This window comes from Cetorhinus maximus, chromosome 17 (genome assembly GCF_964194155.1).
Source record: "Cetorhinus maximus chromosome 17, sCetMax3.hap1.1, whole genome shotgun sequence".
Taxonomy (NCBI): domain Eukaryota; kingdom Metazoa; phylum Chordata; class Chondrichthyes; order Lamniformes; family Cetorhinidae; genus Cetorhinus; species Cetorhinus maximus.
Window position 1 is genome coordinate 62897295 of NC_135895.1, and position 288358 is coordinate 63185652.

The window sequence follows — 288358 nt, forward strand, 5'->3', positions numbered from 1 at the left end:
AAGGACTTAGCTTCATACCCTTACGCCCTCATCTCAATGAATTTCGGGCTCGGCATGATGCTGAACTCTTCTTCCGCCGTCTTCGTCTCCGTGCTCACTTCTTTGGGCAGGAGTCCTCTCCCCGTTCAACGGATCCTTTTACCCACCTCCAATATTCTCCCTCCACCTGGACCCCTCCCTCTGGATTCTTACCTTCTCTTGATCTTTTCATTGAGAACTGTCGGCGTGACATTAGCCGTCTCAATATCTCTGCTCCTCTCACCCATTCTAATCTGTCTCTCTCTGAACTTACTGCACTCCGTTCTCTCAGGTCCAACCCCAACATTGTCATCAAACCCACTGACAAGGGTGGTACTGTTGTTGTCTGGCGCATTGACCTCTACCTCGCGGAGGCTGAGCTTCAACTCGCAGACACTTCCTCCTATCTCTCCCTGGACCATGACCCCACAACAGAACATCAAGCCATTGTTTCCAGGACTGTCACTGACCTCATCTCCTCTGGAGATCTTCCTCCCACAGCTTCCAACTTGATAGTCGCCCAACCGCGGACGGCCCGCTTCTACCTCCTACCCAAAATCCACAAACAGAACTGTCCTGGCAGACCGATCGTGTCAGCCTGTTCCTGCCCCACGGAACTCATTTCTTGCTACCTTGACTCCCTTCTCTCTCCCCTTGTTCAGTCCCTCCCACCTACATCCGTGATTCCTCTGACACCTTACGTCACATCAACAATTTCCAGTTCCCTGGCCCCAACCGCTTCCTCTTCACCATGGATGTCCAATCCCTCTACACCTCCATCCTCCACCAGGATGGTCTGAGGGCCCTTAGCTTCTTCCTTGAACAGAGGCCCCAACAATCCCCATCCACCACTACTCTCCTCCGTCTGGCTGAACTTGTTCTCACACTGAACAATTTCTCCTTTAACTCCTCTCACTTCCTCCAAATAAAAGGTGTAGCTATGGGTACCCGCATGGGCCCCAGCTATGCCTGTCTCTTTATGGGGTATGTGGAACATTCCTTGTTCCAGTCCTACTCCGGCCCCCTCCCACAACTCTTTCTCTGGTACATCAATGATTACTTCGGTGCTGCTTCATGCTCTCGTCGGGACCTGGAAAAATTTATTAATTTTGCTTCCAATCTCCACCCCGCCATCATTTCCACATGGTCCATCTCTGACACTTCTCTTCCCTTCCTTGACCTCTCTGTCTCAATTTCTGATGATAGACTGTCCACCAATATCCATTACAAGCCTACCGACTCCCACAGCTACCTCGACTACAGCTCCTCACACCCCACTTCCTGTAAGGACTCCATCCCATTCTCTCAGTTCCTTCGCCTCCGTCGCATCTGTTCTGATGACGCTACCTTCAAAAACAGCTCCTCTGACATGTCCTCCTTCTTACTTAACTGAGGTTTTCCACCCACGGTCGTTGACAGGGCCTTCAACCGTGTCTGGCCCATCTCCTGCGCATCCGCCCTCACGTCTTCTCCTCCCTCCCAGAAACATGATAGGGTCCCCCTTGTCCTCACTTATCACCCCACCAGCCTCCGCATTCAAAGGATCATCTTCCGCCATTTCCGCCAACTCCAGCTTGATGCCCCCACCAAACACATCTTCCCTTCACCCCCCCTGGCGGCATTCCGTAGGGATCGTTCCCTCCGGGACACCCTGGTCCACTCCTCCATCACCCCCTACTCCTCAACCCCCACCTATGGCACCTCCCCATGCCCACGCAGAAGATGCAACACCTGCCCCTTCACTTCCTCTCTCCTCACCGTCCAAGGGCCCAAACACTCCTTTCAAGTGAAGCAGCATTTCACTTGCATTTCCCCTAACTTAGTCTACTGCATTCGTTGCTCCCAATGCAGTCTCCTCTACATTGGAGAGACCAAACGCAAACTGGGCGACCGCTTTGCAGAACACCTGCGGTCTGTCCGCAAGAAAGACCCAAACCTCCCTGTCACTTGCCATTTTAACACTCCACCCTGTTCTCTTGCCCACATGTCTGTCCTTGGCTTGCTGCATTGTTCCAGTGAAGCCCAACGCAAACTGGAGGAACAGCACCTCATCTTCGACTAGGCACTTTACAGCCTTCCGGGCTGAATATTGAATTCAACAACTTTAGATCTTAAACTCCCCCTCCCCCCATCCCCACCCCGTTTCTCCCCCCTCCCCCCTTTTTTTTCAATAATTTATATAGATTCTTCTTTTCCCACCTATTTCCATTATTTTTAAATCTAAAACTAAAACTTTGTTAGTCTTTCCACCCCACCCCCACTAGAGCTGTACCTTGAGTATCCTGCCTTCCATTCTTAATTAGCACTTTTCTTAGATATCACCACCTTCAACACCTCTTTGATCCTTTTGTCTGTGACATCTTTTGATTATCTGCTCCTATCACTGCTTGCTTATCCCCACAATCACCCCACCCTCAACTTCTCTCTCCCCCTGCCCCCCCACCTTAGACCAGTTTATATTTCACCTTTCTCCTAACTATACTCAGTTCTGCCGAAGGGTCATGAGGACTCGAAACGTTAACTGATTTCTTCTCCACCGATGCTGCCAGACCTGCTGAGTTTTTCCAGGTAATTCTGTTTTTATGTTGAGTAAGGCTTCTGCGACAGAAAAGGACTCCGTGTCAGCAAGCTGCAAAATCTCAGGAGATTCAATCACAATGGCACTGTGCATGGAAAAGGTTTTGTTCATGAATGGCCAAACATCCTGGAAGGGTATATGGAGAGGGCCAGTGATTGTTGATCTCTTGGGGCAATGGAAAGGGTGAGTGGGATGAGAAAAATGTTGGGAGAGATTTTCCCCTTATGGTGCTCACCTTGGATAGCAAAAGTACTGAAGCCAACAATACTATTTCTGAAATATTTTATGTATATTCATATATAGGAAAACAATTAGCTAGTAGCTAAAAAGCTGCAAGTTATCTAGAACATGATCATATATGTATTTCTCTTATGTGAATTTTTGTGTTTCTCAGGGCAAAGGATTTTAGTGTTATGTACTTTATTTTTGGAGTATCCAGTCTCAGCATCAAGTACACAAAAATCAAGTGTGTCAAGGTTAGGTGCTCTGATGTAACCTTGCATTACTGCACTAGTCTGACACTTACCCATCAACCAATCTACATGGTCAATTTTGAGGCAGTGTTTTTCTACAGGCCGGTGTCCACAGCAACTGGGCTGAGACTGTCCAAGTTAGTTCACATGAGATCTTTCCATACCAGCAGAAGACTTACATCTATTCATTTAAGGAGCAAGATCCAGAAGCACAATATGCTTGCAAACAAAATGCAACTGAAAAACTACAACTGCAATAGTATAAAATGCTGTTGATAAACATTTGAAATAATAATAGTGCTTTCCTATGAAGCTTCACAATTATGAATGTATGAAGACTTGCTGAGAATAAGCAACTGAAAGTGTAATTACATAGGAAAAGCCATTAAAGGGGCAATGTCAACTTTTCAGTTTTCAAACAGGCTCAATGACTGCAACAGGCTACTTTTTATGCTATTTCTGCAGGTACTATATGGCCTGCTAGAAAACTTTGCTAAGCTTTGAAGCATCAACTGTTTGCAGATTTTTGTGGTACTATTTTAATTTTGTAACGTGAGAAATAGACTAAGATGAGATCTCTACCTGGAACATTAACCTATTTTCATTTCAGACTTCTATTTTTTAATTCTGATAAAGAGTCATACGGACTCAAAACGTTAACTGTATTCCTCTCCGCAGATGCTGTCAGACCTGCTGAGTTTTTCCAGCTATTTTTATTTTTGTTCCATTTTTGGAATCTCTCCATTATATTGTTCAATGCTTCTGTAATGTACATAAATTAATGTATTTTGTTTTCATTGCACAGATGATCTCTCTGTGACACAAAGGCATATTGCCTGCATGCAACTTGCTTTCATTGGTTAGGTGCAATAGTTTTAACAAAAGTTCCTACGAGGCTGCCATTTATTGCACAAAGCGTATGGGTGGACAGAAGAGGCCATGTTGTGCAGCATTATAGAATATCAATTTCAGTTTTAGTATGGCGAATATCTTGCAAACATGAGACACCGCATCTGGTGGCCTGGCCAAAAGCCCGACAGAACTCACTTCAGCAGTAGCAGATGGACTAGATTGATGGATGGCCTGGAGACCATCTGGTCATGAGATATCCTCCAATGTCACTCTCTAATGCCTATGATTTTAGGCCAGCATTAATCTCACTTTTGTGAGAATTGTGTTGTTTTAATTAGGTATCTTTCACAAACACATAATGCTACATTATATCAAACTATAGTAACTTCCTCCCAAAAAAAGCATTTCTTGTGTAGTGTGATTTCACAACTCAGCGTTAACAATTTCCCTTTTTATATGTAAATGCCATATTCCATAGAACCATAATTATACAAAATACTTAGCCAGCAAATAAATGAGATCAATTAAAAATACATTAAACGACACACATACAAAAGTGTCATTTTAACTTCATACTTTGGACACAGAGTCATAGCCACCCAGATGCTTGATAATGCAGCTCAATTTCTTGTGCTTCATTTCAGGTCACAACGCTTTCTGTGCAGCAATAAATCCATTCCAGCCTCTCATTGACAGGCATCACATGCTGGCAGACCTACAAATAACAGGATAAGAAAACATCAAAATTAATATTTTATACTATGGGAGGGGTGTTGTTAATCAGTGTTGTTAATTTCTGCCCCAATCCTTCCTCCCATTTAATCTTTCCATAATCTGTGGCGAGTTGGCTGGTCTCAGTCAGAATATAATTTGGAACACTGCAATTGTCAGCATGTCTGATTTAAGGAGGGGAAAGTCAACCAGGATTTTTACTACTGATTAGTATGCAGTCATCTTGGCTGGAAGCATGTGTATGTGGATTTTGAGTGAGGACAGTGTTTGTGCTGGCCATGGTAAATTTATATATAGCACCGTTCATAACCTCAGGACATTCCAAATGCCACTCGTGGATAAATAGCCCACCAAAGCTCATTCTAGGCTTACACCAGCAAAGGATGATCAAGAAACTGATAAAGGGAAAAGAGAATATGAATGCAAGCTAGCAGGAAACATAAAGGTGGTCTGTAAAAACTTCTTTAGGTATATGAAAAGGAAAAGATTATCTAGGATAAATGTGGGCCTATTACAGGTGGAGACAGGAGAATTCATAGTAGGGAACAGGGAAATGGCAGAAGAACTAAACAATTACTTTGTGTCTGTCTTCATGGAAGGCAATATAGAAAACTCCCAGAAATACTAGGCAACCAAGGAACTAAGGCACTAAAAGAAATTAATATTGATAAAAGAGGTAGTACTTGAAAAGTTAACTGGACTGAAGGTTGATAAATCCCCTGGACCAGATGAGCTTCATCCCAGAGTGTTGAAGGAGGTGGCTATAAAGACAGTGGATACATTGGTGGTTATCTTTCAAAATTCTATAGGCCAGAATATTACGCTTGTTGGGCGGGCATGTGCTTGACCCAAATGAGCATAAAATGATGCGCGATGATGTTGGGTGAGCATCCTGACATCATCACACACTCGCACGATATTTCGGTCAGCGGGCGCACACAGGAATCAGCAGCGCCCCCGCCGACAATTAAAAGGCAGAGAGCTGCCTCAGGGAGCTTTTCCAGCACACACCTGCATGCATGCGCTAAGTTGCACGCTCACCCTCCTCCCAACCCCCCACACAAGCATTTCACGCTGGGCGGACTTTAATTGGCCCGCCAGTGTGAAACTGCAGTCCGGCCCCGATTGCGGGTGGCGGTTGGCTTCCCGATCGCTCCCGCCAGCCCCCGCCCGATGAGGGCAAAATCTTAGCCATAGATTCTGGGAAGGTTGCTGCAGACTGGAAAGTAGCAAATGTAACCCTACTATTTAAGAAGGGAGGGAGAGGGAGAATGTAGGACTATAGGCTTGTTAGTTTGGTGTCAGTAGTAGGGAAAATGTTAGAATCTATTACAAAGGATGTAATGACTGGACACTTAGGAAGTAATGGTAAAATTAGGCAGTCAACAGGGATCTATGAAAGTAAAATCCTGTTTGACAAACTTGTTACAGTTTTTTTTGAGGACGTTACTTGTAGCATAAATAAAGGAGAACCAGTGGATGTGGTGTATTTGGATTTTCAGAAGGCTTTTGAGAAGGTCCCACACAGGAGGTTCATAAACAAAATTAGAGCACATGGATTGGGGGTAATGTACTAGAGTGGATTGCGAATTGATTAACAGACAGAAAGCAGAGAGTAGGAATAAACAGGTCAGTCTCAGGATGGCAGGCTGTGACTAATGGCGTGCCACAAGGATCAGTGCTAGGGCCACATAAATGTATATAAATGATTTGATTTGGTTGTGGGGATCAATTGTAATATTTCCAAATTTGTTGATCACACAAAACTAGGTGGGAATGTAAGTCGTGAGGAGGATGCAAAGAAGCTTCAAGCAGACTTGGATAAGCTAAGTGAATGGGCAAGAAAATGGCAGATGGAATATAATGTGAATAAGTGTGAAGTTATTCACTTTGGTAGAAAAAAATAGAAAGAATATTTCTTAAATGGTGAGAGATTGGGAAGGGTGTCCTTGTTCATGAGTCACTAAAAGCTAGCATGCAGGTGCAACAATCATTAAGGAAGGCAAATCTTATGTTGGCCTTCATCGCAAGGGGATTTGAGTACAGAAGTAAAGATGTCTTGCTGCAATTATATAGAATGTTGGTGAGACCACACCTTCAGTACTGTGTACAGTTTTGCTCTCCTTATCTAAGGATGTACTTTCCATAGACGGAGTGCAACGGAGGTTCACCAGACTAATCGCTGGGATGGTGGGATTGTCTTACCAGGAGAGATTGAGGAGACAGGGCCTGTATTCTCTAGAGTTTTGAAGAATGAGAGGTGATCTCATTGAAACTTACAAAATTCTTACAGGGCATGACAGGGCAGATGTGGATAGGATGTTTCCCCTGGCTGGTGATTCTAGAACCAGGGGACAGAGTTTCAGAATATGGGATAGGCTATTTAAAACTGAGATGTGGAAGAATCTTTTCACCCAGACGGTGGTGAATGTTTGGAATTCTCTACCTCAGAGGGCTGTAGAAGCTCAATCATTGAGCATGTTCAAGACAGAAATCAATAGACTTCTGGAGACTAATGACATCAAGGGATATGGGAATAGCGCGGGAACGTGCTGTTGAGGTAGATGATCAGCCATGATCTAACTGAATGGCGGAGCAGGCTCAACAAGCTGAATGGCTCACTCCTGTTCCTATGGGGAGAATTTTCTCCCTGTTGAGAGGGCCAGTCAGGGGCGGGCATGGGGCTAATTGTTGCCCGCGATCGGCTGCATGCAGCTATTTTATGTGGGTGGGCCAATTAAGGCCCGCCCAGCGTGACGTGCGCCTGGTAGTGCTCAGCACTACCTGTGTGGGTGAAGGGACGAGGGAGAGTTGGGGCCTGCGCTCTTTCACGCATGCGCGCATAAGAGCACAGAACTCTCCCTGAGGCAGCTCCGTGCCTCAGGGAGATTAAGTTCAGTGTTAAAGATGGAAAAAATAAAATTATTCAGACGTGTCCCCTCATGTGACAGTGTCACATGAGCTGAGACATGTTTATGAATTTTCATAAAATGTTTTATTTAATTAATAAACCCTTCATGAAACCTCATCCTGCCCACCTGGGCTCTTTGCCTGCCCGCCAACCTTAAGGTTGGATGGGCAGCCTTGACAATTGCTTTAATTAATTTATTAATGGCCTTAACAGGCCTCTGACAGTTCGGTGGGCGCGCAGCCGACTCCGTTGCAGGCCCCCCCGAACGGAAGATCAGAATGATGCGCGGTGATGTCGGAACGCACACCCGACATCACCGTGTGTCATTTTACGCATCGGCGTGCGGGGCCTACTCCTGCATGCTGAACAGAAGATTTTGCCCTATGTTCCACTAAGGATAGCAATTTAGGCAAAAAATCAGAGGGCAACTGGTGTTTACGAAATAAAGTTACACTGTATCTGTCTTGAGATATTTGGCCAAAGCTTTGTGAAAGTGATGTGAATTATCCAGGAACATAAGAATTAATCTGCATAAAGCAGAGGTCATCCATGCGTTTTCTGTTTATCAAATGTAAAAGTTTACATTTCTTTATACTGTAACAATGATTTTGGGTCAACCTTACTTTAGTAAGAGGCTAGTAGTGCAGGGCAACATCGTGGCCAAACAATACTAAAAATAGTTTTCTTTTTAACACTAAAGATGACCGCTATCGGTGGCACTACTGGGACTGAAGAGCTGCCAGCTTGCTGAATGCTTGGCAGCTGTCAGAGACGAGATCTCTGCTGTTAAAGGAACAGCAGCCCCAATGGCAGGCAGTTAATTGCTGATAGAATTTCCTACATTACAGCAGTGACTACATTTCAAAAAGTACTTCATTGGCTCTAAAGTGCTATTGAGAACCCGTGGTCGTGAAATGTGCTATATAAACGCAAGTTTTGTTTTGATGGACACAGAATCAGGTCAGGGCTCCTGGAAATGACCAACAAGAGCTTGCCGGGCCCTGGTCAGGACCACCTCCGCTCCAACAAAATTCAGCCTATATGTGTGTTTGGGGAGGAGTAAGTTATTCAGTTTGCTGAGGTTTATTTAATTGCTGATGCCAGATGTCATGATAGCAACAGGCAGATTCATGTCATGGTATGTTACAAAGGAGTTGCAGATTCTGTGTATATAACGTTACCATTAACTTTTTCTTATTCATTCATGGGGCGTGTCAAGGCCAGCATTTATTGTCCATCTCAGTTACCCTTGTGAAGTTGGTGGTGAGTCAGCTTCTTAAATATAACTGAGCAACATTCGAGGCATTTCAGAGGACAAATAAAAGTCAACCACATTTCTGGTTATGGTGTCACATATAGGCTAGACCACATAAGGATGGCAGATTTCCTTCTCTAAAGGACATGGTGAATCTGTTGGGTTTTTACAAAACCTGGTAGTTTCACGGTCACAATTACAGATGCTAGCTTTCCCTTCCAAATTTTTCTAACAAGTTGAATTTAAATTCCCTAGATTTGAATTCATATCTTATGATCATCAGTGCAGGTCTCTGGATTATTAGTCTTGTAACATAATCACTATGCTACAGTACCTCTATAAATGCACAATTCAACTTACTGTAGTTGACCTTGGTGCTACTTCCACTGCAAAAATACTTAGCCCTCGACTGCTGACACAGTTCTTACTCTGTTCATTGTTGACATGGACAATCACTCTTGTTTCAGACTGTAAAGAATAAGGTAAGGTTACCAAAAATTGTACAATAATAACACTACAACAGGTTGCTGTCAGCTGTTTCTTCCTAATACGTGGAGTAATTCTAATTGGCAGAAAACTTGCATTTGTAATGGTGGGACATTCAGCTCCAGATCTCATTACAACCTTGATTCAAACATGGATACAAGAGCAGAATTCCAAGGGCAGGATTTTACACCCCGCAGGCGGGCAGGCGCACGCTCAACCCAATCGGGCATAAAATAGTGTGAGATATTTCGATCGGCAGGTGCGTGTGAGAGTCGGCAGCAGTGCTCGTGCTGACAATTAAGAGGCCTATTAAGGCTCTTAATCAATTAATTTAAACATATTTTTCGCTGTGCATCCAACCTTATGGTTGGCATGGGGCGAATCAGCCAGGCAGCCTTTTGATTTTTTAGCAAACCTCATCCACGGGCGGGATGAGGTTTCCATAATTAAATAAAAAATAAATATAAATTTTTGAGCAGAATTTTTATTCTGTTCATGTAATTGTGAGTGAGTCCCATGTCGGGTCATTTTTTCAGATTTTAAAAATATTTATTTTTGATTTTAAAATTGTTCCGTTCCCTGAGGCAGCTTCCTGCCTTCAGGGAGCTTTCAGTGCCCGCTACCCCACTCTTGCACAGACTTTTGCACTCGCACTCCTCCTGCCCCCACCCTCAGCAGCAATGAGCTTCTCAGCGCGCCTTTCGCGTTGGCTGGCCGTTAACCAAAATCGCGGTCGGGCGCCGATCGTGGGTGGTGGACCGTTTCCTGGCCGCTCCCGGGCCCGTCGCCAGACGACCTGAATATCCTGCCCCATATGTGGGATGAAGTGTCAGTATTCCACTGTGTTTGGAATAACGACCACAAGTCAATGGGGATCAGGGAGCAAATTTTTCAGTGGTTGAAGTCTTAATTGGCACTAACCAATCATCTCAGCCCCAGAACATTGCTTAGTTCCCTATGGCATCATCCTAGAACCAGCTATACTCAGCAGTTTCATCAGTGGCCTTCCCTTCATCGTAAGGTCAGAAAAGATGCTGTTTGCTAATGATTGCACAGTATTCAGCTCCGTTTTCAACAACATGCAGGCTGATAAATAGCAAGGAACATTTTCAGCACACAAGTGTCAGGCAATGACCATCTTCAACAACGCAGAGCATAACCACCTCCTGTTGCCATTCAATAACACAACCATAGTTGAATCGTCCACCATTGACATCGTGAAGGTCACTGTGGACCAGCCAAATTAATGCTGTGGCTACTAGAGCAGGTCAGAGGTTGATTAAGCCTCACCAACTATAACTCACAAGGAGTATGACAGAATATACTCCATTCGCCTGGATGGGTGCAGTTACAACAGCTCTTGAGAAGCTAGGCACACTCCAGAACAAAGTAGTCTGCTTCATCTGCATGCCATTCAGCAGATTAAACATTCATTCTGCTTCACCACAGGCATGCTTGCAGTGTGTACATGTACAGGATGTACTGCAGCAAGTGAAGGTTTCTTTGGCAGCATCTCCTAAACTTGTAATCTCCACCAGCTGGAAAGGTAAGGACAGCAGGTGCATGGGAACACTGTCATCTCCAAATCACATACCATCCAGAATTGGTCAAAATCCTGAAACTCCAGAACAAACAGAACTGTAGGAATAACTCCACCACATGGACTGCTGTGGTTCAAGAAGATGCCCAACCTTCACCTTCTCGACATCACTAATGTGTAATAAGTGATGCCCTTGCCAGTGATGGATATATCCTGAGAATGAAAACAATGCTGCACCCAATAATGCAGCAGTCCTTCAGTAATGCACTGGAATAACAGCATTAAGTATGTCTGCAAATCTTGGTGTGAGGCTTGAATCCATAGACTACTGACTCAGAGCTGAAAGCATGATCAAATAAGTTAATCTGCTTCCTAAGGAGATTGCTTTCAGGAAGTGGGCCTATCATGCAAGGAACAAGTGAAGAAACTGCTCCACTGTTCGCCACTAATTGAAATCAGGATAGCATCACTCTGCTTCAGTATGTTAGAACACCCATGAGTATGATCCTTGGGAAAGACAAGATTGTGTTCACTGAAAAAATGTGAACAACACTGATTCAAGGCTCATATTATTTCAATCTATGTTAAATACTAACACAATAAGTGGATGCTACAAACTATAAAGAAACAAACTAACTTAATCAAATAAAACAAATGGTAACAATGCATACTTTATTTTCAATGACTGAAGTGATTCGTGTTTCAGTCTTGTAGATGTGAATCACCAGGTTGTTATAATTCTTCATGGTTTTTGCTTCTCCTTTACTTATGACAGATTTGCATATAGCTGAGTTGAGAAGGCTTCCACCGACTTTCAGACTGATTGGTGTCAGCTTAAGTTGGCTTTCCTCTGCATGGATATTAATTACAAAAGGACATGCCTATATATACAAAAATAATGCATATTTTAATGAGGAACTAGATTTCTATGCGTAGAAAAACAGTTTGCATTTGTATAATGCCTTTAATGTAAGAAAATGTTCTGAAAGCTCTTCAAACAAAAACTGAAACCAAGCTAAAGAACAAGAGCTAAGAGTGGAAGTCTGTGGCTGTAGATCTGTCACTACTAGTGCCAGTAAATTTAAGTGTTGAATTAAGAATAGAACACAAACATATCATAATCCTAAATACATACATGTAAGTTTTCCACTTGTGCATTGAAACAATGTGTTAAATAAACCCAATTACAATGCTGAATTAAAATAACATTTAAAAGAGTGAGTTTACACCTGAACTTCATAGAGTAAAATTTAGAATGTTTGTACCTGGAAGCATATGGATCTTGAAATCCTGCATATTTACACATTTCTCTTCCTATAAGTGGTTAATGGCTTAGTGATATCAATCAAAATGAACATAAAAAACAACATACCTCATGCATTTCTAGTGTTTTGCTGTAACCCATTGATTCAAGCGTCACCCAGAGGTCTCTTGGATCACCATCCCGATCATTGGCTTCCATTAGGTTCAAGTCCATGAAGCCCTGGCGTGTCAGCTCATTTTTCTTTGTGTCAAAATTTTCTGTGTAGAATATGGAAGTGTGAAATAAAGGTATATTTAATGATGCCCTATAAGGGGTTGTAAAGCGTGACCTTCTCCAGACTGCTGTTGTATACCTTCCAGTGGTTAGCTCAAAGAGGCACTGGTAAAGGTGTTGCGAGCAGATGACCTACCCAATCTCTTGACCACAATCAATGTATAACCCAAGGTCACATGCGACAGTTTGAAGAGAGGCAGCAGTAAGGACAGAAGAATTCATATTCATTCAGAGATGTTGTTTTAAAATTATATTAAATATCCTCTTGGCTTACTCTGACCACATGGAAGTTGATCTATTATTTCAAAATTTCTTCATAACTAGTTTCATATCCTTGCATCATCTTGGTGAATCTATGCTATATGTTCTCTGTGACTTTAATAGCCTTTCTATAACAGGACTCCTAAAACTGCAGAAAGTACTCTGGCTATGGCCTAACCATGTTTTGTAATAATTTTCTATTACTCTTATACACTTTTATTCTAGTCAGCTTACACTGGTGGTAGGAAAAAATAATGGAATCCCTACTAAAGGAGCAAATGAAAGGAAATCAAGAAATTAAAAATATAATAATAAATAGTCAGCATAGATTTCAAAAGGGAAAGTCTTGCTCGCCTAACCTCATTGAATTTTTTGAAGATGTAAAAAAGAATAAACAAAAGTAAAACAGTATAATTTTTAGATTGTCAATGGGCTTTCAATAAGGTATATCATAAAAGACTTATGAATAAGTCAAAGAATGAAGAGTCAGGGGATAAGCACCAGAACAGATGGCTAGCTGCCTTCAAAACAGAAAAGAGAGAGTAAGAGTAAAGGGTAGCTATTCAGAGTGGAAGAAAGTAATGGTGTTCCACAAGGGTCAGTGCTGGGACCAGTGTTGTTCATAATTTATATTAACGATTTAGACTTTGGAATCAAAAACGCAATTTCTAAATTTGGAGATGCCACCAAATTATTATGGTGGGGGGTGGTGGTGGCGGGAGTAATCAATACTGAAGGGGGCTGCAATAAATCACAAGAAGATATTAACAAACTTACAGAATAGACATATAATTGGCAAATGAATTTCAACATTGATAAATGTGAGGTATTACATTTTGACAAGAAAAATAAGCAGGTTGCATATTACTTAGAAAATAAGAATCTAAAAGGTAAATGAGCAAATGGATCTGAAAAGGTAAAAAAAGACTTGTATTTATATAGCATCTTTCACGGTCAGCGGACATCTCAAAGTGTTTTACAGCTAATGCAGTACTTTTGTGATGTGTAGTTACTGTTGTAACGCAGGAAACACGACAGCAAGATCCACAAATAGCAATGTGATAATGGGTAGATAATATGTTTTGTGATGTTGATTGAGGGATAAATATTGGTCAAGACAGTGGGATAACTCCCCTGCTCATTTTTGAAATAGTGTCATGGGATCTTTTATGTCCACCTGAGAGGGCAGATATGGCCTAAGTTTAACATTTTATCTGAGAGACAGCATCTCTGTCGGTGCAGAACTCCCTCAGTACGGCATTGGACTTCAACCTTGATTATTTTGTGTGCTCAGGTCATTGAGTGGGTCTTGAACACAGAGCCTTTTGACTCGGAGGTGAGAGTGCTACCAAAGGGATCTTGAATACAAACATACAAATTGTTAAAAGTAGTGATCCATTTAACAAGGCCATAAAAAGCAAATCCAGCACCAAGGTTTACTTCTACTGGGATAGAGTTGAAAAGTAAAGTTATGCTAAACTTCCATTCTACCTTGGTTAGACTATACCTGGAGTATTGCATACAATTCTGGTCGCCAAACTATAAAAAAGCTAAAAAGGTACGAGTGATGGTGCAAAAAAGGAATTTACAAGGATGATACCAGGAATGTGGGGTGTATGCAGCGCCAACAACACTCAAGAAGCTTGACACCATCCAAGATTGGCACCCTTTCCACAAAAATTCACTCCCTCCACCGCCAACGAACAGTGGCAGCAGTATGTATCATCTACAAGATGTACTGCAAAAACTCACCAAGGTTCCTTAGGCAGCTTCCAAACCCACGACCTCTACCATCTAGAAGGATAAGGGCAGCAGATACATGAGAACACCACCACCTGGAAGTTCGCCTCCAAGCCACTCACCATCCTGACTTGGAAATATATTGCCATTCCTTCACTGTCGCTGGGTCAAAGTCCTGGAACTCCTTCCCTAACAAAACTGTGGGTGTGCCTACACCACATGGACTGCAGTGGTACAAGAACTGCAGCTCACCACCACCTTCTCAAGGGCAATTAGGGGTGGGCAATAAATGCTAGCCTAGCCAGTGATGCCCACATCCTGTAAAATGAATTTTTAAAAATTCTGGTTGCCATACTATGAAAAAGCTAAAGATGCACTAGAGATGATGCAAAAAAGGGATTTACAAGGATGATACCAGGAATGCAGCCTGTATGCCTATCAGGAGAGGATGAACTGACTGGGCTTGTTTCCACTGGACTTTAGAAGAGTGAGGGATAACTTGGTTGAATTATATAAGATCCTGAACGGTATTGACAAGATGGATGTGGGAAGGATGTTTCCTCTTGTGGGTGAGTCCAGAAATAGGGGACAATGTTTTCAAATCAGGGCTTGCCCTTTTAGGACAGAGATGAGGAGAATTTTTTTCTCTCAGAGGGTTGTGCAACTTTGGAACTCTGCCGCAGGAGGTGATGGAGTCGGTGTCATCGAATATTTTTAAGGCAGAGGCAGGGGTTATATAGACCCAAAATGTTAACTCTGTTTCTCTCTCCACAGATGCTGCTAGACCTGCTGAGTTTTTCCAGCATTTTCTGTTTTTGTTTCAGATTTCCAGCAGTATTTTTCTGCAGTATTTTGCTTTTATCAGGAGGAGCAGGAGTTCTCTTCCACGCCTCATAGGCAAACCTTACACCTCCCTCTCACCACATGCTCCAACCCCCTCCACCCCCATGATTGTGTCTGGAGGCTCACTTCTCCTCACTAACCTTAGTGCCAGGGATCATTTCTGCACTCCAGTCTCATTGTCATTCTGCCAGGTGATAGATGTTGACATCTCTCCTGGAAAACAATGTTGAAGAGCTACAATAGCTTGAGCTTCATGCTGAACCATCATAGGCTGTTCGCGTGCATCTCAACCCCCTCATATCATTGCGTCCAGAGTTAGACTTACTAACCTTCAACCTTGTGTCTGGGGCACAGCAGGGAGGCTGGCTAAGGTCTGGGAGAGGGATTACACTGTCGGGTAGATCTTCCTGTAGCCAAAAGTAGCCATTACCTGATTACTGCATTCGTCGCCATGGGAATATGTTTTACTTCTACTTAGCATGTTTCCAAAGTAGCAGTGCTTAAATCTGGTGCTTGAATGGAAGATTTCCAGCTCTAATCTTAACAATGAATCTTGCTTTGTCAACATGTAATCAACTTTCATTCATTCTGACATCAGCTGAAGTCCTGAGTTGGGACATGCATTCAGTGTGGCCTGCGGGTATGGCCTTCTGCTGCAACCGCCTGTACAGATGTTCAATGCTGTTCGTAAAGCAAAAGCTGCGCGTTGAGCTCAAGGCCTTGGGCACCCACCAAGGGCCCGGGCCCCTGAGTTTTGTGCACTCCACTCTCCTGGGCCTTTCTCACTACCATGGTGAGTAGTTGAAGTAAATAGTATAAATGCATTTAAGGCGAGGCTAGATAAGCATATGAGGGCTAAGAGGATACAGGTTTATGCTGAGAGATAGATGAGGAAAGATGGGAGGAGGCTTGAGTGGAGCCGAATGGCCTGTTTCTGTGTTGTATAACCTATGTAATCCTTTGCCCCTATTTATAATACCCAAAATTCTGTTGGCTTTTTTTATGGATTGAACTTTTAGGGAATTATGTACTTGAATTGTTCACACTCTTAGGAAACAGAGATAGTTTAAGAAAGTTAGATGGATATTTGTGGGAGTTAGGAATGAGTTTTAGCTTTAATGTTTAAGTTTGATTTGTATTTCTGTATGTGTGCATTAATAAAAGGTCAAGTTGAGTTTTAGTTTCACTTTAAAAGGTGCCTGCATCTCTAATGAGAGTTTACGACTGTAAGAGAAGTTAAGCAAACACAGAGTAGAAAAACTGGGTTGTTGCCTAGCAACGGGGGTCCAGAGAGGCAGGTCCCTCCCACAGACACACACAGAAGAAACTAGAAATGGCAGTTTTTGAGTTCAATTAGTTTTGAAGGCAGCTGCCAAGCAGAAGCAACCTAGAACGGGCAGATAGCCAGTCTCAAGTTAAAGTTGGTTGAAAGTAGCTGCCAGGGAGAGACTGAAGCAAAAGGGACAGATAGCCAGTCCCAAGCTAAAGAAGAAAGGCCCCAAATCCAGGGGAGTGGAACAGGAAAAAGACCTTCTAGTCGAAGGAAGTACAGGAACCTGGAAAAGGTCTTGTTAAGTGAAGTTAAGAGTGAGGGGCAGAAAAAGGTTCCAAGCTTAAAGTTCCAAGCTGTAGATAGCAGAGTCAAAACCATATAAAGGCTTGTGAGAAGTCAGAAGGTCCAAAGAGACAGCTGAAGGTCTATAACTCTTTGCTATGGCCATGTGGTGTACTGTTGACAGCTGAGTTGGTGAGAGAGTACGCGTGGAAGAAAGCTTGAATGCATGTGGTGACCCAGGGAGAGGAACTTTGGAAGGAGAGTTCAAAACCCTAGAGGTGAACCCTTGCAAAGGCGTCTGGGAGAAAGCATCTGCTTGGGAGAAGATTCCAAGGTGAGTTCTTGGAAAGTGGAGATCGGAAACCCTTGTGTGAAAGATGGAGTTCAGTGAGACTGGTTGGCTCACGGTGTGACAAGCATCTGGGGGGGAATAGAGGAGTGATCCATAGCATTTGTCTGGGGTGGCATCGGTCATTCAGTTTCAGAGTGTGGTGTGTCTGACCACAGGTTGCCAATTGGTTTACATGGACTGTGTACTTATTGTGAACATTAGAGTGTAAGATAGCTTTGTAACTTGTGTTATCCTTACAAATCTGTATATATCTGTAAAGGTATAGTTGTGGGTGAAGGGGTATTGTAATATCGTTCATCTTTTCTTGTTTAATAAATGTTTTATGCTTTTGTTAAAAGTTCATTATCTGACCCTGGTGACTGTTCAGTTGTCCCTATCCACGTATCTAAACAAACAAATAAAAGTTAGGATCTATCAAGCTGGGTTCCACCCTGGGATCAGGCTTGTCCAGTGGTAACCTCAGCTCGGGATCATAACAACACCCTTCAGCGACTTTCCATTGAGTGCATACTCTTAATTCTTGCTTTTCTTCCAAAAGTGTACTACCTCAACTATCCATGTATTCCACATATTTTCTCATTCCAATATCTTGCCTTTGTCTTCCTGAAGTCTTCTGCAGTCCTTCCTGCTGTTTACCAAACCTCCTCCTTTTTGTCATCACCAAATTTGGAGACTGTGTTCCCTATATCTAAGGCTGGCACTTGGGTATAGTTCCAGTCATTCTCCAATCTTAACAGCAACAATTTACTGTAACCCTGTTTTCTGATCTTCAGCTAACTTTTCTTATACGCCATGCATCTGATTCTTTTGACTCACCTTATCGAATACCTTCTTAAAAGCTATATAACGAAATCTCTTGCATTGCAAAAACAGATTACCTTTGTCTATCTGTCAGGAAAGGGGAAGTCCCCTCCACACAATCACTAGACCTTTATGGAAAACTTTCTTTAAGATCAGCAGCAAATGCTGTTGCTTCGCCCCTGACTGCAAAATCCAGGCCAACATTTTTGAAATGGTGCATAAGTTTCTAGCAATACAAACAATTATATTGCTCACTGCTGTAACAACCAGCATCAGAACACAAAATGCAGGAAGTCACTGGGAGAGGAGCTAAAGCTAGGACAGTAAAGTGTCTCCCTTTTCACAGTAGCAATACATCCTTGCACCTGTTGTTTCGAAGGTTTGCCTCATATGATTGGATCAGCACATTATCAATGGATTATGGAAAAGATTTCTAAATAAACCCAGGATATAGGTACGTATTTCCAACAATATATTCGACCTTCCTATCTCTGTGGCCCTGGTGTAACTGAACCAGTTACATCACAGGAGTTAGGTCAGTGCTCTATGCACCTTATATGGCCTTATCGTTTCTGATGATCTGCCAACCTATTTGTTAATGTTTCTGCTCACATTTGGGTCAGGTCACTTCTTATCATGCTGAATTTAACTTTTTCCAATCCCGTACACCTTTATTTGACTCTTGTAAATTTTTATATTTACGTTGAACCTAGCTATGAATAAGGCATTATTTCCTAAGTGTTCTCTTACTCTCATCAGAAATTTGTCCAATTTAATTTCCCAGAACGAAAATCAAGCAATGCTTCATTCCTTGATTTGACAGCTGTGGCTCAGTGGTAGCACTCATGCCTGAGTCAGAGGATGTGGATTCTAGTCCCTGTACAAAAGCTTGAGTGCAAATCCTAATCTGACACTCCATGAAGTACTGAGGGAGTGCTGCACCATCAGAGATGTCATCTTTTAGATGAGACTTTAAACTGAAATCTTGCCTGCCTTCTCAGGTAGACTTAAAAGATCCCCAGGCAATATTTTGAAGAAGAGGAAAGGAGTTACTGCATGTCCTGTCAATAATTATCCCTCAATCACTAATACAGATCATCTGGACATTATCACAGTGCTGCTTATGGGACTTTTCTGTGTGCATATTGGCTACTGTGTTTCAATCATTACAACGATGGTTACTTAAAAAAAAAATCTTAATTGCGTTGTTCCAAGATCGTGAAAGGCACTTTATAAAAGTAATTCTTTCTTTCTTGCTGGACCAGAAACATAGGCCAGGATTAGTAGCGTGCTGGGAGATGGGGGTCAGTGAAAACTTGGGTGTTGGCGGGGATAACATGTCCATCGTCTTCCTGCTGCTGCTGGCATTTTACCAGCGGCAACAGGAAGGTAGTGAACAGTCTTCCCCAATTAAGGAACACTTTAGGGCCTCTTTCCACTGCTGTTATTTTACCACCAGCAGCTAGGCACTTTGCTACAGGAGGTATACCCTGGCAGCCTCCTTGTAGGCTCGGGGATAGGGGTCCTCCTAATCAGGCACCTTGTGGCTCATGGAGCTTCCCCCCGGTGGCAAGTCCCCCTTCGGTTTCCCCTTCCTGCCTTCATGAACACCACCCAGCCCCTTCCCAGGAACCTGCCTGAATGGCCCCGGAAAACCAGATCTCTCTTACCTGGGTTCTGGGGCCACCTCCATCATTGCTGGCCTTGGCTGGTTGCAGCTGGGATTGAAGGGCTGCCGGCTTTCTGATTGGCTAACAGCTCTTGGGGCTTGTCTTTATCCCTTAAATGGATGGAAGCTCGATTGCAGGCAGTTAATTGCCAGCTGCCAAGTAAAATTAGTTCAGGTTCCCACACCAACCATAGGACCATAAAAAAGTTACAGCACAGAAAGAGGCCATAGAGCCCATCGTGCCTGCGCCAGCCAAAAAAGAAAAGATACAAAAATCTAGCTGTCCATTCTAATCCTATCTTCCAGCACCAGGTCTGTAGCCTTGTAGGTTACAGCACTTTAGGTGCATCCAGGTACCTTTTAAATGAGTTTAGAGTTTCTGCCTCCACCACTCAAACAGGCAACAAATTCCAAACAACCACCACCCTCTGGGTGAGGAAGTTTTTCCTCATGTCTCCTCTAATACTCATATCAATCACCTTAAATCTGTGCCCCCTGGTAATTGACCTCTCTGCTAGGATAAACAGAGCATCCCTGTCTACTCTATCTAGGCCCCTCAATTTTGTATACCTCAATCAGGTCACCCCTCAGCCTCCTCAATTCCAAGGAAAACAACCCCAGCCTGTCCAATTTTTCCTCATAGCTGCAATTTTCAAGCCCTGGCAAAGTTCTTATAAATTTCCTCTGTACTCTGTTCAGAGCAACTATGTCCTTCCTGTTATGTGATGGCCAGAACTGTACACAAAAATCCAGCTATGGCCTAACCAGTGTTTTATACAGTTCCGTCATTACATCCATGCTTTTGTATTCTACACCTTGTCCAAAAAGGAAAGCATTCTATATGCTTTCTTTACCATCTTATCCACCAGTCTTGCCGCCTTCAGGGACCTGTGGACATGCATACCAAGGTCTCGCACTTCCTCAGCCCCTCTCAATATCCTCCCATTTATTGCCTATTCCCTAGTTTTGTTTACCGTCCCCAAATACACTACCTCACACTTTTCTGAATTGAATTCCATCTGCCACTTTTCCGCCCACTCAACCAAACCATTGATATCACTCTGGAGACAACAGCTACACTTTTCACTATCAACTACATGGCCAATTTTTGTGTCATCTGCAAATTTCCCACTCATGCTACCTACGTTTAAGTCCAAATCATTAATATATACAACAAATAGCAAGCCACCCAACACTGAGCCCCATGGAACGCCACTGGAAACCATTTTCCATTCGCAAAAACAACCATCAACCTTTACCCTTTGTTTCCTGTTGCTGAGCCAATTTTGGATCCAACTCACCACATTTCTCTGTATCCCATAAGTTTTCACTTTTCTGACCAGTGTGCCATGTGGGACCTTGTCAAATGCCTTAACTTCAGTGGTGGGGAAACTTCTAGAAACAATTATTTGGGATAGAATTAATAGTCACATGGAAAAATTTGGATTGATTCAGTAGAGTCAGCAGGGATTTGTTAAAGGAAAATCATGTCTAACAAATCCGCTAGAGTTTTTTGAAGAGGTAACAGAGATGGTTGGTGAGGGCAAGGTCATTGATGTGGTGTATATGGACTTCCAAAAGGCGTTCGGTACAGTGCCACATGACAGACTTGTGAGGAAAGTTACAGGTCATAGGATAAAAAGGGACAGTAGCAACATGGATACAAAATTGGCTGAGGGACAGGAAACAGAGAGTAATGGTTCATGGGTATTTTTCGGGCTGGAAGAAGGTTTGTAGTGGAGATCCTCAGGGGTCGGTATTGGGACCCTTGCTCTTCCTGATATACATAAATGATCTAGATCTTGGTGTGCATGGGGACAATTTCAAAGGTTGCAGACGCCACAAAACGTGGGAGAATTGTAAACTGTGTGTAGAACTTCAAAGGACATTGACACATTGGTGCAGTGGGCAGATAGGTGGCAGATGAAGTTCAATGTGGAGAAGTGTGAGGTGATATACTTTGGTACAAAGAACATGGAGAGAAAGTATAAAGTAAAGGGTACTATTCTAAAGGGCGTTCAGGAGCAGAGAGACCTGGGTGTATATGTACATAAGTCGTTAAAGGTGGCAGTACAGGTAGAGAGAGCTGTTTCTAAAGCAAACAGTATTCTAGGCTTTGTTAATAGGGGCAGAGAGTACAAGAGCAGGGAAGTTATGATGAACTTATATAACACACTAGTTAGACCTTAGCTGGAGTATTGTGTACAGTTCTGGGCACCACACTATAGGACGGATGTGAACGCATTGGAGAGAGTGCAGGAGAGGCTTACGAAAATGATTCCGGAGATGAGACACATCAGTTATGAGGAAAGATTGGAGAAGTTGGGACTGTTTTCCTTGGAGAGAAAGCTGAGAGGTGACTTGGTAGAAGTTTTCAAAATAATGAGGGGCCTGGACAGAGTGGATAGAGAGAAACTGTTTCCGCTCATGAACGGATTGAGAACTAGAGGGCACAGTTTTAAAAGAAGCAAATGCGAGATGAGAAAAAACTTTTTCACACAGCGAGTAGTTAGGGTTTGGAATGCACTGCCTGGAAGTGTGGTGGAGGCAGGTTCAATTGAGGTATTCAAGGGGGCATTGGGGGATTATCTAAATAGAAACAATGTGCAGGGTTATGGGGAAAAGGCAGGAGATTGGTACTAAGTTAAAACGTTCAGAGAGCCAGTGCAGACACGATGGGCCGAATGCCCTCCTTCTACACCATAACAACTCTGTGATTCTGTGGTTTACTAAAATCCATGTAGACAACATCCACTGCACTACCCTCATCAAGCCTCCTTGCTACTTCCTCAAAAAAATCAATTAAATTAGTAAGACACAATCTTCCCCTAACAAAACCATGCTGACTATCCCTGATTAATCTTTTCTAAGTGACAATTTATCCTGTCTCTCAGAATTGATTCTAATAATTTTCCCACCGCCGAAGTCAGACTGACCAGCCTATAATTATTTGGTCTATCCCTTGCACCCTGTTAAAATAATGGTACAATGTTCACAGACCTCCAATCCTCTGGTACCTCACCTGTATCTACTGAGGATTGCAAAATGATCCTCAGAGCATCTGCTATTTCCTCCCTGGCTTCCTTTAACAGCCTGGTATACAATCCATCCAGCCCTGGTGATTTATCAACCTTCAAGGAGGTCAGTCCCTCCAGTATTTCCTCTCTCACTATGCTCATTGTATCTAATATTTCACACTTCTCCTCTTTAACTAGAATATCTGCATCATCCCTCTCTTCAGTGAAGACAGAGACAAAGTACTGATTGAGAACACTGCCCACATCTTCAGCATCACTGCAGAAGTTACCATTTACATCTCTGATAGACCTTACCCTTTCCCTAGTTAAACTCTTGCTCTTAATGTAATGATAAAACATTTTTAGGTTTTCCTTGATTGTACCTGCCAATATTTTTTCATATACTCTCTTTGTTTTCCTAATTACTTCTTTTGCTTCACTCCTGTACTTTCTATACACATCTGGGCTTTCTACAATATTAAGCTTTTTATGACTGTCATAAGCTTTCTTTTTCTGCTTTACCTTACCCTGTTTACTTCTGGATAACCAGGGGGCTCTAGACTTGGCAGTAATGCCCTTTTTCTTTGTGGGCAGATGTCTACACTGTACCCTTAAAATCTCGCTTTTGAATGCTTCCCATTGGTATGTCACTGATTTTCCTTCAAGTTAGATATATCCAGTCCACTTTCACCAGATAACCTCAGTTTCGTAAAATTCGTCTTTCCCCAATTTAGAACTTTTATTCCTGTTCTACTTTATCCTTTTCCATAATTATATCAAATCTAACTGTATTATGGTCACCATCTCCAAAATGGTCATCCACTGCTACTTCAACCACTTGTCCAGCTTCATTTCCTAAGGCTAAATCTAGAATTGCACTCCCTTTCATTGGGCTTGTTACGTGCCAATTAAAAAAGTTGTCTTGAATGCAGTTCAAGGATTTTTTGCCCTCTGTGCCTATTACACTGTTCATATCCCAGTGATATTAGGTTGGTTGAAGTCCCCAACTATTATTGCCCTATTGTTTTTGCACTTAGAAATTTGCCTGCATATTTGCTCCTCTATCTCTCTCTCCACTCCTAGTAGTGTGGCTGCCCCCTTTGTATTCCTAAACTCAACCCACATGACCTCATTTGATGATTCATTTAGTGTATCATCCCTCCTCACAGCTGTAATTGATTCTTTAACCAATAATGCTACAACCCCACCTTTTTTTAGTCCCCTCTCTACCCTGCCTGAAAATCCTATATCCAGGGATGTTGAGCTGCCATTTTTGCCCCTCTTTAAGCCAAGTTTCCGTTATACCAATGATATCATGCTGCCTTGTGTCTATCTGTGCCCTCAGCTCATTGGCTCTGTTTGCTATACTCCTTGCATTTAAATAAATACCTTTTAAGATTGCCAAATTACTGTGCTGTTAACCTTTTAACCTTTGCTTCTTCTGTCTTTCAGAGTCACCCACTAATTTTCTGTCTCTCGCTCTCTGCTCTGAATTTGTCCTATCTGAATATGGGCTCAGATTCCCATCCAGTTTAAGCCTTCCCCAACAACACTAGCAAATCTCCCTGCAAGGACATTTATCCTGGTTCTATTCAGATGTAGACCATCCGGCCTGTACAGATCCCACCTTCCCCAGAACCTGAACTGAGGCAGAGCTGCCCTAAGCTGTCCAGCCACCCTGTAAAATCCCATAATGATCTAGGAAGCAAGTTAAAAAGCATTTTCCATTTTGATCACATGCATTACCTTTATTCTAGAACATCATGCGACAGCTAAAATGACCAATACTAAATATTTCTCTGAGCTGTCTGCCAATCTATTTCTATTTCATCTCCAATATTTGGTGGCCTATAATGCAGGGCAATTTTGTACCATAAGTTTGGCTGTTATTTAATATTTTTAGTAGTTTACATCAATCAAATTTACAGCTGTGCATCCATTACCCAATATAATACCATTTCCTTAATAAGCGTTATATATCTATTTAACCAGTATCTACTGACATGTCACAACAGAACAAAATAATAAGAATCAGGCAATAAATTGTTCGACTACAATGAATTTGTTGGGAACTTGGATTCTAGCTTGGAGCCAAACAGCTCAGTATTACTTGCATGATAAAATTCATTTCAAAAGTATCTCTTTCTGGATCTTCTTTTTGTCTAAGCACATTGTGTTTCACATCATTATTGTATTGTATTTTTTTTTCTGCATCACTTGATATTCATTTTCATTTCCAATTGAGAAGTCTAGCTCTCTAAAATTGAATTTTGCATCTTGTAGTTATTGGTTTTGATCCATGTTATGTGTCCATAACTAAACTACAATTATCCTTTCAAATTAACATAGGAATGCATTTAAAGCTGGCAACATTACTTCTGGGCATCATAATACAGTTGTGTTCAAAACCTTCACAAATCTTTCCTTTACATATTTAACTCAAAATGTTCTTGATCAAAATGGAGCCAACAGTTTTCACGCTTAACGCACAGCAAATGCAAATATTATTCATACTAAATTATTTATTGCACTGCTAGATGCAGTAATTGAAAAAATCTACAGTAATCCTTGAAACACTTTGAAATTGCCTCTTTGACTGATTGTTTACTCCATTGCTTCTGAAAATCCTTTCTGATGTCAATCGGGGTAAAGTGCAGCAACCTTAAAATCCACAGCTCATATAACCTCATGATGCAGTGTGTGAATTACAGAATAACTCTTTGTTTCTTTCACAATATTTATTACTTTTTTAAGTAATTTTCTGACAGATATAAGTAAACAAATACTCCAGATTGAAATTTTCAGAAATGATCAAGCAAAATGAATTTTTCTGCTTCGGATTCACAGCTATGCTTACAGTGGCATATTTTAATTAGAAATCCAGGGAAATCTGGAGTAAGTTGCTAACAGTGAAATTGACACACAAAACTGGGAAATATATAGCATGTATCATTATAGTTGCTGTTGCAAGAAATTCAGGGCCGTTATCATATTTCTTTAAAGCTTTAATGCTTCTAACTGTCCGGTTTTAATTTGAATACTTTCTGCATTCAAATACATACCAATGAATCGTGACTCCAATTTTTTGGAACATGATCTTTGCTTTTTTGTAATTTTATCATTTTTTTTTGGATATCCTTTAACCCCATCTCTCACACTCAATTTATTACTACGTCACTTTTTAAAATTCTTTTTTGGGATGTCAGTGTCGCTGGCAAGTTCAGCATTTGTTGCCCATCCCTAATTGCTCTTTAGAAGGGCCTTGTCGGTTTATGTGATTTTTTTTCTTCATATGCTTATGATCCATGAAAGGCCAAGAAGCAGTGCATGATGGTTAATTTGGTCGATGTATGAATCTTGCTAAATGTAAAAGTTCTGCTGGAATATGTAAAAGCAATAGGAATATAAAGGATAAAGGAACTGCTGACCTTTGTCTGATCAAGTTTGAAAAGAGATATGCTTGGCGTGAAGGACCAGGCATAAACAGCAGCATGGCAAAACCATGCAGAAGCAGAGATAAATAAGCAAAATTAGTTAAAAATGCGACCTTTGAGGTTCTTGAGGAAGGCTGTAAAAACCAGTAGATGTCTCCATCCTAAGAGCTCATGGATAAACAGTAAGACAATTACAAGAAAGGCCACATTAAATGATTAGGTGATCAAGGTATTTTAATCAATTAACCTAATATTATATTCTGTATAATTATGATCAATGTAGGACACTAGTACATTATAAGAGCCTTGACTGACAGATAGAAATACACATGACCCTTGGCTGGTACAAAGCTATAGTGCCTTAAAGAGAAGTAGTTACTTTCTTTCAAAATGTATAATGCATTTATGTACCCTTGCTTCTTTAGCTTTAACACACATTGTCCTTATGCACTGATATATTTTGTATAGATTTTAGGTACAAAGTGATTTTGTAATCTCTGAATCAGGTCAAGACTGTGTGCCACATTATAACTTTTAATTAGCTTCATTCCAAGCACTAACAGTCACTATGAGAACATACTCGAGCAACATACTGATAAACACCTGTCTTAATGGAAATTCTACAGGATACCTATACACAAATTAGGCATTTGGGATGATGGGCCCAGAAGTTAATCATTAGTACAATGACACAACATGCAATCTTATCTCAAATAAGCAAATACCAAAAATACCTTCAGGCACCTCATTATCTCAGAAGAAAACCAGCAAATTTAGTGAAATAATAGAAAAAACTATAATGAGAGGGACATCCCATAGGTAACTGACACCCTAGAGAACCAGTCAGGAGATAACAGGAAATTATATCAGGAGATGACCATCTTGGAGGATAGTGAGCTAGTGTTCGAACTGACTGTATATCACTGCCTCTGTTAAGTATCACTTTTTGTACTTGTTGTGATTAACTTAAATTCTGTGAAGCTTATGACAATGTACTTGTACCCAGCGTAGTCTGTAGCTATTCTGAACTAAGGGTCCCCTTTAAGATCAGCTCTCCAAACTCAGTCTGACAATTGTAATTGACCTGAAATCTTACAGCCTCATTGTCATTTTTTTTTGCTTTCTCCTCTGAGAATACTTTTGCACTATTTCAGATAAGCTTTCTGCCTAGTCCATCAGCCTTACTAATGCCATGTACCCTCTCTAGTCTTTAGCCTGCACTTTCCCTAATCCTGTCCTCTCCTCAACTCCCAGCATGTAAATTTAAATCAGTCCCCATTTCTCTGTTATCATCTCCTCAAGGATATTTGAGAAATTTCTGTTCAGATGGAAGTTGTTCTGCTGAGGTAGTTTACTCTTGCTATAATTGCTCTAACTCCTGAACCTTCCCTTTTTGCAAAGGCCCTGCAGCCACATATTGGCCTTCTCAATTTTCCTTAAATTGTCCAGGCCATGATACAGAAAGTAGTCCAGAAACCATCAGCTTAGAGATCTTTTTCAATTTAATGTGTAGCTCCTTAAACTCCTTCTGCAAGACCTCGCATTCATGTTAATGGTTTTAATAAGGGCCACGTCCTTTGGCTGCTCTTCCTCCAGGTGTATGCAAGTTGTATGTGGGATCTTTTTATGGCGAGAGTTATAAATAAGATTGAAGCGATCCAAAGATGTGCTGCACGATTCAGCACAAATCAGTATGGGAAATGCACCCTGTGTCACATCCTTGATCAAAGATTTGGAATGGAAATCACTACAGCAAAGGAAGGAGAAAAATAGACTCTTCCTCCCGCCCTAGAAGATTTTTCACCCATTCTGTGATGTCCTTCACCCTACCACCATGGAAACAATATCACAGAAAATTTATAACAAAAAAGGAGGCCATTTGACTCATTGTGTCTGTGCATTATATAATTCTGGAGTTCTGGTAATAACTACAAAATAAACAAGTGAAGAGGGAACTCAGTATTGCATAAACCTCAGCCACCATGTGTTAATTCAACATTATTATAATTACACAACTCTTCCTTGAGGCTTTCCCCTTGCCTAGTTGATGCTCTGTAACTACATAATTGAAAAATGAAGTATTTGTATTAAGAGCTTCCATCTCACTGAGGGGGCTTCAGGCCAATTCACATCCAACAACCTGCTCTGAAAACCCTGCTCATATTTTAACAGCTGTGACAAATTCCACTGCAGCAGCTTAGACAATCTACAACATTCTAAAACAATTAACAACATTCTAAATAAAACAATGCACAACATTCTAAACACAAAAGTCAATTTGCCCTATTTCCCAATGTTAATAGACCCTTTAAAAAGTTCCAGCATCCGGAATCTGTATCTTTGCCAATAGCTAATTGGTTCTTCCTTGGGCTGTACCCCGTGTGTGTACCAAATTCCATAGATATCCTTTCATTAGTTTTTGAGATCTATTATTTACAGACAAACATTACATCTGTCCACCTTCAGTGGCGGAGATAATAGAAAAGATAGTCTATATCCCGAACAGCAGAATTTCTCATTACTATCTCTCCTATTGTTTGTAATTTACCTGCTGATCCATGAACAGTCCCTTGATCTATGGTGCTGCAGGACCTCTCTGTCAGAGTTTCTGTTACTGTAACTGGACTGTAATTGGACTCGGGTTCCTGGCATACTGACAAATCGGTCTCACTCTGTTCCTCTGTGGCTGACCAACCACTTTACACTCTGTACACCATTCTCGTTTTCTGAACTGACTCATACTTCTGTTTTACTGAACATTCTGGAGAAGTTGATCTAGAAGCTCCTCATCCTTTCTGATGCTGCACACTGTGGCCAATTGTTCCAGGAGCACTGTACTCTCTGCAGAGACAGCTAACCTGCAAGAGTGAAGAGAGCAAGCCTAAGGGACAATGAGAGTCAGGGAGAGTATCTATCAGAGATCAGTTTCTAAGAAAGTATCATAGAGGCTGGAGTTATAGGAGGAGGAAGGCCATAAAAGCAATAGTGACAGGAAACTCAATAGTTTCTGTGGTCACAGATGTGATTCCAGGATGACAATTTGCCTCCATAGTGCCAGGGTCAGGATATCGATGAGCAACTGCAAGACATTCTGACGGGAGATGGTGAACAACCGGAGGTCGCAGTCCATATCGGCACCAATGGCATAGGTAGGAAGAGGGATGAAGTCCTACTGACAGATTTTTCTAGGAAATAAATTAACAAGCAGGACCTCAAAGGTAGGAATCTCAGATCACTCTCAGTACCCCGCACTAGTGAGTACAGAAATAGGAGGTGTGTCTGGCGAGACAGTGCTGGAGGGAGGGCGTTAAATTACTTGGACATTAGTAAGCAAGTTTGGAAGGCAGAAAAAACAAAGACTAGAAATAGACAAAAAGGGAGTTTGTCAGATCTTAATGCAAGGAGTCTTAATGGTATAAACTTCAATGCAAGGAGTCTGCTGAATAAGCTGAGGGCACAAATGAGAACAGTATCATAGTGTTAATGTTACTAGACTAGAAATTCAGAGGCCCAGACCAATACTCCAGAACCACGAGTTCAAATTCCACCATGGTATCTGGCAAAATTTAAATTTGATGAATAAATCTGGAATAAAAAGCTAATATCAGTAAATGGTGGTCGTGAAACTACTGGATTGTTGTAAAAGCCCATCTGATTCACCAGTGTCCTTCAGGGAAGGAAATCTGCAATCCTTTCCCAGACTTACCCCACATGTGACTCCATATGCACAACAATGTGGTTGACTTGTAACTAGGCCCTTGAAATGGCCTAGCAAGCCACTCAGTTGTTGGGGGACCTGTGCCAAAATTGGGAGATCTGTCCCACAGATTAGTCAAGCAACAGCCTGGCATAGTAATACTTACCAAATCATCACCTTACAGGAAATCATCTCTCTCCTCCATCCCCACCCCCTTTCTTTTCCAAATAATTTATATAGATTTTTCTTTTCCCACCTATTTCCATTATTTTTAAATGTATTTCCATCCATTGTTTTATCTCTACCTTTTAGCCTATTTCGATTTGTTCACCCCACCCCACCCCCTCTAGGGCTATCTGTACCTTGCTCGTCCTGCTTTCTACCCTTAATTACACATTCCTTAGATAATATCATCACCTTCAACACCTCTTTGTCCTTTTGTCTATGACATCTTTTGGCTATCTCCACTGGCCCTCTATCCAGCACTACCTGTCCCACCCCCCACCCCCCCACCCCCCCACCAAACCAGCTTATATTTCACCTCTCTTCTATTTTTACTCAGTTCTGTTGAAGAGTCATACAGACTCGAAACGTTAACTGTGTTCCTCTCCGCAGATGCTGCCAGACCTGCTGAGTTCTTCCAGGTATTTTTATTTTTGTTTTGCATATTCTAGGACTGGACGAACAAATGTTTGGTAAGCTATAACCCTGATATTTTTGGCATAATAAAGATTCCTCCTCAGAAATCCAAGAACCCTGTTTGTTTTGGATGTTATCTGCTGAATGTGGAATCCCCAATGAAGATTTTTTTTAAGATGAACCAGCAAGTATGGTTGTGTATCCCCTGTTGCAGGATTTGATTACAAAACTTAAAGTTGTCTATTGGTGGGTCCTTTTTGTTGGTGATGTACATGTTGGGTCAGGAATTGAGAGGATTGGCAGCAACCAGGAGGGTCAGCAAGTAGGAAGGTCGATGCAAGAGGGTCAGCGAAGCTGGAGGGTGGACAGCAAAGAGGAGGGTCAGTGCAATTAATTATTTCCTTCACTTAACTCTTTTATACTTGAAGAGGAGTACCTCCTGAAGATCCCAAGTTTCTTTAGACTTTTGTTATAAATCAGATCATATTGATTTGGTCCCAAAGATCATTTTAGTCATTTTATTTTGAATTAGGCATCTTGAGAAATTTATTTCTAATATTTATCTGTATGCAGTAAGAAGTGGGTACTATTCAGGCTTGAGCTGAGAAGTGGCAAGTAACATGCGTACCACGTAAGTGCCAGGCAATGATCACCTTCAACAAGAGAGAATCTAACTATCTCTCCTGACATTCCACAGCTTTACCATCACTGAATCCCCCACCATCAGCACCCTGGGGAGATCTCCATTGACCAGAAGCTTAATTGGACCAGCCACATAAGTACTGTGGCTACAAGAGCAGGTTAGAGGTTCGGAATTCACCTATGGTACATTCATGGTGTTATTAGGAAGGGAGTTGCAGGATTTTGACCCAGCAAAGCAAGGAAAGGTGATAAAGTTCCAAGTCAGGATGGTTTTTATTTAAATCATTCAAGGGATGTGGGCTTCGCTGGCTAGGCCAGCGTTTAATGCCCATTCCTAATTGCCCTTGAGAAGATGGTGGTGAGCTGCCTTCTTGAACTGCTGCTGTCTATACGGTGTAGGTACACCCACAGTGCTATTAGGGAGGGAGTTCCAGGATTTTGACCCAGCGACAGTGAAGGAACGGCAATATATTTCCAAGTCTGGATGGCTTGGAGGGGAACTTCCAGCTGGTGATGTTCCCATCTATCTGCTGCCCTTGTCCTTCTCGATGGTAGTGGTCGTGGGTTTAGAAGTTGCTCTCTAGGGAGTATTGGTGAGTTTCTGCAGTGCATCTTGTACATGATACACACTACTGCTACTGTGCGTCGGTGGTGGAAGGAGTGAATGTTTGCGAAAGGGGTGCCAATCAAGCGGGCTGATTTGTCCTGGATGGTGTATAAATTTCATCAGATTCTTACTTCTCGTTAGCTCTGAAGAAGTCATACGGACTCGAAATGTTAACTCTGTTTCTCTCTCCACAGATGCTGTTAGACCTGCTGAGTTTTTCCAGCATTTTCTGTTTTTGTTTCAGATTTCCAGCATCCGCAGTATTTTGCTTCTACCAACAGATTTTTGATTGACAAAGGAGTCACGGGCTATTAAGGACAGGCAGGAAAGTGGAGTTAAGGCCACAGCCAAATCAGCCACGATCTTATTGAAGAGTGGAGCAGGCTCGATGGGAAAAATGGTCTACTCCTGCTACTATTTCTTATCACTGGTGCCTTGTAGATGGTGGACAGGCTTTGGGGAGTCAGGAGGTGAGTTACTATATACAGAATTCTAAGCCTCTGACCTGTTCTTATAGCCATAGTATTTATTGCTGCTTGGGAGCACCGTCAATGACACCTTCCAATACTTTGCTAATGATTGAGAGCAGACTGATGAGGTAATAATTGGTTAGTTTGACTTTGTCCTGTTTTTTTTTTACGGACAGCAAGTCCCTGTTTTAAGTTACACTGTTTTAATTCATTTAATTTAATGTTGGTCAGTTAATAGGAAGGGTATTCATGTTTACGTCAGGAGTTTCGTTTGAACGTTTCTTCATGCCAGGTAGGGTCACATGACCCAATCAGTGTCATTTTGGAGTAGCCCCTCCTACTTCCAACCCTCCCAATTGCTGCAGACCCTCCCTGTTGCCAAGCCTCACGCGTTGACCTCCCATTTGCTGACCCTCCCTCTCATTGACCCTCCTGTTTGCTGCCCACCCTCCCGCTCGCTGACCCTCACTTGCGCCGACCTTCCCACTCACCAAACCTCCCCTTTGCAGCAATTCACCAAGCCTCTTTCAACGGCACCTTGTAAATCCGTGACCTCTATCACCTAGAAGGGTAAGGGCAGCTGACACATTGGAACACCACCACCTGCAAGTTCCCCTCCAAACCACATACCATCCTGACTTGGAAACATATCACCTTTCCTTGCTGTTGCTGGTTCAAAATCCTGCAACTCCCTTTCTAATAGCACTGTGAATGTACCTATAGGCAAATTCCCAACCTCTGACCTGCTCATATAGCCACAGTACTTATGTGGCTGGTCCGATTAAGCTCCTGGTCAATGGTGGGGGAGTCAGTGATGGTAAAGCTGTGAAATGTCAGGAGGGGATAGTTAGATTCTCTCTTGTTGAAGATGGTCATTGCCTGGCACTTGCATGGTACGTATGTTACTGGCCACTTATCAGCTCAAGCTTGAATAGTGCCCATGTCTTGCTGCATAGAGACACGGACTGCTTCATTATCAGAGTAGTTAAGAATGGAACTGAAGATTTTATTACTAGAAAGAGAAGACAACATTTGGACATTAATTTTAATGATACTGCATTTGGATGAGATTTACTTAATTGCTTCTATAGTTTTATTTAAATTGGTTTGAAAATGAGAAATGGCCTACCAAGCATTTTTTCTAAGGCAGTTCTCTCCTTTAAGTGAAAGGGAAAGGAAACACTGCTTAGCATTCAGTATGAATGATCAGAATTGATGAAAGGATACATCAGTCCTTCTCTTAAAGCAGCTGACTGACAATGTATAATTCAAGCATTTTCTCTTGTCATCATTGCTGTTTTAGTTGGCTGTAATGAGTATGAATTGCTAATAAAAGTGTTTCTATTTTCATAGGTAAATATAAGAAATAAATTTCTCAAGATGCCTAATTCAAAGTGACTAAAATTATCTTTGGGACCAAATCAATATGATCTGATTTATAACAAAAATCTAAAGAAACTTGGGATCTTCAGGAGGTGCACTTCTTCAAGTATGTAAGAGTTAAGTGAAGGAAAGAAGTAATTACAAGGGTAAGCCAAGGGAGCACAGTTTAAACAAATACAAGGTAAATCCAGGACTGATGTCAAGAAATTGTTCTTCACATAAAGAATGAACATATGGGATAGACTCCAAGGGCAGGATATTGAGGTCGGCGAGCGGGGGGGCGGCGGAACTCCCGACGTCACTCCGTGTCATTTAAGTTTTCAGGTCGGCAGGGGCGCAGCCGAGTCAGCTATGTGCCCACCGACCTGTCAACGGCCTATTGAGGCCATTTAAAAAGCAATTGACCTCGTTAAAGGACCCGCCCGTCCAACCTTAAGGCTGGCGGGCAGGCGGGAGCCCTGGCGGGCTTCAGAAAAAGCACGAAACCTGATCCACGGGCGGGATGAGGTTCCATGTAGGTTTTTAAAAATTTAACAAAAGTTTAATTAAAAGTGACGGACATGTCCTAATGACAGTGTCACATGAGGGGACATGTCAGGGAAATTTTATTTTTCTACGTTTAACATTTTTAGCCTCAGGGAGATGAGTACGCTCTTTCATGCGCATGCGCGAAGAGTGCACTCTCGGCTTAGGGAATCCCCTACCCCGCTCGCACAGGGAGCGCTCCCTGGTGGAAATCACATTGGGTGGGCCTTAATTGGCCCGCCCACCTAAAATGGCAGCGCACCCACTCCTGAACCTCCCCCCTGACAGGGGGAAAATCCTGCCCCAAGGAAAAGTAGTAGAAGCAAAAAACCTGGAATCTTTTAAACAATAATTGGATGCTGAAATGGGAATGATTGAAGATAGGTTGATCAACCTTCCTCATCTTTAATTACCTTGTGAATAGTGAGGCTTATTTTAGATTCCCAATGCCCATGCTTTACCTGTTTACTTCTTTAAGTAATTTACAATTATTACTGGTGCTTTGGACCACTTGAAAATCCGTGGGGTGAGAAATTAATTCGCATTGTGCACGAAGGTGAATAATTTCTCCCCTATGCTGTTCTCTCCTCCAGCTTTACATTGGACAATGTATATGCAGCAATACATTATGGGTAAGACAAGTGATTTGTTACATCTCAGATACTTGCATTTTCACTGCCTTCAAGATTTTTAATGCAAAGTACTCAGCCATCAAATCACATTACTCACAGTAGGTGTAGAAATCTGCCATGATTTGTCTAGGGATGTCATACCACATTAAATCACTTACCCTAAACATGGACTATAGCAATTGCTACTGCCCGAAATCCCTTCTACCTGATAGCAGATTTGTCACTCTCCTTGGAGATGTCTTGGGAGTCACTAAGAAAGGACATTTACCTTAATGCAGTATGTTGGAATTAATGAAATAATATTTATCAAACTGCCCAGGAAACTCATCATTCAAGGGGACATTCTCACACCATTACAGTTTCACACCCACTATATTATAATTGTAGCGATGCAGAGTGAAGTTAAAAAAAAGTTCTCAGGCAAGCCAATGGACATCAGTTAAAAGTTTTCCAATGATAAAGAATCAACTGTCTCACGGATTCGCAGATCTCTAACTTACCTGGCTAGATAACAATGTGAATCCAGCAGGAGCTTACAGCCTCATGTCACTTTAAGCAGGCATTAGTCTCTAACTTATATCTTTAATATGACTGTGTCCATTTTTATGCAATCATAAGTTGATCTAAATTTAAGTTATATTTGTTAGTTACAGTCATATTTAAAGAAAGTTTTAAAAATTCATAGGAATTGGAAATGCCAAAAAAAAAATCCAACAGTTGCTAGAATGTGTCCAACACTGCCACAGAGATCTTTCCTCACATACCAAGCTGCAGAATTTACCACTTTATGTACTAAGGATAACCTTTGAGAAAGCACTTCTAAAAATAGCTGTTGTCTCATGCAGTTTTGCTTCAGCTGCTTGCAGCTCTCAAGAACATCCCTCATCCTTTCGATGAACTAAGTTCCCTGTCTCTGTTTAAATACTGTAATGTTTAAATACCATAAATAATTACAAAATAGTTACAATAAATATATAATTAAACACATTCTTCAAAATTTTCAGATATTATTTTGTAGGTAAAATAGATAAAAAAATAATCCAGCTACAAAAGTAAATGTCAGCATTTAATATAGTAAAGGTGCAACATCCTGTACTGAATTTAAATGCTATATAAGGGAGATGTCTACATGTTTACTGATGTCCCTAAGTTGCTCAAAATATGCAGCTCACTTCAGTGCACATGCACAACCACTCATTTGGCCTATTTCTCTCCTCCGGTCTGCCCAGGCCATCTTTAAAGTTGAACAGTGCCCTGAACTTCTCTCAATGTTGTGCTGAAACTAGCCATTTCTAGGTAAACAAGACTTCCTGATCCTTCCTCTTCCTAACCACTGGACTGCAAATTGGTGCTTTGATGGTTTTGACTGACTAATGTAATACCCATAATTTCCAACGAAGAACAGTTTTAATGCACGTCAAAAATGTGTTCACATTTAGATTATCTGGAGTTGTCAGGAACACAAAAGAATCTTTAGGAGAAAGGAAAGAGAATTTTGACCCCACAAGCACATCTCTTTGAGAGTTATCCTGTCCACTCTCTCATCATATCTCTATCCATTCTTTTTTCAAAAACAAATCTATTTATCTCTTAAACCTGCTGCTTCAACAACCTTTTCCTGAGAACTTATTTCAAAATTCTACTGCCCTCAAAGTGAAAATGTTCTTCATAACTTTTCCTGTCACTCCTAACATCTGACTTTTTTGAACTTCTGTACTTCTGTGCTCAGGTATTCACACCCATCAACACTGAATGACTTGCTCAGGTTAATCGTCAACATAATCTCAGACATTTGTTTTAAGAAAACGTGGGAATTACTAACGCCTAAATAAAATTATTCACCTCACCTTGGCACACAACCCAGGCCTCACTGTCACATTTCTCTCCACTGGTCCTCAACTCAAAGAAATTATACTCTTCAAAACTCAGTAGGCCATTGCCATCTAAATCGATGACTTCAAAGATGTCTGAGAGAGCAGCCCTATTAAAATGAAAAGACAGTCAGAATGGACAGGTTGTATCATCGGAATACAGAAAAGATATAAGCTACCTGCTTATGTCTTTTAATTAAAAAATGGAAAATGCTGGACAAAAATATACTATCAGATGACATAGTTAAAAAATGCTCTTTTTCTCCTTGCCCATGGTTAGTTAGTCAGAACAGCATTATCCACTGATTTGAATGCATATACACATAAAAACTACACTTCTTTCTCACCTTCTAAAAACTATCAGGCTATTAGTTACCTCTTTGTGAAAACAGATAGTACATTTGAACTCTTTCCCTCATCCTGCTATTCTTCCCTCAACTCTGCATGCTTGGGCACCTTTTGACATGTCCTTCTGAGTACTATAAATGGATTTTCTCCAGCATGAGTGTGGTATTCTGATGAGGTGTTACACCAAAACTATTAACCTACTTTCACTTCATATGCTGAATGGCCTGCTGCACATTTGCATTATTTTCCGATTTCTAGCATTGGCAAGTTTTCCACCACAATATCAGCTCCAATTTAAAATAGCTGTTTTAAGTTTCTGCTTTAAAAAAAAATCACCTGAACTCCTTGGTGAGTGCTAGGTTACCATCTTCTCTGTGGACCAGCCTGGCCTCTCGTGTCACTGATTTCCTCCTCTTCCTTAGTCTGCAGCCACTGGTGAAAGGGAGGAGGTGATAAACTCCAGAACAAAGCTCTCCCTTCCACCCAAACTTCTGTTGTATGAAAATTAACAGACATTAGAACATTTTATTTACTCTTCTGGACGTCACTGTGATCCAATGTTGAATAATTTGCTTTACTTTGCTGAATTTTTTTAAACACAACAATTTTGTACCAGGTAGCACAAAGTGTTCTTACATCCATGGGATCTGAATTCAAATCCAGCCTTGTTTGATGGGATCAATGCATTTTCTCTAAGCCTAACGTAAAGCTCCAAACTGATCTGAATTTTATCTTAATTGAGTTCTGAATCCAAATCAGCAGAAGTACAAATTCAGCACACATGGGCAATTTCATTGGGAAATCTGGCTGCTATGTGACATTTAGAAATGGCCTCCAAGGTTGGGCTAAGGCTACTCTTTGGTGCTGTATAAAAAAAGCTACCAAGTGCTTAATCTGGGTTTTCAAGGAAATGCAAGCCTCACCTACCTTCATGCTGTTCACTAAAAGTTTGTATATGTCCGAGCCCTTCCTCTCTGAAATCATTTTCCCTCCTGCCACAAATCCTTCTAACAGCATCATTTTGGAGCTTGCACAAAGACTGGATGAAGCCATTATCTTACATCCCTACAAGTTCTGAACTTGGAGGTACAAGTTGGACACTCAAAATCTGGCTGTCCAAAAACCAGAATTGTCTGAAAACCAGGCATTTTAAAAAATATTCCATTTGATACTCAGTTAAGTGAAATTCAGACTTATTGCCCAAATACTGGAACAATTCAGCCAGGTGCTAGTTCTCGATGGCATGCCTGTACTCTGAGTCGGCATGAATGACTCTCGACCCCACCTGGCCCGGCCTGAACTACCTGATCCAGCCTGAACCGCCCGACCTCTGCCTACTCACTGTCGGTGCAGTTGTTGTACCCAGATCACTCGGTGTTTATTGTGATTTTCTGTGTTTTTCGCCATTGCAATCATGTTAAAAAGGCCAATAGGTAAAAAGGTCATGGGTAGCACTGCAAAAAGGAAGCAAAGTTTGGTGTATGTAGCTTAGAAAATGTAATTACTGCAGAAATTAGATAGAGGTGCATTCAGTGCGAAAACTAAATAAGGTGTATGGGGGGGTAATGTTCCTTCATCATTTACAATGTAAAGAAACAGAAAAGTGTATTACATTATTATTTATTCTTTTTCATACTTTATTTTATGTATCTCTTAATGAATTTAGCCTATGATAGGTTACCTGATTTTATTGTTGAAAATCCAGGAAAACCTGAAATCCGGCATGGTCTGGGTTTCAAGGGTGCCGGATTTTTGGATGTATGGGATGAGTAAGAGTAAAAAGGTGAGAAGCAAGTGCTGGTAGCAGAGTAGGAGCAGGAACCTACTGATTGAATGGCTACATAGCTGCCAATGACACATCTGCTTTGGGAAATACACCTGGTGGAGGACAATGGTCACCTGTGCAATGTTGCTCTTGCTGCTCAAAAGCAAAGGAAATGCTGACCAGGTTTGTCAATGTATTAGTCACTTGTTTGATATCCGTGTGGAAAGTACAACGTCTGATGCTGTGATTGATCCTTATGCTACCCTGCTAGAAGTCAGAGGCAGAAAAATTGAGGTGATTGGTGATCTTCACCATTCCAATGGTATAGTTGACTACAGGCGTCCTTGCAGCAGATGGCACAACTCTGTAACTGGCTTCCTGTTGACATGGAGTTAATCCCTTCATTCTTTGAAACATTGAAGTGATAAGTGACAAATATGGTTGGTGGCCGAACAGTAGCAGGAAATCAGGTGTTGGAAGTAGCTGATGTCTCTGGCATGCTTTTTGATATCCTGTACTACTTCACTTAAATGTAAAGTATTTAACACGATTTCAGAACCAAGCCACGCCCCTCCACCTTACTTGCTTAATGCCACGACATTCAGTAGCTTGCAGTTAAGGTGACCCGCTATTCCCAAGTTCAACTAAAATTTGTATTGGAAGAGCTTCTTTTATATGTGACCTCTTTATCTTCATCTGTTTCGTTCCAATAAAGTCTTTAAAATGCATAAAGTACAGTCAGAGAACATGTCACAATTTTAGGTAGACTTTAGTATTACTTAATGTTATAATAAAATAAAAATTGTATCAGAAAACAAATGCTGAAGAAAGATTATCTAATGTACTGTTCCCTCATATGGGAAAAAGGTTAAAAACCCCTGCTTCCTTTAAGCCTAGTAGAGATGAACTCAAAACAAAAAGTAGTCACAACAATACAATAGCAAAATGGAGATATCATGCTTGCAGCTTATTTAAAGAAGCACAGGAAAAATAAATAACTGGATCAGGCTTACAAAACCATGAGTGTAATGTAAGTGGAAAATTCCATTTACTTTGGTGAGTGTGTGATCTTAAATATAGTTATAATATATTTTGTGGCAGTGTATTTTTGATCAAGAATGATCATATAAATTTGATATTATGGCAAATTGAAAGGTTCTTGAAATATCAGGTAAACATATTATGCCAGAAACTAATTGTATTACTTTTTTAGTGCAACATTACAAATACCATCCCATACAATAATAGACAATTAAAAAATAGTTTTGGAAATCCACAGCTGATTGATCAGCATTGGAATGAGAATAGTAGATTACATTATTTGGAAGGATATTTAATCAGTGCACTCACCCGAATGATGACTGATGTGCTGTGCAATCCCAGTACTTTCTGTTTTTATTTCATGTACCAGTACAAAGCTATTTTGTCTCTATATATTTTGTAAATTTACAGATCTTTGAATCAGGATGTTTGAAATTTTCTAATCATTGATAGATATTAGGTGCTCATTGTTATATTGTTCCTCCAAAATCTCTTTTGTCCCTTCTAAAGCCAAATTTAATTAACAACTTTTCTAGTTTTGTCAATTGTGTTGGTTTTGGACAAGCGTGCACAGAAATATTTCTAAAGCATAAACCAGTTTTTGACTTAACAAAAGCAGCACACCTAAGCCCACTCTTCTCACTAGTACATCAAGATACTTGGGTCCAGTGTTGGCCATTACCCCAAAACAGAAGTTTAACAGTTAAAAACAACTTGCATATATTATAGTAAATAGCTAATGGTCACAGGTTCGATTAAAGTGTCAAGTCCTTCTCATGTCTCAGCTGGTTAATCCAATAAGTGCTCATCAGGAAGGTTCCTGGTTCAACTTGAGTTTTGTGCCAAAATGACAGAAGTCGTGCTAAAATTGTTCTCAATTCCCTGGGTTACAAGGGTAAATCAGCCAGGATGTTACTTCTGATTGATATTCAGCAAGCGCCACTGAAGATGTGTCTAAGATCTCAAAGGAGGACCAGACAGGCTTGGCTTTTGCAACATCCATCTTATCCATTATCAGATGGCTCACCAATATCCATAGCAAGTACCAGAGGATGTGTGGGAAACTACGACTCAACATGGAAAGAAAATTAGTGGAAAGAGGAGGAAAAGTGTCCAGTTGAACAGCAGTTTCCTTGATGATTTTGGTCTCACATGTGTTGAAAAACAAGTTTGGAGTCAATGCACACTAGCTATTGACCTTTGATTTCTCTACACACCAATTCATTAGTCCAGGTATAGACAGGTTAACAAAACCACATTTGGAGTCTTTGGGTTGAATTTTCCCCCTGTCTGGGGGGTTGTGCGGGAGTGGGTAGGAGCGAGCGTGAATCTGATCGGTGCCCCCAATCTGGTGCATGCCGCCATTTTATGTGGGCAGGCCAATTAAGGCCCGCCCAGCGTGAAGCTCATCTGGAAGCGCTGATCGCTCCCTGTACGGGCAGGGGGGGTGGAATTCCCTGAGTCAGGACCTACGCTCTTTCGCACGCATGACATGTCCCCTCATGTGACAGTGTCACATGAGCTGGGACATGTCAAGGAACATTAATGGAAAACTTTATTTAATTTATAAAAACTTCATGAAGCCTCATCCCGCCCGTGGATGAGATTTCATGAAAAATGTGAAGGGCGCCTGGGCTCTTTGCCTGCCCGCCAACCTTAAGGTTGGACGGGCAGCTCACTTAACTACTTTAATTAGTTTTTAACAGGCCTTAATAGGCCTTTGACAGTTCAGCTGCGCACCCGCCGAACTAAAAATCTAAATGACGTGAGGTGACATCCGGACGCCCGCTCGACGCCACCGCACGTCATTTTCCACCCCCGCTCGCCGACCGGAAAATTCTTCCCTTCATTTCTGTTAGCAATTCTGACCTCTTTTTCCCGTAATTCTGTGGCACACACGACTTCCAGAGCTTCAGAACCATCAGCGTTCTTCAAAACATATAATGCAGTATCCACATCCATCCAGGGCGATAATTTTTCTGACCATATGGAACAAAACGTAAAGTTACTGTGACTAAAAAACTGTTACATGTGCAACAAAGGTATATTGTAGAAAATGTCTTTATTTCCCTTCTAGCGAAATTCTGTATTGCAAGTATGTTACATTACAACTATTAAACTGATAAAGATGTATATAGCATTGAGGAGAGTTGTTTAGAATTCAAATAATCCAGGATTACAGCATGTTGAATAAAACATTTAGAAATGAATAAGGTGTTGGAAATGGTTGGGGAATCATTTAAACATACTTTACGGGGGAGTTATGAGACAAAATTAGTCTGCTTCCATTTCACATCATAAATAGTCTGTCTGAAATTCCGCAGCCATATCAGGCTAAATTCATAAAAAAGTGATGAAACTACAGAATGCACATTTCTCATATTGTGAATGATTGAACTGAGTGATTGATGTGCTGCCATTATAAAGATTTGTGAGGCTGCACCTGTCAAACAGAAGGGAACTTCCTTAGGATTAGTAAAATATGTATTAAAAACTCTACATTTTTAAAGGTAACAAAATGTATTGCTCTGCACTGCTTTATGCTTTTAAATAATACATATACATTAATTTCATGCATTTTCCATCGAGAACAGTAAAATGCAAAAAAAGATAAAATATATAGTCAGTGTAACATTGTGAAGGCACTGAAGCTGTGGTTACAAAATTTTTTAAAATAGTTACAAGTTCATAATTTTGTTTCCTTTTTTCAGGGACTGACATTCTGCAAGAGATTGGCACTCTTGCCCTACCTCACTTAAATGACCATTCTTCAAGTCTGAGCCTAGGGCATGAGTGTCGGCAACTGTTTGGCTATATGGGACTTTGTAACCTAGTGTGATTAGTAGGGAGGGAAGATCTGCTCTGTATACCAGGTAGAGAAAAATCACAAACATGTTTACAAATGTATTTATAATTTTGCTACACCTAGTTCAAAAGTAAAAATATTTCTATCCTTATACAAAGATACACTTTCTTTTAGAAGTCATTGGAGAGTAATCAGAAGCATAAATCAACCTGATATTTTTCATTCCTGAGATAAGGATGATAAAAGAGATAAAAGGACACAGTTATTATTAAGATAGAAGAAAATGGCCTGTCTGAAGTCTGAACACTGAAGTAACATTTGAGGTGAGCTACATGGACTGAACTGACTCTTCCCATTCCTACATTATGTCCTTTAAAAGGAAAAGGCAAGAGGCACAAACAAAGGCAGGGAGATAAGTAGGTGAAAAAGGTAAAAAGCTGTGTTTATCAGCTCTCCTCTAAGTTTACATTCTCTTACCAAATAGGGTAGCAACTGACATTACAGGGCTAACACAAAGTCAGCCTTTTGTTCGCCTGCATAATATGTAATCACAAGATAGTTAAATGTTGGGAATGTCATTCAGTCCATTCATTCATCCATCCAGAGAAATCCCAACCTCACCCCATTGTAGCATTCAATTATTTCTTAAGTGATTTCTGAGATTTTGCCTCCACTACTGTACCTGCAACTCTTCATGTCAAGATAAATTTCCTGAATCAGTTCTAAAATTACCTTTTACTAGTTTGAACCAGTTCCCCCGAGTTCTATTCCCATAGTTTCATTCTCGGATAAACACCATGGGCTGGATTTTGGCCTCAGCAGACACCTAGCAGCTGACCAAGAACTGGTACAGGCTAGGAGAATCCGATTGTTTAATTAAAACAAAGCATCGCGAAGGCCACAGAGAGCAATGAGATTTCCTAGGAAATTTCCCAACTTGGCAGGCCTGCCTCCATAAAAAAGGCCCCTGTACACACTATTTTCCCTCCAGGGAGGTGGAGAAGGATCGAATTGGGCCCGTTGACCACAGAAGGAGGTCAGCTGTGGCTACGAAGGCAGGTGAGTGCCAAGGCAGTTTGGTTAGAAGGCCCATCTCGGTTCTCCGGGATTTTGTCCCAATTGTATTCAATGCTGTTAGGCCCTCTAGTCCTCACCATCCCCCACCAACTTCTATACCATCTCCATGCCACTTCCATACTCCTTCCATGTCCCCCCTGCCCAATCACCCAGTATGCATCATGTACAAAACCAATGAACCATATAATTACAGTGCCAATTTTTGAAATGCTCACAAAAACATACCCAATCAAAAATCTCCTTTGAAAAAAATTGCTATTATAACCTTAGAAATGTGTCAATCAGACAAGGCCATTATATATCAATAACAGAAGCTTTGCCTCACTTCACACATCTTAATCTTTTCCAAATAAATCTAAAGACATTGAAAAAACAAATCAAAAAAAAAATTATTATAGCCCCATAAAGATACCAATTAGAGTCATAGGGGTCTACAGCACAGAAAAAAGCCCTTCGGCCCATTAGGTCTGCACTGGTCAAACAAGTACCTAACTATTCTAATCCCATTTTCCAGCACTAGGCCCATAGCCTTGTATGCCATGTCATCGCAAGTGCACATCCAAATACTTTTTAAATGTTATGAGGGTTTCTACTTCTACCACTCTTTCAAGCAGAGAGTTCCAGATTCCCACCACCCTCTGGTTGAAAAAATTCTTCCTCACGTCCCCTCTAAACCTCCTGCCCCTTACCTTAAATTATGTCCCCTGGTTATTGATCCCTCCGCCAAGGGGAAAAGTTCCTTCCTGTCTATGCCCCACATAATTTTATACACCTCAATCATGTCCCCCCCTCAATCTCCTCTATTCCAGGGAAAATAACCCCAGTCTATCCAATCTCTCCTCATAACTAAAACTCTCCAGCCCAGGCAACATCCTGGTAAATCTACTCTGCACTCTCTCTAGTGCAATCACATCCTTCCTATAATGCGGATTCCAGAACTGCACGCAATACTCTAGTTGTTGCCTAACCAGCATTTTATACAGTTCCTGCACAACCTCCCTGCCCTTATATTCTATGCCTGGCTAATAAAGGCAAGTATCCCATATACCTTCTTAACCACCTTATCTACCTGTCCTGCTACCTTAAGGGACCGGTGGACATGCACACCAAGGTCCCTCTGATCCTGGGTGCTTCCCAGGGTCCTACCATTCATCATGTATTCCTGTGCCTTGTTTGTCCTGCCCAGGTGCATCACCTCAAACTTATCCGGATTAAATTCCATTTGCCACTGATCAGCCCATCTGACCAGCCCGTCTATATCTTCCTGTAATCTAAGGCTATCCTCCTCGCTAATTACCACCACACCAATTTTCGTGTCATCCACGAACTTACATATCAACCCTCCTACATTCAAGTCTAAATCGTTTATATATACAACAAACAGCAAGGGACCCAACAACGTTCCATGTGGAACCCCACTGGACACAGGCATCCAGTCACAAAAACACCCCTCGACTGTCACCCTCTGCTTCCTGCCACTCAGCCAATTCTGGATCCAATTTGCCAAATTGTCTTTGATCCCATGGGCTCTTACCTTTGTTATTAGTCTCCCATGCAGGACCTTATCAAAAGTCTTGCTGAAATCCAAGTGGACCACGTCAAATGCATTGCCCTCATCTACACACCTGGTCACCTCTTCAAAAAATTCAATCAAATTGGTCAGACATGACCTCCCCTTAACAAAACCATGCTGACTGTCCTTGATTAATCCCTGCCTCTCCAAGTGTAGATTAATTCTGTCCCTCAGAATTGCTTCCAATAGTTTCTCCACCACTGAGATTAGACTGACTGGCCTGTAGTTCCCTAGTTTATCCCTTCCTCCCTTCTTGAATAATGGTACCACATTGGCTGTCCCCCAGTCCTCTGGCACCTCTCCTGTGGCCAGAGAGGTATTGAAAATTATTGCCAGTGCCCCTGCTATCTCCTCCCTTGCCTCACTCAACAGCCTGGGATACATTTCATCCGGGCCTGGAGAATTATCTACTTTTAAGCCTGCCAGACCACTTAGAATCTCCTCCCTTTCTATGCTAATTTCTTTAATTATATCACAGTCCTTCTGCTTGATACATGTACTTGTAAAATAACTTTGGATTTTCCTTTATTTTACCTGCCAATGTTTTTTCATGCCCCCTTTTTGCTCTCCTAACTTCCTTTTTAAGTTCCCCCTACACATTCTATACTCCTCTCGGGCTTCCGCTGTTTTGAGCCCTCGGTAACTGCCATAAGCCTCCCTTTTTCTCTTTATCCAATCCTGTATATCCCTCGACATCCAGGGTTCCCTGGATTTGTTGGTCCCACCTTTTATCTTTACTGTAATATGTTGGCCCTGTACTCTCCCTGTTTCCTTCTTCAATGAGTCCCACTGCTCTGACGCAGATTTATCTAAAAATAGCTGCTCCCAGTGTACTCTGGCCAAATCATATCTGATCTTATTAAAATCGGCCTTCCCCCAATTTAGAACTCTGATTTCTGGCCCATCCTTGTCCTTTTCCATACCAACCTTGAACCTAACGGAGTTATGATCACTATCTGCAAAATTATCCGCCACTGATACCTCTACCATTTGCCCGGCATCATTCCCTAAAATTAAGTCTTTGAACGCCCCCTCTCTTGTAGGACCTTCTACGTACTGGCTTAAAAAGCTCTCCTGGATGCAATTTAAGAATTCCGCTCCCTCTGAACCTATCACACTATGACTAACCCAGTTAATGTTGGGGAAGTTGAAATCCCCCACTATTACTACCCTATTATTTTTACACTTCTCTGAAATTTGCCTACATATCTGCTCTGCTATTTCTCTCTGGCTGTTTGGGGGCCCATAGTACACTCCCAGCAATGTGATTGCTGCTTTTTTGTTTTTCAGTTCTACCCATATGGCTTCATTTGAGGAGCCTTCTAAGATGTCATCCTTCCTCACTGCTGTAATTTATTCCTTGATCAATATTGCAATATCCCCTCCTCCTTTACCTCCTTCCCTGTCTCGCCTGAAGACCCTATATCATGGAATATTGAACTGCTAATCCTGTCCCTCTCTCAACTATGTCTCTGTGACAGCAATGACATCATACTTCCACGTGTTAAATTGTGCCCTCAACTCATCCACCTTATTCGTCAGACTCCTTGCATTAAAATAAATACCTTCCAACCTTGCCAAACTCCCTTGTGCCTTAATTGGCCTATAATTTCTCTGCCTTCCAGGCTCACTTGTTTTCTCTTCTAATTTTGGCTGTGCACCTCCCCCTGCTGAACCTCCTCTCAGGATCCCATTCCTCCTGCCAAGTTAGTTTAAACCCTCCCCAAAGCAATGGGGAGGGTTTTAATCAAAGCAAACACTCCCCCTTGTACCCATCTAAACAGACCCCTGCTGAACTACTCCATTAGTGAGTTTCAAGAGATCAGGCAAAAATTCACAATCAGGCAATCTAGGAACTGTGTCAACAGAAACAGATGGCCATGAAAGGGGCATGGAGGTGGCACAGGGGACATGGAGCAGGCATGAGATACATAGAGGGGGCATGGGTAAGACTTTTTAAACATAACTTTTAAAAGGATCTCAAATTCAGACTATGGTTCATGACTCCTCTGAGGAACTGATCATACTCCAGGAATATTGCAAGGAGCAGGTGCAGGGGAGGTGTATGAGATGCTTACCCCTGAAATGGAACCTCCAGGTCAGGAGTGCAAAGTACAGGCACCCTTATCCTCTTCTAGCGAAAATTGCTGGTATCGGGAATGGAGGCGGGAATCCCAGAGTCAGGTCCCGCCCACCATTTTAAAAAGGCCTCTGGAGTCAACTTTGCAAAAATCTGGTTCCATCTATCCATGATGATTTATTTGTTTTGAATTATTTTAGGTCTTCCATCATATTTATGGTAAAGTCTTGATTGTACTTGGGATATCTTTGAAATGTCAAGCTAGTCAGGCAGCATCTCTGGAGAGAGAAATAAAGTTAATGTTTCATGTCAACGATGAAATGTTATTGACCTGAAACACTAATTTTGCTTCTCCCCACAAATGCTGCCTTAGAATTTCCAGCATTTTCTATTTTTACTTCAGATTTGCAGCATGTGCAGTATGTTGCTTGGGATATCTTTGATCACAGAGGGAATATTGTTCTATGATTCTATCTCTTCATAGAGCAGACTGCCCTCTTTCTCATGCTGACAAGGTGGCATATAACAAACCCATAGTTAGTTTAAACAAAAACAAAAAATGCTGGAAAAACTCAGCAGGTCTGACAGCATCTGTGGAGAGAAAGAGAGAGTTGACTTTCTGAGTCCGTATGACCCTCCTGAAGAAGTCATATGGACTCGAAACGTTAACTCGGTCTTTCTCTCCACAGATGCTGTCAGACCTGCTGAGTTTTTCCAGCATTTTTTGTTTTTGTTTTAGATTTCCAGCATCCGCAGTATTTTGCCTTTACCGTAGTTAGCTTAGATTGCTTTCAATATTAATGGTGTCTAATCAAGTCATTAAGATGTTGCAGAACAGTTGGCAGACTATACCTTCAGTTTGGCTGAGATTTAATGGTCTGATGGTGAGAAAAACATTTGTTGTTTGATGCAATTCCAGTCTATACCGATGACTGACAATTCCACCATCTTCCTCCAGGAAAAAACATCCCTTTGACCAAGCATGTTGCCAATTCTAGAAGGGAAGAGCAAATATAGGGAAGAAAACTGCAGAATTTGTTTATTATTTTCATTCAGTGGCACATACAGGCAACAAACTGATAGTTCACATTTGGATGTATTGAGATGCGAAAGGGAAACTTGGAAATGTTAATCATTAGTAGAATTAATAATTTGGGTCATTGAAAATTTTTCCAAATTTCTACACTTGGCATGTATAATGAGATCTTCTGTCCAGGTTGTGCAATTTTACATAAAATACCTCTGAGGCAGTGAAAATGCCAACATCCCAGCAGATACGGGTGATTTTTCAAAATTCACTAATACAACAAATCAAGTGCCCAAGCATTCAAAACTTACTGTTAACTTGTGGATGTAAACTTACAGATACTTGACACTGAGTATGGAATAGGGACAATTAATGACAAAATAAATTGATTTAAGGCATTTTTTTTGTGAGGGTTGAGATTGTTTCCTTCTTTTTAAAAATATCTAATTCCATCCTGTTTCAGTTTTTGTGCCATGCACCATTGAAGGCAATGGGTCATCTCCCTGCCCCTGCCAATAGCACTTTGAAATGATCTATTCAAGGGTACGTTGGCATCTACTCAACACCTTTTTGAGACAGCATGATAGAGATGGGGAATTCAATGTATGGGGATAAAAACAGATGAACCCAAATGCCCACACTCTGTGGCACAGTGTACTGGAGATCTAAGAAACTGGTATTAAACCTAAAAGAACACATGCTGCCCTTGAGGCAACTGAGGTGGAGAAGAAACCAATGTCCATCTCCTTCTGAAATATGCCTTTGCAAAGAAGGTATGGAAGGAAATGCAGTGGTTTTCATCCTGAGCATCTCCGTAAATTAGGGCTCCATACTATATGGGCCGTTCCCAGGGATGCATACTGAGATAAACATCAACAGCTGATGCAGGACCGTCAACTCGGTGAAAGTTGCTCTTTGGTGTGCCTGAAAATCATTAATCTTCCAGTGCAAAGAGCTGTCCACAACTGAGTGTTTCAGGCTGGCACATTCTGAAGTCAGGGATACATGCTGAGATGCACTAAAGCTTGGGGCAGCTATCAAAAAGACTCAATGAGGAAAGGCCACTGTCTAAGGCCCTGCTGCCATAGTACACCAAGGGGCTGGAATCTGTGTAAAATCTCTCGGACTTCTTGTTTGACATGAAATGTAGTATTGTAAATGTTAGTTACAATTGCAAGTGGTGAGGCACCTGAGAGTGCCACATACTGCATTGAAAGAAATTGAATTGTATTACACTTTAATGTCAAATTTGAACTGTTAGATAATGTACTTTTACAAATGTTATGAATAAAGTATATTTATGGGAAAAACCTGGTGTTAAATCCGCTAGGTAGTTTTTAAGATTAAAGTATTTTTAAAAACATTTCCTATAAAGATCATCTTTTACAACTCAAAATATCTGCTCCTGTAAACAAAGTGCACTGGTTCAACAAGACTTTTTATTGGTTATGCAGTTAGCATGTACAGGCAGTGCAAGACTAACTTCCCAAACTTCCTGTTCACTTGGCCCTGCAGAGGTATTTTCAATAACCCATTAATATCCAATCATAATGCCACCAATGCAGAGAAAGTATGGCAGTCTCATTGTTAATCAAAAAGCAGTTTATCTTCATGGTTATGGTGCATCTTATGAATCTATGACAAAGAATTACATTAAGAGAAAAAACGGAATACAATGGGATACTCCAGCCAGTTGGAACAAAATGATTGAATGAAGTGTATTAATACTACAGATATTTAATTGGTGTGAAGAAATATTTTTAGAAACATCAGGAATATTAATAACCAGAAACAATACTTCCTTTTGGGAGTGTATTTTTCTTGTGCGGATATAATTTATTGGTTTATACTAGTTTAGCATTTTATTATATTGTACTATTTTGAAACATTCCCATGGTATCTTGGCCACAGACCCAACTGCACTGGAGAGGGCATGCTCTCAGGTTGAAACCACACCCTACAGAAGAAATACAAGATAGTTGGACAATGGGTATTTTGTTGAATTGCATTCCCTCAGCCTGTCCTCTCCCTCCAACCACTTGAGAGTGTGCTTAGACTTTGTTTGGTCCCTCCATGCAGCAATCTCACTGAAGAAGCTTTTTTCTAACCTTGTACTTTTTTGTTGACAGACACGTAATTACTTAACAGTTACCTTATGGCATAAACTCATGCAAGCCTTGTCTGTTTCCTTTAAGAGTGTGTTTGTGTAAGTGTTACATAAACTTGAGGCGCTCCCACCTAACTTTCCACTTAGCCCTGCAGAGGTATTTTCAACAATCTGTTAATAACTGCTCATAATAACATCCATGCAGATACTGCCTTGCTAACATATTCAATGCACCAATGTAAGGTAGCAATGAATGAAGCACAACGTGGACACTAAATACCCTAGCTGAACTTGGCACTTAAATGCAAGTTAGAAGTTTTGCTTTATGAATTCTCTTGTTTGCCTGTGGAATTAAAAGGAACAAAATGATTAAAAAGGCAACCTATTTTGTTTGGCAGCCACCTTTTAAAATAATGTGTTGTGTTTGATAGTAACACTATGTTATTTCCAGTTTTGAAGCCCAATGTAGCAGGGTATGTATGGAGAAAGGGGCTTTCAGAGTCTCCAAAATCCCCAGTTCTAATAGATAAAGGACTCTTGGAATAAAAGGGACAGTAGCAACATGGATACAAAATTGGCTGAGATACAGGAAACAGGGAGCAGTGGTTTATAGATTTTTTTCGGACTGGAGGAAAGTTTCTAGTGGAGTTCCCCAAGGGACCCTTGTTCTTCCTGATATGTATATATAAATATATATATATTAATGAAATAGGCCTTGGTGTACATGACATAATTTCAAAATTTGTGGATGACACAAAGCTTGTGAACTGTGAGAAGAATAGTATAGAACTTCAAAAGACAAGTTGATGGAATTGGCAGACAAATAGCAGATGAAATTTAATGCAGGCAGGTGGAAGTGATTCATTTTGGTAGGAAGAACACGAATAGACAATATAAAATAAAGCGTACAATTCTAAAGGGGGTGCAGGAGCAGAGGGACATGGGTGTATAGGTCCATAAGTCATTGAAGGTGGCAGAGCAGGTCGAGTGTAGTTAATAAAGCCTACAGTATCCTAGGCTTTATTAAAAGGGGCACAGAGTACAAGTTATGTTAAATTTTCACAAAACACTGGCTCGGCCTCAACTGGAATACTGCGTCCAGTTCTGAGTACCATGCTTTAGGAAAGATGTGAACGCATTAGAAAGAGTGCAGAACGATTCATGAGAATTGTTCCAGGGATGAGGAACTTCAGTCATGAAGATAGACTGGAGAAGTGGAACTGTTTTCCTTGGAGAATGACGAAGGGTCTGAACAGAGTAGAAAGGAAAAAACTGTTCTCACTGGTAGAAGGATCAAGAACGAGAAAGCACAGGTTTAAGGTAATTGGCAAAAGAAACAACTGAGGGGAGAAATTTTTCCATGCAGTGTGGTTAAGATCTGGGAAGCGCTGCCTGAGAGTGTGGTGGAGACAAGCTCAATCAAGGCATTCAAGGGGGAATTGGATCATTATCCAAAAAGGGAGAATGTGAAGGGTTACGGGGAGAAGGTGGGGCAGTTCATTTAGAGAGCTGGCACAGACACAACCTTCCAAGCTGTGACAATTCTGTGATTCTTCAGTTGGACAGTATCTTCCTGTAATGTTATAAACAGTTCCACCAGCAGTATGTTTTTGACAATACACCAGATGGCGCTCTAGTCACTCAGATTTCCATCAAAGCTAATATGTTCCACCTATCGAAAGAAAATGCTTTTAATACAATTCATTACAAATGGTGTATTGTGCACTGTGGAACTCAATAATTATTTTACAAGTAAATTCAACAATATAAAGAAGGTACAAAGGACGAATTGTGGTAGATTGGGAACTACATTAAAAGGTAGGATGGTTGACAGGCAATGGCTAACATTTAAAGAATTAAAACATGGTTTACAACAAATACACATCCCTTTGAGGCACAAAAATCCAAAAAGTCATCTAACCATGGCTAACAAGCGAAGTTAAAGATTGTATTAGATCTAAGGAATAGGCTTATAAAGTTGTCAAAAAAGTAGTAAGCCTGAGGATTGAAGCATTTCAGAATTCACCAAAGCAGGACCAAGAAACTGATAAATGGGAAATAAAATATGAAAGTTATCTACAGAGAAACATAAAAAAAACTGTAAAAGCTTTAATAGAAGTGTAAAAAGGAAAAAATTAGTAAAGGCGAATGTAGGCACAGAAGATTTTATAATGTGAAATAAGGAAATGGCAGAGAAACTAAACAAATACTTGTGTCTGTCTTCACAGAGGAAGATACAACAAACCTCCCAGAACTACTAGAGAACCAAGGAACTAGTGAGAATGAGGGACTGAAAGGTAGTACTGGAGAAACAATGGGACTGAAAGTTGATAAATCCCATGGACCTGATGATCTACATCCCAGTGTTGAAAGAGGTGGCTGTAGAGATAGTGGATGCACTGGTGGTCACCTTCCAAAATTGGAGAGATTCTGGAACAGTTCCTGCAGATTGGAAGGTGGCAAAGGTAACCCCACTATTTAAGAAGGGAGGAGCGAGAAAACAGGAAACTACACACCTGTTAGCCTGACATCAGTAGTAGGGAAAATACTAGAATCTATTAATAAAGGATGTGATAACTGGATACTTAGAAAATAATGGTAGGATTCAGCAGAGTCAACATGGATTTATGAAAGGGAAATCATGTTTGACAAACCTGAGAGTTTTTTGAGGATGTAACTAACAGAATAGATAGGGAGGAAATAGTGGATGTGGTGAATTTGGATTTTCAGAAGGCTTTTGAAAAGGTTCCCCATACAAGAGGTTACTACACAAAATTACAGCAAATGCGTGGATTGAGAACCGGTTGACGGACAAAAACAAAGAGTAGAAATAAACAGGATATTCTCAGGTTGGCAAGCTGTGACTAGCGGGGTAGCACAAGGATCAGTGCTTGGCCCCCAACTATTCACAATCTATATCAATAATTTGGATGTGGGAACCAAATGTAATATTTCCAACTTTCCTGCTGACACAAAACTAAGTGGGAATGGGAATTGTGGGGAGGATGCAAAGAGGATTCAAGGGGATTTAGACAAAGTGATTGGAGTAAGAACATGCAGATAGAATATAATGTGGAAAATGTGAAATTATCCATTTTGGTATGAAAAACAGAAACAAAGAGTATTTCTTAAATGGTGAGAGATTGGGATGTCCTAAGTGACCTGGATTTCCTTGTTCATGAGTCACTGAAAGCTAACATGCAGGTGCAGCAAGCAATTGTGGAGGCAAATGCTATGTTGACTTTTATTGCAAGAGGATTTGAGTACAGGAGTAAAGGTGTCTTGCTGTAATTGTATAGAGCCTTAGTGAGATCGTACATGGGGTATTGTGCACAGTTTTGTTCTGCCTGTCAAAGGAAGGATATACTTGCCACAGAGGGAGTGCAACTTAGGTTCACCAGACTGATTCCTGAGATGGCGGTATTGTCCTATGAGGACAAATTGAGGAGATTGGGCCTATATTCTCTCGAGTTTAGGAAAACAAGAGATGATCTCATTGAAACACACAAAATTCTTACAGGGTAGATGCAGGAAAGATGTTTCTCCTGGCTGGGGTTCTGGAACCTGGGCACACAGTCTCAAAATAAGGGGCAGGCCATTTAGGACTGAAATGAGGAGGAATCTCTTCACTCAAAGTAGTGAATCTTTGGAATTCTCTATTCCAGAGGGCTGAGGAGGCCCACTCATCAAGTTTGTTCAAGGCAGAGATCAACAGATTTCTAGATATTAAATACATCAAGGGACATCGGGATGGTGTGGGGAAATGGCATTGAGGTAGATCAGCCATGATCTAGTTGGATGGCAGAGCCAGCTCGAGGAGCTGAATGGCCTACTCCTGCTCCTATTTCCTATGTTCCTATGTAATACTATTTCATGAGCAGAAAATCATAGAAATAAAATCAGTTACAGCACAACACAAAGATTTTTTGTTTACTTATAACACAGAGTGAAATTTCCTTTTTTAAGAGTATGCTCCTCCTTTCCTCTTCTTTCCAAATCATGCACCAGCAGGACTCATATGTTTTTAGGGATTCACCATTAGACTACACATAACAAACTATTAAAAGGTACAACTGAGTGGCTTGAAATTATTCTCCTTCCTTTTTTGAGAAAAGCATCTGGTTCCTCCACTCCCATCTTTATCCTCCAAATAGCAGCAAAACTAATGCAGGAGTTCAGCTTAACAAAAGCTGATCCAACATGCCAAGGCACAAAATAGATTTATTTTAAAACACATCTCTTTACATATAAATTCTTCATAATTATGGATATTCAGTGCAACAAGCCCATTTCTTTAAAATAAAAGCAAAAACTGTAGATGCTGGAAATAGTAAATTAAAAACAGAATGTGCTGGAAAAACTCAGTACGTCTAGCAGCATCTGTGGAGGGAGAACAGTGTTAACGTTTTGAGTCAAATATGACACTTCTTTGGGGAGTTCTGAGAGTACCAGTGATCCTCAGGCACCTTGTTCACATTGCCATTCTTCATGTGTAAACTTAGACAGAGAATGTTGGCAGCTTATTCAAAAATGGCGCACTTCACAGCCAAACTCAGTTGTGTCCTTGTGCAATATCTGATAATGCACTTTCCAGTAGGAGTCACTGGATAACCATCAGAAGCATGAACTCTGGCAGATTTGATCACGTGAGCTCAAAGGCACTGAGGCCAATTGTAGAGCAATAACTGCTGTCCCAGCTGAGATCAGTTAACTCAGCATTGACCGGAATTGAAACTTGGGCCTCTGGTCTAATTGGCCTAATACTGCATCAAGCCTTCACCCTAGCTAGAACCTAAACTGTTTTAAAGGTAAGCCATGAACTTAGGGACTAAAGGAAAGATCTCTTCAGCGACAGGTTATTCTGGCCAACATTCTCTTTTGTGATCATACATACTGCCAGCAATCTCACCTGTGAAAGAATTGCTGTAACAGTGCATCGCCCGTGTGAAATCCTCCACACAGTTAACAGCAATGAAATGTGATTGATGAAGTCACCACACTACTTTCATCATAATTTACAAGTAAAATGTAATCTGTTTTAACTCTGCTGAAACAGATAGTATCATGTAAGATCAATACATTATGAACGTCTTTTTTATTTTAAAAATTCCAACATCTGAGGCAAAATTCAAGATTAAAAACAAGACAGACCCACAGATCACAAAGAGCAGACAGAGGCCGGGCTGTTATATATTATGACATCACTATGCCCCAGGCACAACATTATTCACAAAAGTTCAGTTTGCAAATGAGCAAAGGAGTGCACAGATTTTAAATGTGGTTGCAGCTGCTTTTTTTTAAACTGCTGCTTGGTTAATGTGCCACTGGATTTACTTTTAAGAGTTAACCACCACCAGCTAAATGCAATGTTATTTTAACCAAGTTCTGCTGGACTGGAGTGAATGGGAACTAATTTGCAAAAATTGTGATGTGATGATCGTTGATAAAATAACTAGGTCAGTCAAGAAAGGAATATTTCAGCCCATTAGCCACTGTTGACTTCCTCCCCCTCCCAAAATGTTTAACCAATTAGATAATGCAAATAAAACTAGTGTGTAGTTTTTAAACAAGCTTAACTATATACTGCAATAATTTACAACACTTTGCCATATTGTTTAAACAAAACAAGATTTCAAAATAAAACAACACCAGAGTGTTTCTTGCATCAGATGTCTTTTTTGGTGGAAGCTATTACTGGGAAAGAATTAGCTACAAAAGGGCCTAAGGGGTATAATTACTTGGAAGGAGAATGTGATATACGGTCCCACTGAAACCCTGCATTCAGACATTTAATATAGGAAGCCATGACATCTTTTCCGTTTCATCATATATTTATACTGCCTTTGTGTTTTTGGGTTGCACTGTAGGGAGGGGAAAGAGGTGTCAAGTGAGATGTGGCTCTGTTATTTCTCTGTGCCGTAGCACTAGAATCATCAATGCACAATTTTTACAGAAGGTCTCCAGGCTCCCATTCACAACTAGAACAGTAACATTTTCCAATTTTCTCTTGGAGCATTTACAGCTGTTATTGTACTGAATGCTGAAAGGAAAATCTAACAGAAATTGAGAGATGAAGGAAGGAAAGAAGAGGGGAAAAAAATCAACATTAACACTACACAAATATTGACTTTGTAAAGTCAATATCATGTTATCTTTACCCCTTAGGAACTAAAATTGAAAGAGGCTGATTCTAGTTTTGAAACAAGCAGTATGTGCAGTCAATACTTCTTTTCTGTAATATTTCTTTTTGATCCCAGAGATCAAAATAAGGAAAAAAAAGAGAAAAAATACTTCTAACTTCAAAATTTGACCTCTGCTAAAATTGATCGATGAATCTTGTAGAGAGTTTGAGCAATCTACTGGTAAATTCTCTCAAATGCAACAGAGATCCAATACATTCCCAAACCAATTGTAGAATTCCCATCAACCTATAAAATCACTTCCCTATCATTTCATCACATAATGCCTGATCCATATCGATGCCTAAACCAGATTCATTTTCTTCCTTGAATTTTTTTTCTCAATTTCTGTCCTTCTCAAAGGTGGTGACTTGCGTTAATGTGCAGTTCCATGGGCACCACCTGTCTTCCAACACTATGCCCAGCTGGCCATTCTTTGCATGTTCTTCATCAACAACTGCAGCATGCCTACTGTCACCTAGGATAAAATCAGCTAACTCAGCACAGATCAGGGATTGAACCTGGGACCTACAAGTCAGTATGGCTCAGGTTCACATCACACTACAGTCATGGAAGTGTTCCCACATTTTTTCTAGTGTTGCTTCAATTATTCAGGAGCTCAATACTCAATGGCTGGGCATCACCTAATTTCACTTGGAGCCATTTTCAATTAATTGCTTTTGGAAATGAATAGCTTACGGTGAAATCTTTTAAACCAGAATGCATTTATTTTGGAACATGATGTATGAAATTTACTCTAAAACTGAAGCACATGAAGAGGTTAAGATGATCAACAGAGCAAATCTTGAATGCTTTATCATATGATCTGCAAGATGCATTACTGCTTTGGAGAATACTCAGATGCATTAATCACTACATAGAATTATAGTAACTTTCTATATTTGTAACTTTGCCAATGGGGAGGGTGTTTATATGTGTACGTGTGTTTTTGGGTTTATGGCGGGGGGGAGAAGAGAAGAAATAGTCATAGCAGATCATAACAATTGGACAATTCTTGCCTGCATTTCACAGATGGTCATGAAATTTCCTGTGCCATGCATTATTAGGACAGGAGTAATATTGACACTTAATGTACTGACTAACACAAGTAAGCAACAGCTCAAAAAAAAGAGAAAAATGTTTCCCAACATTGAAAATTGAGTTGCAGAATCAATAATTAGATATTGAGTAAGAAAATGATTGAGTTCAGCAGCAACACCTGTTACACTCAACTAGACTGCTACCATCCACTATCTGAATTTATTCATGAAGAATGGCCACTTAGCCCAGGTACCCAAAGTCAGCCAGTGCTGCTGAACTGTGTAGCACGAAAACTCAGTGCCTTAAGGGAAAAGCTAGCAAATAAATGCTACTGGCTGACTGTCCTGCTCTGCATTTCCAGGATTTTGTATTTTTATTTCAAATTTCCAGCATTTACAGTTTATTTTTCTTTTTGCAAATAAATACCTCTGATATTGCAATTTAAACCTTTTTTAAAAAAAAGGTATTTCTATAATTCACTAAACCTGCACTAGAGTAAGAAGGGAAATCATTAAATATTTATTATTTGTTTGCTCCACTTTACTGCAACAAGAAATACACAAGTCTGCAAAGTGCAATGATGGCGTGACTAGTAAACAGTAACGTCACTACAATAGTTTGAGGTGTACTGTCGACTATGTCCTTAGGGCTACTCCACTGTTTCTGTACTCTTGCTAATTGGGCCAGCGGTGCAAATTACATTATGTTCATTATCTGGAGCTATTACTTTTAGTATGGATACTCGAGTCTCTGTGTATAAACAACATTTTTATATTCAGCAACATTTTTTACTGGGAAAAAAAAATGTAGAGCAATAATGCAACATAACCAGCAGAATTATCCTAAAGATTCACACGCTATCCTGACTTGGACATATATCATTGTTGCTTCACTGTTGCTGAATCAAAATCCTGGAAGTCACCCGCTAACAGTCTACCTACACAAGGACTGAAGTGGTTCCACCTTCTCAAGGGCAATAAATGTTGGCCTTGTCAGCGATACCCACACACCATAAACAAATAAATTAATTAAAAAGCATTTGAATTAAATTTATTCTCTTCCTTTCTTTGCCAATATTTATCTTTATAAGTTTAATTTACCCACACATATATTAAAGATATCAATAAGACATAAAATGCTGCTATTCTGAATATGGATTTCACACAGAGCATCAATCAGCTTTCTATTTTCAGAAGCAGACTAAACCTCTGTATTTCTGGCACAATATTTTTATTTATTCATTTCAGATTTCTATTAAGGGTAGGTTTCTTTTATTTCTCTAAATGAATGAGAAAGGGTGTGCTTCACAGATCTGACATCAGAAACTTGAAGAATTACCTTTATTGCTTTGGGCTCTGTTAATTTCAGACATTTTGTACTGGTAGCTCCCATACTGATGGTAGAAGAAATTGAGGCCTTGCGACTTCGAGCAGATGAGGGTCTTGATGAAAGTCTGCTATCAACTGAAATACAGTCATGCGTATAGTTAGAATTCTTACCTTACATCAGTTTTAGTTTGAAGATCAGAGAGCTTGTGAAAAGATAAAAGGCACAGTTATACTACCATTACCAGTTGATGACTAGAACCTGCTTCTAGCAATGTTAACCTAGCAGACCCAAGATAAGCCACCAGTTTCTTATCAGGGACAGGGATGCTCATTACAGACGTACTTACATCCAATCACACAAAAAAAACAATCTTGCCGTTTAGAAAAACCTCAGTGGGAAAACTGCCATTTGTCCTACTGTATCTCTACTTAACTACTATCTACTATTCACCAGCCAAACACTATTAAAGCCCAGGATTTTATGTGAATAGATGGGGCCGGTAGCAGGTGGCACTAACTCTCCCAACCTCACCGAAATCTCATGCCGGTTGGCCAATTGACAGCTGGCAGGTGGGGTGGTGGGGGGGGGCGCTGTTGGAGTTGGGTAATGAGGTGCAGGCCATTGTATCAGCTGATGCCAACGGATATGCTGGAGGATTGTTTAAAGTCTTGCTAGCAGTAGAACACAGCTAAAGGCCTCCTGTAGTCAAGCCAGCCATCCTTCAAACAGTTCAGATAAGGTTCACTAGGTTCATTCCTAGGATGAAGGGGATGTCTTATGAGGAAAGGTAGAACAAGTTGGACTTATATCATTTGAATTCAGAAGAATGAGAGATGATCTCATTGAAACATAAGATTCTGAGGGGGCTTGACAGGTTAGATACTGGGATGAAGTTTCCCCATGTGGGTGCATCTAAAACTTGACGGTACCATTTCAGAATAAGGGGTCACCTGTTTATATTGGAGATGAGGAGGAATTTATTCTCTCAGCAGGTCATTAATCTTTGAAATTCCCTACCCCATGGATTAGTGGAGGCTGGGTCACTGGATATATGCAAGGGTGAATTGGACAGATTTTTGATCGACAAAGAATTCAAGGGTTATGTTGGAGGGTAAGGGGGGGTCAGAAGGGTGGGGCAGGAAAACGCATCTGAGGCTATGATCAGATCAGTCTTAGCATATTGAATGGAGCAGTAGATTCAAAGGGCTGAATGGCCTACTCCTGTTCCTATTTCTTATGCTCTTACGTACCTCCTACAATCCAGCCAGTCATTCCCTCAAGGCCTCCTGAAATCCATACGAACATACAAATTGGAAGCAGGGGTAGGCCACTCAGCCCCTCAAGCCTGCTCTGCCATTCAATAAGATCATGGCTGATCTGATTGGAACCTCAACTCCACATTCCCGCCTACCTTTGATGACCTTTCATCCCCATGCTTATCAAGAATCTATCTACTTCTGCCTTAAAAATATTCAAAGACACTGCTTCCATCACCTTTTGAGGAACAGAGTTCCAAAGACTCATGACCCTCAGAGAAGAAATTTCTCCTGATCTCTGTCTTAAATGGGCAACCCCTTATTTTTAAGCAGTGACGTCTAATTCTGATTTCCCCTACAAGAAGAAACATCCTTTCCATATGCACCTGTCAAGACCCTCAGGATTTTATATGTTTCAATCAAGCCTCCTCTTACTCCACTAATCTTCAGTGGATACTTAGCCTGTCCAACCTTTACTCATTATACAACCTACCCATTTCAGGTGTTAGCAGTAAATATTCTCTGGATTGCTTCCAACACAATTACATTCTTCCTTAAATAAGGAGACCAATATTTTACACTGTACTCCAAACGTGGTCTCACCAATGCCCTATATAACTGAAGTATAACCTCCATGCAAATTACATTCAATTCCGCTCACAATAAATGATAACATTCTATTAGCTTTCCTAATTATTTGCTGTGCCTGCTTACTAACCTTTTGCGATTCATGCACTATGACACCCAGATCTCTCTGCATCTCAGAGCTCTGCAATCTCTCACTAGTTAAGATAATATGCTTCTTTTTCATTCTTCCTGCCAAAATGGACAATTTCACATTTTCCCACATTATACTCCATTTGCCAGTTCTTTGCCCACTCACTTAACCTATCTATATCCCTTTGTAGCCTCCTTATGTCCTTTTCACAACTTACTTTCCTACCTTTCTTTGTGTCATCAGCAAATTTAACAAACATACCTTCAGTTCCTTCATTCAAGTCATTTATATAAATTGTAAAAAGTTGAGGGCCCAGCACTGACCCCTGTGGCACACCACTCTTAAGAACATAACAACATAAGAACTAGGAGCAGGAGTAGGCAATTCAGCCCCTCGAGAACTGCCCCGCCATTCATTATGATCATGGCTGATCTCATTTCGGCCTCAACTCCAATTTCCTGCCCTCTCCCCATAACCTTTCAACCCATTACTAATTAAAAATCTGTCTATCTCCTCCTTAAATTTATTCAGCGTCCCGGCATCCACTGCATTGAGGTTGTGAATTCCACAAATTCACGACCCTTTGAGAAAAGTAATTCCTTCTCATCCCTGATTTAAATCTACCACCCCTTAACCTAAAACTATGGCCTCTCGTTCTAGAATGCCCCAGAAGGGGAAACATCCACTCCACGTCTACTTTGTCTATCCCCTTTAGCATCTTATATACCTCAATTAGATCTCCTCTCATCCTTCTAAATTCTAGCGAGTATAGGCCTAAACTGCTCAATCTCTCCTTATAAGACAAGCCCTGCATCTCTGGAATCAATTTAGTGAACCTCCTCTGAACCGCCTCCAGTGCAACTACATCCTTCCTCAAGTAAGATGACCAAAACTGTGCACAGTACTCCATGTGCGGTCTCACCAATGCCTTGTACAGTTGCAACTGCACTTCCCTATTTTTATACTCTATTCCTTTAGCAATAAATAACAAAATTCCATTTGCCTTCCTTATTACCTGCATACTAGCTTTCGGCGATTCATGCACGAGGACACCCAGATCCCTCTGCACTGAAGTATTCTGAAGTTTCTCTCCATTTAAATAATAAGTCGCCTTTTTATTCTTCCGACCAAAATGGATAATTCACACTTATCCACGTTAAACTCCATCTGTCAAATTTTGGCCCATCCACCTAACTTTTCCATATCATTTGTAAATTTCTTATTTCTTCATTGCAACTTACTTTCCCACCTATTTTGGTGTCATCTGCAAATTTAGCTATAGTACCTTCTATCCCTGAATACTCCTACATCTTGCATTACATCTTGCCAACCAGAAAATCCTCTCAAAAGCTTCCTGCATTCCAGCCAGCAATCCCATCGAAACCTCCTTAATTGCAGCCAGCCAACCTCTCAAAGCTTCCTGCATTTCATCCAGCCATCTCCTAAAATTCCAGCCAGCAGTGCAGCCCTGCCAGATGGAGAAGGCCAAGAGGTCAGCGAAGCTAGCATAGTGAAGGCCGCAGGAAGAAGCACTTGTCAGCATAGTAGAAATATGATCCGGGTGGCCCCATGGTTCAGGCTTGACTTGCTGCATGTTCTCCTCCAGGTTACTTGGGAAAGGCAGGAGGTCCTTTTCCCCAGGGACAGGAGAAGGAGGCCTCCCCACCTAACCAAGCAAGCCTGGATGGAGATCGTGGTGGAGGTCAGCAGCTGTAGATTCATTCAGAGAACCTGACTGCAGTGCCACAAGTGTGTCAACGACCTTCTCCATTCCACCAAAGCGAGTACCACACTCGGTTGCCTTTGCAGGGTCAACATATGGATAAGTGTGGGGGTGCGGCTGCTGGGGAGGGAAGTCGACATGTGGTGGCAATGGGATGAGGCTGCAGCTTCTCCTATGAAAGGAATTAATTTTGGCAGTTTGGTCAAGGGGTGCAGGTCTGTCAGTGGCAACTGTTGCAAACTTGCTCTAGAGTGGCCCAATGTCACATGCATTTGAGTGGCTCCAAAGTCAGCAGTTACAGTGCTAGATGCTTAGGTGTTGCGCTAGTTTTTGTGGGGCAACTGACATTCCTCTTCCTTATTCCCACAGGAGAAGATGTTCCACAAAGCCAAAGGAAGGGCCCAGAAGGGCAGCGGCATCCCATTTCTTGCAATCCTAATGCCAATTGAAAAGGTGGTCTTGAATTGGCAGGGCCACATGGCAGCTGCTCTATCATGGACAGTGAGTCAGGAGTGTAATCCCAAGAGTAGCCTCATGACCAAGCACAAGGGAGCCTCTGATGAGCACGAAGGATGGTGTTCCTGGGTCCTCTACTGTACATACATCGATCTGAACACCATTGATTCTGGAGGCTCATATTTGGAAGAGCTTTGATCTTTCTGTTCATTTGCACAAGTCAACATGAAGAACAAAGGATTCCCATTTCTTAGGGGCTGAGGAGAAGATGGGGACCTCAGAAGTTGCCACAACACATCATCCCCTGCAACCTCTATCAGTCAAATACTTTCAGAACAGTGAGTATGTGTTCACGCTGAGATTCAGGGTCACAACCTGATGGGAGTACCACACACGCAGCTGTCCAGCTGTCAAAGGCTCTGACAGCTGAGGCTACTGACAGTTGGAGGAGGCTATGCCAATGCTGAGCCCCAGGCTGATGACAAACCTCTGGAGTCATCAGTTAGGTGGCAGATGCTGGAAGTTCAGCGTGAGATGAGCGAAGATTGGGCAAAGATTCCAAATAGAATATAGCTTTTAGTTTTAGTAATTAAAGGGTAGTAAGATAAGTGGACATTTGATTGAGAAGCTGGTAATAACTTTGATATAAATGCAATTCAAACAAGCTTAGGTTTATTAGACTTAAAAGGTAACCTGAGTTTATCTTACAAGGTCAAAGTTGATGGTGATAAAAATGAATAATGAAGCTTGTAAGGGAGCCAGCAGGTCTGGAGAAAGAGTCATAAACTCCAACAACAATATAAATTATTCATATGGGTCATAAGCATTTGCGTTAAAGGTAAAATAGTTTGTTTACATTTCTATTTGAAGTATCCCAAAGCATGTCATGTTGCCATGGAGATAGTGATTCAGGGTGGAGCCTTAGTTAGAAAGTACTTTATTTCATTTATCTTTGTGTGTGTTGCTGACAGAAGCAACCAGTTCAATTTGAGAACAGACCAGGGCAGTTATAGCTTTGCTTTGGTATATACTGCAGCTCACTGTGTTGGGAGAGCCAAAGGGAATAAAGTTAATCAGGCCTGCATCCTAAGCAGAGAAAATACTAACTTTATTGTTCACTATGCAGAATGTGGGTGAGGCACGAGCTGAGTTTGGAACTTGTGAGGGGAAAAGCTGGAAGATTTTACTATCTCGAAGCTAGAGGAAGAAATCTACAGTGGTCCTCACAGAGCCTTGTGACAGAAGGCAGTTTGCAGTTAGCTTGGTAGCAGTCAGCTTGGTCAGTCAGCAGGAGCTGTGAGTCATCCATGGGACTAGAAACATAGAAGCCATTAGGACCAAGAAGTGTTCCTATATTCTAAATCCCTAAACAAGAAGGCAATGAAGCCCAAGTTTGAACTGAAGAGTCCACAGTCATGAGGTTTGGAAGATAATTTGGAGGATCAGTTAGTCTAAAAGCTAATAAAGTATCCCCAAGAAATTTTAAACTTTGAAGAATAGCTGGAACACTGAGGAGACTTCTGGAGTGCTGTGGCATGTCTTTGGGTAGGTCCCAAGAAAAGTGAATGAACCTTCAAGTTTCTTGTAATGGGTAATGGAACTCTTGGGGGAAAATAACAAGTAGAACGGAGGTTATAGCACAAGTCTTTACAAATTATAGTGTTAGGTTAGTGGTGGTTGCTTCGTTTAATCTCTAAGTATAGAGTAACATTTGTTTTTGTTTAAAAATGTGAAATCTTGTGGTATAATTACTGGGCGTTCGGATTTCTCCTAAAACGTTAATGGTCTCTAACAGGATTTTAACATCTGTCATTGGATGCCAGAGATGCATGAACTCTGTATGCCATTGGCTCATCCATGAGCTCAATGTAGCAATGGTAAGGCAAGAGGTGAATGAGGTGCTTGGAGTTTCCACCTGCACAGGTTAGCAGGCAGGCACAAATATGCCTTGCAAGAGTGGAGGAGCAGTTGGCTTCTGTATCTGGAGGCTCCTGTCAGGCCGCTCCAATTGTGGCCAGTGGGTCCTCAGCCTCTCTGCCAGTGAGACGAATGGCTCAGGTAGTCATAATGACAGAGGATCCTGCACCAGGGCAGGATCCCTCAGGCCAGGGCCACAACAGGCCTCAGGCAGCCAGTGGACAGCAGCCAAGGTCACGCCAGGCCAGGGGCCATTAAGGTCAGCAACCTGCCTCCTCTACTGCTGGTAGCACAGTGGGGGCAGCGCAAAGAAGCACTCATAAAAGAATTAGTAAAACACAATATATACACTTGATCTTTACAAGTAAATAAATAGTTATGGTGTTACTGCTTGTGTGTGCCAATGTTTGTAATAAAGATGTCATTTGTTTACATAGCATTTCTATCCATTGTTGGAGGCCCTCTGGAAGTTCAGGAGTACCATGGCTTGTCTCAAAGGCTATATGGGAGGGACTATAGCATTTGTGGGCATCCTTTCGACCATACAGAAGCAGGGAAGTAGCAAAAGGCACCTGGGCTTGCAACCGAGGTAAACGCCTCCCTTCCACCTAAGTCATTGTGCCCTCCTTGTGGCCCCTCATGTCCTTCAGGATGTTGCGACTGGACATCAGCTTCCCCATCATCCTCCTCATACGAAGATGCCTTGCACTCCACTAAATCCCCATCAGTCAGGGCTTCTCTTCTCTGTAGAGCCAGGTTATGCAGAATGCAGCAGACCACTATGATCCAAGGGACCCTCGCTGGACATATTTAAGTGCCCCACAGGAACGATCCAGGAAGCTGAATTTCATCTTCAGGAGACCAATCTGCTCACTGGTTGTTTGGGTCATCATGTGGCTGTGCATTTCTCCTCTGCTTCCGTCCTCAGGTTCCTCACTTAAGTTAGTAGCCATCTCTTTAGTGGGTTGTCCTTGTTGCCAAGAATCCAACCTTGAAGGTGCACGGGGGAAGTGAAAAGCTTAGGCACCTTGATGGAGTAGAATCCCATCCAGTTAATGAAGGCCCATGGCTGGACTGTGGGAGCCTTGATGGCAACATGAATGCAGCCTTCCACACCTTGCACCTAGGGGAATCCAGCAAGAGCCTCGCATCCTTTGGCTCTCTCAATTGACTGTCCAGATCAGTGCAATAATGAATGTAATAACTGGCCCTCGTGAAGAGGGCATCAATCACCATCTTGATGCAATGATATGCAGCTGACTGGGGGATGCCACATGTCTCCAGTAGGCCTCTGAAATGAACTGGAGGCTTAGAAATTAAGGGCCATGTTGACCTTCACTGGCAATGGAATTGGATGATGACCAATGCCAATGGGGCTCAGCTAGTCAACCATCATGGCACAAGGATCTGTGGCAGCCTCTTGAGAGGCACAGTCTTCAGAGACAATGGAGGTAGCTCATCCGCTGTGTGTAGACCCTTGCTACAGGATACCTTCTTTTCCTTATTAGAGCCTGCTCCTGGTCCCCTCTGTAGCCTTATGGCACTTTCCCACCCTGAGGTTTCCTCTCTAGGTGGTCAAGAGTGTTGCTCCTGTCTGGATCCATGTGGCTGCACTTTCCCCTTCCTCTTAGGTTCTCCCCTTTGCTGGAGGCCCAGCCTTCTGAGTGAATGATGCCCACCACAGGTGGGCGCTGCTGATCTGAAGGGTCACACTCTCAGATGCCTCCTCCAAAACCCCAACCCACTCAAGCCCCTTTCAATACTGCCAAGTGCTAGCAGCCAGATGGCACTATGGAGTAATTTTCAATTTTCCTTTTTCGAAACCATGCACTATTCCCACTTGACTTGCTATTAGTCATTTGGTAGTACGGAACTTGAGAATTGCTGAAAAAAGAGACATTTCTAAGCTTTTCGTCTTGTAGTCATCAGGACACTCGCAAGAATACCAATATAAGTGGTAAAACAACAATTTATGCTCTATGTGAAGAGTATGCTGATTGGTGGCATTGCCATGGAGAATGCACCACTGATGGTGACTGACAGTTAACTGCCAAGCATTGTCTGACATCTAAACCGGGCAGTTTAACACTGATTGGTCAAGGCATTGCCCTGAGGAATGCCCTCAGTGAATGGCTGTCAATAATTTTGTCTAGCTGAAACAGGCGCAATGTCTGTACATGTTCTTTCTATCTACAAAGAACAGGGCCCTATGTACTAATATACGTAGCTTCCAGTACATGCAAATGCGCCACACTGCGAGCCTGACTGATAATCTTAAATTGGTTGTCAGCGTAATTCTTAGCACATTGAGGATTATGCAGCAAATGTTGTCTAATCTCGGAATCCCATCCAATGTTGGACACTGTGTTTTGAGTTTTGCAAGCATGGGCTGGTTGGGTCGGGTCTGTACCCTGCCCATTGCGAACAGAATCACAGAATTTTAATGGCACAGAAGAAGGCCATTCAGCCCATTATGTCTGCACCTGCTCTCCAAATGAGCATTATGATCTAGTGCCATTGCCTTGTCTTTTCCCCTGTACCCCTGCACTTTGTTTATATTCAAATAATCATCTAATGCCCTCTTGAATGTCTATATTGAACCTGCCTCCACCACACTTCCAGGATGTGCATTTCAGACCCGGACCACTCGTTGTGGGAAAAGGTTTTTTCTCAGCGGCTGGGACATGCTGTTTGATACGATCCACCAATCTTTCGTATGTATGGCCTACATACCTAGCTGGCGTTGAAAGTTACATACCATATTGTTCATTTGTGTGATAGGCAGACTGTCTTTTTGGCTTGATGGCAGCATCCTGTTAGTGGTGAACACCACTCATGTTGCTACTGCATAGTAGCAGCGTGAAACAGCCTATTACTCAAATTTTTGAAATAGATTACCCTGGAAGGGCAAGGTGAGGTAGACTGGGCACTTTTCAGGGCCGAAAGTGACAGCCTTAGGCCCGTTCATGAATTTGCGTAATATACAGTGTGAAATGATCTGATCAGAGTAGCATTATCCTGCAGGATGCCTTTGATGCGCCCTATTTCAGCATCAAGCTTGCATGGTGAGCAAATGGCTCAGGCCCTAGTTACAATGTTGCTGATAAGACCAATCTTATAGTGTGTGGAACTGTAAGAATCCCAACGTGTATATTCACCAGTGAAGGTAGACCGTGGTAGAGAATCCCCTGGCAGATTTCTCAACTAGTATGTCAAGGAAGGGGAGTTAATTTGACTGCTCCATTTTGTAGGTGAATTTGAGCACAGGATGAAGCTCATTAAGACATGTAAGGGAATTGTTACATGCAGCTGTGGATTTCAACATAGCAAACGTGTCATCCACATATTGGAAATATGCGAGGGGTAGGAGGTTAGGTTTCATTCCATCGAAGACACATTTCTCATGGAACCCAACAAAGATGTTTGCGAGAACTGGGCCCAGAGGGCAACACCATCTATTTGGGCATACACGGTGTCATTAAAACTGAGCTCAACTGCGCAAGTTGCCGAGTTCATAAGTTCAATGAATACTGATTCATTGGTGGGTCTAGATTGCCATAATATAGTGTCAAATGTTTATGGCTTCCTTAAGTGGAACATTGGTGAATAGGCTAGCAATGTCAAATGAGCATATGGACACAGCATTGCTATCGATATACAAGTTCTGTATGGCCTTCGCAAATGTGAAGAAGTCCTTCACTGTGTTGATGGAAAACTTGGTCAAAACTGGTTGCAACAATTCGCCCAACCATTTACACCAATTCATATTATGCAGAAACGGTCATAGATAAGATGGGGCATAGAGGGACTTCACTTTTGTTTATGTTGGGCAGCCCTTACCTACGCGGATGTAGTGAACCATGAGGACAAGTCCTGTCATATATATCACCTGGTAGCTCATTGCTCTTACATAAATCCAGCAAGCATTTTTTTTAGCTTACTTTCGAGCAAGGCTGCCTGGTCATGTTGGGCAGCAGGTCCAATGGATACAAATTTGGACCTGTCATTATGAATGGCGTGCATTTTGTTGATATAGTCACACTTATTAAGGATGAATATTCCTGTCCCTTTGTCAGGTTTACTGATATGTATGTCCGGGACGGTCTTAAGGGCCTCGCAACGCTGTAAGACATTCATGTTGCATGTGAAAGTCGGACAGGTTATTCGGAATCCCGCAATATGTGTGCGCTAGATCAGCTAGGTGCACTTTCAAGGATTCAGCATCTTCAGTGGATGCTGGTTTGTGGTAGGATAGTTGAGAGTTCAAACTCAGCTAATAACTCTTCCCGTTTTATTCAGGACGAAGGCACACCAAAATTGAAACCATGCGCAAGAACAAACTTCTCGCTTTCTGAGAGTACATGGTCAGAGAGATTTATTATATGTTTAGTGGCATCACTAATTGCATTGCTAAACTGCTTCAGTCTTGGCCAATCCGGGTCAAGCTGCCTGATTTTAATTTCAACTAATGCTTGGCAATTAACTGTCAGTCACCAGTCACCAGTGGTGCATTCTCCATGGCAATGCCACCATCAGCACTCTCACATACAGTATAAATTGTTGTTTTCCCCCTTACATTTATATTCTTGCAAGTGTCCTGATGAGTGCAAGACGAAAAGCTTAGATATGTCTCTTATTCATCAATGACTTGCTATCCACTGAAGGTAAAATCTGGACCTGGTGTGATGACATTGGAACAACCAAGCCATGCAATTTTTCGCAACCCCCACCCCGCTTCCTCCAAGGTTGTCCACAAAGGGGCTGTAAAATCCAGGCCAAAGTGTCCAAAACTGTTTTAAACTTAAGTATCAATGCAACGGTCCTGTGTGCATTTTGGAAGTACTACTTTAAGTAATCATGTCTTAGTAAGATGAAGAGCTTTTCAAAACATGGCTGACTACAAAGCTACTCAATCAGATTTACTCAACAAAAATAACTCTGTATCACAGTAATCAATAATTTCATAAGACACAACAGTGAACTGCAATTTCTTTTAGACTTAGTAAGAAGACATAGTGACATTACTATATCTATATGGGGTATGTTGAACATCATAACATTATCACAAAAACACAGTTTATAACAAAGTAATAAAATTCTAATATTAAAGCACTGGCCAAATTTTCAAAATAGCATTTCTCCTCGAAAAGTGACTGATCATCATGGGATGGCATGAGCTGTGCTCATGTTTACCTTTTCTGGGGATTATTTCTGTCTCTGGATTTCGAGAAGTTCCCAGCAATGATTTTGATGAAGGTGAGGAAGAACACTGCAGTGAAGCATCTGTCAAACTTCCAAACTGTTGTTGCTTCATCTTGGCATTAGCCTCTAATCTTGCTACTGCAGTCTTTTGACTTCTTTCAACAGTTGCCAGGAATAGTTTACAAAACTGTGAAATGAAGTAGTACAATACTAATTAGTAGTTTTCCCTGTGTATACACTGATCAGTATATCAAATTCAAGAAAACTAGTTACTTTTAAAAGAAGATAGGTCAGAAAATACTCTTCCATCCCTGATACATGAAAAAAAATATACTGCAATATCTCTTATCTTTTAGGAGGTATTGTTTTTGTACTGTATGTGGACAAATCATTGAAGATGGCAGGGCAGATTGAGAAAGTGGTTGATAAAACATATGGGATCCTGGGCTTTAAAAACAGAGACAAGAGAATAAAAGCAAGGAAGTTATGGTCAACTTTTAAAGAACAATGGTATGGCCTCAACTGAAGTACTGTGCCCAATTCTGGGAAGCACACATTAGGAAGGGCATGAAGGTATTGGAGAAGCTGCAGAAAAGATTTATGAAACTGGTTCCAGGGATGAGGAACTTCAGTTACATGGGTAGATTGGAGAAGCTTGCTTGTTCTTCTTGGATAAGAGAAGGTTGAGAGGAAATTTAGAGGGTGTTCAAAATCATGATGGATCTAAACAGAGTAGACAGGGAAAAACTGTTCCCATTGGTAGAAGTGTCGAGAACTATAGGACATTGATTTAAGGTGAATGGCAAAAGGACCAAAGGTGATATGAGGAAAAACTTTTTACACAATTGTTACAATCTGGGAAGCACTGCCTGAGAATGTGGTGGGCACAGATTCAATCGTGGCTTTCAAAAGGGAATCAGATAATTATCTGCTGAAAGGTTTTGCAGGATGACAAGGAAAGGGCTGGGGAATGGGACTGAGTTGCTTTTGCAGAGAATCGACAGGGACACGAAGGGTGGGAAGGCCTCTTTCTGTGATGTAACCATTCTATCATTCTATGTATTTTCATTTTTATGGAAAGCTACCATTCTGTATCACTGCTATTGTTTCAAACCCCTACAGCTAACATAGATTGTTGGTTCTGAAGAAGTTAGGTGTTGGGCCAAGACCCATTGTGATGGACATCACCGAGTTTGAAAACAGTAGTCTAGAAAACAAGAAAAATCAAGAAGCAGTGAATTAGATGACACAATATAACATTTTAAAGTGTGTAGATTGTAGGAGGAAAAGAAACTGAGGGAGGTAAGGAGATTGCAGTTTTTTGGAATTGGGGGAAGAATAAAATTAAGTTATTTTAAATTATTTCAATAAGGATTTTAAAGTTGTTATGTGTGTGAGATAATCATTCTTTAAATAATGCACAAAGATTATGTCTTTTATTTTATATTTCAAGTTTCATTCAATCATTAGACTTTTATTGCTCAGCCTTTGAGACATTTTCAACTGTTTTATACCAGCTGAAAAGCAACTTGTTGAAAAATAAACAAAATCTGTTTTGTAGTGTTGGGTATGTTTAGATCCAAATTACTGAGTAGCAGAGCACCTATGTGCTCCACTGTTGCATGGTATTAATATTAAGTTAGATGGTTGAAGGAAAATGAATAAAAGGATGTTGGCAGGGCAGGAACTTGGGATTGGGACTACTGCCTGCGTGGAGGATAAATGCTAACATGGACTGAATAGGCTGAACAGTCCTTCTCTCTGCTGTACTTTCAATGTAATCCAGGGAAGCGGGACACTTTGTGTGATTTTGACAGAGCCTGGGGAGCAGATCATCTGTCTTTCTGTCTTTGAACAGAAGGAGGAAATATGGGAGAAACTATATAAAATAGAAATTGTAAGATATAAATCACTTGATTCAACTTAAATAGATCAGTTTAGAATCATAGAATATTACAGCAAAGGAGGCCAGTCAGCTCACTGAGTCTGCACTGTCTCTTTTGCAAAGCAATCCAGTTAGTTCCATTCCCCCACATTTTCCCCATATCTCTGCAATCTTTTGTCTTTGAAATATTCACCCAATTTCCTTTTTGATAGCTGCTACTGAATCTTCTTCCACCACCCTGTCCGACAGTGCATTCCAAATCCTAACCACCTGTTACATAATCTCCAGTTCTTTTGTCAATCATCTTAAATCGATGCCTTCTGGTTATAAACCCTTCAACCATTGGAAATGGTTTCTCCTTAGTTACTCTATGTAAATACTTCATAATTTTAATCACCTCTACCAAATCTCCGCTCCAAGGAGAACAATCCCAGCTTCTCCAATCTATCCACTTAAACCTGCCTGATTAAGAATAACTGGCAAAACACATCGCAAGAGTTCATTCCCAAAGCATGGGGATTCTGAATCATGAGGTACAGTCAGTCACATTAGATCCACAAGGATCACATCCCTTTTCAATTCTGACTGCAGGTGGATTTTGTAATCACCTCAGTATTTTGCTTTTTTACCTTTCATGAGACAACATTCTGTGTAAAGTAACAATGCTACAATATAGGAAATAATCTAAAGAGAAGAGGGATTAGAAATTAAAAATTAAAAATTTTCCTGAGGAAATTGGTCAGTACTCCTGACTTCCCAAAGCCTGTCTACCATCCACTAGGCACAAGTCAGCAGTGTGATGGAATATTCTCCAATAGCCTGGACGTGTTAGCTCCAATGATACTCAAAAAGCTCAACACCATCCAGGGCAAAGCAGACTGCTTGAGTGACACCCCATCCAACACCTTCAACACCATCATCAACACTGCAATAAAATTGTATATTAAGGCATTTTATACATAACAGCCTAAATTTTGCAGGTAGTGGCAAACAACTGGCACAAGCCATTGATTACATTTACACTTCCCGGCAGATGTCCTATAGGTTTTTGCACTGAAACTTGCAGTGATTAGAAATGCAAAACAGCACGGAACCCTCTACAGAGGATCTGGGACTTGTGTGAACAGAAAACAATAGCGCATTGGGAGTTAAAATTATATTGGTTCAAAAGCATCCAGTGAATGCTGAAAGGCTACATTGTCGTGGAGATGGGTGAAGCTTAAGACAGTTCTCTGGTTTCGGTTTATTTGACTGTTCTATAGGAAGGGAAAGGGCTTTACTGAAAAGGTGCTACTGTTAGCAGGCTCCAGGCAGTTAGGGCTTGAAGAAACTCTGGGCGCCATTGGTGCAGCTGTTGGTTGCAGTTTGGATCTTGTGGGGTTTGCAACTCACAGAGAAGGCCTGTGAGCCGTTCAGTGTAGTTAGGGCTCAGAGGTAGCTCCAGGAGCCATTTATAGCTTGGTGCAGCCTGGAGACTGGAGTTTGGAGAATCCCAGGGGCAGTGCCAGCTCAGTGAAGCTAGCCATCTGCAAAAGAGTTGGAATTTTGCTGGAATTAGAGACGGAAGTGCAGCTTTTTGAATCCCATAGAATGCAGTCTCAGGAGAAGCGATTGAACCATCAGGTGGTGAGCAGTCATTGAGACAATCTGAGTCAGAGTGGCTTTTGAGGGAATTCAGAAGCTGGATCTACAAAAGTGAAGAGCTAAAATCCCTCCTTAGAGAGACAGAGTTTTAATGAGATTTTGTGACTCACAGTGGTCACTGATGTCTGGATGGGTTGCTGAGAAATCCATGATGTGTCTTGGTTGCATCTGCCATTTAATGTGCAGTGTGGTGTGTTCAGCCACAGTTTGCTAGTTAATGCATATTTGTTTCATGTTAATTCTGTTTGTTACAGTATAAGACAGATATTGTAGATTGTTTTACTTTGCTGACTTTGAATAACAAAGTTTATTTTGTTTATTAAAACCATGGAATCATGTGGCTTCATGTTCTGAGTAAGTACCTGGGATTTCAAACTTTATCTACTTTAACCAGATTGTAACACTTCCTTCATTGGGACAGATAGTGGGATCAAATTAGGATAATGTCACAGAAAAAGAAGAGTGAAATGAATTAGGATTAATAGTTCTGTGTATCAAACCAAAACATGTCCAAAGAAAGATACTTGCAGTCAAAGTCATAACTGTTTTTGCTGTTACTTGGTGTCCATATTATAAGACTCTGCTGTATCACATATTGGCAATGTATGTAAAATGTAAATATATACATTTAAATATTAAATGTAAAACAAGATCTGAAGCTCATCCAATGGACTAGTTTGTAAAGGCAGCATGCTACAAAATAAGGCTCAGGATCTCTTTCCTAATCTCCGGCCTGTCTGTTGATTTCAGTCACATATCATTAAGGGTGCTTTAGTTAGTCTCAGGTGGGGGTTAGGGAGGGTGGAGAAAAAAAAAAGCTAGGGTGCGTACGCCTGATTAGCATCATGATTCAAACCCCAACAGAAGGTATAGGTTTGTTGATGTCAGGTGAGGGCAAAATTGGGCTCAATTACAACAATCATGATCAAAAAGAATGTCAACCCTCGTTGTTAAGGAACAGCTTGCATTTATATAGTGTCTTTTCACAACTTTCATCTGAAAATATTTCACAGTCAATGAATTCCTTGTTATTGTAGACAAATGTGGCATAAAGCAAGATCACACAGACATCAAAGAAGATGAGTAATCTGTCAAACTGTTGTAGTAGTGTTGGTTGTAGGAGAAATATTGGCCAGATCACTGCAAGAACTCTCTGCTCTTCCAGTAGTGCCATGCAATCTTATATATCCACTCAGCTGATAGAGTGGATCTCAATATAACATCTCCTCTGGAGGGCACCTTCAACAATGCTAAATTCCCACAGGATTGTGTTATAATCCAGACAGCCAGGCAATAAAAGATACAACAGGAGCCAATCCTTACATACTTTTATAAACATTTATTTGCAGAGATAAACATTATAACCATGGCACTTCCTAACCCAGGCACCACAATTTTAGGTCAAATACAGAAAGTTCAGAGGGAAAGTGGAAAAGGAAATAAAAAAGGCAAAGCGGGAGCATGAAGAGAGACTGGCAGCCAACATAAAAGAGAATCCAGAAGTTTTCTATAGGCATATAAAAGGTAAAACGGGAGTAAGAAGAGGGAAGGGGCTGATTAAGGACCAAAAAGATGATCTACACATGGAGGGAGAGGCACGGCTGAGGAACTAGATGAATACTTTGCATCTTCTTTACTGAGGCAGAAGATACTGCAGAAGTCATAGTAAAGGAGGAGGTAGTTGAGTCACTGGATAAGCTAAAAATTGATAACATGAGAGTGGTACTAGAGGGCACTCAGCATCCATGAAACCATATGCCAGCAGGTGTCAGCATAGTTAGAGGGGAATGGAAATATATTACCAAAAGTTTCATAAATGCAAAGAATTGTTTAAGAGACAACATGCTTTACATGACATGGCTTCTATAGGTAGCATTAGAATGTAATTGTATTTGTCATCCAAGTAGCATACTCTCTTAAAGTTTTCTCCCTCGATCTCTATGTACTGCATATCATTACACAGCTTATGATGAAACTATAATAATTTTCATAATATTATTGTGATTTATTGTAAAGGTAGGTTAATAGTGGGGTTTGGATTAGTTTCTGTGTAGGTGTGTGTGAGGGTTTTAATTGATTTTCAGACAGCTAGTTTGGAGCTTTTGAGTTGTCAAAAGAGAAGCTAGGTTTGAAATGCTAAATACGTAAACATGGCTAAAGTTATAGGATATGAGGTGTGAGGAACATCTGCATTTTTAGATAAAACAAAGCAGTTTGAATTTCAGAGATGATGGGATGTTACACCTAGCCATAAGAATTTAAGCCAAACAGTGCGATTATTTTTCCCATAGATTACTGTTAACATGAATACCATGAAAGATTTATATTATGGAAAAAGTAAAGTTGCAAAGGCATATTAAAACAATGCGATTTACATTAGAAAGGGAGAAACATGTATAAAGTAGATGAGCTTATGAAAGTAAAGAAGGCATTCTAAGATTTAACAAGTGTGAAAAGCCTCCAGCCTCTGTGCATCAAGCTGCTGTCTACAGGAACTGAAGCTAAGAGCATTCACTTTGAATATCACTGTCCAGGGTATCGTGCGCTTTGCCTGGGTCTGTTGAAACCTATGATGTTTACTGTTGCCTTAATGGAGGTGTAACTAGGAGCTAGATTAATTAGGAGATTTAGGAGTTAATATAGTAGTAATTTGTAGACCTATGTATGTGCTTAAAATCTTTTCTTCTATTAATAAGTGTTTAATTTAGTTTGTAAAAAACCTCAAAGTCTTGGTGGGCTCATTAATACTGAATTTATGGCACGCAACTCAAAATAAAGTACAAATTGCAAACAGTTATGGAAGCTGTTTCAAGTTTCCCTCTGAGATTTGAGCAGCTCAGCATTTACCATCGGCTGTGCCATAACAGAATTGGGGGGGTCTTTGTGGAATAAATTTGAAATTCCTTGATTGGTTTAGAGTTGGTGAATCTTACGGTTACGAATCTGAGAAGCACTTTGAATTCAGGAGTTGGTGTGAGGTATTTTTAGAGTGATGAGACTTCAAAAAAATGGCTGGATCCATGGCTAAAACTTTTTCGGAAATAGAAGATATAACAATTATTGAGTTACAAAAAGTATCTAAGGGTAAGTTAACAGAGATGGCAGATAAGTTGCAGTTGAGGTTACCTGTAGGGGCAAAGAAAGCAGACATAGTTGAAGTGATAGCACAGCATTTAAAGTTGGAAGTGATACCTGACACTAGTGAGTTACAGCTGGAGGTAGTGAGACTTCAGTTAGAAATGAAGAAGCTTGAATCTGAATGAGCAAAGGAACTAAGAAACTTGAATTGGAGGGAAACGAAAAGGAAAAAGAATTGCAAGTGAAAAAACTGGAACTAGAGGCAGCAGAAAAAGAAAGGAAAAGATAGATTATGTCAAAAAGAAATGGAAATGCGAAACCTTGATCTCCAGAGGGAAAAGTGAGCAATGGAAGAGAGAATGAAGGAAAGAGACAGAGTGTACCAGCTTCAAAAGCTAGATTTTAAAAAGGAGCCAACAGATGTTGAGGAAAGCTCTGGAGATGAGAAAACCTTTAATCTAAAACCTAGTGGGGGGATATTTAAATTTGTGCAAGCTCTTCTGAAGTTTGAGTAAAGAGATGTCGAAGCTTTCTTTATTTCATTTGAGAAGATAGCGAACCAATGAAATGGTCACAGTTAAACTGGGCACTGTTGTTACAATCTAGGTTGGTAGGTACAGCACATGAAGTTTATGCTTCACTGTCAGAAGAAATGTCAGTAAACTATGATGTGGTTAAAAAAAAAAGGCTATTTTGAGTGTATATGAGTTGGTTCCTGAGGCATACAGGCAGAAATTTAGGAAAATGAGAAAAACAGCTTGGGCAAACTTTTATTGAGTTTGAGAGAGTAAAACAAAGTAATTTTGACCATTGGATACGGGCATTAAATATATAGACAACATATGCAGCTCTTAGAACAGTAATTCTTTTGGAAGAATTTAAAGATTCAATTCCTTCGATAGTTAGAACTCATGTGGAGGAACAGAGGGTTAAAACAGTAAGACAAGCAGCAGAGATAGCCGATGGTTATGAGTTAGTTCATAGATCTAAACCTTTTTCTTGTCACCCTTTTAAGTCAGAGAAGGATAGAAAGTGGGAAGGTGAAAGGAAGTTGGGTAGTCAGGGAAGAGAAGGGGTAGGTGGAAATTCCCAGGAAGTTTTTTTCTCAGAATGAAAAGGAAGGTGCTGAGGGTAGAAGTGACATTCCAAAATTGAGGTTTTTCATTGTAATAAAGTTGGACACATGAAGTCATTGCGTTGGAAATTACAGGGAAGTCTGTTGGGATTATTGGGTGCAGAGGAAGTAAAAGTAGTGGGTTCTGAGGTTTGGGCACATGAAAAACCAGTGTTTTTTGCACAGGTAAAGAAGAAAGAGTCAGTGATAGGTAATGAAGTGAAAATGTGTTCACAATTTATCCAAGGGAGTTCTGAGGAGCAGGTTCCAGAAATGTTTAAAGATTTTGTAATTGAAGGGAAAGTTTTTCCATATGTAGGGTGGAGTTGGTAAAGATATTAAAATTTTAAGAGACACAGGGGCTAGTCAATCCTTAATGTTGTGGGATAGTAACATTTGTTGCTCAGAGGGAGTATTACAGGAACAGGCAGTAATAAGTGGGGTTCCTGGAGCTGCTAAACCTATTCTATTGTGGAAGGTAAATTTAAAGTAGAAAACAGGTGAGGCGATTGTTGGAGTAGTGAAAAAATTGCCCATTGCAGAGGTTCAATTTATTTTAGGTAATGCGATAGCTGGGTCACAGATGCAGGTGATGCCTATGGTAGCTGAGCAGCCTGTAGAAGTGTTTTCAACAGAAGTGTTGTAGAGAGAGCATCCTGGATTGTTTCCAGATTGTGTGATAACAAGATCACAGGTTGAAACAGAAGAACAGGAAGTTAAAAGTCAGGGAGAAAGTGTGCAAGTTCAATTGGTGGACATGGTTTTTGATAAGATTGTTCAGGAAGAAATAATGGAGGATAATACAGCTGAGGTATTTAGCTCAAGGCATTTGGTAGAGTTACAAAAAAAGGATACGCATATAAGACAGTTATATCAGACAGCTTACTCAGAAACAGAGGCAGAATGTATTCCAGAATGTCATTACCTTAAGGGTAATGTTTTATTGAGAAAATGGTAGCCTTATGTTTCAGCAAATGAAAGCTGGAGGGATGTGCATCAGATTGTTATACCACTTGGATATATGACATTCTGAGGATAGCTCATGCTATTCCAATGGGGGAGCATTTAGGAATCAGACACAGGCAAAAATACAAAAATATTTTTATTGATCTGGATTGCATAGTGATGTAGTCAAATTCTGTAGAATATGTCACATATGTCAGGTGATAGGGAAACAACAGTGATTAAGCTGGCACCATTAATTCCAATTCCAGCATTTGAAGAATCTTTTACTCGGGTCATGATTGATTGTGTAGGACCCCTCCCGAAGACTAAAGGTGGAAATCAGTACTTAGTGACAATAATGGATGTGTCTACAAGATTTCCTGAGCGATATCTTTGAGAAATATTACAACAAAGAGAATTGTGGAAGAGTTGACTAAACTTTTTTTTACAAGATATGGTTCACCAAAAGAAATACAACTGGATCAGGGTTCAAAGTTCATATCACAGCTGTTTAAGGAAGTGATGAACAGTTTGGGGATTAAACAGTTTGACTCAACAGCTTACCATCCTGAGTCACAAGGGGCTTTGGAAAGATAACATCAAACTTTAAAAACTATGATAAGGGCATATAGTCAGGACTATACACAGGATTAGGATAGGGGAATTCCATTCTTGTTATTTGTTATTAGGGATGCTACTTTTGAATTAGTTTATGGCCATGAGGTAAAGGGGCCACTAAAATTGATTCATGAGAAATTGGGTCAAAATTCAGAAACTACTCTCCTGGATTATGTATCAAACTTCAGAGAAAGATTGGACAGAGCACGTGAGTTAGCTAGGGAACATTTAAAGATATCACAGCAAGTGATGAAAGTGATAGGAAAGCTACAGCTCGTAGTTTTGTTACTGCGGAAAAAGTGCGAGTTCTGTTACCAGCACTGGATGACTCGTTAAAGGCAAGGTTTAGTGGGCCTTACAGGATTGAAAAGAAACTGAGTGAAGTAAATTATTTATTAAAGGCTCTAGATAGAAGAAAGAAGCAGAGGGTGTGTTATGTAAGTATGTTTAAAAAAGTACTTTTACAGGGAAGAGGACCAAAAAAAGGTATTAGTGGTGGTAGATAATGAGAAAGAGGTAAAAATGCAGGATTCTGAAATTGATTTTCCTCTAATCAAATTGGATAATGAGGGGGTACTTGAAAATTTGAAAGTAATATTGAGTTATCTTCCAGATAAGTGTCAAAGTGATTTGGAGAAGCTATTGCAGTCACACAAAGCTATTTGTGGGAATAAGCTGGGAAGGACACATTTAGCTATCCATGGTGTGTGTGTAGAAGTTTCATCTTCGATAAAGCAACATTCTTACCGATTAAATCTGGCAAAGTTATCACAAGTACAGGAAGAAATTGAATTCATGCTTCGAAATTATGTAATTGGCCTGAATTTTCAGCTTGGCGGGCAGCGCGATCAGCAGGCCTGGGAGCAGTTGGGAAATGGACAGCCAACTGCAATCAGCCCCCGACTGCGATTTCACATTGGCTGCCAATTAACGGCTAGGCAGCATGAAGCGCGCGCTGATGCGATCAGCGCTGCCTGGGTTGGGGGTGGGGGGAGGGTGACCTCTGAAGTCAGCATGGGCACGGGGGAGTGCAGAACGAAAGCTCCCTGAAGGCAGAGAGCTGCCTCAGGGAGCTGAAGAATTTAAATACAGAAAATAAAGATTTTTAAAACTGGGAAAAAGTGCCCATGCATCAGAAACTGTCACCTGAATGTATACAACATGAAAATTCTGTCCAAACATTTTTTAAAAAATTTAATGACAGAAACTTCATCCCGCCCTTGGAAGAGGTTTCCTGAAAAATGTAAATACCACCTGGCTGATTCACCCACCCAACTGTAAGGTTGGACGGGCAGTGAAAAATCCCAGTTAATTGCGTTGTTAATGGGCTTAACAAGCCCTCTTAATTGTTGGCAGGCGTGCTTCCAAGTGCGCAAGTACGCGATGACGTCAGGACGCTCACCTGATGTCATCGCACGCTATTTTACGCTCGAGCGTGTCGGGCACGTGCCTGCTTGCCACGCAAAAAATTCTGCCCATTAACTCTAGTTGCAGTAACTGGAGTTCACCTATTGTGCTGGTACTGAAATCGGATGGAATACAAAGACTCTGTGTGGACGCAGTGACAAAAGCAGATCCATATCCTATACCATGGTTGGAAGATTACATTAAGAAAGTGGGACAATCAAAATTTATCACAAAGATTGATTTGTTAAGAGGATATTGGCAAGTACCGTTATTGGAAAGAGCAAAGGAGATATCGGAAACTAACAGATGGTTTCAATCCCTGGGAAGAAAAAAAATGAACTCCTCATACTTGTTGCTGGAGGGAAAAGGGAATAGAGGTTTAAGGAGATAGTTGGCAGTAGAATAAAGCTAGACATAAACTTTGCTCTCCAAATGGCCCTGGAGTAGTGACTTGTTTTGGCAGAGGAAAGAAAGGCCAATTGGCATTTGACATGGTCCAGCTAGATTTGACGATGGATAGCTGCACCAGTTACGTGCCAGATAAACTCAAATCTGAACCCAACCAACAAAATATGTTGGAAATACTCAGCAGATCTGGCAGCATCCATGGAGAGAGAAACAGAGTTAACATTTCAGGTTGATGACCCTTCATAAGAACTGCAACTGCCGGGAAGCAAGACAAGGAATGAGGGGAGGAAAGAACAAATAGAAGGTCTGTGGTAGCATGGAAAGCAGGAGAGATTAGATGACAAAAGGGATGATGGTGCAGGCAAAATGGAGATGGTAATAGGACATGTAAAGAAACAAAAGATGGGTCTGGAGAATGTATAAATGTGAGAAGCAGAATCATCATCAATATCAATTAGAAATGGGACAGAGGTAATGATCTGCTCCACCTGTTGAGTATTTCCAACATATTCTGTTTTTATTTCAGATTTCCAGCAATTACAATACTTTGCTTCCAAATCTGAACCCCTTGAATGTGGGGGAGCAAAAATGGGGGCCAGATCAGGGGGCACAACCATATTGGGAAAAAAAGGTTACTGTGGGTAAGTGGAATAAGCGTAGAGGTGACAGAGTGGCTGAACACAGACAGCTGCAAAAGTATCATGACAAGTGGCAAGCCAAAGGATCAACAGTTGGGGATTTGAAAATGCAGTTGAGAGTGTTTACAAGGGGAATTTATTCAAAAGCAGACAAGACAGATGTGGAATTGGAAGTGAGTAGGTATACCCAGGAAACATGGATGGTGAGGAACATACGGAAGTTGTCAGAGACAGCCTTGTCTGTGTTTGAGATAATGGGAATAGAGAGGTCATGTGAGATGGCATGGATAAGAGGGAAGCAGTAAATGTGAGTTGGAGAGTTTATATGGAGGCAGAAATTAGAGATGAGTGGACAAGTTGAGTTCAGATGGAGATTAAAATCATTAAGGAGGAGGAGTTACTCAATGCTGAAAGTGACAAAGGAAAGGAAGAAGGATATAATCTGAGTGGGGTTTGAGGGGCAGGGAAGAAGAATTGAGGGCGAGGATTTTAAGAGGTGAGGTGCAATTTACACCCTAGAGCTGTATTCAGATATAAATGTAGGCATTTAGATCAATAGCATTTCATTGACATGCACAATCATCATTGAATTATAAAACAAATGGTTCCAAATGTGTCTTGGCATCATACTCTCTGAAAAAAATCTGGAAAGATTTAATACATGTTGGCCTCTTTACACCATAGCAATTCTTATATTCATCTTGTTTGCAAAGTTTCAAAATTGTAATACAGTTTGTCATACCTCATTATAGTCCAATTTTCCATCATTGTTAACATCAGCTTCATCCATGATCATCTTCACCTCTTCATGTGTCATCCTCTCGCCTTTCTGTAGTGAAATAATATTGGTACAATTTATTAAGTAGTATATAGTACCAGGATACTCAGTAAAAATAGACAGCAAATACTCAGCAAAGAGACTAAAGAGTATTGAGAATGGAGTGTGATATTAGGATCTATGTAAAAGGGCCTGATTTGTATGCCTAAAGGTCCTTTCATGTTCCTAAAAATTCTTATGTTCTTTAACGACAATAGAATTACAGGGAGCAGTAACCAAACTGGGCATTTTTAAATGGGCTTACAGGCAGATGAATTGCTTCCATACAATGCTCAAACTAAAAGGAAATAAAGAATTTGAAATTGTGTGTGTTATGGACATGAGGGGTTTCAATTTAAACAGCCCTGATTTCTCCTCTCACCACCTGTCTGTAAACAGAAAGGTGTTTTGATTTTTATTTTCCCCTTTATAAGCAGTAGTGTATTTCCCAACTCCTCAGTTTTGGTGTGATCCAATCTCTTTTAATAAACTCACAGCAAACTCAAGCTTATGAAATGTAGATGGCCTTTGTATAATTTCCTATGAATTTGGTCTCTGCAGCCCTCAGGGGTCGTTAGTGTCTCTTTAGAGATAATGAGGCACAAGGCGCTTAGCCAAGGTACACAGCACCTTTCATGAACTCAGAATGTCCCAAAGTAGTCACTGTTCTAAGCTAGGAAATGTGGCAGCCAATGGTAAGGTCCAGAAACAGCAATGCAATAATGACCCGTGTTAGTGATGTTGGTTAAGAGATAAATATTGTATAGGAGATGGGGGAGAATTCCTTTGTTATTCGAGTAGCGCCATACGATATTTCACATCCACCCGAGAGGACAAATTGGGCCTTGGTTTAACGTCTCATCTAAAAGATCGTGCTTCTGACTATGCAGCATTTCCTGGAATATGAGCTCAAGTCTCGGCAAGATGGTGCATGGAAGCAGACCAAAAATGATTCTTCATCTGACTTCCTTCTTCGCTCAGTGGTAAACTGTTTGGCTTTCATGAAACTTGTGACCATTGTTCAGTATAACACCCACACTCAGTACTTTGTAAAGCAGCATGAGGCAATATTTTACCTCAACGCTCAAGCTTCATCAATATTTAAGCAACTAGACTTTCTAGCTATTTAATGGAAAACTCTGGTCTTGTAATTTTTCAGGATTTTTATCTTCCCTTTCCCTACCATACCATACCACATGATGAACAATGAGAGAAGTTCAAAAATACTTAGGCCAATATGTGTGATATTAAAATCATATCAAATAGGCAGATTACGGTTTCGGTCACCACTCTACAGTGAGTTGGGAGCAGCAGTTCAGATGTTCTGATGAAAAATCATCAACCTAAAACGTTAACTCTGTTTCTCGTTCCACAGATGCTGCCTGACTTGCTGAGTGCTTCCAGCATGTTCTGTTTTTGTTTCAGATTTCCAGCATCCGGAATATTCTGCCTTTGGATTAGCGCAGTGTCTTTAATCGGCTTGACACCATGGACTAGTAGTGGCAAAAAAAATTGGGGATCCTGCTACAAAACATGTGTGTGTGGATATTGTGCAACGACAGGATCGGGCTCCAATGTGATGTCCTCATGGTAGACTCACTTGAGTGAGGTATTAGAAGACTGCTGGTGCCTCTGAAATCATACCGCCCTCCAGGGAGTCAGCATTTTCAAGCAAAGGAGGGCAGAAATGAAAAAGGAAGAAAAGTTGTCATGTTTGAGAGGGGTGAATGGGGTGAATTGATTCGTATATCATTTTAGGATCAAATACCCCTTCTGGGGTCAGAGAATGTAGGGTAGCTATACTGGTTGGTGGGGGGTGGAGGAGGAGGATGTTCCACCAACCTGAAGTCCCCTTCTGAGAGCAACAAAGTTGTGCAAAGGATGGTTCCCCTCCCATGTTTAGGTTACATGAAAAAGGGAGGCATGTATTGAATTCACGTTATGTTGGAATTTGTGATCTTGCAGTTGTATGTATTGGATTGGTCCAGTAGCCTTTGATTATACTATTGAAGGGTCCAATTGTTGTTTGGAAATAAATAACCATTTTTTTTTAAACAAAGCAAGAGAAAAACACCTACAGTAGTGAGAACTTTATAAAGCTCCTCGTGCATAATGTAACCATCATTATTTAGGTCGAGCTTCTTGAAAGCTTTCATCAATTCATTCTTGCCTGTGAGTTTTTCGTTCTTCAAGATCTCACAAAAGTCGTCAAAGTTTAATTTCTTGGTATACTGAGTCCAGTACTTCCCAAGTGTCTTTCTGGAAGGATTTCTTCCAGCTTGCTGGAGCACTATAGTATAAAAATATAGGCATTAATTTCAGGAATCTGACTTGCAACATATAAACAAATGCCAAATTCAATTTTGATTGGCATTTTAACTAGCCTATCATAGGTAACTAAATAAATCAGAAGATAATTCCAGCATAAAACATAGGGAAATCTATTTATCTGATGAGCATTCTGATCAATCTCCAAAATAAAATGGCATTAATACACTGCATAATAATGCAGAATTTATCAGTGTGTGAGACAACATTCCAGCCAGGCCCACTTCTATGTCTGATTGCTGCTATCACTCAGCCAAATTCAAATACAATCCAGTGCAAATGCCAAACCTCAGGTCTGTTGTATCTAGCTGGAGAACTTTAGATACAGAGTCAATTATACTGGAGAATTGGGACATTCAGTCCTTCAGACCCATGGGAATTTTGAACAGTTCTAAACATTTAACTTTGCTTTTACCATGATCAACTTTAGAATATATCTGCATTCAAACTACGATGACAATTACAGTGAAATAAAAAGAGAAAATACTGGAAATACTTTCGTCAAAACTGGTGAAGGTTATTGATCTGAAATGTTAATTCTGTTTCTCTCCACAGATACTGCCAGACTTGCTGAGTGTTTCCAGCATTTTCCGTTTTTATTTCAGATTTCCTGCATCTTCAGTATTTTGCTCTTGTCCATTGTGGTTGGTTGTTTACAAATAACATTACATTACATAGAGGCTTGGGGTAAATTAAACTGGAAAATGCATAATTAGGTTTTTGGGTCTTTTCTAAATTCTTTCATCCTAGATTACTTCAGTTTATGTATCAGATAACTATCATGGGTGCCAGCCCTCCACATTTTCATGTGTCTATTCTTGCATTGAGATCTAGGAAAATATTCAGCAGCGTGCCCATGTAAATGAATAGTAAATCATGTTTCATATTTGCTTTTAGGAATGAGACTGCCTTATGCCACCATAGGATCTTAGTTCTCAAAAAAGGTAGAGCACACAACAGACTTTGGTTAAAGTTTAAAATATGAAGCAAATTTATTACACAAATAATGAACAATTGATCTACCACTACTCTTCATTCAGACAAAGTTACAAAGAAAGTACAACTGGAGAGGTTTGAGTTAATTAAGGAAAGCCAGGGCAGATTTGTAAAAGGCAGAACAATTTAAAGTAGAACTTCTAAATTGGAAGAGGGTTAACTTCAATAGGATAAGAAGGGATCTAGTCAGGATAAAATGGAACCAAAGGTTGACATGAAAAACTGTAACGGAACAATGGGTGTGTTCATCAAGGGGAGATTTTTCAGGTACAGCCTAGGTACATTACAACAAATGCTAAATTAAGGGAACCAAAACCAGGGCTCCATGGATGACAGGAGAGATAGAGAATATGATGAAGTGAAACAAAACAGGGAGTGTGATACATATCAGACGAATTCTTGAAGAGAGAACCAGGAAGTTGAACGTGAATGAGAATAGATAAATACGACTGGCAAAAGAGAAAATATGAGAAGAGAATGGCAGTTAATAAAAAAGGGAACCCAAAAACCTTTTAGTGGCACATAAATGGTAAGCAGGTAGTAAATGTTGGGGAGGGGCCTAGTAGGGGAAAAGAGCTAAAAGCTTAGAGGCGCAGAGCAAGGCTAGAATACTTAATAAGCACTTTGTATCATTGTTTACTACAGAAGAGGATGATGACAAACTATTGGTAGAAGCAGATGTGATTGAGGTAATGGATGGGGTGAAAATTGATAGGAAGCTTGTAATGAAAATGCTGGTTATGCTTAGAGTGGACAAGTCACCTGGTCCCGATGGCTGGCATCCCAGGTTGCTAAAAGAAGTGGGGGCGGAGATAATGGAAGGGCTTTCCATAATCTTCCAATCTTTCCTAAATAAAAGGGAGTGCAGAAGATTGGAGAGTGGCAAGTGTGACGCCTCTATTCAAGAAAGGATATTCCTAGTACAGGCTGGTCAGCTTAATATAATCAGAACAATAATCAGGGAAAAAAATCAACAGCCGCTGGGATAGGTTTGAGATAATTACGGATATCCAGCACTAATTTGTAAAAGGCAGATCATGCTTGATTAATTTAATTGAATTTTTTGATGAAGTAACAGAGAGGTTGATGAAGGGAATGCAATGGATGTTGTCTACAAGAATTTTAAGAAAGCCTTTGTTATAAAAGAATGGTTAAGAAAATTGAGGCTCATGGAATTGGAGGGTCATTATCAGCTTGGATGCAATACAGAGTAAAATTTCAAAATTTGTCTATGATACTAAACTTGGAGGTGTGGCTGACAGCGAGGATGATACCAATCGACTGGTGGGAGGTAAAGCTGGGTGTCATTGGAGTACATGTGGATACTGATGTTATGTTTCAGATGATGTTGCTAAGTGGCAGGATGTAGTTGGGTAATAGGAGGGGGTCAAGGATAGCTCCTTGGGGGACAACAGAAATAATGGTGCGGGAGTGAGAAGAAAAGCAACCGGTGGTGATTTTCTGGCTATGATTCGGTAGGTAAGCATGGAACTAGGTGCATACAGCCCCACTCAGATAGACAACTGTGGAGAGGCTTTGGAGAACAATATGATAAACCATGTCAGAGGTTGAGAATGATGAGAAGGGATAGTTAACTTTGTCATAGTCACATAGGTGGTCATTTGTGACTTTGATAACAGCTGTTTTGGTATTGTGGCGGGGTGGAAACCTGATGGGAGGGATTCAAACATGGAGTTCCAGGAAAGACAAGAATGAACTTGTGAGGCAACAACACATTCATGAATTTTAGGGAGGAAAGGGAAGTTGGATGTGGGGCGGTATTTTGCAAGGACAGATGGGTCAAGGGTTGGTTTTTTGAGGAGAGGGCTAATGATGGCTGATTTGACGGAGAAGGGGCGGAATGTGAGGACAGAGAAGTGTTGACAATACTGGCTAATATGGGGGACAGGAAGGGAAGTTGAGTGCCCAGCAGTTTAGACAGAATAAGGTCAAGAGAGAAGGAAGTGGATCCCATGGACAAGATAAACTCGGTGAGGGCTTGAGGGAAGATAGAGAAACTAGAGAAAGATGTTCGTTCAGGGCTAGGACAAGGGGGATCCTTAAAGAAAATCTTGACCCAGTGGCTAGAGGAAGGGAGAGAAGCGGCAGATGCAGCTGATCAGATGTTCTCAATCCTGGTGACGAAATATCCACTGGCTCCTGGCACTTGTTGCTGGAGATGAGGGTGAAGGAGACAGGAAAGGGGAGTGGGGCAGTGGGGGTTAAGGTTTAAGAACATGGCTTGCAGTAGAGAAAAGATACTGGGGATTAACTTTGCATTCCAGGATAATTCTGAAATTGTAAGTAGTTTTTGCAGACAAAAGCAGGACCCAATTGTGCTTTATACGGTCCAGCTAGACAGGAAGTGAATAGCTCAACTAGTTGTCCACCATATCTGTTTAAGTCTGCATTCCTTAATGACCCTTCGCGCACCATAACATTATTGAGGGACATGGAAGTAATGCAAGTAAATGGAGCTGAGACACAGATTAATTATGATCGAACTGAATGACAGAACAGATCAGGGATGCTGAAAGGCCTACCCTCATTCCTACCAGTATATCCTGTATTTTGAATACCTGACTGCTTAGGAAGACTATCAAATACATGAACGATGACTATATATATTTTAAGGTCCTATGATAGGCAATTTCTCAAGCCTTTTACCAGTGACATTTCAGTGCAGTACTCAGGAAGTATTGCGTGTATTCAGGTGGATGTAAGACACCATGCCACTGCTCAGTGAAGAACTAAGAATTCGCCTGCTATCCTGGTCATCATTCATCCTTCAAGAAACACAACTGGAATGGAATAATTAGTCATTAATCTAAATTCTTGTTTATGCAAATTGGTTACTGCTTTTTGCCTAAAATAAAATGGCTACATTTTAAAATTAATTTATTAGCTTTCATTCTGAGAATTTGAAATGCACTATATAAATATGAATTATTTCTCAATAGATGTTTAATGTTCTATGCAACATGTACAATGACTGCATAAGACAAAATAACATATGAAAAATTAAGTCACATCATAGTTCTGATGAGAGGTCATGGACCCGAAACATCATCTCTCTTTCTCTTTCCCAGATGCTGTCAGGCCTGCTGAGTATTTCCAGCATCTTCTCCTTTTATTTCAGATTTCTAACATCTGCAGTATTTTGCTATTGTATTGTGTCAGATGCTCATACCGAAAACATTAGACCCCAAGTTTTATTGATCTTAACTTACCTATAATATGTGAAACTTTACTTCTGTTCAAAAAAATAAAACTACCAGATCTAAAGTTAAGCAATCCACCCTTTCTTCAGCTCTGAAACACAGCAACATTACAACACAAATACAGTACCACTTCAAAAACTGCCTGATAATATAATGGTGAGTGTTTAGTTGCTTTTCCATTTGATTGTAAAGCCCAAATAAAAAATACAAAAAAGTAAACTTGTTTAAATGAAATTCACTATTTTGATTTCAACCTCACCTAGACAGAGTTGATCTTTGGAAGTGATATTCTCTAAACTGGTTCCGAATACTGTCAGGTAAGCTGCTCTGCAGTTTCTATAAAAATTCTCTTCGGTGCACTGAGATTCGCCAGATTCAGATTGCACAGGCTTAGCTGAAGTAGATGTGATGCTTCCTTGCTGACTGGACATTCTGAAAATTCACAAAAATGTGTGTGTTATATTAAATACAAGATAAACATGCTGTCTGGTGTGGTGTTGAGCAACACAGATTGAACACTCAGCCAGTTGACAAAGGCACATAGCATGGCAAAATGTCCTGGGTATGGCTCAGGCTTGGGGTTTTCACAAACCAATCATTTGTTTTATTTATTATAATATACCAGAAACTAAATAATAAATGTATATGAAGTATATGTATATGAAAAATGTTGATTGTTCAGAAGTGAGGACTAGATCAAAATTTTAAAGGCTGTTTCTAGTTTCAATCACAGAGTCACTGATTTAGCTGATCTCAACCAGGGTAGTTGTAAGGGCACAATAGCTTCAGCAACAATGGACTTGGTTACCCACTCCTGATTATTATCCATTGACCTTTTTGGGAAAATTAGCATATGCTTATCTGACAAAGACAGGTTCAGGTTTGGCTGGAGTCCTCCATGACCAAACATAATGCTCAATATTTAGGAAAGGCATGATCCTGGAGGTTCATGAAACTAATTTGGAAGAAATAAGTATACATAAAAATGGTTCCTTCCATCTAGGCTTCCATTTTTTATATTTGTTCCTGGAACATGTGTATCGCTGGCAAGACCAGTATTTATTGCCCATCCCTAACTGCCCTTGAGAAAATGGTGAGCAGTCTTCAACTGCTGCAGAACATGGGCTGGATTTTATGGGCATTGTGCTCCCCATGCCCTCCCCCCACCAGCTAAAAAGTCGATGGGGAGTCTGCCCAAGGGAAGAACGGCTTCTCCACTATCATTTAATGAACAATTGGTTATTAATGGGCTGGAGGTGGGTCTTCTGTCACTCAGGGACAGGGAATTCCACCTCAGAGGTGCCGGCAATCAGATAGCCAGCAGCTCTGTGGTCCCAGCAGCGTCTGGCGGGAGCTGTGGCCGCTGCTGGGATTACAGGTAGTCCACAATGAAGATCATCACTGAAGTTGGACACCAAGGTATGTGGTGGGTATTTCACCGGGCTTGGGGTCAGGATCAGGGTCTGCCAGGCAGGTCCCAGAAAGGAGGAGGTGGCTTGGGGTGCAGGGGGACAGGTTTGAGAAGCCAGAACAAGAGGGTAAAGTAGGAAGTGAGATCTTGGGGGTAGGGGATTACTTCCAATGGTCACCGGGGGCCTGCAAAGGAGGTCCTCCCACACCACTTGCCCGACATACAAGGCATGGGCCTACTGCCGCCACATTAAAGGGCCTCAATAAGCCCAAGGGTGGGTAAGTCGCCCGACACTTCCATTGTTTCCCCCATAAAATTTCATGCAGGCTGGGGACAGGAGTATAGGCAGAGGGAAGGTCACATGCTCGATTTTACAAGCCCCATGTGGTGTAGATGTAGGGGGAGATGGTGGCGTAGTGGTAATGTTACTGGACTAGTAATCCAGATGCTCAAGCTAATGCTGTTGGAGGGCAGTGTATGGGTTCAAATCCCACCACGGCAGCTGGTCCAAAGGTAGTCTCAGTAATGATGACCATGACAGCCATCATCGATTGTTGTAAAAATCCACCTGGTTCACTGATGTCCTTCAGAGAAGGCATTCTGCCATCCTTACATGTGACTCCAGATCCACTACAATGTGGTCGACTCTCAACTGCCCTCTGAAATGGCCTAGCAAGCCACTCAGTTCAAAGAAAATTAGGGATGGGCAACAGATGGTGACCTTGCCAAGAAAGAATGAAGAAAAAAATGATAAACCCACAGTGCTGTTAGGGAAGGAATTCCAGGATTTTGACCCAGCGGTGAAGGAACAGCAATATAGTTACAACTCAGGACAATGTGTGACTTGAAGAGAAGCTTGAAGGCAGTGCTGTTCCCATATATCTCCTGCCCTGGTTACTCTAGGTACCGGATTTGCAAGGTGCTGTTGAAGGAGGTTTCAAGAGTTGCTGCAGAGCATGTTGTTAATGGCACATACTGTTGCCACTGTGCGCCAATGGTGAAGGGATTGAATGTTTATGGTGGTGGATGGGGTGCCGATCAAACAGGTTGCTTTGACCTGGAATGTTATTGAGCTTCTTGTGTGTTCTTGCAACTACATTCATCCAGGCAGGTGGACAGTATTCCATTACATTCCTTCCTGACTTGTGCCTTGTAGATGGTGGGCAGGTTTTGTGTAGTCAGGAAGTGAGTTATTTGTACAAAATATCCAGCCTCTGGTCTGCTTTTGTAGCCACAGAGTTTTTGAGGCTTATTCAGTTAAGTTTCTGGTCAATGGTACCCCCAGCATGTTGATACTTGGGGATTCAATGACACTAATGCCTTCAACGTCAAGGGGAGATGGTTAGATTCTCTTTTGTTGGAGATACATACGACCATACGAATTAGGAACAGGAGTAAGCTACTCAGCCCTTCGAGCCTGCTCATGCCATTCAATGAGATTATGGCTGATCTGATTGTAACCTCAACTCCACATTCTTGCCTACCCCCAATAACCTTTCACCCATTTGCTTATCAAAAATCTATCTACCTCTGCGTTAAAAATATTCAAAGACTCTGCTTCCACCGCCTTCTGAGGAAGAGAATTCCAAAGACTCACAACCCTCAGAAAAAAATTCACCTCATCTCTGCCCTAACTGCACAACCCCTTATTTTTAAACAGTGGCCCCTAGTAGTAGATTCTCCTAGAAGAGGAAACATCCTCTCCACATCCACCCTGTCAAGGTCCCTCAAGGTATTATATGTTTCAATCAAGTTGCCTCTTACTCTTCTAAACTCCAGCAGATTCAAGCCTAGCCTGTCCAACCTTTTCTCATAAGACAACCTGGCCTGGTATTAGTTCAGCAAACCTTCTTTGAAATGCTTCCAATGCATTTACATCCTTCCTTAAATAAGGGGACCAATAATGTACACAGTTCTCCAGATGTGGTTTCACCAATGCCCTGTATAACTGAAGCATGACCTCCCTACTTTGTATTCAATTCCCCTCGCAATAAACAATAACATTCTATTAGCTTTCCTAATTACTTGCTGCACCTGCATACTGGCCTTATGCAATTCATGAACTAGGATCCCTAGATCCCTCTACATCTCAGAGCTCTGCAATCTCTCAATGTTTAGATAATATGCTTCCTTTTTAATTTTTCCTGCCAAAATGGACAATTTCACATTTTCCCACAGTATGCTCCATTTGCCAGATCTTTGCCCATTCACTCAACCTATCTATATCCCTTTGCAGTCTCCTTGTGCCCTCCACACATCTTACTATCCTACCTATCTTTGTGTCATCAGCAAATTTAGCTACCATACCTTCGGTCCCTTCATATGAATTGTAAAAAATTGAGGCCCCAGCACTGATCCCTGTGGCACACCACTCATTACATCTCGTCAACCAGAAAAAGACCTATCTTTATCCATGAAAATATATATTACCCCCTACACCATGAGATTTTATTTTTCGCAACAACTTTTGATGTGGTACTTTATCAAATGCCTTCTGGAAATCCAAATATAGTATATCCACAGCATATGTTACTCCTTCAAATAACTCCAATAAATTAGTTAAACATGATTTCCCTTTCACAATGTTATGTTGACTCTGCCTGAATTTTTCCAAGTACCCTGCTGTGACGTTTCTAATAATAACTTCTAACATTTTCCCTATGATGGATGTTGTTAACTGGCCTGTACTTCCCTGCTTTCTGTCTCCCTCCCTTTTTGAATAAAGGAGTTACATTTGTTACCTTCCAATCCAATGGAACCTTCCTGAATCTAGGGAATTATTGAAAATTAAAACCAACGCATTAACTATCTCACTAGCCACTTCTTTTAAGACCCTAGGATGAAGTCCATCAGGAGCCAGGGACTTGTCAGATGCAGCTCCAGCAATGTTCTCAGTACCACTCCTCTGGTGATTATATTTTTCCCAAGTTTCTCCCTCCTTTCCATTTCCTGATTTAAAGCTATTTCTGGGATGTTACTTGTATATCTTTTTAAATATATATAGGAACACTTACTATCTGTCTTTATATTTCTAGCTAGCTTTCTCTCATGCTCTAATTTTTCCTTTCTTATCAATTTTTTGGTCATTCTTTGCTTTTTCTTAAATGTTCTGTCCAAACGTCTGGCCTGTTATCCATCTTTGCGCAATTAATTGCTTTTCTTTAAGTTTGATACTATCTTTAATTTTTTTAGTTAACAACGGATGGTGGATCCTCCCCCTGGAATTTTTATTTCTCATTGGAATGTACCAATTCTGTGTATTCTGAAATATCCCCTTAAATGTCTACTACTGCATCTCTATTGACCTGTTCCCGTAACCTAATTTGACAGTTCATTTTAGCTAGCTGTGTATTACTGCCCTCATAATTGTCCTTATTTAAATTTAAAATACTCGTCTTGGACCCATTCTTCTTTTCCTCAAACTGAATGTAAAATTCAATCATATTATGATCTCTACCACCTAGGGGCACCTTCATTATGAGGACGTTCATTAATCCTATCTCGTTGCACAATACCAGGTATAGTATATCCTGCTGTCTGGTTGGTGCCAGAATATGTTGTTCTAAGAAACTATCCCAAAAATATTCTATGAATTCCACATCTAGGCTATCTTTGCCCATCTGATTTTCTCTGTCTATATGCAGATTAAAATACCCCATGTTTACTGTCGTACCTTTCTGACAAGCTCTTATTATTTCTTCCTTTATACCCCGTCCTACTATATGGTTACTATTAGGGCGGCCTGTACACCACTCCCACAAGTGACTTCTTGCCTTTATCATTTCTCATCTCTACCCAAACAATTTCCACATCCTAATTTCCTGAATTTAGGTTATCATTAATTAACAGAGCGACCCCTCCACCTCTTCGTATCTTCCTATCCTTCCTAAATGTCACGTACCCTTCAACATTCAGGTCAATCTATGTCATCCTGCAGCCATGTCTCTGTAATGTCTTTCAGATTATTTCCATTTGCACTCTCCGTTCATCTGCTTTGTTTCGAATGCTACGTGCATTCAGATTCAGAGCCTTTAGTTTTGTGCTTTTATTTTTTTTAACCTCTAGCCTGATCTGCTGATTTACTCTTAGATTTGTACTCCCTGTATTCTTTATCCCTTCCTGTCATGGTCAGTTTATCATTTCCCGTATAAATATCTTTCGTCATTTCTCTATTCTTTGATTTACTACATCTTCCCAAATTTGATCCTTTGCCCCCACTAATTAGTTTAAAACCTCTCTACTTCCGTAGTTATGCAGCTTTCCAGAACATTGGTCCCAGCACAGTTCAGCTGTATACCGTACCAACAGTACAGTCTCCACATTCCCCAGCACTGGTGCCAGTGCCCCACTTCTCCCACGCTAGTCTTTGAGCCATGCATTCATCTCTCTAATTTTATGCACTCTATGCCAATTTGCATGTAGCTCCGGTAATACTCCAGAGATTATTACCTTTGAAGTTCTGCTTTCTAAATTAGTGCCTAGCTCCTCATACAGTCTATGCAGAAACTCTTTCCTTGTTCTGCCAATGTCATTGGTACATGGATTCCACCCCCCTCTCAGAGCAAGCTTCTTTCCAGCCCTGAGCAGATGTCCTGAACCCTGGCACAGGGCAGGCAACACAGCTGTCTGGACTCTCGTTCTTTACTGCAGAGAATAATGTCAATCCCCCTCACTATACTGTCTCCTACCAGCACTACATTCATTTTTGGTCCCCCCCCGTCCCCAACTTGAATAGCTCCCTGTTCCACGGTGCCATGGTCAGTTTACTCATCTATCCTACAGCCCCCACGCTTATCTGAACAAGCTGAGAGAACCTCAAACCTAATGGACAATTGCAAAGGTTGACACTCCTGCCCTCTGGCTCCCCTTACCTGCTTCACTCGCACTCACACCTTCCTATCCCTGACCACTGACCAAATCAGAAGATCCTAAGTGGTGTGACTGCCTCCTGGTACAAAGCATCCAGGTAACTTACCCCCTCCCTGATGTGTCGCAATGTCTGCAGCTCAGCCTCCAGCTCAATGACTCTGAGCCGAAGCTCCGCAAGCTGCAAACACTTAGTATAGACATGTTTGCTCTCGATCACACTGGCATCCAGGAGCTCCCACATGCTGCAACCCTGACACATAACCTGTCCTGCCATGTGTTTTAATTAATTACATTATTCACTTATTTGTTTTCCTTTTTTTATACATTTTATTAACTTTACCATTAGTTGATGTACTTTTTAAACCTTAGGACTGGAGTAGACCATAACGACTTACCAAATACTCGCCAAACAGCTATCTCCTTTCCCTATAGAGTAAGAACCAATTCCTACAGAGTGAAAAAGGTAGAATAAACAAAAAGGAACACCTCCTTCCCCTCCTCACTGAACTCCCCAGTATGCACTCAGCTCCAAAGCTACACTAAAAACCCGAGCTTATTGAAAACTGAACAGCAGCTAGAGAAGCCAGATTCAACCAGTTAGCAAATTAACTACTCAGCTCTCTCAGCACAGTGTGTTTAACCTGCCGAAGGTGGGAAGAAAGAAAGTCTACTTACACAGTATTTTCCAGTTACTGCTAATTACAGACTAGACTAGATTTTTCAAGAACAAGATTACCACTTTAAACTCTCCCTCTCATGAAACTTCCAGGTAAGCACTCAGTTCCAAATCTGCACTTGTTTGCTTCTTCATGGCCATTGCCAGGCACTTGTGTGGCATGGATGTTACTTATCACTTATTAGCCCAAGCCTGAGTGTTGTGCTGCATGAGGGCACAGACTGTTTCAGTAATTGAGGGATTGTTAATGGTTCTGAATACTGAGCAAACATCAGCAAACATCTGCTTCTGACCGTATGATAGAGGGAAGGCCATTAATGAAGCAGCTGGAGATGGTTGGGCCTAGAACAGTACCCTGATTGACCCCTGTAGCAATATCCTGGGGCTAAGACAATTGAACTCCAAAACCACAACCATCTTCTTTTGTGTTAGGTATTATTCCGAACAGTGGAGACTTTTCCTCCTGATTCCCAATGACTTCGATATTATTAGGGCTCCCTGATGCCACACTAAGGTCACATGCTGCATTGATGTCAAAGGCATCAGTCTAACCTCACTACCCAAATTCAGTTCTTTTGTCCATATTTGGACCAAGTCTGTAATGAGGTCAGGAGCTGAGTAGTCCTGGCAGAACCCAATCTGAGCATCGGTGAGTAAGTTATGTCTGTGTAAGTGTCACTTGGCAGTACTATCGATGATACCTTCCATCACTTTGCTGATGGTCGAGTGCAGACTGATGTGGTGGTAATTGGCCAGATTGATTTTGTCCTGCTGTTGGTGGACAGGACATGTCTAGACAATTTTCCACATTGTCAGGCAGATACCAGCGTTGCAGCTGTAGTGGAACAGCTTGTCAAAGGGCATGGCTAGTTCTGGAACAGAAGTTTTCAAGTATTGCAGCCGGGCTGTTGTCCAGGCCCATGTCCTTTGCTGTATTCAGTGCCTTCAGCAATTTCTTAACATCTTGTGAAGTGAATTGAAAATTGGCTGAAGTCTGGTTTCCATAGAGGCCTCAGGGGGAGGCAGAAATAGGTCATCGGCCTGGCACTTCTGGCTGAAGATGGCTGCAAATGCTTCAGCCTTGTCTTTTGGACCAACATGCTGGGCTCCCCCATCATAGACAATGGGAATGTTTTTGGATCCTCCTCCTCCAGTTAGTTGTTTAATCATCCACCACCATTCACAACTGGATGTGGCAGGATGGCACAACTTTGATCTGATACATAGGTTATGGGATCACTTAGTTCTGTCTGTAACATGCTGCTTCTGCTGGTTAGCAAGCATGTGGTAGCTTCACTAAGTTTACACCTTATTTATTTTGGGTATGCCTGGCACTGCATCTGACATGTTTTCCTGCACTTCTCAATGAACCAGGGTTAGTCCCCTGATTTGATGTTAATGGTAAAAAGGCGAGCCAAGAGGTTGGAGATTGTGGTTGAATACAATTAATCTGAGGCCGCAACACCTTATGGATGCCCAGTTTTGCTAGACAAGTTCTGAGTCGATTCCATTAAGCATGGTGGTAGTGCCGCAAAACACAATGGAGGGTGGCCTCAGTGTGAAGACAGGACATACAAGGGATGTTAGAGGATTCTGGGACATTGGGTGTAAGCTATGATTCGATGAATATGACTATGTGTGGCAGTTGCTTGACTAGTCTGTGGGATAGTGTTCCCATCTTTTGGCACAAGTCCCCAGGTGTTAGTGAGAAGGATTTTGCTGCATCAGCTGGGCAGTGTGTACCTTTGCCATTTCTGGTGCTTAGGTTAATGCTGGGTGGCCCATTTGGTTTTGCCCTTATTTGACTCCTTTGTACCAGTTTGATATAACTGAGTGGCTCGCTAGGCCATTTCAGAGAGCAGTTAAGTCTACCACTTTGCTGTTGGTCTGAAGTCACATGTAGGTTTGACTAGGTACGCACAGCAGATTTCCTTCCCTGAAGGACATTAGGGAACCAAATGTCATGAGCATTTTATTCCAAACTTATTAATTAAATTTGAACTCCTCCAGCTACTGTGGTAGGATTTGAGGTCATGTCTCCAGAGCATTAGTACAAACCCTTACATTATTAGCCCAGTAACATTACCACTATGCGAGGTCACCTTATTGATAGCTCTGAACTGACTACAACTTAGCTGCAATTTATAATCAGATCTGTTTCTGAAGTTGTTGAGTCAGATTTGTTTAAATCACACAGAGTCATGGGATGTGAGCCTCGGTAGCAAGACCAGCATTTGTTGCCCATCCCCAATTGCTCTCGAGAAGGCAGTGGTGCTTCATTGATGACTTTCCCTCCATTGTAAGATCAGGAGTGGAGATGTTTGCTAGTGATTACACAGTGTTCAGTTCTATTCACAATTTCTCAGATAATTAAACAATATCTGCGTGCAGCAAGACCTGAACAATATTCAAACTTGGGCTGATAAGTGACAAGTAGCCACTGAAGTCACTGTGTATCTTCTCCCAATGTGCTATTAAGGAGGGAGTTCCAGAATTTTGACCCAGCGACAGTGAAGGCACAGCGATATAGTTCCCATTCAGGATGGTGTATGATATGAGGTGGAACTTGCAGATTGTGGTGTTCCCATTCACCTTCTGTTGTCCTTCTAGGTGATAGGGATCACAGGTTTGGAAGGTCCTGGCGAAGAGACCTTGGTGAGTTGCTGCAGTAAATCCTGAAAATGGTACACACTACTGCCAGGACACACCAGCTGTGGAGACTGTGTGCACTAATGGTGGTGGTTGGGTGCCAATCAAGCTGGTTGGTTTTGTCCTGGATGGTGTTGAGCTTCTTGTGTGTTGTTGGAGCTACACTGATCCAGGAAGTGGAGAATATTTCATGACACTCCTAACTTGTAGATTGCCGAGAAGTTTGGGGGTGAAAGTAACTAAGTTACTTGAAACAGAATATCCACCCTCTGACCTTGTCTTGTAGCCACAGTATTTATGTGGTTGGACTAGTTAAGTTTCTGATCACTGGCAAACATTCGGATCTTGATGGTGAGGGCTTCAGCGATAGTAATGCCATTGAATGTCAAGCATACATGGTTACAGTCTCTCTTCTTGGAGTTGGTCATTGCCTGGCAGGAACGTTGTCACTTACCAGCCCAAGTCTGAATATTGTTCAGGTCTGGCTGCATGCAGACATTGTTTAATTATCTGAGAAATTGTGAATAGAACTGAACACTGTGTAATCACCAGCAAACATCCCCACTCCTGATCTTACAATAGAAGGAAAGTCATCAATGAAGCAGTTGAAGATAGTTAAGTCTAGGAGGAACTCCTGCATTGGTGCCCTGGGGCTAAAATGATTGGTTTGTAAATCCTATTTGTGAAGATAGAACTGTGCGTAATTGCATTAAGAAGCATCTCACTTCAGCCACATCAAATACTTATCCAATTTTCCTCTAAATATAGAATAGTCTCTACTTCAATCATATCTTGTGACAAGCATTCCAAGCCCGAACAATGTATTGCCTAAATGAATTTCTACCCGCCTTTCAGTGACTTAAACTGATGCCCTTGTTACTGGTTCCTCAACCATTCATATTCACATTATTGAAGAGGTGTCAGCTGTGGCTCAGTCCATAGCACCCTCGCCTTTGAATCAGAGGGTTGTGGGTTCATGTCCCACTCCCGGAAACCAAGAACTGTGATTGTACTCGAAAGAGTTGCAATCTGTGACTGTTGATAACTCGAAAGAGTTTCACATTATCGAAACCTTTCATAATGAAAATAAAATTACGAATAAAGTTCCTCTATCTCCACTGCTCTGTTCCATTGGAAATAATTTCAGTATCTCAAAACTTTTTCCTCAGAACTAGAGTTTTTCACAGCTAGTCACGTTTTTAAAAGTTTTTTTTGAAAAGCAAAACAAGTGAAATTTGACAGATCCATCAACATAATGAAAAAAAAACATTTGCTTCTTAAATTTCTAAACAAAACCAGGTCAGCGCAACTGTTAAACTGCGATCCCTTTGCTTTCATAAAACTATAATACAACTTTCGAGAAAGTTCCTTCTTCCAAAAAGTTAACGTTTCTGGAGATATAAAGTTTAATAGAGTTGTTAAAGATGTCAATTCCCTTCCAAGCTGTGATTGTAGTTAGAGTTTGTTCTCACCTGACTGCTCTCAGCCCAGGCCCAGGCCGTGACCATGGCAACCGGCTCCAACCAATAAGAACGAGCGGTCCTCACTATTTACCGACACAGATGGGAGGAAAACACGGACCCGCACAATAGTTCCGGCGTCTGGTCCCAGTGGCTTCAAGTTCTATTAAATATTGCTTTTAATGAAGCTTTACAATTTTAAATTTATAACATAACACAAAGGAGCTGGATACTAAATGCTACACAGCATTATGGTCCTTACATTGGTTTATCCGCCTCTCTAGTTTATTGACTGACAGAAATGTTTCAGATTTTACCTGGAGCTTTTTTTTAACCTTTTGTCTTTGAGAGTTTATTAGATTTTCTCAGTCTGGAATATAAAGAAGTTGCTTCATTCCAAATATTTTGTATTACATCTGAGAATGAAACTTTGTGCCAAATTCTCTGACCACTGATACTATAAGCAACCTATATCCGGGTCCAACAGTGACGTGTTTAATGACAACGTCTACCCAACTGGGAAACATGACAATGTTTTAATGAAAATAAATTTTATAAAGCGTGAAATAAATAAAGATAATGTGGATTGATGCTGAGTTTTGATCGGCCGAGTTACCAGCCCGGGGCCGACCACCCAACCAGCCGCGCTTCACACCCGGACCGAAAACAGACAACACCGGGCGGTAAAATCAAACCGCAGCGGAGGAACTGGGAATGGAGCAGAAACTCCCGTAAGTGAGGAGAGGGGGAAGAGGAAGACGGATGAAAGGAGTGGGGAGGGATATGGGGCAGTGAGGAGGTGAAGGAAGGGGGTGAGGGAAGAGGTGAAGTGGGGGGAAAGGGAAGGAAACGAGTGAGGGGCAGGGGAGGGTGGTGTGAAGGGGCGGGGAGGGGAGCGAAGGGGAGGAAATAAGGGGAGGGAGGAGGTAGGGAGGGAAGGGAGTGCTGGGGAGGGAAGGGAGTGGTAGTGGAGGGAGTGGTGAGGAGGTAGTGGAGGGAGTGGGGAGTGGAGGGAGGAGGGAGTGGTGGGAAGGAGGGGGGAGTGGTGGGAAGGAGGGGGGAGGGAAGGGAAAGGAGGGGAGAGGACGGAGGGGAGGGGAGAGAGGGGAGGGGAGGGGAGAGAGGGGGGAGGGGAGGGAAGGGAGGAGAGGGGAGGGAAGGGAGGAGAGGGGAGGGAAGGGAGGAGGGAGGGGAGGGAGGGGAGGGGAGAGAGGGGAGGGGAGGGAGGGGAGGGAAGGGAGGAGGGGAGGGGGGAGGAGGGAGGGGAGGGAAGGGAGGAGGGAGGGGGGAGGAGGGAGGGGAGGGAAGGGAGGAGGGAGGGGAGGGAAGGGAGGAGGGAGGGAAGGGAGGAGGGGAAGGGAGGGAAGGGAGGAGGGGAAGGGAGGAGGGGAAGGGAGGGGAGGGAGGAGGGAGGGAAGGAAGGAGGGAGGGGAGAGGAGGGAGGGGAGGGAAGGGGGAGGGAAGGGGGGGGGGGGGGGGAGGGGGGGAGGGGAGGGGGAAGGGGGGGAGAGGGGGAGGGGGAGGGGGAGGGGGGAGGGGGGAGGGAAGGGGGGGGGGGGGAAGGGGGAGGGAAGGGGGGGGGAGGAGGGGGAGGGAAGGGGGGAAGGGGGAGGGAAGGGGGGAGGGGGGGAGGGGGGAGGAGGGGGGGGGAAGGGGGGAGGGGGGAGGGGGGGAGGAGGGGGGAGGGAAGGGGGGGAGGAGGGGGGAGGGAAGGGGGGAGGGGAGGGGGGAGGGAAGGGGGGGAGGAGGGGGGAGGGAAGGGGGGGAGGGGGGAGGGAAGGGGGGGAGGGAAGGGGGGAGGGGGGAGGGAAGGGGGGGAGGGGGAGGGAAGGGGGGGAGGGGGAGGGAAGGGGGGGAGGGGGAGGGAAGGGGGGAGGGGGAGGGAAGGGGGGAAGGGGGAGGGAAGGGGGGAAGGGGGAGGGAAGGGGGGAAGGGGGAGGGAAGGGGGGAAGGGGGAGGGGGAGGGAAGGGGGGAAGGGGGAGGGGGAGGGAGGGGGAGGGAGGGGAGGGGAGAGGAGGGGGAGGGAGGGAGGGGGAGGGAGGGAAGGAGGGGGGGAGGGGGGGAGGGGGAGGAGGGGGTGGAGGAGGGGGGGGGAGGGGGAGGGGGGGGAGGGGGGGGGGGGGGAGGGGGAGGAGTGGGGAGTGGGGGGGGGGAGGGGTGTGGGGAGTGGGGAGGGGTGTGGGGAGTGGGGAGGGGTGTGGGGAGTGGGGAGGGGAGGGAGGGGAGTGGGGAGGGAGGGGAGGGGAGTGGGGAGGGGTGTGGGGAGTGGGGAGGGGAGGGAGGGGAGTGGGGAGGGGAGGGAGGGGAGTGGGGAGGGGAGGGAGGGGAGTGGGGAGGGGAGGGAGGGGAGTGGGGAGGGTGGGGAGGGAGGGGAGGGGAGGGGAGTGGGGAGTGGGGAGGGGAGGGAGGGGAGTGGGGAGGGGAGTGGGGAGGGAGGGGGGAGGGGAGGGAGGGGAGTGGGGAGGGAGGGGAGTGGGGAGGGGAGGGAGGGGAGTGGGGAGGGGAGGGAGGGGAGTGGGGAGGGAGGGGAGGGGAGGGGAGTGGGGAGGGAGGGGAGGGGAGGGGAGTGGGGAGTGGGGAGGGGGAGGGAGGGGAGTGGGGAGGGAGGGGAGTGGGGAGGGAGGGGAGTGGGGAGGGAGGGGGGAGGGGAGGGGGGAGGGGTGTGGGGAGGGGAGGGAGGGGTGTGGGGAGGGGAGGGAGGGGTGTGGGGAGGGGAGGGAGGGGTGTGGGGAGGGGAGGGGAGGGGAGTGGGGAGGGAGGGGAGTGGGGAGGGAGGGGAGTGGGGAGGGAGGGAGGGGGGAGGGGAGGGAGGGAGGGGTGTGGGGAGGGGAGGGAGGGAGGGGGTGTGGGGAGGGGAGGGAGGAGGGGGGGAGGGAGGAGGGGGGGGAGGGGGGGAGGGAGGAGGGGAGGGAGGAGGGGAGGGAGGAGGGGAGGAGGGGAGGGGGGGAGGGGGGGAGGGAGGAGGGGAGGGGGGGAGGGAGGAGGGGGAGGGAGGAGGGGAGGAGGGGAGGGAGGAGGGGGAGGGAGGAGGGGAGGGGGGGAGGGGAGGGAGGAGGGGAGGGGGGGAGGGGAGGGAGGGGGGAGGGGGGAGGGGGGAGGGAGGAGGGGGGAGGAGGGAGGGAGGGGAGGAGGGAGGGAGGGGGGGGAGGGAGGGGGGGAGGGAGGAGGGGGGGGAGTGGGGAGGAGGGGGGGGGAGTGGGGAGGAGGGAGGGGAGGGAAGGGAGTGGTGGGGAGGGAAGGGAGTGGTGGGGAGGGGAGGGGAGAGAAGGGAGTGGTGGGGTGGGGTGGGGAGGGGAGGGAAGGGAGTGGTGGGGAGGGAAGGGAGTGGTGGGGAGGGAAGGGAGTGGTGGGGAGGGAGGGAAGGGAGGAGGGAGTGGTGGGGAGGGAGTGGTGGGGAGGGAGTGGTGGGGAGGGAGGGAAGGGAGGAGGGAGTGGTGGGGAGGGAGGAGGGAGTGGTGGGGAGGGAGGGAAGGGAGGAGGGAGTGGTGGGGAGGGAGGGAAGGGAGGAGGGAGTGGTGGGGAGGGAGGGAAGGAGGAGGGAGTGGTGGGGAGGGAGGGAGTGGTGGGGAGGGAGGGAAGGGAGGAGGGAGGGAGTGGTGGGGAGGGAGGGAAGGGAGGAGGGAGTGGTGGGGAGGGAGTGGTGGGGAGGGAGGAGGGAGTGGTGGGGAGGGAGGAGGGAGTGGTGGGGGAGGGAGGGGAGGGAGTGGTGGGGAGGGAGGGGAGGGAGTAGGGAGTGGTGGGGAGGGAGGGGAGGGAGTGGTGGGGAGGGAGGGGAGGGAGTAGGGAGTGGTGGGGAGGGAGGGGAGGGAGTGGTGGGGAGGGAGGAGGGAGTGGTGGGGAGGGAGGAGGGAGTGGTGGGGAGGGAGGAGGGAGTGGTGGGGAGGAGGAGGGAGTGGTGGGGAGGGAGGAGGGAGTGGTGGGGAGGGAGGAGGGAGTGGTGGGGAGGGTGAGGAGGGAGTGGTGGGGAGGGTGAGGAGGGAGTGGTGGGGAGGGTGAGGAGGGAGTGGTGGGGAGGGAGGAGGGAGTGGTGGGGAGGGAGGAGGGGAGGGAGGAGGGAGTGGTGGGGAGGGAGAGGAGGGAGTGGTGGGGAGGGAGGAGGGAGTGGTGGGGAGGGAGGAGGGAGTGGTGGGGAGGGAGGAGGGAGTGGTGGGGAGGGAGGAGGGAGTGGTGGGGAGGGAGGGAGGGAGTGGTGGGGAGGGAGGAGGGAGTGGTGGGGAGGGAGGGGAGGGAGGAGGGAGTGGTGGGGAGGGAGCGGAGGGAGGAGGGAGTGGTGGGGAGGGAGGGGAGGGAAGGGAGGGGGTGGTGGGGAGGGAAGGGAGGGGGTGGTGGGGAGGGAAGGGAGGGGGTGGTGGGGAGGGAAGGGAGGAGGGAGTGGTGGGGAGGGAGGAGGGAGTGGTGGGGAGGGAGGAGGGAGTGGTGGGGAGGGAGGAGGGGAGTGGTGGGGAGGGTGAGGAGGGAGTGGTGGGGAGGGTGAGGAGGGAGTGGTGGGGAGGGTGAGGAGGGAGTGGTGGGAGGGTGAGGAGGGAGTGGTGGGGAGGGAGGAGGGAGTGGTGGGGAGGGAGGAGGGGAGGGAGGAGGGAGTGGTGGGGAGGGAGAGGAGGGAGTGGTGGGGAGGGAGGAGGGAGTGGAGGGGGAGGGAGGAGGGAGTGGTGGGGAGGGAGGAGGGAGTGGTGGGGAGGGAGGGAGGGAGTGGTGGGGAGGGAAGGGAGGGGGTGGTGGGGAGGGAAGGGAGGAGGGAGTGGTGGGGAGGGAAGGGAGGAGGGGTGGTGGGGAGAGGGGGGAGTGGTGGGGAGAGGGGGGGAGTGGTGGGGAGAGGGGGGGAGTGGTGGGGAGAGGGGGGGAGTGGTGGGGAGAGGGGGGGAGTGGTGGGGAGAGGGGGGGAGTGGTGGGGAGAGGGGGGGAGTGGTGGGGAGAGGGGGGGAGTGGTGGGGAGAGGGGGGGAGTGGTGGGGAGAGGGGGGAGTGGTGGGGAGAGGGGGGGAGTGGTGGGGAGAGGGGGGGGAGTGGTGGGGAGAGGGGGGGAGTGGTGGGGAGAGGGGGGGAGTGGTGGGGAGAGGGGGGGAGTGGTGGGGAGAGGGGGGGAGTGGTGGGGAGAGGGGGGGAGTGGTGGGGAGAGGGGGGGAGTGGTGGGGAGAGGTGGGGAGAGGGGGGGAGTGGTGGGGAGAGGGGGGGAGTGGTGGGGAGAGGGGGGGAGTGGTGGGGAGAGGGGGGGAGTGGTGGGGAGAGGGGGGGAGTGGTGGGGAGAGGGGGGGAGTGGGGTGGGGGGGAGGGAGTGGTGGGGGGGATGAGGGAGTGGAGGGGGGGGAAGGAGGGAAGGGGGGAGGGAGGAGGGAAGGGAGGAGGGAGTGGTGGGGGGAGGGAGGGAAGGGAGGAGGGTGTAGTGGGGAGGGAGGAGGTTGTGGTGGGAGGAGGGAGGAGGTGGTGGGGAGGGAGGGAAGGGAGGAGGAGGTGGGGAGGGAGGAGGGAGTGGTGGGGAGGGAGGAGGGAGTGGTGGGGAGGGAAGGAGGGAGTGGTGGGGAGGGAGGGAGTGAGTGGGTGGGGAGTGAGTGAGTGGGTGGGGAGGGAGTGAGTGAGTGGGTGGGGAGGGAGTGGTGGGGAGGGAGGAGGGATTGGTGGGGAGGGAGGAGGGAGTGGTGGGGAGGGAGGAGGGAGTGGTGGGAAGGGAGGGGGAGGGTGGGAAGGGAAGGGAGGAGGGAGTGGTGGGAAGGGAGGAGGGAGTGGTGGGGAGGGAGGGAGGGAGTGGTGGGGAGGGAGGGAGGGAGTGGTGGGGAGGGAGGAGTGGTGGGGAGGGAAGGGAGGGAGGGAGTGGTGGGAAGGGAGGGAGGGAGTGGTGGGGAGGGAGGGAGGGAGTGGTGGGGAGGGAAGGGAGGAGGGAGTGGTGGGGAGGGAAGGGAGGAGGGAGTGGTGGGGAGGGAAGGGAGGAGGGAGTGGTGGGGAGGGAAGGGAGGAGGGAGTGGTGGGGAGGGAAGGGAGGAGGGAGTGGTGGGGAGGGAAGGGAGGAGGGAGTGGTGGGGAGGGAAGGGAGGAGGGAGTGGTGGGGAGGGGGGAATGGTGGAGAGGGGGGGAGGGGGGAATGGTGGAATGGGGGGGGAGGGGGGAATGGTGGGGAGGGGGGGAGGGAGTGGTGGGGGGGGGGGAGGGAGTGGTGGGGGGGAGGAGGGAGTGGGGTGGGAGGGAGGAGGGAGTGGGGTGGGGGGGATGAGGGAGTGGAGGGGGGGAAGGGAGTGGGGGGGGGAAGGAGGGAAGGGAGGGAGGGAGTGGTGGGGAGGGGGGGGAAGGAGGGAAGGGAGGAGGGAGTGGTGGGGAGGGAGGAGGGAGTTGTGGGGAGGAGGGAGTTGTGGGGAGGGAAGGGAGGAGGGAGTGGTGGGGAGGGAAGGGAGGAGGGAGTGGTGGGGAGGGAAGGGAGGAGGGAGTGGTGGGGAGGGAAGGGAGGAGGGAGTGATGGGGAGGGAAGGGAGGAGGGAGTGGTGGGGACGGAGGAGGGGGGGAGTGGTGGGGAGGGAAGGGAGGAGGGAGTGGTGGGGAGGGAAGGGAGGAGGGAGTGGTGGGGAGGGAAGGGAGGAGGGAGTGGTGGGGAGGGAGGGAGGGAGTGGTAGGGAGGAGGGAGTGGTGGAGTGGGAGGGAAGGGAAGAGGGAGTGGTGGGGAGGGAGGGAAGGGAGGAGGGACTGGTGGGGAGGGAGGGAGGGAAGGGAGGAGGGAATGGTGGGGAGGGAGGGAAGAGAGGAGAGAGTGGTGGAGTGGGGGGGAAGAGAGGAGGGAGTGGTATGGAGGGAGGGAAGGGAGGAGGGATTTGGAATTCTCAATCTATGTCATCCTGCAGCTATGCCTATGTAATATCTATCAGATCGCACTTATTTACTCGTATTTGCACCATGAGTTAATCCGTTTGCTTTCGAATGCTACGTGATTTAGATAGAGCCTTTAGTGTTGCCCTTTTATTATTGGTTTTATCTGCTGGTTTACTCTTAGAATTCTACTCTCTATCCCTTTCTCTCACCGTCTGTTTATCAGTTCCATATTCATACCTTTCTCTCTTGCCGTCTCTACTCTTTGGGCGGAATTTTCTCAAATTTGCACGGTGTGGTAAGGGGCAGGCAAAATGGTGCTCCACCCGCCAGCGGCAATGGCAGATTTTCACGGCCGCCACATTACTTATGCATCCCTGGGAAACACGCCGTTTCCTTGGCGGGCGGGCGGGCTTTCTCTCATTCACCTGCCCGCCAATACCATGCCATTGCAGCACACCAGCCACCATGTTTAAATGAGCACACCAATCATTACTTCCAGCTCACCGCCGCTGCTCGGAAGACATTGCCAGCAAACGAAAAATGACCGTAGCCCTCCACTTCAATGATGGGTCCCTCGAGCGACTGCTGGATGCCGTGGAGACCGGCACGAATGTCCTGTATCCCTGCTCTGGCTGCAAGATGGGCAGCAATGTGACCAATCCAGCTTGGGAACTGGTGGTCAGCGCCAACGCCCTTCAGAAGAGACAGCCAACCCGTGCACAAGAGGATGAATGATCTCCTCCGTTCTGTCAGGGTAAGTCACTCTTCTCATCACTCTCAACTTACACACTCACAAACCCATCACACATTCACAGGGCCCTCGCTCACTACCAGTTCAAGGGACATCACCATTCACTCTCTCACACTCACCGTCATTGGCCTCATCCCGCCCATGGGACCACTCATCACCATCACAGGCCCGGCATACTTATCATCTGACCCGGCAGGCGTCCTGCTTTCACTTTCTCCATCTCTATCCATGCAGGACAAGCTGGCACACACAAGAGAGAGAGATCGCAGACTGGTGGCGGCATGCCCGAAATCAAGGTCCTCACAGATTTTGAAAACAGAGCCATCCAGCCGGCCAACAAGGATCTGAACCGGTCCTGTGCTAACAGTGAGGTCGGCGCTGCTCTACCAAGTGAGGATCCTGTTTCCTGTTTCACAGGCCACTGCCATGCACTAATTATCTCCCCTTGCTTTTGCAGGCACATCTGGGAAACAGCCGACAGAGTCCATGACCCAGGGCCCCCAATCAAGCCCTGAAGAAACCTCTGGAGGAATCTAGAGGCACTCGTCACAGCGCTCACCCACACCCTCCACCAGCGCAGAGAGACACACCTTTGTGGGACCTAGCTTTAGAGTAGACCCGGGATCACAATCTGGCGAGCACATCACACTGTCTGATCTACAGCAGGCGGCGGGCGGCAGGGGCTTTCCAGGTGTCTGGCATTTGGAGGACTGCTGGAAGCCAGAAAGTTGCTGAGTCCAAGTCAGATGACAAGCCTCTGGACTTGGTCATGTCACAGTTGTTGGAGCCGCAAAGGCAAGCTCGGGAAAATCAGGAAGGGATGTCCGCTGCACTCCTCAGATTGCAAGACGCGATAGAGGAGTTTGTCCGCCTTCAGGCTGAGGTGATAGCGCCGGCATTGCAACACACCAAGGTCAACACTGGTAAAGTGGTGGCCGCCATGGAGACCTTGGTCCAGGACTTTGCTGCTGCACAGGCTCAACTCCATCGCTGATGCTATATTTGGCCTCCAATAGTGTTTACATGAGAGGGGTGCCGGGCAGCTCAATCTCACTCCAGCTACCCCTGCTCCTCAAGGAGTCAGTCTGGGGCCCCCCCAGGCACCCATAGGAAGGAGGGTTAGCAAACACAAGAGAGAGAGGTCGCAGACTCCGGGTCCACCCATCCATCCAGATGACTCCGAGAGTGTCACTCAGATGTGAAACCTTTCTACACAAGATAAAGTCACATGTCTCAGTCCAGGGCCTCTTCCCTGTGCTCTGTGCAGCCTTCAGACCAAAGTGATGGTCCGGCCTCACACTCCCTGGAAACATTACTGATGCCTGCACTTCAGCAGTGCTGGTCATTGCTGCCAGAATGTAGTGGGCAAGTGCCACAGAGTTCTCTCATTCTCTCGATGTGCTCTCAGCACCTTTAAGGAGGGGCTGCCCCCCATGTCTTCAGCATCTGTGACCACTGATGCTGTGCTCCAGCTCCTGAAGGGCTCAGGTGCTGAAGGAGGACAAAGCATCAGATGCTTCTAAAGTTTCATGGCTGTGTCTGTATGATATGACCCTGATCACGGAGTGCAAGCGAACTGCCCTTGGCCAGTCGGGAGTCAGAAATTCTCAGAGACTATGTGAAGATCTATGAAGTGTCCTCACTGCATAACATCAACATCCTCCTGCGATCGAGCGACTATTAGGGCCTCCACTGCATCTCCATGACAGGAGCATTCTCACAGAGGGTATTCGCGCTGCCATAAGCCACATTGGAGTCAAACGTTCACAAATGCAATGTGAGGATCTATGGGGTCACCTCACTGCTTGTCGTCATCATCCTCCACAAATCTAGCAGCTATGAGGGCCTCCCGAGCACGCCTGCCTCGTCTAGCCAGTACACAGGCCTCATCCCCGTCATTGTTGATGCCGTGGTCCTCCTCACGCTCATCCCCCTTGGTGTCTTCATCGGAGGAAACATGCAGCTCCTCCATCTCCTCCTCAGCCAGCTTGTCACCCGTTGGAGAGCCAGGTTGAAAAGGGCACAGCAGACAGCAATGATGCGTGACACCCTCTGCGGACTATATTGCAGGCACTGGAACCTCATCATCAGCATCCTGATGGTTTGCTCCACCAAGTTGCAGCTCGCAGCATGAGCCGCATTATACTGTCACTCTGCTGCAGTCTGAGGCTGTCGCATGGTTGTCATCAGCCACACCCTCTGCGGGTAGCCCTTGTCCCCGAGGAGCCAACCCTGCAACTTCTGTGACCCTGGAAGACTTTTTCTACTTCCCTAGTTTGCTGGAGCACTGGTCCCAGCACAGTTCAGGTGTTGACCGTCCCAATGGTACAGCCCCCACTTTCACCCGTCCTGGTGTCAGAACCAGAACCTACTTCTCCCACACCAGTCTTTGAGCTACCCATTCATTTCTCTAATCTTATTTGCCCTATGCCAATTTACTTGTGGCTAAAGTAACAACCCAGAGATTACTACTTTTGAGGTTCTGCTTCTTAATTTGGTACCTAGCTCTTCGTGCTGACTATACAGAACTTCTTTCCCTGTCCTGCCTTTGTCATTGGTATCTACAAGTACCATGATGACTGGATCCTCCCCCTCCCACTGCGAGTTCCTTTCCAGCCCTGAGCAGATATCCCAAATCCTGGCACCAGGCAAGCAACACAGTCTTCTGGGCCCTTGCATTTTGCTGCAGAGAACAGTGTGAATTCCCCCTCACTGTACTGTTCCCTACTACCACTAATTCGTTTTTGCTTCCCCCATTTGAATGGCCTTCTATACCACATTGCCATGGTCCGTCAGTTCATCAACCCTGCAGTCCCCACTCTCATCCAAACAAGCTGAGAGAACCTCAAACCTGTTGGACAATTGCAAAGGTTGAAGCTCCTGCAATCCTACCCCTTACCTACCTTACTTGCAGTCACACTCTCCTGTCCCTGGCCACTGACCAAATCAGTGCCTCCTAGTACAAAGCAGCTAGGTAACCTTCCCCCTCCCTGATGTGCCACAGTGTCTGGAACTCGGCCTCCAGCTCAATGAAGTTCCACCTTAGTCTTTTCTCCATCCCTCTCCTCCCATTAGTGGTTGTAGCTTCTCCTTTGTCTTGGCAACCAGTTTTTTCATTACACCTATGTGAAATTTATTTTTTATTGTCATTTACTTTGTCATTTTTTATTGTAAAATTGCTATATAAATATTGCAATATAAATGTAATTATTCCTGAATTTAAGGAAATCCCAACCTTTTTCCTAGTGAGTACAGATGTGCCTAATATACCACCAGAATAGAACATATAAGTTATAAGAAGCCACAACCAATTGAAACTATTTTGCTGGCACAATAGAAATATTTTTTTGAGTTTATGACGGGAAAACGTTTGTTGATCAGTACATTGCGAGCTCTAATGGAAACCAGTGCTGTTATCTAATCATCTACTGCGATTTGATGCTGAGACTGAGTGCTGGAAAATAAAACACTTTCCCATTTCAGACTCAAACTGCCTTCACTATGATTGGCACAAACATTTCATCGTATAGAAAAAGAAAGCCTCGCCTTGCCCAGTGTTGGGAATGCACCAGAGTTGCTCAGGTTCATTTTATGCAGTATCAACTGACTAAAAAATTGAACGCCAGAAAGAAATTCCAATTTGTTTTGTTATTGCAACAATGTCGCTGATGTGGAGTGAAACAGGATCATTAAATGACAAGGCCAGATTACATGACAGTGGATCGATGAGAGGTCAATTAATTGATTTTGAATATAAGAAAAGTGTCTTAATGAATCAATTATAATTGATTGCTCAGGAAGCCCTATTAGGTCACCTAACCAATAATTTAACTCAATTATTCATATGTCAAGTTAACCTCATCTTTACGCATATGAAAATGAAATATTCCTACAAACCTGTGCTAATCAGTAATTATAGTTGAGGAGCACAGTTGTAACTCTTATTTTACTCAAGAGTTCCCTGAACTACCAAGAAGGGTAAATCAGCCAGGGTGCACTATTAGAAAGTATGTATTTTTGAACATCAGAAGAGAACAGAATCCGAGTTATTCATCTGTGATATCTCCTGCAATCAAATCGCCTACTGATGCTCAATACTTGGGTTCACACATGGATAATGTTTATTTGGACAAAGTAACTAGGGCAGTGCCACATTTCAGGATTTTGTTTTACCATTTTTTGACAACGGATTATTGGGAAATTGTTATGGGAATCTAAAGCAATATGTATCCGCACATACTTTTTGAAAAGGGGACCAAAATGAAATGTGGTTCAAGTACAACTAAACTAAAATTGGTAGCCTATCTTGGCAATCAGTAAGCACCTCACACGTCTTTGGGTTGGGAACTCTTTGGTCCCAAAAAGCCTTGTCAGGCCTTCTCTTCTGACTGTGAATGTAAGTGTTGGATAAACAGAATTGAGCTCAGAACAGGCTGCAAAGTAAGTCAGGTTCAGAATCAAAAAAGCTCCGAGGATGATCTTTGGCCAAGTCCAGGAGAAAAATGCATTTGTTTTTATTTGAGTCAAGAATGACCAACCACTGATGTGGGGAACCACAGTGTATTCTTTATTTTGTATTATCACTCAAAATGCCAGTGGTCCAACCTGGACTGAGCTTGCTTCAGTGTGTCCTGCCAGTTGGTTGTTAAACAGCAGACTGGCTGCATAGCTCAGAAGGGTAATATTAAACTGCTTAAAAGGCCAGAGTCTTGGGTCATCTGCCCTTCCTTTTCCACAGTGACTTCAACAAAGGATGTTTACCCAGCATCTGGAGTTTGGCTTTGTTTTCAGGGTTGATAATGTCTCAGACATTATGGATTGAAAGGGGTGCCATTTGTGTTGAGGGTCTGGTGTTTGGGAAGCTATTGTCTCAACAGACCCACGGACTCCGCTAACGAGGTTGGCATATCAAATGCAAACGACATCCCTATAGCTCCCTTTGAAGTTGGTCTGTACAGTCCCAGGTGGTCTGTTAGAAGTTTGGGCATAACGAGGTGTGACATTCCCAAAACTGAGAAGAGAATTATTTTGTTCTGGAGACCGTTAGGGGATAACTTCCAGATAGAGATTCAACCATCTTAATTGTCTTTGTTCAGCAGAAAAGTCCAGTTTAAAAATAAGAAATAGTAATAAGGATAAAGTAGTTAAATATATACAGGGTTGGGTTTTCTGCTGCATGACAGAGGAACCCAACAGTATTATTGTTACACTTTTTGGTTATGCTATTGTTCAGGCCGAGATTGGACATTGTGAATCTACTTCAACACATATGAAGTATGGGATCCACTTAAGGAAGCAAACAATGGCATTAACCTGAAAAAGTACCAATGGCAGATCAGAAATTGCAGCACCAATGGAAGCATACACCAGAGAGAACATGGAGCAGAGAGTGAAATTGGTATTATGCTCACCCCATTAATATCAGCTGCTTAGAATTTGTACTTTCTAATGTCTTCCTAAACAAAACTTGTTTCTTTTAATGTTTCAGAGTTAAACGGTCCCTTCAGTTAGAAAAAAGGGTAAGTATTACGGATAGGCAAATTTGAAGATGCTTTCATTGAGACAAAAACTGAAAAATGTGACTTAAGGGCATTTTCTTCTATAACTGCAGGAAGTTGAAGCAACACCTCGCAAGATGGACCACAAAATTTCCATTGAAAGATTTTCCCCAGTCACTGGAACTCAGTGTCTTAGCCCTTTCACCCCTAAGGACTCCCAATTTAGGGCAAAAACTGGTATAGTCATAACTGAAAATTAATTAATTTTGTTTCGTGTGTTGTTGCATGGTTGAGTGGCACGCTAACAATATATTCATAATTGCTTCTTAACTAGTTAATGGATACATCATGTGTTCCAGTTTTGGAGTATCATTGCTCTACAGACCAAGATGATCATTTGAATTTCTTTTAAAAAAGTATCTGCAAAACACTTTGCATAATAATTTCAGTAATATTCAATGGGAGTGAAATAAGAGGAAAATTTTACTATAATCTTTGTAGTACTCTATCAATAAAATGGAAACAAGAAAAGTTACAAGAGGGACAGTGAGGTATATTAAGCATATAAATACAAATTTCTTCCTATGTAGTAAATTTAAAGGTGATAATGCCATAATGATGAAGAGGATAAAAGTATTGTTTGATTCTGCACCCGTCCCCACCCCCATGCAACATATATAGATACACACATTTCTTCCTGATATCAGCTATGGAGTCTGGCTGATTTGAGGTCAGGTGCTTCTCTATGTGGGAAGAGAGAAAATCAGGGACTTAGGCCAGCCTTGCTGTTTCAAAACAGCATTTGCCAGAACAGCGATCAGATTATTTGCCCACCTTTCCTCAGCAGCAGAAAAGGCATTGATCAGGCAAGCAGAAAATTGGAAAAATTAGAGCTAACATATCATTCAACCCTCAAATCTTTATAAGATCAAATTAGAATATAACTGTTCTCTGTTGGCTTGTAGATGTTTCGGAATTGAACATAGAGAGAACTACAGTTTCCACAAGAGGGCATCTACATGCAGACCAGAAAGAGTGAGTCACTGAATCACCAAGAAGTCTTGCACTATGTGGAAGAGGGGCTATGCTGTGTAGTGCACTATGTTGAACATAATTGATGTGCCACATTATATAAATATGTATTTTTTAAATGATGTATACAGGAAATATTAGATCTCCTGAGGTTTTGCTCATAGTGAGTCAGAAAATACACTAAATGTGACAAAGTAAATGTGATGCTTACAGGAAATGTGCACTATCTGTAAGACTTTGAATATAATGTATATAAAACCATAGATAAAACAGCACATAAGAATCCCCTAGGCATGTCAGGCTTCAATTATTGCTGTCAACTCTAATCCCACATCCCTATCCTCCCCTCTATCTTTTTACATTCTTGATTTTCAAATACTGGTCTCATTTCCTTTTCATTGATGTAGAATTATAAATATGTATAAATTGCCAAGTTGTGAAGTTTGTGATATAACTTGAGTCCTTTGTTTTGATACAGATTAAATATTTTGAGGTCAAATGTGGAAAAGTCTGTCTTGGTTATCAAAGCAACCAGAGAGAAGCTGAGTGCTCTGCAGGTCAGTGTGGATAACCCGATAAAGATTATGGTACTTCAAAATAGGTACGAAAAGTGACCCGTTTTTCACTCTCTGCTGAAGATCGTGATTGATCTTGGAGTGTTAGCATTTGGTATCCTAGTCAACTGGCATTCTTCATTTCTGAGTTTAGACCCCAACCATCCTATCCCCGGAGTCGAATACCCACACCATAAAAGCACATCTTTGCTTCAAGACCATTGTATCACAGCCAAATTTCATTTTGCGCCAAACAGCTCTCTAGACTAAGATGCTTCCAGTGTGCTTTCTATTTTCTTTATGCATTTTTGTTAACCAAACAAGAAGTGTTGTCATCTATTTGTTCACTACATTGCAGCTATTAGCCAGTGACTCCTGCAAAACTCAACTTGGCTGCCCGTATTTTTGGTTAGGCACTCACTTGTAGAGTTCCCTGTTCATCCGTCAAAGATTAAATTTACATATTTCCTATGCAGCATCTGAGTTCTGAAAAATTAAACTTGGTAAAGTAGACCCTGTCAATGAGACTTGATTTCTCACCAAAAGATTCTGGTAGTGTGTAGCAATGACTTGGGGATGATCCTCCATTCAGTTTGACTGGGGTTATTTAGTAGCACATCTGAAATTAAGATTGTGTGGGATTACTGAGCTGTGCCTGCTGCTGGGTTTGGCACTGCCTATTGCTGCTGTGAGTTTGCTACAGTTGTCCTCATGTCTGAATCATGCCTTTTGATAGCTGATCTTGGTTTTGGGGTTGGGGGAAGCACCTTTCTGGCTGTAAATAATATAAATAGTTCTACTTATTTCCCATACTTGCTTAAAATTGCTGGCTCACGCTTTGCCTTGTCAGAGGTGGCAGGCACCCTTCTGCTTCTCACAGAATTGACCATTTTTTGTGTAAGACTGAACAGTGATAACATCATGGCTAAGCCTAATTCTGTATTCCAGCAAATTAAGTCTACATCAAAATTTGCAAGATTGAGTAAATTTTAGACATTGCATTTTTTGTGGCCTGATTATTAAGGTCAGTATGTATGTAGACTGTGTTCAATCTATTGGAGATAAAGTGATAAATTTCTTTGTCAACAGTAATAGATTTATAAACTGAGCAAGAACAATAATAGACATTGTTAGGACAGTTTGTTGATCCAAAGTTAGTGACGGTAAAAAAAATAGCCCAGAGTTATTTATAGGGTCTGTTGGTCATGCAACAAGCTTATGACTTTGCTATTCTTTCAGGCTTTGGAGGGCAGTAAAGAGTTGGATTATTTCATTGGTGCTTGGAACAGGTCAGGGGACCTGACTACTGAGCTCCGAAGAAACAGAAAACTCAGTAAGTACCAGAGCCTAAGTTTACAAATTTTCCAACGTTTACAATCCTTTGCTAATTGTAGGGAGAACTGCAAATTCTTCTGTCCTGTGCAAATCTCCCTACAAACACACAACTGCAGAGAGTTGAGCTAATTTATGTTGTGACTGAACGGAGGATGAACAAAATAAGAAAATCAGTGGTTAACCTTTTGAGTGCTCCCTCATCACCATTACATTGCACACTCTGACTCATACATATATTTTTAGGATCACAAAAAACCTGTTTTCTTGATTATTTTTTAAAATCAATTATTAATTATACACTTCCTAGGGTATTATGATGCTCGGGGATTGGAGCACAAATGCACAAAACCTTCGGGTGGGGTCACGGGTTTCACCCCTCCTGTACCTAACTTTGCTTTTATTTCTGTAACATTAGTGGTAAGGCTGCTGAGCAGACTGCAGAGTTCTTATAGCAAGATTAAGGGAGGGTGAATGATCTTTATGCCACTCTCATAAAACGTCCTAATGACTGGTTTGGAGTAACTTTCGCCAGGTCTGGGAACATGATACTAACAAGTTTAATAAATTAGAAGAAAAGTGCAGGTACTGATAGAGTGGATTAAAAGCAAAGTTTCCCTGAATGTCTTAGTAAGTACACTGCCCAGTATGTTACAGAGCCCTGAGACTGAGAGAGCCGTTTCTTGGTAGAGGAATGGTGATTATGATGTTCCAGTTGGTTTCAGAACTTCTGAGGCAGGCGGGGGAAAAAAAAAATCAGGCAGATTTCCTACTTCTGACCATTCACTGATATACGGTTTTAGAAAGACTTTAACCGTAAATGGTGGAAACAATGTGATTGGGTCAGTAATGATGGACATTCATGACATAGACCCGACTGCTTCCCCCATGTTTGAATTACCTGACTACACTTTGTCCACTTGCGTGATTTAGCTGGTGCCTGTCAAATTGTATCCTCTTAGGATTCGGTACCTTCAAGAGATTAGAGGAAAAATATTGTTACTTATTTCCAATGCAAATTATAATTTTATGTCACTGTTTTTGTTGTAGTGGAACAAAGTGAAAGAAGAGGCAAACAGACCACTAAGGTTCAGGAGAACTAAATATGTAACTCTTCTAACACATGTTTTTTCATTGTGTCAATCAAGGCTGCAGAGGTGCTCTTTGAAATGCTATTTTGATAGTCATCTTTTTGTTAAACATATAGAATAATATAAATTTCAATTGTACTGTCTGCAACGAGATATTCCTGAAAGAAAATCTTTCATTTTTTAATTTCATTTAAAGCTGAAGTGTTAACTTAAGATTTATTCAGTGGTTTGATATGAACTTGATATTTGCAATAAAAAAAACTATTTTGGCAACTTTGAGATTGCACTTAATACACCCTGAGCACTTATCATTCGAATTGATATCCTAAAGATAGCCACCCATACTGGATTCAGTTCCATTACACTGGGAATACTGATAATTTGGCTAAGGCTAATGTGCAGTCTCTACAATGAGGCTGTTTTACATGGCGAAGGAGGGAAGGGTGCATCACAACAGATGTTCTGTCAGGACCACTTGGCTCCTGACCTCATTATAGCCTTGGTCCAAGCATGGGACAAAAGAGCTGAATTCCAGAGGTGAGGTGAGAGTGATTGCCCTTGATATCAAGGCAGCATTGGAACAAGTATAAAATCAAGGAACTCTAACAAAATTGAAGTCAATGGGAATCAGGGGAAAAACTGTCCAATGGTTGGAGTCTTACCTAGCACAAAGGAAGATGGTTGTGGTTGTTGGATGCTAGTCATCTCAGCTACAGGACAAAGGTGCAGGTTCCTCGGGATAGTGTCCTAGGCTCAAACATCTTCAGCTGCTTCATTATAAGTGGGGTTGTTCGCTGACAATTACCCAGTGTTCAGCACCATTCTCAACTTCTCAGAAACTGATGCAGTCCATGACCATATGTAGCATGACCTAGACAACATTCAGATTTCAACTAATAAGCGGCAGGCAATATTTCCCGGCACTTGTGTGATGGAAATGGCCATTTCCAACAAGAAAGAATCTAACCATCTCCCCTTGATGTTCAACAACAGTACCATTGCTGAATTCTCCCACCATCAACGTCCTGGGGGTTACCATTGACCAGAAAATTAACTGGACCAGCCATATAAATACTGTGGCTAAAAGAGCAGGACAGAAGCTGGGAATTCTGCAGCAAGTAAGTCACCTCCTGACTCCCCAAAGCCTGTCCACCATCTACAAGGCACAGTTCAAGATTGTGTTGGAACTATCCACTTGCCTTGATGAGTGCAGTTCCAACAACACTCAAGTAGTCAACAATATTCATGAAAAAGCAGACTGCTTGAACAGCACCCCAACCAAATTAAACATTCACTCCCTCCGCCAATGACACACAGTGGCAGCAGTGTGTACCACCTACAAGATGTACTACAGCAACTTGTCAAAGCTCCTTCGACAGCACCTTCCGAACCCATGACCTCTATCACCTAGAAGGACAGATGCATGGGAACACCACAGCCTGCAAGTTCCCCTCCAAGTCACACACCATCCTGACTCGGAACTATATCGCCATCCTTCACTATTGCTGGGTCAAAGTCCTGGAACTCCCTCCCTAACAGCTATACCTCATGGACTGCAGCAGTTCAAATAGGTAGCTCACCACCATCTTAAGGGAAATTACAGATGCGTAATAAATGATGACCTTGCCAGCAATGACCACATTCCATAAACAAATAAAATGTAATTCTTGCCTAGTTAACACACGTGCATCTTTCAGCAGGAGTCATTAGATAGTCACCTGGAATGGGACTCCTTTATCTCATTCTCTGTAAGCGCAGTGTGAATGCACCAATTAGAGTGGACCATTGCTATCCTAACTGTGATCAACTGGAACTCAAAATATTTAATTATATCTGCTGCTAAAATCTTTTAAAATGAGTGATATTTATTTCTGATCCACAAACAGTTATTTATTGGTTTGGACAACACTGCCAAAATAGAGGTTTCTGTTTTTTGATTTAGTAAAGTTCAATATCCCAGATATTGAAGCGGTCCATACCCATTTGCAGTAAAACCTTGACAACATTCTGACTTGGGCTGACAAGTGGCAAGTAACATTCGCACCGTACAAGCGCCGGATAATGACCATCTCCAACAAGAGAGAATCTAACCATCTCCCCTCGACATTAAATGCCATTACCATCGCTGAATCCCCCACTATCAACATCCTGGGGGTTGACCAGAAACTGAACTGGACCAGCCATAGAAATACTGTGGCTAAAAGAGCAGGTCAGAGGCTGGAAATTCTGCAGCGAGTAACTCACCTTCTAACATCCCAAAGCCTGTCCACTATCTACAAAGCACAAGTCAGAAGTGTGATGAAATGTTCTCCACAACAACATCAATCAAGAAGCTTGACACCATCCAGGACAAAGCAGCCTGCTTGATTAGCATCCCATCCACCACCTTCAACATTCATTCCCTCCACCACCACCAACACACAGTGGCAGCAGTGTGTACCATCTACAAGATGCATTGCAGCAACTCAGCAAGGCTCCTTCGACAGCACCTTCCAAACCTGTGACCTCTACCACCTAGAAGGACAAGTGCAGCAAATGCATGGGAATACCACCACTTGCAAGTTCTTCTCCAAACCACACACAATCCTGACTTGGAATTATATTGCTGTTCCTTCACCACTGGGTCAAAATCCAGGAACTCCCTATCTAACACAATATGAACTGCAGCAGTTCAAGAAGGCAGCTCACCACCTTCTCAAGAACAATTAGGGGTGGGCAACAAATGTTGGCATAGCCAGTGGCGCCCACATCCCGTCATGAGTTTTTTGGTAAAGGGTTTCTTTTGATTGGCAGAGGCAGCATAACTAAATTTTAATTGAAGTAACATTTGTCAGATAAAAATGTAATTCCAGATATTGTCAGTTGTTAAGATAAGCTGGTTGTTATAACTGAGATGCTGGCAGTTAGAAGTCATTTTTCCATTGCTTACTAAGGTGTTAACATGGTTAATATTTTGGTTTGACTGCTTCAAAGAAATTGCAAGGACTTTAAAGGAAAAACAAATTTCTCAATTCAGGAACTTCCTAGTTCTCTTCAGTCTTTTGTTAAACTTTGCCATTATACCATAGATGAGATATAACACACCATTAACAGCCCTTACATTCTACCAGTGACTGTCAGTCTTTTCAAAAATTTGCTTAAAGCAATGAAAAAATATAGATTATTTTTAAACAACAGTATCTTTCTTCTCGGAATTATTTTAAATTGTAAATAAATCTGTACAGCAGTGTAGCCTGTACAAAGAGGTATATCAGTCTGCTATTTTCTGTTGTCTGAATTGACAGGAGACATAGTGGCATGCTCTGTATTCTCCAGCAAGCAATTTACCATGATTAATGTTAGAATTGGACTGTGCTAACTCAGATTTCAGTTTATAGGCTTATAAAAACTGTTGTCAAGCTGTTGTACACTAGAAATAGGTGTTGTGCGGTGGTGGAGACACTGAATTTTAGATATTTTCTCTGGTACCTTTCAGACCCCAGCCTCCTATCTGTTCCTGAGTTTTATATTCTACAGTTTTAACCATATCAGCGCTGACCTGTTGGCAACAGATTTTGATTGGATAAGTTTCATTTAAGTTTAAGTCCAAATTTTATCCATGCTCATAATGAGTATATTTTTGTTTTAACCCACCAAAAATAAAGGACATGCCTTGTCAATAAAAGATTGATATTTAGTGTTTTATCAAGTTGCTGAAATGCCAGAGTGCAATGAATAACATTGTATGCGTAAGTCACTGCATTTTCAAACACAACGCTTTTATATGTTGCAAGATTCCACAAACAGAAATTTTATAAATGATGAGTCAATTTGTTTTTGATATTAGATGAGCATTTACATATCTTACTTTTTCAAATGAATCTTGTGTATTTTCAGCTATTTCTATTTTTGTTTTAAATAAACATCTATATTTCAAATTTTCAGCATTTGTGCAATGTTTGCCTCATGGCTATTCATCTAGTTCCTTTTCTAAGGAGTTCATTGCCATGGTATAATTAAGTTTCACACTGAACCAGTTACCATGGGCAGAATTTTACATTCGGCATGGGGGCGCCTGACACACTGGAACGTAATATGACGCGAGATGATGTTGGGCATGCATCTTGATGTCATCGCTCTGTCTCACGATATTTCGTTCGGCGGGCGCATGCCAGAGTCAGCTGTGCACCCACCGATAATTGAAAGGTCTATTAAGACCATTAACAAACTAATTAACTTAAAATTTACGCTGCCCATCCAACCTAACGCTTTGCAGGCAAGCGAAAAGGCCAAGCGGCCTTTACTTTTTTTAGGAAACCTCATCCACGAGCGGGATGAGGTTTCCTGAAGCTATTACAAATTAAATAAAACCTTTCTTTGAAAGATAAAAACATGTCCCATCTCATGTGACAGTCACATGAGGAGACATGTTTCATTAAATTTTTTATGTATTTATTTTTTTACAAAGCACTTCAATCTCCCCAGGGCAGCTCTGTGTCTCAGGGAGATTGAAGCGTTATTTCGTGCGCATGCGTGGAAGACCGCTGGACCCGATTCTCCCTCCTCCTCCCTCCACCCACACAGGTAGCGCTCAGTGCTACCGCTCGCGTTCCACGCTAGGCCCGCCCACATGAAATTGCGGTGCAGAGCCAATCACAGGCGGCGGTCGGCTCAATCCCCGCCGACCGATGTAAAATCCTGGCCCATAAGTATAAGGGCATTAATTGACCCCGACCAAATTGTCTGCAATAAACAATCAGGATTTAAAGTTTTATCTGCATGGGCAAAGTATTGGCAGTGAATTTGATGCAATATTTCATGCACCTCATTTTGCCAACTTAGTTTTTTTTGTTTTATTTTTACAGTACTCTCCACACTTTTTGGTATTTAGCATCTATAAACTAACCTTAATTCACTTTCCATCATAAACATTTTTATCAATTCAATTTCTAAAATGTTTAGATGGGCATAAAGTCTGCAGAATGAATGAAAGGGAGTATTAATCATTTAAGGTAATAGTGAGACACTTTACTATTATTTTAACTGAAATGCACATGGCATACTTAAACACCCGTTGAGTACAGAAAAGAAAGATACGTGTAACTCTATCCACAAATCAGGATAGAACTGTTGGCCACAGCAGTTGCCTAATGGATTAAGGTTAGTTTATGGATGCTGAATACCAAAAGGTGCAGTCAATACTGCAAAAATAAAACAATAAAATCCATATTTGGCAAAATGAACTACATGAAATATTGCATCAAATTCAATGCTGACACTTTGTCCATACAGTTAAAGCTTTAAATCCTGATGTGTGCGACTAGATATTGGTGCAGAATAAAGCAGGCCACTTGATTGGGACCCCATCCACCACTGTAAACATTCACTTCCTCCACCACTAGCACAACTGGCCACAGGATTTACTGCACCCACCCACCTACGTTCTTCAACATCACAACAACTTGTATTTATGTAGCACCTTTAATGTTGTAAAGCAACCTAAAGCACTTCTAGGAATGTTATCAAACAAATCTTGACACTGAGTCACATAAGGAGTCATTAGAGCAGATGACCAAAAGCTTGGTCAAAGGGATAAGTTTTAAGGAGAGTATTAAAGGGGAAGAGAGAGAAAGATGGAGAGGCAGAAAAGGTTGGGGTGAGAATTCCAGGCAACTGAAGGTACGGCTGCCAATAGTGGAGTGATTAAAATCAGGGATTCCTAATAGTCCAGAATTGGAGGAGTGCAGAGGTATTGCAGGTTATGGGGCTGGAGGAGAAAAGAGTGAGGTCATAGAGAAATTTGAAAACAAGGATGAGAATTTTAAAATATTAGGTCAGCAAACACAGGGCTGATGGATGAACTGTATTTACAGTCTAACTAACTGGCAATTCACCTCATCAAAGATCAAGTGCCCTCTGGTATGGTTTTAAATACCATCTAAATGGAAAGCTCTTTAAACTCAGTCACCTCTCAGAACAAAGCGGACCACCGCTGATATGCATGATCTCCAGTTTGCAAATGACTGCAGTGTCCTTGCCCACTCTGCTCAAGATTTGCAAACCACTCTCGATCTCTTCAGTTTTGCATGCAAGAAACCCAGCCTGTCCTTGAATGTTGCCAGACAAAACTCATATATCAACCCACACCTGGTCAGCCAAATCTTCCACCTCAACTATATGTTGAAGAAATGATTCTGGAATATGTTGAACACTCCCCATACCTTGGAGGCTACCTCACTCAAAAGGCCACCATTGACGATGAGATCCAACACTGGATCAGTTGCACCAGCTCAGCGTTCTACAAACTGCAGCAGCAAGTGTTTGACAACAAAGACTGCCACAAGGTAACAAAAGTCCTAGTGTACAGAGCAGTTGTCATCACCATCTCCTGTACTGCAGTGAGTAAGAGTGCTGGAGAAATTCCACCAGCATTCCCTCCGCCACATCCTCCGGATTCAATGGGAGGACCGTTGAACAAACACTAGTGCCCTTCAGAAGCTCCACAAGCATTCAGGCAAAACTCCCGCTGCAAAATAAAATTCAATGGATTGGAAGGCTGTATCGGGATAGCTAAAAACCATCTCTCCCACCAGATCCTGGTTTCTCAACTTTCACATGGCCAACATTCCAGGTGAGAGAAAGCAAACATTTCAAAGACGCTCTGAAGCTTTCTTGAAATGCGGCAGCATCTCTCCCTTAATGACTGGGAGGAGCTTACTATCAAATTTTCAGAATGGCAACAACTTGTCCATCTAGCTGCATCGTACTTTGAGTCACTATGTCTTAATGATGAGGCAGAACAGCGGTAGAGAAGGAAAGAAAACGAAGCAAATCCTGCATTCTTGATCCTACCTCATGGGACATCCTGCCCCATGTGCCCAAAGACCTGTGGGTAAAGAATCAGTCTCATGAAGATCCATGGAAGAAACTTGCAACCCTGAGTAGACGTCATCCTCAAATTGAGAGACACCAACTGCCAATGCATGAATGGGCTTTACATGAGTTAGGATACAGAAAGCAGAGTTTTGGATGACCTCAACTTTATGAAGGGTGGAAAGGAGTCTGACCAAGATTGTGTTGAATAAAGAGGTAATAAAGACATGAATGAGGGTTTCATCAGCAAATGAGCTGAGATAGGGGCAGAGTCAGGCAATTTTATGGAGGTGGAAATAGGCAATTTTAATGATGTCACAGATAGGTAGACAGGAGCTCATCTCAGGGTCAGGTACAACACCAAAGTTGAGAACTGTCTGTTTCAGGCACAGGCATGTGGCAGGGAAAGGAATGGAGTCAATGGCTAGGGAACAAGTATTGTGGTGGAAACCAAAGTTCCTATTCTGGAAAAGATGGGCACAGATTTTGGAGATGGCAGCATTTTCAAGGACTTTGGAAAGGGAAGGGAAGTTGGAGATGAAGCAGTAGTTTTCAACAACAGAGAGATTAAGGGTTGGTACTTTGAGGATGGAGTGATGATGGCTAATTTAAAGAGACAGAAACAGTACCTCAGGGAAGAGAATCGGTAACTATATCAGCTAACATGGGAACCAGGAAGGGAATAAAAATAGAATGCTGGACATACTCAGCAGGTCAGGCAGCATCAATGGAGAGAGACACAGTTAATGTTTCAGGTTGTTGATCTTTCATCCTTATACTAAAAGATCATCAACCTGGAATGTTAATTTTGTTCCCTCTCTATAGAAGGTGCCTGACCTGATGAGTATTTCTAACATTTTCTGTTTTTATTTCAGATTTCCAGCATCTGCAGTATTTTGCTTTTGTAGTTGGATGGTCAGTAGTTTAGTGGGAAAAGCATCTCCCAAACCCATGACTTCAACCGCCTAGAAGATAAGGGTAACAGATGCATGGGAATTAAGTTCCCCTCTAAGGCACACACCATCCTGACTTAGAAATATATCACTATGCCTTCATCATTGCTGGATCAAAATCCTGGAACTCCCTACCAAACAGCAATATGGGAGTACCTTCAGCACATGGACTGCAGGGGCTCAAAGGTGGTTCACTGTCACATTCTCAAAAGAAATTGCAGATGGCAAATAAATGCTGGCCTTGCCACCAATATCCAAATCTTGTGGATGAATAAACTTTAAAATATATAATTGGTCAACCTTTACGTTGGGCTTCAAGAAGCCCAAACATGATTATAAATGTGTGAATGTTTCTTCTAGTTAAGGTAGCAAATTGGTAATGAGTAACCAAAGGGGCAAAGAATAAGTGTATCATGTGTGTGTAACAGTCATAGGGTGCAGAAAATTAAATTATCCTTCAATTCTGTGTTGTTAATCTTAGCTAGACAGGGACTTCAATTGGTTTTGGGCTAGAAATGGAAAAATCAGACAGGTTAACATTTGGCATGATAATTATTACCACAAAATTCAACAGATGCAAGGGAGGCTATTTTGTCCATCCGGGGGGTAATCAAAAGGCAGTCTGTGGGCCATGTATGGTTCTTGAACCGGCAACCAACCTCTGAAACATAGGCAAGTCATAGACAATTTGACTTCTATTTATTACTCCTGTTTTGATTTTTATGTGCCTGGAGATTTGAAAAAGCTTGTTCTTAGAGTTATTTTACTTGAGATGTATGAAGAACAGTGGGAAGATAGAAACATAGAATGATACAGCACAGGACAAGTCCATTTGGTCCATCGTGCCAATGCTGGCTCTTTGGTAGAGCTAGCCAAACAGTGCCACTTCCAGCTGTGGCTCAGTTCATAGCACCCTCGCCTTTGAATCAGAGGGTTGTGGGTTCATGTCCCACTCCCGGAAACCAGGAACTGTGATTGTACTCGAAAGAGTTGCAATCTGTGACTGTTGATAACTCGAAAGAGTTTCCTTGCTCTTTCCCCATGACCCTGAAAATCAAGAGTGAGGTAACCCAGATTGGGTTCATGTATATTTATGAAGGAAATAGTGAGTGGTGCGAGGAATGAGAACATGCTTTTTTTGCAAACTTCCTATTATTTTTTTCTCAAACCATACCTCAGAGTATTGGCTTCTTGAATTCATATGGCATTAGGTCAGAAAAGAATTGCACTGATGAACTTTAAAGATTTGACACAATGTAACAAACAGAATTATGTAAGATCCTAACATTTCATTTACCATTTCAGAGTGACTTTCGGCTGTTTAATTTTTTGACTCAAAGTGCTTGTTTGGGCAAGTTCCATGTGAAGAAAACAGAATTTAGTCAAGCATTTTGTACTAAACACCTCCTTCTATCCAGGAGAGATGATGCCTATTGATGCCTGTGTATCAATAGAATGGGCTCAGAGATGATCGTTAGGAATCCATATCAACACCTATCGCAGAGAACTCAATTTCTTCTGCACTTTGCAGCATTTTGCAGAATGTACACAGACCTGTTTCAACATATTTAGTCTTCAAAATTGATGTGCATTATACACTGTATAGTGACTGAACAGTAAAATGCATGGGCTTTGAAAGACTTAATTGCTTAAAAAATATTTATTTTACTGTAGATACAAATGAAAGGAGCTCTCATTGGTATGTAAATTCCTTCCTATATAGCAATGCCAAAACTGCAGTTCATCATTACTTGGGATTTCTTAGGAATCTTGGAAAATAATAATACTTGTAGCTATTGATACTTTTTCAGTCCTGTATGGAGCAATAACAGGAAAGCTACCTCAACACAATTACCAAATTTAATCTGTGGAACAAGTTGACAATATTAGAAGAGGACATTGTGCTGCTCTGGCTTTTAATGGATGACTGTAAAAGATTTATACTTCATGCCTGTGCAGCTCCACTTGGAGAACTCTGATCTAGCCCATCCTCCCATAGAAACCTATGATCCCCTAATATTCAGTGAGAATATGTGGCTGTGCATATTCAGGTAAGAACAGGATCAGGTGTATTCAATATCCAGGCTTGTACATGAAGAATAGCTGTTTGGATAATGTGTGATTGTGGCTCACTATGTTATCAATACCTGGTTTTTCTCCACAAAAAATCAAATATTAGAAATTGAGAAATAAGCAGTTGGCCCAGTCATCACCTTTGGCTTCTTGTAGGCCTCAGTTTAGTTTCAGTGACATACTAAGAAAGCTAAACTACGCAATTCATTTAATGCACAGGAGGCTCCCTTATAAGTGTTCCACAATGTTAGTTCTATGTACTCTTTCCCCTAACATATGCATCAGCTCACTTACTTGATTAGAAGCTGGAGGCATTGAGCCAATAGTAAACCCATCCACCCCCAAACAAGAAAGCAAAATTTTGGGAATGGGCAATCAATCAAAATGTCAGACTATTAATCTAAGCTTCTGCCCGATTGCATCTCACTGTTTTAGCAACATTACATCTTTGTAGTCCGGCATATCAGGTTCTACCTACCTTTCACATGGTCCATCTCTGACACTTCTCTTCCCTTCCTTGACCTCTCTGTCTCAATTTCTGATGATAGACTGTCCACCAATATCCATTATAAGCCTACCGACTCCCACAGCTACCTCGACTACAGGTCCTCACACCCCGCTTCCTGTAAGGACTCCATCCCATTCTCTCAGTTCCTTCGCCTCCGTCGCATCTGTTCTGATGACGCTACCTTCAAAAACATCTCCTCTGACATGTCCTCCTTCTTCTTTAACCGAGGTTTTCCACCCACGGTCGTTGACAGGGCCCTCAACCGTGTCCGGCCCATCTCCCGCGCATCCGCCCTCACGCCTTCTCCTCCCTCCCAGAAACATGATAGGGTCCCCCTTGTCCTCACTTATCACCCCACCAGCCTCTGCATTCAAAGGATCATCCTCCGCCATTTCCGCCAACTCCAGCATGATGCCACCACCAAACACATCTTCCCTTCACCCCCCCTGGCGGCATTCCATAGGGATCGTTCCCTCCGGGACACCCTGGTCCATTCCTCCATCACCCCCTACTCCTCAACCCCCACCTATGGCACCTCCCCATGCCCACGCAGAAGATGCAACACCTGCCCCTTCACTTCCTCTCTCCTCACCGTCCAAGGGCCCAAACACTCCTTTCAAGTGAAGCAGCATTTCACTTGCATTTCCCCTAACTTAGTCTACTGCATTCGTTGCTCCCAATGCGGTCTCCTCTACATTGGAGAGACCAAACGCAAACTGGGCGACCGCTTTGCAGAACACCTGCGGTCTGTCCGCAAGAAAGACCCAAACCTTCCTGTCGCTTGCCATTTTAACACTCCACCCTGTTCTCTTGCCCACATGTCTGTCCTTGGCTTGCTGCATTGTTCCAGTGAAGCCCAACGCAAACTGGAGGAACAGCACCTCATCTTCCGACTAGGCACTTTACAGCCTTCCGGGCTGAATATTGAATTCAACAACTTTAGATCTTAAACTCCCTCCCCCCATCCCCACCCCATTTCATCCCCCTCCCTTTTCTTTTGTTTTTTTTTTCAATAATTTATATAGATTCTTCTTTTCCCACCTATTTCCATTATTTTTAAATCTACAACTAATACCTTGTTAGTCTTTCCACCCCACCCCCACTAGAGCTGTACCTTGAGTGTCCTGCCATCCATTCTTAATTAGCACTTTTCTTAGATAATATCACCACCTTCAACACCTCTTTGATCCTTTTGTCTGTGACATCTTTTGATTATCTGCTCCTATCACAGCTTGCTTGTCCCCACAACCACCCCACCCTCAACTTCTCTCCCCCCGCCCCCCACCTTAAACCAGCTTATACTTCACCCCTCTCCTAAATATACTTCAGTTCTGTTGAAGGGTCATGTTGGACTCGAAACGTCAACTCTTTTCTTCTCCACCGATGCTGCCAGACCTGCTGAGTTTTTCCAGGTAATTCTGTTTTTGTTTTGGATTTCCAGCATCCGCAGTAGCTTTTTGTTTTTATCTACCTACCTTTGTTAGTTTCATTCTATTTAGTGCAAATGTTATAGTAAAAGTTAACTAACATTAGGGAATACACATAAGGGATGGGGGAAGGGGGCGCTCCTGTACCTTAATTTGCATGGCTCTGCAATTTATCTTTCTTAGTAACTATCACTGAAACTATGAACATGTATCTGGCACTGCCAAGCTGCTGGTTACACTCAGCAAACATCAGTAATAGCAATGTGTCTTGTAGAGCCTCTGGTCCTGGGGTACCTTCACTAGTCAGTGGAGCAACATAGAGATTAGAATTAGCCTTCAGGTCAGGGAAAGAAAAAAAAACAATGGGCTGCATTTTACTGCTTGCTCCAGGCCACAAAAAAAATGGCATGCCTACCCCTGCCTGCCTGCCTGCCCACGCCAACTGTCTAATGGATGGGCAGCATATTATCCCCATCAATAGGCTTGTTAACAAGCCTAATTGACCTTTGAGTACTAATTTAAATATTTCAGCAGCCACCTGCCTTGGTATAATATGGCGGTCAGCTCGGGGGTGGGCAGAAAGATGGTGGGCTAGCCACCCAAAGTACTTTACCTGTTCCCTACCACCTCCCCCACCTGCTGAAAACATGCCTCAGGGAGGCTGGGTTGGGGGCGGTGGGTGACATAGGCAATGTTTCCACTCCTGATTGCTATCCAGTGACGTCTGCTGGTAAGTACACATGTGAAAGTTAGATGAAGAAAGCATTTGGCATATAATTCTCTCACACTTGAAAAGTCTGTCAACGTTTAGGCATGGAAACTGGTCATTTGATAAATTGCCAGCAGGCATCAGACACCAGGGCAATATGCCAGAAAAAGTCAGGAACAGGGGGAGAATAATTGGAGGGAAATCAAATACCATCACAGTGCCCACTAAAAGTTCATGCCAGACACAGTAATGCCTGACCCATTGAGATAAAAGGCATCATTGGAACATAAATGTACACAGAACTAATTAGGGAATGCATATATCCTGCACGTTAAGTGAATTGTATAGATATTTCCAAAACCACAGGCCAAGTTTTAGCTAGGATGAATTCTGGGTGACGCCAAAATTCTCAATATTTCATGCTTTGTAAATACTCTTTTGTTAATTAGATACCATCAAAAAACATTTTTGTTTGCACTGAATGTTCATGTGTAATGGACAATGATCTTATTTTTCACCCCATATAACAAGAGAAATGATGTACTGATGCTGGAATAATAGTCCATTGACCAAGGGAGGCTGTTTATGCTGCTGTTTAAGTAAAGGTTATTTTTCTAAAGTACATGGATTTCAACATGAACCATGTGATGACAACGTGACTTCTCATCTGTAAGACAGCACAAACCAGTCATAGTTCCATTCCTATCAACCAATACAATTTATACTTAAAAGGACAACCATATCTGAAGAGCTGAGAAATGAAATGCAATCTTTCTCAGTCAGTGATTATCTTGTTTGCACAGTGAAGGGATTATGCGGTTGAATCACAAGAGCATATCTTGGCAGAAAAAATAGTAGCGTTTGTTCAGCATTTTCATAATTTCAGAAGAACTGTAATGTGAACAGGCATAAAAAACATATGTTTTTCAAATCCATTACTTGTCAAGAGTGTCAGCATTACTGCAACAAAAAAAGACACCAGTTTCCCAATATACCAAGACAAATATGAATTCAAAGACATATATACAAAGACATTCTGTATATATTTTGAGTGTTTTATCCTCTACTTTTCTATTTTTTGCCTCATCTTCCCAACTTTCCTCCCTCTCTGTCCCAAAGATGCCAAATCTTATTGGAATACACTTTCATGGGCGCTGGCTGTTGATCAGTACTTTGTCAAGTGACCTTTCACATGGCTGAATCTAGAAAGTGAATGTTGGTAAGTTGTAGAATCATGGAGGTCACCACAACAAAGTTTGATCCTATGTCCACACGTACACACTTCCCAACAGGGATCTTTGACTGGAATTAAGAATGTCTGGTTGTTCTTTCTGTCCCTACCACAATACTACCTGAGAATAACTAACTCAATACAGGCCCTCGTCTATATAGTTTAGTGCAGGGATCAGCAACTTTAATAATTAGAGCCATTTTAAAAAAAAATGTTAGTTCAAATTGCAATGTTAAGAGCAGCAATGCTGTTACTCAAATGCCAATAGTAATGGAGACCAAGAAAGAAACACATTTATGGATTTCTTTGAAACACCGTTTTACTGACCTTAGTATTTCGCACAGTACTAGAGATAAATGTCACAAACTTCTGTTTCCTAGAATAAATTAAAACAATTTTGTAGCAAATTGGCTCAAAACAAGGGCCACAGTTAGTTTCTTTATTGATGTATTCATCTACGTCTGCAAGCAACATGTGTGAACGACTAGCAAAGAGGACATAAGCCGTTAACTTGATTGGACATGATGTCATTTGCTGGGCAAAATACTTCAACTGTAATATGTTATGGCTTTTGATCCAAGCAAGTTTCCAATAGAATTTCATATTTCTGTGATTAAACATTTCACAAGTTCTGTTACCTGTTAAAATATCCATTGCCATGGAGATTTAGAACCATAGGGAAGTTACAGAAAGAAACCATTCAGCTCATTGAATGCACCGGCCAAAAAAGAGAAAAAGAAAGAAACTAGCTGCTCATTGCACTACCCTCATCAATCATCCTTGTTACTTCCTCAAAAAATTAAATTAAGTTAGTATGACAGGATCTTCCTGTAACAAAACCATGCTGACTGTCCCTGATTAATCCGTGCCTTTCTAAGTGATAGTTTCTCCTGTCTCTCAGAATTTGCCCACCCAGAAGTCAGACTGACCGGCCTATAATTTTCTGACCTATCACTCGCACCCTTTTTAAATAATAGTACAATGTTTGCCAACCTCCAATCCTCTGGTACCTTGCCTGTATTTAGTGAGGATCAGAAAATGATCCTCAGTGTATATGCTTTTTCCTCCTTGGTTTCCTTTAACAGCCTGGAATACAATCCATCCAGCCCTGGTGATTTATCCTCCTTCAAGGATGTCAGTCCCTCCAGTACTTCCTCTCTCATTATACTTATTGTATCTAAAATTTCACACTCCTCCTCATTAATTGGAATGTCTGCATCATCCCTCTCCTTTGTGAAGAGAGAGACAAATTACTCATTGGGAACCCTGCCCACATCTTCTGCATCAATGCATAAGTTACCATGTACATCTCTGGTAGGCCCTACCCTTTGCTTAGCTATCCTCTTGCTCTTAATGTACTGGCAAATGGGTTTTCTTTGATTTTAACTGTCAATATTTTTTTGTATCTTCTCTTTGCTTTCTAATTTCCTTTTTTACTTCACTCCTGTACTTTTTATATTCCTCTAGGCTTTCTACTGTATTAAGCTGTTTGCGACTGTCATAAGTTTCCTTTTTCTCCTTTATCTTAACCTGTATGCCTCTGGGGCTCAGATTTGCCTGTACCACCCTCTTTCTTTGTGGGGACATGTTTATATTGTGCCCATAGAATCTCGTTTTGGAATGCCTCCCACTGATTTGACACAGTTTTCCCTTTTAGTAGTTGTATCCAGTCCACTTTCACCAGATCACCTCTCAGCTTCGTAAAATGTGTCTTCCCCAAATTTAGAACTCTTACTGCTGTTCTATCTTTGTCCTTTTCCATAATGATGTTAAATCCAACTGTACTGTGATTGCTATTTCCAAAATGATTCCCCAAAGCTACTTCGTCAACTTGCCCAGCTCCATTTCCTAAGATCGTTTTATTCTTTCATTGGATGTGGGCATCGCTGGCTAGGCCAGCATTCATCGCCCATCCCTAATTGCCCTTGAGAAGATGGTGGTCAGCTGCCTTTTTGAACTGCTGCAGTCCATGTAGTGTTAGGGAGGGGGTTCCAGGGTTTTGACCCAGTGAGAGTGAAGGAACAGCGAAATATTTCCAAATCAGGATGGTGAGTGACTTGGAGGGGAACTTCTAGGTGGTGGTGTTCCCATCTAACTGCTGCCCTTGTCCTTCTAGATGGTAATGGTCGTGGGTTTGGAAGGTGCTGTCGAAGGAGCCTTGATAAATTCCTGCAGTGCATCTTGTAGATTGTACACAATGCTGCCACTGTGCATTGGTAGTGGAGGGAGTGAATGTTTATGAATGGGGTGCCAATCAAGCGGGCTGCTTTGTCCTGGATGGTGTCAAACTTCCTAAGCTGCACTCATCCAGGCAAGTGGGGAGCATTCCATCACACCCCTGACTTGTGCCTTGTTGATGGTGGACAGGTTTCAGGAGTCAGGAGGTGAGTTACTCGCCACAGGATTCCCAGCTTCCGACCTGCTCTTCAGCTCCTGGTCAATGGTAACCCCCAGGATGTTGATAGTGGGGTATTCAGCGGGGGTAATGGCATTGAATGTCAACGGGCAATGGCTAGATTCTCTCTTGTTGGAGATGGTCATTGCCTGGCGCAAATGTTACTTGCCACTTGTCAGCCCAAGCCTGGGTAATATCCAGGTCTTGCTGCATTTGGACATGGACTGCTTTAGTATCTGAGGAGTCGTGAATGGTACTGAACATTGTGCAATCAGCGAACATCTCCACTTCTGACCTTATGATGGAGGGAAGGTCATTGACAAAGCAGCTGAAGATGGTTGGGCCTAGGACACTAAAATCTAGATTTGTGCCCTCTCTCGTTGGGCTTGTTACGTGCTGGCTAAAAAAGTTCTCTTGAATGCAGTTCAAGAATTTTTTGCCCTCTGTGCCTTTCACATTGTTCGTATCCCAAATGATAGTAGGATAATTGAAATCTCCAACTATTACTGCCCTATTGTTTATGCACTCATAAATTTTCATACATATTTGCTCTTCTAACTCCCTCCACCATTTGGGGGTCTATTGTACACTCCTAGCAACATGGCTGCCCCTTTTTTTATTTCTGAGCTCAACCCATTTGATGCTTCATCCCTCCTCACAGCTGTAATTGATTCTTTAACCAATTTTGCTATACCCCCTCTCTATCCTGCCTGAAAACTCTATATTCAGGGATGTTGAACTGTCATTTTGCCCCTCTTTAAGCCAAGTTTCTGTTATATCAATGATATCACGCTGCCACGTGTCTATCTGTGCCCTCAGCTCTTCGGCTTTGTTTGCTAAACTCCTTGAATTTACATATGTACCGTTTAACACTGCCAAATTTCTGTGCTGTACACATTTTAACCTGTGCTTCTTCTGTCTTTCAGAGTCACTCACTAATTTTCCATCTCCTGTTCCCTGCTCTGAATTTGCCCTCAGGTTCTCATCCCCCTCCCAAAGTTTAGATTTCTAGATATCTAGATATTAATTTCTAGATATCTGATATTCTTTTTAAATTAGAAAGACACTTAGATAACTATTTACTAAAATTTATTGTGAGGAAAAATGAGTTTTATCTGTAGTATAAAGCATTAATAGCTATTATATCGGATCATATGTCTCTGGAACTCAGAGAGAGTGAGATGCCTCTGGAAGGAGTCTCGTGCTTATATATACACAGTTGTAAATAGTTAATAAATGTTTGGAAGTTCCTGGATGCCTTGTTTCCAATAGTCCCTGTCAAACACACCCTGGGTTGCTTCTGATATTATTTCATAGTGGTAAGTTAACTAATGCACATGGCAGGAAAGAAAAGGCCATTGAGAATAGAATGGAAGGTAACAACTGCAGCAAGGATTGAAAAGAAAAGTGCAATGGAATCCCAAGACAGTCAGTTAAAGTAATAGATGACCATGGGAAAAGCCCTTCCTCTACCCAACTTCTTTGACCACCTGGAAAGCCCAGACCAAGCACTGGAAAAACTGGCAATTGCAGATACAACAGGTATAGAACCACTTCAGAGTTAGCTCAGAAGCCTGATAAAGAACAGGATAGCATGCTCCTCTATTTCATTGTCATCTGCACTGTTGCCATTCTTGTAAGACAGGATGTTAATGATGACACAGCAACCTATGAGAAGGTTATTGAGGCCTTTAACCCGTATTTCAGTCTTTGGAGGAACATTATTATAGACTGAGCAAGGTTTTAACAGGCACTCTCAGGAATCCATAGCAAGTATTAACGTTTTTCATTAATGACCTATATCGTTTAGCTGATAGTTGCAAGTATGGGGCTCTAAAAGAGGAATTCACCCAAGGCCAAATAGTGGTGGGATCCTTGATGGAGACTTATCTAATTTTCTACAGTCTAGAGAACAGAGAACATTATCCAAGGCAATTCAATTATTGAGCTTCTGGAACAGAGCCGAGTTTTAATTCTGGGTGATGGAGAACATTTGTGGAGTCAGATGACTGACTCAATTCAGTTTGTGAGCCACAGCGGTACCAGTGCACCAACTAAAAAGCAGATCCAGAATGAAGAGAGGGCATTTGCTGCCATTCTCCAGTGCTCCCGTTGTGGTGCCGAAAAATTCCATTGGTGCGAAGAGTGTCCCACCATACATGCGAGTCTCATGCCTGCCAGACACAGGGCCATTTTCATGCGGTATGCTGCAACCACAAGTCTCCTACTCAAAAATTTAAAGAGAGACCAATCAGATCAATCAGTATTCAGGAAATAGAAGATGCAGAGGGACTCAAAGTGCCTTTCTTGGGTGAAGTTGCAAAATCCAAGGTGACCTTTTGGCATGTGGATATCATAGTTAATGGCCACAGATCTAATTTTAAATTGGGCACGGGGGCAGGAGTGTCCATTCTTTCTGATATGGTACAGTAGCTGAAGCCTGAGTTACTCCAACCATCTACGACTCGACTGCATTGTCCAGGGGCACTCTACTCAAGGTGCAAGGGCAGATGACTGTCACACTTCAATGTAATGGAAGAGAACTTGCCATCACTCTCTATGTTATTCATAATCATGATTGTTCTTTATTGAGCATAGAAGCGAGCATAGTTTTGCAGCTTCTTTATTCACCAGTAGCAGTACCCAAGTCAGCCCAGAATGACTCAAACTAGTTTCCATACAGAAAGCTCCCCACCTGCAACCATAGGAAGACATTCTAGACCTTGAGTTATTCTTTGAGGAGAGGATGGATTAGGACAGAGAACAGACAACCACTGACCATGGTGACCAATCAGAGGAAGAAATTCTGGGTCTCAATTACCTTTTGAAGAGAGAGTGGATGAGAATGATAACCAAATTACCACTAATGAGTGTGATCAGAACATTACTGATAAATGTGACCAGGATGCCAATCCACCTGACTATTCTGATAAACACACCGATGACACAGAGCAACCTGATGCAGGCACTGACTTTTGCAAGGAGAAACCAGGGCCAGGACTTTCCCCTTGTCTGGCGGGCGCAGCGGGTGGACCCCGGAGTGGAAGCTCAGTGGTCTGCCACTCGCGATTTCACGCTGGCTAGCCAATTGACAGCCAGCCAGTATGAAATGCGCACAGATGACCTGAGCACTGCCTGGGTGGGGGCAGGAGGAACGCGAGCGCTGAAGCGTGCACATGCTTAGGGGTGTGCTCACTGAAAGCTCCCTGAAGGCACAGAGCTGCCTCAGGGAGCTGAAGATTTTTAACATGAGAAATAAAGATTTTAAAAATAAGGAAAACATATCCACACATGTGACTCTGCTACGTGAACAGGGACATGTGAAATATGAGTTTTTAAAATTTTTATTGCTTTTTTAGTCACTGTTGGAAACCCGCCCATGGATGAGGTTTTGTAAAAAACGCAAAGGCCACCTGGCCTATTCACCCACCCACCAACCGTGAGGTTAGACAGGCAGCGAAAAATTCAATTTAATTAATTGATTAAGGGGCTTAATAGCCCTCTTAATTGTCAGCAGGTGCACTGCAGACTCTCACGCGCGACAACCGATCAAAATATTGCACAAGTGCATGATGGCGTCAGGACGCACACCTGATGTCATCGCGCATTATTTCACGCTTGTGCGTACCGGGCACACGCCCATGTGCCGAGCTGAAAATCCTGCCCCAGGAATAGAAGCTCCAACAATGGCCAGTGAGAGACATGCAGAACACAAAGTTGACTCCCCAAATCCTGAAGTCAAGGCTGAAGAGGAAGTAACTGAAACTGTTGGTATACTAGCTACTGATAACGCATATATTTCAGATGTACAAGGAAATGTAACTTCTCTGAATCTAATGGAGGCAGCAGAACAACAACCTGCCCCAATACAATATAGTCTCAGAACCTGAGGTGACATTCAGCCCTATTCCAGCTGTTGCCTTGACTGCTGAAAGTCTCGAAATGCCAATACCTAGTGAACAGGAAGCTCACGCTGATATAAAGCAGTGTGTGTGACCAACTGCTAACAGAAAGACAAAATCCCGCAGTATCAATGAAATTACTATCAACTCCACTTGAGAACAATCTGCATTCTTCTGTTTGTCCATTAGACTCATTCTTGAATGAAACATTAGGATCGTACAGCACTTCATTCAGCATATATGAGTCATTGAATGTACCTAAGCAGTAGATAATTTTGCCAGCCAATGAAATTACTGGATCAGAAGGTTGCAGACCCACTACAGCTGTACAAACCTTAACGAAAACTGACCAAGGTGTTATCCCTTCAAGAAAGGGCAGCCAGCAGCATGACCTCTAAATGGGGTACAAAGAAGAAGAAGAAACAGAGAATGCCTGTTCATCACCTTCACACTGTACACCAGAAACAGGAACCTCTGTCTACTGATTCAAGTATGTTCCAGGGAGAATATGGAGAACATACATCCTACACCTCCTCTAAGAGAGACAAGAACACAGTTGGAGATTGACACCACTGGCACAAGAGAGTGGGGGGTGGGGGGGGGGTGGAGTAGGATGTGTAAATAGTAACTGTATAAAATGCCGGTTAGGCCACAACTACAGTAATGCGTGCAGTTCTGGAATCTGCATGATAGGAAGGATGTGATTGCACTAGAGAGAGTGCAGAGGAGATTTACCAGGATGTTGCCTGGGCTGGAGAGTTTTAGTTATGAGGAAAGATTGGATAGGCTGGAGTTATTTTCCCTGGAGCAGAGGAGATTGAGGGGGGACATGACTGAGGTGTATAAAATTATGAGGGGCATAGATAGGATAGACAGGAAGGAACATTTCCCCTTGGTGGAGGAATCAATAACCAGGGGGCATAGATTTAAGGTAAGGGGCAGGAGGTTTAGAGGGGATGTGAGGAAGAAATTTTTCATCCAGAGGGTGGTGGGAATCTGGAACTCACTGCCTGAAAGGGTGGTAGAGGCAGAAACCCTCTTAACATTTTAATAAGTATTTGGATGTGCACTTGCGATGCCATGGCATACAAGGCTATGGGCCTAGTGCTGGAAAATGGAATTAGAATAGTTAGGAACTTGTTTGACCGGTGCAGACTCGATAGGCCAAAGGGCCTTTTTCTGTGCTGTAGACCTCTATGACTCTATGACTCTATAAAGGATTAATAGCTATTATGCTAATAGGTAATATACGTCATCAATGATGTCAGATCATGTGTCTCTGGAACTTAGAGAGAGATGCCTCTGGAAGGACCCACAAGCTTATCAGTCCCTGTACTTAGTTGTAAATAGTTAATAGATATCTGGATGCGTTATTTCCAATAATCTCTGTCAAACCTGCAGGCCTGTTTCTGATATTATTCGATCAAGGATAGGAGCTCATAATAGGAGTATTATGACTCAGCCAATGGTAAATACTGAGTTGTTCAAATTCCAGAGGGAAATCTGAAACAATGACCAATTTTTGCAATTTGTATGTTTCAAGATGCAGGCTTTGAATTCAGTAGTAATAAGACCACTGAGTCCCAAGAGGGTTTTATAAATCTAAATTAAACATTTATTAATTAAAAGATTGTAAACACATACATATGTCTACAAATTACTACAATAATAACTTCTAAAAAAGTCCCCTCATCAATCTGACTCTTAGTTATGCCTCTGTTAAGGCAATAGTAAAACACATAGATTTAAACAGGCCCCTGGTAAAACACACCACGGAGAGTTGAATTCAAAATGAGTTTCTTTCAGTTCTGGGTCCTTGCCAACAGCGGTTTACAGGCTGGAGGCTTTAGATCTTAGAATCCCTCTTCTTTTGCCAGCAGCCCTTTCTTCTTTTATACATATTTTCCTCTGAGTGCAAATTCTCATCGTGTCACTAGATTTTTTTTTACCTCTTCTAACAATAAAACCCCTTTCATAGCATCAATTTTATTAGTAAGCATTGGAAAAAAAATAAACCCATTGTTTGGCTTCTTCTGGCTAGTTATGATATTTCACTCATTCTTTTGTATGGTTTATTTAAAAATACAAATTGCCCCCTTTCACTTCACCTTGTAACTTCCCTATATTTACTTAATTACCATTTCAACCTACTTCTCTTCTATACATCAAAGCCTCTAGACCAGCTGGCTTTAATCCAATTCAGACACACATACATAGATGCAGGCACCGCTAAACTCTATTTTAAAATAATTTCCAACAACATTATCATATCTTCTTGACAACCCCCTCCTTATCGAAAAATTAACCATCATAATTCTAAAAGATGGCTCAATTTTTATTAACCCATCTTACACTAACTCCTATACTTAACTATATACTTACTCTATTACATTACCAATATACACACAAATCCTTGGTATCAACAGAAATCATTCAAGTTCAGCGTCCAGGGTTTAAATATCCAATTTTCTCTTTAAGCTTCACACTCTTGATAATGCATCCGCAGTCAGATCCTCTCATCCAGCGACATGTATTATCTGTAAATTCGCAATGGTCGTAGTAATAAACTCCACCTGAACAGCCTTCCACTTCTGTCTTGAAATTTGTCCAGGAACTTTAAAAGGTTGTGGTCTGCATAAACAATTGTTTCTGCTGAATTGTTTGCCACATAGATTTGCAATGCTAACACCAAACTCAATGTCTCCTTTTCAATCATTGAATATCTTCTCTGTTCTGCATTCAACTTCTGTGAAAAATACCCTATTAGTTTTTCAATTCCAGTTTTATTTTCTTGTAACAGTGCGGCCCCAATGCCTATAATCGCTTGCACCAACAGCTAACTGAAATTGCTTGACGCAATTGGGTACTGCCAAAACTAGTGTTATAGTTAATACAGTTTTCAAACTATCAAATGCCTTCTGACACTCCAGTGTCCATTGAAACTTCTTGTTCCTTTTTAATAGTTCAGTCAATGGAGCATCCATACTGCTAAAATTTGGTACAAATTTCCAGTAAAACCCACTCATGCCCAGAATTATCAAAACTTATCATTTTGTAGTCGGAATGGGGAAATCCACAATAGCCTTCACTTTCACATCTCTTGGAACCACCTTATCTTGTCCAATGGTATGGCCTAGATATGTAACTTGTGCTTTTGCAAATTCACTTTTAGCCAAGTTCATCACCAAATTAGCTTCTTGTAATCAATAATTCTTCCAGATGTTGTAAATGCTCACCCCACGTCTGACTGAAACCTATTAAGTGATCAATATAAACAATACAATTGCTCAGACCTGCAATTACTTTGTTCATCAGTCTTTGAAATGTCACAGATGCATCCTTCATACCAAATGGCATGACTTTAAACTGATATAGTCCATTTGGTGTCACAAAAGTCGATATCCCCTTTGCTCTCTCCGATAACGATACTTGCCAATATCCTTTAAGCAAGTCAATCTTTGTGATAAATTTTGATTTTCCCATTTTCTAGATACAATCCTCCAACCATGGTATAGCATATGAATCCACATTTGTCACCGCATTCGCCTTTCGATAGTCCACACACAGTCTTTGTGTTCCAACTGGTTTCGGCACCAGTAAAATAGGCAAACTCCAGTTACTGCAACTAGACTCAATTATACTATTTTGAAGAATTAAGTCAATTTCTTTCTGTACTTGTGATAACTTTGCTGGATTTAATCTATAAGGGTGTTGCCTTATCGAAGATGAAACTTCTACACACACATCATGTATAGCTAAACCTGTCCTCCGCAGCTTACTTCCACAAATAGCTTTGTGTGACTGCAATAGCTTTTCCAAATTATTTTGACACTTGTCTGGAAAGTAACTCAATATTATATTTAAGTTTTCAAGTACCCCCTCATTATACAATTTGATTAGAGGAAAATCAATTTCAGAATCCAGCATTTCTACCTCTTTCTCATTATCTACCACTTCTAACACCACCTTTTGGTCCTCTTCCCTGTCAAAGTACTTTTTAAGCATATTTACATGACGCACCCTCTGCTGCTTTCTTCTATCTGGAGTGTTTATTAAATAATTTACTTCATTCAATTTCTTTTCAATCCTGTAAGGCCTACTAAACCTGACCTTTAAGGAGTCACACAGAACTAGCACTTTCTTTCCAGCAGTAAAATTCCGAGCTGTAGCTTTTCTGTCTGCTTTCACTTTCATCACTTGCTGTGATACCTTTAAATGTTCCCTAGCCAACTCATATGCTCTGTCCAACTTCTGTCTGAAGTTTGATACATAGTCCAGGAGAGTAGTTTGTGAATTTTGACCTACCAATTTCTCATAAATCAATTTCATGACCATAAATCAGTTCAAACGGGCTAAAACCAGTTGATGCATTAGGAGTGTCTCTTAATAGCAAATAACAAGAATGGAATTCACCCATCCCAATCCTGTGGATAATCCTGACATTATGCTCTCATCATAGTTTTTAAATTTTGATGCCATCTTTCCAAAGCTCCTTGTGACGCTGGATGATAAGCTGTTGACGTAAACTGTTTTATCCCCAAACTGTTCATTACTTCCTTAAACAGCTGTGACATAAAATTTGAATTCTGATCTGATTGTATTTCCTTAGGTAAACCATATATTGTAAAAATTTTAATTAACTCCTCCACAATCTTCTTGGTTGTAATATTTCTTAAAGGTATTGCTTCAGGAAGCCTGGTAGACACATCCATTATTGTCAGTAAGTACTGATTTCCACTTTTAGTCTTAGGGAGAGATCCTACACAATCAATTATGACCCTAGTAAAATGCTGGAATTGGGATTAAAGGTGCCAGTTTAATCACAGCTTGTGGTTTCCCTATCACCTGACATGTGTGACATGTTCTACAGAATTTGACTACATCCCTATGCAACCCAGGCCTATAAGAATGTTTCTGTACTTTTGCCTGTGTCTCCCTAATTCCTAAATGTCCCCCTCCCCCACCCCCTGCCATTGGAATTTCATGTTCTATCCTCAGATTCTCATTTCTATAACCTAATGGGATCACAGTCTGATGTACTTCCCTTCAGTTATCATTTTCTGAGAAATGATCTGGCCTCAATTTTCTCATTAAAATATCACCCTTAAGGTAATAACATTCTGTAATACATTTTGCTTCTGTTTTGGAGTAAACTGTCTGGTATGACTGTTTTAATTGCAATTTTTTCCTGTAACTCCACTAACCTCCTTGAGTTAAACACTTCATCTACCTTTTCCTCTGCTGTGTTTTTCTGAACAATGTTATCAAACACAATGCCAGCTAATTGGATTTCAATTCCTTCTTCCTGCCTTTAAACTGCCTGTCCTTCTTGTTTTTCTTGTTTCAACCTATGAGCCTGTGACCTCATTATCACATAATCAGGAAACAATCCAGGATATTCTTTTTGCAACACTTATGTTGAAAAAGGATCTACAGGCTGCTCAACTACCATAGGCATCACCCACATTTGTGATCCAGCTATATCATTACCCAGAATAAATTCAACCCCTGCAATGGGCAATTTTTCCAGCACCCCAACAGTCATTTTGCCAGTTTTCCACTTACTCTTTAAATTTATCTTCCACAATGGAATATGTTTAGCATTTCCATGAACCCCACTTATTATTACCTGTTCCTATAATACTCCTTCTGAACAACAAATATCACTATCCCACAACATTAAGGATTGACTAGCCCCTGTGTCTCTCAAAATTTTAACATCATTACCTACTCCACCCTGTACACATGGAAAGATTTTCCCTTCACACACAAAATCTTTAAACATTTCTACAACCTGCTCCTCAAAACTCCCTTGGGTGAATTGTGAACACATTTCCACTTCACTACCTATCACAGATTCTCCCTGTTTTACTTGTACACAAACCACTGTTTTTTTCCTGTGCCTGTACCTCAGAACCCACAGTACTTTTACCTCCAGAACCTTTATGCACCCCAATAATTCCAACAGATGTTCCCTGCAATTTCCAGCACACTGACTTTGTGTGTCCTACTTCATTACAATGAAAACACCTAAACTTTCGAGTGTCACTTCTATCCTCAGCACCTTCCTTTTTATTCTGAGAAATTTTCTGATTTGAAAGGGTGACAAAAAAAAGGTTTAGCTTTATGAACCATCTCATAATTATCAGCTATCTCTGTTGCTTGTCTTAACATTTGAACCCTTTGTTCCTCCATATGAGTTCTCACTACTGAAGGAACTGAATCTTTAAGTTCTTCCAGAAGAAGCACTTCTCTAAGAACTGCATATGTTGGGCTGGATTTTACCATTGGCGAGCGGGGGCAGGGCCCGCTCGCCAACATGTGAAATAATGCGCAGTGACATCAGGCGGAACTCCCAATGTCACCGCACCCCATTTAAATTTTCAGGAAGGCAGGGGTGCAGCAAAATCAGCTGCGGGCCTGCCGACCTGTCAATGGCCAATTGAGGCCATTGACAGAGCAATTAAAGTAATTAGTGGACCTGACTGTCCAACCTTAAGGTTGGCGGGCAGGCCAGGAACCCCGGCGGGCAATAGAAAAAACATGAAACCTCATACACAGGCAGGATGAGGTTTCATGTAGGGTTTTAAAAATGTTAATAAAGTTTTTTTGGAAAATTATGAACATGTCCCAATTCATCTGACATTGTCACATGAGGGGACATGTAAGGGAAATTTTTTTCTTATATTTTTAATATTTTTGAAAGTAGAGGTGATCTCCCTGAGGCAGCACTTAGCCTCAGGGAGATGAGGGCTCTCTTTCATGCGCATGCGCGAAAAAGCGCACTCTCAATTTTAGGGAATCCCCCCCACCCGCACAGGAAGCGCATAGCGCTTCCCTGAGGACGTCATGCTGGGCGGGCCTTAATTGGCCTGCCCATGTAAGATGGTGCCGTGCATCCGATCGGGTGCACCGATTGGAAGCGCAACCACACACGCCCGCCCATCAACTTCCCCGGGAAGACGGGGGGGAAATTCAGCCCGTTGTCTCTATTTTTAATACCCGTATCCACCAGTCAAAATTACATTGTTTTACTTTTTCAAACTCAGTATAAGTTTGCCTGGGCTGTTTTCTCATATTTCTAAATTTCTGCCTGCATGCCTCAGGAGCCAACTCATATGCATTCCAAATGGCCTTTTTTACCACATCATAATTCACTGACATTTTTTCTGACAGCAAAGCATATACCTCATGTGCTCTACCCACCAACCTGAGTTGTAACAACAATGTCCAGTTTTCCTGTGCCATTTCATTTGTTTAGTTAACTTCTCAAATGAAAAAAAAAATGCTTCAACATCTTTTTCCTCAAACTTTGGAAGATCTTGTACAAATTTAAACATCTACCCACTGGGTTTTAATTTAGAGGTTTTTTTCATCATCAGAACTTTTCTCAGAATCTGAGGTCTCTTTTTTAACTTTCAGCTTTTTAAGCTGGTGTGCCCTTTCTCTTTCATTCTCTCTTTCCCTTGCCTCTTTCTTTATCCTTCTCTCTTGCCTGGAATTCCAGTTCCAGCTTCCTTTCTTTCTCCTGCCTTTCTGCTTGCTCCCTTTGAAATGCCCTTTCTTTTTCTTCTGCCGCTAGCTCAAGATTTTTCATTTCCTTTTCTTATTCAAGTTCAAGCTTTTCATTTCTAACTGAAGTCTCACTACCTCTAGCTAAGACTCACTAGTGTCAGGTATCACTTCCAACTTCAAATTCTGTGCTATATCTTCAATTATATCTGCTTTCCTAGCCTCCACAGGTAACCCCAATTATAATTTCTCCTCCAACTCTGTTAACTTATTCTTGGATACTTTCTGTAACCCAATCAAAGTTATATCTTCTCCTTCCAAAACAGATTTAGCCATCGATACAGCCATTTTTGCAGTCTCGCCACTTCAAAATTACTTCACATCAACTGCTGATTGCAAAGTGCTTCTCGTACTCGTAAACTTACGATTCATCAATTCCAAAAAATCAAGGAATTTCAAATATATCCCGCAAAGAGCCCCCAATTATTATGACACAGCCGATGGTAAGTGCTGAGTTGTTCAAATCCCAGATGGAAATATAAAACAACTTTCATAACCAATTTTGCAATTTTTATGTTGTGAGATGCAGGCTTTGAACTCAGTAGTAATAAGACCACTGAGTCCCAAGAGATTTTTTAAAAACTAAATTAAACATTTATTAATTAAAAGATTGTAAGCACATGCATATGTCTACAAATTACTGTGATAATAACTTCTAAAAATAAAATCTCCTAATTAATCTGACTCTCAATTATGCCTCCGTTGAGGCAACAGTAAAACATATAGATTTAAACAGACCGCTGGCTAAACACACCATGGACAGTCGAATTCAAAATGAGTTTCTTTCAGCTCTGGCTCCTTGCAGACAGCGGTTTACAGGCTGGAGGCTTTAGATCTCAGAATCCCTCTTCTTTTACCAACAGCCTTTTCTTTCTTTATACATTTTTTTCCTCTTTGAATACAAATTTTCATTGTACCACAAGGTTTTTTTTTACCTCCTCTAACAATAAAACCCCTTTCATAGCACCAATTTTATTAGTAAGCTTTGGAAAAAAGTAAACCCATTGTGTGGCTTCTTCTGGCTTGGTGTGATATTTCACCCATTTTTTTGAATGGTTTATTTAAAAATGCAAATTGCCCCCTTTTCAATTCACCTTGTAAATTCCCTATGTTAACCTAATTACCATTTCAAACCTACTTCTCTTCTGTACACAAAAGCCTCTAGACCAGCTGGCTTTAATCCAATTAAGACACACATACACACATACATAGACACAGACACCACTACACTCTATTTTAAAATAATTTCCAATAACATTATTACATCTTCTTGACAATGAGTCCTTAATGAGCTGCACATGGCTCTGAAGCTTAGCGTATCTAATCATGAAGCTTTTGTGAAAGTGCTTGATTCTCTCTTGTCTCCCTAAACCAGTTAGGAAAATCCCAGATTCCATCCTTGGTCACCTGATTTTAACTGGGACAATAATGTGGTATTACAGGCTCTGGTATCTCTAAGCTAAGAAGCAGTCAGGTATACCACTTCTATTTGCTACTACCAATGGAAGATGAATGAATTTGATTCACATATTATGCCTTTCACTATTAAATAGCCCATTAACATTCATTTTCTAGGCTTATTCATGAAGAATGGTCACTTGGGTATGGTACTGGAAGATTCCTGTGCAACAATTAAACAAGACTTGCAGCATTAGTTTCAAGTTAAGCTTGGTACAAGATCCTGGCTGCAGCAGGCTGTTAAACTCCTTGACTTAAATGTTCATCTTCATTGGGTTTAAAATAGTTCCAAGACTGAACTTTTCCATTTACATCTACTCCAGACCCATCTTTTTTCTTTACTAGTCCGATTACCATCTTATTCTGCTTTGCACCATCATCCCTTTTGTAATTTAATCTCTCCCACCTTCAACCTTATCACAGGCCTTTCCTTTTGTTCTTTCATCTCCTCTCCCCTTTCCCTACCTCTGCATCTTAAAACCTGTTACAACTCTAACATCTAGCAAGGTGCAGTGGCATCAATATGCTATTGTCAAGTTTTGTAGGCGGTAACTTCTCATGCAGAGAGGGAAACTGAGAGTTGTTCATTGCACTGTCACTTCACAAGGATTTTACTAGCGATGGCTGGGTTTTCAGTGAGCATTGGTTTTTGATGAGTGCTAAAAGGGAACTAAGAGCAGGAATGGAGGCAAATACCAAAACCACCCTAGTTACCTGGTTAGGAGCAGAATTGTATAAGTTATAAGGTTATGATCAAATGCTTCACAGAACATAATGATGACTTTGCTGTTGAGGCCGGGAAATGGCTCTGGAGTCTGCAATTTAAGAGTAAATAGGGAGAGGTGTAAAAGTGGGTGAATATTTTTCAGGGTTGGTTGCTTGATCATCCTTAGCAATCAGTGAATTTTTAAGTTTTACTCAAAACATTTAGTGAATGGGGTAGATCCTATGATAGGGCAGACTGTATGTGGTCTGTCAAAGAAGTCTGTCTTGATCTATCCTTCCTTGCATTCTTAGCAGAACAGACCAACTTTTAGAATAGAAACATAGAAAATAGGAGCAGGAGTAGGCCATTTGGTCTTCGAGCCTGCTCCGCCATTCAGTATAATCACGGCTGATCCTCTAACTCAACGCCATACTCCCACTCTCTCCCCATACTCCTTGATGACTTTATAGTCCAGAAATCTATTTTCTTCTTAAATATATTCAATGACTTGGCCTCCACAGCCTTCTGTGGTAGAGAATTCCACAGATTCACCACCCTCTGAGTGAAGAAGTTTCTCCTCATCTCAGACCTAAATGGCCTACCCCATATCCTTATTCTAGACTCCCTAGCCATAACAGACACATATGAGCACAGGCTGTCATGTCCAGATGTATTTCCCAAGATATTATATGTAATTTTAAATTGATGATAATAAATATTTTATGCTAATGCAGATTGAACAAACTTTTTTTTATTCTTTCACGGGATGTTGACATCGCTGCCAAGGCCAGCATTTTGTTGCCCATCCCTAATTGCTCTTGGGAAGATGATATTGAGCTGTGTCTTTGAACCGCTGCAGTCTGTTTGATGTAGGTACACTCACAATGCTGTTATGAAGGAAGTTCCAGAATTTGACCCAGCGATGGTGAAAGAACAGTGATATAGTTCCAAGTCAGGATGGTGTGTGGCTTGGAGGGAACTTGAAGGTGGCAGTGTTCCCATCCATTTGCTGCCCTTGTCCTTCTAGATGGTAGAGGTCACAGGTTTGGAGGGTACTGATGAAGGAGCTTTAGTGAGTTGTTGCAGAGCACCTTGTATATAGTACCCACTGCTGGCACTGTGAGCCAGTAGTGGAGGGAGTGAATGTTTAAGGTGGTGGATGGGGTGCTGAAAAAGTGGGCTGCTTTCCCCTGGATGGTGTCAAGCTTCTGGAGTGTTGTTGGAGCCACAATCATTCGAGCAAGTGGAAAGTATTCCATCAACCGCCTGACTTGTGCCTTGTAGTTGCTGGACAGATTTTGGGGAGTCAGGAGGTGAGTTATGCACCTCAGAATTCCCAGCCTCTCACTTGCTCTTGTAGCCACAGTATTTATATGGTTGGTCCAGTTCAGTTTGGCTGAGGATTATTTGTGATATATTTCTCTTTCACTTGTGGCCTTCAACAGATTGCATTTATCACTGTGTCTCCATTCATGACCTGCCTGGCTGTGGGATGTTGACTAGATTGTGCTATTCTCTCTTCTTTTCCTGCCTTCCAATAGAAAAATAAAAGGTTTATTTTAAGAAGGTTGGTGATCCCAGTTTCCATATAACAAGTGGAAGGACTATTAAAAAGAACTGTCTTAATTATCCTAGTGACATGACTGAAATGAGGAACGATGGTCTGGTGCAGGCACCATGGCTTCATGATGCAGCATGTTGGACATTCCTGATCATAGCCTCCAAGCAGAGTGTCAGTTGGATTTGTAGCACTTGACAATAAGTTACAGAGTAACTGTGGGGAAACCTATTCTGGGGAGTGGCAACTCCTTTCTCGGTATCATCTTTTTAGAAAGACAGGAATTTGTCCTTTTTTACAACTAGCAAAGAAAATGGTTAATCTTATTATACCCTAAACTTTTTCAAATGCAGCACTTTTCACGCTCCTTGAAAATATACTGAAAATAAAAATACATCAGTTGATGCTTCCCTCACCTACAGCCTCTTGGATGAAACATTTCTTCCTTTTCTTTATTTTACCAAAACTACAATCATTATTACATTGTCCTCATATCCATTCTAGGCTCCAAGTGTATCATCTTATGCATTCTTCCGTCTCCTTTCATTTCAAGATTCATCTCCTGCTTTCAAGGTATTTTTCCCCAGGATTTCAACACCATGGGACACCTTATCTTTCTCAGTTTTCTCTTCCTACAATCTACAGGTTTTCAAAACCCGATCTTGCCATCAAGTAAACACCATCCTTGATTTTATTTTCTCCTTTTTCCTGCCTTGATGCTATTTTGTACAACGGGCCTGGGTCTTTCACCTAAGTTTCCAAATAAAACCAAGGAAAAAATTCAGATATTTAGGATCTGACACATCTGTTGATTTGAAAAGTTAATTTTTCTTGTTTTTTATTTGAGTATCTCAAAGGAACAATATTTTATGAGGTAAATATAAATTATTTGTCAAGACATTATAGATATCCAAGTGCTCTTGTATGTGCTGATGATAACAAAATTGGAAAGATAGCCAGTAATGTTTCTGATGCTGGAAGATATTGATTATTTGTGTGTGGTGAGAGATTTGGAAAATTCAATTAAAGGATTTGAGCAACGGTTTCATAAATTTTTTTTCTTCCTACAGCATTGTTGCGTTTTAATCAATATTTTACTTTGCAATAGATTTTTTCTGAACATAAAAATAAATAACATTTAAACAGTTCTGCTTACTGCAGAAAATAATTTAACAATCTCTGAAGAGTTTGATCAGATGTTGTTACTGACTCGTATACACTTTTGCTGGCTGTAACTCATTTAATTACTAATTTAATAGGTATTTTGTCCAAGGAGCTCTTATTTACTGTGACTTTGTGAGGAGAAAAAAGAAAACCTCAGCATTAAAAAGAAATTGATTGGCAAGGTGCAATAATAAATAAATGGTGTGGACTGGAGTTGGCAAAAACTCGTAGTTGTTGGCCTTTACCCTGTCTTTAAACATAGTTCAGAGAAAACAGTTTAGTTCTCTTCTGACTCCTGACTATTAAGGGTCACTCTGTGAATTGAATTCTGGCAGCTCTGAATCGTTTGCAACAGGGACAGCAGTTCAGCCTATCATTGGAGCTTGATTTGACAGTTGCAGATCCAAAAGGATTAAGTCCGAGAATGCAGCAAGGGTGGTGGGGGAGGGGCTCAGTATTGCCAAATCATGTTTAGCAATAGAATAATTCCAATAAATGTTAAATAAGCACTGTCATCTCATTCTCAGTAAGAAAACATATATATCAAAACATTAACCGTGAACAAAAGCACAATTCATAAATTTACCATTATTCATGAACAAAGTAATTTATCATTTAAAATTTGAACCCAATTTTACCCTTTGTCTTCTGGACTTTTGCTGTACTACATTCTGCAGATGCCAGATACCTTCTGCTGCCTCATCTAAGTGGCCATTCTTCTTGTGTTAGCCTAAGTGGTGATTGTTGCCAGTGGTTCTCTGCTAGAAATGTTGCTTATGAATGTTGGAATTTATAGGACTGAAAAAGGCCTGTCCTCTTCAGATTAATCTCCTGCTCATCTTCAAACTTGTCTGTCTCCACAAACACGCTTAGTTTTCTCTTAATACAACTCACACTTTCCACCTTAATATTTAACATAATAAATTTATTCTACAAGTTTTAAACCTTTCTCCTTACTCCTAATTTTGCAATTTTTAACTTGCATCCCTTCCAAACCCTTCGCTAAACTGAACAATTTTTTTTGGATAATCTTTGTTAATTTTCCGAAAATCTGTAAAAGATCACCTCTTTTTTTCCAAAGAACACAAGATCAGCTTGCTTAGTTTTTCCTCATTATGTAAATTCCTGATAGTCACGCAATTTTAAATTGGTTGTCTGAGCTTTGGCTCTTGGCTTCATTGCATGCAGCCTTCATTTTGTCCTTCTATTTGAACCTTGGTTTAATTCTATTTAGTTTTGCTAGTGGAACTATTAGGTTACTATTAAAACTATTAGATTGCTATTGACAGGTAGCAACTGGTTGCTAGTAGCTCCAAGAGAAACTAGAATTGAGCCTCTGAATCTGTCAAAGTATTGCCCAGCCCTGTTCTGAATTCTATAACCTCAACAGCTGTTTTTTTTCCACAGCCTTTGCCAGAATAATGTCACTTATCAAACCACCTTCATACATGTTTTAAAATGGAGAAGAAATAAATCTGTAAGGCCTGTAATAAAATAAAGCTGCCTAGATCTACGTCATCTCAATGCCTCTGCATCCTCAAGGTGTTGCTCACAGTTTCGGCTCACGTATCAAGAATTGCCACTCAAACAAGGTTGTAGACATTGATCAATACTGTACCTGTGGAACTGTACTCCAGCCTGAGCCAGTGCCTTCAGGGCAGAAGGGGGAGAAATCAAAGTGAGAGCTAAATGTTGTCATTTTAATCTTACATCTTATGTTAATTAGACATAATATTGCAAGCAGAACTGATTGGGCATGTCCTGGTAAAACTGTCCATAATAACGTGCATTCTGATTATCAACATTTAATTTTATAAATTCCGTACCTAGGGAAAGGGCCCATAGAAGTTCGATGTGAATATAAAAGGGCAGATCATTGCAGCTGCCCGCTCATATAAATATATGACAGAAATGTCACCAAGCAAATCAATCTGTCCACTAAAATGCCTGCAGGGAACTGCTCCCACAGGTGCACGCTAAGATACAGTTTCTAGCACCTAATTTAAATGCCATTTACCCAGACACAGAGTTCTCTCCCACTAACCCCCTCTCCTGCCAAAGAAAATCTTGAATATTTGCGAACTTGGATAAATCTCGGTTATTTTCAACTGAGTTTCAGAATCCCTTAAGTATTAATGTCCATATGAATAAAAATTGTGTCTAAGATTGTATGTTGGCATAATATTGTACAATTAGAAAACTGCAACAAGCTTGTAATGTTGCTGAGAAGGCTATGCTAACCACATGACACTGCAGACCAATCAGATCATTGGAAAATAAAATTCCATTGGACTCACTCTGCCCTGCTACATAAATTACTTCAAACACTAGGTCCATTCCCTCCAATCCACCATTAGCTATCAGACCAAAATTCACTCAAGTGTCCTGGCCCTGTTCCACACCCTTACGACCTAACACATTAGATCCAGCAACACTCCCAGTGCCTGCAACTTCTGGGACCAGCTGGTTTTTGCTCTTATTATTTTTCTTGGCTTCATGCAGCCTCATCCCTTGCCTTTTCAGCTCCACATTTGTTATAGCCACCTTTTTCTTGGCTACCCAAGTTGAAGACATCGAGGATGCAGCAGCAGATAGTCAATGCCAATTTCAAATGGGTGCAGAGCTTCAGAACTAGCTGATTATAATCAGCTCATTTGCTGTGCAATGCTGCTAAAAAAAAATAAGCAAAAATCCAGTCTTATGGCCCGCTCCTTCAATTCCTAGCTTCACCTGACCCGCATGCATGGCAGCACTTCCTAGACAGACTAGTATCAGTTATGGCCATGACTCTAGACCCATTGTACCATCATGACTGAGTCAACAAGGATATAAGGCCATGACCTGAGCATTCATCAGTCCCTAAGGATGTAGGTATTTGGTCAATTGATATTTTCAAGATTGAATAGATAGATTTTTAGGCTAAGGGTGTCAATGGATATGGAGAAAATGGAGATAACATATATTACTGCCATGATTAAATAATGGACAGACAGTTCAGGGTGCAAATGGGTGATTAGACTAGTGCCTGGAGGAAACAGATGAATGGGCTACCTCAGGGGTCTGTCTTAGTCCGAACACTTGTACACCAATGACCTACACCCAACTTGGGCCCAGAAGATTTTCTATACAGATAACATCTGCTATGGCATACAGGCTGACTTTCCCTGAGCTGGTAGACACATTAAATGATGAAATTGCAAAACTGGCAGACTACTGAAACATATGGTGGCTAAAACTGAGCACCGGTAAAACAGTCTCTAGCACATTCCACATTTACAATGTCAGCGCTAGGAGGGAACTGAACATCACCCTGGATGGCCAGAGACTGAAGCATGATTCCCACCATGTTTATCTGGGTGTCAACCTTGACAGAACCTTCATGTACAAACAGGACCTCATCAACACTGCCGAAAAAATTAAAACTCGCAAGCTCCTCAGAAAACTGACCGGCTCTCATGGGGATCACAAACCAACACTCTAAGGACCTCTGCTCATGACATCATGTACTCAACTGCAGAATACTGAGCCCCAGTATGGTACCAGTCTGCCCGCACCAAAAACTTATTGATGTGCAACTCAACTCAACAATGTGCATCATCACAGGTACATTTTGACCAACTCACCTCCCCTGGCTCCTATTCCTGAGCAAAATTGCTTGCCCAACCCCACCCCTACATCAGGAGGGAAATTGCAACAGGCAAGCTACTGGAGAAGGTCTACTCAAACTCAAGCCTGCCTTTATTCAAAGACATCCTCAACCCACCAGCAGTTTGCCTTCCCTCACTCAGTCCCTTATGGTTAAACCCACCACACTGAGGGGCAACAGCTGAGGATCAATGTCAGGAGGATTGATAAAAGAAAACATCCACCAGAAACCACTCTCATCATAGACTCCACTGTTCGTCCAGCCAGCTTTGCTCTCCCACGGCGACACTGGGCCCTTTTAAACCATTTCCAAACTTGTCAAGGCCTCCGTGCAGCCAATATCAGTGGGGTCACCAAGATCATCTCGGCTGCAGCCGTGGTACAGCCCAAACAATCACTCACATTGTCGTGGAGTGCCAGCTGATTAAATTTGAAGGTGGAGGAAAGAACTCCACCTTGCCATTGACAAGGCTATTGCTTGGCTCTGTGACTATGCACATAGTAGCTAAAATAAATTAATTAAGTGAAGTGGAAGAACAGACTTGTGGGGTGAGTGACCTACTCCTGCTCCTGGGTCACATCCCACTTTCTCCCCAATGTCCAGTTATTCCTATGACAGTGGCCATGAAATTCAACTCTTTACCACCTGATTTTTTTGGCACAATGAATGCCATTTTACTTCCAAAATGTCCGTGGCAATGCACACACTTCTGTGGCAAGACACATCAGATGCCATTTTAGTGATTCGAATGACACATAGGAAACTTTTGCTGGAAGTATTCAGAGTAGGCAGATCGTGATGTTAATCAGTATGTAAAATTGATTTGATGCCAGTGCTGCTATTTTGGAGCTTAATGCTCCAGCTAATACCCTCTGTTAACTTGCATAGCTTAGCACTCATTCAACAGCATTATGATCCCCATGGGGAAACCATAAACCAAAGTAACCGAATGACCCCCGGATGAAGTTACCAACAAGATCCCATTTTTTGTAGCTTTTACCTTAACACGAATCAGAACAAATGCAAATTAGACATGAATTAACAAGCAAATGATACTTTAAATAAAAATGTAAATTTCACTTTAAATAGTTTATACAATGAAGATATGTATTACGTAACCGCAAACATTCACATCACTCCCAGCACAAATATGGCACCACACAGTACCACAATATGCTGTTCATTATTCACTCAGCTAAGTCAAGAGTCCTTTATGACAAGAGTTCTCTCCCAGGGGTTATGATTGTCCTGATGGTGTAGTTTTTTTGGAGTTCCTTTTCAATGACCAACCAATAACACCCCAGGTCATGGTTTGGCGACTACTGGGAAAACACTCTGTTTTTTAGCATCTCTGAGCTATTCAGATAGCTTTCCAGATTTTAGACCACTTTAGCCAGCTCACCCAGTGCCTTCAAGAGCTCCTGTCTCCTTTTCTGCCAAATAGAAAAACCATATTGCTCCAATCCTGGGAGTGATTTGCTTCTTCTCCTCACAATAACTCTGTGTTCTTCATTCTATCTCTGTCGGCTTTCTCTTTATGTCTGAAACTGCACACTGATTGTCTTCACTCTCCAGTTCCTGTGCTTGTATCTCTCCTTTGTGTCTGCAGTTCTCCTTTGTCTGCCAAGCACATGGCTTCTGGTCTTAACTTCCTTCCTGTTGGTACTGCTTCCAGGTCAAGGGTTGCAATGTCACATAAACCAGCATTTCTTATTATCCAAGAAAATGACAATTGATCCCTTTACAATTGATGTAAACCCTTAAAAGTACTTTCAAACATTGTTAAAAATAATTTGATTGCACAGACCTTTTAAAGAAATACAAATTTTCCTTACTGCATTTCTTCCAAGTCAAATGTCATCACAACAGTGGATGGACACCACCACCAACACCCACCCCCTCCTCTCCCCCATGAACACTATTTCAAGGGATCATCATGCACTTTCAGGTTGACCGCTGATGAGTTTCCACTGGCTATTGCTTCATGGTAGAAGTGTTTGGTGTGTTAAGAGTTCTTTAAATTTGCTACAGTCTGCAGGAAGTGGTGTGCCTTGTGCTGAAGGACTTTTTCCTGACTTCAAAAATTCTACACAAAGTACTTGCTCCCAAACGTGGGTGCATTAGGTATTTCCCTTAGGCTACAACATGACAGGGAGAATGAGCAGAGGTCTCACAGAGTGGCACAAACTTCTGGAAGAGGAAGGCAGGGGGAGAAGGGATCTCAGCATATCCACCCAGCGCGTTCAGGAAACAATTCTCCTACATGAACCTCAAAGAGGAACAATGTGCCAAACAATTCCATTTCATAAAGATGTCCTCTCTGAAATCTATCACCTGCTGTAGTCACAACTGCAACCTTAGAGCAGAGAGGGGACAGCATTGTCAGTGGCTGTGAAGTTGACCACAGCCATGAACTTTTATGCTTCTAGCTCCTTCCAGGCTGCGGTTGGCAATATTTGCAACATTTCCCAGTTTGCCATTCACTGTTGTAAAAGGGACTAAGGCTTTGTATTCCTAGAGAGCTGAGTACATTGCCAGAGGGAAGCAGGCAGAGTGAGCATGCGGCTTGATGAGGATTGCAGGCTTCCCCATGGTGCTGGCTGCCACTGACTACATGTTGGTTTGTGGGGACTGCATGTCAACTCTGTGTTATTCCGAACCGAGAGGGATTCCACTCCCTCAAGATCAAGCTGGTGCACGACCATACTCTGTATATCATGCAGGTCATTGTCTGCTATTCTGACAGCAGTTAGGATGCCTGCAATCTGCATTTGAGATATCACGACAAACCACAGGGTGGTTACTGGCGACAAGGGCTATCCCTTTGATGACATGGCCCAAGGCTCTGGTATGCAACCCACGTAGACATGAGCAGGATGCATACAACAAAAGCCATGTTGTCATGTGGTACAGCATTGGGTGCTCAAACAATGCTTCCATTATCTAGGCTCCTCTGGGGGACCTGAAGAGCATGAGTCAAGATCTGTATGTTGCATGTTGCACAACCTCATCATCTCTTGCCACCAGCTATATGACGATCAGCTAAGGAGGTGGAGCTGGGGGAAGAGGATGGAGAGGATGAGAAAGAGAAAGGGAGAAGGCAACCAACACAGTTCCTCTCTGGTCAGGGTCCCTGTAATCATTTAATCCAACTGCGAATACCAGTAAACACAACCACAATTTCCCCTTCATCATCAATCCACACCTTACCTTCTCTCTGTTACTGACCATCACAATATCTACTTGATCACAATAAAAAAATGTCACCACAAAATAAACATTCCAAACCAAATTTATGAATCAAACCATGCCATATTGCATACAAATGACAAGTAATCACCCTTGTGCATTCCCTTAGTGCCTGTATTCCATGTGCCTTTGCCTGTCCTAGTGCTCCTGTGCAGTGGCTAGAGCGTGGCTGCTGACTTTCAATGGAGAAGACTGCAGATGGCTTTTCAGGATGACGCTCGAGTAGCTCTGATCCAAGAATGTCTAGCTTCGGACTGAACTATTGCTGCAGCAGTCTGCACTGGCTGACTGACAGGCAACAGCAAGGCATTGGTGGAGGGGCAGCAGTGGGAAGATGAATGCCATCACCTTGAGAGAGGACAGCAGGTTCATGAACCACAGAGCCGCTGCCACTCCTCCTGGGGGGCACCTCAGCAATCGTATTAATTTGTTGGAGGACAGATTGATGGACTACTGTGACATCCTGTAAAGCACTTAGGGCACTGCTATTCGCAGCCATGATGATAGCAGTAAGGTGACCTTGCATGGCTTCAATCTGAGCTTCAACTGCAGTACCAGGGCATTGGGTAGCTTCTGCTAGTTCTGCAATGGAAACTGAGATACTGGCTGTCCGACGCTACATCATGGTTGGGTTTATAGGTGTGCTGATAGTGTTGGTCACCATTTCCACATTGGAAATAATGCGCTCCAATCTCCACACAAAAACCTGTACAAAGTTGATGCTAAACCCACCCCTTGACTTTGACAGTAGGCTCTCTGGCTGGCTGGCAATGTATCAAGCACTTCAGTTTGCTAATCATCTTCTTCTGTGGGTCACTTTATCACGAAATTATAATAATTCTCATTGTGATTTATTGTAAAGTAGGTTAATAGTGGGGTTTGGATAGTTTCTCTCTATGTGTGTGGGATTTAATTGAATTGGAGACAGCTGGTCTGGAGGCTTTGACTCATCAGAAGAAGCTAGGTTTGGAATGCTAAATACATAAACATGGCTGAGGCTATTGAGGATTTCCCCGTGCCTACAACAAAACGAGAAGTTTTGAGAATTCTGGGCATGGGTGGGTTTTACTGGAAATTTGTACAAAATTTTAGCAGTGTAGTTGCTTCATTGACTGAACTATTAAAAAAGAACAAGATGTTTCAATGGACACAGGAGTGTCAGAAGGCATTTGACAGTTTAGAAACTGTATTGTTTATGACACCAGTTTTGACAGTACCCAATTATGCCAAGCAATTTAAGCTGGTCATTGATGCAAGCAATATAGGCATTGCGGCCGTACTGTTGCAAGAAGATGAAACTGGAAATGAGAAACCGATAGGATTTTTTCACGGAAGTTGAATGTACAGCAGAGAAGATATTCAATAATCGAAAAGGAGACTCAGGGTCTGGTGTTAGCGTTGCAGCATTTTGAGATTTATGTCAGAAACAATTGTTTATACAGACCACAATCCTTTAAAGTTTCTGGGCAAACTTTGAGACCGAAGTGCAAGGCTATTCAGATGGAGTTTATTACTACAACCATTTAATCTACAGGTTATACATGTGGCTAGACAAGAAAATCTAATTGCAGATTCATTGTCAGGAGTTTAAAGCTCCAAGGAAAATTGAACATTTAAAGCCTGGATGCTGGACTGGAATGATTTCTGTTGATACCAAGGATTTGTATATATATATTGTTGTGTTAATGCATGTATCTGGTAATGTAATAGTGTGAGTATATAGGTAAGTATAGGAAGTAGTGCAAGATGGGTTAAGAAAATGAAGCCGCCTTTTTAAATTAAACAGTTCATTTTCCCATAAGGAGGGGGGTGTCACGAAAGTATAATTCTCATAATATTATCGTGATTTATTGTAAAAGTAGGTTAATAGTGGGGCTTGGATAGTTTCTGTGTGTGTGTGGGATTTAACTGAATTGGAGACAGCTGGTCTGGAGGCTTTGGCTAATCAAAAGAAGCTAGGTTTGAAATGCTAAATACGTAAACATGGCTGAAGACTTAGAATGTGAGGTAAGGAGAATTTGCATTTTTAGATAAATCAGGGTAGTTTGAATTTCAAAGAGATGGTAGATTGTCACATCACTTGCAGACCTCACCTCTGAACTATCCACTAAGATATGCGCAGTGTTGGTATCTAAAGTGGTAGATGAGTATGTGAGTGAGTAAGAATATTTCTTCTTCATCTTCTACCTCTTGCTTATCCACCACTACATGGCCAGGTTACAGTTCTGGTAGGGTTATGGTGAGTGCAGGGGGGGTGGTGGTGGCAGGAAAGCAAGAGGTCCATACCAACACCATCTGCAGCTTGTAAATTGGGATGTGTTATGAAACAAGAGGGGAGTGAACAGAGTGGGAGGATAGAGTAGGAACATACTATTGTCTTCAATGGTTTCAGCCCCAACACTGATCATGGCCTCAGCCATTGTTTATCCAATGATGGTGATCACCGTCTCCTCCATGGGGGTAAGGACATGCAATTGTGCCTGTCCCCCACCAGTTAGGTCCTTCTAACTCTGGTCATGGATGACCTCGTCCTGCAAGAGAGAGGGCAGTAGGTCAAGGGTGTGGTGCAATGCATTTGACTGATGTGGCTGTCAAGATTGAATAGCTGGCAGTGTGTGCAAGCTGTGATTATGTGGGTGTGAGGCTGGCAACAGTATTTTGTGAGGTGAAGCTATGAATATTAGGTATGAGTCATGATTCATAGAGATTGTTGGTAGGTGAGTGATTGGCATGTGGCATATTGAGCAGTGCATAAGGTCAGTAGTGTAATTATTGGGATATGGCATTTCAAGATACAGTCACTGTCCTTGACCACGTGCGTGAAGTCATTGAACTTCTTGCAACACTGCACCAGGTGGTTGGGGCTAGTCAAAAACAAAAACAGAATTACCTGGAAAAACTCAGCAAGTCTGGCAGCATCGGTGGAGAAGAGAAGAGTTGACGTTTCGAGTCCAATGACCCTTCAACAGAATTGGGGCTAGTCGCCTGGCTTTGACCACCAAAGCTATCTGTTCCCTCTAACTTCACAAAGTTTGTCTGAAGGGTCTCCAGTGGATAGATGACATCTCTCCTCCTCTGCTTCCCCTGTGCCAAGGCCTTCAATTGTGCCAGAAAATCTTGGGAGTCCACATTATGGCATTATTGAGTGTTGCTCACATCAAATCATTACTGAAATGATTTACAGCACCTGCTCCAGCCACAGTGTTTCGCCTCTTTAAGAGGTGCAGTCTGGCTTTAAGAAGCGCAGACTACCTTGAACTCGTGCTACCCTCTCTTAATATTTCACACGCTGCTTGGGTGTGCAGCAATTTAACAGCATGCTTAGTGCTGGCTGTACTCTGCAACCATTTAAGTTAGCATGAAGTTTGTCTGCTACCTGTATCAGTAGAAACTGGTATGGGGTAATCCTGTAGCACTACAAATGGAAGGACAGACATAAGAAAAAAGAGAATCAGGTGGGCGGGCAGCGTGGCATAGTGGTATTGTCACTGGACTAGTGTTCCTGAGACCCAGGATAATGCTCTGGGGACCTGGGTTCAAATCTCACCATTTGAATTCAATAAATATCTGGAATTAAAAGTCTAGTAATGACCATGAATTGATTGTCGTAAAAACCCATAAGGTCTACTAATGTCCTTTAGGGAAGGAAATCTGCCATCCTCACCTCACCTAGTCTGGCCTACATGTGACTCCAGGCCCACAGCAATGTGGCTGACTTTTAAAAAAAAAAAATGTCCTCTGAACAAGGGCAATTAGGGATGGGCAATAAATGCTGGCCAAGCCAGAGATGCCCACGTCCCATGAACGAATATAAAAAAAAGCAGGAAAGGAGGAATAAAAGGTAACCGAGTGGGAAAAAATGCAGGATCAGAGAATTTTAACTTTGAACAATGCAGAGGGGATCAACTAATTTGTATACAAAACTAATGATGGAATAAATTACCTCTGTTGCCTTTTCTTGAGAGTTTAAGGTAGAATTTAGATTAAAACTGGAAGGAAAATCCTGGGAATAAGTGAAAGGTACTCCAGATTATGTATACGTAAAAAAAAACATTTGTTGCTGCTTTTAAGTTTCCAGTAAAATGGAAGCCAGCCATAGCAACACCAATAGGAAGATATTGTTTGCCCCTTAGGGTGGCTGCTTTGCTGAATGTAATTTTTTTCAGGATTTGAGTATTGCTGAAAAAAAAGAACTTTTTGGTCCAAGCATTTTGCCTTGCACTGATCGGGACAATTCGCAAGAAAATGCCAATGTCAGGGGAAATGACAAATTTGTACTGTATGAGAAGGGAGTGCTGATAGGTTGGAAAGTGGGCTCTTATTGGTAGAGGCATTGCCATGGAGAAAGCATCAGTTGATGGTGACTGACAGTTAACTGCCAAGCATTGTTTCAAATTTAAACCAGGTAGCTTGACTCTGATTGGTCAAGACATTGCCCTAGGGAATGAACCAGTGAATGGCTGTCACTTATTTTGTTTAGGAAAGGGAGTTAATTTGACTGCTCCATTTTGACAATGAATTTGAGTGCATGATGGAGCCCATTAAGACATGCAAGGAAATTATTAAATGCAGCTGCGGATTTAAGTATAGCAAATGTATCATCCACATATTGGAAATATGTGAGGGGTAGGAGGTTAGGTATCATTCCATCGAAGGCCCGTTTCTCATGGAACTTAAAGATGTTTGCGGGAGCTGGGCCTAGAGGGGATCCCATGGCAACTCCATCTTTTTGGGCATACAAGGTGTCACTAAAGCTGAACTCAACGGCACAAACTGCCAAGTTCATAAGCGCAATGAATACCGATTCACGCAATGGTGGGGAGTTGGCCTCGTAAATAAGGCCTGGGCCATTTGCTCACTATACAAGCTTGATGCTTAAATAGGGCACATCAAAGCCATCCTGTGAGATAAAGGCTGCGCTGATCAGATCATTTTGTGCTATATATCGTACAAACTCATGACGGGCCCCAAGGCTGTCACTTTCGGCCCTGAAAAGTGCCCAGTCCACCTCAGATTACCCTGGAAGGGCAAGGTATCTCAAAAATGTGAGCTAGCTGTTTCACGCTGCTACTATGCGAGTAGTAACACGAGTGGTATTCGCCAAGAACAGGACACTACCGTCAAGCCAAAAAGACGTTCTGCCTATCACACAAATGATTAATGTGGCATAGAATATGATGCTAGGTATGTAGGCCGTATGTCCCAAAGTCTGGCAGATCGTATCAAACAGCATGACCTTCGACTGTTCGGAATGGGCTGTACCCAACCACCCCGTGCTTGCAAAAATCAAAAGTGTCCAACATTAGATGTGATTCTGTGATTGGACAATATTTGCTAAATAATCCTCAGTGCACTAAGAATTATGCTGAACAACCAATTTAAGATTGTCATTCGGGCTTGCAGTGTAGTGCATTTTGCAGACAGAAAGAACACTCATTGCGCCTACTTCAGCTAAACAAAATAAGTGATAGCCTTTGTCTGGGCAATCCTCATTCCTTCATTCCTCAGGGCAAGGCCCTGCCCAGAGTCCTGGTTTAAATTTCAAACAATGCTTCAGTCACCATCAACTGGCGTTTTCTCCTTGGCAATGCCGCTACCAGAGTCCACTTAATCTGTTCAGAATGTCATGAATGCCATTTTCCAGTGCAGCTGAAGGAGGCAAAGAATCTTGCCCACCTCATGGTTGTGCTGTTTTCTAAATTCCAAAACCCATTAAAACGCAAATAAACTACTGAAGAGAAATGAGAAAGCAGGTGGGAATGTGTGGCCTTCAGAAACTTACATCTTCATTTTATTTAAACATTTGTTAATGGATTTGTTGCTTTCACTATTAATATTAGATCTTGTATTTATTCCTCTGTGCATAGAACATTACAAGAAGCTCTACATTCAAGGTGGCTGTAGTTCGTCATTGTCAGCAGTTTATGTTACATACATATATTTGGTATATATTATATATATTTTATAAAAAATAAAATGCTGACACTGATTTCAAGTTCTACATGGAGAAATTTTCTACACTGATTTTAAACTAACATTGGATATCAACTTAATAGATTTGCACAACTTCTCAAATTTTTTCTCCTGCAGTTTGTTTTCCTTTTGTCCTACAAGACTAGGGATGTTAATGCGGAGGAATAAACATACAATGTAGTCTGTGCTCCCTGTATCACCATTAATTGGGTACAGCATTGGTCAGATGTGAAGTTCCCTTTGCTCTGGCTCAACACATCTCAATTCCAGAAAAACATCCCAGTGCAGCATATTTTCACTCAAGCCATCCTCTCAGAGATTGCCAACTTGGTAGACAGTTATGTGCAATGTGCCAGTGCCTATTAGGAACTGAGTTGAGAATGTACAAACTCAAGTAACAGTTAACTATGTGAATTCTCCAATGGCTCAGCTGGCAAGGGTTGCATGTAACTGAGTCAAGCTACATGAGCCAAAAAGTGCCGTGTTTAATTCCACATATGTTGAGTTAATGGATTTCAGCCCAAGTAACAATAGGGACACCTGCTTTGCTTGACTGAAAAATGAAAATTGGGGATTTCCACTCCTAATTGCTACCCATTGATGCCTGCTGGAAAAAAGGCATTTTTAAACCTCAATTAGCAAGATAGGACTTGGTTATGGTAGTCTAATAATATAACTGGCTAGATACATACATGAAAAATTATCTCGAGTGAAAATAGTAGAGGGCTCAATATTCCAGCAGGAGTCAACACTTTCAAGAGAAAGTGAAAAAAATTGGCAAAAATGCAGATTAAGTGGACTGAAACCAAACTGAAACCAAGCAAGACTTATGTTTCTATTCAGTGACTAACTTTCCTTTCAAAATGCTGAAAATAGGAGGACGGGGTTGGGAGTTAGAGTTACTTTTCATTAGATTTTGTTTTTCTATCTTTTTCTCTTTACATGGAGGGCAGCCTGTTCTTAAATCATCACCGGTGTTTCTCTTTTTCCTGCAGCCAGAAGCACACACCACCTGATTTTCTCCATTCTCCCTATTTAGCATTCTATTTGCAAACTGTAGCTGAGATCAAAAGGTAAGCAAGTTGGAGTATGAACTGGGCATTTTCTTTTTAGTTTCTTCACCTATCTTGAAGGTGAAGTGGCTGATGCTAGAGTCTAAACTATCGCTGGCTGTCATTTGGCCTTGATTGTTCAAGCTTATATACTTGTACAAGACAATGAGTGGCAACAGAATACTAATCACAGGGGGCATCACATGTAAACCCAAATCCACTTACCAGGTGGTCAAACACAACCAGCAGAGGTCAATGGAGAAGGAATCCTGGAGGATTTCTTGTCACCTTAAACCAAAGATACTGCTCCCATATGTAGTTGTTCTGGCTACGATTAACTAGCTCAGCGTAGATCTAGGATCCTAGCTCATGGCACATATAGTTCTTTTTTAAAATTCTTTCATGGGATATGCGCATTACTGGCGTGGCCAGCATTTGTTACTCATCCCTAAGAAACTGGCTTCTTGACAGCAGTCTTTCTGTGGTGTAGGTGCACCCACGGTGCTGTTAGGGAGTTCCAGAATTGTGACCCAGCGGCAGTGAAGGAATGGTGATATCCAATCAAGTAAGGATGGCTTGTGGCTTGGAGGGGAACTTGCAGGTTCCCATGCGTTTGCTGTCCTTGTCCTTCTAAGTGGTAGAGGTTACAAGTTTAGAAGGTGCTGTCGAAGTAGTCTGGTGAGTCGCTGCAATGTGTATGGCACACGTTGCTGCCACTGCACGTCGGTGATGGAGTGAATGTTTAAGGTGGTGGATGGGGTACCAATCAAGAGGGCTGCTTGTCCTGCATAGCGTTGACTTTGAGTGTTGTTGGAGCTACACTCATCCAGGGAAGTGCAGAATATTCCATCACACTCCCTTCTTGTACCTTGTAGATGATGGGACAGGTTTTGTTGAGTCAGGAGGTGAGTTACTTGTCACAGAATTTCCAGCTTCTGATCTGCTCTCATAGCCACAGTATTCATATGGCTAAGTCCAGTTAAGTTTCAATGGTAAGCCCTAGGATGTTGCTGGTGGTGAATTCAGCGATGCTATTGCCACTGAAATTTGAGGAGATGGTTAGATTCTCTCTTGTTGTAGATGGTCATTGAAGTGGAACAGGTGTGAATATTACTTGCCACTCAAACTCAAACCTGAATATTGTCCAGGTCTTGCTGCATGTGGACACAGACTGCTTCATACCACATGGCACGTTTGCCAAGTGACCCAATAAGGCAGCTACTGTGTAGAGCTTAAAAAAATAGTCTTTGGCATTAGGATTTAAAACAGCAGCTTTTATTTACTGTGCTTTACAGACAATATAATTAATTCCTAGGTTTGCAGTGACATGTGCTTTACTTGACTTTCCGTTGATGCTTCTTGTAGACGGGCTCTGATAAATGCAGAATGTTGAAGTACATCAGAAAGATCAAGAAGTGGATGCAGGAAAATAGAGACACCAGGACAGGGAATAAGTCTGGCAGTTGTGGAGGAGGAGCTAGCGTTGCAGTTATCAAACTAAGGGTGGCCATGGCAATTACAGATAGAAGGAACTGTAGGAATAAAAGAAAAAGCAGTTTCTCGTTTTCATATATTTTAAGTTACATTTTTCAATATATCTTCGGCTTTTAAGCCTGCAAAGTCCAAATATTAGAACACATATATTTTTTCTCATTTGCAAATATAACATCCTGTACACTCTTCATTCATCCATCTCCTACTTTGGCTCAATGTTTCCCAGGATGCCATAACTTGTGGAACTACTTGCCTCAGCTTTTCCTTCTACAGTCTACAATCTCTTAAAATCTACGTTTATTGTTACCCAAGTTTTTGAAGAACTTTGTCTTTTGCTCCCTTTTATACCTTGGTGGTGTTCTGCATCACTGGTATTGACCCTTCAACTAGATTTCTTGGTGAAGGAAAAAATAAAGGTATCAAGAACCGTTCTCTAAATTTGATTCATTTATTGATGATAGCTCATTGGGTAGCAATCTCACCAGAGGTCAAGTTCCACTTCAGAGATTTGAACACAAAAATCTAGGCTAACACTCCAGTACTTTACTGAGAGAGTGCAGCATTTTCAGGAGCGCCATATTTCAGATGAAACATTAAACAGAAGCTCTGCCTTTCCTATCAAGTGGATGTGAAAGATTCTAAGGTACTAGTTTGAAAAAGATTAGGAGAATTCTCCCTGGTATCCTGGCCAATACTTATTCTTAAACCAAAATTAAAAACACAGATGATCTGGTCATAGCCTTATTGCTGTTTGTGGGATCTTGCACTGTGCAAATTGGGTGCCATATTCCCTACCTTAAAAAAGGTGATCACATTTCAGGAGTATTTCAACAACTGTGAACTGCTTTGAGACATCCTGAGATCTTGAAAGGTGCAATATAAATGCAAGTCTTTCCTTCTTTCATTTTCTACTAATGTTCCATTCTCCACTACAGCCATCTCTACAGTCTTTGAGTCAGACAGCCAGTTTAGTACTGGTCTATGTCAACTGAGGAGTTGTTTTGGGATGTGGGTCCATAACTAGCAGAACTGGGCTAAACATCTTCAAATTCATCTCATGTAAAGACCCATTTGCAATTAATCAAGGTTATAGAAAGTCAAACTGGAAAATAAAGTGTTCGGCCCCAGTTTTGTCATCTGGTGCTAACGTTAAGTGTTTCCCCATTAAGTACCATGAATTATATGCACAGTTCTTGCTTCTCTGCCTCAGCAACAATACTTCAAATTTAGAAAAGCACCCTGTTGTGATTATTTTCTATTTCCTGCACCAGCCATCCTAATGTCTAATTTAGTGCTAACCAACCTCCAGTTATCCAATTGGTCTAAGCTGGATTTGAGTCCAGGTCCCAGACATGACAGGATAAGGTCTGATTCCATGGTTTTAACATTTCACAACTGAAAACAAATTTTAAAACAATGATTTTCAAAAAGCTGTTATTTACTTACTGTAAGTTTTGCAAGACGTGGTGGAATTGTAAAGTGTGGAATGTACCTCCTCACACCCTGGGAAAATGGCTGGAGTCGCAGATCCTCCAATGACACTTTATCAAATGCTGACAACAACTTTGTTGTGACAAGGAGGAAGGCGAAAGAGGTAACAGTGTAAGGAAGGAGCAGTCCATCCTTCAACAACAGGGGAAACATGCTACATGGATACAACAAAATAGAGTGTGAATTAACAAGCTTCATTCTTACTCCGTAACACTACAAGAAATAAACTAATTCATTAAACTAAAACCACATCCTTGGACTTAGTATTGGCATCTGAAGATTAAGAACATTGATATCAGCACCAATTATTCTCTTTAGTGATGCATGGTAAGAAGGTCGATAGGTTGGGCTGATCTATGAACAAGCTTGTTGGACGTTTCCCAAAAGATTTTGGGGGTTGTCCAAGGCTGAATGAATAAATGATTTTTAGTGCTGTTATGAAAGCAAGACTTTGTAAGTTTATTTGTTCTTTTATGTGTTTAAATTGTCTCTTTTAATTTAAGGTACAACAGAATGTCCAGGAATGGGGAATGGTAATCATGCTGAACTCCATCCGGAAACAGGCCTATGTGATTTAGTCGCCACTCTCTCCATGGAGGAAGCATGAGGCTCATTGCATCAGTGATGCTCCGCGTAGACTCCTCCACTACGCACTCCAAGCGGAGCATAGCCTCGTGTATCCCGGGACACTAGCCGGTGTTCCAATGCCCACCGAGGTGCGAGTATCTACGCTGGTGCCTGCCTCGCAGAAATGGTGTGACGCAGGTGACACGTGAGGGCCCTCAGGTGTGAGAGGGGGCATCTGCAGCTCCTCCTGGGGTTAAAGTCCAGGTAGAAACTCATAGAAGCTCAAGTGTTGGGTTTCACACCTTGACACAAAAGAAGGGCAGCTGGTCTTGCTGGATACAGACTCTCTCTCAATCTCAGTCAGATAGACTGGTGGGGAAGACCGAAAACAGTGGCTGCTGTGCCAAGCAGAGGGAGAGACTGTTTTTTTGTTAACCACCAAGCAGAATGCTGGTGAGAACAGATTTCCTGTTTGAAGAGATGGAACTTGTAGACTTAAGATCAAGAAGTCACCAGAAGGTGCCTCGATGCTGGGAATTAGTTTGATTATAACTAGGAGATTGAGTGAAGGGACTTTTGAAAGAACCCTGGAAATTTGCCCTAGTGTAGCAGGGAGAAGAGAACTTGTTGGATAGCTGGGGGGAATTTGGCACTGCGAGGCTATATATCTTATGAAAGTGTGCTGTAACATATAAATGTGGCATGAGGTTTACAGTTGTGTTAACTGGTTAATGGGGAAAGTGTCTTTTCTGTAGTATAGTGTATTAGTTGCCTAAGTTATTTTTAGTCAATGTTGATTTTAGTTTGTTTATTACAATAAGTCTTAAAACATAAAATCTTTCCATTGGACATTGGAAAATTAATTTCTTATTTTAAAAGTTATTGGTCTTCATGGGGATTGTAACAGCACAAACTTTGGAAACACAACAGCCCAAATATGTTATGAATGTTTAAAAGAAAAAGGTGACTGATGTTTACTAAAATTATATGCAAGGGGCACAACTTACAAAGAGCTTTTTTAAATCACGAGTCCCTTGTCACTTTAAACAGGGGAGGAAATGGAAAACCACCTATTGTAAGGCCAAGGCACTTCCACAGAATCTATTAATTAGCATCCATTCAGAGATCTGACACAAAAAAAAACTGACCTTACCTAAAAGTTGATACAAGCAAAAACCAAGTTGCCATGAAAGGAATTTCATGTAGGAGCAATAATATAGGTCTGAAAACAAAACAAATAAAAGATACATAATTGAAAACTTGCACAGAGCTGAACTGAAATATGGCAATGGATATATGGGTAGACATGCTGTCTTGTGTGGTACTGAGCCATAAAAATCAGGAAGGTCGGAGGTTTGTCCTCAGTCTATATTCCTTCAGCTGATCTCGGCCAGGGCAATGTTAGGGCTTTGAGAAATGGTCTCAATATTTTGGTAGGGTGAGCAGCATGAGCCCAGCTGAAAGTGCATACATTTTAACTGGGTAGGGTTCTATAGTGATGCCCTCACAGTCAATATTGGCATTCACTATCTGACAAATAACCATATATTCTCCAACTGCTCACACGATTTGCAAACTTCTCACACTTGAATCATAGAATAACACAGGAGGCAATGCAGCCCTTGCATGAGTCTATGACAGCTCTCTGCAAGTGCAACTTAACTAGTCCCCACTTCCCTGCCCTTCCCCCGTAGTCCTGCAAGTATTTTCACTTCAAATAATTATCCAGTTCCTTTGGAAAGACACAATTGAATCTGCCTCCACCGTGGTCTCAGGCAGTGCATTCCAGATACTAACCATTCTTTGTGTAAATGGATTTTTCCTCATGTCATTGTTGGTCATTTTGCTGTTCACCCTATATCAGTGTCCTTTGGTTCTCATTCTTTCTGCCAATGGGAACAATTTCTCTCTACTCTGTCTAGGCCCCTCATGATTTTGAACACCTCTATCAAATCAAAAACAGAATTACCTGGAAAAACTCAGCAGGTCTGGCAGCATCGGCGGAGAAGAAATCAGTTAACGTTTCGAGCCTTCATGGCCCTTCGGCAGAACTGAAGCATAGTTAGAAGAAGGGAGAAATATAAATTGGTTTAAGGTGGGTGGGGGGTGGTGGTGGGGGGAGAGAGAGACACATTGAGGGTGTGGTGATTGTGGAGATGAGCAGATAATCAAAAGATGTCACAGACAAAAGGGTCAAAGAGGTGTTTTGTCTGAGAAAAGTGCTAATTAAGAATGGAGGACAGGATATTCAAAGTACAGCTCTAGTGGGGGTGGGGTGGAAAGGCTAACAAGGTTTTAGTTTTAGATTTAAAAATAATGGAAATAGGTGGGGAAAGAAGAATCTATATAAATTATTGAAAAAAAAGCGGGGGGGGGGGGAGTTTAAGATCTAAAGTTGTTGAATTCAATATTCAGCCCGGAAGGCTGTAAAGTGCCTAGTCGGAAGATGAGGTGCTGTTCCTCCAGTTTGCGTTGGGCTTCACTGGAACAATGCAGCAAGCCAAGGACAGACATGTGGGCAAGAGAACAGGGTGGAGTGTTAAAATGGCAAGTGACAGGGAGGCTTGGGTCTTTCTTGCGGACAGACCGCAGGTGTTCCGCAAAACGGTCGCCCAGTTTGCGTTTGGTCTCTCCAATGTAGAGGAGACCGCATTGGGAGCAACGAATGCAGTAGACTAAGTTAGGGGAAATGCAAGTGAAATGCTGCTTCACTTGAAAGGAGTGTTTGGGCCCTTGGACGGTGAGGAGAGAGGAAGTGAAGGGGCAGGTGTTGCATCTTCTGCGTGGGCATGGGGAGGTGCCATAAGTGGGGGTTGAGGAGCAGGGGGTGATGGAGGAGTGGACCAGGGTGTCCCGGAGGGAATGATCCCTACGGAATGCCGTCAGGGGGGGTGAAGGGAAGATGTGTTTGGTGGTGGCATCATGCTGGAGTTGGCGGAAATGGCGGAGGATGATCCTTTGAATGCGGAGGCTGGTTGGGTGATAAGTGAGGACAAGGGGGACCCTATCATGTTTCTGGGAAGGAGGAGAAGGCGTGAGGGAGGATGCGCGGGATATGGGCCGGACACGGTTGAGGGCCCTGTCAACGACCGTGGATGGAAAACCTCGGTTAAGGAAGAAGGAGGACATGTCAGAGGAGCTGTTTTTGAAGGTAGCGTCATCAGAACAGATGCGACGGAGGCGAAGGAACTGAGAGAATGGGATGGAGTCTTTACAAGAAGCGGGGTGTGAGGAGCTGTAGTCGAGGTAGCTGTGGGAGTCGGTAGGCTTGTAATGGATATTGGTGGACAGTCTATCATCAGAAATTGAGACAGAGAGGTCAAGGAAGGGAAGAGAAGTGTCAGAGATGGACCATGTGAAGATGATGGAGGGGTGGAGATTGGAAGCAAAATTAATAAATTTTTCCAGGTCCCGACGAGAGCATGAAGCAGCACCGACGTAATCATCGATGTACCGGAGAAAGAGTTGTGGGAGGGGGCCGGAGTAGGACTGGAACAAGGAATGTTCCACATACCCCATAAAGAGACAGGCATAGCTGGGGCCCATGCGGGTACCCATAGCCACACCTTTTATTTGGAGGAAGTGAGAGGAGTTAAAGGAGAAATTGTTCAGTGTGAGAACAAGTTCAGCCAGACGGAGGAGAGTAGTGGTGGATGGGGATTGTTGGGGCCTCTGTTCAAGGAAGAAGCTAAGGGCCCTCAGACCATCCTGGTGGGGGATGGAGGTGTAGAGGGATTGGACATCCATGGTGAAGAGGAAGCGGTTGGGGCCAGGGAACTGGAAATTGTTGATGTGACGTAAGGTGTCAGAGGAATCACGGATGTAGGTGGGAAGGGACTGAACAAGGGGAGAGAGAAGGGAGTCAAGATAACGAGAAATGAGTTCCGTGGGGCAGGAACAGGCTGACACGATCGGTCTGCCAGGACAGTTCTGTTTGTGGATTTTGGGTAGGAGGTAGAAGCGGGCCGTCCGCGGTTGGGCGACTATCAAGTTGGAAGCTGTGGGAGGAAGATCTCCAGAGGAGATGAGGTCAGTGACAGTCCTGGAAACAATGGCTTGATGTTCTGTGGTGGGGTCATGGTCCAGGGAGAGGTAGGAGGAAATGTCTGCGAGTTTCCTCCTACCTCTTGTTTCCAGGACTGTCACTGACCTCATCTCCTCTGGAGATCTTCCTCCCACAGCTTCCAACTTGATAGTCGCCCAACCGCGGACGGCCCGCTTCTACCTCCTACCCAAAATCCACAAACAGAACTGTCCTGGCAGACCGATCGTGTCAGCCTGTTCCTGCCCCACGGAACTCATTTCTCGTTATCTTGACTCCCTTCTCTCTCCCCTTGTTCAGTCCCTTCCCACCTACATCTGTGATTCCTCTGACACCTTACGTCACATCAACAATTTCCAGTTCCCTGGCCCCAACCGCTTCCTCTTCACCATGGATGTCCAATCCCTCTACACCTCCATCCCCCACAAGGATGGTCTGAGGGCCCTTAGCTTCTTCCTTGAACAGAGGCCCCAACAATCCCCATCCACCACTACTCTCCTCCGTCTGGCTGAACTTGTTCTCACACTGAACAATTTCTCCTTTAACTCCTCTCACTTCCTCCAAATAAAAGGTGTGGCTATGGGTACCCGCATGGGCCCCAGCTATGCCTGTCTCTTTATGGGGTATGTGGAACATTCCTTGTTCCAGTCCTACTCCGGCCCCCTCCCACAACTCTTTCTCCGGTACATCGATGATTACGTCGGTGCTGCTTCATGCTCTCGTCGGGACCTGGAAAAATTTATTAATTTTGCTTCCAATCTCCACCCCTCCATCATCTTCACATGGTCCATCTCTGACACTTCTCTTCCCTTCCTTGACCTCTCTGTCTCAATTTCTGATGATAGACTGTCCACCAATATCCATTACAAGCCTACCGACTCCCACAGCTACCTCGACTACAGCTCCTCACACCCCGCTTCTTGTAAAGACTCCATCCCATTCTCTCAGTTCCTTCGCCTCCGTCGCATCTGTTCTGATGACGCTACCTTCAAAAACAGCTCCTCTGACATGTCCTCCTTCTTCCTTAACCGAGGTTTTCCATCCACGGTCGTTGACAGGGCCCTCAACCGTGTCCGGCCCATATCCCGCGCATCCTCCCTCACGCCTTCTCCTCCTTCCCAGAAACATGATAGGGTCCCCCTTGTCCTCACTTATCACCCAACCAGCCTCCGCATTCAAAGGATCATCCTCCGCCATTTCCGCCAACTCCAGCATGATGCCACCACCAAACACATCTTCCCTTCACCCCCCCTGACGGCATTCCGTAGGGATCATTCCCTCCGGGACACCCTGGTCCACTCCTCCATCACCCCCTACTCCTCAACCCCCACCTATGGCACCTCCCCATGCCCACGCAGAAGATGCAACACCTGCCCCTTCACTTCCTCTCTCCTCACCGTCCAAGGGCCCAAACACTCCTTTCAAGTGAAGCAGCATTTCACTTGCATTTCCCCTAACTTAGTCTACTGCATTCGTTGCTCCCAATGCGGTCTCCTCTACATTGGAGAGACCAAACGCAAACTGGGCGACCGTTTTGCGGAACACCTGCGGTCTGTCCGCAAGAAAGACCCAAGCCTCCCTGTCACTTGCCATTTTAACACTCCACCCTGTTCTCTTGCCCACATGTCTGTCCTTGGCTTGCTGCATTGTTCCAGTGAAGCCCAACGCAAACTGGAGGAACAGCACCTCATCTTCCGACTAGGCACTTTACAGCCTTCCGGGCTGAATATTGAATTCAACAACTTTAGATCTTAAACTCCCCCCCCCCCCGCTTTTTTTTCAATAATTTATATAGATTCTTCTTTCCCCACCTATTTCCATTATTTTTAAATCTAAAACTAAAACCTTGTTAGCCTTTCCACCCCACCCCCACTAGAGCTGTACTTTGAATATCCTGTCCTCCATTCTTAATTAGCACTTTTCTCAGACAAAACACCTCTTTGACCCTTTTGTCTGTGACATCTTTTGATTATCTGCTCATCTCCACAATCACCACACCCTCAATGTGTCTCTCTCTCCCCCCACCACCACCCCCCGCCCCCCCCACCCACCTTAAACCAATTTATATTTCTCCCTTCTTCTAACTATGCTTCAGTTCTGCCGAAGGGCCATGAAGGCTCGAAACGTTAACTGATTTCTTCTCCGCCGATGCTGCCAGACCTGCTGAGTTTTTCCAGGTAATTCTGTTTTTGTTTTGGATTTCCAGCATCCGCAGTAGCTTTTAGCTTTTTGTTTTTACCTCTATCAAATCTCCTCTCATCCTTCTCTTCCCTAAGCAGAACAACCCCAGTTTCTCCAATCTATTCACGTAGCTGAAGTCTTTTATCCCGGGAACCATTCTCATAAATCTTTTCTGCACCACCTCTAAAGCCTTCACATTCTTCCTAAAGTGTGGTGCTCAGAATTGGACACAATATGCCAGTAGAAGCTGATCCAGTGTTTTGTAAAGAGCATCATAACTTCCTTGCTTTTGTACTCAATGCCTCTATTTATAAAGCCCAGAATCTGGTATGCCTTTCTAACCACTTTCTCAACCTGCCCTGCCACTTTCAATGATTTGTGCACATATGCAACCCAGATCTCTCTTTCTACATCCCCTTTAGAATTGCACCCTTTATGTTAGATTGTCTTTCCTTTTTCTTCCTACCAAAATATATCACTCCCCCACTCCTCTGCATTAAATTTAATCTATCACATGTCTGCCCATTCCACCAGCCTATGTCCTCATGGAGTCTATCACTATTTCCTCACAGTTCACAAAAAACTTCCAAATTTGTCTCATCTGCAAATTTTGAAATTGCACCTTGTACACCCAAATCTGGGTCCTGGGGCAGAATTTTCAGATTGACATGCGGGGATGGGCCTGCACGTCCTCGTGTAAAATGACGTGCGGTGAAGTAGGGCCAGCGTCTTGACGTCATCGCGTGCCATCGCGATATTTCGCTAGGCAGGCGTGTGATGCAGTTCAACGTGTGCCCACCATTTATTAAAGGGCTAGTTAAGGCCCTTAATTCATCAATTGACGGCGATTTTTAGGTGCCCATGCGATTTTTGGGTCGGCGCACAGGCGCAACTGGCAGACAGGTAAGAGACTTTTCTATGAATCTCATCCTTGGGCGGGATAAGAGGGCTCAGTGGGTTCGTCAATCTGCTTTGTGGAGCATTTATTGGAGAAAGTATTTTAAACTTGCCTATGTGATCTGCAGCAGTTCAGTACGCACCCCAGCAGCTTTCTGTGTCCTCTGAACCTTCAGCTCAGCACTCTGCAGTCAGTAATCTTTCGCGGGGCCTGCAGCTTTCCAGGAGCCTCCCCTTAGCCTGGGTATGAGTTCTGACATGTCCACTGGAGGCAGCTCCTCTGAGGAGGAAGGGATGGCTAGAAGGAGCAGGAGGCCAGGAGTGCACATTCATCCTCCAGGGGAGCCACCTTTGGGAGGACAGGTGCAGGCACAAGGGGCGCAGGGCCAAGAGGTGGAAGGCGCTGCAGAAGACGCCACTATCCTGCTGCCAGGGTATACAGGTGGCGAAGCAGCTACCTCAATATGTCTGAGTTGTGGTGCCGAAGGAGGCTCTGACTCTCAAGGGAGACAGTCAACTACGTCTGTCAGATGATTGGCCCTGAGATCTCCCCTAACTGTGTGGGTGGATACCCCATGCCAGTGGCTCTGAAGGTCATAGTTGCCCTCAACTTCTATCCCTCTGGCTCCTTCCAGGGCTCGGTGGGTGATCTTTGTGGTGCCTCCCAATCAGCTGTCCACACTTGTGTCAAGCAGGTTACAGACGCTCTGTTCAGGTGTGCACTGACCTTCATCCCCTTCCACTGAGACCAGGCACAGCGAGCCAGAGGCTTATCGGCCATTGCTGGCTTCCCCCATGTCCAGGGTGCAATAGACTGCACACATGTGGCCATCAAGGCGCCAGCAGGTGAGCCCGGTGCCTTCGTCAACAGGAAGGGCTTCCACTCCATGAACGTGCAGATAGTGCGTGATCACAGGGTGCAGATTCTACAAGTCTGCGCAAGGTACCCAGGCAGCTCCCACAACGCCTACATCCTCAGACACTCCCAGATGCCGGGGCTCTTCAGTGCTCCGGCTCGGTTTGATGGCTGGCTGCTGGGTGACAAGGGCTATCCCCTCAGAAGGTGGCTCATGATGCCTCTCCGTTAAATAATATCAGAAGCTGAGCAGCTCTACAAAAGGAGCCACGCCTCCACAAGGGCTGTGGTGGAGAGAGCCATCGGTCTTCTCAAGATGCGCTTCCGATGCCTGGACCGCTCAGGGGGCGCACTCCAGGACCCCCCCAGGTCGTGTGTCGCTGATAGTGGTTGCATGCTGCGCTCTCCACAATCTTGCACTAGAAAGGGGGGGGGGACACAGTGGACGATGAAGGTGTCGACACATTGTCTGCGGCTGCACACGATGAGTCCAGCATTGATTCTGAGGATGAGGAAGCACAGGGGAATGCTGAGGGGATAGATGCTGACCCAGGACTACACCAAGGAGGCAGAGACACCCGGGAGGCTTTAATCCAACGAACTTTCAGCTAGCACAACATAAATGGATCAGCAGGACCAGCCTTGCCTGGTGCTTCCATACTCGACACCTAAGTGCAAAATCTGCCAGGTCATCAGTGGGAACTAAGGGCTTTGGACATAAATTTGAATGTCCAAACAAACACTCATGACATTTCTCTTAAACATACATATGCAGAACAAACGAGCCACCATCAGCCATGGTCACACATCTGATTTTTATTTTAAACATCAGATGTTCTCTCAATTCCAAAACAATGCTGTAAGCAAGCAAAAAACAATTATAAGGAACAAATCTCGGGCCAACACAAAAGCACTAGTGAGGAACCGGTGGTGTGCCTAAGGTGCCTTATGCTTTCGTTTACGGGTGCTATGTCTTGGTGATGCCCCATCGCTGGGAGTGGCATCTGAGACAGCCTGCTGACTCTGCTGTCCTGTTGGCCCCGATGACCTTGGCGGTTGTCCTCTGGCCTGTGGAGCCTGTGCTGGCCCCACCTGGGAGGGATCTGCCAGTTCCACAGCTGGCACCTCCCCAGTCATCGCAGCCTCACCAGATGATACGGTCACTGGGAGAGGGGCAGAGCAGCTGGTGCCCTCATCCGGAGCGCCATGAGAGGAGCCCGCAGATACAACAGGCAGCTGCTGCGCCGCCGTGAGGTCGCCTCAGACCTTCCTGCTCACCATGGATGGATAGGCAACGAGCTGGGAAGCTTGAAGCCCACAACATCTCCCACATTGGCAATGACCAGCTGTGGCCACTGGCGCTGTGAGGGCTTGCAGGTCCGAGCGTATCCCCAGGAGGAGCTGATAGATCTCCTGGAAGCGCCTCTCCACGAGAGTTGCCACTCTCTCCATGGAGGAAGCATGAGGCGCATTGCATCAGTGATGCTCCGCGTAGTCTCCTCCACTATGGACACCAAGCAAAGCATAGCCTCATGTATCCCGGGACATTAGCCGGTGTTCCAATGCCCACCGAGGTGCTAGTATCTATGCTGATGCCTGCCTCGCAGAAATGGTGTGACGCAGGTGACACGTGAGGGCCCTCAGGTGTGAGAGGGGGCATCTGCAGCTCCTCCTGGCGGCCATGCTCTGATGATGCTGAAATGAACAGCAAGGACAGTGGATCAGTTAGCGTGCACACTGTGACACACTTCACACTTCATCCATTTACCCCGGCTCATTATGTGCTCAACCTTCCAGAACCAATGGACATGAACATTGGTAGGGTGGCAAATAGTGAGGAGAACAGCCTTACATTACAGGCGGATATAGACGGGCTGACGAATGCCAAATGAAATGTAATGTGGATAAGTGTGAGGTGATGCACTTAGGCAGGACAAACAAGGCACGGGAATACACGATGAATGGTAGGACCGTGGGAAGTAACGAGGATCAGAGGGACCTTGGTGTGCATGTCGACTGGTCCCTTAAGGTACAGGCACATAAGATGTTTAAGAAGGCAAAAGCCATATTTGCCTTTATTAGCTGAGGCATAGAATATAGGAGCAGGGAGGTAGTGTTCCAAGAAAACGCTGCCTAGGCCACAGCTATAGTCCTGCGTGCAGTTTTGAAATGCGCTTGACGGGAGGGATGTGATTGGAGTGGAGAGAGTGCAGAGGATGTTTACCAAGATGTTGGCTGGCCTGGAGAGTTTGATTTATGAGGAGAGATTGGATAGACGGGTTATTTTCCCTGGAGCAGAGGAGATTGAGGGGTGACATGATTGAGGTGTTTAAAATTATGAGGGGCATAGATAGGGTCAACAGAAAAGAACTTTTCCCCTTGGCAGAGGGATCAGTAACCATGTGGCATAGATTTAAGGTAAGGGGCATGAGGTTTACAGGAGATGTGATGAGCAACTTGTGCGCACAGTGTGTTGGGAATCTGGAACTCACTGCCTGGAAGGCTGGTAGATGCAGAAACCCTCATAACATGTAACGAGTGTTTGGATGTGCACTTGCAATGCCATGGCATACAAGGCTATGGGCCTAGTGCTGGGAAATGGGATTAGAAGACTTAGGAATGTGTTTGACCTGCGTATCCTCGAAGGGCTAAAGGACCTTTTTCTATGATCCACACCTCTGACTCTATCACTCTGTGACTGAGCAATGTTGCAACAACAACAAATCAAACAATCATCAGTGCTATGGATGTTGGGAGGACATTGCAGATCTCACTGTTGGCCCCAAATACCTGGCCATTCCATCCCAGCCTCACTGACACCAGTTGACCTGTATGGCGTGGCGCCTCTCAAGCTCAAGGGCCTCCTGTTCGAAGCGGCTTAACATGAGGTGGTGAGCCTGGCTGCCTCCAGCCCTCGAACGCTCCAACGCATTATGAGCATTCTTCTCCTGAGAAAGGGAGAACACCATTCATTGCGGCATCTGCACACGCACACCACACCCCAATCACTGTGGCCCACATCAGGCCTCCAGTGCCTCCTCTCCCCACTACTGCTGATCATTCACACAAAGATAGTATGCCTGCTTTCAACCCCCCCAACGGCCACCTTAGACACATGCTGTGTACATTACTTTAGGAACCACACAGTCTTTGCTCCCATTGCAAGGAAGCGCAACTAAGTGCAGCGTCGAGGGCAGCAGATGGTTCTTGGCCACAACACCTTGAGGCTCCCCTTCTACCATCTCATCACCCTGAATAAGACATGTGTTGGAGTTCTGATTATGCGCCTAGCTGCATCTCCTGCAGGTTGCCCCCAGGCTAGTCATGTGCGACTAAGAGCAACACATGGTGCAGGGGAGAACTCATCTCCTCATGAATCACTCAGGCTGATCTAAGCATGGGCACTATCTGCTTGCCCACCCAAAGAAGGAAAAATGTCCAACATGATTCAATGCAGTCACGACAGTAAGATTGAGGGGGGTCTCAACGACTAAGGCTACCTGCTGGGTTGAATGGGAGGAGGGCAGCAAGGCCATTCATCTGAAAAGCAATGGGCGCATTGGTCCCCCCGCTGGCCTACCCTGCAGCCTGCCTTGCTCCTGTGGCAGACCCTGCAGCCTGGCCTGCACCTCTGCCCTTCCCTCCAGCCTGGCCTGCTCAGCCAACTCCCTGTGGTGCACCCTCGAATTGGCCATTGTCACCAGCCTACAGGAGGGTGCCAGGCCTTCTTTTAAACAGACTGCCTGGTCACCATTGAACCCAGCGGTCTATGCACGCCCACCGCCACCCACACACTCCTGCTATCCACAGGAGTCGGCAAATACGCTGGGCGGGCCTTAATTGGCCCGCCTGTGTAAAATGGCAGCGCGGACCCGATCGCCGGGTGCCGATCAGGTCCACGCCCGCGCCCGCCAAAACCGAAAATTCTGCCCATGGAAATAGATTAAGAGAAGCAGTGGTTCTAAATACTGACCCTGAGGGAACTCTATTGCATACCTTCCTCCAGTCCAAAAAAAACTGTTTCACCACTCCTCTCTGTTTCCTGTCATTCAAACAAGTGCATACTGCCACTGTCTCTTTTATTTCATGGGCTCTGACTTTACTGGTGAGCCTGTTTTGTGGAACTATGTCAAATGTCTTATGAAAGTCCATGTACATCACATCAACCACATTAACTTCATCAACCCACTCTGTTACCTCATCTAAAAACTCAAATCAAGTTAGTGAACACGATTAACCTTTAACAAATCCATGGTGGCTTTCCTTAATTAAGCCACACTTGTCCAAGTGACAGTTATTTTTGTCACTGATTATTATTTCTAAAAGCTTTCCTATCGCCAAGTAAAACTGACTGATCCGTCATTGCTAGGCTTATCCTTACAACTTTTTTTTAAACAAGAGTGTAGCATTTGCAATTCTCCACTCCTCTGACACCACCCTTCTGTCTAAGGAAGGCTGGAAGATTATGGCCAGTGCCTCCACAGTTCCTCCCTTACCTTCCTCAGCATCCCCGAATACGATCCATCTGATCCTGGTGACTTACCAACTCTAAGTACAGCCAGTCTTTATAATACCTCCTCTTTATCAATTTTTAACCCATATAGTATGTCAACCACATTCTCCTTCACTAAGACTTTGGCAGCTTCTTCTTCCTTAGTAAAGGTAGATGCAAAATACTCATTTACTACCTCAGCCATATCCTCCGCCTCCATGAAAGATCTTTTTTGATCCATTATCAGCCCCACTCCTCTTCTTATTATCCTTTTACTATGTAAATGCTTATAGAAGACTTATGGATTCCCTTTTTGTTAGCTGCCATCTCTTCTCATACTTGCTATCTGGACAACAAGAAGCATGCCTACCTGTAAAAGGCAGAGTACCATTAACACCACTTGATTGTATCCAAGCACCCGTCAGTGCTCTCAAGAGAGAAAATATGCAACTTTCTACTAATTTTCTCTCTCCTCTGCCCCCTCCACCTCCTGTCCATCAGCACCGATGAGAACGCTCCATTCAAAGATGCTATCCTTCAGATAGACATTGAAATGTGGCACTGCTCTTCCAAGGGTTCATGTGAATGTTAAAGATCCAACGGCACAACTTAAGGAAGCATAAAAACTTCATTAGGTGCCCTGGTCAACATCCCGCCCTCAAGATTAATCGGTTATTCAATTCGTTATTCATCTTATATACAAAATGGTTGTTACATTTGGCTACATAACAGACATTGTGCATGAAGTGCTTGAGGTATTTCCAAGATGGAATGAGATGGCATCTAAGTACATGTTTTTGCCCCTCCCCCAGTTCAATAGCCTGCCTACAATCTGACTAAGCTCACGTGATGAATGGCCACTTAAGTAAAACAGCAGCGAGTGGCTGATTTCTATCGCATCATAGTCCAGCAAAAGGGAGGGAAAAACTGGAACAAAAACATACAATTTTAAAATAAGAAATTGAGCCAGGGAGGCAAAACTGTAGCTAAGTTTGATAAATTATTCCCAGCAAATGTGCTTTGGGCAGAAGGCTGCTCCGTTAATTTTATGGCAGCCAAATTGCCTACTGACTGCCTCAAGGTTGGAATGAGATAGAGCAGAAGGCTGTGTTTGAACAAACTGAAGGGTTGATATGTTATCTAGCAGAAATATCAGTGATCAGATTAGTCAGTAACCATGGAATAATGACTTAATCTCTAGTTATTTTCAGTTAAATAATAATAGATACTTTATAAATAAATGCTCTATTCATTTTAGCTACTCCATGCAGTTTTGCACAACATATTCTGTCCAATTTTCTTTTATAAGTGAACATACATTAATTTCAGTAAAAAAATTAAATCTTTTTCTGACGGGGGTGATTCATACTCAAATGCTGGCACCTGCCTGCACCTTATTCCAGTGTCTATTTCCCATGCTTGAGGCTAGACCGTCATTTAAAAAAGCTATTTATTTGTACATGTGCATGTGTGAGTGTCTATCTGGAGGCGGGACACATCACAGGCAAGGCTGATCTTATTTCTGAAAACATGCATTTTCTAAGCAAAGGTTCCATGGGTAGCCACCAGGAGCAGGTAACCGGCCTAATTTTTCCCTCCCAGGTAAGTAACTTGTAGCACCACACCACTGCCCTGGTGGATAACTTAGCAAAGACCAGGGACGAAACTGGGATGCTTCCTAACATTTTTAGTCTAATATCTCAGTACACGGTGCTTTTACTTACTTAGCCTTCACAGCAGATCAGACAGAATTCATTATGTAGACAATTACCTAACGCCTGCACAAATCATCTATCCATGAGCTTAAAGCATCAATTTGGCTCAGTTGGTAACATTTCTGGGTCAGCAAGTTGAGTTCAAGCTCTAGGACTTGAGCATGCAAATTGCACTGAATATATAATTTAAACTGTGTTGGAAATTTTATCAATGCAGCAGTTGTGACAAGGCAACTGTGTCTGATCACTGAAATTTTAAAAATGAGCAATTTCTTAAACAAGTTAATGTACTGTATTATAATATATTTAACTTGTACTAGCAAGACAATAGATACTACAGCGTAATTACTGAAAAAGTTATATCTTGGTCTCAATTTTGGCCTTGGTGAGACCACACCTGGGGTAGTGTGTGCAGTTCTGGTCTCCTTACCTAAGGAAGGATATACTTGCCATTGAGGGAGCGCAGCGAAGGATCACCAGACAGATTCCTGGGATGGAAGATTGTCATATGAGGAGAGACTGGGCTGACTAAGCCTTTATTCACTGGAGTTTAGAAGGAGAGGGGGTCTCATTGAAAAGTATAAAATACTGACAGGGATGGACAGACTGGATGCAGGGATGATGTTTCCTCTGGCTGGGGGTGTCTGGAACAAGGGGTTACATTCTCAGGATACAGGGTAGGCCATTTAGGGCTGAGATGAGGAGAAACTTCTTCACTCAGAGGGTGGTGAACCTATGGCATTCTCTACCACAAAAGGTTGTGGAGGCCAAGTCGCTAAATATATTTAAGAAGGAAATAGATAAATTTCTGAGCTCTAAGGCATCAAGGAGTATGGGGAGAGAGCAGGAGTATGGCATTGAGATAGAGGATCAGCCATGATCATATTGAATGGTGGAGCAGGCTCGAAGGGCCGAATGACCTACTCCTTCCTGCTCCTATTTTCTATGTTTCTATGCATTATACCTTCAACAGTCGTGTGTTCATAGTTCACACCTCTGTACTCTTTACAACTGCAACTATCACAAATAGAGATTAGGTTCATAAAGCATAGTTGGGTCAATCTGTCGTGTTCCAGTTACAAGAAAAAGTAAGAAAGTTAAGCTTGTTTTCCGTAGTAAAATGAAACCTCATTGAAGTTTCTAAGATTATGAATGGAACTGCCAAAATTATCTTGGAAAACTGTTCATCAAAAGATTCAAATGCCAAGGGATAAACTGAAAATTAATCAGTTAAGGCTATGAAGTTAATTTAGATTTGTGAAATATGTTGCTGGGGAAGGCTGTTGAACCCAATAGTATAAAGAGGTCTATTTCTGAAGAGAGCGGGGACTGAAGGATATAGGCTTGGTATTTCAAAAAGGGATGGGATTGTTGATCCTGATAGAAAAATTCACATCATCTTTTATAGTGAACTAATGTCTATTGGATATTTTCAGTAAAGCTATGAGAAATGAGAAAATTAGACTCTTAGCTATAAAGAAACAGGCAAATTCCCCCTCAAAATGGAAGAATGGCAACATTTAGTATTTGAAGGAATATTACTTGTGATGTGACATTCGACAAACATGCCTGTCATGGGTGACTTTTAACTTCAGTAACCGCCCCCCAGCCCACTGGTAACCAATGATTCCTCAAATTTTGTCTTGACCGCAGCAACTCTAGCAGAGCCATAGTTCCTTAGCCAACTGACCGTTCTTCATGTTCAAGCCCTTACAATGATTGTTAATGGAATTTTCAGCCAAAGGATTGCAGTATCCTAAACCAATGCCATCCTCGCCAGTCATCAATAAAAATGCCCTTTCCAGCAGGGGCACTCCTTTGTGATGTGCTTAATTTCTATTTCACTCTCTCTAGCCTGGAAAATTGCTGCCCTAGCCAAGATCAACAAACAGCAAAAATCATAGAGTGAACATGGGAGCTTTCAGGTCCTTTATATCTCAATACCACACCGGGCTGAACATTTAATCACTTAACCATTGGGAAAGCTTGATCAATAGTTTTAAAACAAAATATAGCAACAAGAATAGAGGAACATCAAGTGGCCAGATGTCTACCTGTCGAATGCTATAGGACTCAGTAAAATAAAGTTTGTTTTTAATTAAATATTTCTAAACAATTTACTAAATTGTGCAAGTCCCTTTCATTATACCACATCTTGTTACTTATCATAGTTTGCAACATCTAGAAGCTGAAAAATTAAGTGCCACATAACTCAACTAAAATGCATGTTCCTTTCAAGTCAGCTGAGTGCCTCTACTGTCTGATTCCATTAAATTTAAAGATCACAACTAACCAATTTTAAACACTAAACCAAAGCACATGATAATCTGAAGATTTGAACTCCCTGTGCATCTTAGACTGTACAGGGCACCTCAGTGAACTTAAAGGGGGAGCTTACTCACTGAGTTAGTGTTACAATGGGAGTTATTGACACACTCAACACTCAATACTATGTTGAGATGATGGTTTAGACACAGTCTGGAAGCAGATGTTTTGTGTAAATCTCCTCTTATGGCAGACATGACTTTACGAATGAGCAAGTTCCCACATTTTGTATTCATGTCACTGGAATGGAACACAATGATGTTACAGAAAGGACAGTAAAACTAGGAATGTCCGTATGGAACAGGGAGACAAAGGAAAATGGGTAGGGAATAAAAGTACCTCTTTAAAATAAATATCATCACACTGCACTGAGAAAAAGATACAATCGCCTGCTGAGGTAGTGGGCCATACAGAGCAGGAAGGTCCCAGATTAAATCTCTCAACTGTGCTTCAGCCAAGGAAACATTTAGAGCTGTGATTCGCTGCGGTTGATATAAAGAAGGTTCCCACTCCTAGTTGCTATCCTGTGAACCCCTGCTAGAAAGTGTGTGCCTAACCCAGGGGGTTGCAGGCTAGGTTGCGATGCCCCACCCAACCCCACCAATGCACCTACAGTTGAATAATCCATCAGTATTCATTGTTTAGATTTGCACTTTCATTAAGAACAGTCACTTGAGTGAGGCTTTGAAAAATTGCTAGCACTTATAGAATCACATCCCAAATAAGTGAACACTTTGAACAAAAAAGGGAAAATTGAAGGTAGGAAAAGACTTAAGGATTTTTGTTTTTAAACATCTCACAGTATTAACCAATTTACTGTTAATATTAGCAAATCCTTAACAAGTCCTAACAGAGTGAGAGCAGCAAAAGAAGATAATTCTCCTTATTCACTCATCACATGGTTTATAAGTTTCTATCTCACAGGAGGTTAAAATAACAGATTTTCAAAACTTACAGAGCAGCCTGAAGTATAGACTTTTCGTGAACTTGGAAGGAAAACAGGAAGAATGACAAAGAACAATTGACCTAGAAAATACGAATGTGAAAAAGGAGTTTAATTTCAGTTTTTGTCAATTGAAAATTGCAAGAAATCTTCAATGTAGTTTCTCCCCAACCTTCACCTTTTCTGAAGGCTAGGGTGCAGTTTTACCAGTTCTGAAGAGGTCATATTCGACTTGAAACATTAACTCTTTCTTTCTCCACAGCTGCTGCCAGACCTGCTGAGTATTTCCAGCACCTTGTTTTTATTACAGTTACACAGATACCAGCAGCCCTCTGATATTTGTGTGTGGGCTTAGGCCAGTGCTAATTATTGGTTATTACTCAGTTAACACAACTCTTGGGAATGTGTCAATTCAGAGAGGTGGCATCCTGGTTTGTTCCTGTGATTTCCTATTAACACAGCTCCTAATTTTAGTTATACAACTGGAGGCAGTTGCCAAGTGGAATCCAGGAACAGCCTACACCAGTTTAATAGTGCCCTCTCAGTTGGTGCTGGAAAGCTGGAATAACACTGCCCCCTCATTGAGGTAACTTGCACTCCTTTACAGCAGTAGAGAGGGGTCGGTGCTGAATCCCAGCTCAGTCAAAATGCAACAGGCAGGCAGACCATGAAAGATGTGACACAAGGAACACCATGTCTAATGAGAAACACAGCTGAACGAAGGTGGGCTGCAAATGAGACCAGACTGTATTATAAGAATCACTGGCTTACACAGTGTCAGTAAACTATTCCATAAGACAGAGCACCCTGCATCAGCTCTTATACATATTACATCGATCAGGAGGGGAAACTGATTGATAGTGCCTCTAGGTTAGGAAGGAAATATGGTCAATTGCATCACCCCACATGCTACACTGGCTGTGCTTAGCTAACTCTTACACTAAAGGTTGAATCAGGATTTGTTGGTCTGTGTGCCTTGATACCACATCATGGTACATTTTCCTCAAAGCCACAAAGGATCCTTCAAGATACCTCTTATACTAAAGCAGTAGTAGTCAAAATATAGTCTGGCTACCATGCACCTGAAAGACTCAGCAGACATGCTTCTCCCCATGGCTCCAATTCTCTGTTCATGGACTATCCGGCTATAGGATATTGACCAAACTAGTTGCCTTGCCCTTTCTTGCTTTCCAGCATAAGGATGCAATAAGATTCTATTAGGAGGCCAGTTTAACTCAACTCCAATCCCAGAGTGAAGGGGTTCAATTAAAACAGGACAATTACTGCCCTATCTTCCTGTGGCAATCTACTTGGCAACAACTGCCCCCAGTGGCATGATTGAAATCAAGAAAAAGAAAAGAAAGACTTGCATTATATAGCTCACTGTAAGTAATGACAGCTACAGGCCTCCTAATCAATCACACCATAGTGCACCATTCATGACTGTAGCTTTTAAGCAGGAGTTTGGTTGGGAATATGGTCCTTAATAATATAGTCTAAAATAAAACTACTTGAATTGGCTTAGGTTGTTCATAAATAGCTAAAGCTTCAATATATGATCACAGCAAAAATTATTCTGCACTCCAAGCATAAATCTGCATTTCCAATCCTCCCAAAACTGTCAGTACTTTTAGAATTGTAATGACTCACAAGATTTATAGAGCGTTTTTGACTCAATTATTGCTGCATTTTAAAACCTTATTAGTGAACAATCAATTAATAAATTCATTGTTGCACAAACACTTAAAAAAAAGCAAATATTTTAAATCTTAAGCTACAAGCACATTAAAACAAATTAGTTGAATTCGTAATTGTGCTGTCAAGCGTATCCTTTAAGGTTTTATTTGCCTTCACCTTCCCATCCCCCACCCACCCCAAAAAAAAAATTCTTCCCTCGTTTCCTGCATTGAATTCATGTTTACTCCACAGCTGCTGGCTGCCCTCTGGAATCTCACCCAAGCAGTCATTTTTGGCTGAAAAATGAACGTTGGTGGACCAAACAACTATGGATTGCATCACAGCTGTGCCCGATGATGCTTTCACCCAACAAGCAAATATCCAGGAAGAGTCAGTAGACAGCAATCAGGAGTGGGAACACAAGCTGGTTTTTTTCCCCTCCTAAAGCAACGAATCCAATTATACAACCCCAACTACTGTCTCAGCAAAGATTAACTAACTAAGCAGTTGAGCAATAGAACCTGGAATCATCCCATCTATATGTTTTAGCATTACACTGAGCAGCGCCTTCACTGAGTCAGTCCATCAAGGAGCACAGAACACTGTTGATATTTTGTCTGAAACTGGTGTGCCTGCAGAGTGCAGCTCACATTCCACAACACATGTCCCCTACCAGCCGTGGAGGGATCTTGTGACATGATGGAATCTTGTCATTATCTGTCTTCACTTTCACTCCTAATACACTGGGTTACATTCCCTGAATAAGTGCCAAACTACCAGAAGGTCAAAATCTAAAGGTGAAGATTAAAATTCTCTTATTTGTAGTCTATTAAAATTCTCTTACAGCCCAATATTAAAAGACAAACAATTTGGGTTTACATATTTTTTTATTTAAACTGGAACTCTTAATAACTGGGTGAGTAAATGCACTGCATGATGCAGTAACACAGAACAGGAAGTTCCGAACTGTAAGTTAACCAATCCAGGGCCACAATAGATGTGTCAGCGCCCTTTGGGCTAGGAAGGAGAAAACCCAGCCACCGTTTCCATTCCTGATCACTGTCCCAGTGATCTTTGTTAGAAAGTAAGTGGGTGTGAATAATAGACTTGAAAAGTGCAGCAATGCTATCTAGACTTGGGGAAGAGATACAGTTCCTCAGATGACATCAGCCCTTTGGTGCCTCAACCAACAATCTATTTTTCATGCAAGAGTTGAAAAAGTGGGTGTTATCAGGCTATTTAACTGTGAAGGAAACCACAGCTCTGCCCAATCCTGTCATTACCAAATGTCCACACACATGCAGTTCACTGAAATCACTGGATAGTGTTAAGGAAGCAAACTCAGGTTATTTTTCCTTCACTAATACTCTGGCTGAAACAATGAACTCAATACTGACCAGGGCCACTGAATCAAGGGACCTTCCTGGTCAGCACAGCTTGGTTCCACTTACCAATGGAACCACAGGAAAGTCATTTGAAAAAAACAAATTAATTGCATGCATTAAACATTAATATATCCTAAATGAAGTAAATTTAAGACTTACCAGTGCAAATTTGAACCCATTTAGTGTGGGATTAATTGTCAGCTTTATACACGTAGGTAATATTGTCAAAAGTGTGGCAGCAAAACTGACAAAAGAAACAATGTTGTTAAACAACTAACTTAGAAAATAGCAACACATCAAATGCAAAATAAAGCAATAATACTTCAAAATTAATTAGCACTGGAGTGAAAGACTGGATGGGGTTGACTTACCTCATAACATCCTCTTTCTTTTGAGAAAGACCCCACATCAGATCAGTCTCCTCTTCATCCATTGCCAAAGACTAGGAAATTGGCACTTGTACTTAATGTCAAATGCTAACCTACCCAAGATACCCAAGAATTTTATCCATAGTAAGGGAGCATGAGCACTCTACCACTTTAGAACTCATTTTGAAGAAAACCCTTTGGAGAAACAAATAACTTCCACACACTTCAATTGAGCATCTGATTAGAGGTACAAAATAGGATGCTTTATTTTTTTCTCTCAAAATTTTTGAACTTCTAAAGGTGTGGGATGTCAGTCTGGGAAATAGGAGTTTTGTAAGGTACCAGTCCAGAAAACAATCCTCCATTCCATCAATTATTTGTCCAATTCTTCCTTCTTTTCCCTACACTGTCAACTTCCATCGTATGTTTGAATGGTATATTCCAAATATTCACCATGCTCTTCGCAAAGTAGTTAGAGCTAAACTGCTTCTGCACCTTCCCTCTTCTAAGCTTAAGCCTGTGTTCCTTGATTCCAGATTTAGTGCAATTTGCCCATATCCTTAAGTATCTTGAATAATAATTCTCCAGAACAAACCTCAGCACTCCAATCTCTCCTCATAGCCAAGAAGCCTTAACCTAGGTTAAAAGCAAAATACTGCAGATGCTGGAAATCTGAAATAAAAACAGAAAATGCTGGAAAAACTCAGCAAGTCTGGCAGCATCTGTGGAGAGAGAAACAGAACTAACATTTTAAGTCTGTATGACTCTTCAGAGCTAAAGCAAAGTAGAAATGTGATGGAAATTATACTATTTAAGGGAAGTGGAGCAGGTGAAGCAAGACAGAAGGTCAGTGATAGGTGGGGGCTAAAAGTGATTGACAAAGATGTCATGGACACAAGACAAAGGCAGTATTAATTGTCGTGGTGAAGACTAAAGCAGGTGCTGATAGTGGCATGTAGGTGAAAACAGAATGTGTTAATGGCAAAACAAGGGTCAGCACTTTGTGAAAGAACAACATAAAACGTGACAGATGACCTTGTGTGGGGTGGGGCGGGGGTGGTTGGGGAAAAGTGATTTTAAAAAATGAATAAAAATAAATAAATAAAAATAAAAATAAATTTGAAAAAAGGATTTAAAAATTTGCTGTTTTTGTGCCTTAACCTAGGTGTCAGTTTGGCTGCCTTTTTCTCAACTGCCTCAACATGGATATCTTTGCTGTGACCAGAACTGTACACATTACTCCAGGTGCAGTTGTAGCTCTGCCTTATACAGACTCTACCGCCTCCTGGAATTTGTGCTCTATCTTTCTGGCTATACCAAGTTCCAGTTGGCTTTCCATATCAGACTTGGACATTGAGCTGTTGGCTTTAGTGATCTACACACCATTGCCCCCAAATCCATCTCATGTGCTGTGTTCCGTAAAACAGAATTTTATTCTACATTCCCACTGTTTATTTCCTTTCCTTAGTTGTAGCACTTTGTACTTGCTCACATTAAAGGCTATTGGCCCTCATTAACCCACCTACCCAGTTTTTTATTTGTGTTTCCTCTTCCCTCTTCTTTAAACCTTTCAGCAATTCATGTCATCTACTAACTTAATGGCATTTTTTAAATAAGCTTTGGTCTCACTGGCCAGGATTTAATGTGGATGGCCAGTGCCTCACCCAGCAGTTGAAGAACTGGTGGGATTTCTGCATCGCTTTTCTCTGGGAGGCCCAATGTTATCCCAAGGTAATTAACATTTACCTGGGCAGCATCAGGCCTCTGGTCAGATTAAGCCCCTAACAGTGGGAAAGCTGCTAGACAATCGAAGGCCAGCAATGCCACTGGGAGCTTTGGCCACCACCTGTCTGACAGTGGGGCCTACCAATGGAACCCCAGCGTAGCTGTAGGCAGGATGGGGATTGAGGGACGGGTGTCACCCGGCAAGGGTTTTCTTTTGGAGGGGGGGGGGTCGGAAACAAGGGCAACGAGGGTGACTTCCTGCAGGCTCATCCCTTCCCGCTGCTGGATCCCTCGTTTGGGCACAAAGTGCCTGTGAATGACAGGCCCCTCTGGTAGGCTGCTGGCAAACTCTATAGGGTTTGCTGAGAAGTCTCCCCAGATGACGAGCCTCTGCCCACTGCTGGTTGAATACCAATGGCAGTGGGCTGAATCCCTTAAGGACCTCAATTGGTCTCCAGGCAGGAATGCTGCCCACAAGCTTTCCCACCCCGATCTAATCGGAGGGCAATGGGATCTCCACCCCACATACCCCCACCTGATCACACACACGCCCCCGCCCCCCTACCTCAGAGGTCATTAAATCCTGCCCATTGTGTCAGTATCAAATATTTTACTGTCAAGTATAAGCAGCGCTAATGTAGAGTAAATGCTCCAAAACAGTCTGCCTCACAAGCACCAGTGTGACCATTTTCCAACCTAGTGGTTGAGGGAGATTGCTAGTTTAGTTGCAATTTAGCTTGATCTGTGGGCTGTTTTGTGCTGTAAACCTATTCCCAGTAGAAACTAGACTGGCATCACCCCAACAGTCCCGTTGCTAGCAGAAAGTGTTTTATCCCTTTGAGTTGGGTTTAATTTCAGATTCACAGGAGAAAATATGCACAAAGACACAAGCCTGCACAAACAAAAATAAATTTTCAGCTTGATGCAGCAATTCTTTTTTCTTTCCTATCTCTTCTGAAGCCTCGAGGTCTCAAGTACTGACAGCCTATTGTATACCTCCAAGCTGCCACTCCTCATATAGAGAGCATATCAGGTGCAATCTGTCCTCACCTAGCACTGGCAAATCTGCATTTATCCTCAGAAGCCAATATATAGATCATCTCCTCAATAGAAGAGAGCAATGAGATCAATTGCAGTGTCCCTAAAGTCATACCAGTGTGATCAGTGAACTTAAAACATATCAGGGGTCACAGCTTCCTACTCTAAATGGCTCAGCACTACAGGAGGCAGCACATTCGCCTGCTGAGTTATTGCAAGAACTTTAAAATGCTAAATTTAGGATCACTTGCATTGAACTGTACCTTTAGATAGACCATTCACACACTGCACAGACTGGCCATCCAAATCAGTCACTAATAGTCTACTCACTCTAGCCAGTGTATAAGTCAAATATTGTCCAAACTAAAATATTGTAAAATAGAAACAACAATTTTCTGCATATAAAGTAGTTTATGCTTTATAGATGTTGTGAATATTAAATGGACACTGTTGTGAATATCTAGTTCATGGCTCATGTTAACATTTTAGAGGCAATTTTTAGTTCTGGGAAGATTAAGGTTTAACCGTACTTCTGGCTGAAGATGGTGCAAACGCTTCAGCCTTGTCTGAATGATGACTTGCGAGTGATAATGGAAAATAGGTGGCATTTACTGAACCATATACACAAGTCCCCATCTTCAGCAAAGATGAGGAGAAAATTTGAATGGGAGTTATAAACTCACACTGAACTTTTAAATTAATGTATGTTAATTATAATTACCTTAAAATACCAAGTAATCAATGGTAGGATGGGGCATAGTGATGAAAGGTAAACCATGAAATATCTTCATGACATAAAATAGATCAACAGGGGCAAAACATTACCTGAGCCAAACCTGGGTTTGAGGTGATAAAACCTTCTTCACCTTCAATATCACGGATAAACTGCACCACACATTTCCAACTTTATCCTATTTAGAAAACACATGTAAAGAATCATCGGACACAACATGCAAATTGTTTCATTGATTACCTGTGTCCTTGGAAAACATTAACAAGGATCAGAAACAGTATAAGTTGCATTCCAATTTTTAAACCAAGTGTTAACCAGTTTCAACTCACTGGTGCACACATGACCATGGTAGCCATTTGTTTACTTGCCTGCTCTGTCCACAGACATGGTGACTCATACAAAGTGTGGGATCCTGTGGACCATGCAAATTGTGGACAGTGCATGCACAGTGGTTATCATTCACCAGCAAGTACACATTTGAAATAAGGAAGATGGATATTGAGTCAAGGCCTTCTAAAAGATGCAGGGAAGTTTAAGAGAAGCACAGCGATGATTCTGGGATTTAAAATGCCAGGCAATGGAAAAAAATATTCAAAAAACTAAAATTATTTTAATTGGCAGAAAAATGAGGTTAGAAAGAATGGAATGAGAAAAGGCCATCAAATTCATCAAGTCCACTCCTTCCACACAATGTATACAATCTATCCAATCATGGACTCTAATTCCTCCAGTTAACATCCTGAGGCATAAATATTCTGGATTATTTATCTATTCTGTTACTACCCACAGACAATAGCTTTTTTCCACTCAGCAAGACATGAATCATTGTGGTATGTTACTACATTCCCAACCAGTCATTTGTTGTGAAGGAGTTAACTCATTCAGCTTCATCAGCGATTGAACTATTCCACATGATCGAAATCTATTGACGAATAAGGTATTTATCTTAAACTATGAATGTATTATTGGAAAATGTACAGCAAAAAATAAAAACAAGATTTCTTCCAGAACAAAGATCCAGCAAAAACAGAATAACTTCTTTAGTAAGGGAGCTGGGTAAATTCTAGTGAAGAATTTACCTATGGAATCCAATTAGGGTTGACTAACGGTTGCAGTTTTACATTGATAGCCGGGTGACTTTTCTCAACTTCCTCCGTTATAGGTTTCAGATTGTTCTACTCATGGAGGGGTTGTCTGTGGTTACAGATTGTTAAGTTGTGTGGTATTTTCTTGTTCCAATTAATATTTTGGCTATTTCTTATTTTTTCAAATATGTAATAAAGTTTGGTGACCCTGCTGCAGAACCTAACAAAGACCCCAGCTTACTGATCGTACAAGGACTATGGGACACAGATTTAAGGTTTTGGGCAAGAGATACAGGGGGAACATGAGGAAGAACTTTTTCTTTTTTACGCAGCAAGTGCTAATGACCTGGAACTTGCTGCCTATGAGGCTGGTGGAAACTGAGGCAATCAATGGTTTCAAAAGAAAATTGGATGAGCACTTGAGAAAAATAAACTTGCAGGATGACGGGAATAGAGTGGATGGATGGGGCTAACTGGATTGCTTGACAGAGGGCTGGCATGGACTTAAATGGCCTCCTCTTATGCCATAATGATTCTGACTAATGACACCTAGCAGGCCAAAGCCAGGTATCAATGGGGTGTTTTATTCTGAACAGCAACACAACCATATAACACCATATTACCTCATGGGCCCACCAGATTCTGGCATCATGTCCCTTCTCACTCTTAATAAAAACAATTGTCGTTCTGCGAGCCTCTCCACACATCGTTCACTTTTGTTTTCTTTGGTAGTTAATGAGTAAGATAACTGGGCCAGGAAAGTGGAAGTTCAAACTCTAGTTATTACATCTGTATCTGTGCTTTCCTGCCTCCACACTCTACTCAACCAATCAGCTGAAACAATGCAATGAGATGAGCGTTCTTGGGTCGGCCACTGATGTGCACTGCAGTCCCCTCTTGAAATAGTGTTCTGAAACATTCCGTCGCGCAGCAACACAAATCATGGAAGTCGGTGGAGGCTGAATACTTGGAGTATTGAAGCTGGAATTCATGCTCAAGTTCTCCAAATACAATTCTAATCCTCAGCTGCTGAAACACCAAGGGAATAATAAAGTACTTCACTTGCTGCTACTGGGCAACAACATTAGTTGTAAACTATTGCAAGTACCAGAAAAACATAGTTAACATCTTAATTTACTAACATCTGTGAAGATTATAACTAAACTATACAATAGCACAGACTAGTGGTCATTCATAGAAAATATGTCCGCTTAGCTGTCATAAATCTATAACCTGGAATCTCAAAATAGATCATAACCGAGGAAAGTCTAATTGGCTATTGTGTTTTGGCAGCACAAAGACTGAAGAGTAAGAGAGGAAGCAGGATAAATCAAGTGGCATTGATTAGGTGAAATCAAGCTTGCATTTCAAAAACTTTGATTGTAGGGGGAAGGAAAGAATTTAAAGAATGAATGAGCTAGAGTTTACTGTGTACTGATTTTTCATTTTAATATGGTTGGAATGTAGAGACGAAGAGCTTGTAAGCAACATTTCTGGAGCTTAGGAATAATGCAGAAATTCAGATAAACACTAATATTAATAAAATAAGGAGACAATAAGGCTGCAATGAAAGGGAGGATTGGAAACTGGAGGTGAGAGAAGGACCTAATGGTTAGACATACAGAGTACAAAGCTCAGACATCAAAGCAATCTCAAATCTCTTAACATTAATACAGCAACTGAGGAAACAGTTCTTCTATCCCACATAATAGTCGATTACTCAATTCTTCTCTGCACACACTCCATCACATTTGAAGGCGTTTATCACGATGATGCCTGCAGAGCTTAAAGGAACATTACAAATGCACATGCAGTTCCTCTCTTAGGTTTACAGTAAAAGCCTAGCAGCTTTCTCTGAAAAAGCTGGGCTTTTGTTGCGACCCTAATTGCCCCAGCTAATCTATCCAATGAGTGTTGAGGAATGCAAACCTGGAAGATCTTCAGTTTGATTTCAGAATCTGAAGAGTTAGTTGATTTCAGCCAGGGCAACATTAGCAGTGCTCCAATTGACTGTGGTGCCACCAATTCTGAAGGAAATTGGTGCCCAGGGCTTTTGTTCCAAATCCCTATTCAGTAATATTCCCTCTTCTGGACAGTACTCATGTGGTTGAGAATGATGAAGATTAGACTTAATTGGATGACTCTCTGGTCAAACAGCCAATAGTGGGGTTATACATGAATATCTAGTTGAGAGAAGTGCCGGTCCTGGAATCCATATACGTGTATGCCACAAATTTAGAGAAAAAAATTAAATATAAAATAAGGAACAGTGGGTCTTCTGAAATATTCGGCACCTGGACCTCATACAATGAATCACATATTAAAAAAGCAAACTTCCTCAGTCTGCAAAAGAAACACAGGAATAACCTGCACACTCAGAGGAAGAATGTGAAAGTTCATGTAGTATCCTAGGCTTTAATAATAGCACCATAGAGTACAAGAGCAAGGAGGTTATTCTAAATTTGTAGAAAGCACTGGTTCAGCCTAAACTGGAATATTGTGTCCAGTTCCGGGTGTCGCTCTTCAGGTAAGACGTGAAGGCATTGGAGACTGTGCAGAAAAGATACCTAAGAATGGTTCCAGGGATGAAGAACTCCAGCTACGTAGACAGATTGGAGTAGCTATGACTATTTTCCTTACAGAAGAGATTTGATGGAGGTATTCAAAATCATGAGGGATCTGAACAGACTAGATAGGGAAAAACTGTTCTGACATGTGGAAGGATCAAGGGCACAGATTTAAGACAAAAGAAGCAATGGTGACGTGTGGAAAAACTTTTCCAGGTTCTGAGTGATTAGGATCAGGAATGCACTGCCTCAGAGTGTGGTGAAGGCGGGTTCAATCCAGGCATTCAAAAGGGAATTAGACTGTTATCTGACAAGGAAGAATGTGCAGGGTTACGGGGAATGGCATGAGGTGAATTGCTCATTCAGAGAGCTGGTGCAAACACGATGGGCCAAATGGCCCCCTTCTGTGCTATAACAATTCTGTGATTCTGTGTAAACACTAACATCAATAAAATAGGGATACAAGAAGATTGCAATGAAAAAAAATTGTGGAGGTGAGAGAAGGGCCTAGTGGTCACAAACACATACAGCAGTTCAAACTAAAGAAGCTCAGACAAAGACATCACAAGTCTCCTTCCTTTATCTCTTCTTCCAAGAATAAAGATGAGACTTGCTTTTGTCTAAACACTAGAGCCACTAAACACCAGAAAAAAAAGTTTGGATTTAGACTTTTCTTCTTTCTGATTTTAACCTCAATCTCTCTCTTTTAACTTATGTTCCATTGTCCAATATCAGTTGCACTTCTTGTTCAAAACATGCTACTCTCTTTTACCCCCCCCCCCCCCCCCCCCTACTAGTCCCTGCAACACCACACATCTGCTAGAGCTGGAATGCAGGGCAAATGGCCTCTATCAATACATCTATTGCCTGGATACCAAAAGTGCTGAGCAAGACTGGAGTGGTGAAGCCTCTTGGCATTTTCTTGGCTTCCCTCACAAACGAGAATACAAATTCAACAGAGTGGGAGAAATCAAACATGTGTTCCATATGTCTCTGGGCTCTAGGTTTCAGGAAAGATGGACAAAGAAAGACCACAAGGTTAAAAAAGCAAAATCTGTCTAAAGATATTTCCACAAAAAAGTAAACAAAGTTCCGAAAGTTCTGGAAGTGCAGGGGTAAATACATGATATATTACAGGGGTAGGAGAAAAAGAAGGAAAACAACGTTGGGAAGTGTGCATACTGGTAGGCTGGGATTGGGCTCAGCTGTGATGCCTAAAGATTGTAGTAACATAAATCCTGTCAGCTGTCAAAATGGCGTATGTATTAACAGCCCAGGAACCAGCTGATTTGGTTTAGTGATCTAGTATCCAAGACCATAAGAAGCAGTGTCTTTGTTATGCAAAATTTAATACCACACATGGTCTAGACTGACACTTCAATGTTGTATTGATGGTGCCATCTTTTGAAGAGAAATGCAAGCTAAAGCCTCCTCTGCTTATTCCACTGCATATTTACAGTACCATGGCATCATCTAATGAACAAGTACTCATAGTGTCCTGGCCAACACGCCACCCCAACCCAACACCACCAGAAATAAATTACCTAATCATTCACCTCACTGCTGTGTGAGATTTTGCTGCACACAAGGTGACTTGCTATATTTGCCAACCAACAGTGGCCAATGCACTTCAAAGTCATTATATGTGAAGGACTTTTGAGATATACAAGAGTAAAGGTATTGTGTATTTGAAAATCATTTTTTACTTTCTTACATGAGCATTAAAATCAAATCTCTGTCTGAATCCACACACTCCCTGTCCTGAGCTTTCTGCAAGATAGCTAAAATATGTTAGCTACACTTGAATCAATTAAAACATTGACTCCTAAATGTTTTTCTTCAACCCATTAACCTGTCAAATTATATCTGGTTTGAAGACAAGAATTGCAAAAGCAAGTTTTGTAAACTTTTAATACTGAAACTTCTCAGCTCATTACCTAATTATATAGATTTACTGCATTGCCATACTTATTGCATACTGATATGAAACAGGATATTAATAACTTATAATTAATGGGGAGGCAGTGGCTTAGTGGTATTGTTACTGGACTGGTAATGCAGAGACTCAGGGTAATCCTCTGGGGACTTGGGTTCAAATCCCACCATGGCAGATGGTGAAATTTGAATTCAATAAAAATCTCTCTAAAAACAGTTCACTAATGACCTTTGGAGAAGGAAATCAGCCTTTCTCACTGGGTCTGACCTACATGCATGTGGTTACCACCTAGCCAGGAGGTCAACCCTGGTTCAATAAAGAATGCAGGAGGGCACCAGGTGCAGCACCAGGCATACCTAAAAATTAGGTGCCAACCTAGTGAAGCTTCAAAACAGGACTACTTGCATGCCAAACAGCATAAGCAGCAAGCTTAGTCAGAACTAAGAGATTCCACAACCAACAGATCAGATCTAAGTTCTACAGTCCTGCCACATCCAGCAGTGAATGGTGGTGGACAATTAAACAACTCACTGGAGGAGGAGGCTCCACAAATCTTCCCATCCTAAATGATGGAGGAGCCCAGAACATCAGTGCAAAAGGTAAGCATGAAGCATTCGCAACAATCTGGATGATCCATCTCAAAGTTATTGGAATTCTCGAATTCATTGTAAAATAGGGTAATAGTGGGATGTGTCTATATATGTGTGTGTGCGTGCGTGTGTAAAAGAGACTTGATTGGATTAAAGGCAGCTGTCTGAAGTAAACATGGGGGACATTTAGAATGTAAGGTAAAAAAAATTTGCATTTTTAAATAAACCAGACTAGATTGTTTTCAAAGGAGGGGTAAAATGTATCACCTAGCCAGGTGAAGTTTAGAAACAGTGTGTTTATTTTTTCCAAAGATTACTGGTAAAACTTAGTGCTATGAGAGATTTTTATTATCAGGGAGATAAAGTCCAAAGACATAGTCAAACAATGGGAATTTACTTCAAAAGGAGAAAATATTTATAGAGGAGCGAAGGCTGTATGTAAGGGTAGGCATTTAGAGATCTAACAACTGTGAAAAGCCTTCAGAATCTCTGCCTCAAACTGCTGTTTTCAAAGGACTGAAGTTAAGAAAACTCACTCTGAATTCGACTTATTCAGGTATCATGTTTCTTTGCCTGGGTCTTTTAAAATCTGTGTGTCTTGCTGTTGCCTTTACGAAAGTGTAACTGGGAGTTAGATTTAGGGGATTTATAAGTTATAATAGTAATTTGTAGATCTATGTATGTATTTAAAATCATTTCTCCTATTAATAAATGTTTATTATAGTTTTGTAAAAAACCTATAAGACTTGGTGGTCTTATTACTTCTGAATTCAAGGCACACATCTTGAAATTTATACAAACTGCAAAACAAGTTGTGAAACTTGTTTCAAGTTTCTCTTTGGGATTTGAGCAACTCAGCATTTACCATCAGCAGTGCCATAACATCGGCCTCTTCCAAAGGTCCCCAGCATCACAGATGCCAATCTTCAGCCAATTCGATTCACTCCACGTGATATCAAGAAACGGCTGAAGGCAGGATACTGGATGCTACAACGCAAATGGGCCCTGACAGTATTCCGGCAATAATACTGAAGACTTGTTCTCCTGAACTTGCTGCGCCCCTAGCCAAGCTGTTCCAGTACAGCTACAACACTGTCAACTACCCAGCAATGTGGAAAATTGTCCATGTATGTCCTGTACTCAAAAAGCAGGACAAGTGAAGGAAGGGGTCATCAACAGTGCTAGCAAGCGGCACTTGCTTAGCAATAACCTGCTCACTGACACCCAGTTTGGATTCCACCAGAGCCACTCGGTTCCCGACCTCATTACATCCTTGATTCATAAAATGGGCAAAACAGCTGAACTCTAGAGATGAGGTGAGACTGACTGCCCTTGACATCAAGGCAGCATTTGACCTAGTGTGACCAAGGAGCCCGAACAAAACTGGAGTCAATGGGGATCGGGGGAAAAACTCTCCACTGGTTGAGTCATACCTAGCACAAAGGAAGATGGTTATGGTTGTTGGAGGTCAATCATCTCAGTTCCAGGACATCGCTGTAGGAGTTCCTCAGCATAGTGTCCTTGGCCCAACCATCTTCAGCTGCTTCATTAATGACCTTTCTTCCATCATAATGTCAGAAGTGGGGATGTTCGCTGATGATTGGGCAATGTTCATTTGCGACTCCTCAGATACTGAAGTAGTCCATGTACAAATGCAGCAAGACCTGGAAAATATCCAGGCATGGGCTGACAAATGGCAAGTAACATTCATGCCACACATGTGCCAGGCAATGACCATCTCCAACAACAGAGAATCTAGCCATCGCCCCTTAACATTCAATGCCATTACCATCGCTGAATCCACCATTATCAACATCCTGGGGTTACCTTTGACCAGAAACTGAACTGGACTAGCCATATAAATACTGTGGCTACAAGAGCAGGTCAGAGGCTAGGAATCCTGAGGCGAGTAACTCACCTCCTGACTCCCCAAAGCGTGTCCACCATCTACAATGCACAAGTCAGGAGTGTGATGGAATACACCCCACTTGCCTGGATGAGTGCAGCTCCAACAACACTCAAGAAGCTTGACACCATCCAGGACAAAGTAGCCCGCTTGATTGGCACCCCATCCTCAAACATTCATTCCCTCCACCACCGACGCACAGTGGCAGCAGTACGTACCATCTACAAGATGCACTGCAGAATCTCACCAAAGCACCTTACACAGCACCTTCCAAACCCACAATCACCACCACGTAGAAGGGAAAGAGCAGCAGATACCCGGGAACACCACCACCTGGAAGTTCTCCTTGAAGCCACTCACCATCCTAACTTGGAAATATATCACCGTTCCCTCACTGTTGCTGGGTCAAAATTCTGGAACTCCCTCCCTAACAGCACTGTGGGTGCACCTACACCACAGGGACTGCACTAGTTCAAGAAGGCAGCCCACCACCATCTTCTCAGAGGCAATTAGGGATGGGCAATAAATGCTGGCCCAGCCAGTGATGCCCATATCCCATAAATGAATTTAAAAAAGACAAAGCTGTCTCAATGATTCATTAAATAAATGCTTTTCCCAATGTGATACTGGGTCAAGTAGACCAAGAAAATCACAGCCTGAATTTTTCAGGCAGCAAGTGGGCTCAGCAGGAGCGGGTGGGGACGGTTGCAGAGCCAATCACTGCCCACGATTGGCTCCGCGCCGCCATTTTACGCGGGCAGGCCAATTAAGGCCCACCCAGCGCAATACGTGATCTATAGCACTCAGCACTACCTGTGTGGGCGGGGGGAGGAGGGAGAGTTGGAGACAGCGCTGTTTCACGCATGCGCACGAAAGAGCGCTTCAATCTCCGAGGCACGGAGCTGCCTCAGGGAGATTGAAGGGCTATTGTAATTATTAAATAAATCGGTGTAAAATTCAGTTAAACATGTCCCCTCAGGTGTCTGTGTCACATGAGATGGGACATGTTTTGATTTTGCGGAAAAATTTATTTATTTAATAAAAGCTTTAGGAAACCTCATCCCGCTCGTGGATGAGGTTTCCTAAAAAATGCGACAGCCGCTTGACCTTTTCGCCTGCCCGCCAAACTTAAGGTTGGACGGGCAGCGTTAACAATTACATCAATTACTCCCTTCTGTTTACATATTGGTGGGCTTGCAGCTGACTCTGGTGTGCAACCGCTGAACAAAATATCACGGGACTGCGTGATGACGTCGGGGCGCACGCCTGACAGCATCACGTGTCATTTTACTCATCAGCGTGTCGGGCCCGCCCCCGCACACCAACTGAAAAATTCTGCCACACAGGTTCAATTCCTGATCATGGCTGAGCTGCTACAGTTGGTTTAGAGAGGAGAATCTGTCTTTTAATTGATATGAAGGGGCAGTTGGGAGGGAGGAGAGGAATTTGGGCTACCAATTTCTGCCAGTGAACCTAGTGTAAAGTTAATGTTATGTTAATGTAGAACAAATACAGGAATGGGCTTGGATAAGATACTGCAACCTGTTAAATAGCCTGTTAACATTTAACGTTTAGACTCACACTTGAAAAATACTGGGAGGTGGGTAGCATCTGTGGAACTATATGCTAGCATAAATTGGCAACTTCAGAGAAGGGGCAAAAGATAATTAGGTGAAAAGAAAAAAAAACTTGTAATAATAACTGCTTTAAGAAACTGTTTTGTACACATGAACTTTGACCCTACTCATACAGTTAAAAGCATCCCATTTACTGTACAGATGCTTTTAAACAGAAAGGGAAGTAGAAACAATGGCACCAACATATGGTGCCCACCACCAGCTGAAGCACTTCTACTCTGCCATGTACAGGTAGTGCGCTTGTGGTTTTAGCTTTGTTTGAGCAAAAAAAACACACCATCTAAATACGATTTTAAAACAAACTTGCATGTGGAAAATGACTCCCATTTATTCAGCTGTTTCAGAAAACATTTAAAAATCTTTTTTCTTGCTCCAGTAATTGCTCCTGCTGCTGGAGAATCGAATAGGTGAATGCTGCTGTAACCTGTTTGGACTTGAACAAGTGAGCCACTCAGGCAAGCAGTCACAATATTTTTTTTAACTGACTGTATCTTTGATTTAGGCAAAGCTGTTGTGCATAGTGCTCCAAACACCAAAGAGAGAAATTTGGTGCGAGTCTTCCATACGCATTGCTGTATCAGGGGCAACAAGACTGCGGCGTTTATAATGCAAGTGCACCGCCAATTTTAAGGGTTAAGTTTGAGGCAGATTGGTTCTATAAATGGGCTATCTGTAGATGGTTGTGATATCAATATCAAGAACGCAATGTCTGATACCTCTGTTCAGGACAGGAAATAGAAACAGCAGAGACAGTTGTCAATGTCACAACTGGAGGGGACATAACTTCATAGGCAAACCCACCACACCCCAGACCGATAGAACCATTTTTCTTCTACATGGCACATATAGAATGTCTGTCCTGAATTTGATGAGGACACAGAGAAAGGTTAGAAGGTTAACACTTGATGCATTCTACAAACAAACCGAACAAGATATCAATTTTAAAGCTCATCATGTAATTTACACTTATCAGCATATTTTTTTAAACAGCAATTGGAGATGGCCAACACGTCACATTCAACTTGTAGGGTGCTTACACTAACAATTTCTCAAGTTCACCCTAGCCTACTTCTAAATAAGTCATCCGCTGCAGACTTCTAAACTGATGCTGAGCTAATATTATCAGTGAAATGTCAGGAAGATTTCCTGATGAACTTGGTGCCGGGTGAGGACACTGGGCTCTGTGCCTTAGGTTTAGTTGGATAATTGGATTTACAACCTTTGCTCAATTCTTAAAATGCCTTTTACCCAGGGTTCCCAGCATTTCAGCGAATTTGGTGTTAAGGTATCTGCCTGCCACATAAGCACAGACAAGATGGAGGAAGTTTATGCATATTTCAAATTGTTTAGTGGTTGCTACAACCTAAAGTTTAATAGAATTTATAAATATTTATGATTAAACAAACACGGCCAGTATCATCACTTGAAGCTCATTTTTCAAACCTACCTCAAATAAGCCTCTATCAACTGGAAAAAGCCTTTGAAGCACCTGCAGGGACTGCTGGAGACTGGTGAGGAAGGGCAGCCAGCAACAGGCAAATGTAATCAGCACAGTAAGTGCAATTTTGATCAATCTTTTCATCCTGTAACAGAAGAGAAAAGATTTATTCTCCTGAAAAGCAAGACTCACTTCCCTCTCTAGCACTAATACCCACAGTGAAAAGAAAAGAGAACGAAGTGAACGTTAAATAGCACCACATTTTCTCTCCACCTCACCTGAGAGTACAAGGATAGTTTCCCAATGCCAGTGCGCTTCCAAAATTTTCAACTGGGCAACTGTTCTGCAAGATTGAGCATCGGGGCGTTATTCAGCTATCGAGGCTATCACACCCTCATCTTGTCCTCAATTGATATGTACAAGTGGACTTTCCAGCATTGGACACTGGGTAGTGATCATGCAAAAGAACTTTGGCTAATTTTTCCCCTCAAGACTAAAATACATCAAAAGCATCTCCATCATCTCCCTGGTTGAGATCAATTAATTTAGCAGATTAGTGGCTAACCACTCCTAGTCTGCATGGCTTTGTAGCAGAACTATCTTCCAATGTGATATTTGGATCATGAGGGGTGGAGGGGAGCCAAAACATTTTCATTAGGTCAGATTCCAACGCTTCAGTCTTTCAGGGCAACATGGCTACATCTACAAATGCACTGCAGCAACTTGCCAAGGATCCTTTGATAACACCTTTCAAACCCAAGACTTCTACCATCTGAAAGAACAAGTACAGCAGGCACATGGGAACACCACAGCCCGCCAGTTCCCCTCCAAGTCACACACCATTCTGACTCAGAACTATATCATCGTTCCTTCGCTGTTGCCAGGTCAGAACCCTGAAACGCCCTGCCTAACAGCACATGGGCTGCAGCAATTCAAGAAGGTGGCTCACCACCACCTTCTCAAGGGCAGTTAGGGATGGGCTTTAAATGCTGGCCTTGCCAGTGAAGCCCACATTCCAAGAATGAAGGAAAAAAAATCTGACAGTTTCCACAATGCATGTGTTAACAAAAACAGTGATGCAATATGAGTGACAGAAATACAATTTCTGTTAAAAGTAGCCCTGGGTTCTACTAGTACATCATGGCTTTGTAGCAGAACTATCTTCCAATGTGATATTTGGATCATGAGGGGTGGAGGGGAGCCAAAACATTTTCATTAGGTCAGATTCCAACGCTTCAGTCTTTCAGGGCAACATGGCTACATCTACAAATGTACACAATGTAATACCTAGAAATGAGTGTCTGAAGTATCTGCATTTTCTCCTCCATTCCTCCATCCCCCTTCCCCACGTTATATTCCAACACTCTTTATACAATTTTGAACAGTAATTAACACTCCACGGCAGTGCTAAGTCAGAATGTATGTTGCCTGCAGTCTTTACCTGTCAGTAATCTCATCTTTTGATTCTCATATAATACTTGGCCTTGGTAAATACGCACAGATTTAATAAATACGAAGAATACACTGATTTACATCAACTCAAAAGATGGCTAAAAACTAAAATATCAGCCAGCAAGTAGCTGATATGGAACACAGAATGTTAGGTTTACTGTACCAATAATCTTCCAGCTGGTGCAGGCAACTTTCCCCCAAACGTTCCTCACTCAATGGAAACATTCTCACCTAAATTGAAAGGTTTTGGGTCAAAGCCACTCCAGGACTTGTGCACATAATCTCGATTGACACTCCAGTGAAGTACAGAGTGGGTGCTGCATTGAAGGAGCTGCTGTCTTTTGGATGAAAATGTAACACTGAAGATCCAGCCCTAGTTAGAAGCAGGACAGCTCCCCTAGTGTCCCAGCCAATATTTATTCCTTAATCAACAAAACAGTGCAAGTTACTTACAATGTGGGACACTCTTGTGCATAAATTGATTGTCATGTTTGCCCACGTTAAAACACTTCAATTTAGTTATTTTCTTGCAACAACAGTATATTCCACCTCTAATTTTCTCCACATCTTTTCTGAGTGCACTGACTCATAGCAGGATATGGTTCTACAAGAAGTGACGGCTCTCCAGCATCTTCTACATGTGGCCATTTTCTCCCTTTCGCTCTTCAGGTACCATGCCCCCGAAGGGCATTGACAGCCATACACATTCATGTGTTGGTCCATGCTTATGCTTGGCAAGGTATTGCAGTGGTTTGCCATTGCGTTCTGCAGTTGCTGGCTGGCCAGGAGACTCCCACTCTTACTGCCTACCATTGGTGCATTAGAAGGATTTGCAGGTTGATAATCTAGCTGACTGGCCACGTTATGAACTCACCTTCTTTGGGACTCAAAACCCCAGCTTCTGGCTCAGAGGCAGGGATGCTACCACTGTGCCACAAGACCCCTGGTGGCCAGTCTATATGTTAGAATTTTCAGACTAGAGTTTCGGCAGGCTATTCAACTTTGGGGGTCATGTCAGCCAGTCCAATTCTGTCCTCGTAACAGTCCACACATGCTGCTTCTAGTACAGGTAGGAGTTAATGGATAACAATGTAGAACAATTTATTCATCCCTCCCTATCCCAGGTACAGAAACAAACTACCACATTCCTATCACTGCTCCAGCTGAGATAATGGAACACAGGACCTGAGATCTCTCCCGATCTGTAGACTCTGTTCCACACAGGGTACTGTATTCACCATTAAAAATGCTTGGCTTTGTACAACTCCAATGCAACGGCACAAAATCACCCAACAGTTATCTACAAAAAGGTATACTTAACAAGAAGAAACAATGGAGGAAAAAAGTGGAATTTTAAGTCAAATGTTAAGAAAAAGTTCCCTTCTTAATTAAACTGATAGGCTTAAAACATAACTTGCATGTTTATTTTAAGCTGTTTACATGGGATGGCAAATCAGAACAATTCTCAAGTCTTAAAAATAGACTCATTTGATCCATATGACATGACAAGGACCATGAGTCTATTTAATTCATTGTTTGAGTTACTCACCCTTCACCTTTCAGCCCTCGCTTTAAACAGTTTCCAAGGAGATAGCAGAAGAAAGGCAGTGCATGGTAAAGCTCCATTTGCTTATAATTAAGAGCCAGACAAAATGCCACAGAGCCAAACAGGACTCGGTCAAACAGCAGGCCCAGCAATCCCCAAACGGCAAGGCCCAAACTGATAGAGTTATATGTGTTTTTGTGTTAAGGATAGTTCACAAGTATTCACCCAGACAGTATATGTGGACAAACTAATACTCTCACCACCTGTTTTACTGCCTTGTGCCAATACTGAGAAATTAGGCCAAAGCCACCTATGTCACATATGAAAATGTTCTCAAAAGAAAAATGGCATTCGAAATTTATTACATGAATAGAATTTAGATAATTGGTTTAATCCTTTTCAAATTCAATTTGAATAACAACCAACAAAATTTCCATTTGCTAATGATCAAGGCACAGTTATTTTATTTGAGGATGTATTACTTTTTACCCCGGTCACTTCTTGAAGATGCTAGCTCATCTTGAGGTTTTGTTCTATGGGTGCCAGACATTTTGCTGTCTCAAAGTGAAAATACCAATTATCTAAACATGAGCAGTATTGCACCCAAGCACAGTCCTGTTCTCATTCATTACGTACGCACATTTTCCAGTAGAGGTTCATGAAGAGACTGCTGACTGATATTTCTTCCCCTTAGCCTTGGGTTACTGAAGTTATCCGAGCTGAATACAGTTAACTAATGACCTGGCAGTGAACCTGGTGGGATCATCCTATCCTTTTGGCTCAGTGCCACATAACAGTGCAGTCACTCACTGAACCACTGGGAGAGCTAAATGCATTGCTTTAACAGTTTCTTTAAAATTCAAAACTGCTACCAGTAAGGATATTGAAAATGGCCATGGTCGATAAGAATGAGTCCAGGATACAGCAATGCACAAAGCAGAGACGACACCTGCAAAAAGTAAAAGTAGGTTGTACATTTGCAATGCAATTACACAGAATCATGCCTTCTGATAAGCAATGAGTTACTTCCCCTAGTCAATTTTCTCCCTCCTCTCTGAAAATGCTAAAATACATGCTGGGATCACAAATGAGTTGGGCAGCCTACAGCAGCTCAACCAAGCGAGGCACTTCCAGTTTATTCAACTTAAGGGCATCATAGCTGAGCCCAATCTACCCTCATCAGAAAACTACTTTCCAGTAGGGGCCACAGGAATACTAATCAGGAGTGAGAACCCTCCGGCTGATTTCTGTTCCATGCCAAAACTTAGGCGCAGAGGTCAATGAAATATAAATCTAAAGCACCTTCTCAAAATGCTTTTTCCATCCCTGTGTACTTTTATTTGTCCATTTCCCCCTGAAGGTGCTGATCCGTATGAGTCTCACTGGGGCCTCTAGTAACACCACAAAGTGCCCATCCTTCCCACGTCAGTCTGGATGGTGAGCGTAAGCAGGCTGTTTGACCATTGTGGAAACCAGAGATAAGCTTAATCCTGGCCTGATTTTTTGGCCACAGGGAGTATCACAACTGTGCACAATCCTATCCTCACCAGACATCAGGCGCGCACACATTCCAGCAAGGCCCCTTTGATAGCAAATAGCAGTGGAACAAGAGTAGACCATTCACCCCCTCAAGCTTGTTCTACCATTCAATTCTTTCATGACATAATTGTACCTCAGATCCATTTACCTGCTTTTTTTTGGCCCCCAAATCTCTCAATACCCTCACCTAACAGAAATCTATTAATCTCAGTCTTGAGAGCTTAACTTGACCCAGTATCTACATCATTTTGGATTTTTCATTTTCCAGGTATCCAATAGGACGTGTCAAAAAATGATTTCCAATGTCACTTTTAACTGGCCCAGCGCTAATCTTAATATTGGAACACTGGCTTTTTTTTAATCCTCCTTTTTCCCTTATACAGGGCCATTGAAGTAAACTGGAGCTCTCACTGCTACTAGATTCTCAATTCAGAAAAAAGATTGAACCTCGGATCATTTTGGTCTGTATGGTTCTCTACCAAATTGCATGGTGCACTTATCTACTGAACCAATTGGACTGCAAAGTAAAGACATTTAACTGGGCCAATAGTTCTCTTTCTTATACTGAACAATTGCAACTGGTCAAGTAAATATTACCTTCAAACAAAGGCTGCCGGATGATAGCACATGGAATACATCTCATCATACAGAAAGCAGTTGATAATAAATAAAGCAGTCCATAAAAATACAATAGCATTGCATGATGATTAATTGATCACCAATATAATACTTAAGCATATACACTGCTTCCATTCCTGGACTGTGCAAGTTACGAGATCTCAACATGGTTTGTTTGGCAAATCAGTGCAGCCGCATAAAAATATTTAGTGATTGTTGGAAAGTGAACAAGTTTAGACATGAGACCATGGCAACATCAGACTTGACCTTGATGCCCTCCACAGTCAAATATATTGCTGTCTAGATTTGCAAAGGAAGAACTGTCACTTGCTTGAGGCACCACAGTTCAGTGCTAATTAGTGTCGTCAGGAGAAAGAGGGGAAATGAAAAGATGCAGAGATGGAAAAAAAACATTTGTGGGTTTTTTTGAACAATGGTTACTAAGAATTTGTATCCTATGACATAAATGCGTTGCACTCCTGTGTGATTTTAGTCACGTAGCGGAGGTGCTAATTTAGGAACACTTACTCACGGCGCAAAACTAAGAACATGGGGCAGTTAATGCGCAATTGCAGCTGTTACCTTTATATGAAGTACTCTGATAATTACATGGGACAAACACTGAATAAATGTCATTACTGTTCCCTCAGCTGTTGATTGCCCTGTAGTCTCCACCCACCTCCCCAACCAGCTTTCCTGCATGCTTCTTGGGAAACGATTTCAAAAATTGCTTACCAGCCAAACATATTTGGTTTCATGGCATACATATTTTGCACGTTATCTTGAAACACCCATCATAGATCAAGGAAGCCTTCACCTTGACTTTTATTAGTATTCAGAGCATGCTAATGATTTGGTTTTGTTGTTTCAGTATACAAAAATACCAGTAAATCTAACGATGATTCTGTAATGTGACAGAATTTAAAACCTCAGAACCTCAAGTAACATTATCCTCAAGTCATGCAAGCCATTGCTGCATGATTGCGTGGACTTCACTTATTCAACGGCTACGTTCCAGAGGATTTAACTGAAACTGAAATTTAACCCATGTCCTAAGCTTCTGGTCACCTTCGCTAAAATGTCAAACCATATTAAATTAATCATTCACTCGGTCAAAAAAAGAGTTCTGCTGACCACTCCGTAAAAATTATTCCTTGTCAATTTCTCCTGGCCCAACAAAACAATTCTTCGCCTGAAGAGATGAAGACTTGCTGCAGTGTGCTTCCATAAGCATCTTTGGATATGGCACACAAGTAGACATTCTTCACAAGAGCCTATAAGCCTATGTCAGGCGGCTATTTTACCTCATGGGGAGGTTACTCACCACAGCTTACCTTGCCTTCACCCAAAACATGTCTGCAAATGCAGAAACATCTATATACACGCACACGGGCAGACAATGATCAGGAGTAAAAACTCCCGTGCACAGTGCGCTGAGACCAAACACTTGATACTGAGATTTGTCACCTCAGTTCAGACCAGGACTTTGAATCTGAGACCTGCTTTGTTTCTATGCCAGGCAGTGAATTTCATTACATTATCAATTTTTCTCAAGTTAACCAGTGATGAATTTCAGGTGCTAAGGATCAAGGAATGTACCAGTGAGGTTACCAAGGATTTAATTAAAGGCAGATGTGTGAAGTTTTGTACTATGTCCACTTCAGCTACAAAAACCGCCCAATTTACATTTATGTAGAACCTTTCACAAAACAAAATGTTCCAAGGTACATTAAAAGAAGTGTGGTGGACGTCAAACAAGTAAATTCTCTCTTGTTTGATGAGAATATTGAAGACGGGGATAAGATTTTTGAAGGCAAGGAGAAGTAGAAAGTAGAAGTAGCTAAGGACAGAATTCCTAAGCGTAGTCCTGAGGAAACAGTTAGATGTCATTGGTATGCAAATGAAGCAGGCCCCATGTTTGTTGATCAAGATGCCATGGGTTATGAAAAATCAGTGGGCCCTAGGAGTGGAGATATGGGTACACTGGAAATGACCACATGGGAATGGGAACAAAAATTATCAAAGAAGATTTTATGGTCCAGAATTTGTAGGAGTGGGGCATTCCACAGTGGGCCTGATAAGTTATACCTGCTCCTGCACTGATCAGCTCTAGGGTTTTTTACCCCGTGAAGTTACTAGAAGCACAAGCTAACAGCAACACAGGTGAGGGCAGCAGGGCATCTGGGAACTTGCTGAACAATGGGACAAACAGTGCATCACATTTACCGAATGAGATTTAGGGATTGAGAAATAAACAGAGGAAAAACTGAGGAGGAGGGCAGTTAGAGTGGATGAATTTATTATCAAATCAGGCATGGAAAAAGAGAGAGGGAAAGAAAGATTGAATTAAGAGGAAGAGAATAAAGACAGAAAGGAAAAGTAAAATGTATCAAATATATCAAAAATATATCAAATCAGACAACTTTTAGATCTCCAACAATTCAGAACCTAAAGAGACTCCACAATTTAATTCAAAAACAAAAATAACTGGAAAAACTCGGCAGGTCTGACAGCATCTGCGGAGAGGAACACAGTTAACGTTTCAAGTCCGTATGACTCTTCATTTTGCTTTTATCCACAATTTAATTGTTTATTTTCTGGGCAAGAAAGGTTGATTGGCAGTTATTAACAATTTATCACATTGTTATAAGGGTACTTATGTTGTTAATTAGTTGAGTTTCAAATGTGAAAATGCAACAACTTGAAAATCACCAGGAAGTTAAGGGAGAGATGCTGTTTTTGCAAGGCTAATGTTGGAGCAGTGTGCAAATTGGCTAGTAGCTTGTGGTGATGCGCAACTCACAGGCTCTCTTCCTCGCCACAAATTACTGGACCACTTGCACATTAATAACAACACTTATTTTCCCTCATATTTTGGGCCATTGCTTTCAGAAAGATAGGAATAAAACAGAAAGAGAGTAGTGCCATGAAGACAGACCATAGAAAAGGGGTAGTTAAGGAAGATGAAGTGTTTGACTGTATCAAAGGTCACAAGAGAGTTGAAGAGGGATAATGTGTTGTAGCACAAGATGTTAATCGACGACCAGTAGAGTCTTGGTGCTATGGTTAGGATGGAAATTAGATTAGAGGAAATGGTAAGCATAGAATAAAACAAAAACTATGCATTTGAGGACTACAAATTAGTGGGAATTTGGAATTGGTCTAGCTCTTTGACAGGGGAAAGAAATTAAACTATGCTTTCTAAGGGGGAGTGACGGAGAAAACGATACATGATAAAAGGAAGAGGTTGGAGAGAAGTGGGCTTAGAAGTGTCAGGTGAATGGTGAAGACCTGGATGAAGGGCGAGGGGATCAAAAGAGCCGGCAGTGGTCAGATTGGGGTGTTGGAACGAAGGAACAGAATGACAGAAGCTGAGGTAGAAGGCTGTGGCAGTGAAATTTAGGGGTGTGCCAAGGCTAGAGTCAGAGTAACTAAATAGAAGAAAGAAGTCCACAGCTCTCTGAATCAGATGTCAGAAGGGATGGAAAAAGGAAATGAGACTGGCAATTAATGGCAGAAAAGAGATAGGGATTGTCCTTACCTTTACTATTGAATCTGCTTCCATCTCCCTTTCAGCCAATGCATTCCAGGTCACAACTTGCTGCATCAAAGAATTTCTCATCTTCCCCACCACCTCCCCAAGTTTTTGCATCAATTATCTTATTGCCATCTGATTACTGACCCTCCTCTCACTGGAAATAGCTTCTCCCTTTTCCACTCTATCAAAATCCCTCAAGTTTGAACGCCTCTATTAAATCTCCCAACATGCTGGTGTCATGTATTCTATCTTTTTTGTTATTTTTTTAAAAATGGCCTCAACCTTATTTTTCCTGTTGCAATAAACATTTGCTATAATGTAACTCAAACATGTCTGAAGCCTTTAAAAAATATTAGCTTACGGATAAATATATTGTCAGTATGATGCTGAGTCATACGGAGCAGAAAAACCCAAGGATCAATTCCCAGTCTTGTATGCATTGGCTGCCCTCCAGTATCACACTATTCTTTGAATACAATTCCAGGCAATTGTTGTTAGGCTACTTGACTGGTGGCAGGTGGTGGAGAAAATCAGTATGAACCTATATTTATCCCGCGGTCACACACATGGCTTTCCAGAACTATAGTTACTGGATAGTAGTCAGGACATGGAACTCCTGGCTGATTTTTGCACCCATCCCACCATCTTTCTAGTCTTGGAAAACTAGCATTTCAAATGCATTTCAGCCTTGGCTCACAGTGTTAGTACTCTCACCTCCAAGATAGAAGCTGGTGAGTACAAACTCCACTCCAGGACTTCAGCATGTAATCTAGGCATTGTAGTTCTGCATTTTCCAAGGTGCCACTTTCTCTGATGAGATATTAAAACTGAAAACCCAACATCCTTCTCAGATGGACATAAATGATTCTCTGGCACATTCCAAGATGAACAAAGGGAGTTTTCTCAAATCCCTGGGCTAACATCTATTCCTCGTCAAAAACATGAAAAGCAGATTAAATGGTCATTTAGCTCATTGTTGTTTGTGGGATCTTCCTCTGTGCAAATTGTTTGCCACCTTTGCCTAAAAAAAATTAATCTTTGGCTGTCAATTCTTCAGGATATCTGAGTTTCTAAAAGGTATTTACATAAATGCAAAATTATTCTGTTGACATAGCTGGACTTTTCAAAAATTAAATAAACGTGTTTTTCTTATCAAAATGCAGCACTAGAAATAGCAGAGAAAAGATGATAAATTGATGCCACTTGGACCAACTGGTGATACCTGGAACAATTTTCAGGAACAACTTTCCACTTCTAAGCTTCGTTATAGGTTTTGTACGAGTTGATGCCTCAGGTACTTGGGTCATAACTGAAAATCTCTCATCTAACATTTGTCTGACATTGTCAGTTTTGCTATTACCGTCGTTACATTGACTGTAATGCTTACCTTCTTCCTCTCTGGTTCTTCACAGTGATGAATGTAACAGAGGATTGCAGGGATATATACGGCAAGGTCTGCAACAAACACTAAAAATTGGCAAAATGTCAGAGAACTGTAAACATAAAAATTGTTAGGAACAGGAAAAAGCCTCAAGGTCCAAAAGGGCAAATCCTTCTTAGATATCAATCCTACCTGCCCAACTTTTCAATATATTCGTCAATTCCTTGATTAGACTCTGGAACCCATTTATACCAAGCTGCTTCAGTAGAGTCCCTTAGTTACTTGTTCCACATATCTCTGGTACCATTCCACAGATGCCAGTTGCCTAAAGGTACCTCATTCAGTGGCCACTGATCATGCGATTCTAGAAAACTGGTTAAGTGTCAACAAATATCTAAACTTCTCACTATGGAGGGGTAGAGGTTTACAGAAATAACAAAATCCAAAATCAATGAATAGGAAACAACAACAACCTTAACTGATTTTTCCTCCCTCTCCCAAGGTCTCCAACACCAATCATAGAACCTCTAATACTACTTTGACTGAGATCAGCTAATTCTGCACGAACCATGGATACAACCTAGGGCATTTTGGTTTGGATGGAACATAGGGACTCAGCTCCTTCAGCCTGTTCTATTTTCAATTAGACCATGGTTGATCCATATTTTGACAATATTTTTCTGCCATCGCTCCATATCCCTGATACCCTTGCTTAATAAAAATCTAACAGTGTTGGAAATTGTCCCAGCAGCCACAGCCTTTTGGGGAGAGAGCTCCAGATTTCCATGGCCATTGTATGGAAAAGCTGCTTCAAGGTTTCTCTTCTAAATGAAGCAAATACAGGCCACCTTTACCAATTGAGCCACTTGAAGAGCTCAATCTATTTCCCTCGTACCATATAAGTTTCATCTGATTTCTCTTCCTAGTCATCTTCTGAGCAATGAGTCAAAGCTGAACCTCTGTAGTTGGCACGTCAAAAAGATAGGGTGATGCAGCAGACTGGAGTGCTAATGTTCAACTTGACATGGAGGAAAGCTGGAATGTCAATCTTGGCCAGGGTACTGTACACTCACTTCTCAGTGGCGGGCATTGCACTTTTACTGCGGTGGCTTTAATCCAGCCTAAACCAACACAATGCAAGTCCTTACTGGCAGTGAAAGTCCTTCCTGAATGACTTGAAAAGTCTAAATCGTGCTAAAAAAAATAAATGTCCACAGTTCAGAACTAATTAGAATCCAACCAGCAGTCTCACAGGGGTCACAGGAGATGGCTGGTGGGAAAAATGCAAAAAAGTTCCTTTTGGTGTATTCTTAATACAGTGTTTCCAGCATGTTCCGGTAGTATTTCAAATTTCTGACATCTGGGGAACCCCGCTGCCCACTCCCGCCACCCACTCCTTCCTGTGAGGCCCCTGGCACCCTGCCACGCTACAGGCCCACTCCATCTCATTGTGTCGTGGGCCCACCTCCACACCACAGACTCACTGTCCCATTAAGTTCTGGCTCACCACAGGTGTAGCCTATCCCATAATACCATGGGTCAAGGGGTTGCACCTTGATTCAGTCTGTTGTTTCAAAGCAAGGTTCAAAGTGTTGCACCATGTGCCAGTTGGTCCTATCACACTGTGATTTAACATGCTGTCCAAGGGTTGTGTCTCTCATCACAGTGGATTGTGGAAATCTGGAGACACTCTTTCAAGTCACTGGTTGGTAACTGAAAAGAGTAATAACTTCACTCACAGGTGTGGTTAGGCATTTAAGATTTACTTTATATGGATCTGAGACTTTTGTATGGGAGTCAGAAGAGCAGATTAATACTCATATTCAGTCTAATAACCTCAAATGACCTTCAGAATCCCCAAGGTCACCAACTGAACAGATTTTAATTGATGCTCACATAGATCGCTGGATAGACTGTGCTACAGCAGGGAAGTGTTTGCCATTTCAGTCTATGCCTATGATTAAGTTAAAATGAAATCTTTTTTTCACCAGTCTTCAAATAAACAGATGAGGCTGCTTGATATTTACCATCAGTTCAATGGATGTATCATGTATAAACAATGAAATTAATTTACACTCTATCATAAGTGGGATGTACTGCTTCCATAAATTGTTTATCATTCTTAATAAAGCATAAGTGTTTTTGTGCTCTTCCACTTTGCCTTAATCTACGTCCAAGTGCATTGCAATAATTGCCCCTCCGACTCCATTCCCTTCTGAGACGATGAAACCATTTAAGCTGTCCAAGTGATTTCATCCACTCCCAGGGGTAGGCGATGGCATAGTGGTATTGTCGCTGGACTAGTAATCCAGAGACCCAGGGTAATGCTCTGGGGACCCGAGTTCAAATTCCGCCACGGCAGATGGTGGAATTTGAAGTCAATAAACATCTGAAATTGAAAACCATTGTTGTTTGCTGTAAAAACCCACCTGGTTCACTAATGTCCTTTAAGGAAGGAAATCTGCTGTCCTCACCTGGTCTGGCCTACATGTGACTCCAGACCAGGTTGACTCTTAAATGCCCTCTGAACTAGGGCAACTGGCCAGTGACGCCCACATCCTATGAACCAATGAAAAAAAATTTTGCACCAGTCCTCCTAGATACTGTGCTGCTGCAAACATCTTGCATGTCACTTCTGGCACTGATGATCTGCCTACTTCTATTACAAGTCATGCTCTTTAATCACTGACAATGAAGAGAATATTTTGACTTGCCAGCTTAGTAGCTTAAAATGGGGAAGGACGAAGGATTTAAACAGCACAAATAACAGAAAATCCAGCACCTTGTGCAAGATGGATAGGCTTTCAGGAGTCAAAAGTTGAACTATTTGCCAAAACATCGACCCTCTTCACTGCTCTTTCAGCCATGGTATTGATATGGCTGGTCCAGTTAAGCATCTGCTGAATGACCACCCAAAGCTGATAGCGGAAGACTTGGCAATGGTGGTGCCATTGAAAATCAAGGGGAATTTGCTGATCTATTTTTGTTCAAGATGGTCATTACCAGGCAAATATCCAGCCCAATCTTGGATTTTATTACTTTATAATAAAGGTACTTAGGAATGGAGATGAACACTATGGAGTCACCTGTAAAACACACCTGATGTTATGACGGAGGAAGGTCATTGATGAAGTAGCTGGAGATGGTTAGGCCGAGGATGCTTTGTTGAGGAATCCTGGATCTGGATTGACTAGCTGCTGACAACCATAACCATCAGCCTGGCGCTCATTTTCCCTTCAGATTTTTTTTTAAACTTTGCAGTTGTTTCTAAAAATCTTAATTACCTGTTGCTCGCATGAATAGCTTGTGCCCAAGGCTTTCAAATCCATGAGATGTACGAAGAGCAATCCACTCAGGATTTATCGATTTAGCTCTGAGTAAAAAAAGGTTTATCTCTAGAATAAAAATGCATTTCACTTTATGTAAAACATACACATAATCAATAAACGATACCCAATGGCAGAGAGTACAATTTATTTTTCTCCATCTAATTCCCTGTCCTCCTCAAAGGAAATTGATGCCTTCGACACCTCACCCAAGTATGTATTCCACATAGGGAAGCCTGAACTGTGAATGTCGACAGTCTGTTTGACAATGTAGAGTGCAATTTGAACCTCATTCTGTCCTCATCAATCAGAGCAGCTCACACAAACTGCTTTCTTTCCAAGTCTCAAACTGCAACATTGTGGCAGCTGGCCTAAGTGGACTGAACAACGTCTCAAACCCATGGACAAATGCATCATTGCAACATCTAAAGCTTACATCTGTAATTTATGCTGGGGTGTAATTCCAATACCATCAGTGGCTATTCTTCAAACCAAGACAGTAAGTATGAACACAAACAGCAAAGCCAAGAATGTTCCTGATCTCACCAAACATCCACACCACTGCACTTTCCTGCTGTAAGAGGAGGAAGAAGGTGGGCATTGAACAGGAGCTGCAACCTTAACTGATTTTACATTTCATATTAAAGATTTCTTTACCCTAATTCTAACTGCTGAGGTGTCTTATCAAAGATAGCAGATTAAACTTACACATATGCACAAATCAGACTATGGTAAGCAGTGAGTGGTGGATAATCAAGACCCCAGTACTTCAGATTATTGTTGCTTGTATTGAAGTACCTGAATAGAAAAAACAAATCAACTATATGTCAACCATAAAGAGATTCAAAAATAGTTAACTTATTAAACTTCCATATTACATACTTTGGCAACTTACTCTCAATTGTTCTATATTTAGGTAATTGTACCACCCAAAGCTGAACCAAGATAGACCCTGATTCAATCCCAGGTCTCTACCAGGTTAGCCAGTCTCAACATAGCAACAATAAGGGTGCTGCAATTAACCTCAGTACCATGGTTTAGCAGACAAGGAAGAAAGTCAGGGATCGCACTCATGATTGATATCCAATGACTTCTGATAGAAAGTGTAGATGTCAGATGGGAGTTATACAGTACCCGACTATGATGACCAGCCCTTTCAAGGATTGAAACACTCCCGAGCATTCCCTGTCCAGGCTTGCGTACAAAGAATGAACTACCTGATTGAAAGACTAGAAGTTTGCCAGAGCCAACATTATTGCAGTTGGCAATGAGAAGGGGCAGGGGTGGAGGTGCTGGAGGGAGGAAGAAATTCTTCACTTGAATTGCAAATAATCTATAGAAATTCCACAGTGACACATCTCAAAATACCCCCATAAATGTTGAATTAATTGAATACTGAGATTACAAACCATTGGTGGATGGGTAGATTGAAGGTAATCTCCTGCCAGTGTCGCTGAGCTTCATAATCTCCAAACATAGGAGGTTTCCCAGCACCTGCGGACATAGTAAAAACAGTTGAATAGATAACATGAAAGGGCACTATTTCCACAAAAAGTTTTTTGGCAAATTCACCCTTCTAAGCATAATGCCTCATATGGAAAGTGAATAACACAGAAGGAGGTGGTCCCAGATTGCATCCCTCCTCTGAGATAACAGGAATATAGGAACATAGGAGCAGAAGTAGGCCATTCAGCCCGTCGAGCCTGCTCTGCCATTCAATAGGATCATGGCTGATCATCTACTTCAATGCCTTTTTCCCCACATTATTCTCATATCCCTTTACCATTGGTATTTAAAAATCTGTCAATCTCTGTTTTAAACGTACTCAATGACTGAGCTTCCAAGTTTGTCAATTTCAGCTACTGCAGCAATGTAAGAATTAGTATTAGGGGAGCACTGGAAAGCATTCTCCTGGCTTTGAGGCTCTTGATTAGTATATACCCACCCAGCTGAAAGGTCTATAAAGGCTGCTGAGTGAGAACAGGATTAGGTTTACCTGTAAAACACATTCTCACCCCTTGACAAGTTTATTCTATCAAGTCCACAATGACATGCTTTTGAATTGCAAGAGTTTTACAATGAGGGACCAAACCCCAACTAAAATTTTTGAAGGGTGATTTTGGAGGTGACGAAGGATAAGGTCTAGGCTTGCACACTGAGAACAGCCAAGGAAGGAAGTGATGAACCGTTGGCATTCATGGAACTACATTCAAAAAACTTTGGGGGGAAAAAAAGGTTGGAAAGCCTGGAATGTGGAATAAGTGTTTGACAAAAATAAAATACCACAGATGCTGGCAATCTGAAAACAAAAATCGAATACTCAGCAGGTTAGGCAACACCTGTGGCAAAACAGTAGTAACTATTTGAACTCTTCCTCAGAACGACTCGCTATTACAGATGAACAGCATTTTAAAAAACACAAGTGAAAGGGAAAAAGAAAAAACTTAAATATACATGAAACAAAATAAAAATAACTTGGGTAGAGAACAGGTGATGATAATGTTGCAGTTATGGTAGTAGCAAGAGACAAAAGGAGGCATAATGAGAGAAATCAAAGGCGATGTGAATAACTAAAGGCTGCATTAAAAACAATCAAGGTGGAGCAGGTTCCAGTGGTTCAGGCATCTGGAAGAAAAAGAAAGCAGGATGATACCTGCCTCACAATTTGAAAAATATGTTTAGCAAAGCAGGATGCAAAAAATAATGCACTATTTTTTACAAGATGATAACCCACAGAAAAGCAATTTCAGCAGAATTTCTCAATTTGCAGGCTTCCAAAATAAATCATAATTTGCCAAACACATTATTAAAAGAAGCCTGCCCCTTTACCAAGTCCACAAACTAAACCCACTCGGTATTGCCATTTCCAAAGTGCTTAATAAACGTAAAGGCTGTTGTCAACCTTTGCAGTTTATACACAACTGTAAACACGTTCTGCTCGGGCTAGGGGTGTCTTTCCAATGTATGGGGCTGAATGAATGAAAGAGGCGAGGTGAACTGCAGCTCACTGACCGACCTGAATAAGAGTTCAGAGACACTGCCCAGCGCACCGTGAGGCTGACTGCGAGTACTATGGTGATGAGACTCCATCTCTCCATCCCGCACTCCACCTCCTCTCTGGCTCTCTGCCTTGCCCAGCACTTCCTGGACCCTGCGCATGCGCCCTGTCCCATCCCACACCGCCGGCGCTGCCTGATGACGTAGAAGCTCCTTGGCCAACTCAGGAGTTGGTGTGAATTGCCAGTGAAGTATTTACTTTCATTTATTTGAAGTTTATTGGATTTAAGTTTTGGGAAGATACTAAATAGATGCATCACTTTCAAAAATAGATTTTAAAATTATTTTAATTTTCATTGGATAACTACAATATATATACTTATTATAAAACTATATTTAAATTGATTGCAGTAGATACCTACATCCATTTCAGAAGTTGGTTCAGTTCTCATTACAATAACCTACAGCAATTTATAAATATGTTGTCTGGGTTTGTTTTCAAATTGGTTGCTTTAATTCAGGGACAGAATTCCTGGCTGCATTCATTTGGATAAATAAAAAGTTACTTAAATTGACATTTCGTTTCCAATTTGAGTAGTATCCAGATTATATGTTGTCCTTTGCACGTACAAACATGTTAGAGGGTACAAGTGCTGAAAAGGAACAGAAAGACAGGGAAATGTTGGAAATTAAGCTTACTTAATGGAAAGGAGGGAGGTAACCCCTCTCAAAGTATGGGTTTATATTTATGTCTCGCAGACATTAAAATAAGCCACAATATAGATCAGGAAAGAATTAGACCGGACAGGTCAGGAAAAGATCAGGATTCATTAGATAATGCTCATACGAGTTCATATACCGGCGGTGTGAAGCGAATGACGAAAAACTTGTGTTTTGCTAAACCTGGGCGAACAGCATCAATTTTCAAACTTTCTGCTATACTCCCTTCCTTGTATTGCTGCCAAAATTAATATTATTTTAGCCTCATTTGTCATCATACGTTATAATGGAACCAGTTGAGGCAATTAGTTTTATTTAATTAGATATCTCATACATAACCTCGAATATATTTAAGTTGAACTGAATATTGACAAGATTTGAGAATGGCATTTAATTGGATTCCTTTGCTGTAATACAAAAGTAAAACGATTTAATTGGATTCGTTTTTGCTCGTTCTGATGAGGCCTTGGTGGCTTATTACTTTTCGCTTTTTGCGTTTATGATCATTCCTCGTGTAAAAAGAATTGGTCAGACACACAAAAGCAGCAACATAGTTGATTTTTGTGAATTATTAAATCAATTGAAATAATCATTTAAATCAAATGTCCAACTCTGCTGTTTTTGTATATGAACAAAAATTCCTTGCTGGTTTAATGTGTTTGACCAAAAATCTTCAATCAGCAATGCCTACATTTTGATTGTTTCGATTTTAATTGCAAAGTAAATATTCTTTTTTATTATTATATACATTTTCATGAATGAAGTTAACGTGAGTTTCGGACAGTTCAAAACATTCAGTATGTTGCAATGTTGTTTCCAGTGATATATATATTATTAAAAATAGATGCTTATATCTAATAACCATGCTAAGCATGTATAATGTGGTCTTCCTGATATAAGTTTATGGTAAAGATACGTTATATAATAAAATGTAAAGTTTATAGATTTACGTACACCGTTGAAAGACAATCCACTCGACGATGCAAGTTAATAGTACATTGCTGTAAGAGATTTACAGAATGTCAGACTTTAGCCATCCCACAAGAATCCTTCAGGTAAATCAACCCCAGGTCTTTTTCTGACTGTTGAAGCGAAAATTACACCTTTAAAATCATTGTTGCCAAATACTTGTAGACGGTAGCTTAAGAATCCATTTTAAGATTTTAAAAAACCTGCCCCCGTACTTAGTGACTGTATATCTGAGCACGGAAGGGCGGTGAACGGCAGACTTCGACCCATGAGTTGACCAAGGTGAATCCATGTTCCTAATGATTCACATCTGGGCTCCCTGGACTTCTATTTATTTTGTAAATAAAATATTCAAACTACAGAGAACGCGAACGAAACGAAAAACTGACAACTTTATAATTCTCACTAAAATCCTGCGGTTTAATTTAAATCGAATTGTCAGTGTAATTTGGGAAGAGCTGATAGGCAAATGATAGATGAAATTAGCAACACAAGAGTCGTAAATAAAAAAAGAAATCGATGTTTTTATCCGAAGGAAGGTTTTGGTTGAAGTTGTCGCGCTGATTTTACTTCCCAAAGGTGGCGCATTTTTACTTTTTAAACTGAATTAATTTAAGCAATATAGTAACTGAATAAAAGTTGAAATTGCGAATGAATTTTGCTTCCATAACTTAATGCGTTTATTTACTACGAAGCGTGTTTGGTGTGTTTGTATACATTTTGTACCTAACTTTGTGTTCAATCATTGACAGTATTGCCGTTTCATCTTTCAACTCCCACAAACCCAGGTAGGGTCCAGAATTGTTTTTTTTAATGCTTTCTTACACTGAAAGCGAGTGGTACATGTCCTCGGTGAATGGTGGTTTCATTGACGTATTAATTGCAAAAATAGCCGGGATCCCGGGGAATAAGAACACAGGCATCACTTTTCTCACGACTCAATCTGAAAATAACTTGCGCAAAACCCAATGAAGTACATATTTTACAAAGGGGAAAGACTCCACAATAAACTGGGTACATAATTCTAACACTGACACACACAGAGAGAGGGAGTTTCCCTTCAAATTTAGAAGGCAAACTTTACTGATTTTTAAAAAATATTTGCTGTTGTGTTGAAAGTAACTATCGGGCAGTCGCTAACATTTCAGAAATTTAAGCACATTCCGTAAGTGCCATCTAGTGCTGCATTTCGGTATCACAGACTCCCGTCGAAATCCAACCCCGAGCTTCCAAATGGAACGAGATTTGGTTAAGTTACAATAATTATTATGGTGCTGTTTACATCATTATCAACACTTTACTGAGATCCAAACTGGCAGTGAAATAAGAACGAAAATGATGGCTGCAAATGTTAGCCTCATCGCTGTTGTCGATTAATCAGTTGCATTCCCCTCAAATTGCCGTTTACCTTTTGGGTTTCAGCAAAAAGGATGTTTGTTCCAGACTTGAGTTCCTATAATTTCATTTTTAAAATTCAATGGAAGTAGTTTTGAACAGTCGAGTTTGTTAAATGGCATGTTTATTTGTGCCGATCATTTATGTAGAGGTCTCTGTGAAACTCTTATTCATGCAAGTTTCGTTTCGCAATTTAAAAAAAAAACATAAATCACTTGAAGCTCACGGTTGACCGCAGGATGACTCAAAAGCTACAACTGCAGATACATACGAATCAGTAAAAGTTCCGAGCAACAAAGGATCAGTGTTGGAATGAGCCCCTGTTATGGCTCGTCATTTCGGAATGGTTATATCAGCAGGTTCCTGAGGCGGACAGTGACTTTAGGAGTCGCCTTCTACTTTCCCAGGGCTATCAGTTAAATATAGAACTAACGCTCGTATTTCACTAACCATCCGCCATTTGCTAGTTTTGTGTAAACGTAACTCATAACCAGGGTCACAACTGCCTAACATCTTGTTGCGTTTATAGAAACAAGAGACAAAACATTTTTAGATCAGTTTCAATTTCCTTGTAAAAGGATTACTGAGGGAGATTCAATTTAGGGACAGGGTCTGGTGTTATTAAGTTGCCCTTCAAGTGAAGTTGGGGGTGGATATTTCTTTCATCGTGTCAAACGATTATCAAATAGATATACTTGATGCTGAGACCACACCCCGACAAACAAGACGGCTCGCTTCATTTGGCGTATTTATACTGAGGTATAAATGTTTACACACAGTAAAATAATATTTACAATTACAGAAAGAAATCGCGTCCAAGCCGGGGCGCAAATGTTGTTCAAGTTGGACGGGGTCTGACATTTCGCAACACTCTTTAAGCACAGAGTGTGAAGTAAATAAGGAAATTCAATACCGGCAACGACACTTGAAGCCGCGACACATAGATAAACAGTCAGGGGAGAAAGGCTGGTGATCTAAAACCAAGCTCGACGGCCGCGATCATTTCCAAAGTATTAAGACGGAAAACGACCTGCATACATTTTCCCCCCTCCACTAGGTTTTAGACCAAGCTTTTCAAGCTCAGAGCTCTCCCAGAGACTCGGATCTCTTTCCAAGGACTCAAAGTTAGATGAATGTGGTGTATTTTGTTTATTGGAATTCGCATTACACACGATGGGAAAATTACACCCGATGTATTCTCAATAGTTCCATATTGAAGTGTTCAGCCCACAGCAGTCCGTGCTAGTTTTGGAATTGAGATAATTGATTATTTAGAATTTCACTTATTTCAAGTTTGTTTGTTGAATATTAATTTGAACATTCGTTCAAATGGCTGCCAAACGCGTCTCCAACTGGGACACACCAAAAAATGACAAGGTTGTGAATGGAGTTTAATATTTGCAGAATACCTGGATTCTTCTCCTCATTAGGGCAACAGTAACCATTGCCTTTTAATTTTCATTCCTTTTTTATAACCTGCATGCATTATCACCCCTTTTGTCATCACTATTGCTGGCATTAAGTGTTTCAGGTAACCTGCGGCCAATCGATACCGGGTTGCTGATGCACCCTTGCGCTCTGCTTTAAATAATGTGTTATTATTTCAGTGATTATGTAGATGATAAAATTTCATTTAAAAAGCCTGAATTTACAACTCCAGATGGCGGGTTCTTTTTTTTCTTCAAAATCTGCTCGAACAAACCTTTTGGACCAGTTTAAAGTGTTTGGCTTTAATAACTTGCTGAATTTTATATAAATAATTTGGGTTTCCAAATAAAAAAGCGACTGCGTCCACAGAGAAACACATTTATTTAGATATAAAATATATAATTTACGACAAAGCACCATAATTATTTGATATGACTGTGCTATACAACCTTTTATATGTTAACATTTTCTAAATAATATACTTTGCTTCATCACTAAAATGGAATTGAAACAGATTTCAGTCGAGCCCTTTTCAATTTGCTCTTGCGAACCCCTCTTCCATGAAGTTAAACAGTAGTTGCTGTCAGCTCAAATTTCACAACTAATACCTTCAGCAAAATGTTTACTTATTAAATGGCTTTTAATTTTAAAAAGCAGCAATGACCTCTATGGCGTCACTTCAGAGAGATTTTATTTATAATAATCTGCCTTATCTTTTTGAGGTCGCTATCTAATGACAGTGTGTTTTAATATCCCAATCTGTAACCAATTTAATGCAATTATGACAGAAAAAAAACTCTAAATCTGCAAGACCGACAGCATCCTTTTTTTTTTAGAAATGAACAAGGACAGAAACGTTTGCAATTTGTAAAATTTATTTACAAAGTTGTTTGATTCCCATTGTACAACACGACGGTAGCGCTACATAGAATACATATATTTAATTCATATAAAGGGCTTTAAGCTTTTGCAGTCGTATACAATATTGACATTTTTTTCTCCTGTTGAATTAATTCTTTAGAATGATTCGGTCTTCCTTAATATCTATACATGTTCGTCAATAAGCTACTGGCAATGAACCTTTCAAAAAGACATTAAGTGTGAAAGCCCAGAGCTCTATACTACAACTGTGAAACAGTCTAATTAAAAAATAAAACTCAATGACTATGAACCGATAGGTCCTTTATACAAATATTTACAAACGTATTTACCTGTACAGAAAGCATTCCTTTTTTATATATAACATAGGATTATAGTCTATAATTCGCAGTCAAGTTCAGTGCGACCCACTACCACAGGAGCAAAAAAAAAGGGATATGGTAAGTGAGCCGTTGGAAGTGGAGGAGGTATTAAGATGGCCATTTGGTCACTGCGGCGGCCGAAGCTGCTGACTGTAAGAATTGTCCGGAGATTATGTTCGTGGGGACACTGAGGATAGGGGTAATTGCAGCTGTGCTTCTCGCTAAAGACAAGGGCTGAGGACTGATGAGGGCTGACTGGACGGTCACTGGCGGCCGCAGGAAAGTTTGTGAGCTGCCTGATGTGCTAGTCACCCCGATGATATTCTCGATGCTGAAAGAAGGTCTGCTGGTAGGCTCCGTTTTCACGATGGATGTGGAGCTCAGGCTGCTGAGTTGGAGCTGGAGGCTGGGGCTGAGCTGCGAATTGAAGGCTTTCCTGTTGAGTTCACTGGACGGGATGAGCGGGACGACTGGGGGTAGCATGGGACCCACAGGAGGGATGTAGGGATACTGGAGAGTTGAGGGATGAGGATAAGAGGCGGGATGCAGCGCATAGGGACGCCCGTAAGGACCGCTTAGGCTATAAGCTCCAAAACTCTGCATCATGAGTGCAGTCTGCTCCCTCAGATGGTCTGCAGGTTGCCTCTTGAACCTTTTCCTCCGGCGAAGAAAGCTCCCATTATCAAACATATCTTCAGATTGTGGATCTAGGGTCCAATAGTTCCCTTTTCCCGGATTACCAGGCTCCCTGGGAATCTTCACAAAACAGTCATTTAGGGACAGGTTGTGCCTGATGGAGTTCTGCCAGGCGGGGAATTTCTCCCTGTAGTAGGGGAAGCGGTTACTGATGAACTCACAGATCCCACTAAGGGTTAACTTTTTCTGGGGACTTTGCAGGATAGACATGGTGATGAGAGCAATGTACGAATAAGGTGGTTTCACCAGACTGTTCTTGGGCTTTGAGACGGTGCTGCCGCTCGAAGAACCACTTTCCTGAGTTTCAGATTTGGTTACTTCTCCCTCCGAGGAAGGCTGGCAGATAGCGGAAGGGCTCTCCGCGATTTCCCTCGCCCCGATCTCCTCCATCTCTTCTCCCTGATCGTGGGTGGCGTGGCTCTCAGAGTCGCTGTCCTTTCCCATGCCCTCGTCTCCTTCTCCCACCACATCAATATCGACATCCTCGGCTGTGAGGACCGTGTGCCCTGACATATCGCTCGCACTGCCGTTGCCTGACAGGGTCATCACGCTTTCCCTTTTACAAATCAGCAAAAAAAAAGGTGAGAACTCGGCTTCTTTTCTGATGAAACTTCTCTCCCCTCTCTCTCCCTCTCCTGTCTCTCGTCTCTCTCTCTCTCTCTCTCACACACACTGTCTCAGCTGGCAGTCCCTTGCAGATCAGATGACAACGCTTTTTTTAATGCAGGTCAAGGGGCTGTCAATAATAGTTACCTTTAACTTTTTGACAGCCTATTTCAACTTGCACATTGCAACTTATTAACTTTTTCCTGTATTTTCTCTCAATGTTTTTTAAAAAACCGCTTTCGGGTACGCAGCTCTTCAGCTTTTTATGCCTCCTTTTTATATTATAAAAAGACTGTCTGAAGATTGTTTCAGTTAAAGATATACTCTCAGGATTGTCACGTGAGGGACTAACGTCAGACTTCCCTCTGTTAAGCCATGCAAAACTCGAGTTATTTCATGTAATCGTCAACATAGATCCGGCCAAGACAACAGTAGCACCACTCATTCTTACAAGCAGCATTTCATCAAGATGGTCAAAGCATTCTTTGTCAATAAACTTGGGAGCAGAACAGAGCAAGACGAGACCTCAAATTATTTAATTGGGCGCATTTTTTACAGTTGCACTTTTTGGCCAAATGCACAACTATGTTACGATGTTTGTTTATTAATTTTCCTTTATTTCAGGGCATTTACCCCTCCCAATCAAAACCGTGAAAATAAATATTTTGATTAGTTATTAAAACAACCATATTGATGAATGTGCAAATGTGTAGATTGGCGTGACATTAGCTTTCTTCACAAAGACAATGATCGGTTTAATTTTCTTAGCATTGTCTTTTTTTTCGCTTCACATTGACTTACAGTCAGGTATCAGCATCTAAACAACATTTTTTGTTAGAAAGGCGAATTTTAACTGCATTAAATTGGTTGCTGCACATACAGCAGAATGGCTATTGATTAATCTGTTAGATTTAGTAAAGAAGGAACGAAAAGGGGGTGTGTGGAGATGTGCGATAACAAAAGGATAGCTACAAATAAAGAACTTTGAACCAGGATGTGCAGAGGTGTTAACGAGCTAATCATCCCTATGTGTTAGCATATGAAAAACTAGGAAATGGGAGAGAGTGGGTGAATGTGAACGAGCCATTCACAGCACTGAAGGTAAGCGTTTTTCTCAATACTGTTCTCAGGAAAGAAGATTTTTGAATCTGTAGCGTGGAAACTACTTTTCCAAAGAAGTTTAACAGGAACTGACAACCGTCCTTTAGACAAAAGCCTAATTTCAACGCAATAATTCCTTCCCCAAAGCAACATCTTGATGAAAATCTGGTTTCTTACTTTCCTTTGGTAACATTGAAGTTTTTGTGTGTGAATATTAGGTTTCATTTATGTTTTTGTTTTGTTTTGATCCGAGGTTAAAATCGAATTGATTTGTTTCCCAATTCCTCCTCCTCAAATCAGAATATCTTTAAGTGACAAAAGAATCAATTATTCTTTCCACCCTCCTATTAAGACTAACAAAACCATGTGAATGGGTTTACGACATGTTTTCGATGGGAGGAATGAATAACCATTTAAACCTGACAGGACTTCCCTGTGACACAAAATGATATTATAAACTGTAAGCAATTTCCCCACAGAACCAAGGACTGTCTGTCTCCATTTTAAAGGCGTATTCTCCGGCAATAGAATTTCACTTCAATTTTTGGCACGGTTGCTATTTTATGTTACGATATTATTTTATTCGAAGTGGATTTCTAACCAGTTACTATTACGGCGTTTAAATATAAACGAAACGATACTGTTTTCTAAAGGCATCTGTCCTTATTTTTGTAGAAATTAGATACTATTTGCTTCAATTAATAAATTAACAATTAAGATGTATAGCTTAGTGTGTTTTTAACGAGTGCTGAATCCAAGTGAATTAAGATATGTTAAACAATGGTTAAGGACAAGAAAAATTGAACCAAACCAAGAGGGAAAGGAGAGGGGGGAAACTTGGTTGTGTGCTTGAAAATTGGCTGTGAGTGTTTGTTGGTTGCTGTTTCCATTTGTGCAAGTACGGCTGAACATCTCTGTTTACAAATCACTTTGTTTTCTCGTTTGTTCACTTCATCGAGGTCCGACTGCCACAATCAAAATTTATTTTAAAAACAAATAAATTATTCCATCAAATTCTTCACAAAATCTGATTTGCGCTGGCATAGACCAGAAAGTCGCCTCGATACTTATGTGGTTTAAACACTTTTCGTTTTTATTCGTTATAATTATGCGATTGACTTTCCGTGTGTCACATTTGACGAAAATGGTGTACATTCTGCTGCTGAAAACGATGGGCTTTTAACTGTTAAGGCAGAATACTGATGTTAGTGTAATCAGGGATCAGGAGAGGTTACTGTAACAGGGGGCTCTATAATCACTCTTCATTTAAAACAGGCTACGTTGGTAGGCTAACCATCATTGGCAACCACAACTCGCACACAAAGTCTCCTTTTTTCATGTTCTTTTTACATATTCCGTCTTCCTGTTTGAATCTGGATTTCAAAAAAGTTCCACGGTAAAAATAATGACAGTTCCTTTGTATGAATTCCAGATGAATTAAATGTTCCCAGAGCCTGGAATGCAGCTGCAAAATAAGATAGTGATTTCATTTTTCAGCACTATTTGATTTTTTTAAAAAAAAGACTCTTATATGCGACCATCTGCGCTGTAGCTTTCAATTGCGATCAGCTTCGTGGTCGGAAGAACATCGTTAAGAGGAGTATAAAATGCCGTCTTTGTTCCAAAAGCATCATCCTATTTATCCCTGATGATCTTCTTAACTCTCAGTGGAGTTGGGCAGGGACTTTAAGAAAAACAACCCACAGATCGCAGGTCCCTTTGATGCGTATTTCTTAAACACAATAAAAGTCAAATTAATTAAATCATACCATTAATTATGACCCTTAGCGTGAAAAGGATTGTTTCCCCTCGATTAGGGATGTATTGTGCTAATCCCCGTGTTGACACAGAGAACTGTCTGTTCTACAATCATTTCTATAGAAAGCCTTTCCAGACCAATTTAGCAAATCTTAATTAGACATGTTTAGGGTGAAATAATGATTTGGATATCAGCGCGGTTGTTTCAGTTCTATATTGTAATCTCAAGAAATAAACTGTAATTTCAGAATGACCTAGGTTAGCATAAAAGGCACACGTGGATTGAAACCACCGCGCGAATTCTCATTTGCGAAGCTAAGCGGCAAAACCAATGAACTTCAAACGTCAACTATTTCCCCCCAGAAAGTTGAACAGGGCAAATAATAAATAAGATGCACGCTTCTCCTGTCCAGCTCACAACGACCTGATTTAGATTTCAGAGCGTCTATAATCTTATTTAATTTCAGGTCGCTAATGAGAAGCAGCAAATCTCTGAGAGGAGCTGGGCGTCACAGATCCCTTTTAAAATAATAACAGGATCCTGAGCGTATCTTCCTAATAGGAACGGGCATCTAATCCAGTCAAGATGGTGTAGGATGGAGGAAGAAACAGAGGAAAGGAATGAAGAATAGTGAAAGCTATATCTGTAAAAGGAAAGAAAAGACGTAGGGAAATATTTAAAAAAGGGGAAATATATAAATTAACGGGAAATAATAGAAGAGTCATACGGATGGAGGGATTTTTAAAATTTCAGTCATGGCTTGGTTCCCCTCCCCCCACCCCACTCCGTGCATACGTTGCGTTTTAAATTCGACTATAATACACTTGTCCATCTTTTACTAATTTCCCAGTTAAATAGAGCTAGAATATGGACCCATCTGATGGGATTGCGATCAGATGTCAGTCGAGCTCGGCATCCCTAAGGCTGTGGCTCCGTAAAGTGCAATTGTCAGGATCTAATCGCTTTACACACAACACGGGAATGGTATCAAAGACGTCCTATTTCCACCCCTTAAACCCTATTAGCCTCCTGGATGAATTATGTAAAATCTCGACCTTACACTTGGATTATTAGGAGAGAAATCCCATTATGCTGTACACGGCAAGAGGGAAAGTGAGTTGAAAGGGAATTTTCTTTCAGCCCCCAGTGTGTGGCCTGCCTCCAAACTTCGGCTACACAACACGGAGCAATACTGACGAATAAAATATATTTTACGTTCATGCGATAGGATTGCAGCCCCTCAACCAACAATTGGAAATATGAACGGTGATAACATGAACCATGCAAACAGCTGGGAAACAGCAGAGCCTTACCTGTGGCATTCTCTTCTCACTCCTTGCACATCGAGTAAAATCAATACATTTACTAGGCGTCTAACTGAGACCAGTAACAGCATCAAACCTTTTAACCAACTATATACAGGGTCTGTATCAGAGTAACCCCCACCCTATTAACATCACTTTCACCATTATATCTCGACACTGTTCAGCGAGCGAGCACCTCCACGGCGACATATTTAGTTGGCTTCTTTAATATTTCCTTTCATATATAAAGAAACAAATTCCAGCTAACACTAGGCACTGTAATTTTCACGATATGTTTGAATACGTTGATTCAAATATCCTGGCAGTAAAATTTCAAACGCCGTATTTATTAACGGGTCGCTCTCTTTCTCAATTTTATAAAATTGCTTACATTTATTTAAATCTCCAATTAGCTATAATAATACGGGGAAATGGCAAAACAGAATATTTCATCTATATGTGCGTTGTAACAACCAATTAAGAGGATAAAGGGGAGGGGGTTAAAAACTGCGGTGATAATGGATAGGAAAAAGTAAGTAGGATAACTCCAATTTATACAAATCAAACAGTGCTTAATAAAAAAGGCAACTCGTTTAATTAAAGGTTCAAAGAATTCGGATCCAGCATTTGGACAGCGTTTAGAATGCGAGTGAAATTCGTGATGAATTAATGGCATTGTTGGCGCGCTCTTAATTATAGTTATTATGTTAATTATTTTACATTAGCATGAAGTTATCAGCATGTCAGGTTTAATCAAAATGCATCGTTCTGCAGAAAACTGTTCTTTTATTCCGCGATGTGAAAATCTACATCATGCGGGTTTATTGTTTAAAGATATAAAAAATGACTTTTTATTGAAAGAAATGTTTAATTTGGTTTTGTACGGTCTGGTCACATGTAGCCTGCAGGCTCAAGCTCCTAAAAGGGCTGGATTCGCTATTATCACCCCCTTTAGGAACCTACTCCATCAACGTGTAACTCTCTGTCAAACAACATGAAGTTGCTCATTTTTATCTGTTGATATTTTTTTGCAAATACGACGCGGGCAGCCCCGCTTTCACAACCAGAGAGAAGTGGTCCGAACAAAAGAGATATTCAATGGTACTGTCAGTGTGTTTTCAAGGCTTGCTCACAAAGCGTCAGGGCGAATTTTAATATCCACACACGACTGCTGTATTCAGCAGCATTCCACCTATAATTAAGAGGAGAAAATATCGACAAAGATAAAACAATCTATAATTTAAGAAGTCTAAATTCCATTCCTCCAGTTACTCACACATTTATCTACTTAGATCAGTTTTGTGTACTAGTACAGCTTAGTCTATCGTTTTAATGACATCGAACCCCATGTTCCCTCTCAATGTTACCTGTAGTCATATATGATTTTAACCAGCGAAGTATATAATAATCAATCTAAAATATAAAATGGCTTCTCTTTTAAATTGTGCACCATCTTCGCGCGGATTCCTAATGTGTCATCTGTATTTTTTTATTTGTTGCTAACCTGCCACCGACTGAACTCCGGAGATGTCAGTGAGGTGGTGACGAGAGATCAGTGAAGGCGGCGAGACCTCCAGAAAAGGGTCACCCATTGAGACCTGACTCAAGCAGAATTAACCTATAAGGCTGAGATTTGAAGCAGAGGAAAACCAGCCGGAAAATAGGGATAGCATGGGGACAGTTTGCCCTACAGAGACTTTTATTTAAGAATTTACCAGTTAATCTCCAACTGGAATTGTACTTTATATTTTAGATTTTATTTTGCACCCTGGCGGTGAAATCCCAAGTTCAAATTGTTTATTACATTAAGGGCCGCTCCTAAAATTCAACCTGCGAAATGCTCTTCAATTTTATTTTCAGAAATGCATTACTGTCTTCTTCCTTAGCTTTTCGAAACAGCTTGCCCCAATTTGGAATAATATTTCTGAGATCATTTAAAGGCGAGAGGAAGGCCATCGTTTTATTAGATAATTACTTCTTCCAATAAGGGAAATTAACCGATTTTTGGAGGGGACGGGCACTTCTTTTCCTCTTTTATCCATTAACTGTTTTATTGCAACATAAGGTGGCCCAGTGTAAATTGACTTCAGCTCAAAATACATCAAACTTTTTAATTGAATGGACAGCTCTCACCTACAAATACACGGACTTTGTATGAAGCTTATGTGTGAAGTTTCAAGAAAAATAGGAGAAAATACCATTATGTTTGTTTTGTTTCTGGCTATGCCAACTTCTTTAAGATACGCATGATGTGAGCTGAAGATTGCCCTTCAGTCACCAATACTAATGAAATAGTAGAGACAACACACAGTGAGCTCCTCGCATCTCGGCGATATATTGCCAGTTCCATGTGTCCCTGTCCATGTGTTTTCCGCATATATTATATTATTTTTATGTCTTTTTTTTCTAGATGTTTTGTTGCAGCTGAGGATAAGACATGTTCACAGAAATATTGACGGGAACTCGTTTTTTTTCGACTCTCCAATTGCTGCTTTCCTGAACCGCCGAAAGAGTAGAAATCAAAGACAAGATCATCATTGGGTCAGAGGCCCCAGGAACAGCAAAATGATCGAACCAGCTTTGAACCAATGGTCTGGTTTTATTGACTAGCTCTGGCATGATTTCGAGGTGGCGAGAAGTCTAATCTCGCCGCTATTTCCCGAGGTAAACAGAGGACCTGCGCACATCGGCTAAATAAACACCTCCGATTGCCGGTGAAGTTTTTAAATTTCTAATGGCACAAGAAAAGATGACTTTCCTGTCAGCTCTTTTATAAATGTGAAATAATTCAAAAGTTCCACCGACCCACCGAGAAGACAGTTTCAAAATTCAGCTCGGTACTGGTTGCAGCTACACTTGGGCTCAGTGCTGGCACTTCTCAATGCCATGAGCGACCTATCTCATACTTCAGCTTTTCCCTATTGTATGAATCAAACAAGTTAGAACAAGACACTTTTCCTCATGTAGGGTAATATTCATCCAAAGGGCAGACCTGATCCAAGAAGGCAACCACGGGTGTATTATACTTGCTTTGTCTATTGTGTAGATTTTTTTTAAAACATGTGACCATTATGTTTACGGTTTAAACAATGGTTATGTAGCCAAAACTGTTTTAAATACGTTATGAAGCACTTCTATAATATTGCATAAATAATGACCAACCCGTTATAGATGATGTGGCTTGCAACAATGTCATTACAAAGTCCAGGGATGTGGACGCCATTCGTTGATACTGCGGAATTGAGAAATCAACTTCTGTGCCACGACATTTGATTTTCTGCAGCACACAGGGTTTAATAGCGGACAGATAATCATGTCACTTCTTGTCTTCATTGATTCATCGTCCCCCTGTAATTTTCAGGTATTTAAAACCCAATCTTGGCATTAGAGAACCACTGCTTTTTCAATTATCCCCTTTCTCCTGCTTGTTTTAAAATTATTACTTAGCTTCAGCACACAGACTGCAAGAAGGTAGCTTACCACCACCTTCCCAAGGGCAATTAGGGATGGGTCATAGATGCTGCTCTTGACAGCAACACCCACACCACATGTAGGAATAAAAATATTGGTGTCCTGCATGATGAATTTCAGCCCTACATTCACCTAGGTGTCCCAAAAATGAACATTAAATGGATAATACCATCTTGTGTGCCAACATATAGAGAGGGAATAACTGTGACAAGCATGTCTTTGTGTTGAGTGTTGGGATAAATACTACAGTTATTGGCTTCAATGAAAGTTACATGCATGCATAGAATCAATTGACTTGACAGAGGCAGAAGGTTGACTCATCAGTTATTGAGCAGAAGATCTAGTTTGACACTTCAGTGCAGAACTGAGGGTGCACTGCATTATTTGAGGTGCTGTCATTTGGATGGGAGGTTAAACCAAGACTTTATCTGTCTCTTCTGGCAATTCCTGTGGATATTAAAGATTCTTTGATCATACAGAGCTTGACTATTACTAAAGAAAGAGACATGCTGTCAAATATTTTTGTCTTGCACTCATCAGCTTTGTTTTGCACAGCATAAATTGTTGCTCCCTTTGAAATTTGGCATTCTTGCATCTGTCCTGATGAGTGCAAGATGAAAAGCTTCAATAGCATGTCTCTTTTTTTACAGCAATATTAAAGATATTTTGGAAACTTTCAAGGAGAGCATGGTGATCTGGCCAGCATTTCTACCTCAACCTATGCTTGCACAAAGCAAATTAACATATCATTCATCTTATTTACTATTTGTGGTACTTTGCTATGTGCAAGTTGACTACCGCATTTGCCTATATGACAACACTGACTACGTTTCAAATGTGACTAATGAAGCAATTAGGGGCATGCTGCGGCTAATAATATGGTGCTATATAACTGCAGGTTCTTTATTCCTAAATGTTGGACAGCCATTGGATTACAATAGGAGTTTGACCTGTAAACCCAATCAAATATCATTGCCACTGAGCTTTATGATGTAAGGTTCAATGTTTGGACAATATTATACCCAATGCATCCCAAGGTGTCTTCTAATTTTTTCATTGATAAACAAGAATGTGGACCACCATCCCTTCACCCAATTTTCAAGCACACTATTACTGTAGTACTGAGCCATTCATAGTTGGGCTCATATTTGATGATATGTCATAGTACATGTTGGTTCCATCAGATCCTCCACACATTTCATAGATCAGCCTATGCAATAACAAACATCTATGATGCATGATCTTGCAGACCTACTTTTGTAAGGAAGTTATGATGAATCTTAATAAAACATTAATTCAGCCTCAACTGGAGCATTTTGTTCAACTCTGGCACCACACTTTTTGAAGGATGTGAAGGCATTAGAGAGGATGCAGAAAAGATTTATCAGAACTCTTTCAGGGGTGAAGAACTTCCGTTATGTGGCTAGATTGAAGAGGCTGGGGTGCTCTCCTTAGAGAAGATTTGATAGAGGCATTCAAAATCAAGACGGGTCTGGACAGAGTAGAAAGGGAGAAACTGTTCCCTATGGTAGAATGGTCAAGGACCAGAGGACACCAATTTAAGGTGATTGGCAAAAGAGCCAAAGGCAACATGAGGAACAACCTTTTTTGCAGAGAGCAGTTGGGACCTGGAATGCACTGCCTGAGAGTATGGTGAAGACAAGTTCAAAGAGAATTGGATAAATATCTGAAGAGAAAAAGTTGTAGGGTTATAGTGAAAGGGCAGTGGAGTGGAACTAGCTGAGTTGCACTTGCAGAGAGCCAGCACAGACATGAAGGGCTAAATTGCCTCTTTCTGTGCTGTTACCATTCTATGATTCTTTGTTGTTGCTTCTTAAATTTTTTTTGCTTAACTCCACGTTTGAAATTCTATAATCAGGTTTACTTGGGCTCATATTTGATGATAGGTCATAGTACATGTTGGTTCCATCAGATCCTCCACACATTTCATAGATCAGTCTATGCAATAACAAACATCTATGATGCATGATCTTGCAAGCCTACTTTTGTAAGGAAGTTATGATGAATCTTAATAAAAACATTAATTCAGCCTCAACTGGAGCATTTTGTTCAACTCTGGCACCACACTTTTTGAAGGATGTGAAGGCATTAGAGATGGTGCAGAAAAGATTTATCAGAACGCTTCCAGGGGTGAGGAACTTCCGTTATGTGGCTAGATTGAAGAGGCTGGGGTGCTCTCCTTAGAGAAGGTTGAGAGGAGATTTGATAGAAGCATTCAAAATCAAGACGAGTCTGGACACAGTAGAAAGGAAGAAACTGTTCCCTATGGTAGAAGGGTCAAGGACCAGAGGACACCAATTTAAGGTGATTGGCAAAAGAGCCAAAGGCAACATGAGGAACAACCTTTTTTGCAGAGAGCAGTTGGGACCTGGAATGCACTGCCTGAGAGTATGGTGAAGACAAGTTCAAAGAGAATTGGATAAATATCTGAAGAGAAAAAATTGTAAGGTTATAGTGAAAGGGCAGTGGAGTGGAACTAGCTGAGTTGCACTTGCAGAGAGCCAGCACAGACATGAAGGGCCAAATTGCCTCTTTCTGTGCTGTTACCATTCTATGATTCTTTGTTGTTGGCTCTTAAATTCTTCTTTTGCATAACTCCACGTTTGAACTTCTCTAATCAGGTTTCCACCCCTTCCAATGAACTGCATTATCTAAGTCACAAAATACATCCTATGTGACTGTGACCATCTCTCCTCATCCTCCTTGACCTGTCTGCAGCCTTTGACCAGATTGGCCTCACCATCATCCTCCGACACCTCCCCTCCATCATCCAGCTGCAATTGCCTGATTCTATTCCTATCTGTCCAGTCATAGCCAAATAATCACCTGAAATGGCTTATCTTCCAGCTCCAGCATAGTTACCTCTGGAGTCCCACAAGAAATTATCCTTGATACTCTCTATTTCTCATCTACATATTGCCCCTTGGTAACATTATTCAAAACACAATGTTCCTTTCCACATGTACACCAAAGACCCCCAGCTTTAACTTACCATGACCTGTCTCAATCTCTCCACTGCCTTTGATTTGTCACATTGCTGTTCTGAAATCCAGTAAGGGATCAGCAGAAATTTCCTCCATTTAAATATTGGAAGCCAAAAGCCAATGTTTTTGGTCCTGATCACAATCTCTATTTCCTAGCCACCTCCCTCTCTGGTCACTGTCAAAGGCTGAACCAGACCATTGCTCTTGGTGTTCTATTTGACACAGATCTCAGTTTTGACCCCATAACCTCTTCATCACCAGACTGCCTACTCTCACTTCCGTAACATCACCTTTCTCCACCACTGCCTTAGCTCATCCGCTACAGAAACCCATATTCATACCTTTGTTTCCAATGCCCCCTGTCTTGCCTCCCACCTTGCCCCCTCTGTAAACTTGTGCTCATCCAAAACTCTGCTACACATATCCTAATTAGCATCAAGTCCCCTTCACCCATCTCTGCTGTGCTCACAGACCTATATTGGTTCCTGTTCCAGTAACATCTCTATTTTTAAACTCTCATGCTTATTTTCAAACTCCCTCTATGTACTTGTCTCCGTAGCCTCCCTCAGCCCTATATCCCACCAAGATCTCGGCGCTCATCCAATGCTGGCCCATTGTGCTTCCCCAATTTTCATTCACTGTTCAGCTGCCTGGGCCTGAAACTTTGCAATTCTGACCCTCAGCCTTCCTGCCTTTCTGCATCTCTTTTGCTGCCATTAAAACATTCCTTAAGGCTTACCTCTTGGACCAAGCTTTTGATCACCTCTCCTAATTGCCCCTAATATGGTTCAGTGTCAAATGTTGTTGTTAATGCTGATGTGATGCATGCTGGGATGTTTTAACTACACTAAAAGTGCTATATAAATGCAAGCAGTTGTTGTGGTGTCAAAGAAGTGATTTTTTTTCATGCCCATCAATACTTTCTCCAGCTAAACCAAAAAACTAATTGTCTATGGCCTTGAACACTGTAATATCACCAGGTGGTAATGCACAGTCCTCTGTGCTCCATATGAATATAAAGTGTAATATTCATTTCATCAGAAAATTTGCAGCTGCAATATACTTTATTTAAATAATCCCTACAGGCCCCAGTAATTGTGATAAAGTAGGTTTTATTTCTAAGAAAAGTACTGTTGCTATAATTCTTTTGTGGTGATATCAATACTGGGGTGCAGACTATCTTTGTGTTGGTGGGGGACTGAATATCATTGGAGTTCTTGTCTTTTATTTCTTATTGTCTCTGCATGACTTGCCATCGGAGGGCAACACTGGAGGTTTCTAGAATTGAAAAGCAGCAGTGGTGAAGCTCATGAGTGGGATGTTGTAGCTGCATTGTCCAGGCACAGGAGTAAGTTGTATTGAAGTCCATGAGTTGGAAGGAATTTAATCTTTGAACTGGGGAATGTACCTGAGATGAGAGATTAGCAACTGTGGGACTGGAGCTATAGATAACATGAAGCACTGGGACCTGAAGCTGTGGAAAGCATGATAGCAGGTTCTAGGGTAGGAAGCCGAGGTCAGAGGAGCTGGATCCATGTAAACTAGAGGAAATGGGGAAGCTGTGCCAGGCAGCCAGTTAACCTTCTGAGGAGAAATGGCAACTGATATACCCGCTTTATGCCACACTACTTTTTTTTGGAAGAATATTAATGCGTGATTTTTGTGATGAAATTAATTAGAAAATATATGATATATATGATCTTAATGTCTAATTCACCATTGGTCATGGGTCTGAAGCATGGCTGACTCTTGTTTCCTGAATTTGGTTCAAGGAGGAGCAGTGATCCATGTGATCTGGTTGCATAAAGTTCTGGAATGGGATCAAATGATGGGACAGTGATCTCCGGTACTGGGATCTAATTGACTGAAAGGACTCTATTATCATACATTCTGGCACTATTGTAGATACAAAACAGTTAATAATCTATAAAGTATATGGAGTTATTTTTCAGCCTAACAAATATTAAAAAAGATATAATTTTAAATCAAAGTGAGTGGGTGGAGCTCCTGATGATTGACATGTGATAGGTCTAGCTAACAAGAGATACCACATTCACATCAGAAGTCACCAAGAGTGACCACCACAGAACTGCCAACATTAGGAAAGTTTAATGAGTAGAATATATTAGGCTGGAAATTACTATGAGCAATATTATCATGCAGCACTTAATGCGCTCTTAACAAATTTCCTCTCCGCTATTTTACTGGCAGTGTTAACCTGTTTATTTTAAATGGGTTAATGTCTCCAATAAAATAGTGGAATTTGGTACAAGTATGTCAAATGTGTGTATGATAATGTCACTCACATCAATTTCCAGACTATTATACTAAAAAGTGAGACCTACTGCATTACCCTTTTAAACATATCAAGGCTGAGTTTCTAAGTGCATCCTCCTAATGGGAGGAATATTGGAAAATCATGGATGTGTTCCCCAAGATTTTCTATTTATTAATTTCAATGATTGTAAATTTGTGGAAAATGTGCCCATCATTTTCCAATATATGACCTGGACAATCAATAACCACATGAGGAATGTGCTTTTGGAAAATTGCTCCTGTTTTAGAGTGAACCCTGTTGGAAATAAGTTTCATTGAACCAAGGTGAGTGAGACTTGCTAAGTATACAATCCCTCATTTTAGCCTTAAAAAGTGACGTTTTTTGAGGTGTGTTTTAAAATTAAACACATTTTCATGTGTTTCAATATAATTGCAATCAATGCTATTTCTGTTGATTATAAATGTTACTCTTAGCATTCTCTACATATTGACAACTGAGTAGGGATGTTGCAGATATTGCACAGGTTGATAAATAATTTTCCATATTACCGGCAGTATATATTTGTCATACACTGCATTTATTCACTTGTATAACAACAATGACTGCTCTTTTAAGTATTTTGTTTTATGTTAAGTACTTTGGGATATTTCTAAGAGATGTGATAATATGTCAGAAAAAAGCTGTAGAATCAGGTTAAAAAAATAAGATACACAAGGAACTGGGCTTCCATAGGTGGGTGAAAATATATGGGATCTGGAACTAGTTTTTTGGATGGTGAACCTGAATAAGTTTTTCTGGGAAAGAAAATGCTTAAGAAATCTTTCCACTTTGGCTCAGTGAGTAAATGTGCTGCTAACTGTGGGAATTAGTTATGCAAAACAGGAAGTCATCAGGTTCACTTACTGGCCTGTACTGAGTGAATTGATTTCAGCCTGGTAACAGTAGAGATATTGCTGAATTACAGAGGGAAACTATTAGTGAGAATATAATCCTAAACACTAGCCAGTGACATCTGCTGGAACAAACATGTATGTGGATTTTAAATTAGGTCAGAACTGGATTTGCTGTGATTCCTCCCATGATTGAATAACCTTTTAACATTCAAGGTTTACATCTGAAGAATGACCACTTGGGCAAGATGGAGAAGCCCCTGATCATAGGTAGAATTGTACTCCAGCATAAGCCAGTGTCTTCAGAAGAGGCAGAAAGGTTAAAACATCTCAATCATAGCTACTAAATTGTCACATTTAAAAAGTCTTCCTCTACATTGTATGAAAATGAGCATTTTATCCATGTTAAACTACACAAACTAATTTAGATAATGATTATAATAATAATAATCTTGGCCTAACTTTGCAGCTTGTGTTTGAAGAATTCAACATCAGCAGCATCTCCATGAGTTGACATTGTCATTCCCAAGGTTGCATGAAATTACTTTTTAATTGCAGGTTATAATGGACCATTTTCCCCGCAGTTATAATTTATTGACTTTTTTCTGGAGTTTAAGATAATGTAGCTGGTGAACTGAAGAGAATATGCAGATCAACACGGACAGCCATTATTTTATACGCCTTTGGTTTTTTTTCCATCAATTTTCACCCACTTCTTGTGATGATACTAGGGTCGATTTGCATCTTTACTTCCTAGGTGCCAAGCCTTGCCTTGATGGAGCACAGAAAGGAAATTCGGGCAGGGAGGTTCACAAGCCAGTAACAGAATCCATCAGATTTTCCTTCCATTGACAGTATTGGCAGGCTAGGAGGGTCAGGGGGGATATCAAAGCCAAGCAGGATCCTGTCCTCACTTACCATCCATAAATACAAGCAGTAAAGGCAAAATACTGTAAATGCTGGAAATCTCAAACAAAAACAGAAAGTGCTGGAAATACACAATAAGTCTGGCAGCACATGTGGAGTGAGAAATAGAGTTAACATTCTGAGTTGATTTTGACACTTCATCAGAATTAGACTTGTTCTGAGGAAAATTCATTTTCATCCTGATAAGTTATACCTGTTTCTCTCTCTCCACAGATGCTGTCGGATTTGCTGAGTATTGCTATCATTTTCTGTCTTTAATCCATAAATGCATACTTTTCAGCTTTGCATCGGTTATTAGTGTCCGGCTGAGATCAACTACCTTAGGGATAGAATTTGGGACTCACCTGGTTTGCTTGGTTTTGTTATGCTCTGGGCAGTGCAACTAAACCATGGGTGGAACCCACACTGATATATTTGGAAATAATTTGGTTCTAAAATTTATGCTTCATCAGCACTACAAATATAATGTAGTACAATAATAATTATATTTACTTTATAGTTTTTAATGTTGAGAGAGGGAACCCGCCCACCTCCCCAACCCCCACACTCCCACCTTCTTCTCCCAAAATGACCCTTGCAGGAAAATGCATATACATGGATGTTGAGGACAACATGATGCTAAACTATACAGCTTTCTCATGATTGGATAATTGGAGATTCTTTGAGGGAGGTATCGAAGCGTGTCCAACACCTATGGGACTGTACCCTTCAAGAAAGGATCGGAGAAAATTGGTGGAAAGAAAAATAAATTCCATTGTATTATCTTCACTGTTTGTGAATCCAATAAAGGTCATTTATTGAATAATTAAGAACAGCAGAGCAATTACTTTCTAGTCACTGAACAGTACGCACTTTCATTTATTCCCTTTAGTCAGACCAGTTGGTTTGTGCTGTTTGCTTTTACAATGAAGATCAATTAGCTTTTCCATCATCCATGATACTATTTATTTCAGACATGATCTGAATAATTTCAATTAAATCAATTACTGTGGATTTGTTGGTGATGATTTTTGTAAGCTCCACACACCTAGTTCCACTGTGATCATAGGATCCACCTGGAGACAGAACCTCATCTAATCCAAGACCAGGTGTTTTAGTATAGGGTGCTAAATGTCAAAGGGCACAGTTCTTTATTCCATTTTCTATTCTTTCCTTTCCTCTTTTGAAGGTATGACTGCCGATGGGATGAATTCCATAGGGGCTGGCGGCCTTCCACAACCTTATCCAAATGGTTATTCTTTACATTTCAGCCTAGACAGTGAGTCTTGGCAGATGGTGGGGGGGGTGGGATTTACAAACAAATTGATCCTGTTCTCATCCAATGCTTATACAGATATATTTTCCAACAGCAGTCATACGATCATGGAAACTTACAGCACAGGAGGCCATTCGACCCATCGTGCTTCTGCTGAGTCTTTGAAAGGTCATACATAAGAAATAGGAACAGGAGTAGACCATTCGGCCCCTTGAGCCTGCTCAGCCATTCAATAAGATCATGGCTAATCTTCTTGTGTTTCTATTTCCACATCCCCATCTAACCCCGATAACCTTTGATTCCTTTGCCTAACAAGAGTCTACCTACCCCTGCTTTAAAAATATTCAATGACCCCGCCTCCACCACCTTCTGAGGCAGAGTTCCAAAGTCGCACAACCTTCTGAGAGAAAAAAATTTTCCTCATCTCTGTCCTAAAAGGGTAGCCCCTAATTTTAAAGCAGTGTCCCCTAGTTCTGGACATCCTTTCAACACCTACTTTGTCGAGGCCATTCAGGATCTTATATACTTCAATTATACCACCCCTCACTCTTCTAAACTCCAATGGAAACAAGCCCAGTCTGTCCAACCTTTCCTCATAAGACAACCCGCTCATTCCAGGCATCAATCTAGTAAACCTCCTTTGAACTGCCTCCAATGCATTTACATCCTTCTTTAAACAAGGAGACCAAAACTGCACACAATATTTGAGGTGTGGTCTCATAATGTCCTGTATAACTGAAGCATAACATCCTTTTATGTTCAATCCCTCTCGTAATAAAGAATAGCATTCCATTAGCCTTCTTAATTACTTGCTGTACCTGCATACTAACTTTTTGTGACTCAAGTACTAGAAAACCTAGATCCTCCTGCACCTCAGAATTATGCAGCCATTCTCCATTTAAGTAATAGTCTGCTTCATATTTTCCCACATTAAACTCCATTTGCCAGATCTTTGCCCACTCATTCAACCTATCTATATCCATCTACAACCTCCTCATGTCCTCTTCACAACATACTTTCCTACCTATCTTTGTGTCATCTGCAAATTTAGCTACCACATCTTCACTCCCGTCATCTAAGTCATTGATGTAAATCATAAAAAGTTGAGGCCCCAGCACAGGCCCCGTGGGACTCCACTAATCACATCCTGCCAATCAGAAAAAGACCCATTTATGCATACTCTCTGCTTTCTGCCAGCCAGCCAATCTTCTATCCATGCTAGTAAGTTATCCCCTATACCCATGCGCTTTTATTTTCTGTAATATTCTTTGATGTGGCACCTTATCAAATGCCTTCTGGAAATCCAAGTACACTATGTCTACAGGCTCCTCTTTATCCACTGCACATGTTACTCCTTCAAAAAACTCCAATAAATTGGCTAAACATGACTTTTCTTTAACAAAACCATGCTAACTCTTCCCAATTGCCTTGAGCTCTTCTAAGCGCCTAGCTATAACCTCCTTAATGGTCGATTCTAATAACTTCCCCATAACAGACATCAAGTTAACTGGCCTATAGTTTCCTGTTTTCTGCCTCCTCCCCTTCTTGAATAGAGGGGTTGTATTTGCCACTTTCCAATTTGATGGAAACTTTCCAGAACCTAACGAATTTTGGAAAATTAACACCAGCACATCGACTACCTCATTAGCCACCTCTTTCAGTTTCAGTAAGTTCCTTTCACCCATTCATCTCCTGATTTGCAGTGAGCTTAGTTTCACAACCCCACTTTTTGTCCAGAACCCTGTGAGTTCCTCATCCTCATCCAACTCCATTTTAATATCATTAGTTACTTGACAATAATCATGATCAGCCATTCTGGAAGAGTCCCCCAACCAACCCCATCTTATTCTAGGCTTACAGCTGCCAGAGAATGCAGTTCTAATGATTTTCCAGTGGCTATGTTGTGCAAGAAAAGTGGCTCACCTCTTGCCAGACAATCGAAAATGGATCAGCTTCATCTATTGTGAATTTATCCTTGATTTACCTCTTGAAGAAGGAGGATTCTCCCTAATTAATATTTTTGGTTATTATATAGAATATGGAGACAGAATTCATTGACACAAGCAACTGCCTGCTCACCAATATTTTGGTTTTGTTACAGTAGTTCCACAATAGGGAGCGGTATTTCTGCGTGTGTCCCCCCCTCCCCCCCAGTGGGTTTGTGGGAAAATACACTATTTGTTTTGACAGTTGGGATAATGACCAAGCTGTGTTCCCGAATACAGGGAGAGAACTATCTAACGGCCAGGATTTCTACTCATGACCGCTGTGTGTATTTGACAGAAATACTACCACAGTTGAATAGCGAAGGATTCACTTCTTGGTTGCTGGACAATATATTCACATTTCACCATTCACTGTTCAGGGTCAATAATGAAGAAGTGACGACCGTTGTGAGGTACTGAAGAGCTGCAGATACTCATGGAACTATACCCTATAGAACAGAGAAGAAAACTGCATGGAGAAATAATTCCATTAAAAGGTCCTATTTCTGTGTGAAGATCTGGAGAGTTGCAACTTTGGAGATTGGAACAGGTCTTTGTGAATTTCAAGCTTCAAACATTCTGCTGAACTTTAACTTTCCTTCAGCAGTTGCCAAGTTGATGAAAAGGAATTTCAACTTTGTTAAAAAAGGATCTTGTTTTTACTCATTAAAATGCCTTTTTATGCAGGGTAGCCTGTTTTAGCTCACAATGGAACCTCTTGGCATGTTACAAAAATAGCAACTACATAATAAATAAGATGTACTAACCAAAGACCAGAAATATTACTTTTAATAAAAATAAAATAAAACATCTTATTTTACTTGGCCTATACAGTAATATATACTTCAGAATCTCTTCATTTTGCTTTGATCCCCATATCCCTTCTACTTTAGTTTACAGCTATCATAGTGAAGACCACAAGATAACCATAGAACCATAGAAAAGTTACAATGCAGAAAGAGGCCATTCTGCTCATTGGCTCTGTGCCAGCCAAAAAAGAAACTAGTCACTTATTTTAATCCTACTTTCCAGCACCTGGTTCATATCCTTGCAGGTTACAGCACTTCGGGTGCAGATCCAAATACCTTTTAAATGAATTGAGCTTTTCAGCCTCAACCATTAATTTAGGCAGTGAATTCCAGACGCCCACCACCCTCTAGGTGAAAATGTTTTTCCTCATGTCCCTCTAATCCTTCTACCAATCACCTTAAATCTACGCCCCCTGGTAATTAATCCCTCAACTGGAGGAAACAGGTCTTTCCTATCTACCTTACCTAGGCTCCTCATAATCTTGTACACTCCAATTAGGCCACTCCTCAGCCTCATGTGTTCCAAGGAAAACAACCCTAGCCTATCCAATCTTTACTTCATAGCTGCAATGTTCAAGCCCTGACAACATTCTTGTAAATTTCCTTTGTACTCTCTGAGAACAATTATGTCCTTCCTGTAATGTGGTGACCAGAACTACACACAAAATTCCAGCTGTGGCCTAACCAGCATTTCACACAGTTCCATCATTACATGCCTGATTTTGTATTCAATACCTCATCCAATAAAGGAATGCATTCCCTATGTTTTCTTTACCACCTTATTCACCTGTCATGCCACCTTCAGGACCTGTGGAGATGCACCCCAAGGTCTCTTACTTCCTCAACCCCTCTCAATATCCTCCTGTTTATTGAGTATTCCCTTGCTTTGTTTGCTCTCCCCCAATGCATTACCTCACAATTTTCCAGATTGAATTCCATTTGCTACTTTTCCACCCACTCAACCAAACCATTGATATTATCATGGAGACAACAGCTATCCTCTTCACTATCAACTACACGGCCAATCTTTGTGTAATCTGCAAATTTCCCAGTCATGCCTCCCACATTGAAGTCCAAATCATTAATATATACAAGGAGTAAAGGCCCCAACACTGAGCCCTGTGGACCTCCACTGGAAATCGCTTTCTATTCGCAAAAACATCTATCGCCCATTACCATTTGTTTCCTGTCACTGAGACAATTTTGCATCCAACTCGCCACCTTCCCCAATATCCCATGTGACCTCACTTTTCTGACCAGTCTGCCATGTGGGACTTTGTCAAATATCCTACTAAAATCCATGTAGACAACATCCATTGCACCACCCTCATCAATCCTCCTTGTTACTTCCTCAAAAATTTCTATTAAGTTAGTAAGACACGATCTTCCCCTAACAAAACCATGCTGACTGTCCCTGATCAATCCGTACCTTTCGGAGTGACAGTTTATCCTGTCTCTCAGAATTGATTCCAATAATTTGCCCACCACTGATGTCAGAATGACCAGCCTATAAATTTCTGGCCTATCCCTCGCACACTTTTCAATTACAGATGAGGAAGACCATTCAGCCCATATATTTATTCACCCAGAGTGACAGTGTTTCTTCCTCCTCATCTGTATCCAGGACTTCAGCCTCCCAGCCCACTGCCTAGCTAGGTGACAGTTCTTGGATACCTGGAAGCATAAGGCCACTAGGAGAAAGGAAGAGGTGCATGGTTACACCATCTGCCTTAGGAGTATGCAGAGGCAATTTACCTGAATGGCTCCAAGGATGGGTTGGTGTAGTTACAAGGTTAGGTTGGAAATGCTGGGCTTGTTCTTCTTGAAGCAAAGGCAAATGAGGGGAGATCTGATAGAGGTGTACAAGGTTATGACAGGCCTAGATGAGAAAGACAAGGAAAAATCTCTTCCTATTAGCTGTTAGTACAAGGACTAGGGGACACAGGTTTAAAATTTTGGGCAAAAAATGCAGATGGAATGTGAAGAAGAACGTTTTTACACAGTAAGTGGTAATGACCTGAAAATCGCTGCCATGAGGGCGGTGGAAGCAGAAACAATTAATAATTTTTAAAGGAAATTGAATGTGCACTTGGAGAAAATGAAAATAAACTTGCAGAACCATAGGGATCAAGCAGGGGAAGTGGGACTGACTGAATTGCTCTGCAGGGAGTTAGCATGGACTCAATGGGCCAAATGGCCTCTCCTGCACAGTAAATGGCTCTATGATTCTGTATGCTGATTACTGACACACCATCTGTATTTTGTATAGTGCATTTATCTCCTTAACTACCTTGGTCAGCTGTTGGTCCTTTTCTCTGGTGATCTCAGTTTCTGAGAGGACTTTCTTCAATGTTCTGTAGCTAATTCTTGCCATTCCATAACTTCCTTTGCAATTGTCTTTTTAATGTTTGGTGTGGTGTTTTGGAATTTTGCTTTCTTAACAGCCTTGGCTTTGCATGTTAATCCCTTGGGTATTGCCTTTTCCCATCTCTCACTACCTTGTTTGCCACCTTATCTGCCCAGCTGAATATCTTGTGAAGATATTAGTTAAAAGTGTTTATTTTTTTCTTTATAGCCTTTGTGTTTTGCCAGTTCTAAATGTAGATTACTGCTGTATAGTCTGACCTTTATTTTTAAGGGAAAGTTGAGTATTTGTCAGTTAGTTACTCAGTTTGTTAAACACCTTAGCTGCTTTTCCAACTGTAGCTGCTTGCCTCTGTCCATAATTAGCATTGCCACATATTGCATTTTCAATATCAATGGAGTGAATTACATTTTGCAGTGTTCCTTCTTTGAGCTTTATCTTAACATTAACTGGTATAAAATAAAAAAAAACAGAAAATGATGGAAATACTCAGGAGGCCTTGCAGCATCTATGGAAAGAGAAATAGGGTTAACATTTCAAATTGATGACCTTTCATCAGAACTGGCAAAAGTTAGAAATACATCCGTTTTTAACCAAGCGAAAGGGGGGAGGGTGGGAAAAAGAACAAAAGGGAAGGTCTGTGATTGGATGGAAGAGGAGAGAGATTAAATGACTAAAGGGTTAATGGTGCAAAGCCAAAAGGTAATGGGACAAGTAAAGAAACAGAAGATGTGTCTAGAGGAGGTGTGAACAGCAGGATAATGAACAGCTACTGCTAAAAGCGAAAATAATAGAAAAACCAGAGTAAGACCAAAAGATGCAAAGAAAAAGCAAACAAAATGTTAGCAGAGATTACAACATGAAACTGTTGAACTCAGTGTTGAGCCTGGAAGGCTGTAAAGTGCCTAATTAAAAAATGAGGTGCTGTTCCTTGAGCTTCTGTTGAGCTTCACTGGAACATTGCAGGAGGCCAAGGGCAAGGAGATCAGCATGGGAGCAAGATGGAAAATTAAAATGACTGGCAACCAGAAGCTTGGGGCCACATTTATAGACTGAACTGAGGTGTTTCCAGTATTTGCAGTATTTTACTTTTGTATTAATTGTGTATGATCTTGTTTTATTATGTCTGACTTCTTGCCCAAATTTATTAACGAAGTTTACCTTTCTTTGCATTTCATCTTCCATTTCTACCAATAGTGCTACATGACCCATGAAGTCAACTGTTCCCTGTCTTTCCCATCTGCGCCCACTATTTTCCTCCTACTGCCTTGTATGCATTCAGATGTACTGGTATTCCAAATAACAAGGGCAGCATGAATATCCTTGTCATACATTGTTTTTTTATTTTGAACCATTCTGCCGTTCTATGCTCCACTTTAACACAGCATCCCATTCCATCATGGAGTTCCTTAATGATGTTTGTGTACTTGTGAAAAATCTGTAACATTATAAAATTTGTCAATGTAACTCTATCTTGGCTATCAAAGGCCAATTCAAAAGCATTGAACTTAATTATGAAGCTGTCATCTTGTTTATTCATAACTTTCTGTACGATATAATGTAGTACAAATGACCTATTGTTGCACAATCTTCCATTTTTAAATCCTGCCTGTACTTCAGACATTCTCTTGTCTCCAGATTTGCTAATCCTATTCATGCTAGATATGTTTCCTGGGATTGACAGTAGCTATTTTGTCAACTCCCAGTGTCTTTCCTGTCTTTAGCACATGTATAGCTTCCCCAGCCTCTTGGAATTCAAATGTTTTTGGGTTCAAAATTTAATAAGGCCCTTTAGTGGGCACAGGGATTGTGATATAAGACTACATGCACTTGTTTGAGTTGACGCAGGCAGCATGCAACATATATTTTGCTTTTATCTTAAAGGAGAGGTCCTTTCGGGCTGCAGCAACCGGTGGAACTGCCTCCAAAAGTTTTTCACAGAAGGAATAAGAGTGCCAATGGAGCAGCTGGCCAGAGAGAAGGCTCCCACGTTTATGATTTTCTTTTTTATTCATTCATGGGATGTGGGCATCACTGGCCACGCCAGCATTTATTGCCCATCCCTAATTGCCCTTATTCAGAGGGCATGTAAGAGTCAGCCACATTACTGTGGGTCTGGAGTCACACATAGGCCACACCAGGTAAGGGCAGCAGATTTCCTTCCCTAAAGGACATTAGTGAACCAGATGTTTTTTTACAACAATTGGCAACGGTTTTGTAGTTTTTTAATTCCATATTTTTATTGAATTCAAATTTCACCACCTGCCATCGTGGGAGCATTACCATGGGTCACTGGAATACTAGTCCAATGACAATACCACTATGCCACTGCCCCCCCATTAATTATAAGTGAATTATAACTCAAATGATATGGCAATGAAGGTCTTACTCCAGGAGGTGGAAAGCAGGGGAGAAGTCATGTTTCTGCAGGGGGCCAGGAGGCCCTCCAAGCACATGCAGCAAACCACGGGCAGGTAGCCACCGAGATTAATCGAAGAAGTCTGGCCATGAGGACCTGGCTGCAGTGCCAGGTAAGTTCAATGACCTTACACCTGTGGTCAAGGTCAATTAACACATCCTCCAAATGTCATCTACTCTCTGCGCTAGACACAGCCGTGGGTGACAGCAGTCTCAAGGCTGTAGAAAAATTGTCATATCTCAACAGTGTGCTCTCTCAGGATGCTAATGTTGATGAAGATATCCATGTATGCATCCAGAAAGCATGCTCTGTGATAACCAACTCCATGATCGTGGAAGCAGCATGGCATTGAGCTGAAGACTAAAATCAAACTCTACTAGGCCATTGTTCTTACCACCCTGCTGTATGACACAGAATCCTTGGTTTTTATAGGCATTACATCAAAGCTCTGCAACTCTTCCACCAAATGAGAATTCAATGGTAGGATGAGGTTCTTCATCATGCTGGGCTCAACATCATGGAGACCACCCTCCGGAAAATTCAACTTAAATGGGAAGACCATGTCTCCCACATGGATGAGCACAGAATCCTCTAGCAGATCTCCTATAGGGAATTGTCTCAGGACAAATTACATCAAGGTGGTCAGTACAAATGATTCAAGGACACCCTAGAAAAGAGCCTTACAAACTTCTGCATTGCAGCTGACTGGTCTACATCAAGGCAAGCATTGAAATTTGGTTCAGCACGTTTTGAGGACCATCTATGCCGAACTCACAACATTTGACATGACCAGAGGAAAGTCAGAGGTGGCAGAGTGTAGAAGTCCCCCAAGCACCAACAACAACATGAACTGCCAATCCCACATCGAACTCTTTATTCATGAGAGGACTCGCAGAACATGATGAAATCATTTACAGCTTGGACACACTCAAACAACAAGGAGTTTATCACCGAATCTCTGGATTGCCAACCTCTCACTACTTAATGAACCATGCTGTCATCAAACAGCCATCAGCAATCGGACTCATGCCCAACATTCAGATGTTCTACCTCACCATCATACACTTACCAATACTCCGAGCCTCACACCCATGTCTTGCAGATTCTTCATACTTCCATCTGTTCGGTTATGACAGGCACATCACCCTAACAGTTGTAAGACACTTGCTGACACACTTCTCTCTCTCTTGCAGGACAAGGTTACACATATCAAGAGGTAGCATAAGAGAACCAGTAGGGCACAGGCACAACTGTAACTCCTGAGCCCCTTGAAGGAAACAGTGCTGTAAATTATAGGGCCAATAGTGACTGAGGCCTTATGTGCTTTAGGCGTCTTCTCAAATCCCACTTCATCATCATCCTGCTATCCAACACGGAGTGCAAGCTGCAGATGGTGTAATCATTGACCTCTTGCTTTCAACCCAATGCCCTTCCCTCAGCCCAACTTTCCCTTCTCCATTTTAGATTTAGACGCCCAAGAATTGCTGCCTGGGCAGGCAGTGCAGCTTCACAATGAAGGGCATGAGCAAGAGGAGATGTCTGAGGAAGAAGCACTGTCATTTGATTTGAAACCAGCAACCACCAGATCAAATACCTGTTCTCAAGAGGACAACATTCATGTTTCCACCACTGCCACTCTGCCAGTGCCCTTTCTGTTACCTATCAGCCATCCTGCTGCTGCTGCTCATGCCAAGGTGATGCTGTTTGAATCCAGTCTCTCAAGGCCCAGAGCTGCTCAAGGGCATCCTGCAAGGTCATCTGCAGTCTCCTCCAGTGAAAACCAGCAGCCTTCCACCAGCCCTGTAGCCCTATACAGTCATAGGAGTAGCACTGTGAGGTGCACAAGACCAGGCACCAGTAAGATAGGCTCTAAGGGAATGCACAAGGGTGAAAATTTTAGTTCTATATGTATTATTGAAATTGTTGTTGAATAAAGTTGTTTGGAAGTATATTTTTGGCGTGCCTTTTCTTTCTGGATTTTGGCTAAGAGAACACAGTGGAGGGATGGAAAGATGGGGAATTGTGGTCCAACGGTGATGTGGAAATGATTTAGGGGAACCAGAGTTTGAAGTACAGCTCACCAACAGCCTGTGCAGAGCAGTGGGTTCCCAGATGCCTACTCCCTTTCCCCTCTTGCTCCTCTTCGCTCCTTTCTCTAAGATCCTCACCAAAAATCTGGTGGTAAGGACTGCACCCTCATGAGAGCTAGCTTGTGGAGGGTGCAGCAGGCCACCACAAATTTGGAGATGTGTTCTATTGAGTCCTGTAGGGATCTCCCTGAGCAGTCCAGGGAGCCAAACCAGTGCTTTAGAATGCCAACAGTTTGTAGCACAATGTTCCTTGTGGCAACATGGCTATTGTCATATGCATGCTGTCCATATGTGTTTGTGTGGCAGAGGGGAGTATGTGTAGAAAAGGCAGCCCTTTATTCCAACCAGCCAGCCTCTGGTTCATTGTGGAGTCTTGAATGTGGTGGAAACATCTGACTGATGAGGAATGAAAGTATCATGGCTGCTGCCAGGATAGTGGGCATTCACTATCTCTGATGCTCTGTGCATGGTCACACACTGACTGCATATTAAGGGAGTGATTCCCCTTGTGGTTGTGATATATCTTCCTGTTGATATGTGGCATCCACAAAGCCACATGCAAACATTCGATGGCTCCCTGCAACACTGGAATTCCTGCTACCCTGGCAAAGCCACATGCTTGCTGCTCTTGCTTCCCTCTGATTAGAGGGAAGACTATGAGGCTCCCTGTCCCAGCATGCATGGCCTCTGTTATCTCCCTGATGCAGTGATGCACGCCAAACTGTGGTACATTGGCAATGTCAGTGGCCCCAGCCTGGAAGAATCCACTGGCTCAGAAATTGAGGGCCACGGCGATCTTGACAGCCATTGGCAACACTGCTCCCACCCTACAGCACTGCTCCCACCCTACTGTGCGGCAGCAGGTTTGATTGAAGGAGGTGCACAATTTAGTGGCCATCTCCTTGGTGAATTGTAGCCATGTAAAACATTGTTTGTGAATGAGGCTGAGAGTGCTGCAGTGGAAGTTCAGCTGAGAGTGCTTAAAAGGGCATCTGTGTTGTCAAAATAGGCAGTTCGGGAGCCAACTCAGTACGGGATACTGAGTGACATCACAATCTGTTCACTCTGTGTGATTCTGACACACCAATGGCACACCTACGCTACTGCCCTTAAATGGCATCCACATGGGCTGCACCAGAAGTGGAGAGGCTCCTGGATCTGGTAGTGTCAACTCCCAGCAACACTACGAAACCAAATTTTGCAGCTTCAGTTTTTACCTTAAGTTTTATCATTTGGGGTGCTCAACTTTTCTTGTGATTTGGACTGTTCAGAATTTCTTGAAAGCATTTGCTCCATTGTTTGATCTTGTATTTTTCTGTAGTCAAAGTGAAACCAGTCTTTTATAGTGAAAGACCTGAGTCTTTCTGTGTCTAATACAAATTTGTTATCTTTTATGCAGTGCTGATGCTTTCTGCCTGCTTGCCTTTATTACCTATCTAATTTCTCTGGTCAATTCTCAGACATCCTTTGACTTCTTAACCTATGTTTCTATATACATTTCCCATTTTTTTTCTCTTTCTGGATTTTGGCATCTTTCAGCTTCCAGCTTTGGTATCTTCTTTTCTCTTACTAGTGTCCCTGTTCTGTCAGTGATCCATTTTCACTTTGTTCTTTTCTGTAACCAATACTTTATTCTGTACAACAAGGGTTCACTTTCCAATATTCTCAGATTCAACAGGCACTTGAAAATCGTTCTGTATTTCCATAACAAAATTTTTTTTTTCTAGAAAATCCTGACCAATGCCCACTTACCACATCGATCTTGACTGTTGATTAATTACGCTTGAATTCTGACTATTGGCCTTTACTTAATATCAGTTTCAACCTTTTGATTATCACTCAGGATAGGGAGTATTTCTAAGATTAAGTGGCCACATTAGAGTAATCCACAACCTCTAGAAGAGTAACTTGATGGACCAAAGAGCACCTAGAGTCCTGTGTCCAGTTTTGACCTCCTTACTAAAGGAGGAACATACATGCCTTAGAAACAGTTCAGAGATGGTTCACTAGGCTGATTCCTGGGATGAAGGGATTGTCTTACGAGGAAAGGTTGAGCAGGTTGGGCCTTCATTCTTTGGAGTTTAGAAGAATGAGGGTTGATCTTATTGAAAGATTTAAGATTCTGAGGGGGCTTGGTAGGATAGATGCTGAATGTTTCCCCTCATGAGGGAATCTAGAACTATAGGGCACAGTTTAAAAATAAGGGGTCTCCCATTTAAGATGGAGGTGAGGAGGAATTTCTTCTCCCAGAGGGTGATTAGTCTTTGAAATTCTCTTCCACAGAGAGCAGTGGAGGCTGGGTCATTGAATATATTCAAGGCTCAGTTAGGCAGATGTTTGATCTACAATGGAGTCAAGGGTTATGGGGGATAGGCAAGAACATAGACTTGATACCATAATTTAATCAGCCATGATTTATTGAACGGTGGAGCAGGCTTGATGGGCCAGATGGCCTACTCCTCTCATTTCTTATGATCTTATGAAATCACATTTCTTATTCCACACCTTATCCTGTTTCTGGAAGTTTTAATTGAAAATAAATTTAAATAAACAAAGTGAAAGAAATTCCCATAATAAGGTGAAAGAGAAATTACAAGAAATGGAATGACCTGTTCAAAAATATTAATGTTCTTTCTTAAACTGTGTCAGCTTGACTCAGTTGGCAGAACTATGTCAGAATTGGGTCAGAAACAATGGGCTTGAGCTCATAATCTGACACCCTGGTGAAGTGCTGCAATGTCAGATAAGATGATAAACCAAGGTCCTGCTTACCTGATCTAGTGATCCCAGGTGAATGCTAAAACAGGGGCCTGGATTTTTGCAATAATGCAGAGCCTCTCTGAAGTTGGCTGAGGCTCCAACTGCAAACAGGTGGGACACTAATTTAAACCTAAAAGGCAAGGCCCAATTACGTCATTGGCAACAGGATTTTAATGAAAACTTAGGGAGACCCATAAAATGGGATGCAGAGGAACAGGTAGAAAAGGCCAAGGTAAGTGACAATTCTTATGCTTTGAGAAGATTGTTTGGGGACTACGAAAAGTGGGAATGTTCCATAGAACTTGTCAATAGATTCTTCTTAAGTTTTATCTGTCATTGATCACCTCCTCTCCATGAACCCACTGGTGCCTCACCCAAATGGAAATTTGTCATATAGCTATTCAACTGGGGGTGGGGCCGCATTACAGTATAGTATAATCCTACATAGTAAAACTGTGGCACATAGAGTTCAATGTGGGTAAGTATGAAGTCATCCACTATGGATCTAATAAAGATAGATCAGAGTATTTTCTAAAAGGCAAGAAACCAGGAGCTGCGTGCACAGAAACTTAGGTCATAGAAGATCATAAGTTACAAAAAGCTAGTGGACAGACACAAAAAATCTTTTAAAAGGCTATTGGAATGTTGGCCTTTATCTGAAGGGGCTGGCGTACAAAGGGTGGAAGCTATGTTGCAATTATATAAAAATCTCTGGCTAGACCCCATTTAGAGTACTGCTTTCAGTTCTGGACAGCACACCTCAGGAAGAAGATATTGGCCTTGGAAAGGTTGCAGCATTGATTGACCAAAATGATTCCCTGGCTAATTACAAAGACAGTCTGCATAGATTAGAATTGTATTCCCTTGTGTGTAAAAAATAAGGGCTGATCTAACTGAGGTGTGTAAGGTGATTAAGGGAACTGATAGGGTAGGTAGGGAGAAACTATTTCCTCTGGTGTGTGAGTCCAGAACAAGGGGGCATAAATAGAGCTAGGCCATTCAGGAGTGGGGTCAGAAAGCACTTCTTCACACATTGTGGAAATCTGGAACTCACTCCCCCAAAAAAGCTGTAGAGGTTGGGCCAATTGAAAATTTTAAACTGAGATTGCTAAATTTTTGAAGGCAAGCATATTGAAGGTTACAAATTCAAGGCGGGTAGATGGAGTTAAGAGCAAATCAGCTGTGATCTAATTGGATGGTGGAAAGGGCTTGAGGGACTGAATGGCTGATTCCTGTTCCTAACCTCAGCTCATGCTCACAAATACACTGTCAGATAAGTTGTGTTTGAGGGTTATTCATCATGTGTCTGGCAAACAATGACAGTTAGCATGTGTTCTGACCACATTTGGGTAAGGAGGGGTGGGGGTGGGTGGGGAGGAGGAGGTATTACATTTAAATCTAATCCTAGTCTCACCAAATCTCCATACATACATCCTTTCCAGCAAGGGTTACTGGATAGTAAACTAAAGTGGGAACTCTGGCTTATGTTTTTTAGTTCCTCATCCAGGGCCAAGAGTAGGACTTGGACCATCCCTGCAGGTAACATGACAAATTGTTCTCACAAGAAATGATCAACATTGATTTACAGAGTGTTGGCCTACAGCATTCATTTTTACATACAAGCCAATACCATACAAATACAAAATGCCAAATTCATTGATGTAGTTTCAGCGACAGCCTTAGACAATTAAAGGGCAGTAATAAACATGAACAGCTAAGAACAGTGAATGTTTCCTGCAGCCTGATTAATAAGCATCGTTGAAGTGAATATGGTGGAGATTGTATACTAACAAATTAGACTCTTCTGATGGCTCAGTAAGGACACTGCAACGTATAGAGTCACAGAAGCTACTAGAATCATTTGGGGGCACTTTAAGCCCCAAGAACATGTGCACTGGGAGGGGAAGACAGAAGTCAGAAGCATTTATACTTCAAACTGACCCCACCCACCAACAACTGATTTTTAAGTGAGGCAAGTTGGATGCACAGTTGACTGATCCCTTGTCAGGAGGTGGGTCAGTCACTGAAATGTTCTAAGGAGACAGTGTGCCTCCCCTTTAACGGGCAGTTTTATATTTATTTTTGTTTTTGATCATCTGGCCTAATATTTCCTTAGGATGCTTGTTATCAAATTTTGTGCTGTAATACTCATGTAAAGCATCTTGGGACATTTTATTACATCAAAGGTGCTATATAAATGCAAATTGTTGTTGTTGCTTCCCTGGGATTCAGGCAGGTAAAAAAGACCAGGAGGGACATATCCATAAGGTAAGTGTGTTTACAGCACTGCCTGTGGGCCAAAAGGAGCAAAAGTGTCTTCCCTAGCCCAACAAACCTAACTCTAAACCCCACATCCCTACAACCTATGATCTTTATCCCCAATGATCACTATCCCCCACATGCCACACCTCACAATTTTCGACTCCATCCACGATCTCTGATTTCCATCGACTGTGATCTCTGATCCCCAACCACTGTGACCTCCAATCCTCATCCCTGAGATCACTTATTCTCACCTCCATGATCACTGATCCCACCGTGATCTCTGACTTCTTTACCCTGTGATCTGTGACCAACACCCCCCCAATCTTCAACTCCAACTCCTGATCTCTCACCTCCATTCCCTGCCATCTCTAACCCTCACCCTTGAGGTCTCTGTAACCTCCAACACCGCAATCACTGATCCCAACCCTGATCTCTGACCCACTTCCCTTGCAATGTCCGATTTCTACCCCCAATCTCTGGCCTCATCCCCCACGATCTCCTACCCCTACCCCTCACAATCATCAACCCTGACACCCCAACAATCTCTTATTTCTGATTCCTAAGCCTCACGATCACTGACAACCCCACCACTTACCTGGCTCCTCAGCTTCCCCACCTGACAGGCAGGCAGCTTATCAATCAGGTTGGCTATCGGGTGGGGAACCTACTGAAAAAAGTTGAAAAGACATTCTGCAGTTAAATCCTGCAGGATAAATGGGAAGCCTTTACTTCTGGTTTCCCATTTGGAACCCGTCTCCCCTTCTTTCTATATGACCCCGAGTAAATATTGGGATCCTTATCTGATCCTGGTTGTGTTACTAGGGCAGTAGTAGAGGATGGGTTGGGATGGAGGGAAGATGCTATAGTTGACCACAGTTTCCTGGGTTAAGAATTGTGTTGTTTTCTACCTTGTGACACCCATGCTAAAAATATGCAATAATGGACACCAAAGAGCAGATTTTAACCCTCCCCACTCAATGGAAGCTGGATGCTTAGTTAAACTTGCGTGTAGGACTCATCCTCTGGTGTTCTACACCAATCCCATAGGTGTAAACTGCTCTTATGAGCAGGAAAGCTGGACAATTCCTGGAAATTGATGGGGTTCTTCTTTGAATATATAGATTGCCCTTCAATAACCCCATGTGATCTTAACCAGAGGCCTGCGCAGGGAAGCTGATGTAGCATTCTCCCCAGGTCAACCTAGTGGGAGGATAGTTGGGGCTAGTTTTTATAATGCACATAGAACTTCAATTTGCATAGAGCCATGAGGTTCCCACCTGAGTCAGCCAGGTGCCTGAGCCACCTAGCAGAAGGCCCAGGAAATTTGGCAGTGATAGCAATAGGACAGTTAGTGCAATGTACAGCCTAAGTTGCGTACAATGATTTTAACTCTGCTACTTCCCCGCTTCCGGCAAGTTAAAATCTGCCCTTCACTGTCAAGCTCACACATAATGAAAAGCAATTTGAATGAGTTACCACAGGGCTGCCAGTTCTAGTGAAACTACATCCAAACAAGAGTTGGGAGAAATAAAAACAGAAAATGTTGGAAAAGCTCAGCAAGTCTGGCAGCATCTGTGGAGAGAGAAACAGAGTTAATGTTTCAAGTCCAATATGACTCATCTTCGGAACTGGAGAGAGGTTCATGTGATGGGTTTTACGCTGTTGTAAATGTGGGGAGGATGGGCAGGTGGAGCAAAATAAAAGGTCAGGGATCAGTTGGACAGCAGGAGAGATTAAATGACAAAGATGTCATGGAACACAAGACAAAGGGAGTGGTAATAATAGTATTAAAGTTTAAAGATTTGGTCCAAAGCATGTGTTAATAGCAGAATAAAGGTCAGTACTGTCTGAAAACAAAGCAGCAGAATGTGTTAATAGCAGAAAAATGGTTAGCGCTGCCTGAAAGCAAAAACACAAAAACAAGATTCGGACTAGCACTTGGGGGGGAAGAAATCAAAAATGATTCAACCATGGTCTGAAGTTGTTGATCTTCTGTTGGGAATTGGGAGAAATAGGCTAAGGGAAGGGCCTATAGGGGTGGAGATCTTTTAGGAAACAGTGGTATAAGTATGTGAGTGCCACAGTGTGAAATGTGTGAGAATGGATTTTTAAAAATATTTTTGGGGAATATGGTGTTATTCTGTGAAGAAGGCTGTGTGTGTGTGTGTCTGTGTGTGTGTCTGTGTGTGTGTGTGTGTGTCTGTGTGTGTGTGTGTGTGTCTGTGTGTGTGTCTGTGTGTGTGTATATGTCTGTGTGTGTGTGTCTGTGTGTGTGTGTGTAAATTATTTAATTAAGCTGGGAAAAAGTTACTAGAAGACAGGTTGTCTGGGAGGTTTAAGACATGAAAGGATAGAGGCATTAGGTTTGAGGTACAAGTGAATAGGTTAGATCTAACATTTGCATTTTTAGATAAGTTGAGATTTTTTGAATATCAAAGGGAAGTCAGAAGTATCAAGGAATATGTCTGCATCTTGCAGGAGTTCCATCAGTAAAAAGAAAAGGGTATATTACATTTTATTGACCTGAAAGCAAAGACAAAATAGAAACATGAAAGATTTTATATTTCGAAGGATTTACATTTCAAAGAGGTGTGAGAACAATGGAACCTGAGATGAAAGGAGGGGAAAGGTATTTTCGAGTTACTGTGGAAAGCTTAAGGTAGCTGGAGTTGGTGGCTGTAGCTGTTAGCTGGAGCTGTGAGCTGCTAGCTGTAGCTGTGGGCTGTTGGCTATGTGAGGACGATCTCCTGGAAATAGCTCTAGGCTGGGAGAAGATGCAGCTTGAATCAGCCACCCAGTCAAGCCAGGAAAGTCTTGGGCTGCAACAAGCAGTCTTGTTCTGAAGTTTTGGATTTCCACAGCAGAGTGGGAGGGAATGTTAAAAGGTCATGTGGTATGCCTTTATTAAAGCTACAGCAGTTTGCCTGGGGTAATATTACTGGATTTTTATAGTTAAACATCTAAAAAAAAAGCAGTCTGAGTAATGATGGATTAATTTTTATTTGAGCGATCCACTCTCAACAGGTATCCCATTTAATTAAATGTTTTATTGTAGAGAGCATAAATATAGAAATTAAAATGAATTTTAATACTATTTGCTGACTTCAGTCTTTTTTACATGATACCATCAAGCATACTATCAAGCAAATTCAGCATTCTAGCTCTCTCAGCAGGGAACTTCATCAACGGGGAGCTTCATCAACAGGAAGCACAAGTTAGAAACTTAATACTGTCATTATCTCTGCCAATCAACGCTCCCTGCTAGTGTGACCCCACACTAACTGGAATGATGAATTTACACTGATCATTCTGTAGTTTCTCAGTGAATCTGCCTGCCAGAATTTGCATAAACAATGCAAAATTATTCTTCCACCCTCGCATCCCCAGTTGTCTCTTCTGCTCCAGTGAAGGTAGTTCCATGTCAGCTGGCCACAGCTAGTACCTCATCCACCCAACCATTCCTCACACATAAGCCTGAATATTAATTGCTGGTGGGATGCGCACCATTACCCCAGCCAAGCCCAGTAATCCTCTCCCAACATCTACGCATGTACACATTCTTGTAGGGACTACTGGTTAGGGAAGAGTAATAATAATAGTAACTCAAGTTGGTCTTAACTCTCCCCAGAGCAGGAATGCTACATTAATGGCTCCTTTTTAAAAATTCTCTCATGGGATGTGGACATCACTGGCCAGGCCAACATTTGTTGCCCATCCCTAATTGCCCTTGAACATAGTGGCTTGCTAGGCCATGCAATGGCAGTTAAGAATCAACCACATTGCTGTGGATCTGGAGTCACATGTAGTCCTGACAGCAGATCTCCTTCTCTAAAGGACATTAGCAAACCAGGTGTTTCCATGACAATTAATGATAGTTTCTATAACTGAGACTAGCTTTTTAGCTGAATTTAAGTTCCACCAACTGCCAAGGTGGGATTTGAACCCATGGGCAGAGTTTTCCGGTCAGTGTGCGGGGGGGCGGCCCCAAGGCAGTGTGCGTAAAATAACGAATGATGACATTAGGCGTGCGTCCCAACGTCATCGCGCACCATCGTGATGTTTTGCGCCAGAGTCAACTGCACACTAGCTGAAATGTTAACAGCCTATTAAGGCCATTAAGAAAGCAATTATTGTCATTAGTAACGCTGCCCGTCCAACCTTAAGGTTGGCGGGCAGGCGAAAAGCCCAAGCAGCCTTTGCATTTTTCAGGAAACCTCATCCACGAGCGGGATGAGGTTACCTGAAGCTTTTATTAATTAATTAAATACATTTCATGACTATAAAAGCATGTCCCAACTCATGTGACACAGCTCCATGCCTCAGGTAGATTGCTGCGCTCTTTTGCGAAGAGCACTGGCCCCAACTCTCCCCCCGCCCTGCCCACACAGGTAGCGCCGAGCGCTACCGGCCGTATCGTACGCTGGGCACGCCTTAATTGGCCCGTCTGCATAAAATGGCGGTGCAGAGCCGATCGCAGGCAGCAATCAGCTCCACGCCCGCCCCTGCCCCCGCCCCCACCCGCTCCTGCCCAGCCCGCCCACCCGCCATAGGAAAAGTCCTGGCCCATATCCCCAGAACATTAGACTGGGCCTCTGGATTACTAGTTCAGGTATATCACCACTATACCACCAACTATAACTAGCAAAAACTTTGGATCACCCTGATCTGTATAGCTCACTGACTGAGACATTAGATGCAGGAGGTCCCTTTTAAGGTGATTTTGTACAAATTGATTTCAGATTAGGGGGTCAGTGGTTTATGGAATGTAAATCTCTAATGCCATGCCTCCCATAACTTAACCCCACTGCTTTCATATAATGGTTTAATTTCCATAAATTACTGCTCCTCACTCATAATATAAAATCTCACTTTAATGATCATCACTGATGAATATACATACAACGTTTCAGAGACACAAAACATTTCAAGAAGTGCCATAACACTTTCACTTTATAAGCACTCAATTCCAAAATTGGTTTCCAAAACTAAGAGCATTAAAATTCCTCGAAATGTCCAATTTATTATTTTTTCACCTTTTCACCTTAGCAACTGGTCTTTCATTTTATGAATGGATCTGTGGTGGAGTTTGCTTTTTAAGTGACATGGCCAACCAGGTAATCAATAAATTGCATCATGTAAACTGACCAGGAAAATAAATTTTTGTCAAAAGCGGGTTGAAAATGCCTGCCTCTGAAATTAATTTTCCTCACAACAGTGTGGGTTTTCTTTTGTATATACAAACTAATCAAAGAAAATCAATAATAATTTCTGTGTGTAAATATATTCTCTGCAGAATGAACATGGAGAGGTTTAATGATTTTTTTGGTTCTGTCCCCAGTGCAGTCATTAATTTTCAACACCTATCATGGGCTCTCTTTAAACAATAGTTTTCTGAAGGGCTTTTATGTTTTTCGGAATTCTTAATCTTTGCTTAAGTGAATGTAAGCTCACTTGCATGTTTTGCCTCTATTCCAGTCCTCCAGTGCCTCACCTAAGTAACCATTCTCCAATGTGAGCCTAGATAATGAGCATTGACATGACATTTGACCATGGAGGATACCATGGCTGAGCTTGATCAAGCTCTCATCAGACATGCTATTCCCTGAAGGGTTCTGGAAATGGTAGTCAGAAACAGGAACACTTCTCTCCCTCTAGCCCAGGAATATCAAGGCCAGTCGAAGCACCAAAATAGTTGCTCAATTCGAATTCAGGTAATTCAACCCAGACAGATTGTTGACCTGGTGAGTTGGTGGTGAGGTAGAGCTGAGTGTCATCAGCACACATGAAAACTAATGTTGTACTGTTGCTGTGGGAGGGAGGATGTAAGTGAGAAATAGATGGAACGAAAGTTAATTACATTTCGTTTTTTTTTGCTAGAAAGAAACAGATGGAGCAAGCATGTGACCTTGCTAGGATTGCAGGTTCCCCCATGGCTTTCGGTGCTATTGTCTGCACGCATTTCGCTTTTCACACGCGGCTTGTCAACTCTGCCCAGTAGTGAAACTGCAAGGAATTCCACTTCCTCAGTGTGCAGCTGGTTTGTGACCATACACAATGAATCAATGCCCAATATCCTGGCAGCCGTCATTGTGCCTTCATATCAACTTCCTGGGGGTTGCCATTGACCAGAAACTGACCTGGGCTAGCCATGTAAATACTGTGGCTACAAGAGCAGGTCAGGGGCTAGGAATAGTGCAACGAGTAACTCACCTCCTGACTCCCCAAAGCCTGTCCACAATCTACAAGGCACAAGTCAGGAGTTTGATGGGATACTCCCCACTTGCCTGAATGAGTGCAGCTCCCACAACTCTCAAGAAGCTGGACGCCTTCCAGGACAAAGCAGTCTGCTTGATTGGCACCACATCCACAAACATTCACACTCCCTCCATCACCGAAACACAGTAGCAGCAGTATGTACTATCTACAAGATGCACTGCAGGAATTCATCAAGGCTCCTTAGACAGCACCTTCCAAACCCACAACCACTACCACCTAGAAGGACAAGGGCAGCAGATAGCTGGGAACACCACCACCTGGAAGTTCCCCTCCAAGTTATTCTCCATCCTGGCTTGGAAATATATCAGCATTCCTTCACTGTCGCTGGGTCAAAATCCTGGAACTCCAGCACTGTGGGCATACCTACATCACATGGACTGCCGCGGTTCAAGAAGGCAGCTCACCACCACCTTCTCAAGGGAAAATAGGGATGGGCAATAAATGCTGGCACAGCCAGTGAAGCCCACATCCCGTAAATGAATTTAAAAAAAAATTATGTGGCAATTTACTGTGCCAGCTGCATTTGTATCAACACAGAAAATTATATCCCCACCTTTTAGCCTATTTCAATCTTTTTTCCCACACTGTCCCCTCCCCCCACCCCACTAGGGCCATCTGTCACTAGTTCATTCTGATTTCTACTCTTAATGTCACTATTAGCACCTCCTTTAGCCAGTATCACCACCACCAACACCCCTTTGACCTTTTGTTTATGACACCTTCTCCAATCTCTCCTTTGCCCCCACCTATCACTGGCCTTCTATCCAGCTTCACCTGTCCCACCGCCACCCCCCCCCACCTTAAACAATATTTTTTCACCACATTTTTACTTCTGTTTAGTTCTGAAGAAGAGTCATACGGACTCGAAACGTTAACTCTGCTTTTCTCTTCACAGATGCTGTCAGACCTGCTGAGTTTTTCCAGCAATTTTTGTTTTTGTTACAGCAAACTATAGAGTAGGGTAACAAGGGTTATCCACTGATGATGGGACTGATGGCTCTGGTCATCATACAAGTCCCATACATCTGTGCAGCATGCATTCAATGAAAGCTTTGCTGCTACACTAAATTTAATATAGCAGACCATTGCTTCCACTGCCTGGACCGCTCTAGAGGAACACGAAATCCTAGAATGGTTACATCACAGCCCTCAGCATAACCTCCTTGTTCTTGTACTCTATGCCCCTATTAATAAAGCCCAGGATACTGTAATCTTTTTTAACTGCTCTCTCCAACTGTCCTGCCAGCTTCAAGGATCTATGCACATGTACACCCAAGTCCCTCTGCTCCTGCACCCCTTTGAGAATTGTACCCCTTATTTTATATTGTCGCTCCATGTTCTTCCTACCAAAACACATCATCTCACACTTCTCCGCATTGAACTTCATCTGCCACCTATCTGCCCACTCCACCAACTTGTCTATGTCCTTTTCAAGTTCTACACTGTCCTCCTCACAGTTTACAATGCTTCCAAGTTTTGTATCATCCACAAACTTTGAAATTGTCCCCTGCCACCAAGATCTAGATCATTAATATATATCAGGAAAAGCAAGGATCCCAATACCGACCCCTGGGGAACTCCACTACAGGCCTTCCTCCAGCCTGAAAAATATCCGTTGACCATTACTCTCTGTTTCCTATTGCTCAGCCAACACGTTGCTACTGTACCTGGAAGGACAAGGAATGTAATTGATAACATTTCTGGAAAATCAAAACTAATATTTAGTGAACAGTGCTTGGTGTTGTTGGTTAAAATACGGTCTATATATTACTATCTGCAATAATAATGGAAGAATACTTAATACAGGTGTTTGTCATTACTTTGAGTTATATTTTAATGCAGAAATTAGCTTGTTTATTTGAAATGGGTAATGCCTCCATTAATACGGTTGGCAAATCTGGATTGCGCATTTATCTACCAGTATCGGCAACAATAATATCAAGGTTTAAGACTTTTTATGGTTCTAGTGATCAAAGGCCAAATACTTTTGGGATTATTACTTTGTGCTATAGGTGAAAGAATATTTAGTCAATTGTCATAACCAGGTTGTGTGGTGATGCTAAGTGATCATGTTATCTTTCTCTGTCAGCTCTCACCCTTTGAGATCTTCATCTGAACGCTACCACTAATTGAGTTTTGGTATTCCACTAAAGTCTTCCCTGTGGCACCCATTTCATCAGCTCCTGGGAATACCAATCTTCAGGCATATCACACATTGACATTATAATCTTTCCACCATAACATTTTCTAGTACTGCACAGACCATTCCTTCTAACGTTTCAGGGTTGGGTAACTCTAGCCTCCTAGCCGATGCATAACATCTTCATTGCAAAGCATGTTCTTAGAGTACCATTTGCTTCTACTCTATCAAAGTGGTGTATTGTTCCTGTCAATTAGCTGCATACAACAGTATGGAATTATTTAATGATGTGTGAATGTACTTTAACTTGTAGCAATCAAAACATTTACACCGGAGAATAAAAAGAAACATGGAACAAGAAAAAGAATTAGCCAATTACTTCTTCCACAGATCATGCACAATTTGTTCCATCATGGATTCTACTCAACCCATTTAATCTCCTAAGGGAAAGTTCTGTAGAATTTTCCCCTGCTTCCTAAAGATAAAGCTAGAAAGCTTCAGAATATGTGTCTGATTTTATATTACATATTCTATGTACTTCCTGAATCAGTAACTTTCTTTAATCAGTTCTGCTTGGCCAAACACAGGAAAGGCTTTGACTTACCTTGGGGAGTCTCTTCGACCTCCCGACAGCTGCTGACCTGTTTTCTCCTGGTGGGAAAGCCATAACAGTTTCCCCAATCAGGCCCTGGTTAAAATTCAATCAAGAGCGCCCAACATAATGGGACTCCGATTTGCATAGATTTATGAGGCTCCTGCCTGCTTCCGACAGGTGCCACAGCACTGGAATGTAAGTGAGCAGTTAAAATGGTGGCTGGCGTGACTCCAGTGGGAAAAGGGCAGTAAGGCTGAATGCGCCATTTTAAAGGCTATCATCTGCCCATTCTTGCTAGATAGGATGGGTTAAAACCCCCTTTCTGACTAATAAAATTAGATTATTCTGCACCCTTTGCTATTGGGTGTGTACAACAGAGCCCAACAACATCACAGAGGCCATATTGAAACCACAGCTCAAAACTGGAAGTGAAGCCCACAAAAGAAGCATGGACAATGGTCAAAGGATCTTATCTATTAGTCCGAACAACATGTTCATCCAGATTTTTTTGTTAGTGGCGTGAATTGGCATCAGTGTTTTGACTATTCATATACCCACACCCTTTGAAAATCATGGCACCCACTATGTTTCAAGGGAGCCAATTGCTATGCAGGAGCACACAGCCAATCCTTTCTATTTGTTCATGTAAACATCACCAGCAAAGCCAGCATTTATTGTCCATGTTCAGAGGACATTTAAGAGTCAACCACATCACTGTGGGTGTGGAGTCATACATAGGCCAGATTGGCTTCCCTGAAGGGGCATGAGTGAACCAGATGGGTTTTGTTGACAATCAGCAATGGCTGTCATCATACTTTTAATTCTGGATTTATTGAATTCAAATTTCACCATCTGCTATGGTGGGACTTGAACCCAAGTCTCTCAAGCATTAGCCTGGATCTCTAGACTTCAAATCAGTGCCAACACCACTATGCCACCACCTCCCCTTGTGTGGCAGTATTCATATGGCTGGTTCAATTAAGTTTCTGGTCAATGTTAACTCCTAGATTGTTGATGGTGGGGGATTCAGAGATGGTAATGCCATTGAATGTCAATGGGAGATTATTAAGGTTCTATCTTATTGAATATGGTCATTGCCTAGCACTTGTGTGGCATGAATGTTACTTGCCACTTATCAGCCCAATGAATGTTGTCCAGATCTTGTTGCAATGTGGACATGGACAGCTTTATTATCTGAGGAGCTGCAAATCATACTGAATACTATGCAAACATCAGCGAACATCCCTACTTTTGATATTAAGTTGGAAGAAAGGTTATTGATAAAGCAGCTGAAGATGTATGAGCCTAGAACACCAGACTGAGGAACTCCTGCAGCAATGTTCTGGGGCCAATCATTGAGCTTATCGACTTCGTTTGAGGAATGAAGATCAAGCAAACATGTTTTTAAATATTTCTCCTTTCTTCTCCAAATGGTAATGTCCTGAGCTGAGGTACAGTTCCACAAGTCATAGCCAATTTCTGGTAACTCATTCAAGTGTCTTTTCTACATGTCTGAACTGAGGAATAGTGACTATCAACAGGCTAATCAGTTGCATGGAGCAATAGAACTGAACTGGATCTTGTCCTCAATTTATGTCCATAATTTTTAGTAGAAGTCATTGCATAATGAACAGTAATCAAAACAGCAGCTGAGTGCTTGCTCCATCCCACCCAGCCCAAAGTGATGAGGCCAATTATTTTGCCCCTATTGGGTCAGCTGTGGTTCAGTGGCTAGCACTCTTGCCTCAGAATCAGAAAGTTGTGGGTTCAAGTCCCACTTTAGGGGTGGAATCGTTCCAGGTTTGCACTAAGTGCAGGAGAGGGTGGGAAAAAGAGTGTTTTACCTGCCCGCTGCAATGGCACCATATCATCCCAATCCTGCCTCATTAATCATGTATTCCTGGGAAATATGTCGTTTCGCTGGTAAGCGGCCTCTGATTCACCTACCTTGCTGCTTCCTCATACAGGTGCCATACTTAAAGTGCAGCCGTGCACACACCTCTCTGCTTTCAGCCCAGGACTTCTGCACAGAAGGCATGGCCCCAAAAGGCAAGAAGACTGCAGCCCCCGATGCAGTGACATGTCCCAGAAGCACCTTTTGGATGCCTTGGAGACCCACCGTGATGTCCTCTACCCTGGCCCTGGCCACAGGGGAGGCAGCAACATCACCAATCTGGCTTGGGACAAGGTGGCAGCGGTGGTCAGTACCAATGCCCTACAAAAGAGGACAGCCACCCAGGGCTGAAAGAGGGTGTATGATCTCTTCCGTTCCACCAGGGTAAGTCACTCTTCTCATCACTCTCAACTCACACACTCACAAACCCATCACACACCCACAGAGCCCTCAGTCACTGCCAGTTCAGGAGACATCATTCACTCTCTCACACTCACCGTCATTGTCCTCATCCCGCCTATGCCTTGTTCCAGTGAAGCTCAACGCAAACTGGAGGAACAGCACCTCATCTTCCGACTAGGCACTTTACAGCCTTCGGGACTGAATATTGAGTTCAACAATTTTAGATCATGAACTCTCTCCTCCATCCCCACCCCCTTTCCAATTCCCAACCCCCCTCTTTTTTTTCCAATAATTTATATAGATTTTTCTGTTCCCACCTACTTCCATTATTTTTAAATGTATTTCCATCCATTGTTTTATCTCTACCTTTTAGCCTTTTTTGATTCCTTCATTCCACCCCACCCCCACTAGGGCTATCTGTACCTTGCTTGTCCTGCTTTCTACCCTTAATTAGCACATTCCTCAGATAATATCACCACCTTAAACACCTCTTTGTCCTTTTGTCTGTGACATCTTTTGGTTATCTCCACCTATCACTGGCCCTCTATCCAGCTCTGCTTGTCCCACCCCTCCCCTTAAACCAGCTTATATTTCACCTCTCTTCTATTTTTACTTAGTTCTGTTGAAGGGTCATTCGGGCTCGAAACGTTAACTGTGTTCCTCTCCACAGATGCTGCCAGACCTGCTGAGTTTTTCCAGGTATTTTTGTTTTTGTTTCAGATTTCCAGCATCCACAGTTTTTTGCTTTTATTTTAGTGCGCTGCATGCCTGCCCAAAAACCCATCCACCTCTGGACTAGTAATCCAGAGACCCAGGGTAATGCTCTGGGGTACCAGGTTCGAATCCCACCACGGCAGGTGGTGAAATTTGAATTCAATAAAAATCTGGAAATAAAAGTCTGATAAAAGCACAAAACCATTGCCGATTGTTGTAAAAACCCATCTGGTTCAGTAATGTCCTTTAGGGAAGGAAATCTGCTGTCCTTACCTGGTCTGACCTACATGTGACTCCAGAAATAGAGCAATGTGGTTAGCTCTTAAATGCCCTCTGAACAAGGGCAATTAGGGGATGAGCAATAAATGCTGCCCTAGCTAGCGACGCCCACATCCCATGAATGAATAACAAAATGCTCCACCTGACTGATTGGCGGCAGTTTTGCCCACTGGACTGCATGCTGTGCTCTCAGCTCAGGCGCAGGCATTCTCCTAACCTGCACTGCAAGGCTGCACTGTTAGCTTGAACCAGGGGGGAGACAGGTCCAAACCAGGTTGATGACATTGCAAGGGGCTGATTGTACAATGTGCCTAGTCGTCTAACTGTCCTGCAGTCCACTAAAACGCTCATTAGTTTGCAGTCTGTGCTCGAGGGGTGAAAAGCTCTGGAGCACTTGGTGGCACTTTCATGCCTCTGCGTTGCTTGAGTGGGCAGATAAGCTATAGGCCTGACTCCAAGCACGTCAATGTGGTCACGCCTGAACTGTCTCAGCTGTGGAGGAATGGGCACTTTACAAAAGGTTTCCCTAATGCGTGGCTGCTTCCCTCGCCAACTCGACCGCGCGACTTTGTGCACCACCATCAACCGCTGTGCAGGCCTTGCCCCCTCACCAACTTACTGCAGTGCAGCCCTTGCCCTCCCAACTCGCCTCAACCACAGTGGATCTCTTGCTCCCCAACAGCTTGCCTCAACCGCATTGCAGCCTTTGCCCCTCACCAACTTGTACCAACCGCATTGCAGCCCTTGCCCCTCACCAACTTACACCAACCGCAGTGCAGCCCTTGCCCCTCACCAACTTGCACCAACTGCATTGCAGCCCTTGCCCCTCACCAACTTGCACCAACCGCAGTGCAGCCCTTGCCCCTCACCAACTTGCACCAACCACAGTGCAGCCCTTGCCCCCCAACTTGCCTCAACCGCAGTGCAGTCCTGGTCTCCCAACTCACCTCAACTGCAGTGCAGCCCTTGCCCCGGCACCGCACTATCAACCAGCCAGGAAAATGCGACCTGCCTGTGGACTCGGCTGAATGCACGGCACCTCATCCTTAAGGTCCACCGGGCAACCCTTGCGTGCACAGTGCAACATTACTGTGCACTCACCTCTGAGTTCCCCTCGAAGTGCAGCTCGCCAGGTGCATGCCTTATAAATGCTATAGTGCAAGGATGATCCAGTGCGGGGGTATGATTCCAGCGAGCTGGGCTTATATTGATATCCAGGTGTATTACAATGAAGTTCCTGACCTTGGGATGTCTAGTGGTTGTAAAAGGTGCCATATTAATTTCTTTTTTTTCTTTTTTCCTACTTGATGTCAACTAACTCAGCAAAGACTAGAGCTTCCTGGTTTGTCCTGTGAGGGAATCTATATTTTTAAATTTAACTTGTATATTTTTGAAGCAGACCTACATCAAACAGAAACTGAATTGAAAACAAAACTGAAAGCGAAACAGAAAAGTTAAACCCATAAATGAAGCTGAACTTCCCAGCTGAACTTTCCTTTCTAAGGAAACTAAAAACAAACTGAAGTTGGGAAATTGAAGCTGGAACCCTGTTGAAAGATATAAAAGGACACTAAGCAGTCCAAGCTGTGCAGTAGCACTTGTTGACTCCACTGGAGCAGAACAGACAGCTGCAGAAGACTTGAGAAGAAGATGTTAGATCCAGAAGCTAAAAATAAGCAAAGAAAATAAATTGTTGCAGTTGTTTTTGTTACCTGGTGATAACAATGGTGGGATCCATGCCATCCATATCTAGTTGAACAGGCTCCGCAGATGTGTGCCATTTGTGGTGAAGACCATGTCCTTGGAACTCAGGTTGGTTGTGTGCTGATATCAGTTGGGGATCAACTAGCTCCTATAAGGAGGGATCTGAAATTCCTTGTGAGAAAGACAGAGTTTGAAGGTCTTTGCAACTCACTGTTATTATTACAGCCTGAGTGGGCTGCTGAGCCAATTCGTAAGATCTGACTTAGTTTTATCTGCCATTTACTGTGTAATTTATAGTTTTTATTCAATCACAATTTGCCTGTTAATTCATGTAAACTCATGTTAATTCTGGATGTTAGAGTATAGGACAGATAATATTTAGTGTTTGCTTTATTGATTCTTCTATAGTGAAAATTCTGTTTTAAACCATGGAATCTTGTGGCTTCATTCTCTTAGTAAGGGATTTCAAATGTCACCTACTTTTAAAAAAATTTAGCGATCTCTACCGAGATTGTAACAGTACAGATAAGTTCCACAACAGTAGAAAAGCAAAATACTGCGGACGCAGGAAACCTGAAATAATAAACAAAAATGCTTGAAAATCTCAGCAGGTCACACAACATCTGTGGAGAGGAACAGAGTTAATGGTTCAGGTTGAGTGGTTTACTTCTGATGAAAGGTCATCAACCTGAAACAGTAACTCTGTTTCTCTCCACAGTTGCTGCCTGACCTGCTGAGTTTTTCCAGCACTTTTTATTTTAATTTTAATTCCACATCAGATTGTGCTTTAAGCCACTGAACCAATTGGAAAGGCAACTTTAAGGCTGTCTGTTGTCAAGCAGATGTTCACAGCTAAACATTGTATTCATTGGCCTGGATCTTCGTAGGAGTGGCAATCATCATCGGACTGCTGCTCCACTTGAACTTCCCTCTGACTCGATGCTGCTCCACATTTCTTGCCAGGACAACCAAGCCCAGCTTTCCGAAATGCGGGGCGCAACATCCCTCGGAGAGCTCTGTCACAGTGGAGTAGATTCAGGGGGGGAAGGCAGGACTCGTTCCCTTTTACGACACTAGCTGCCATATGGTAAGTTTCAAGGTTCAGTTTAAATATTAGTGAATGGGTGGATGAATTGGAGGATGAATGAGTGAATGGGTAGGGTGTAGGGTAGGTGGGTGGGTGAGGTAAGTGGTTAAATGGATAGGTGGGTAGGGGGGGTGAGGTGGCAGGTGGATGAGGTGGTAGCTGAGTGACATGGCAGATGGGAGAGGTGGCAGGTGGATAGGGTGGTAGGTGGGTAGGATGGCAGGAGGGTAGGGTGGTATGTTGTAAGGTTGCAGGTGGATAGGGTTTGCAGGTGGGTGAGGGGACATGTGGGTGAGATGGCAGGTGGGGAGGGTGGCAAGTGGATGAGGCAGGAGGTGAGTAGGGTGGTAGGTGGGAGAGATGGTAGGTGGGAGAGGTATCAGGTGGTAGGTGGGTGAGGTGGCAGATGGATGGTGGCAGGTGGGAGAGGTGGCAGCTGGGTGAGGTTAGTAGGTGGGTAAGGTGGTAGGTGGGTAGGGTGGCAGGTGGGAGAGGTGGCAGGTGGGTGAGGTAGTAGGTGGGTAAGGTGGCAGGTGGGTAGGGTGGCAGGTAGGAGAGGTAGTAGGTGGGTAAGGTGGCAGGTGGGTGAGGGAATAGGTGGGTAAGGTGGCAGGTGGGTGAGGGAATAGGTGGGTAAGGTGGCAGGCGGGTAGGGTGGCAGGTGGGTAAGGTGGCAGCTGGGTGAGGTAGTAGGTGGGTAAGGTGGCAGGTGGGTGAGGGAATAGGTGGGTAAGGTGGCAGGTGGGTGAGGGAATAGATGGGTAAGGTGGTAGGTGGGTAGGGTGGCAGGTGGGAGAGGTGGCAGGTGGGTGAGGTAGTAGGTGGGTAAGGTGGCAGGTGGGTGAGGGAATAGGTGGGTAAGGTGGTAGGTGGGTAGGGTGGCAGGTGGGTGAGGTGGTAGGTGGGTGAGGTGGTAGATGAATCTGGGGGGGTAGTCTGGTTTTTGGATGGGTGGTCAGGGGTGGTCTGGGTTGATAGTCAGGGTGTCAGGGGGTAGTTAGGGGTGGGGTCAGTATGAGTGATTGGGATGCCAGTCCTGAAGTTACCCAGGGGATAGACTGGGTTTTTTTCTGTCTAACATTTCTCAGGTAACTATTCAGGTAAGTAAATTTGAACTGTCTGAAGTCTCTAACTCTAATTCAGAGTTGGAAATATTTGTGGAGGGCCCCGGGCTGCACAGGAGTTGCCCATCGGAAGCTGAAACTTCCTGAGCAGTTCCCACGACGGTCCGCATGTCAGGATTTCCATAGGCTCCTGACACGCATCTCCGGTCATACACTTGGTCTCTGATGATCTGAAGACCAGCAGATTTGGGCCATTAATTCTTTAATTAAGATTTAAGGAAAAGAAAAGTTGGCAATTAAACTAGATCTGTGATTGCCTGGTGAAGGTGGTAATTGAAGGAAATTCAGATATTTGGCCCTTCATGTACTTCCAATATTAGGAATCTCAGTGACCTACTGGGCCAGAGCGTTAAATTGCTTGAGACAAAGCTGTGAACACTGATAGATAAGATAGAAATGTCTTTTGCATTCCTTTATTTTGACCAATGAATATATTGGGGAACAAATGCAATCAATTAATATATATTACGCCTGATACTACAAGGAATATTCTTCCCTTCTTCTTCGGCAGTCCCTCAATATCGAGGATGACTTGCTTCCACTTCAGTTTGATGGGCTCTGGGACGTCTGATAAGTCCAATGTGCAATCGGTAGATTCTGCCATATGTGGGGCAGGTGGTCCTTGAATGATCGGGTAGATAAGGTGTTTAAGGGTTTGTGCATTCGCCTCTGCATGTTCTTGACAAAGTTTCTCAATGTGTTTGGTACCTTCCTGAATGAACATTCTCTATTTTGGTCGGCCACGAGCCAGGCATTCCCATGAGTCAGTATGTTTGACCTCTTCATGGATGCTTTGAGGACATCCCTATATTGTTTCCACTTTCCTTCTGGGAGTCTCCTGCTGTGGCCTAGTTCTGAGTAGAGAACTAAAATAAAAGCAAAATATTGCGGATGATGGAGATCTGAAATAACCCTGACCGAAGAATCATAATGGACTCAAAACATTAACTCTGTTTTTCTCTCCACAGATGCTGCCAGACCTGCTGAGTTTTTCCAACACTTTCTGGTTTTATTTGAGTAGAACAGTTGTTTCGGGAGTCTGGTGTCAGGCATACGAGCTACATGTTTCACTCAGTAGACCTGTTCTTGAGTGATTAGTGCCTCAATGCTGGGCAAATTGGCTTGAGAAAGGACACTGCTGTTGAACCAGCCTTCTTCCACCCGATTTGGAGGATCTTGCAAAGGCATCGGTGGTTACTTCTACAGTGCTTTGAGATACCTACTAAAGCTTATCCAAGTCTCCAAAGCATTTAGGAGGGCGGGGGTCACTGCTGCCCAGTCATCTTAATCTCAGATTTGAGATCCAGCTCCTCAAATATTCTTTTCCTCAGTTGGCCAAAGGCTGAGCTGACACATTGGAGGCAATGATGAATTTTGTCATCAATGTCTGCCTTTGGCAAGAAAAGGCTCCCAAGCTATGGAAAATGGTCCAAATTTTCCAGGATCTCACAGTTGATCTTCATCGACAGGGGCAGGTGTTGTGCTGTGGGGGCTGGTTGGAAAAGAGCCTTTGTTGACAAGGCGTTTAGTGAAAGGCCCATTCTCCCATTTGGGCCTTTATTCATATATTCAGCTGATGGCTCGGTGTATGGAAGGACTGCCTGATATGTTACGGAGCGATACAGATTAGGAGCTAGACTTAGTTCCACCAACACAGCACCAGCTGTCAGGGAAGTGACGCTGGTCTGTGGCCGTCAGCTGAACCCAATTATGTGGCAGCTGACCATTCAGAGTGGTGATGCAGGCTTTCCGCTAGATCACGTGGTGGGACAGGCCTCTGATGTCGGGACCCTGTAGAGTAAAGGGTTAATTCTAACACAACTCAACCAATAGCTACTGCTTTGGACACCATTCAGTAGGCTTCATAGCCTTGAGTAAATTAACAGCAAGTCTTTATTAACAACTCATAACTATATGCATATATACAGTAGAGGGTACAGGTATGGAACTGACTCCATCCTAGGTCTTTACACATCTCTCTCCATTTCTAGATTGACCCTGGCTCTGGGTCATGTGCCTTCTTACATCACTGTTTGGGCAGAACTGTACTCATTAACCCTGTATGTAACAGACCTTACAACTACAACAATATCGAAAATAGGATAAAAGGTGGGGATAAAACAATGAATAAAAATGAAAATAAATAAAAATAAAAATAAATGAATAAAAAATTTAAAAATAAAAATGAATATTGAAAAAGGGTATAAAAAAGGGGTGAGGATGGAGGAGAGAGTTCATGATCTGAAGTTGTTGAACTCAATGTTAAGGCCGGAAGGCTGTAAAGTGCCTAATTGGAAGATGAGGTGCTATTCCTCCAGTTTGCATTGAGCTTCACTGGAACATTGCAGCAGGCCAAGAACGGACATGTGGGCATGAGAGCAGGGTGGTGTGTTGAAATGGCAAGTGACAGGAAGGTCTGGGTCATGCTTGCGGACAGACTGAAGGTGTTCCGCAAAGCGGTCACCCAGCCTGCGTTTAGTCTCTCCAATGTAGAGGAAACCGCATTGGGAGCAGCGAATGCAGTAGTTGAGTTCCTCAGGGGTCAGTGTCGGGACCCTTGTTCTTCCTGATATATATTAATGGCCTAGACTGGTGTGCAGGGCATGATTTGAAAATTTTCAGATGATATGAATATTGGAAATGTTGTCAACTGTGATGGGGATAGTCTTGAACTTCAAAAGGACATAGACATGTTAGTGGATTGGGCAGAAAACAGGCAGATGAAGTTCAATGCAGAGAAGTGTGAGATGATTCATTTTGGCAGGAACAATATGGTGAGACAGTATAAAATAAAGGGGTGCAGGAACAGAGGGACCTCAGTGTATATGTACACAGGTCATTGACAATGGCAGGGCATATTGAGAGATCAGTTAATAAAGCATATAGTATCTTAGGTTTTACTAATAGAGGCATTGAGTACAAGAGTAAGGAGGTCATGTTGAACTTGTATAATACACTAGTTAGACCTCATCTGGAGTATTGTGTCCAGTTCTGGGCACCATACTTGAAGTAGGATGTGAAAGCATTGGAGAGAGTACAGAGGAGATACACAAGAATGATTCCCGGGATGAAGAACTGTAGCTATGAGGATAGATTGGAGAGGTTGGGACTGTTGTCCTTGGAGAAAAGAAGGCTGAGTGGAGACTTAATAGAGGTATTCAAGATCTTGAGGTGTATGGACAGGGTAAGTAGTGAGAAACTGTACCCACTCAAGAGAACATCAAGAATTAGAGGGCACAGATTCAAAATAATTGGCAAAAGGGTGAAGTGTAATGTGAGGAAAACATTTTTCACCCAAAGGGTAGTTGGAATCTGGAACAAACTTCCTGAAAGGGTGGTGGAGGCAGGTTCAATCAAGGTATTCAAAAGGGATTGCTACCTGAAAAGAAAGAATGTGCAAGATTAGAGGGATAAGGCAGGGGAGTGGGACTAGATGAAATGGTCTTTCAGAGAGCCAATGCAGACTCAAAGGGTCAAAAGACCTCCTTCTGCACTGTAAAGGCACTGTGATACTGTGTTACTATGAAATTTGGCAGATGATTCATCGATAGCTTGTCGTGCAATGATGTCATCTGCAATTGGTCCAATTGGGTAAAGAAGTGTATTGACTTGTGCTGCTTCTGAATTTTTACGTAGCCCTGTAGTAATGCTGTATCTTAAAAATCTTTTCCTCCAAAGACTCCAATTCTGGTCTGGGCCTTGTGTGAATCTATTGGAGCTGTAAGTGTGGAACTGTGATCTATTTTAAAGATTTTCAAAAGTGTGGGTACAGATTTAAGAGATTACAGGTTTCCAGGATGGCGTTGCCATTCACTGCTGACATTGGATCTTCCTGTGCTTGCTGGTTTTTGGTGGACTTTCCAAGATGGTGGCGGCGCACTTCTGCCTGAAGAAGAAAGGTCTGCAATGGCTGCGTGGGCCAGCTGGCTGCTGACAATTTAATCAGCCGCATAGCGTTGCGAGGTGAGACGCGTAGAAAAGAATCACAGGCTTGCTCTTTACGGAATCGGATAGTCGTGAGGTACCCAAAGTAGACAAAATTAATTATTAATTTAAATTTCTTTTCTTTGCCAAACTCGGGGTTTCTCAGGGCTGGCTGGTCTGGAATTTTTTTTAAATTATTAGGCTGTGAGCTCTGCTGCTGAAGCTGGACTTCCAAGGGAGATTCAAAGGAACATTATGCTGGAGTAAAACTTCCACCTTTTTGCTTTCAGGTTCTTCTCTCTCTGGAGCTGTTTTTTTCTGGTGAATTTTCTCCACGTCTGTAGCTTCATTTGGGAGTTTGTTTCAGCTCAGCATCCATTGAAGATGTCCTTTTTCTTCGCTTTTCTGCATTCTTGCGAGGATAAGGGTTTTGATCCAGACGCTGCCACCATGAAGAATCCTGCTTCGGAATAGACTTAGTAGTCTTGAGTATATTAACAGCAAGTCTTTATTAACAACTCTTAACTATATACATATATACAGTAGAGGGTACAGGTATGGAGCTGACTCCGCCCTAGGTCTTTACACATCTCTGTCCATCTCTAGACTCACCCTGGCTCTGGGTCATGTGTCTTCTTACATCACTGTGTGGGCAGAATTGTATTCAGTCCCACATTAACCCTGTATGTACCAGACCCTACTCCTATAGAGCATGTGCACAAGGAGCTCTGTAATAATGATGTCACATGGAAGAGAGTGAGGAGAATCTGAAAGACAAGCAGTGGTTCTGCTTAGTGCTTTATAATCCTGTACATAATTAAGTATGTAAATAAAGGTTACTTTGGAAAAAGGATCTTTGCCTCTTGCCAGATCTCTTGCTACGAATAAGACATCCAAAATATTCCAAGGCGACTCAATAACAGCTGGTGGCAGAGGTGACCATACTCACAGAAAAGCAGTGTAACATGGCAGGAAACAGCCTGAGGAGAAACCCGGCAGTAGCAGAGAACAGTGGATGAAAGACTGTAAGGCCTGCCTGGTAATCAGACCTGAGAGGACAGCCCAGTGACAAACACAGAAAGCAGTACGGGAAGCAGAAATCTTGACCCAGGGTGAGCAATGACTTCTACCTTATCTCTCCCAGAATAGATCCAGAACATAGAGGGCCCCAGACAGGCTGAACAATGGCAAAACTGGAGAAAACATTTCACATGTTATCAAAATGCTTCAGATCTCATTCATGGGTTGGCCTAACAAGGACCAGGTTAATACTTTGTTATATGCCATCGGTAGCATCGCAGACACTGTGCTGGCTAGGCAGGGGGAGAAGGAGGAACAGCCTCCAATGAGGATGTCTTTGACTCATATTTTATTCTTTGCCGAAACACCATCATAGGGAGGACAAAATTCAAACATTGAAATCAAAGACCAGGTGAAAGGATTGCTTCATTTATAAATTATCTCTATCATCTGGCTGAGAATTGTGAGTATGGAACATTAAAAGATGATTTAATGAGAGACAGAATAGTTGTCAGTGTTTTGGAAGAAGCCCTGTCAGACTTTCTACAATCTAGAGAAGATTTGATACTGAGCAAAGCAGCGTAACTGGCTAGGCAGACCGAAGTGTGAAATCAAAACTGAATGTTTGTAAGGGTGAGCGAGGAATCCTGAGGGAAAAACCATTTGAAGCCATTCAGTTTAATGGGTGAAAAACTGAAAGTGCATCGCAGCAGCAGCCAGGGATTCACGCTGAAAGAGTGCCAATGGTCATTTTACAATTTCCCCAATGTGGCGGGAAAAAGGCCCAGAGGCATGAAGAATTTCCCGTCTGAACTACAGAATGTCTCGGATGTGGCAATGTCGGTCATTTTTAAATAGTGTGTCATTCAAAAAAACCTGTGTTTGTAAAGCAAAAATAAAAATCTTTTAAAGGAACCTCTATACAAGAAGCACAGCAACCAGAATGCCAGTAAATTACTTTTCTTGGTGAAATCAAAGAGAACACAAGCCAATACTGGAGCACTAACATTGAACTCAATGGGCATCATACAGAATTTAAATTAGATGCGGAAGCTGGAGGCCCAGTTCTGTCTTATGGAGTGAAGTGGCTGCAAAAGGTTACTCTGCAACCTTCATCAATCCAACTTCAAGGTCCGGGAGGAATCAAGTTAAAATTCAAAGGCCAAATTAATGCAACATTAAGGTACAAAGACAGAAAAATCTCTGAGGCATTATGGATGGGATTTTCCGCACCCACCCGCTGCTGCAGTCTTCCAGTCCCGCTGCAAGTCAGTGGACTTCTGGCTGGGGCGCCGCCTCGCCCCCAAGACCGGGCCAAAAATCCCGGCCAATGCGTCATTCAGAATCAGGAATGCCCCTTGCTAAGCAGAAAAGCTTGCATGGGTCTGAACCTAATCCTTAAAGTTGGAGAAGTCAATAACCAAGAACGAGACAACAAATTTAGAAGAGAACTTTCAAAATTCTTGGGAGGGCTTGGGAAAATGGAAAACTGGTTACCACATGATGTTCAAGGCAGATGTAAAACCCATTTGTCTGTTTGCACCCAGGATGGTCCCACACCTACTACTAAAACAGGTGAGAAGTGAGATAAGGTGGTGCTTCAACAAGGGGTTATTTTGCCAGTTATGAAATCAACCAAGCAGTGTTCTGGTATTGTAGCAGTTCCAAAACCAAATGGAGCCAGCAGAATATATATCAACCTAATGCAGTTGAACAAGACAGTAATACTGTAGATACACCTGATGGCATGAACAAGACTCATTAAGAGTGTAATCTTTACTAAGCTCAACGCAAATAGCGGATTCTGGCAACTACCGCTTATTCAGGAGTCAAAACTTTTAATCACCTTCATAACACTGTTTCGACGTTACCTTTTCAACCGCCTACCTTTCGGCATCATGTTCGCACTGGAGATTTTCCAAAGGACAAAAAGGAACAAAAGAAGAACATGACAAAAGAGTAAGAGAGGTATTTAAAACACAGAAATAGGCTGGATCAGTACTTAATGAGAAATGAGAGTTTTCAAAACCCACAATAAAATTCTTAGGCCATGTTATCCAGGAAACAGGAATCACTGTGGAGCCAGAGAAGACAAAAGCCATAAGAGAATTTCTGCCGCCCAGGAATATCACTGAACTCCAAAGGTTTATGGGTATGGTGAACCAACTGGGAAAATTCCCACCCCACCAAGCTCAAGCAAACGAACCTCTAAGACAACCTTTGAGGCAAGACTAGGCATGGTGCTGGACTGAGCATCAACAGCAATAATCTGAGCAAATTAAAAAGTTGTTGATATCTTTGGAGATCCTTGCTCACTATGATCCCAGACTTCCAACTATTGTAGTGGTGGATACATCAGCAACAGGACTGGGAGCAGCCTTGTTCCAGGTTCAGAGTGATGGAACAAGAAGACCTGTCTATTATGCATCAAGGTCCTTAACTGAAACCAAGCACTGCTACACTGTCATAGAGAAAGAAGCCCTCGCAGTGATTTGGGCTTGTGAAAAATTTTCCAACTACATTTTAGGCCTACAATTCAAGATCGAAACTGATCACAAACTGCTGGTAACTTTACTTAATATGAAGGAAATTGCAAAGATGCCACCCCAAATCCAGAGATTCAGATTAAGGCTGATGTAATTCGATAATATTACAGAGTTTGTGGAGGGAAAATATTAAACTACTGCTGTCACCCTTTCGAGGATACCCAGAACAAGAAGATAAAAATTTTGTCGAGGATGATGAGGCCTTCATGACTTTAGCCACTCAATATTTACCAACAACAGTGCAGAAGTTGTAAGAATTTTGGGAGGCTCAAATGCAAGATGAGGAATGTGTGCAGGTTTACACATGCTGTCTTGATGGATGGCCAGAGTATGTTCCCAGTAACCCCGTCCTGAGGCAGCACTTCGAACAACATTGCCACATCAGCGTCATTGATAACCTCTTGGTCTATGATGAGTGGTTGGTGGTCCCACGAGCCCTCAGCCTGGAAGTTCTCCAGATGATTCACCAAGGACATTTTGGTATTGTCAAGTGCCGTGCCAGGGTGCAACAATATGTATAGTGGCCAGATACCTCACACTCTCTCAAAGACGTGGGGCAGAATTTTACTTCTCGCGGGCGGGTGCGCGCCTGACCCGATTGGGAGTAAAATAGTAAAATAGCAAGCGTCCCAACGTCATTGCGCACTCGTGTGACATTTTGGTTGGTGGACGCGTGCGAGAGTCGGCAGAGCGACTATTGACAATTTAGAGACCTTTTAAGGCCCTTAAGCAAGTAATTAGTTTGTATTTTTCGCTTCCCGTCCAACCTTAGTGTTGGTGGGTGGGCGAATAGGCCAGTCGGCCTTTGCATTTTTTACAAAACTTCATCCATGGGCGAGATTAGGTTTCCAACAGTAAATAAAAAAATAAAAAATTTTTAACATCATTTTAACATGTTCCTCATCATGTGACTAAGTCACGTGTGGACGTTTATATCATTTGTAAAATCTTTATTTTTGTGTGTACAATTCTTCAGCTCCCTGAGGCAGCTCTGTGCCCTCAGGGAGCTTTCAGTGCACACCCCCCCACACATGTGCAGACTTTTCCGCACGCCTTCCTCCCGCCCACACCCCGGCAGTACATGTTCCTTAGTGTGCCTTTCACGCTGGCTGTCCAGTGAAATCGCATTCGGGGGCCAATCGCAGTCGGTGGAGTTTTTCCCGGCCACTCCCAGGCCCGCCCGCTGCGCCCACCTGACGAAGGGAAAATCCTGCCCATGGTCTCCAACTGCATCACCCGTACCATTCATAAACCAGAGCAGAAAGGATCACTTCTGCCCTCCTCTTTTCCATCCAGGCCACAGGAATGCCCTGTTATGGACCAATACGAATTCTAAGGGAAAGTATTTTTCATTGTTGTAAATTATTGTTCTCGCTGGACTGAGGTGCAGAAGCTACATGGGTTCACCTCTGAAGCTGTTATTACTTCTCTGAAGAGGATATTTTCCATGCACAGCATTCTGGACATTGTCATCCCTGACAATGAGCCACAACCGCCAATGATTGTTTCCAATCTTTTGCAGTATCACGTGGATTTGTCCACGTCACAAATTTGCTGAGGTACTCTGAGGCCAAAGGAAAGGCCAAGAGAAGGGTATGTGCTATTAAAGGCCTCCTCTGAAAAAAAACAAAGGTTTTCAGTTAGCCCTGCTCAGCTATTGCTGTACGCCATTGCAGAGCAGCTTCGCCCCATGTGAGCTTTTGATGGGCCATAGGCTAAGAACCTGATTTCCTTCCCTTTCTCTCGCCAGGAGTCACAGTAGAGGACCACGACCCTGCCCAAAAACAGGAAGGAGGGTAAAGGGCAGACCAAGCCCACACTTTCAACCAATAATATAGGGCTCAAGACCTGCCCCCATTCGAAAGGGGAAAGATGGTGTGGATTAGGGACCAGCAGGGAGAAGGGAGAGGTTGCAGCAAAAAGATCGTATCTTGTCCAGACAGAAACCGGTATCACCCGGAGAAATAGGAGTGCCTTGATTTTGATGAACAAGAAGCCATTAGCCATGTAGGCTGCATACACTGATTATCAGGAGGAAACTACAACTACAGAAACAATAACGATGGAAACAAGAAATGATAACCCTCAGAGAATGTGTTTGGAGTGAACACATCCTCAGCAGCCTCAAAAAGAACTCTGTACATGTTCGGGGAGATTAGTGAAACGACCACAAAGATTATCCATGTAAAAACTGAGACTTTGGGGAGAGCTGTAGGAGGATGTGTACATAGCATGTAGAGATAAAGACTTGGGGGGAGATGTAGAGTACAGGGCTAACTCTAACAATAGTTACTGAGCATGTGCATAAGGGGCTATGTAATAATTATATCGCACAGAAGAGAATGATGAGAATCTGAGAGATGAGCAGCTGCTCTGCCTTAGTGCTTTCTAATCCTGTACATGGTTAAGTATGTAAATAAAGGTTACTTTGTAAAAGGATCTTTGCATCCAGCCAGATCTCTTTCACTCAACACTTTCCAAGATGACCCAACAATAACAGAAAGCCCACATCATGTGATGGCAGTGCAGGATCTGGTACCATATTTAAGGGACATTGCAGCCAGCGCATCAGCCCACGGCTTATCGAAGGCTCACTGCCCATCTATCAAGGGCCCACTTTTCAGAAGAGCTATGATTAGGGAGTATAGACCTTTTGTGGAAGTAGTGAAAATGGTTTCCATGGATCTTTTTGAGACAATGGACAAGAGGACTAACCCACAATTGCAGCATATTGCCACAGGGATCTGCAGAACACATTGAAGAGAGTGACAGTCAAGATAAGGACACCAGGAAGCGTGGGGGCCACTAGGTCAGAAACTACACAATTTGCTCTCATTTAAATGCAGCAAGACAGGTTTCTCATAGGTTTTAAAGGGACATAGTGATTCTTTGGCAAAAACGTTCAGGAACAATGTTAGACTAACAGCTTTGTGGGGGTAGGCATTACTGCCCTACTTTACTCCATTTGCAACCTCAAATGCACTCCAAAAAGAGTGGTAATTCAGAGGAAAATGCATGTCTCAAGCTTTCAAGAAAGAATGAGGGAAAATTGGGGGAAAGCTGATCAAGAAAAGAAAATCAAGAGGCACTCACAAAGCATAACATCAGCTTTTCAAGTACTTGCAACATTCTTATCTCAGTTAATCCTTTCTGCATTGTCCTCAGCTAGATAAAGCAGCCCAGACACAGCCTTTTTCTATTTTTTTTGTGTAAAGCACAACAGGCACCCTACGTTAAGATTGCACACAATTCATCCCTATTCTGTTTTCTTTGAAATTTCAGTCACTAACTTTGACCTCAACCATGAAATGACAAGAGTCTTACAAGGACAAGAGTCATAACGAATTTCAGTGTCTGTTGCTGCTTCACTGGAGCCTTTTTTCATAGTTTGTTAATTTGTCTGCTCTCTCTGAAGAAGGCAATTCTGGGCAAGACATGAGCTGAATCAATGGTCATTACTGTGTCAGCATTGAAACAACTGTAGTCACTAAACAGCAATAGGGAGAATTACCCTGGGGGGATAGTTTGTGTTTGCATATGTAAAGCCCTCTGAAACCCAGCTCAATTGACAATAGCATAAACTGTCAAAGTCCGACGCAGTTTTGATTTATAATCCCAATGGCTTTCTAAGAAACCTCTGCTCCTATAACAATATCTTGAACTTCTCCAGTAAACAAAGAGCCTGTTCTTAGCAAAGTTAATTAGAGAACATTGAAGAAACAATAATGAGGGCATTTAGACAAACGAGACCCAGTTTCCTTCAACTTACTGCAATTTTTTTCAGAAGTTTATAGACTATGGAGAAAGTCATTCGTGTCATTGTGGTATTGATTCTCCAGTGCTGACCTATCAGTTTAAAAAAAAAACTTTTTGTAAATTGTCTCTCCTTTTTTCCCTTTTTGTCTGAAGGCATGCACTCATTCCAATGTACAGTTCCACAATGCCAGCAGCTCTCCGGTATACTAAGTTGTTATCCTTACCACCTTACTACATAGTGTGTCATGGATTTCCTACAGTGCCACATCAAGAGATTTGACCACTTCCACTTGCATTGTTTACAATGTATCATTGGCATCAAGTAACAGGACAGGGTGCCTAACACTCAAGCACTGCAATATAACTGGAATTGAGGCCACAATCAATAAGATCCAGTTGCATTATTCCGGACATTATGCTTGCATGCCTGATTGTAGAGTTCCTCAAGCCCTTTTTATGGCAACCTGCAGTCTGGGCATTGTACCAGAGTTGAGCGGATAAGATTCTTTAAAGGCACGTTAAAAGCCACCTTAAAATGTTGCAATGTTAACCCAGAAACCAGGAAAGATACAGCCACTTACAGATCATGATAGTATCATGTCTGCCAGGTCGGCTTGTATCAACTTGAGGCTGTGAGTTTGCAAGATCTGACTGCCAATTGGCTGGCATACAAGGCAATGCATCTACCTTTCTCATCTGGTTTTCAGAACAATCTGTGTAACACTATATTTGCATCCAGGATTGGGCTCTTCTCCCGATCAATGAGAGTCACCTCATTTGGCGGGAGACTCTATCAGTATATCATCCAAGTGATCACTATGCGTGAGTTTAGTGTATGTTGGAAGGCTATTTAAACATATATTTTCCAGCACTGGTCACTAGATAGCAACCAGGAGTAGGAAACCTAGCTGATATTTTTTGCTTCCTCAACTAATTGAGGTCAATTGTGGCACTCTGATGATCATCTAGACTGAAATCACTTAGCAGAGACCAGCAATCAAACCTTGGATCTTCCTGGTCTATCTGACTCAGCACTGCTGTATTTTCCATACAGACATTGGGAAGCCCCAATCTAAAGCTTTTTATGTTGGCCGCTATTATTTTGCAGGTATTGTCTGAGCTTCTGAACATTTTATAATTAAAGAGGACAGTGAAGAAAGTACTGCAGGATTATTGGAAACTGTAATAGGTAGGTGTAACAAATATATGTGTACATATCTATGATAGAATTTCTGTAGGAAATGTTAATGTAGCCCATGCCCCCTACCCCCATGCCCCCTCTATGCCAATGCATAAGTCCATCCCACCTGTTTCACCCATGTCACTCACTCAGTATCCACTATGGGCAGATTCAGGAGCCATACGGAGATGAAAATAAATCTTCTAACAATCTATTTGACCTCTCACAGATAAACACTTGATACTGAAAAAAACTCCCTCTCACAAAACCCATTCAAAAAATTTAAATCCTCTCAAGTATTCACTCTGTTACAAGAACAAACTCCCCTTCAGTAAAGACATCAAAGAAAGCTAATCTTTTAATAGCCTCTTTAAACAGCCAATCAAAAAGTGAACTCAGCCCCTATCCTGCGCACCTCACCTTCCCCCGCACCCCCACACACAGATAGGTGACTTTGTAGCTTTTAAAACCCAGCCAAGCATTCATAATGACATCAGCTGTAGCAAAAGCCCTTGAGAAATGTCAACAAAGAACTCTATTGAAATGGCAGGAACAGATGGTAATTTTGTTTTCTAACCTTCACCAGATGGACTATCAATCAAAGCAGTTCAACAGATGGTGTTTCTTAACTCTATCTGGCAGCTCCAGCCTGTTTTTTTTAGGTTTAAAGGGCTGGGGATTTAAAACTACTCCAGATCATGGCACTTAAAAAGACCTTATATGTCCTTCACAAGCATTTACATCCACTTCATAAATTTGTGTCTTCTATAATTAAGGCCCTTGGAATAGTGAAAATTGGGTCTTTTTGAACTCAGCACTAATTTTTAATGGCCCTCCTGAGTTCAGGTTTCCCGCCTGTGTGATTAAATCCCCATTCCCTTACCCCTGCCAGCAAAAAATGAGGTCTGTCTGGATTCCACATCCAGGTCCTGCCAGCCATTTTCAAAGGTCTCCAGAGTCAGCCTGACTCTGTGAAAATCTGGCCCCAAGTATGAAGATTTAATTTCATTCAACTAGCTGGTGTGTCCTTCAGATCACAGGGTAAAAAAGTCTCGATTAGAAGCTGTTTGCCAGCCTGGGCAGTGATGGTCAGGAAACAATTCAGTTTTGGGGGCACTGAGTCTCACAGATAAATCCAATCCTCTCTTCACTTGATGTGCACACACACATGAAGAGAAGTTACTGAACCGTGACTGCATGTTGATAATCTGCATGGCTTTGCCATTGCATCGTCCAATGACACTGATGTCAGTTGCAGAGCCTTAAGGCTGTCCAGACAGATATCTGTTAACTCAGTACAGACCAGGAATTGGGCCTATTCTGATGAACCATTAGGGGGACACTGGGTTGCCCTGGTGTTACCAAACAAGAACGAGCACAAGTGCCTCTTTTAGGGTGCCATTATTATAAGAAAGAAGTATATGGTCCACTATAACTAGAAGAAGCTCAATGTAAGCAAAATTAAAAAGTCCTAATGAAGGCTAAAGAGTTTCCCCAACAGAACTTTCTATTCTGATCAGCTTATTAATGCTGTAGCCATTTGTTGCCAACCATTATAGAGAAGAGAAAACTAGAATCACTGACCTTATTGAATACAGATAACACCTGTCGAGATTACTGGGGAAGGAAACTGGAGGAATATTATCATATGAATATATGGATATCTTAGTACACACTGTGAATTATCTTATTCCTAGAACCTGGAATTACAACAAAAACAACTTATATTTATATAGCACCTTTAACATAATAAAATGTCCCAAAGTGCTTCACAGGGCCATTATAAAACAAAGGGAAGGGTTCTATGTCCTACGGGTGAGCACACGTCCTGTGGGCGGGAGCGCGTCCGACCCGATTGGGCATAAAATCACATGCGATCTTTCGGTCGGGGGGCGCGTGTAAGAATCGGCAGCGCGCCCACTGACAATTAAAAGGCCTGTTAAGGCCCTTAAGCAGGTAATTAATTTGTATTTTTCACTGCTCGTCTAAGCGTTCAGTTGGCGGGCGGGCGAATCGGCCAAGCGGCCTTTGGGTTTTTTATGAAGCCTCATCCACGGGAGGGAAGAGGTTTCCAGAAATAATTTTTAAAAAGTAAACATTTTTAAACATCATTTTAAACATGTCCCTCTTCATGTGACTGAGTCACATGTGGGGATATGTTTCTCTCATTTTTAAAATGTTTATTTTTGTGTCCACCCCGGCAGCGTCGAGCCCCTCAGGACGCGTGTCACACTGGCTGGCCGTTAACTGGCCAACCAGTGTGAAATTGTGGTCGGGGCCCGATCGCAGGCAGTGGACCATTTCGCGGCCACTCCCGGGCCTGTCTGCCGCATCCGCCTGACGACCAGAAAATTCTGCCCAAAATGTGACACAGAGTCACACACAGAGCTATTAGGGCAAATGACCAAAAGCTTGGTCAAAGAGGTAGGTTTTAAGGAGTGTCTTAAAGGAAGGGTATGAAGGGGCATGGGCTATATTAACATATCCTATAGAAATTCCAATATAGAAATGTTCACACATATTTGTTACACCTACCTACTACATTTTCCTGTAACCCTTGCAGTACTTTCTTCACTGTCCTCTTGAATTATATAATATTCAGAACCTCAGCATTAAGAAGACAACACCTGCAAAAAGATAGCAGACCACATAAAAACCTAAAGATTGAGGTGGGGAAATGGTGTGGTTTA

At 42.3% G+C, this 288358-nt stretch overlaps 4 protein-coding genes across 6 annotated transcripts; 1 reads left to right on the forward strand and 3 right to left on the reverse strand.

Moving 5' to 3' along the window:
• Positions 1-2864: 2864 nt before the first annotated feature.
• Positions 2865-100422, reverse strand: efcab7 (EF-hand calcium binding domain 7). The gene is made up of 14 exons (XM_078561314.1): positions 100342-100422; positions 89524-89696; positions 84798-85009; positions 82645-82731; positions 70157-70352; positions 58903-59027; positions 48063-48204; positions 41544-41653; positions 37205-37359; positions 36497-36630; positions 12218-12366; positions 11517-11726; positions 9180-9287; positions 2865-4636 (listed from the first exon to the last, which is right to left on the reverse strand). Exons 2-14 carry the CDS (start codon positions 89693-89695, stop codon positions 4562-4564), a joined length of 1875 nt encoding a protein of 624 aa, XP_078417440.1. The 5' UTR covers position 89696; positions 100342-100422; the 3' UTR covers positions 2865-4561.
• A 468-nt stretch (positions 100423-100890) lies between these two features.
• On the forward strand, positions 100891-168132 carry itgb3bp (integrin subunit beta 3 binding protein). Of its 2 annotated transcripts, none has more exons than XM_078561320.1 (7): positions 100891-101060; positions 113358-113388; positions 113481-113604; positions 114333-114402; positions 114878-114956; positions 116193-116286; positions 117336-117987. In XM_078561320.1, exons 1-7 carry the CDS (start codon positions 101044-101046, stop codon positions 117386-117388), a joined length of 468 nt encoding a protein of 155 aa, XP_078417446.1. In that variant the 5' UTR covers positions 100891-101043; the 3' UTR covers positions 117389-117987. The 2 variants fall into 2 exon arrangements, with proteins under 2 accessions (XP_078417446.1, XP_078417445.1); XM_078561319.1 differs by lacking the exon at positions 117336-117987 and adding an exon at positions 167293-168132 and having other exon boundaries at positions 100953-101060.
• Positions 165064-219457, reverse strand: alg6 (ALG6 alpha-1,3-glucosyltransferase). Of its 2 annotated transcripts, none has more exons than XM_078561318.1 (14): positions 219309-219457; positions 217702-217786; positions 217001-217090; positions 216251-216339; positions 212973-213052; positions 206775-206839; positions 205894-206079; positions 202902-203037; positions 191826-191911; positions 188029-188113; positions 184820-184890; positions 168510-168578; positions 166745-166943; positions 165064-165336 (listed from the first exon to the last, which is right to left on the reverse strand). In XM_078561318.1, exons 1-14 carry the CDS (start codon positions 219388-219390, stop codon positions 165139-165141), a joined length of 1521 nt encoding a protein of 506 aa, XP_078417444.1. In that variant the 5' UTR covers positions 219391-219457; the 3' UTR covers positions 165064-165138. The 2 variants fall into 2 exon arrangements, with proteins under 2 accessions (XP_078417444.1, XP_078417442.1); XM_078561316.1 differs by having other exon boundaries at positions 205894-206075; positions 206771-206839.
• Positions 219458-224658: 5201 nt separating this feature from the next.
• On the reverse strand, positions 224659-226654 carry foxd3 (forkhead box D3). Its single transcript, XM_078561321.1, has 2 exons — positions 226492-226654; positions 224659-226294 (listed from the first exon to the last, which is right to left on the reverse strand). Exon 2 carries the CDS (start codon positions 226282-226284, stop codon positions 225151-225153), a length of 1134 nt encoding a protein of 377 aa, XP_078417447.1. The 5' UTR covers positions 226285-226294; positions 226492-226654; the 3' UTR covers positions 224659-225150.
• Between the last annotated feature and the right edge of the window lie 61704 nt (positions 226655-288358).

What these genes read in the sequence shown, in the direction of transcription:
- alg6 (XM_078561318.1), bottom strand. Translation starts at nt 219,390, where the DNA reads ATGGAGAGATGGAGTCTCATCACCATAGTACTCGCAGTCAGCCTCACG. An exon ending in GCTATTCATGCGAGCAACAG is followed by an intron (nt 213,053 to 216,250) that starts GTAATTAAGATT and finishes GCCAATTTTTAG; the next exon opens with TGTTTGTTGCAGACCTTGCC. An exon ending in TTGCTTGTATCAACTTTTAG is followed by an intron (nt 166,944 to 168,509) that starts GTAAGGTCAGTT and finishes GTATCCATGTAG; the next exon opens with CATGTTTCCCCTGTTGTTGA.
- itgb3bp (XM_078561319.1), top strand. An exon ending in AGAAGCTGAGTGCTCTGCAG is followed by an intron (nt 114,957 to 116,192) that starts GTCAGTGTGGAT and finishes CTATTCTTTCAG; the next exon opens with GCTTTGGAGGGCAGTAAAGA. An exon ending in CCGAAGAAACAGAAAACTCA is followed by an intron (nt 116,287 to 167,292) that starts GTAAGTACCAGA and finishes TTTTAATTTAAG; the next exon opens with GTACAACAGAATGTCCAGGA.
- foxd3 (XM_078561321.1), bottom strand. Translation starts at nt 226,284, where the DNA reads ATGACCCTGTCAGGCAACGGCAGTGCGAGCGATATGTCAGGGCACACG.
- efcab7 (XM_078561314.1), bottom strand. Translation starts at nt 89,695, where the DNA reads ATGTCCAGTCAGCAAGGAAGCATCACATCTACTTCAGCTAAGCCTGTG. An exon ending in CAGAATTACGGGAAAAAGAG is followed by an intron (nt 37,360 to 41,543) that starts GTCAGAATTGCT and finishes TTCATACAACAG; the next exon opens with AAGTTTGGGTGGAAGGGAGA. An exon ending in GCACTCACCAAGGAGTTCAG is followed by an intron (nt 36,631 to 37,204) that starts GTGATTTTTTTT and finishes TCATTTTAATAG; the next exon opens with GGCTGCTCTCTCAGACATCT.